This window comes from Myxocyprinus asiaticus, chromosome 39 (genome assembly GCF_019703515.2).
Source record: "Myxocyprinus asiaticus isolate MX2 ecotype Aquarium Trade chromosome 39, UBuf_Myxa_2, whole genome shotgun sequence".
NCBI classification, from domain to species: Eukaryota; Metazoa; Chordata; class Actinopteri; order Cypriniformes; family Catostomidae; genus Myxocyprinus; species Myxocyprinus asiaticus.
The window spans coordinates 11786317-12048534 of record NC_059382.1 but is presented as its reverse complement, the minus strand read 5'-3'; the positions used below and the strand labels follow the sequence as shown (position 1 = coordinate 12048534).

The window sequence follows — 262218 nt, the reverse complement described above, 5'->3', positions numbered from 1 at the left end:
TGTAATACATGTGTTTTCAGCAAACAAGAATTTATTTAGGAATTGCAACATAGTAGAAATGTTTTCTGAGCATGGAGATCCACTTAAGCTTTGCTCTATCATTCTCACACTTTCCCATGGGAAAATTCTCCTCTCCAAGAGATTGCCAAGAGTGCACCAAAGAAGACATAATTTCTACTTGGACAGTAAAGAGGACAGAAGCCAGAGAAGAGGCTCTATGCACTGCCAACTGTCTTTTTACCCCAAAATCCCTTTTTAACCAACAATCATTCAGAACTGCTGTGCGATCAATGTGCAAACAATCATAAACATATATAAATCATATAGGTTTGAGATCATTCTCTGTCTGCTCCTCCAGTAGTGCTTCTTTGAGCCACACTGAATGGAAAGTAAACTACAACTGGTTTATATTTTGGCTTGCTAAACTAAGAAAAAAAGTCTGTTAATAACAAGTCCCAGATACTAAATTTATTTTGACAGCACACCTGACCCACGTCAGCAGCATGACAGAAGGTTGGTGGTTCTGTGGGACAGATGAAATGCTTTGTCAATAAGTTCTAAAACTAGTCATCCCACCCTGTCTTCTCAGTGTAATGACACTACACAACAGGTTAAGCTAAATAAGAGAGAGAGAGAGAGAGAGAGAGAGAGAGAGACTTAAACAGAACACTCCCTCTATTTCAGGTATGCTCAGGGTTTTCTGTGTACCAGCCAAAACATTCCCACACTGGGCAGATGGCATATAAACTGTATAGATGGGAGCAGTCCTCCAAATATGGCTCTGCACTGATGCTTTGGATTATCAGATGGTAAATAAGAGTTGCTTATCCAATTTTTTTCCCCAGCTGTGAATACATAAAACATATGTTTAATACATCTGATAGCAGTTTTGAATCAAACACATTGAAATGACTTTTTTGCACAGAAAAAAGAAAAAGTGAAAATGCAATTGTTTCATCATTCTCACTGCCATTTGGATGATGATCCTGGGTATGTTTTTGAGTGAGAACATACTGCCTCCTGCTGGAAAAAGAAGGAAAGTAGAAAACTTTAATATTAACTCTCTCTCAACAACTTGTAATATTTTATAACATTGTAGTCAGTGTCAGCTTACTCAAAATGAATAATCCACTACAGATTACATCTCTAAAATATTGTAATCATATTACTTTAAATAATACTTAATCAAAAAAGCAATCACATTACTAATGACTTTACTTTTAAATTACTTTCTGAAACACTTCATAAAATACAAAATTTCCCACTCAAATTAAATTTAACATCTGTATCCCCTTTTTGCTCATTGTCGCACACAGTTTAGCCATTTCAGAAACGCAAAGAGATGAACATATTAACACATGATTTTATATTTTAAATGCATTTTACATATTATTTTAGAAATATGTGTAACCCAAGTAATGTACTTTAAAGTTATTACTTTAATTGAAAGTCAGTAATTGTAATCTGATTACAAGAATTTAAAACGTAAAACGTAACTTTTTTGCTAAATGGTAATTAGGTTACAGTAACTAATTGCTTTGTAATCGGGTTGCACACAACACTGATTGTAGTATTACACTGTAGATGTATCTGTTACAGTTTAAGATCTGTAAGAGTTTCCATAGGTATTACTGTAAAATCTGATGGTGTAGTATTGCAGTGTTAGATGCAACATCGGGGCAGGAAGTGATTCACAAGCAGAAAAGTATTTGGTGAACAGGAAGTTGAGACAATTGAAGGAAGGTTAAAACAGTGCAGAACACTTATTTTCTAAACTGTGGACAAAAGCAGGACCTTTGAATCATGTGAACCTTTCAGTTCTGTTGCATGATCCTCACTGAATAGCAGTTTGACAAATGACTTGCACGAAAAGTGTAGAAGTATTTAAGTTTAAAATTTAGAGGTATAAGATTCTTTGTTGCCCTTCTAGAAATTTCTTTCTAAGAGTTTTTATTTGTTATTTGAGATTTTTTTAAATAATTTATCAAAGGCAGTTTTTGACCTGTTTTATATATTTCTATTTCATCATTAAATTTGTTTACAGTGCATGCTTATTTTCTTATCACATACCAGTTATTCATAGGAAAATGATTAAAATTAGATATAGATTGGGTTTGGATTAATTTGCTGAAAAAATGGGCACAGAGGTTGCTAAGGAGGGCCTTGTTTGTCTTTAGAATTGATAGACACCATCACCATCTAATTTGCATATTGTAATTATTATATTTATATATAAATAGTGATTTATTTGTAACTTTAAAATCTCTCTTTCGGTAACTGGAACTCAATTTAAATATAATTTGAAATTTAATAATTCTTTTAAATAATGAATTTGCTTTTGAAACATTGGAACTAAAGTAATTGTTAGAAAAAAATAAAGAATATAAAATAAGAAAAATAACTGAGCATTAAGCCACACAAATGCAATGCCAAAGCCAATGACTATGGCTTAAATTGGAAAATGATGAGCACACAGACATTGTAATGTGGGAGGAACAACAAAGGCGGGATTCATGACAGACATAATAATATAGCGTAATGATGTATGGAAATTGAAATGGCTATTTTGCAGAATATAAGTAGCCAACATTAAGATGCTTTGTTCCTTTGGAGTTTGTGCATGTTGTGTAGTTGATTCAGAGAGAGTATTTGTTGCAGATGCGAATTCAAGTTCGGCTGACGTCAGAAAAACCCAGAACAGCAGCGATTGCCTCTTGTTGCCTCTCTCCCTGCTATCCACAATATTCTCAGTGAGTCCACTGTATTTCGCAAGGTGGGCGGAATTTCCGGTTAGCTACCGGAAGTGTGATTGGTTGGCGTTTTGTGTGTAGCCGGTCACTGCTTGCTTGCGTGTCATGTGGTTAGATTCTTGCTTTTTAAATGTTGTTAAATGTTTCAGAAATTTCCCGGACAATGTGTGCAGTTAATGGTTATCCTAATAATCAAGCGAAACGTCACGGTTACGTATGTAAACTCGGTTCACTGAGACGAAGGGAACGAGACATTGCGTGCTAACGCATATGGGGAGTTGTCCTTTCACACGACCTAGTTGAAACCTCTCTACAATAAAGGCAATATTTTAATATTGGCTATGGTGTTTGAGCCCCATCCTTTTAGGCGCAAAGCTGTCTGCTATAAAAGCAGGTACACAAACACCTCTCCTCAGAATTTTCTGACTGAGTGAGCGCATCGCTCGCACCTCAGAAGAACTCTGAGTCTTGTAGTGCGGCCAGCATTCGCAATGTCTCGTTCCCTTTTGTCTCAGGAAACCAAGGTTACGTATGTAACCGAGACGTTCCCTTATGACTCAGTACACTTGACATTGTGTGCTAACGCATATGGGGAACAGAATCCCATCACGCCGCACTACACAACATAACCTTCCAAGAGAAAACATGACACCGCAGTCCCACGGGACAGCGACCGACATGAGTATGCCACAAGTGAGTGACTCTCATGTTGGGCCAGGAGGGGAGCACTCAGAATAAATATATGAACTATAGTCATATAGTATGAATTAACCCCTTCACAAACCCAGTCGGGGAGTTTATTTAGAGTGAAAGTGCTTGTGACTTTATGGTGAATTACAATGGCCTGATGTAGGCAGTTGTGTAAAATGATGGGGAGCCCGTACTTAAGGGAGGGGCATAAGTATATGTTTGGCAAACGAAATAGCAAGCGCTCTAAACAGAGATCACTTGTGAAGAGAGAGACATTACGTCTAGGTTGTAAAACCTTGCAAATGTGTTTTGAGAAGACCATCCTGCTGCAAAACATATGTCTTGTAAAGACCGCACAGGGACAATTCGCACGAATTCGCACAGGGACACCGTTCGTCCATGCCTCTAGTTGAGTGTGCTTTAACACCAATTGGGCAGATCTTACCCTGCAACTCATAAGCCAGGGCAATCACATCAACGATCCAGTGAGAAAGTCTTTGCTTGAGACGGACATTCCTTTCGTGCATTCCTCCATAGCACACAGGAGCTGATCAGACAGTCTGGCAGGTGTGCTCAACGTATGCGTGTATTTCCAGCACAGGGCAGAACAAATGCAAGGATTGATCCTCATCTGAAATAAATGGAGGAGGGAAGAAAGCTTGAAGGTGAATCACCTACTCTCTGAAGGGTGTGGTGAGAACCTTAGGCACATAGCCTTTTCTGGGTTTGACAGAGGCTTTTGAAAGACCGGGGCCAAACTCCAAACATTAATTGTCAATTGATAGTGCATGTAAGTCACGACCTGTTTTACTGAGGCCAGAGCCAGAAGTAGTGCGGACTTAATGGAGAGCATGTGCACATCAACAGAGTTCAAAGGCTCGAAGGGGGGCTTTTAGGACCAAAGTTAGGTCCCAAGTCGGGACTGTAGCCGGCCGAGGTGGATTTAATCGTCTTGCTCCTCTAAGGAACTTTATGATTAAATCATGCTTGCCTATAGTGGCGCTGACTTCAGGTGCGTGGTATGCAGATATATTCACCACATACATTTTGAGCGTTGACAGAGTGGGTCCTGCGTCTAATCGCTCTTGAAAAAATATGAGAATTTCATGTATAGGGCAGTGTGGCATGGGGGGGCGTGGTCATGTGTCGGTCTGCAGGAGAAGGAGAGCGGTAAGGCTCGTCACCTGGGTTGTGAGTACTCTAATACCTGTCTCTAATTATAGTGATGGCGGAAGGAGACCTGAAAAGGCACGCCAGAGCGTCAGTGTTGGAGAGAGAGTGACCGGGAAGCACGACAGCCTGGACTAAGAGAATTATTAATTGAGAGTGCTTTCATTTATTTACAACTTATTATATGTCATCGACGGTTACTGTCTATTGTGTGCTGAAAACAACAATTAAAAGAGACTGACCATGAACCTGCTTCGTTGTCTCCTGACTCCTCCATTGCCCATGAACATAACTTATCACAGGCAGTTTACTGGATCTTTGCCATGTGAAAGACACCAATCAGTTCTGACACATTTAGCACGCTCCGTTCAGGGGCCACACATGCAGGTTCCACAGCTTGGGCCTTGTGCCTGAGAGAGGAGATCCCTCCTCAACGGTATTTCCCATGATGAGCTGTAACATCTCTATCATTTCCAGAAACTATGGTTGATTGGGCCATTTCAGCGCAATTAACAGTGTTGGGTTCGAGTCCACCTTAGTCGAGTCCGAGTCAAGTCCAAGTCTTTAAACAATCGAGTCCGAGTTGAGTCCCAGTCCAAAAGGGGCTGAGTCAGACTCAAGATCGAGTCCATAACAGGCAGAGTCCGAGTCAGGATAAATTTGTTCATGAATCTGAATTAAAATTGTAACCGTAAACTCAACATCAATATTTTAAGCTTATTTTAACCTTCACAACTAAGAAAAACAATTTGTCAATATAAATGCAACAAAAACAACTCTATTGCATTTCATATATACAATTTATGATTAGTATCCTGCTGAATAATTGGTTTCAGAATGAAAGCATATGCTTTAAGTGTATGAAGACAAAACTGTCCTTCAACACACTTCTTATTATGTTCTGTTGACTTTTTCAATTAGTTGATTTCCCCCTCCACTCAAACATAGACTAAAGAAAGTGAAAGCTGCATTAGTCATTACAACTAGAGTTATTATCATTTAGAATTATGTAGTTTTTTTTTTCTACTTCATTTTCAATTTGTCCATTCAATTTAGTTCAGTTTTATGTAATTATGGGTGAAATACATGCAATGTAATTATATACATTTAATGTGTTTAATATATTTAATAAATGGTCATATTAAAACATTTAATAATGCCCATAAAATTAAACAGAAAATAAAAACAGAAAAGTTCAGATACCATTAGAAATGTATTTCTATTCTACTACACTTCACACTTTTCAGTTCTCATGCTGTATCCAGGTGTAGCCTACTTCCCTAAAGTCAAGATAACATTTTTCATAACAAACTCTCCTTGAGCTGACGTGTTATTCTTTTCACATTATATTTAGTATGGATAATAGGTGAGTAGAGACTCCTCCCCTCACTTGTGTTATTTGTTATTTGTTTGCTTGTTTGTTTGTCGGAAAAAAATCCTGAATCCTAAAGGCTTGAGTCCGAGTGAAATCCGAGTAAAAATGCATCTGAGTCTGTGACAAGTCCAAGTCCATTAAAATTAGACTCGTAACTTGGACTCGAGTACCCCAACTCTAAACAGAACTGTTTCCATGTCCACTCAGACTTGCTGATGACAGAATGAAGGAGGCGCACCAGGGGAAGCACACACTTGCGTTTCGCCGGCCATACATGGGCCAGCGTGTCATGGCAACATATACACACCACTACTGTTGTGTTGTCCAAACGAATCAGAATGTGGTGATTCACAATATCGGAATGAAAAGCTCTTAAAGCTAGAAAGACAGCCAGTAGCTCTAGGCTGTTGACATGTAGTGGCCATTTCGCACCTGTTTCCAGGTGTCGAAAGTTGGGCGTCCATCACACACCGCGCCCCAACCTGTGTTGGATGCATTTGCGGTCAGCACATTCTTTCTGAAAACCTGACCCAGCATAACACTTTGTTGGTAGAAGGCTGGCACTGTCCTGGTGCTAGAGCAGCCAGACAGTGGCGAGAGTGATCCACATTGGAGAGGATGTAATCGCTGTGTGGGGAGCTGAATAGGGCACGCACCGGGATTTGACAGATCGTTATGAACTTGTATATATATATATATTCATATTTATACACACAATATACAGCTGCTTTATAAGGATACACAACACCTGCCGAAGTGCTGCAGGAAATCAGGATGCTGAAGCGGCCCGTTCACCAGCGAAGCGTCAAGAGTCTTCTTGTTGCCGTAAAGATTCCACCTGATGACTTGTGTAGTCGACGGCGAAGCAGTAGAGGGCTTCTAGAGAGATGAATTGCTGTCTTGAAGGAAGAAAATTCTGAGGAATGGTGTTTGTGCACCTGTTTAATAGCGGGCAGCTTCGCGCCTAAAAGGCCGGGGCTCAAACACCATAGTCAATATTAGAATATTGCTGTTATTGTAGAGTAGTGATGCGAAGTCCGATTCTTTTCCGCAAACTGGTTCTTTCGTACAGTTCATTTCAATAAACCGGTTCAAAAAAACGATTCACCAGTTCTTTTACGTCATGACCTTTCTTTTTTCTTTTTTTTTTTTTTTTTTGGATTTTTTCCCTTTTTCTCCTAATTTGGAATGCCCAATTCCCAATGCGCTGTAAGTCCTCGTGGTCGCATAGTGATTCGCCTCAGTCCGGGTGGCGGAGGACGAATCCCAGTTGCCTCCACGTCTGAGACAGTCAACCCGCGCATCTCATCACGTGGCTTGTTGAGCGCGTTGCCACGGAGACATAGCGCGTGTGGAGGCTTCACGCCATCCACCGCGGCAACCACGCTCAATTCACCATGCGCCCCACCGAGAACAAACCACATTATAGCAACCATGAGGAGGTTACCCCATGTGACTCTACCCTCCCTAGCAACCGGGCCAATTTGGTTGCTTAGGAGACCTGGCTGGAGTCACTCAGCACGCCCTGGGATTCGAACTAGCGAACTAGCGAACTCCAGGGGTGGTAGCCAGCGTATTTTACCACTGAGCTACCCAGGCCCCCCATGACCTTTCTTTAATTTACACAGAACCGCACCGAGCCATCGCTCTTCGGAACCAGCACCACCGGGCTGGCCCAGTCACTGTGGGATTCTTCTATTACCCCCATATCTAGCATGGCCTTTAATTCTTCTCGAACCACTTTATTTTGTGCTCGGGTAATTGGTAGGGATGACTGCGTACCACTACCCCTGGGGTTGTTTTGATATGGTGTTTTATGAGGTACGTATGACCGGAAAGGGGCGAGAACACGTCCGAGAATCCTCTTTGTAACCGGGCCACATCTGTGATTTGCGACGGTGAAAGGTGGTCTTCACAAGTGACCGGGGTGCTGCGACTGGCTTTTAAGTTCACCTCCGGCCCGAGCTCCTCCCTCTCCGGTACCACCATTGCCAAAGCCACGGGACTACCTCCCTCCATGGTTTTAAGAGGTTGAGGTGGTAAATCTGATGTGCTCCACCCCATCTGTGTGTTTAACCTCATAATCGACTTCCCCGACTCGCCATGTGACCTCAAAGGGCCCTTGCCACTTTGCGAGCAATTTAGAGCTTAATGTGGGTAGTAATACAAGGACTTTATCTCTCTGTGTAAATTCCCGTAGCCAAGCTCCCCTGTTATACAGCCGGGACTTACGTTCTTGAGCCTGTAGCAAATTTTCCTGTGATAGTTGCCCCAATGTGTGGAGTTTTGCTATCAGGTCAAGAACGTATTGAATTTCATTTTTGCTGTTTGAAGGTCCCTCCTCCAAATTTTCCCTCACAACATCTAAGACACTGCGAAGCTTACGCCCATACAATAATTCAAATGGGGAGAACCCCGTGGAGGCTTGCGGGACCTCTCGCACTGCGAATAACAGGGGTTCAAGCCACTTATCCCAATTCCGAGCATCTTCGTGCACGATCTTATGAATCATGTTTTTCAGGGTTTTATTAAATCGTTCGACCAAGATGTCCATTTGCGGGTGGTACACGCTTGTCAGAATCGATTTAATGCCCAATAATTCGTACAGCTAGCGTAGTGTACGTGACATAAAAGTAGTGCCTTGATCAGTGAGGGTTTCTTTCGTAATCCCCACTAGGGAGATAATTTTGAAGAATGCCGCAACACTATGTGCTGAGATGTTGCACAAAGGCACTGCTTCCGGATATCTGCTTCTAGAACCAACACAAAATGATGCCCATGTACCGTCCGCTCTAATGGCCCAACGAGGTCCATACCAATTCTATCGAAGAGGACCTCGATCAAAAGAAGTGGGCGCAAAGGTGCTCTTGGGGTGGCTGGCAGATTCACCAGCTGACATTCATGGCATGCCGCACACCATCTGTGAACATCTCCGCGAATGTCCAGCCAATAGAAACAGGCCATTAGACGCTTCAGTGTCTTTTCCTGCCCTAAGTGACCTGCCATCAGATTATAATGAGCCGTCTGGAATAACATTTCCTGACGGTTCTTCGGTATCAATAACTGGGTCGTATCTTCCCTTATCTGAGTGTCCTTTGTCACTCGATACAACTGGTCATTTTTAATAGAAAAGTTAGGATAGGCGAGTGCAATGTCTGGCTGAAGATGGTGACTATCAATCACTCTCACGAGTCTGCTCCAGAGGGAAATCCCCTGCGGGAAATTTTGTAAGGGCTGGGGAAGCCGAGACTTGCCCCTCCCTTACGTCATCCTGATGTGGAACTGATGTAGACGGCCCCACCTCCACCTCCCCAGCCAGCGCATCACAAATCCCACACTGAAACGCTCTGCTACAGGTGGGGCGTGAACTAACCGCAGCCTAGACACTATGCTTTTGTCCCTGAAATTGAATCGTCACGGTCTCTACAGGATAATTGTGGATAACCCCATGCACACACCTTACCTTCACCTTGTGATTAGCACCCAAAGTCTCGTCTTGAACCAGGCATTGATGTATGGAGGTTTGGCTGCAACCCGAATCCACCAAGACCTGGTATGTACCCCCCTTACTACTCACAGGTATGCGGCATGTCCCAGCTCGATCGGGAGTGGTCTGCAGCGCATCAGGGACCAGAACCAATGTCCCCACCTCCATCACAGGGCATTGGTCCTGGAAATCCCCGGGCTCTCCGCAGCTCCAACAGACACGCCCAGGCTCCGCACCCGTGACAGCGGGTCCAGCACCCTGGGAGTGAGAGCAGAGAGGGGCAGGGGAAACCGGTTGGTAGTTCAATTCCCAGAGTCTGTGTGTGAGGGGCTCCTCCCCGTTTCAGGGGGAGGAGAGGAGACAAGAGAACGAGAGAGAGAGAAGGATCTCGGGGCTCGCTGGCTCCCGAATACGCCGCCATGTAGTCCTCTGCCAGCTGGATGGCCGTTTGGGGTGACGCCGGGCAGTGGCACTGGACCCACTCTGCCATCCCTCTCAGAAGTCAAGCGATGAATTGCTCCAGTACCACCAGATCGATGACAGCTCTGACGTCGCATTTGCTCATCCAGCAACCACCTCCGGCAGCCATACTGGAGCTGTTGGGCAAAGGCGAATGGGCGGCCGTGTTCACCAATGGTCATGGAGCGGAAGTGCTGGTGCTGCTGCTCGGGTGTCCAGCCGACCCGTTGCAGGATGGCTTTTCTCAAGTCGGCGTACACCAGGAGGTTCTCTGCTGGTAACTGCTGTGCTGTGAGTTGGGCTTCCCTGGACAGCAGTGGAATTAACCGGACCACCCACTGGGTGCTCGGCCATCCACATGCCCTCACCGTCTGCTTAAAGAACTCTAAGAAGGCCTCCGGATCGTCAAGGGGGCCCATCTTGACTAGCAGAACCTGGGGTGGGGTGCTCACAAGGTCCGGGGTCGCGGCAGCAGCATCCTCCTGGTGCAGCAAGATTCAGAACATCTGCCGGTCCTCCGCTTGGGCCTGGAAGAGCGCAATGAATCACTGCTCCTGTTCGGTGCACAGCTCGAGGAGGGCCTGATGTTGTGCCTGGTGGATGCTGGCGAGGGTATTGACCACATCCTCCAGAGGTGAGCTATCCATGGCGGCGTTCTTCCCCCATTAATCCCAGGTTTCAGCACCAGTGTAACAATGTTCACAGTTAGGGAGAAGGAGGAAGTGGGAGATGGCGAATCCAACTCAAATGGTCTGTTTATTTTTGCACATTTTCAAAATTCACGCTTTTCAGCGGACACACTTCAAAACACAATTTTCAGCGGACACGGATTAACAGTCTCTTTCGGCTTGTGTCTCGTAACTCTCTCCATCTCACTGGCATCTGGCTCACTCTTAAAGCCCATCTCCACTCTCACTGCAATGACAAACAGCTATTAGAGACAATCATTGCCAAGTGATGATCCTTACCGTTCTCATCCCCTGATCTCACTCTCCATTCAAAACCAGCGCTCAACTACACCCCCACCACCACAATTTTAATCTTTTGGTAGAAGATCCCTCAGACCCCACTACTTTGGCTGTCTCTGGGCCCCCAATGTCCTCATCCCTGCCCAGTTTTGAAGAGTCTATTTTGTTTGTTTAGAATTTATTTGTTTTTTTTAAAGTACTATTGCTGCCAATGTGGCAAGTTATAAAAACTATTCAAAAATATATATTGTACTATTATCTGGACCTTTGCTGGGAAGGAAATGTAGAGACCGGACCTCTTGGAACTTTAACTGAGTGCCCTTATAGTCAATGAACATGTATTAAAATAATTACTACTAGGAATATAAAATATAACTAAAAACAAGGGACTAAAACATGATATTTTATAGGGTTTCTCATATATTTTATATTGTAATTCTCGTCAGGGAACGTAGACACAGGCATGGGGGAATGGGGTAAGATAAGCCGATTTTTTACATGTGTTGTCTCCTATACAAGGAAAAATTAGACAGAGGTAAAATAAATAGAGCTACTTTTATTTCAAGGTGTTCGCTATCACTTGATATTCTAAAATGTTTCTGTGACAGAAAGCCACAAAATCAACTGATCAATACGAGTTTGTATCTGGAAAAAGTAGCACACATTTTTGTTATGCAACATAATGTTGTGATATCTGTGGATCTAGTGTCTTGGCTTGATGACCCACAGTCTGTCTAAATGATTTGTAACTCTACAAACCTGTTACACAATGTTTTGGCAGAGGTAGTATATACCCCAAATACATCTGCTCACTTTACACTTTTGGATTGGTAATAGCAGACCAGGCCAAGACAGCTAACCTCTCCTTTGAGTACAGGACGTAGACATGTTTGTATCCGTCCACACTCTGCTTTCGGACTGTATTGTTTTGAATTGCATGCATAGAATATCCATCAAAACTAAATAGAATTTGTCTGCATGTGATTTTTATATCTTGAACAACAACTGGGTCATGCCACATGGCAGTTATGTGCTGGCTTAATGCATTCAGCTGATAACACTTTTCCATGAGTCAGTTTGGCCCTGAACTGGTTGCTCACAAATATAAAAAATTATCTAGAGGGAAAAATTGACCCAATTGCAAAGAATCTGAAGGATGTCCGCCACTGTGAAATAACCACAACATATCTCACTTTACTGGTCTTTGTCTTCACATACTAAGTTACAGAAACATTCAGAAGTTGAGGCACTCTAAAGAGGTTGCGACATATGCAACACAAGCTGACAAACACATGGAAATTTCCAGATCTATCTGGCTTAATAGCCTAGAACTTACTGACTTGAATGTGAGACATGCACTGGTTTATACTACCTTCTGTAATAATTTTGTCTCTGTGAAGTTTAAGTTTTATTGGTAGTGCAGTAAGTCTTAATATTTAACCTGATAGCATTACCAGTGTTAGTCAATAATCAACCTGATAATGACCTTTCATGCCTTTTGGTCTCAAGCTTTTCAGTAAATTTCCACACTTTCTGGAATATAGCTGCAACAGAAGGCAGTTTTATACAAAGTATTTCCAAAACACCTGTTTTGACCAAATATGTTACAGAAGGTGACTGTTACATCTAATTGATCTAATTCCAGCAATCTTAAGTTCCTTGGGCTGAAGGTTGTGCAAGTAGAATGCTTTCCACTGTGAGGAGCAAGTTGTTATGGGGAAGTCTGTGAAGATAAACACAGCTGTGAAGTCTCACAGTGATCCTTGTTTGTACACTCACAGACTGGGTCAATGTCCCACTGAACAAAGGGAGCTACCAAGTCCTTGCTGCTTTAGTCAAAGATTTATAATTGATTGGGCCAATAAATCATTAGCCAAACACTGTGTGCTAACCAGGCACAATAAAACAAGTAATTTGATTGTTAACACTGAAAGCGAAAAATGCAGTTTTGCAACAATCAACGGCAATCAAAACATATTTCAATGATTTCACTGCGAGTGGGGCTACTCAGTGAGTGGGGTGCTGTAGAAATAGAACCAACAAATGCAAAAAATGCAATTCACAAAAAATGATTACCTGAATACACCTCTACTATGATTAACATGTTTTCAAAGTCATTAAAATCATTTTTCTCTGGCTCTTAAAAGTAAAAAATGTCTGAGTGGTGTAACCTTCCGGAGACAGTAATTAATAAAAAAATAAAGTATCATTAAAAGCTTAAATTTTAATTTAAAAAAGAATAATAAAAAAAATTAAAAAAAGAGACAGAAGTAGGCATTAGTTTGAAATAATCTTTTATCATTTCTTTAAAAATTTGTATAGAAGCACCGGACTTGAGCAATCCGATGGCAAAGTTGTCGCGGGGGCTCTCGTAGGCGTACACTCTTTGAGTTTTAAGGGATTGACGCCAGTTGGCGCTGTCATGCGCGGGGTTAATGCGCACGTTTTTCTTTTTTCTGTATGTTTTGTTCGGGGGGAAGTTCAGGGTTTGATTGTTGCATTAATGGGGAATGTGGTCTGTGTAATCTTGTTTTTGACACACAATTAATTTTTTTTATTATATCAATATGTCAAATGTTAATATGAATAAGTTGTCTCTCTCCACATGGAATGTGAATGGGTTGGGGCACCCTATAAAAAGAAGGAAGGTTATTATTTTTTTTAAACGTAAGAAATATGATATTGTGTTTCTTCAAGAAAGGGGAAAGAGAGTCTTTTTCTACCATTCCCTCAGTGAAATCTGCTGGTGGTGAAATTTTTACCTCGGCCAATGATATGCTTTTAAAGAGTTCTATCTTGACCTTTATAGTTCTATGTCTTCGTCTACTGATGAAGATATTAGAAACTTTGTGGAACCATTAGAACTTCCTAAACTGATGACTGAGCAAAGAAATTGTCTTGATTCTGAGATAACCTTGGAGAAACTTTACGAGGTAATTAAGGCCTTACCTACAGGCAAAGCTCCGGGGCCAGATGGTTTTGCTGCTGAATTTTTTAGATCTTATGCTACAGAACTGGCTCCACTTTTGTTAGAAGTTTATACAGAATCATTAAAGAATGGAAAGCTTCCTCCAACTATGACACAAGCCTGGATCAGTCTGATTCTTAAAAAGGACAAAGATCCAAGTGTGTGTAAAAGTTACCATCCAATTTCCCTGATCCAGCTAGATGTAAAAAAAAATTTCCAACATTTTGGCTAATGGTTTAAGTAAGGTTACGACATCTCTTATACATACAGATCAGGTGGGGTTTATTCGGGGCAGCAGCTCTTCTGATAACATCAGGCGTTTCATTAATATCATATGGTCAGTAGTGAATGATCAGTCTCCGGTCGCTGCCATTTCATCTGACGCCGAAAAGGCGTTTGATATGGTAGAATGGGATTATCTTTTTAAGATTTTAGAAATGTATGGGTTCGGGAGTACATTCATTGGTTGGATTAAGTTACTTTATAGACACCCTGTAGCAGCGGTACAAAAAAATGGATTAATTTCAGATTATTTTACTCTGGATAGGGGCACCCGGCAGGGTTGCCCTCTTTCCCCATTATTGTTCTGTCTTGCCCTGGAACCATTAGCATTCACGATAAGAAAGGAGGATGATTTTCCAGGGGTGGTGGCGGGAGGTGTGGCACATAAGCTTCTGCTTTACGCGGATGATATTTTATTATTTGTCTCCGACCCCACTAGATCTATGCCTTGCCTCCACAGAATTATTAATTCCTTTTCCAAGTTCTCTGGATACAAAGTCAACTGGTCTAAATCCGAAGCTTTATCTCTGACTGCATACTGTCCAGTAACGGCCTTTCAACTGGGCACCTTTCAGTGGCCCAAACAGGGCATTAAGTATTTGGGTATTTTATTCCCAGCAAATTTGTCTGATTTAGTTAGAGTTAATTTTGACCCTTTAATTAAAATGTTTTCAAACGATGCATTACATTTATCGATAAATGAGAAGATTAATGTTATTAAAATTAACTGTATTACAAAATTCAACTACCTGCTACAGTCACTCTCTATAGATGTCCCCCTCTCTTATTTTAAGCAATTTGATAGAATTGGCTTCATTTGGAATGGTAAACGTCCCAGACTACATTCCAACAAAATACATAGGCTGATTGACAAAGGTGGGTTAGGCTTACCCAAGATTTTGTTTTATTATTACGCGTTCGGTCTCAGGCATTTGGCTCAATGGTCGCTTCCACCTGAGAGAGCCCCTCCCTGGTTTTCTATTGAACAGGAAGTCTTTGCCCCTGTTTCACCATTGCAAAGTTTTTATATTAAACTAACCGGAGAAGTTAAGTCACACCCCGTTATTTTACATTTGCACATGATTTGGACAAGAGTGGCCAGAGTATTTAATTCTGACATTTATTTAAATGTTGCCTCAAGCATATGGCTGAACCCAGAATTATGTATCAATAAGTCCCCTTTCTGCTGGTCAGAGTGGATTGTGAGAGGGGTTGTTACACTCGGTGACCTGTATGAGAGTGGAGTGTTGAGATCTTTTGAGAATCTGGGTCATCATTTTGGGATTCCCAGATCTCAGTTTTATAGGTATTTACAGCTGCGCCACATGCTCTGTACTATTTTTGGGAGTAGCACACATCCCCCTAAAGCAGCAGATGCTTTGGGGGAGGTGATTACTGCTTTTGGAAAAGGTCATGAGACATCAGTGTATTACTCCCTGCTGGTTCGGAGTCTGGGGGATGGAGCTTTAGCTTCTATCAGGAGATTATGGGAAAAAGATTTGAATTTGGTATTGGAGGAAGAAGTGTGTTCTAGGATTCTAAAAAATGTCAAGTCTGCATCAAGAGATGCAAGGGTTTGCCTTGTGCAATTTAAGATTTTACATAGATTTTACTGGACTCCCTTTAGATTATATAGGCTTGGTCATAAAGACACACCCAACTGCTGGAGTTGTCAATCAGAAGTTGGAGACACAACTCATGCCTTTTGAGAGTGTGTTAAGAATCAAGATTTTTGGATGAAGGTGCAGAGCTATTTATTTGATGTTTTGGGCACTCAAGTTTTGCTTTGCCCCAGGCGACGGAGCGGTCATAAATTTGGGGGACAAATTTATAAAAAATGGGTTTTAACAAGTGTTATGATTGGCAGACAAGTCATTTTAAGGGGTTGAAAGTCCGACGGAGCGCCATCATTTCCTGAGTGGGGTACAGAGATGGGGAGGGTGGCAGCATTTGAAGAAGGGGGTTCTTCAAATGCTGAGGATTGGGTAATTTGGACTTGTTTATGGGAAAGTGGGGCAAATATTTGGCATTTTTGGAGGGCTTTCGGGGAGGGACAGTGGAGAGAGAGATGTAGAGGTTATGTGTGTGATTTATTATATTTTATAAATAATTATATTTATTAATATTTGTTTTTTTGTGTCTATAATTATGTGAGACCACTGGGATGTTCTTATTGGTAGGGTTGGGGGTTGGGCATTGGGGGGGGTATTAATAGAGGGGGTTAAGTATTGATTCTGTTTGTTTATATTCTTGCTTTTATGTGTTAATATAGGAATCAATAAAAAAATGTTAATATAAAAAAAAAAAAGAAGAAGAAAAAAAAGAAATTATATCCTCTGCTGGATCAAGTCGCTATTTAAATTGCAACCGTTCATCATCAGTCACACTCTTCTTTTGAGGAAAATGTCAATTCTTCCTTACGGTCCAGGATCATCTAAGAGCTTCATCATGTGTGTAGCGTGCCATCTTCCAAAAGCGATGGAATATCAATGAATCTGGTAAAGCTTGATGCCTTTTTATTTTTAGCATTGATGGGGTTGTTTAACATACAGCTCATCCCAAGTAATTATCATGTGAACAACTTAACAGCTCAAATAATACGAGTGCCAAAGTGCTTTTATAAAATTATAAGCTTCACATGTCTGTCTTTACACCCTCCAAAAATTGGCCCCATTCTCTTCCATTATAAGTGCCTCACTGTAACCTCCATTTTTAATTTTTTTTTAAGAAAAGGAGGGATGATTTGAAATAAATTTTTTTTTTTTTGGTAATCAACATTATGCCACAAATGCTGTTGATTGAGCTCACCATGTACTGAACCTGGAATAGTCCTTTAATTGAAAATTTTCATGTAAATATTTTTGGATTAATGTCAGATTTCCTTTTGTGAGAAATTGTTTATTTGACCAATTAGAGTAGATGTTTTACCCTTCTTTTAGGAATCTATTATAATAAACCGCTCCTTACATTTGAAAAAAAAAAAGATTTTTCATTTTTTTTTATATTATTTGAAAAACCTTTGCCCACCAAATCAAAGTCAGGTGGTGTAAATAACATGCAAGTTGCGATTTTGTCATGTGAAACCCCCCCCAAAAAAAAAACAAACAAAAAACAAATATGAGACAACCCATGACTGTGATTAAAAAAAAAAAAAATTAGGATAATGACATTTTTATAAAGGCAAATTTTGTTCAGTAATTTGTACAAAAAATGTTTATTTTTTTTAAATAAGTTTTTCATACATTGATAAAACCAGCATGGAAACAAAGATTACATTTTATCATCTTGGACAACCGTACTTGTTAACGACAATTGAAGTCAGATGTTTTCATACACCTTAGCCAAATACATTTAAACTCAGTTTTTCACAATTCCTGACATTTAATCGTAGAAAACATTCCCTGTCTTAGGTCGGTTAGGATCACTACTTTAAAAATGTGAAATGTCAGAATAATAGTAGAGAGAATGATTTATTTCAGCTTTTATTTCTTTCATCACATTCCAGGTCAGAAGTTTACATACACTTTGTTAGTATTTGGTAGTATTGTCTTTAAATTGTTTAACTTGGGTCAAACGTTTTTGGTAGCCTTCCACAAACTTCTCACAGTAAGTTGCTGGACTTTTGGCCCATTCCTCAAGACAATTGGTGTAACGGAGTCAGGTTTGTAGGGCTCCTTGCTTGCATACGCTTTCAGTTCTGCCCACAAATTTTCTATCAGATTGAGGTCAGGGCTTTGTGATGGCCACTCCAATACCTTGACTTTGTTGTCCTTAAGCAATTTTGCCACAACTTTGGAGGTATGCTTGGGGTCATGGGTTTTCCAAATGGGGTAAATTTGTTACCGAGCTTTAACTTCCTGGCTGATGTCTTGAGATTTTGCTTCAATATATCCACATCATTTTTCTTCCTCATGATTCCATCTATTTTGTAAAGTGCACCAGTCCCTCCTGCAGCAAAGCACCCCCACAACATGATGCTGCCACCCCCATGCTTCACGGTTGGGATGGTGTTCTTCGGCTTGCAAGCCTCACCCTTTTTCCTCCAAACATAACGATGATCATTATGGCCAAACAGTTCAATTTTTGTTGCATCAGACCAGAGGACATTTCTCCAAAAAATAATATCTTTGTCCCCATGTGCACTTGCAAACTGTAGTCTGGCTTTTTTATGGCGGTTTTGGAGCATTGGCTTCTTCCTTGCTGAGCATACTTTCAGGTTATGTCGATACAGGACACGTTTTACTGTGGATATAGATACTTGTCTACCTGTTTCCTCTAGCATCTTCACAAGGTCCTTTGCTTTTGTTCTGGGATTGATTTGCACTTTTCGTACCAAACTACGTTCATCTCTAGGAGACAGAATGCGTCTCCTTCCTGAGCAGTATGATGACTGCATGGTCCCATGGTGTTTATACTTGCGTGCTACTGCTTGCACAGATGAATGTGGTACCTTCAGGTGTTTGAAAATTGCTCCCAAGGATGAACCAGACTTGTGGAGGTCCACAAGTTTTTTTTCTGAGGTCTTGGCTGATTTCTTTAGATGTCAAGCAGAGGCACTGAGTTTGAAGGTAGGCCTTAAAATACATCCACTGGTACACCTCCAATTAACCTATCAGAAGCTAATTGGCTAATTGCCTAAAGGCTTGACATCATTTTCTGGAACATTCCAAGCTGCTTAAAGGCACAGTTAACTTAGTTTATGTAAACTTCTGACCCACTAGAATTGTGATAGTCAATTAAAAGTGAAACGATCTGTCTGTAAACAATTGTTGGAAAAATGACTTGTGTCATGCACAAAGTACATGTCCTAAACGACTTCTCAAAACCATAATTTGCTAATATGGTGGAGTGGTTAAAAAATTAGTTTTAATTACTTCAACCTAAGTGTATGTAAACTTCTGACTCAACTGTATCTCTCAATGTTCCACTGTATTTTCCTTAAGGAATGACTTAAAGACACGGAAATGTTTCAGAAACTCCTTTATTTCAACAACAACAATCATAAAACAAACAAGCAAAAACCCTACTTACTGGAGGAAAACGTACATTCTTGTGAAACAACTTTTTTTGTGAACGGTTCAGTTGCTTTTGGTGAGCAAAGCATAGTTTAGACATTCTATCTGAATCAGTTGGACAAATTAACATTTTCTCTATAAAATTAATGAATAATTAATAACTACTACCACCATACCCTAAAGAACTGCAATAGTAACATTTTGCCTGCAACGCTTTAGTGCATATATGTATCCCTTCTACATCTACTAAAAAGGAAGCGGTCTTGAACCAAAACCCAATCTGTTATATCAGCATTCTTCATACACCCAAGCAGAACAACATAAATACATAAACATACAGGACTTTCAAGTTTCAGCCATAAATGGAGGGGGGAAGAGAAATTGACCGAGTGCCACTCACAACGATAAGAACCCATGGGGATCTTTGGCATCAGCTTTGTGGTTAACACATTTTATTGCCAAGACTATTTTTGACTGCATGACCAGATGAATATGCCACATTCTAAATCCCATATTCCTAAATATAACCAATTATTTTAAACAGTCTGAACTCCCCATGTCACTACCAGGGTTTTGCCAGACAGGTCCACATGCATATACAATCAACAACCAAACAACCAAACAAACAGGACATCCCATGATCTCTGGCCCCAATATTACCAATTTCCTCAATATAAGAGGTAGATACGACATCAACCATCTCCATAAATCACACTTTGTCTCTGTTAAAACTGTTTTGTTGTCTTGTAGAATGCCAAAGGACTAATAGACTGAAGTTTGAACATGAGTTTTAGAGTTAAGAGGTAATGGGCAGGACAAAGTGATGTGTGGGGCCTGGCCCTCCACAGTTACTTAGTGTCATATACTTGAAAGCAAATACATTAAGTGGAAGTGGGTGGTAACCGTTTTTGAACAGGAAATGTGGCAGCAGTGTAGGCAATCTCATCATTGGTCCTAAAACTGGCTGGCATTTTTTCCCCTCTAACACACCAGTCTCAGCTTAAAGCAATCCTTTGTGTCATTCCCCTACAGATTATCATCATCGCACAAGAGATTATGTACAGAGAGCAGACTTTCAATAGAAGCAATATGCAATGATGAAAAGAGAGCTACATATGCATTATATAAAAACACACAATGAACAAAAACTGTGCCTTTACAAATCTCTGTACAAGTAAAAAAAAATTGTTTTTGCATTAGACAAATGAGCCCATGTGTTACTGTAGTTTTTCAGGTTTGTGGAGATGAAGTCCATTACTGAGGCAGCATTAGCGTTTGCAGGATGTGCTTAGAGCACTGGGAGTTTATTTTCTAGAGAGGCACGTAAAGAGGAGGCACTGCCCTTGTCCCTGAACTACCAAATTCAGTCCCATCACAGAAACCTTTCCCTCTCACACACAGACAGACACACTTTCACATAATTGTCACTTCCCTTCAATCCCTCTCACAGTCAGCAAAGTAAAAGAAAACACTGAAAAGGTTTTAGGAGACACTGAGAACTATCCCCCATTATGACTCTTAAACTCAGTGCAGGAAGAGAACCACCCTAAACTGAGCAAGAGAAAGCACCACTGTAACCCAGCATTATCCATCATTTACCTGCCCATTAAGGTGCTGTATAAATTGTCAGAAAAAAAAAAAAAAAAAAAAAAAAAGGCAAAAGTGGTCCACTGTTACATTAAGTCTATCTAAAGGCCACTACCTGATATGGGCTAAGACAGCAAAAAGCTCAACAAATAAAAAGCAATGAGATTCGCAGCTGAAAAAAGTAAACTTATAAAAAGTAAAAATAAATAACGACAAATGCTGACCTCACATTGAATATTTCATCATGAGGTCTGCATGAACAATTAAGCTTTTTTTTTTCTTTTTTTTTTTTAAAGAATATTTTGTCTCCCACCCCCTTTTTCCAGAAAAAAAAAAAAAATGTTCGTTGCTTTAACAGAGTGCCGTTGTATGTGTTCTAAGCTAAAGCATCTTGTAGGCCAAATAGTCCTGCATGGAGAAAGGAATGGGCAGTGTATAAACCTGCTGGGTGGGTATGACTCTCCGCAAGGCCATGCGGCACAGGTGCTGGAGGCTTGCAATGCTGCATGGACAAGCCCAGAAATGCACACTGCCATCGCGAGACCTGTGAGAAAAAAATTGGTTCAAGAAAGAAATGAACTAGAGCTAATCAATTTACTGGGCCAGTGTATTTACCTTGGCAGTGAAACCTATTGTACTCTTTTAGTAAACCAATGAGTCACAATATAATAATCAATGTCATCTTGAATTTTTACAGCTCTGTTTGTGACATGTCAGAGTGCCGTCATGCAGTTAGGATTAGGGTTTACACCCTTACCAGCATAACTGTGACAACCTAAATTAATTTGAAATAAAACTAGACTGAAGAACCAGTCTGGTGTCTGCATTGCTCATACTGCATTATTCTTGCTACTAAGAAGATGTGTTAGTTTGGTTTACATTTAAAATCACCTTAATTCATGAACACTGTCCAGTTAGAATAGAAAAATAAGGGTGATAAATACTGGAAGAATAAAAAAAAAAAAAAAAAAGGAGAAACAGATTCTTACCCAGCAGCTAAGACACTTCCATCAGTAGAAAAGGCACTACAAAGGCCATTAGTGAGAGGAGCGATGGCTTGAGGACTCTTCTCATCAATGCTCCAGAACCGCACCAACCTGATGAACGAACAATCATTGTTCTATTTACCAGTGATTTCCAGAGCCTTACAGATGTTTTTTTTAAAACATACAAAGCAAACCATGGAACCATATGCTAAAAAGGACAATATGAAATTAGACTAAATTGGCTTAAAACTTAATTCAGTGTCTCACTAGCACAATGATTTTCAGGTGTTAGCTTCTTTAACAATCACCAGCCAGGCAAAGGGAGACAGTGCACACATTAGCTTCTGTCAGCGGGAGGTGTTAATCACTTGACTGTCGGGACTCCTTGCTGAGTTAATGGCTTTAAAGACTGAAAAAACACATCTGGCTTGTTTGAAAAAATTACTGTGTCAGTGAGGTGGGGTCTTCTGTTCTCCGATATTTATTTGTTTCATTGCATTTAAATTCCGTCACCAAGCTTTTTTCCTACACTAAAAGCCACAATAGTCAGTTTTCATTGGATGTACAGTATTTCTTTACTTAATTAATGCTGCATATGGACATGTATTCTACAAGACTTGACTAGGTAAATAAACAATCATGCAATTTCACAAGGTAAAGTTACTCCATCTTCACGATCGCTCCTCTCTTTTGTATAGCAGCAGAACAGACAGAGGGAGAGAGAGAGCTCCGTGACTGTGGGAACAGGTACTTTTCAATGCAGAAATAATGCAAAAGCAACTAATGACAGATAAAAATGTTCATAACGTAAATTTTCCAGTTTTGGTCCATTTTAAAATATAACCTTGTGAAAGCCAACCGAATCTATAAAGAAAATGCAACATTGTAACTTAGCCCGTTTCGGCACAAATCAAGCAAGCTACATGAAAACTGAAAACGCTGAAAACACCCTAAATCACTCTATTGCAATTGTTTGTGCTCACGTAGCACTCCTGTACTTTCAGCAGGGTCAGAGAGAGGTAGTTGCAGTGAGTCATTATGAGTCACCCCTCCACCATTTAGTGTGGGAAAGTGTGACATACCTCAGACTTAAGTGCGAGATCTCTGTTAAACCCTCTGGAAGTGTGATGCCAGCATTAGGTAACTAGCTCAAATAATTGTTTTATAATTACATTTTTACATAAAAAGCAAAACAAGTCATATGCTCAGTTAGGAATGTAACTTTTTTTCCAGGTCCACCATTTTGTGGAGCACAAATGGCTTCATTTTCTCAGGAAGAGAGAGACATTTCCACCCTGAATCGGCAGGAGGCGTGGCGTAGGCAAACTGAGCAGAAACTGGGTGCCTCATACTGATTAATGGACGTCATATGAGAGGCATGTGATCTTTCCAAGAAAGAGGCCCTGCAAAAAAATAACCCTCCCTCCCGAGCCCCAATCACCTTCCTCTAATGCTTCATGCAAACTGCTTCCTGCAACACAAACTATCAGTGTTGTTTTCTCAAGAGCAAATACACAACTATGTGTGAATAATCTTAAAACAGGGAACAAGACCTTCTTGAGGTTGGCTGTTATTGTCTTACCTGTCATCAGTGATGCTGGCAATGTGCCGACCATCGTGACAGAAGGCAACGGAGCGAACCCATCGATCATTTGCTCCTCCAGCAAATATGGGAGAGGGAGGAGGGAAGAGATGCCTGGAGGAGAGATAAGACATCAAAAACATGAGCTTGAGAACATTAAAGCATAGAGTTGAGAAAAATCTAGAAAGACAGAGAACAAGAGGAAAAGGAAAAAAGTATTTTACCCCAGCTCAAGCAGAATAGTAGCTGAATGAGGGTCCCATACTATGACACGGGTGTCATAGGAGGCTGTGGCCAGCATGGCCCCATCAGGAGAAAACTCACAGGACACCACATCATTATGATGGCCCTCTAGCTTACGGATCAGAATGTACTTATCCATGTCCCACAGGAAGACCTGCAATGCAAGAAACAGATGTTATAGCCCACTGTACCGTTCCGTACATAAAATAAACATGTCAGAGTTTCACAAATCAAAGTATTTTAACTCAAATTAAACAGCAAAATCAAAATGTGCTCAGTGTCATCTTTTAGAAAATATTTTAAGCACTACAACCAAACCCAGACAAAAATGGCAAGACAGTAGCACATGCCATTGAAACGGCAAGACTTAGTTCAAAATGCCAAATCAAATGCACATATTTCAATCTCTACAGAGCAGATAACAGTTACAAATCACTAACATTATTTCAAATATAATAAATATACTGCTCCATTTTAAAAATAAGATATGCTAAAAATGACAAATGTACATTTATTAAAATAATATTTTTCAAGAATTACTACATAATGTGGAAAAGAATATACAAACAAGTAGTAACTTAAGGTAACATAATGTTACTCCACTGGTATCCCCTTTCAGTTTAGTTCACTTGAGTTTACAATAGGCTTGCACCGCGGCGGCGGAGGCCTACGAAGAGACACAGATACTGCAAGAGAAGAGAACATTTGATGGCCAAAAGGTTGACGCCTTTGGCAAACACAGAATAAACAATCATGTGACTGCAAACTCTTCTAAATGAAAATCAGCCATTAGATTTTCTAGAGCTAGTTTTGCTCCAGCACAATGCTTCATCTTGCAGCAAAAATGCTCTCAAACAGGCTCCTGTTAGGGCATTTACTTAAACCTCTTTATTGGTTTCAGCTATAGACATTGCACTTGAGCAAAAGTGTACATTTCCCTTTGAAAAAGCTATTTGACATTTAAATATCCTGGTGTTGGTAGAGAAACTACAATGGTGCAAATAAGGCTAACGTGAGATGAAAAGGCTTCGGTATGCAAGACCTCTGCCGGCATTCAAGTTAAGCAAAGCCAGATATTTTTTTTGCCATACATGGTGTTAATGGTATGATTCCATACTTATTAGGAAACTTCTGTTTGTTATTGCTTCTCTAAATGCTTAGGCATTAGAAGCAACATCATAAACTTTAGGAATATAAATTGTTATTCAAAATGCAAAAAAACTAAAACATGATTTAACATTGCAAATGTAATCAAAATGGAAAGTATTCACAGTGCTGCTTCTGATGCCACCCTGGCTTCATGCATGATGCAACAGGGAATCATACATTTTGCATAACTTGTGTGCTTGATTTTAACATAGTCCCTATTTTTTTGTGAGTAATTCCAAATTAGACTATATTATCAGACTGCAGGCATTCTGTTGAGGTACAAGGAGCCCTTTCATTGCTCACACATAACAATAATGCTCCCAATCCCCCCCTCAACAACTAACCCTGATATAAGAGTCTAACTAGGGTTTTTTAACAGAAAAACATACCAGCGGCCAAGCATCGTGGCTCAAAAACACTTGGGTGCCATGAGTTCGGTAAACTATGGCACTAATGACTGGGGTTTTGTTCCTACTAGTTGGCTCATGTAAACATAGAGCAGACACAATGCCTAGGGGTCCTGTTTAAACTGGATGACGTTAGAGGGGAAAGAGGGTAAATGGGATGAGAATACTTCTGAATATATAGATGGAGAGGAGATAAGGAAGGGAAATAGGGTAGGGTGGGAAGGAGGAGGGGTTTCACTGCCAGGTAAGTCAACTCTTCTGAGAGATTAAGTAGAGGAAGTGAGAACTGCAACAGCAGAGGTAGACAGACAAGGAGCAAAACCTACGTACAGGAAGCCCTTGTGGGCAGGAGCATGGAAGCCCCTGAGGCGTGGGCACGGGCACATGAGCGTCCAACGGGGGCCGCGATGGCAGCCGTGCCCCGCGTGGTCTGCACCGGCTGCTCTATATGTCAGCGCGGCGCTTCCCTCAAAATCACTCAAACACAGAGCTCTGCCACCACCTGGGACAGGGAAAGCAAGACACTTATGGACACACACACAACCGTACAGTTCAACCACTGTAGCCTGCTCATGGGCCAAGAGTTATCTAAGAGCCAGAGGCACTCAGGTGTTGGATTTGGGAATGTCTCATTGACAACTTGGAGAGGAATTCTGGAATGCTTTCCTTGGTGTGATGCCTTAAGGGCTTACAAACATACACAATCAACTTAATGTTGCCAGATTGCTGTATCATCTTTTTTTTTTTTTTTATATCAGTTAGAGATCTAATCACTATGCATATAAGATAACATTATTACTCTTTAGGGTGCATTGTATCATTCAATAGAAATTAGTTTTAGAAATAGACTGGGTAGGCTTTCACTTGCATTAAGTCTATCAAGATGTTGTAAATGGCTTTTATAGGATTTTGGGTGGAAAATTGTTGCATTGCAAAGACATGAGACATTTGATTTTATATCATCTAAATGTGGATAATCAATCACACATCTATTTGAACAAAAACAGGAACTTGAACCAAAACTACAGGCAGGGTTTGTAGGAGCAGATCATGACACCGAGCTTAATTATGACAGATTAATTTACCACTCATTGATTGGTCATAGCACAACTAAAAACAGGCATTAGCAGACAGAAAAAAAAACAACCCAGTAAAAGAGAGAAGAAAAAACGCAAAACATACCGATTTGCCTGCACCAACCGAACAAAGGACAGATGAATCAGGAGAGAAAGCACTGCAGTAGACCCAGTTTTGATGACCACGTAGTACTTTCACCATGTTACCTATTTAGAGCAAAAACAATTAAGAGAGGCATTTGAAATATAGTGATCCACATCGTGATTCATTTAGAGTTGATGGTAGATTTTATTTAAAATGTACAGCTAGAAATATATAAAAGGTGAGCTTTATCCTAAAAAACATCACTTATCACAAAAAGATTACAGAGGAAAATGTTAAGATTATCAAAACTAGACAGAGGTATTTTTGTTTTTAAAATACTTTGAATTCTGCATGACTTTAGTAGTGGGAGGTTTATCTTTTAAATGTGACAAAGAAAATTCCTTCCCAGACTTGTAGATTTCAATGTTTATCTCAAGTTCCCTACAAAACAGTGATGATACCCAGGGAGCAATAACATAAATATATTTACGGTAATGGCATAATTCCTTCCCTTTCAGGGACAGCAGTCCCAATGGTGCCCATTTTGAGACAGAGGGAAATTTAGATGGACTCTAGCCAACATTCCTTAATGCTTAATGTAAAAAAAAAAAAAAAAAAAGTTTGCAAATACAGTAGGATCCATTTGATCTTAAAGTTCCCAGCAAATAAATTAGATTCATGTGATCACCTTATAGCAGCAGGCTTGTTGGGGAACTTACAAGAAAAGGAAGGAATATAAGCAAATATATCACTGGTCTTGGCATCCAACTGTTTTTCAACACTTTTTTTCTGAGTGGGTGCTCACATGCATGCTCGAGTCAGTTAGTGTGTATGCGCTAAAAAGGGAAATTAAACTCCATGGAGTTGTAATGAAAATAAAGGGCTGCAGGAAACAAAGCAAGACTGCTGTGCTGATTTGCTGTTACAGCTCTGAGCTGTAAATACTTGCTCAACAAATGAGAACTTCTATTGGAGAGTGCTTGAGACATCTGCTTGGGGTTCAACTCTTAGCATGTTAAAATCAACATGAAAAATACTTGGCAAAAACTTTTAGAAAATTTGTCTAAGGGTGTGTTCATACTTGTAGTTTGGTTCTCTTGGTCCGGAACAAAAAAGAAAATGATACATTTAGTCCTGGTTCGCTTAGCGTTCACATTGGTATTTTTAACACCAAACCTAATGGTACAACACAAAAGGCAACAGGAGAAAAAAAAAAAATAAATAAAAAAATCACAACCTGATTGGACAGCTTCTATGACGTATATTTTGCTTAACGAACATCCAAAACAATGCTGGCTGCTGGGTGAAATGCGCTAGTTAAATTTATATATGGTGGTATTTTTACCCGCTGAGAACAAACGAAGAGCTAATAAAATGTGTAAAGGAGTCAAAACAGCGCTAGGAATTCCTTCGTTGCACACACAAACGAAGATATGCTGCAAGGACGGCTGACGGCAGTTCCGACACCTGTACCGGTCTGTAATGGGCAACATAGCTCCTATGATGAGAAGAACCGTGTATGCTTGAGGTCAGTATTAGGCAAATTACTTCCTGTTTTTGGTCCGTTTAGACGTCTTTGGTCCATGTTGCGTTCATATATCAATCGAACTGCACCAGAGCTCATTTGGAAGCAGACCGAGACCCACTATTCAGGCGGTCTCGGTCCGCTTGTTTGGTGCACACCAAGGTTCGGATGGCAGCGTCACACTAGTTCAAATGAACCGCACTAACAGAACAAACACACCAGAGTTCGTTTTAATCGAACCAAACCTGCCAAGTGTGAACACACCCTAAGAATGATTCATTCTGATGTGGCAGCTAGTAAAGTAATGCACAGTGTCAAATACTGCTAAATTTGGTCCTCACCGTCATCTTTAAGGTCCCACACACGTAGAGTCTTGTCTCTTGAGGCAGAAACCAGCACTAAACTGCCATCTGGGGCAAATGTCAGGTCCCGCACAATGTCTGTGTGGTCCATCAGGTTCAACAAAAGCTTTCCTGTGGACAAGAAAACAAAATTGAGGATAAAGGTAGAAAAATAGCCGACAGCCAAATCACTCCAGGTCAAACAAAGTTTTCAGCACAAAGTCCATGTTAATCGATTCAGACTGTGTCAATGTTGTATCTCCATCAATAACAGCTCTCTATTACATATTGAGTGTGATATAATTGCTTTCTAGAACAAGTAGGCCAGTACAGGAGCATTTACACATACCAAATCACATGTTTCACTTTTTAGAAACCTTTTTTTTTTGTCTCTTAATGAATCAACGAAATGGGGAAATAGAATGTTTGTGGCTTTAGAAACACATTCATGTCAAAAAGTCACATCTAAATTAAATAAAAAAAGTCAGAGAAAATAGCACCGTTCCACTACAAGAATGCAACTGAATAGCCTGGAGGCATGTAGATACACAATGACAGCAACAAATGACAGGCTAATCAGCTTTAAATCCCTACAATTTGATTCATGTACAGTGACAAACTCTTAACATGTATTTCTGGAAATTTGATTGGAGGTTAGTAATAGGCCTATTTGCAACCTGTCAAGCGGGAATGCAGACAATCACCAAGCATAAAAATAACAGGTATATGGCACAAGCCCTGTCAAGACACAAGATACAAGTACAATACACTACTATCAGATTTCCAGAGGAGAAAAATAAAGGCAACTGGAAGAGGAGTATCGCATCCTGAAAAATGTTTACCCTTTGCTGGGTAAATTTATGGCACTGCGGTTTTAGTTAGAAGGGAAGTGGAGTCATCCACTGAACTAAATATCCCTAACCCCTCAGAGCAACCAATGGTAGTGTCTGTACAGGACCTACCCACCTATTAATATATTTTGCAGCTGGCATAAAATTAATTATAACTCTGAAGTGCTGCCAGCGATCTTCTGCAGTCAACAACCACCTCCCTGTTTTTTTGAAAAGTCCAATATAGCGATCGGCAGAGTTCTCCAAACGCAGACTTGTGTTATGAACATTAAAAAACTGTGAAACCTGATCTGAGGCTAAAAAGCTTTCTTCTCTAGGAACCAATGAAAAAGCTGTTCAAATGTTTGTACAGCAGATGTATTGTGAAATGGACAGCACACCACTAAGATTTGACAACTCAAGTTTGAGTAAATATGTCAAAGAATGTTTGTTTGAAATGCCAGTGGTCAGTAGGTGTATTAGAGTTGCACATGAGGGGAGCACTATGAAGAAATAATAATAAAAAAATAAAACAGGTTAAAATGACCAAAGAAACAGGGCTAACTATAGCATGTCAACACCTTATATAACCATCTCTACTGTGCGCACGAGCACGCGCACACACACACACACACACACACACACACACACACACACACACACTTCTGCTGGGAAACCGAAAAACAGGAAGCAGGCATGCAGAAGTGTTGCAGGACAGTAGCATGGATGGAATCATGGTGACTTATTGCACATTTACTAAGAAGCTATCTGAAATAATGAGCATGCTATTCTACCTTGCCCATTTTTATTCATGGTATTAATCGTTGGGATTATGCAAAAGCTGCCACAATAACAGGGCACATGACCTGCAACCTCAATTATAAAATCCTTCCAGAATAGATGAACACTAATCATCCAGTAGCTAAAGGCAGGTTAGGATCCATCACCCTTACCAAACTAGCTTAAGCCTTGTTTAAACTTTTGCCTGTCTCCGCAGCGCGACGCTCTGCTGTATATTTCTTGACCTTATACTTCTATAAAATTAAACATGTAGATGTGCTACAATATAAAACATTTTCACAAACTATACAAAATGTAAATCTAAAGAGCAATGCTAGTCAATAACTATGTTTCCATCTAAGGATTTTTTGCAAAAAAATTATTAACGCATCAAAATATAGCTGATGGAAACTCAAATCTCAAAAATTTCACAAGCGTTGACATAATATTTTTCTGTTTAACTCTAGCGCATAAACTATGTCGATACTTCAAATGGCGTGAAAAACTGGTTTGAAAAAACACTTTGTCAAGAAAGTTGGCATTAATGCAAAAATGTAGTGTCACATGACCCCAACTGTTAGCCTGTGTTAATCATGACTACAAGGTATACATCCTTGAAAGCCAATTTATTGTATGTGATTATGGATTGATCTTGACACTTCCAGGAGTGCCAACACAAATATCTCGTATCATGCACATCGACAAGTGCACGGAGAATAAATTAATGGCCACTGTTTGCGATTAATTTAATCGCGGTAGCCATCTGTTTATTTATTAAAGTTGCTTTTCCACACCATTAAAAATAATAGACGGCAGTCATGGAATTAGCCCATAATACAAAAAAACATTTCTATGCACAAAGATGTTTTAAATTAAAAATAAATACACAATACTAAGAGAAAAGCTTCAGTGTGCTTTTTTGGAACACTAACATATAGCCCAATTCTATAAAATTATTGTTTTGCTAACTTCTGAAAAAATGGCAGCAAAATTCCCTGTATTAAATTAAATAAATTAGCCTACCAAATGAATAAAGCATTAAATAAAATAATTACCAAACGAAAATATATATATATATATATATATTTAGACCTATGCCTTTTCTTTACACAAACTTAAATTAGCCTTACCCTGTTCTCTGTAGATGAAAAAAGTCAGCTGAATGACATTCTCAGAATATTCTACACTTTTTTCAAGACTATAAACTATCAGAACTATTTGTCAAATGCTGAGTTCACTTTCAGAAAATGAGCTTTTGAACATTTTAAAACTCTAAAACATTTTAAATCTAACCATCTTTATCTCGGATCACATTTGCTGAGCTTCTTCAGAAAATGTAAATTGCATTATGACGCTTAAATTTATTTGAGATGACAATCAAGTTCAGTTGGTCGTTAAAAGTTGCTGGACAAATATGCAGGACATAATGCAGTTGCGATGGCAATGCTTTAGATGATTGTTCAAAATAGCCTATTGAATATTAGGAACGTATTATATATAAACCCAGATATTACACCGCATCAGTATTTCTTCAATAGCCGTACACACAGCATATACACATCAATGGATGGTCCTTATACTAAGACTGAAAGTTTCCCCCACTACTTGGTGCAGGTTGCCAGCTTGAACAGGGCCATGACGATTCGCTTTCGGGTTGGAACCAGTGGCAACCTGCAATAGGCGCAACATCAGGACCAATATTAGTCCCATCAGAAGGGCTACAGCTCCTTTTTGATTGCAATTCCGTCTTCTGATTGCATTTATTTGTGAAATTAAAATGACAATAAGCTGGCTAATTTCAATGAATTGTTTCAATACTCTCCCCATTTTACCAAAACTTCGGAGGAAAACAAATTAGGGACATCTGAGATGCGAAAGGTGCACAATTAGTGATAAACACACATTTCTGTATGGAAACGGCTTAAGGGCAGATTTCTTTTGTGATAAACCAAAACTTATGCGACAAAGTGTTTTTTTTAGGCATGACGTCATCATACCCACCATTTTTATCTATAAAAGGCCATTTGAATGGAAACAGGCAGAAGACGGCAAATTTCCCAAACTTTTTTTTTTAACGCATTTTCACTTTGTCGATAAAATAGCGCGAAAAGCGGATGGAAACTAGGCTAATGAAACATTCAAGTTAAGGCACCGCTAATATAAAACGTCAATTTGCTTATAAAATATGCATTAAAATGCTTGCACCCATATATACTCTTATAGAAATGCAAACTAAAACATGCAGTGCAGTGACAGACAACTTATTCATGAAACATTAGCAAAATATTTGTGTAAATACTCTCTTATGTAAACTGTCCCATTAAACTGAACGGGGCAATTTTTGCAAGAATGGTTTTTAAAAAAGATTCATGAGTAAGGCCAATTGGCTAAATTTTCATTAACCTGTGTGTTTTTGTTTTGTTTTTTTTTTATAATAAAAGTTTCAAACTTCAGTCTAGTAATTTTTTTACTCAGAACACAATAAAAGGCTCAAGACAAATTATTTTGAATATGTTGAATTTATACTCTTATAAAGTTTTCCACTCAAACTTTACAAAATAATTTAAATGTAAAGAGTAATGCTACAGTCTCTGCAACATTCAAGGGATTGAATGCACTGTTTTGTAATGCATTTACATTCACTTTGAATGTGGCGCCATGCGCACCGTTCGCCCAAATCACAAAAATTGGAGTGTGCACCGCTGCATGAAACAAGGGCTTGCGTCGCCAATGCACACTTCCACCAACACTGCCACATAATTTTTGCCACGCACAAGCTCACGAACTAGCGGCTGCATCGAGTATAAACAAGGCTTTAATCTTCAATGCTTGGTTCAGACTGCACACCCCGAGAGGATTCTCACCTGTATAGACGTCCCAGATTTTGATGCGGCCATTGTTGAGGCCGGTGGCCAGCAGTAGCTGGTCCTGACCGAACTTGAAGCGGTGCCATTCGATATTCACACAGCGACTCTGCTTCTCAGGAACAGAAGAGCCAAAAGCCAGGCCCCACACGATGTCACCGCAATCGATGGTGTGCTCTCTGGGCTCGCCCGGCACCAAACTGCCCTCAATGTTCTGCCGAGAGAGTCGTTGAGGCCCTGCACCACTCGTTCGGTCTTCCTTGCTCACAGAACTGGGACAAGATAAAAGAGAGTTAGACTATTTTAATATAAGGAGCGTGATTACACATGTTGGTATGATTACACAGATAACTGATTATCTTTAACTTAGCAAAGAATTATAAACAGCAGATCAGGAAGATGGAGGATATTTTTTTTTTACTTCTTAAAAGGTTACACAACTAGACATATTTGAACACTAACTTAATTCCATGCCATTACCTAAGTGTTACATCAGCTTTGACCCATTTACATCATTTGCCCAATTCTACCGCATGTGTTGAAGCCAAGGTGTTTTGAAGGACCTTTAAAAAGTAGCTCACAAAAAGCTCTTGTTGATAAAACTAATCAAGTGTGAGGTTCTGGAAACTTCACAAGAGGTTACTGTTTGAATACAAAGGCGGCGCAGTAGAAACGCAACAGCTAATGCCTGCCACGTGTCCGCAAAAGCTTTTAATGGCACAGCAGCTTCTTTCTGTTTTAGCAGTAAGGCAAGTTCCAGTATATTTTAATGCCAAATTAGTTGAAAAAGGTAACAAAGACTCAATCTGTTTAAAGAAAGATTGAAACTTGAAACAGAGAGGCTCATTTTCATTTAAGTTAATACTAAAAACAGACCTGGGTAAACCATTGTTAAGCTATCTTTGAGCAAAGTGGCATTTTTTTGTAAACTGAGATCTTTTTTTTCTCTGTTACACAATCACAAGATCTAAAACAACATAAGTAAATGATTTATGTAGAATCTCCACATGGTGTACTTTGTGTAAAACTACAAATAAATTGTGACTGGCAATGGTTTATAACACCATATATCTCTTTTATGGATGTAGGATGTAGAATAGTTTGTTTTACTTCTGACCGTCAAATAACTTCGAGTTAAAGTTTGACTCTGCTCACGTTGTGAAGCTGTCTACTTTTTTTTAGAAATTATGATGGCTACTAGCAAAACATGTTAAATAAAAATTCTGTGAAAAAGTCACATTAAATAATTTACTTCATTTTTACACAATCCCATTTGATGCCAGTTGTGGAGGATGAAGTTGGATTGCTCATATTGCATCAAACTCTGGCAGAAAAATAGGAGACCTGCTGCATTTTTAACACTGGCAAGTAGAAATGGGAGCATACAAAAAGCCCAGAGCCCAAATATAATCTTTTTCTAAAAAGGCTGTTCTGCTGAGGGCATGCAGCCAAAGGGCATTGATGCAAACCTCATTATAAGGACTTTACATTCAGAACAGGACAATGGCTCTTTTGGCAGGCCCATGCACTCGACGGCCATCTCTCCATCTACAGCATAAGGTGAGATGATGACTGGTGACCTATGCGTTGCTACTGATAGAATGCTATACAGGCCCAAACACTGGGCACCACTGTGGCGTAGCCACCATATGAATACCCAGTGGACCAAACCAGACGACCAGCACGCGCAAACACTGCCTTTTGTCAGTCTATAAACACACAAGCTGCATTGTAACAATTCACAACAAAGAGATTAATGTTTTGTAAACTCACAAGCTGGCTAAGCATTTTTTCCATGGTACAAGTCTGACAATTCGATGCCCTTGAGACCAAGCAAAGTAGGAACCATCAGGTGCAAAAGCTACAGTCCAAGTCTCCCGTCCAGACTTCTGGTCGAAGGGAGCAACAGGAGGTATGAGTTCCCCGATGAACTTAGCTTTACCTATCGCAACAGAAAACAAATCAGAAATCAAAATATACTTGTACTTTTCGGCAAATGCTAAAAAATGGAAACACATTTATTGAAGCAGATATATAAATAATAATAAAAATAAAATAATATACACACACATACACACTGGTGGCCAAAAGTTTGGAATAATGTACAGATTTTGCTCTTATGAAATTGGTACTTTTATTCACCAAAGCAGCATTTAACTGATCATAATGTATAGTCAGGACATTAATAATGTGAAAAATGACTATTACAATAAAAAAAAAATTAAAAAAAAGTTCAGAACTTCTTAAACTACTTCAAAGAGTTCTCATCAAAAAATCCTCCACGTGCAGCAATGACAGCTTTGCAGATCCTTGGCATTCTAGCTGTCAGTTTGTCCAGATACGCAGGTGACATTTCACCCCACACTTCCTGTAGTACTTCCCATAGATGTGGCTGTCTTGTCGGGCACTTCTCACACACCTTACAGTCTAGCTGATCCCACAAAAGCTCAATGGGGTTAAGATCCATAACACTCTTTTCCAATTATCTGTTGTCCAATGTCTGTGTTTCTTTGCCCACTCTAACCTTTTCTTTTTGATTTTCTGTTTCAAAAGTGGCTTTTTCTTTGCAATTCTTCCCATAAGGTCTGCACCCCTGAGTCTTCTCTTTACTGTTGTACATGAAACTGGTGTTGAGCGGGTTGAATTCAATGAAGCTGTCAGCTGAGGACATGTGAGGCATCTATTTCTCAAACTAGAGACTCTGATGTACTTATCCTCTTGTTTAGTTGTACATCTGACCTTCCACATCTCTTTCTGTCCTTGTTAGAGCCAGTTGTCCTTTGTCTTTGAAGACTGTAGTGTACTTCTTTGTATGAAATCTTCAGTTTTTTGGAAATTTCAAGCATTGTATAGCCTTCATTCCTCCAAACAATGACTGACTGATGAGTTTCTAGAGAAAGCTGTTTCTTTGATGCCATTTTTGACCTAATATTGACCTTAAGACAGGCCAGTCTATTGCATACTGTGGCAACTCAAAAACAAACACAAAGACAATGTTAAGCTTCATTTAACGAACCAAATAGCTTTCAACTGTGTTTGATATAATGGCAAGTGATTTTCTTGTACCAAAATAGCAATTTAGCACGATTACTCAAGGATAAGGTGTTGGAGTTTTTTTTCAAATAGTGATGGTGCTGTTTTTTTACATCAGTAATGTCCTGACTATACTTTGTGATCAGCTGAATGCCACTTTGGTAAATTAAAGTACCAATTTCCTTCCAAAACAGCTAAATCTGTACATTATTCCAAACTTTTGGCCACCTGTGTGTGTGTGTGTATGTATGTATGTATATATATATATATGTGTGTGTATGTGTGTGTGGTGGGTTCAATTAAATATTTAATAGTGAAGTAAAATATATATATATATATATATATATATATATATATATATATATATATATATATATATATATATAGTTGAGCTCTGGTATGAATACTAAAGATGTCCTAGTCATCAAATGTGTGTACAAGAGCTCCCTTGTATGGACCCTCTTTAAGTTTTATTTCTCCTGATTCTAAAATGTCATTTTCTTGAGTTGTGTCCATACAATGAACCAATAAAGCATGACTTTGTAAATACAAGGTTTATACGGTAAATCATTGATCTATGTAAGAGCTGGTGGTGACTCATTCACACAGGGGTCTGGAGAAATTGACTGACTGTGGGGTAGGGTGTGGACGCGCTCTGGATGTGTGCATGCGTGAAGCGTAATAACGCACGAGCGTAATTCTTAAAATTTAAAATAACTGTCCATTTTTAACCGTCACATGTAAAGCCACGCGCGTTTGTTTGGGGGTTATCTGCCTCTCTCTGGTTAAGATAGTCCAGATATGTCTGATTTACAAACTGACGACACAAACACAGACGTTATGACACACGTAATAAAGCCTCATAAATGTTTACTATATGTTAGATCAAACAAAAGGAAGATGTATTAAAAATATGTTAAAAGATAACAAAAAAAGAAATAGGCATTAAGACTCTCCCCCCGAAAGCAGCAGGAGGAGCGCAAGAAGAAAACTTACCTATTTCATTTTCGTTGACAAAATATGGGAAGCTGGCCATCTAAATCGAAGCGGGTCTCTTAAACCTACGTCTTCGTGAAATAAAAACGTTCAAATGAATGCGTGAAAAAAAACGGCGATGGGTTCTGTGTGTGTCCTCAGTAAATCCGATGCCCGGGAATGCGGCGTGTCGCGCGTCGACTCAACCCTGAATATATTTACATACACAGTAATTAAAAACGACACTTCAGAAAATACACAAGATGTTTTTCTGTAAAGTACAATTGTGTTGAATTATAACTGAGATTAAAATGAACTAAAACTAAAGCAAATACTTGTTTATCTCCTTATATCGCGAGGCGCTCTGTTTGAATACAATGCATTACAATGGCTGCAGCAGTCCTGAGGATTCGAACAAACACGCCGTTGGGCGTATCTCTATTGTGACGTCATCCGGGTTGCCATGGCGACAGCAGAGCACCTCCATCTGATTCGTGTGAATCCCTGGTGTGAACCTCTTAAACTTGACCTCTGATTGGCTGGATACTCTAGACTAGAGAGAATGAATGGAACGAAATCGTGGAATACGTGCTCAGAAGAAGCGTGACGATGAGGCGTTTAAATCCACAGTTGGATGTAAATTTCATAATATGAGAGCGAAAAAAAAGACAGTACGTGAATATGATGATAGAACTGTTCCAGAATTGTAAATTTAAAGTACATACATTTTCTGTTGTGCGTTATGTCTCGTCGTGTAAACAAAGGCAGTTTTGTTACAATGCTCTTAAAAAAACAACAAAAACAAAACAAAAACAAAAAAAACAAAGACAATGACCCATATATATATATATATATATATATATATATATATATATATATATATATATATATATATATATATTATACATAACAGAGATTTTCTTTTATTTGCATTATTTCACATTTTGCTTTGTGGCAATTAAAACAAATGTAAAATGGATTTCACCTCACTCCTGTAGAATTATTTAACTATAATGTTAAAATGAAAAGTCTATAGTATGTTTATCCTCAGAATTATATAAGGAAATATATTAGTGCTATACAAAAATATTAAAAATAAATATCTGAAAACTATTTCAATAATTATTCACCCTCTGTTTTAATTATTAGCTTAAATTATTGAGAATTCATTAAAAACAAACCTTGATGTCAACAAGCAGCACAGTCATGTTCAACAAAATGGGTGATTATTATTATTATTATTATTTTTTTTTTGAAAAAAATATGTGGAGCAAGCATTAAAACTCTTCCCCAGTTGAAAGCAGCATTGTGAGAAGAAAAACTCTATTTTCTTTAAACTCAACTGAGATCAGTCCATTTCGTTCCTTTGAAATTGAGTAAGCAGGCCAGTAACCAAGAGGACAGCTGTAATGCTGACAGGCATACAAAGTCCTGAAACGGGCTAAAAAGGTAGACATCAATTCAGTATTTCCCAGCTTTGTCCTTTTTAGAAGAGTGGGTTGAGTTACATAAGCATGGCCAAGATCAACCCCATTCCTAATCTTTATATATGACAACCTAAAACATTGAAAACATGGTGATAACAACATCAAGCTGTTTTTTGTTGTTGTTGTTTTTTTTTTTTGGAAAACTTGTTGCTACCCATGGCAACATAGATGGAGCCAGATACAGGTAGATCCTTGAGGTAAAAGCTGTTTCCAAGCACAAAGCAAAAGCTATAAAGGAATGGCTTGGATAAATGGATGACATTCTGTCCACCAACAAAAGGTGAAAAGTTCCACAATCTAAATGAGCATTTTTCATGCAGACATGCCCATCAAGACAGATGGGATTGCTGCTGAAGTGCTGTGTATGTGTGTTAACTTGGAGGGGTTGAAATAGATTTTAGTATTTCATTCTGGAGAAACTATGTCTTCTTTTTAAATGTATTGATATGAAGAGGGGTGGGGTTTTCTTGTTGGATCATTTTGTGTTATGGAGGTAAAGTAGGCAGGGATAGAGGACATCTTACGGTGTCGTACAGATAACATACAGGAGTTTATCTGTCTTGTTTACCTTGTTGGCTCAGTCACTAATGTATAATAGTGATTATCTCATTTTGTCTGGGTAATAACTGGCCCAAGTTGTCCAAATAAATGTAACTGAGCTGCATGGGTGGTCTTACTGTAAATAATTTCACCACAGATTTACATCATTTAACCTTAAAAATGCAGCAGTCAGAAAAACACCCATTTTGTTTTAATATGTTAAGAAAAGAGGAAAGGGAATGTGCTGCCCTCTTCTGTCGAATTGTATTGTTTATTTCAATAGCTAATAAACATCTTGATAATAAGAAACGTCTGGAACTTGAAATAGTAAATTAAATGATACGAAACAATCACACTTTTTGGATGAGTAGACAAAAAATCAACTATTTATTTAAATAGTTTATTTTATTTTTTATTTATTTTTTTTTTTTTCAGAATAAACTAAGGGTACAGAAAAAAAATGGCAAAACCTAAATCTTTTTAACAGATTTTGTAAAAAAAAAAAAAAAAAAAAAACAAATAAAAGTCAATTTTGTTTAGGATATACAGTTGCTCCCCTCTTATAAAAGTATAAAGAGTACATTCCACTTATATGAGCCGCTCAAAATCATGTGGCTCACACAACACTCTCTTAATTCATCTGCCAGTGATTTCTATTTAATCTCTCTCATACAAAGACCAAAGATGAACTAGGATGACCTTTTTTCATAATCCAAGTAAACATACAAGGACAAATCAGCAAGAAATGGAACTTTGCTACTGCACCAGAGTCAATCAGTCAACACAGTCCTTGAATTTTTCATATCACCCTCATGGTGGGAAAACAAATGGTAACGGTTTCATTTATTAAAGTTAAAAAAGGCAGTGCTACACAGCCTATTATTGAAACTTAAAAGCAAACCTTTTATTTTCTCAGTTTTAGTTGTGCTTTAACCAGAAAATGAAATGAGAGCAAGTTCCCTGAGAGGATAAAACATAAGCGGGATGGAAGAAAAACTCGGGCTGCAAAGGTGCACGCTGCGAACCACTGTAAAAACGAAAAGATATTTGAGGCAGCATTTACGGTTCTTCAGATGCCACATCAGTGGAACCTCCTGGAAAACCTCTAGACACACTTTTCAGGAATGACAGCCTCAATCAACATACACTTTTACTGTATGTGGGGAAATAAATGTAATGAAAGTGAATAGTGACTGAGACTTACATACTGCCTAACATATCGTTTTGCATTCCATGTATCTTTTCATTTTTACAGTAAGTATGGCAGAGTAACTATGTGTTACCGACTTGGTTCTTTGTGCCATCATTAAATAAAAATCTAAATAAAAATAATACAAAACTTCAAACAGATATGTATGGCACCACCACATTTCATTATGGCTATTAACACTTCACAGCACAATTATGTGGTCAAGGTTTATGCACACATGTCATTGATGATGCCTATGGCTAACTATATAATCAGCAACAATTGAGCACAGGTAAATTTCTTATTGACAAACACATTTAGTGCCTTAAAAAACATGATTTTGATTTCATAGATAACAATGCCCTTTAGACAAAATTAGCAAGCCCCCATATGCATATCGGTGAAATTAAGGACATCAGAAATATGGTGAATGAGTAACACTGGAATCAACAAGTTATTACATTTGTGTGCATTGGTACATGTAACACTGACTTAAAGATTTGTGACTTGCAAAAAAAAAACAAAAAAAAAAACAACAACTAATAGACCTAACTGCTGGATAATATACTACAAACAAACTGATCATTGATGTCCCACAGTGTCCTCCAATGGGCTACTTTACATTGAATCAATACTGGGATGCACAACACAAAAAGGAACATAATGGTACATTATTAATGGTTGATCACAGTTAGACAGCAGATCTGATGACACTGTCACATGACCTAGTGGAAGCACAGCATTAGGGTAAATAATTCAGGGTGATTCACAGAAAGGCAAACCACACAGCAGCATTTGGTTGGTTCAAGGACAGCATCATTCAAATTGTTCTATACCCATACCCATTACAAATCGTTCTGTTTGTTTTGAAGATAATATAAAAAAAAAAAAACATGTTTAGATGACAACTATACTGGTCAAAACTATCAAACAATCTAACCACTTCAAGACACACTTGAAAAAAACTGTATTCCAAAGTTCTCAAAACAGATATGGCATTGAAAAGATGAGGAGCTGCATTGATTTGCCTTGTTTAAAGTTGTGTAAAAATTTAAATTTGGCATCAAGAAATGTGTACAGCTGTAATAGCAAACACATACACAACAAATGTGCATTTCATACTTGGCAGGAGACCTATGGTTACCATCCTCTTAATGAAAGCCATCTCGTCTGTATCTGTTATTTAATTGTATGAAAATTGGTACAGAAATGGAAATGGACTATTCAGCACCCCAAATTCTCTAGACTGAATGGAGACCTGAATATTGCTGTTCTTTCCTTAAAAGCAAAGATAAAGAAGACAGGACAAACTGCTTTTGTAAGAACGAGAGTCAGTAATGAACATTTGACATTCTGGGGTACATTCTTTGAGGAAAAAGCTTTGATGTTTAATGTGCAGATTAGTATAATGGGCTAGTCTCTGGGAATGTGCAGAGTCTATGAAGAAATCAGGAAATACTAATGTGCTGAAATATCTGACCATTAATTGCTTCATCTCGCTCAAAGGCCAGCACGTAAATGTTTAGGCTAGAAAATTAACAGTAATAAACAAAAATATTTGCCTCTTTACAAATGGTGACAAGTCAGCATTTCTCCAAATCATAAACAAGAGGAAAAACTCCTAAAGTAAATTATATTTTTCAACAAAAATCACAAACAGGTATTTTTCCCCTCACTTCAATTAGGTTCAAGGGGGTACATAAAACAAAAAAGATATATTTCCGGTCAGGAAATGAGTACCATATCTGTTAAGTTTTACATATGAAACCAAATATTAACAAACTGTTACAATACAATAATTATATTAGTAATCAAATGCAGGTAACAATAATCGCAGGGTCGCAAAAGGCTGCTACAAAATGATCATATACAGTCCTTCCTTATTTCCTCTTGAGTCTTGGATTGCCTGGCACTGAGCTAAGCACTTGAGCCACTGAAATAAAGAGCTATCAGCCATGGGTCATTCTGAGGTCACCATGGAAACCATACTTTCCCAAGAGCACAGAGGGATCTGTAATGAAATAAGCATGAATGTTGAAACATGAGGCAAAGTCACTACTGTTAATATGGGGGAAAAATAATCAATATTTCAAAGCATTGTGATACGTCATGATACTGTATATAGATATTCTAACGCCATAAACCTATATTTTTAGTTACATTTTCAAATTAATATTTTATATTATACAAGTCTACAATTTGTTTCCATTTGTAAAGATGTTCATACAGGTCCTTCGTACAGCTAGACTGCAAAGGTATTAGTTTAATGATAAATACACTGTAACCAAGGTACATTATTTCATCCAAAAAAAGTGGCAGTTCAGTGGACGAAACGCCTTGTTGATGAGAGAGGCCAACAGAGAATGGCCAGACTGGTTCAAACTGACAAAGTCTATGGTAACTCAGATTTTTTTATTATAATTATTTTTATTTTTTTTGCAAACAATGATATGCCGATGCTTTACACTACTTCTATGATTCTATGGTGAAGTAAAGCAGAAAGTTCAGCACTTAAAGGAATAGTTCTCTCATCATTTACTCCCCCTCATGCTATCCCAGATGTGTATGACTTTCTTTTTTTTGGGGGGGGGGGATTTTCCCCCTTTTTCACCCAATTTGGAATGCCCGATTCCCAGTGCGCTTTTTTATTAAGTCCTCGTGGTCGCGTAGTGATTTGCCTCAATCCGGGTGGCGGAGGATGAATCTCATTTGCCTCCGCGTCTGAGACCATCAACCCGAGCATCTTATCACGTGGATGTTGAGCGCGTTGCCACGGAGACATAGCGCGTGTGGAGGATTCATGCCATCCACCGCAGCATCTGCGCTCAACTCACCATGCGCCCCACCGAGAACAAACCACATTATAGCGACCACGAGGAGGTTACCCCATGTAACTCTACCCTCCCTAGCAACCGGGCCAATTTGGTTGCTTAGGAGACCTGGCTGGAGTCACTCAGCACGCCCTGGGATTCGAACTAGTGAACTCCAGGGGTGGTAGCCAGCATGTATGACTTTTTTCTTCTGCAGAACACAAAGGTTTTTAGAAGAATATTTCTGCTCTGTAGGTCCATACAATGCAAGTGAAAGGTGACCAAAACTTTAAAGCTCCAGAAAGCACATAAAGGCAGCATAAAAGTACTGTAATCCATAAAACTCCAGTGGTTTAATCCATGTCTTTTGAAGCAATCTAATCAATTTTGGGTGAGAACAGACCAAGATGTAACTCATTTTTCACTGTACTTCTTGCCATTGCATTCTCTAGGCACAATCATGATTTCAAGCTCGATTACACTTCCTAGCGCTTGACGCATACACAGAGCGCTAGATGGTGCTATAGAAAGTGTAATCGAGCTTGAAATCATGATCGCTAAGGAGTGCTGATGTCATGATTTATTGTAAAAAAGGACTTCAATATTTATCTGTTTTTCACCCACACCTATCATACTGCTTCAGAAGACATGGATTTAACCACTGGAGTCTTATGGATTACTTTTATGTTGCCTTTGTGTTTTTTGGAGCATCAAAGTTTTGGTCACCATTTACTTGCATTGTATGGCCATACAGAGCTGAGATATTCCTCTAAAAATCTTCATTTTGTGTTCAGCAGAAGAAAGAAAATCATACACATCTGGGATGGCATGATGGTGAGTAAATGGAGAGAAATTTCATTTTTGGGTGAACTACTCTAAGTCTAATGAAGATGAATGTGAAATGAGTGAGTAAAAAATACAAAAAACATGAAGAGCAGTATTATCATATCATGACTAAGAAATCTATATAATATCGAATCATTAGGTCCCTGCTGATTTCCACCCCTAATACTGTGTAAATGTTGTAGGATTCTCACCATGATGGTGGTTCTTTGTGTGGCTCTTCCTCTTCCTGAGCAGCCAATCGTCTGAGCTGACTTTCTTCATCTGGAAATACACACCCCGACATCCAAAATTAAACCCAATTATCTAATCTAGTGGGACAGAATGTTATGTAAAACTCTACCTATCCAAATACATTTTAAATTACCAAAGTATCCCAAGCAAACACACTGATGTCTTAAAAGAACAATGGAAAAAGTCCTACCACATGGGTTTCCTTCCACATCATCTAGGAGGTTGGCAGTGGAGTTGGCTGTGCCCAATCTGGGAGAGTGCAGTCAAAGTAAACAGCATTCACTAAATGTATTCAACTGAACACAAGGTCAAGCTACTGTGCCAAAAATAATTTATAACATTTGCTGGGGCATTCACAGCCTCTACAGCACAAAACAGAAATCCTCTACACTGAGTGCTGCTCACCAGTGAAAAAATAAAGCATCATGACTAAACCTTTATCAAATACAGTATCTCATAGATCTTAAAATGTATCAATGTGTCCCAATTTCTGCATATTTTATGCTTTCTCAAACAATATTTAGAATTTATGTGATGTCATATGTCATTCTGATCATTCTGTATTGAATTAGGTTGACATATTCCTGGCACTTGCCAAAGGATACGAATGATGCCGCAGCAATGTTCTTCTTTTAGACTTCTTCCGCTTTGTCTTTTCCGAGAACCCTCTGGCAATTTCAAACAGCTTCTTCCTGGTCGCTGCAGTTGAGAATGCAACAAAACGTGAAATGGATAGTTCACCCCCCCAAAAAATAAAAAAATAAAAATACAAATTCTGACAAATATTAAAGTCCTTTTTTTCTGTAAATCTACACTTTCACTTACACATTCTAGTGTGGAAGTGACTTTCACCTTCACATTCAGCCAACTACTGGTTGCGGCTGGTCAAAGGTGGAGATTTATAGTAAAATAAGGGCTTAAATATTGATTTATATTGATCATATGGATTACTTTTATGCTGCCTTTATGTCCTGTTAGGACCTTCTGAGTTCACTTGCATTGTGAGAACCAACAGAGCTGAAATATTCTTCTAAAAATCTTTGTTTGTGTTCAGCAGAAAAAAGAAAGTCATACACATCTGGGATGACATGAGGGTGAGTAAATGATGAGAGAATTTTCATTTTTGGGTGAACTATCCCTTTAAAGAAATACTCCAAGTTCAATACAAGTTGAGTTTAATCGACAGCATTTGTGGGATTTGATTACCACAAAAAATAATTTCGACTTGTCCCTCCTTTTCTTTAAAAACAGAAAAAAAATCGAGGTTACAGTGAGGCACTTACAATGGAAGTGAATGGGGCAAATTTTTGGAGGGTTTAAACTAAAGGCAGAAATGTGAAGCTTATAATTTTATAATACCACTTACATTAATTTGTTTGTAAAAACTAATGTATTATTTGAGCTGTTAAGTTGTTTAAATCGTCATTTTTAAAGCTGTTGCAGGTTTTGTAGACATTCCATTGTCATAGCTTAAAATTTTATATAACTTTATACAGAAAAGGTAAGTGACATGCATATTGTCTTGTGGCTATACTTTTGAAATAGTGAGTATCTTAATGTTTATGGATTGGCCCAATTCACTTCCATTGTAAGAGCCTCTCTGTCATCCAGATTTGAGGTTTTTTAGAGAAAAGGAAGGGCAATTCAAAATACATTTTTGTGGTAATCAATATTATGCCACAAATGCTGTCGATTGAGGTTAACTTGTATTGAACCCGGAAAATTTCCTTTAAGAAGCTCTGTTCGTTAATTTCTTAATCTTCTAGTGGACTGGGATGCTTTAAAAGAGAGCCTTACATTTCCCCATGTGCTTTAGCTTGTCTCTGAACAGAGCATCATCTGAGACTGCTGTGCAGACCTCTACAGATCTGGAAGCATAGAGGTCACCTGTTTTTAGGGAAAAAGATATGTAAAGGATCTCAAGTGTCTCATGAATTTCCATAAAGATAAGCCACATATATGACAGCTTTGCCCAATGAAGACTGAAAAGAGGTCAACAGATATGTTTTTTTTTTTTTTAATGGCTGATGCCGATATCTAGACAGCGGGATGGTCGAATTTGCATAATACAATTTACAAAAGCAATTCAAAAGTACACATTTCTAAAGTGAAATGCACTCTTATTATATACAATATTAACTCAAATTCATTTAAAAAAAAATAAAATAAAAAAAAAAAACCTTGAAGACAGAATTTGTTTTCAAGGGAAAATTAACACTTGTGCAATTTGGCCAAGTGAACACAGTTAGAAAAAATGGCCAAATATCGGCCGTTTAATCAGCCTGGCCAGGAATATATTTTAATGTATCACTAATTATAATAATACAAACTAAGTTGCCAGGGAATTTCCATGCGGTTGCTAAGCTTTTCTGGGTGGTTGCTAGGTAGGTGCAAACTGACCCAAGTCAAAATGAACCCAAGTCTCTATGACATTCTGGTCCCTAGATATGGCTAATGTCCCAACCTTCAAAGTAATTAATGATATTTTTGCCTGTTTGATGTTAAAATCACTAAACTAAGAGTTTCAGAAATGGCACATTATGCACACAAAGTGGGACATACATGTTCACACATACAAGCATGCACAAACTATCTACCTGTGGAGTTCTCCATGCTAGCTGATGAATGACTGGATTTGGATTTCTTTGACTCGTATTTCAATCGATCTACAACAGAGAAAGCAGGTATTATGAAAAGACTGCCTGGTACTTTGACGTTCGGCATTCTACATGAACAGGAAATCGTCCAATGGGGTTCATTTCTGGAAAGATGGTTGAGACATATATAGCTGTGAGACTAGCTGTGCGTAAAAGCACAATATGGACATGTTACAGCAATACAAAGTCTGGCTGAGATAAACAGACACTCCTAATGGCCTTGGAGAAAAACCCAACAGTTCATAGCTGGCTGAGTAAATCAGCACTATAATTCACTCTTCTGGATTTGTGTAGGTGGAACGGAGGAAGGAGGGGAAGCTCTGCTGTCCCGTTAAGTGTGTGGGCGAGTGTCTTCCTACCTCTTTCCAAGGCAACGAGGAACTCTCGGTTCCTCTGCAGCTCTTTCATGAACTCCTCGTTCTGCAGGAAGAGAGCAATACGCTCATCCTGCAAATATTGCTTCAGTTTGCGTTCCTGCTCCGAAGCTCCGCCTGTTCCCGCAGCAACCGCCACAGTGGCGTCCTCCTGAGGTACTGAGGAACAAGAGGAGGAAGAGGGCTTGGAGATGCTACTCTGAGAGCCCTGCAGAATAGTGGAAATGGGGAAATAAATATACAAAAACAATAAGCACTTCATCTCATTAAGAAGTAAACAGCTGAAAGTAAATAAACTGTTTTACTTAAAAAAGGGTAGTGTTTAAGCAGTTCCCTTTAATCAGATTTTTGTAAATGAACAGTTCCTGAAAACACTGAAGGAGAACCACTAGTCTAGTGCAATGAGGTCAGATGACTTTTAAACACAAGAAATTCTTGTCCTCCAACTATAACTGTTTCATTCATGCTATAATGAATGGATAGAGAACTGATATAAAAAAGCATGGTATTTCTGGGCTTGAACTGAAAAAGAACATGTCCAGGTCATATTTCACCCCAAAAGCAAAAAAAATAAAAAAAATAAAAAAATTTGGTAATAATAGTAAGAAAATATTTTTTTGCATTGTGACATTATAATTATGACAATTATTTTAAGCACATTTCCCCCTGACTATGTTATTCTCAATAATGATTACCATTAGATTCTCATTACTATAATACAGTATTTTTATTTAATTTCTGATGTATATATATATATATTTTACAATTACCTAATGGTAATGAGAATGACATCTTTCACATTACGATATTAAGAATTTGAGGTGAAAATGGGCTTACTTGTCATGAAAATATCACATTGCTAAAAAATTAAAATAAAAAAAATAAAATCTTATGGCCTTAAAAATACTTTGCGAGATTCACTTTACTAAGAACACACTTTTTCACATTAAAGGAATAGTTCACACAAAAATTAAAGTTCTCTCATCATTTACTCACCCTCATGCCATCCCAGATGTGTATGACTTTCTTTCTCCTTAAGAACACAAACAAAGATTTTTAGAAGAATATCTCCGCTTTATAGGTCTATGAAATGTACGTGAATGGTGACCAAAATTTGAAGCTCCAAAAAGCCCATGAAGGCAGCATAAAAATAATCCATATGACTCCAGTGGTTAAATCCATGTCTTCAGAAGTGATCCAATCAGTTTTGGGTGAGAACAGAGTATACATCTCCTTTTCCACTGTAAATCTTGACATCAGCATTCTCCTTGGCGATCATGATTTCAAGCTGAATTACACTTCCTAGCGCCATATAGCACTCTGATCATGCATCAAGCACTAGGAAGTGCAATCAAGCTTAAAATCATGATCGTGCCTACTAGAGACTGCAATGGCAATATGTACAGTGAAAAAGGAGATATATTTTGGTCTTTTCTCACCTAAAATCAATTCAATCGGATTAAACCACTTGAGTCTTAAGGATTACTTTTACGCTGCCTTCGTGTGCTTTTTGGAGCTTTAAAGTTTTGATCACCATTCACTTGCATTGTATGGACCTACAGAGCAGAGATATTCTTCTAAAAATCTTCTTGTGTTCTGCAGAAGAAAGTCATACACATCTGGGATAGCATGAGGGTGAGTAAATGATGAGAGAATTTTCATTTCTGGGTGAACTATTCCTTTAAGCATGCTGGCTTTCAGTGTGTGAGAATTGCAACAACACAAGAATGCATTGCTATCAAATAGTGAATACCAAATGCTCATTAGCAGCTTTACTTTATATTTGAACTTGTTTAAGATGGACTGCTGTATATGTACAGTACAAGGTAACAAGAATGCCATTATTGTTAGTCTGACCATTCAGAGTATGATATAACATAAGAACTTAAAAGCACTTCCACATTCCAGCTGCACTGCTGTATTACATTTGCATGATTTAATGCCCAAACTCCTAAACCGTTAAGGAGCAATCTAAACTTTTAACAGTGCTTTAATATTCCTAAATAGCAAATGAGCTGAAGCTAAATCAAAAGGCCCAAACTCCACAATATCAGTGACATTTATAGCTTCAAGCAGTTTTTGGACAGCATACCTTGAGGATGCTTTAAAAACATCTTGAGGTCAAAGTTAGCACTAGAGAACTAAAAATACAAACTGATTTAAAACTGGCTTACAGATTTACATCTCCCAGGCTGAGATTCAGCCCTTACACAAGGGTTAAAATGGCTATGAGACAACCCAGCCAGTTATTTGGTGTTAAATTCTCACCTGTATACTGTCCAATTGTTGAGGCAGTATTCGCAGGAAGTCATCAGGCAGGTTGCCAAGTAACGGAGGATTCCAATTTTTGTAACCTTGAACTTGCCTGTGTCCTGGAGGAGGCTGTGCCTCAAATCTGATGGAAAGCAGAGGTAGAGATCAGACAGGATACACCCACTACCACTTATTTAAATGACAACTTTCATGTAAGAATGCAAACATTAAGCTTATAATTCAGTTACAGCTCCAACAGTTTATCTGACCCCTTCATTATATTTGAATTCATGGAGACTATGTCTGTGGATAAATGGAATTTCATGGACTTTTTCTACTTTGTGAACCACAAAGGCTCAAAAGAAATTGCAGTTTGGTTTATGGACACCAGGGGGCATCAATTACAGAACTGTGACAAAATGAACAAGTAGTCTGAGAACACTGATGACCCCAATACATGTTTCCAAGGCCAATATCTCTACCATTTATCCTTCTTTTTTTAGTTTTAAAGGGATAGTTCACCCAAAAATGAAAATTCAATAATCAAATACGAACCAACCCATCTCATATGACTTTCTTTTGTGGAAAGTTGATGCTTTTCTTTTTTGCATAATACGTACAATGAAAATGAAGACTGTCGGTTCCTAACATTTCACCTAACATTTTGTTTTATGTTCCACGGAAGAAATAAAGTCATATGGGTCTGGAACATGGTGAGTAAATGGGTCAAAATGTAAATTTTTGGGTGAACTATCCCTTTAAAGTGTCTGGATTTGTGAAAGGAAACATTTACTAGAGAACATCAAAGCATTTTTTAACCTGGGTGGAGGAACAGGAGGGGCATGTGGGTATTTCCTGTCATATATGTGCATGTCATATGTTGGTGGAGAGTAGACCGGAGGTGGCTCCTCGTCCGAACTGTCCGGCTCGAGGGTCCGCTCTAGAATCTGATAAAGGTGGAAGCATAACATTGAGCTCAAAGCAAATACATGAGGAAATGTAATTAGAGGCTTTCCATTGAAAAAAACACAACAGCCAAAAGACAATGGGTCTTATCTACTAATAAATGTGCAGTGATTTTACTTGTGTGTAAAAAAGGTTCTAATGTAAAACTTCCACCAGTTCGCAACAGGTGCATATGCACATTTCAATCTGTTCTTACCCTTGTTCTAATATTGATGAATTTGGATTATTCTAATTAAGGGAATGGGTGCCTGTCATTTTTACTTAGGCCTATAGACTATATATGTGATCATGTTATTAGCCAACTATGCATTTTAAAGCAGAACCTATCCCAGATCCCAATTTTGTTACTCTGAAATAAATGATACTTATTGTAGAATCAATTTGTTATTTAATTTTTAACAATAATAATCTGCCTTATATACACACTGGTGGCCAAAAGTGTGGAATAATGTACAGATTTTACTGTTTCAGAAGGAAATTGATACTTTAATTCAACAAAGTGGCATTCGACTGATCACAAAGTATAGTCAGGACATTACTGATGTAAAAAAACAGCACCATCACTATTTGAAAAAAGTCATTTTTGATCAAATCTAGACAGGCCCCATTTCCAGCACCTATCACTCCAACACCTTATCCTTGAGTAATCATGCTAAATTGCTAATTTGGTACTAGAAAATCGCTTGCCATAATATCAAACACAGCTTAAAGCTATTTGGTTCGTTAAATGAAGATTAACATTGTCTTTGTGTTTGAGTTGCCACAGTATGCAATAGTCTTAAGGTCAATATCAGGTCAAAAGAAACAGCTTTCTCTAGAAACTTGTCAGTCAATCATTGTTTTGAGGAATGAAGGCTATACATTGCTTGAAATTGCCAAAAAACTGAAGATTCAGTCTTCAAAGACAAAGGACAACTGGCTCTAACAAGGACAGAAAGAGATGTGGAAGGCCAGATGTACAACTAAACAAGAGCATAAATTCATCAGAGTCTCTAGTTTGAGAAATAGATGCCTCGCATGTCCTCAGCTGACAGCTTCATTGAATTCTACCCGCTCAACACCAGTTTCATGTACAACAGTAAAGAGAAGACTCTGGGGTGCAGGCCTTATGGGAAGAATTGCAAAGAAAAAGCCACTTTTGAAACAGAAAATCAAAAAGAAAAGGTTAGAGTGGGCATAGAAACACAGACATTGGACAACAGATAATTGGAAAAGAGTGTTATGGATCTTAACCACATTGAGCTTTTGTGGGATCAGCTAGACTGTAAGGTGTGTGAGAAGTGCCCGACAAGACAGCCACATCTATGGCAAGTACTACAGGAAATGTGGGGTGAAATGTCACCCGAGTATCTGGACAAACTGACAGCTAGAATGCCAAGGATCTGCAAAGCTGTCATTGCTGCACGAGGAGGAGTTTTTGATGTGAACTCTTTGAAGTAGTTTAAGAAGTTCTGAAATTTTTTTTTTTTATCAAACTGTTATAGTAATTTTTCACGTTATTAATGTCCTGACTATACATTGTGATCAGTTGAATGCCCCTTTGGTGAATATAAGTACCAATTTCTTTCCATAAGAGCAAAATCTCATGGCTTAGCACAATGCATATCCAAGGCTACCAGGATTCTGTGATTTTTGCATACTTGTGGTTTGAGTTAGTTCTAAATGTTAAAAATAAAATTGGTTCTAAATGTTAAATTTAGAAACAAATATCGGTTCTAAACCCTTAAAGGGATATTTCACCCAAAACTGACAATTATCTCATAATTTACTCACCCTCATGCCATCCCAGATGTGTATGACTTACTTTCTTCAGCAGAACACAAATAAAGATTTTTAGAAAAATATCTCAACTCTGTAGGTCCATTCAATGAAAGTAATTGGTGATCAGTAGGGGTGTGACGATACACTTAGCTCACGAGATGAGACGATACACGATACTGGGTTCACGAGAACGAGACAATATTTTAACACTGTATACACTACCGGTCAAAAGTTTTGAAACACTTACTCATTCTTTATTATAATTTTTCTTCTTCACATTTTAGAATAATAGTAAAGTCATCAAAACTATGGAATAACATAAATGGAACTATGGGAATTATGTTGTGACTAAACAAAATCCAAAATAAATCAAAACTGTGTTATATTTTAGCATCTTCAAAGTAGTCACACTTTGCCTAGAATTTGCAGACATGTACTCTTGACATTTTCTCAACCAACTTCTTGAGATATCACCCTGGGATGCTTTTTAAACAGTATTGAAGGAGTTCCCATCTATGTTGGGCACTTATTGGCTGCTTTTCTTTATTATTTGGTCCAAGTCATCAATTTCAAAACCTTTTTTTTTTTAAATAAATGTTAGTTTTGTAATGAAATAAATTAATATGGTGGCACAATTATATTTGTATAGTCTACAAAACTAATTTCAAACATTTAAGCATATGCCCTCAGATCAAAAGAATTTTAAAATCATGAGAAACATTTCAGTCAAGTGTTTCAAAACTTTTGACCGGTAGTGTACATGACTGGAAAAATAGTCTTTTATTCGACTGAAAGTCACAAAATGCAAAACAATGCAGGTGCATTTTGAAATGCTTTAACTAATAATCTTGTAATGAATGTCACTTCAGTTCTACTTTCTGAGTATGAATTATCATATGCAGTAAAAGAACAATATGCAAGCACTGTAAAAGGTTTTGCCACAAACTCAACTGACTGGCTTCTCTCCTGTATGATTTCTCATGAGTCTCTTCAGACCTGGTTGATTTTAGTTGAGAGCTGCGGTGGTTCTGTATAGTGCTTGTGTTACCCGTAGTGTACGGCACTATTTTCTTACAGCGCTTACACATTGGCTGTGTCTCGTTTGGAAGGCTGCATCCTCTGGAGGTCACATTTGTCGGCCGCATACATCATCGAGGCTGTCTCGTTTCATTTATTTATTTATTTTTTATTGGGAATGCAAAAAAGGTTAACAATTGTATAAACGTAAGTGCATATACATGAAAGGCATTGACAATAGATACAAAATAATAAAATAAAAAAAAATTTTGAAACGAGGATGCAGCCTTCCAAACGAGACACAGCCTTTGTTTGTGTCTTGTCTGTCACTCTGTCGCCATTTATTGTTTCCACCGGGTACCTAAAATGCTGCCACACAAACGATTTAAAAGTGGCAGGGGCATCTTCTATGCTAATTTCACCCTCACACTCTGTCATGCTGATATCATGAGACAGCTTTTCACCTCAACGAGAAATATCGTCATGTTTTGTCACACCCCTAGTGATCAGACGTTTGTAGCTCCAAATATCACATGAAGGAAACATAAAGTAATCCATAAGTCTCCAGTGGTTAAATCCATATCTTTAGAAGTGATATAATAGGTGTGGGTGAGAAAGAGATCAAATATTTTTTCTCTCTCTAAATCTCCACTTTCACTTTTACATCTGAAAGTCTCATGTGGGGCTTGTTTAGTTTCACTTTCACATCTGAAATGAAAGTTAAAGTGAAGATTTAGAGAAAAAAAGGATTTAAATATTGTTCCGTTTCTCACCCACCTATTATATTGCTTCTGAAGACATATATTTAAACACTGGAGTCATATGGTTTCCTTTATGTGATTTTTGAGCTACAAAGGCCTGATCACCATTCACTTGGCACTCTATGGACCTACAGAGCTAAGATATTTTTCAAAAAATCTTTGTTTGTGTTCTGCTGAAGAAAGAAAGTCATACACATCTGGGATGTGATGAGGGTGAGTGAATGATGAGATAATTTTAATTTTTAGGTGAACTAACCCTTTCAATTTAGAAAAAATAAAAGCACTTCTTTTACTCCGTGAATCATGATTTCTGTATGAAAACATTCAGACATAGGATTTTTTCCCCCGCACATATACAGGTGCATCTCAATAAATTAGAATGTCGTGGAAAAGTTCATTTATTTCAGTAATTCAACTCAAATTGTGAAACTCGTGTATTAAATAAATTCAATGCACACAGACTTAAGTAATTTAAGTCTTTGGTTCTTTTAATTGTGATGATTTTGGCTCACATTTAACAAAAACCCACCAATTCACTATCTCAAAAAATAAGAATACATCATAAGACCAATAAAAAAAACATTTTTAGTGAATTGTTGGCCTTCTGGAAAGTATGTTCATTTACTGTATATGTACTCAATACTTGGTAGGGGCTCCTTTTGCTTTAATTACTGCCTCAATTCGGCGTGGCATGGAGGTGATCAGTTTGTGGCACTGCTGAGGTGGTATGGAAGCCCAGGTTTCTTTGACAGTGGCCTTCAGCTCATCTGCATTTTTTGGTCTCTTGTTTCTCATTTTCCTCTTGACAATACCCCATAGATTCTCTATGGGGTTCAGGTCTGGTGAGTTTGCTGGCCAGACAAGCACACCAACACCATGGTCATTTAACCAACTTTTGGTGCTTTTGGCAGTGTGGGCAGGTGCCAAATCCTGCTGGAAAATGAAATCAGCATCTTTAAAAAGCTGGTCAGCAGAAGGAAGCATGAAGTGCTCCAAAATTTCTTGGTAAACGGGTGCAGTGACTTTGGTTTTCAAAAAACACAATGGACCAACACCAGTAGATGACATTGCACCCCAAATCATCACAGACTGTGGAAACTTAACACTGAACTTCAAGCAACTTGGGCTATGAGCTTCTCCACCCTTCCTCCAGACTCTAGGACCTTGGTTTCCAAATGAAATACAAAACTTGCTCTCATCTGAAAAGAGGACTTTGGAACACTGGGCAACAGTCCAGTTCTTCTTCTCCTTAGCCCAGGTAAGACGCCTCTGACGTTGTCTGTGGTTCAGGAGTGGCTTAACAAGAGGAATACAACAACTGTAAATGTAGCCAAATTCCTTGACATGTCTGTGTGTGGTGGCTCTTGATGCCTTGACCCCAGCCTCAGTCCATTCCTTGTGAAGTTCACCCAAATTCTTGAATCGATTTTGCTTGACAATCCTAAGGCTGCGGTTCTCTTGGTTGGTTGTGCATCTTTTTCTTCCACACTTTTTCCTTCCACTCAACTTTCTGTTAACATGCTTGGATACAGCACTCTGTGAACAGCCAGCTTCTTTGGCAATGAATGTTTGTGGCTTACCCTCCTTGTGAAGGGTGTCAATGATTGTCTTCTGGACAACTGTCAGATCAGCAATCTTCCCCATGATTGTGTAGCCTAGTGAACCAAACTGAGAGACCATTTTGAAGGTTCAGGAAACCTTTGCAGGTGTTTTGAGTTGATTAGCTGATTGGCATGTCACCACATTCTAATTTTTTGAGATAGTGAATTGGTGGGTTTTTGTTAAATGTGAGCCAAAATCATCACAATTAAAAGAACCAAAGACTTAAACTACTTCAGTCTGTGTGCATTGAATTTATTTAATACACGAGTTTCACAATTTGAGTTGAATTACTGAAATAAATGAACTTTTCCATGACATTCTAATTTATTGAGATGCACCTGTATATACATGTGCGCAGTTAATAAATGAGACCCAATGAGCAAGAGGGTCAATGTGATTTCCATTATAGCAATGCAATCAGGTCATTATCATTAGCCAGCTATGAAAACATGCATGAACAGTATTTAGATCTTTTGTACCAACTTAACAAATTCATAATTAATTTTTATCGAATCTTAGGCACTTACTGCTTGCAGTGACTTTCAAACAGTAAAATAAGCTTGTTGAGCTATGTGGTATAGAACATATGCATGCTGTTCCAACACATCCCCATCTAAACAGATGATTATAAATAACGCAAAAGCAAAAAACACCAGTGGGGAAAGTCTCAAAAAAATGCACAGCAGTTTATGCTTCACTTAGGATTGAATCGAAGTCTAATGGAAGAGCATCTCCACTGGGCCATGAAGTAGATGGTTAGTGTACTCAGACACAGCCAGAGACCGTAATGTGTCTCAGATCCATCTCAAAGCCCCAGCACTGACACAGTTTCTTATCAGAGCAATCAGGTGTAAGAAGACTGAGGCTGAGAAAGCTATTGATTATTATTTGCCGAATTAACAACGTGAGAGGGTGTGAGAGAAGGCCATGTAAAATTTAGCTAATGCTTCTGTGGATGTGTTCACACTGGTCCATTTCACATACTTCCAATCAGGATGGTCTGTCTGCTCTTATCTTTTGCAAGTGATGAAATTGGATTATAGCTGAAAGCATAATCAAATTAGGCAAAATACATAATAAACAAAAACACACAAGGGGCGGCTGGATGAATAGAATTTCGTGAATGACGGGCATTTCAATTTTGCAGTATTCTACAGGTACAGATTCCATGTGTGGCAACTGGCATCCCTGCAGAAGTGCAACATAATAGGTGTTAATGGAGCTGACCTCTGGTGGGATGCTGTCATCTGAATCAGAGCTGTCATCTGAGCCCTGCCCATCAATACTCATCTGCAGGAGCTGGTCGATGGTAGCATCCACGGCCCCGTTGTTGGAGCGGAGCACGCATTCAATCACCTCATAGTCCATGCTAGGAAACATGGTTTTAAAATCCTCCATGGCCTGGTTGAACTCCAGCCGTCTAACTTGCCGGTTGGACCTAGTGTTGTTGAGCTCACCTGCTCCAGAGCCTCCACCACCCCGAGACCCTCCATTACTGCTGCTGCGTCGGAAAAGGCTGGTCATCCTATGACCAACGACCCCACGCAGGAAACAACGGCACTGAGGTCACACTGCCGCCCGGGGTTCCCAACTTCCTCTAACTTTCTTACTCTCTCACGTGATTCCTTGATTTTGTCTGCAATAATTCAAATTAACTTATTTATCATTGTGAAGCAATCTAGTCCATGGGAGTGAGAGAAATCCTTTCTTTCTCTTAATTTGCTTGTTAAGCTGCATCCAACACAGCAGTACGGAATCGCTGCTATGGAGGAAGTAGACGGTCTGGTCTTAATTGTGCTAACATCCAAGACTTAGTGTCCAACAGTGTGATCTCCCCATTAGCTCTGTTCAAACTGAAAACAAATACAGAGACAAGCAGTTAACAAGGATGAAATGAAATAGATCATTAAAGCAACCTTTGACTGTCAAACATAAGCTGTTTATTGGTCTGAATTCATGTTTCTTATAGGCTCGCCCTGGAGACCAACAGGCTCCTGTTTGGTTGCTAGTTATGGCCACACATGCTGCTACAAAATCATCTATCCCTATGGGATGGATATAATGACATAGGCCAAAAAATTCTGTGTGCATGGTCAATGAAGCACTTAGTTCAACTTTAGATTTTTCTTTTTAGCTTCAGTTAAAGTAACTTTTTTGAACACACATATTTATAAAAACTAGTTTTGAGATCAAACAATAAATGGCAGACCCCCTGCAGTATCAGTACCAGGACCCCCTGATGAAGACCCCTGCCTTAGGGTTTGTTATCATATAACATCAGCTCAGCTTCAGTAGGAGCAACACTAGCTTGTAAGAACTGTGATGAGGCAAGACTACTTAAAATACCATGCATGAAATAGGCATGGCTTGCAGACATACATTTAAGAAAAGCCAAGTTGAGCTCACCTCAAACAGGGTTAGGCCAGGCCAGATTAGCACTAATCAGTGTCTACGAAACCGCAGAACAAGACTGTATAGTGGTTAAGATCAAGGAGCAACCGCAGCATTTGCAATAATCTCCGCTGAATAAACTGGTCTGCTAGAACAATAAAAGAGCCATAGGGTGCCTTTGATCGCAAGGCTTTTGACTGAACAGAGCAAGATTTCATTTCAGCAGGCCTTTTTTGAAAATAACAACTTACAACATTGTAAAGTTTGCTGTGGAGGAGATATACACTACAGTTTATGATCGTATTTGCACTGTCATAGACCCCGTTTCCACCTGGTATTAAGATGCGTTTCGGGTGATCTGATCACATGTGGTCAGCGCTAAATACAGGTCTAAATGGGATCTAAAACATTTTATGATTGGACTGCAAAAACCTCATACGAATGTGGTCAAAATGCATGTGACCACATCACATTTGAGGTGTAAACACTAATCCATCCTGTATGCGTCCCAGACAGCAATGAAGCACCACCCCTCACCTGTCAATCAATCTCTGCACTAAAACAAGAGTATAAACTTTGCTGGTTATGCTGCTTTAAAAAAAAAAAAAAAAAAGAAAAACCTTTGGCCCATAAATCAAATAAAAAAGTAGGGATATGATTTCCTTTTAAGGCTTTAAAAACTTAGGAATGACATGAAAAATAATGTTTTAAATATCAAAATATTTCTAAATACTTTAAATATTTCTTGCTTTTTTCAACTTTAGTTTTGGTCAGTTTTATATGTACAATGGTGTTTTTGGAACTCATATATTTTACATATTTTTTTTAATATATTTTATTATATTGTATTATATTAAACTATACTATCCTATATTATATTATACAATCGTAAAATATTTCTGTCCTAATTTGTTCACTTTCACATGTTATTTTGAAGCTCTTAGAATAAACCCACAAGCCCTTATTTCTCATGAAGCAAAACCTTTGAGATATTGTTTCATAATTTTATCACTCCATAGAAATAAAGCATGCAACTCCTCTGTGTCACTGCGATTCATTAACACTTCATGTATGAACACGCTATATGAATATTTGCCATTAGACAATCATTTAAAGTGAAGCTGGAGTGCTTTGTGTTTACTATCAAAGTGTATATTTCTTCATTTAAATTTTCTTTGGAGTGTGGCGCGAGCCTCTGCTGATGGCACACATCAGAGTGCTTGAGAAGTGCTTCACGTGCTCTTCCGGACAGGAGCTGCTCTGGTTGACAACCGCGTCGTGGCTCAGTGACGCTCGGATTTCAACTGAATGACACAAACGTGCCGTTGACGGCTTTTGAATATTCGCTTAAAATTCCCTTAATTGTGCATTAAAATGTGAATGGAATTTAAAGTGGACAATAATCACAGGTTATCTTGATTAAGTTAGATCAAATAACCGTGATCAGACGATTATTTAATATTTGCAACAGGCCTACTAATGATAAAAAGGCAAATATCAATAAAACTAATATCATACTGTCTGCAAATATGCAGACATCTTGTTTAATCAGATATAATTCAAAAACCTCACAAAACTAGAACAAATCCCGCATTCTGTGGACCGCTCATATGTCTTCCGCTAAAGCACATATTCTATGAGCCTCTTTTCAACAGTACCCAGTAACTTTTAACTTTCTTGTCTAATGATAAAAGGCAAATATCATACCTCTATCATCCTATCACGAACCTCACGAAAATCCAGCGTTTTCTTCCTGTTGAGTGCTCATATAATATCTTCCTCTGAACTGTCTATCACTCTGAATCAAAACTCAGTTCCTCTGACTTACAAATGTTACATGACAGTCAATCCGTGACAATCCAAGCAGGTGATCCGGGCTGTCTAAACTGTTTGCTGCTTGCTGGATCCATACGAGTGTGTAAGAGCAACTTCAAAATAAAAGTGCTCAATGAGCTGCATAGACAGACAGACAGACAGACAGATCAAAACTCATTATTGTCATTAATTTCAGATGCAAATGCATTCATTTACCTTCAGACTACTCTGCTGAAAGCAAAACTTCCTCATATCCTGAACGTCCTCGCCACATCTAGTGGCCCAGAGTTTTCCACATATCTGCTTTCTGTTAAAATGCGAAACAGGAATTCTAAAAATGTGCAAGTCTGCAGAGCATGCCTGCAACTTTCCTGTAATGTTCTGGGATCTCTTTCCCTTTCCTGCTTAACCACCTCATTTCCACCCTCCCTTTCTTTCTCCTCTCAGTGCAGGTCAGAGAAATCCCTGCTCCAGCTAAACAATGCACACAGCCGAGTCCGAGCCAAGCCCACATGGCACTGCCAGGACCCAGTACCCCTCACCAGCCTCTAGTTGGCATGGATGCATTTTGTGATGTAAACAGGATGCATCATCATGCACAACGTGCAGTGATATGAAAGTGTATGAACACCTGCAGAGATGCCGATAAGACTGGGGAATTCTGTTCAGAGTTTGAGGAAAATTTCCCCTCGTGGCCAATTCGGTGGCTTGAGGATTGTTTTTTGAGCAAAAATGTATTATTTTAGCTCCAAATTGAACTAAGCACCCATTTGCATCTACTTAATCATTCGGCTTAGACACTCAGATGCCTTGACGATGGACAACAAGAAAGGTCTCAGACAAAAGAGTGTTTTTATAAGAGTATGACCTATTTGGCAAGGAGCAATGCCAGCCTAGAAAAATTAGCTCAAGACAACAGCGACGTCTGAAAAATCCTTGGTCTGGGTCAAATATAACATTTTATTTCAGTGCTTGCAAGGCAGAATTGTATTGATATTCCCCAAACATTCTGTTGAGAGTTTGTTCTATCCCCTATCCCTAAGTATTAAACTTTTGCAATTAATTCGGATTCAACTTAAACTTTGTGTTATAGGCAATTTCAGCATTTTTGTGTTCCATTTTTTTTTTTTTGTAAACTTAACTTTATTATGAAAATCTCCCATTGACTTACTGTAAAGGAATTCATTGGGTGGGAAAGGAGGAAACGGGAAACGTGGGACTTCAACTCAAAAGTAGGTCTTTAATTAGACAAAAACTCAAAACAGCTTTTCAGCAGTCACTTTTAAACATTTGCTTTTTGCAGTCACTTTCACACAAACTCGGCTTTGTGTCTCTCTCTCTCGCTGTCTCTAGTGTGGTTCCTCCTTATATCACTCTTCCCAGTGCTTACTGCAATCAGAAACAGGTGTTAGACATTATAGCGCTCAGGTGTGTGCACCCTTACCACTTTCTCTCTCTCCGGACGAACGCTCGACCACGCCCCTGCTGCCACATACATAATTTAGAGCTCGACGCTGGGAGTAATATAAGCACTTTGTCTCCCGGTGCAAATTCCCGTAGCCAAGTGCCCCTGTCATACTGTCGGCTTTGATGTTCTTGAGCTTGGAGCAAGTTTTCCTGTGTTAGTTTGGAGTTTTGCTTCATACTGAAGATCGTACTGAATTTAATTTTTACTGTATGAAGGTCCCTCCACCCAAGCTTCCCGCATGATGTCCAGCACACCGCGTGGTCGCCGCCCATACAGCAGCTCGAATGGGGAAAACCCTGCGGAGGCTTGTGGGACCTCCCGAACTGCAACAAACAGGGGATCGAGCCACTTGTCCCAATTTCTAGCATCCTCGTGTGTGAACTTACGAATCATATTTTTCAGGGTTTTATTCATCCGTTCCACCAACAACATCTGTCTGTGGGTGGTAAACACTGGTTATACACTGGTTATTATAGCGCTCAGATGTGTGCACCCTTACCACTTTCTCGCTCTCCGGACAAACGCTCGACCACGCCCCCGCCACAACACTTACATTGATAGAAAGTTTGCCATTCAAAATGTAACCAACCAGAAACATCGAAACACTAGCATACAGAATTCCAATTGTCTTCTTTCTTAAATCTAATTGCTTATTGAATTGTGATGTTCTTTCTGGCATTTACAGTATATTATATCATATGGCCACCTTTACATGGGTGTCAACTGGGAAAGTTAAGATTTAACCCTGAAAACTTTCCACTTACAATGACTTATATTAATAGTCGAGATGAAGTTTAATGTGGAAAAAGTTTTCCTTCCTTGCAAGCACTGGTAGTTCCTTCAGGAACTGCAAACCAATCAGTATACAATGCATTTTCTCAACGTACCCCTTTAGTGGTACAAACTCTCCAAATATTATAATAATTCAATGATAATAAAGAACATTTAGAAAGAAAGTTTCCCTTTTAGCTGAATGGTATGCTCTGTAAGAACACAGATCATTTAGCTAGTCTGTAAATAGTTCCTCCTCAAAACCGATACTATATTTAGGCCAAAGCTCCTGGCTGTATAACAAAATATTTCAGTATGGAATTTTTTCTGTTCTTTCAACTCCCATCAGGGATCCCCTGGAGACAGGAAATAGGGAACAGGATGCTCCAAAACAAAGAGTCGAAACAGATACTTATGCATATGCAGTGCAAAGAATATAGTTTAAAAAATGTAATCCATTTTAATTTAATTTCTAATTGACAGGGCTGTAAACCTGTAAAGCTTTTCAGTCAATTTATATGAGCTTAAGGCTATGTTTGGAATGGAATGCTAGCTTACTTCTTACAGAATACTGCAATATATACTACTATATACACTATTTACTGCCTGTTTACTGTATATGAAACAGTAGGCATCATTCTATAATTCTGTCATTGTTGTCACATGACCTTTCTAGCATGTGAGTTGACATCTTGGAAATAAACAGTTATTTAGAATTTTTAATGACATTTTGTGTAAACATGTCCAATCAAATAATGAGTCAAAGAGAGATGTTAAAAATCAGTTGTAATTGGCGGCCTGGGTAGCTCAGCGAGTTCGAATCCAGGGTGTGCTGAGTGACTTCAGCCAGGTCTCCTAAGCAACCAAATTGGCCCGGTTACTAGGGAGGGTAGATTCACATGGGGTAACCTCCTTGTGTTCGCGATTAGTGGTTCTCACTCTCAATGGGGCGTGTGGTAAGTTGTGCGTGGATCGAGGAGAGTAGCATGAGCCTCCACATGCTGGGAGTCTCCGCAGTGTCATGCACAACGAGCAACGTGATAAGATGCGCGGGTTGACTGTCTCAGAAGCGGAGGCAACTGAGACTTGTCCTCCGCCACCCGGATTGAGATGAGTAACTGCACCACCACAAGGACCCACTAAGTAGTGGGAATTGGGCTTTCCAAATTGGGGAAAAAAGGGGATACAAATGTAAAAAAACAAAAAAACAAATCAGAATGGAAATGGAAGGTCAAGTCAAGTGCACTGCTTTTTTTAAGATACAGTATCTGACGCACCGCTCTCTGTTGCACTGTATACTGCACATTTTGGTAAATGTAGAAGGTCATCCGGGTATTCTATGCATACAGAATAATTAACATACTGTGCACAGTATACATATTATATGGTGCAGAAATAGTAAGAAAGTAGTATGGTAGTATACCATTTGTGCTGTTGTATACTGCACATTTTGGAAAATGTAGAAGGTCATCCGGGTATTCTATGCATACAGAATAATTAGCATACTGTGCACAGTATACATATTATATGGTGCAGAAATGGTAAGAGTAGAATGCTATTCCGATCGTAGCCTCTCAGCAACTGAAATGCAGAATATCCCACTTTCCTCTTACTTCCTGTTTTGAAGTACCACATCTCGCATTACTTACACCCGATATCAAAGAGCTTTGAACTAAAGATAAATATAGTCCAGTCATCTTGCAGTGCATGGATACAAGTGTGTTCGGAGTTGGTATGGGCTGCATGGTTGAGCACAAATCCAAAGCTGTGCATTCCACAGAGCTATCCTTCACATGACTATAATCTTTATCCAAGAACCTTCTACTGTATATTTACTAAAGTGATCCAGAGGTCTTTGTCCAGAAAATACTAACTGTAGTTTATACTGTCAGTGCTATAACAAAAAATGTAGAGCAGATGAAAACAAGTCTAAGTGTGCTAAATGTGATCAAATATGTGTTTCATAAATCTGTCTAGTTAAACGCTTTGGAATTAGGTCTAAAGGGAAGTTTTACAAACAAGCAAAAGATAAAGGACTTTGGGCAGTTTAGTTGCTTATTTGTTCATGTCACTCAGTGAGTAACCTCAAAACATCTAGGAAAGTCCTTTGACCACAATCCACTCCACCAGAGGCTTTTATATCTCTAAACGAAAACAGTGGCTATAATTATGGCTGGGCAATATAGCTTAAATAAATTACAGGCATTGTTGCCAAGTAGATTCAAAATGTTAAAAGCAAGAATTTAAATACATTTAACCATGTTATAATAATCAAGACATGTTTCCCATACTGGTTTTCACCAAATTAACAAAAGGAAGAATGATCCTTATGCACGGTTCCACTGTATGCTTCTGGCCAAAATGTTGCCGTCTGAGACAAATTCCAGGCATTGTAAAAGATTTCTCTTGCTGTAGGGCAAAACTCTCAGTCTTTTCTGTCAGAAGTGATTGCTTAGTGTGACAAGTTTCCCGAATGCTAATTAGCCTACTTGTGATGAATCTTAGCCTCCGATAAAGTTCTAGCATTGCAGTTGTGCAGTGTGACTTCTCCTATGACGGCAAGATGACGTAACATCTAGTCAGCTCTGTCAATCGTAACGATTGGGACAAAAGTCTCGTCTACGATGTGTATTGTAAAGTCCGACATAATGTACCATGGTTTTTACCAAAGATCTCACTGGGATCATGTCTAATACAGTAGGGTAAAAAAAGCAACAAACAGACTGTAAAAAAATCTAACAGTGTGCACCTGGCTTTAATACTTTGTATTTGTATGAACCAATCTACCAGTACATAAACTATATAAAAAAATCATGCAATAACAATAAACAACAATAGTTATATAAAAGTAAAATGCCATCTGTGGACTTTTAATCCTTATAATACTAATCCTATAGTCAAGAGTTTCAAAACGATTCACTAAAAGCTTTACAACTGAAAACAGTGATTCATGGAAATTAAAGTTCACAACTCCTATCAGCATTTTTGCTACTGATGATAAAACAGATAAGCTACTAAAATATCTGTCATCATAACATTCTCATACTCGTGAATCACATGACACAAGAAGCAAGGATGAAACTAGCCTACTGACACAGTCTTTGGGAAACTTAATGGCCAAATCAACAGCTAAAATTCAATCTCAAATAATAATAGGATTATACAATTTATTGTAAATATTCAATATATTGCCCAGCCCAGAATTCAAATCAATGCAAAACATCAAACTATAACAAAACAATTGGGCTGATCAGAGAAGAGTTCTACTGCAGCATAACAGAGTTCTGGTACAAACATCTCCAGCACTTTAGAACTTTTTACTAGGGCACCCACTTTAAGGAGCCATTTTAAGCAGGACAAGCTGCCCCTTATCCAGGCTGCAAAGAAAGAAAGTATGGATGCCTATGACACAGCATAATAACTCCCAACTGCAGCAGGCATAATCTCCTGAACCAAGGATTTAGCAAACTCATCCAGGAGTCAATAACCCCTCACATGGTGTACAGAGGGTTCCCAGATGTTCAAACATGATGTGAATTATGGGAAAGAATGTGTATCCTGTCTGTGAGCTGGCTGCAAGCCAACAGACATCCAGATGCGGCAAAGCTTTATCAGCTCCATTTAGAATAGTCTTTAACACCATCACAATTAAGGCACTTATGTTCCACCTTCTCTGAGGATACATGTCCAATTTGACATCAATTATTCATCTCCAGTGATCTCATCATTTGGACAGAGATGGATTAAAGTGGCCAGATCTTGATGGGTACAAGGAAGAAAACCTATGTCCTGTACTTTAGAACAAAAAGATGCTTACTCTCTGAAAGCAAGCTTGACATAAGGTGGAACACATTCTTAATGGTAGACCTGAGGTAAAGCTGAAGTGTGTACATTTTTGTCAAAATGCTTTCTCCTATCCCAGATTAATATTCAGAGACAGATGTAGGCTAAAGGGGCAGTCACACTAGGCTTTGAGCACACACATTTTTTTCGGACAACGCAATGGACCAGAATATGATGTCACGTGGGAGGGCTTCTGGTAAATAATGAATTACAAATAACAAATAATTTTACATTTAAAAATCTTAAAATATATTATCTACTCACTTTCCTGCAACAATAAATCTCTCAGCTTTTTGAACCAAGTACTACAAACAGTACAAGGAATGAAAACCAAAACCAAAAACAAACACATTTTTTAGCAGAACGTAATTGAAAACCGGAACAAAGTGATTTTCAACTGTTCCGGAGTGAAATTTTTATTTTTAAATACCGATAATGGGTTATAACCAGTTAATTTTGTTCCAAGATTTTTTTAATGAAACTAAAGGCTAAAGGGTTTATCACAGTAAATTTCTGGAACTACACCACTTCACGTTGCCCGAAAAAATGAAACGTGCTTTGATCCTGAAGGAAACTGTTGCATCACACAATTCTTTGCCTAACTGCCCGTTGTTGCTGTCGCATTCTCTGAATTATGACCTTTTTAACAACTATGTATCATTACTAAATATACATACATGGCTAATCCAATACAAGGAAAACATTATTAGAGGTAAAAAGTAAATTTCTCAGTTGTTTCCACGTCTTTACTGAATGATTGTTAGATATGATGCATTAATACAAATTTGATGCTGCCGAGTTTTGACTGAGAAGCAGATCTGTAATTAAAATTATACTTAACTATTAATTAAATGTATGCTGTTATGATTTATATGTTGATGAATCCGCCACACAGAATTTTTTTTTTTCTTCATACTTTCGCTTTTTTTTTTTGGTGAGGCAAGTGGCTTATTTTGGGCTTGTTTTTCCAGACCAGTTTGCTTGTTTTTCTTGTGAAATATGCAACACTGCAATTGGTATTTCACTCACCCCTTCGCACAGAGTACTGTCATTTTAAAAAGAATGTTATTAACCATTCTTTTTTTCTTTCTAACCGGTAAACATTTGGAGAGGAGGCTGCAGAACTTCTGAACCGAAAAGAAAAAAATAGCGTTTTTGCTCAGAACAAACGTAAATGAAAATCATTTCATTTTTAGTCCCTGCTTTGAATTGAGCCAAGACGTCAGCGTGTGACGTTTCTGTCTCCAATTGTTCGTGCATCCTCTTGTCATATGAATTCAAGATTCAGAGTTCACCAAACTTGAACTTTGGTATGCAGCATAGTACTACATTTCTTCACATGAGCTTGTATTTCCGCTCCATGTGTTTGAATGGGAATGGAACGTGAATTGTAGTGTGACCGCCCCTTAAGTCATTCGTAGGTTTATGTCCTCAAACTGTAAACACAGTGACTCTGTGGCACTATAAAAACATTGCTCTGTTTTAGTGTCCTGACTGCCCAACAGAGCAACACTGACTTAATCAATGGCGTGAGTTTCAGGTGGGATTATCTATTTGTTCGGAATAATCTGGAAATCTGTAAAAGTGTTTTTTTTTTTTTGCTGTTCTGTTTGGTGGAGCTAGTGGCACAGAAATGACACACTTCAGCTTTAAATTGTATCCTTACCAAGAGAAAACGTTATTATAATAGCAAGTAAATGAATAAGAGAGCCCACCCCCAAGTCTTTGTGATATTCTGGTCCATAGATATTACTCAGGTCTCTCATTCAATGCAAGTGAAATTGGAAATTTTTAACACACTTACCATCTGTCAGGCAAAAATTGCACATCTGAACACTTCGACAAGTAATAGCCTAAAATAAAAACCACATCATTTGAGAATTCATTTTTATGTCCGTAACACAAGCAGTCAGGGTCCAAAATTAACACCTGTCAAGTGCCAAATGCAGGTACATTTCTATTTGGCCCAAGAATTACATTGCATTGTGTTCCAACTGGGCCGAATGCTAATATTTATAGTGAATAAGGACCAAAAGCCAAAGTATACTTCGTTCGCCATCAGCACAGTCTGTGCGAACTGTGCGCGTGCAGCCCAGATTTTCTCGTCACACAGACAATCCTCTTTTGTGTGCATCGTCGGCGCATGCACCTGTTGTTGACTGTACTAAAAGAGTATCATGCGCATGCGTCGAACGTGTTTGTATTCTCTAACGGTCAAAAGAGTATACATGCCCGACCGATATATCAGCCGATATTAGCCTTTCACCGATATATCGGTATCGCCGTATATTTTACCGAAAAGAAAACTTTTTTCAGAACATATAATGCAGAAAACAATGCTTTAGAATTGGTGTCATAGCGTAGTTTGTCCAGCAGAGTGTGCTCCGACTCCACTGTTTACAGAGTTGACTTTGAGCTGACAGTGGCTCTGCAGACAGGGCGGAGTTGAGCTGTGTCTCGGTGAGTTAACTAGTTTGTGAAATACATACTTGAAACTTAATGAACAATGACCCCATCATTTTCCCTTTTCAATATAACTAATATAACATTAACCTTGTCCCTGACAACCATGTCACTCATGTCTGTTTGCTGTTAGCTAGCTATAGTTTGTAGCATGTAATGTAGCAGATTGAAAGGTAAGCATCAGATCAACTTTTTGCAGCTCAGCAGACAACAGTGTGGTGGTGTATTGTGTCTGATGAGCGTTGATTTCATGCTATGTTGTTATGTAGTTGGTGAGACACAATGTTGGAAAGTAAAATAAACAACGTCTGTCTTTTACGCTCCGTGACAACGAGCTTATAGCTAACTAGCTAATCATGTAGCTACTTTCAGTAACTACGTTTCCATCCAAGGATTTTTTTGCAAAAAAAGTTTTAGTGCATCAAAATAAAGCTGATGTAAACGCAAATTATCGCTAAAATTTCACAAGTGTCGACATAATATTTTTCCGTTTAACTCTAGCGCATTAACACTATGTCGATACATCAAATGTCACGAAAAGCTGGTTTGGAAACACTTTTTGTCGAGAAAATTTGCTTTAAAGCAAAACTGTAGTTTCACATGACAGAATTTACCCCAATCGTTAGCCTGTGTTAATCTTGACGACAAGGAATACATCCTTGAAAGCCAATTTATTGTACGTGATTATGGATTGATCTTAATGGCATATCGATCTGATGCTGCAAACATGACAACACAAATATCTCGTATCAAGACATGCACATTGACAAGTACACGGAGAACAAATGAGTGGCCACTCTTTGTGATTAATTTAATTGTGGTAGACATCCGTTTATTTATTAAAGTTGCTTTTACACACAATTCAAAATAAAAGACGGTAGTCACAGAATTAGCCCACAATACAAAAAACATATTTCTGTGCACAAAGCTGTTTTAAATAAAAAATAAATACACAATACTAGCAGTGTGCTTTTTAGGAACACTAACAGCCCAATTATATAAAATTATTGTTTAGCTTACTTTTGAAAAAATGCTGGCAAAATTCCCTGTATTAAATTAAATAAATTACCAAACGAAAAATGCATTAAATTAAATTAAAAATAAATTACCAAATTAATTTTTTTATTTATTTTTAGACCAATATATGCCTTTTCTTTGCACAAACTTAAATTAGCCACACCCTGTTCTGTAGACGAATAAAGTCGGCTGAATTACATTTTCAACACTTAAAGGCTATAAACTATCAGAACGATTTGTCCAATGCAGAGTTCACTTTCAGAAAACTAGCTTTTGAACCTTTCAAAACTTTTAAATATTTTAAATCTAACCCTCTTTACCTTGGATCGCATTTGCTGAGCTTCTTCAGAAAATGTAAATTGCATTATCAGAATCAGAATCAGCTTTATTGCCAAGTATGCTTACACATACAAAGAATTTGTCTTGGTGACAGGAGCTTCCAGTACACAACAATACAAAAAACAGCAGCAAGACATATATAATAATAAATAAATAAAAAATAGTTATACACATACGTACATGCACAGACACACGCAGACATACACACATACGTAGTGCAATCTAATACAAATCTGTTATCTGTTATATACTGTTATATACAGTGCAAATGTTTTTTTAGTTTTCTTTCTCAGAGGAATGAAATGGCAGAAGAGGTTGGATGTGTTGGGTAAATATAAAAAAAGACTAAACTGTGTATTGCACATAGTTATTGCTCAATGAGGCAATTTAACTGTTCATGAGATGGATAGCCTGAGGGAAAAAACTGTTCCTGTGCTTGACGGTTCTGGTGCTCAGAGCTCTGAAGCGTCGGCCAGAAGGCAACAATTCAAAAAGGTAGTGGGCAGGGTGAGTGGGGTCCAGAGTGACTTTTCCAGCCTTTTTCCTCACTCTGGAAGTGTATAGTTCTTGAAGGGGGGGCAGGGGGCAACCAATAATCCTCTCTGCAGTCCGAATTGTCCTTTGTAGTCTTCTGATGTCTGATTTCGTAGCTGAACCAAACCAGACAGTTATTGAAGTGCAGAGGACAGACTCAATGACCGCTGAATATCACTGTATCAGCAGCACCTGTGGCAGGTTGAATTTCCTCAGCTGGCGAAGGAAGTACAACCTCTGCTGGGCCTTTTTCACAATGGAGTCAATGTGTGTCACCCACTTCAGGTCCTGTGAGATGGTAGTGCCCAGGAACCTGAATGACTCCACTGCTGCCACAGTGCTGTTTAGAATGGTGAGGGGGGTCAGTGTTGGGGTGTTCCTCCTAAAGTCCACAATCATTTCCACCATTTTGAGCGTGTTCAGCTCAAGGTTGTTTTGACTGCACCAGACTGCCAGCTGTTCAACCTCCCTTCTGTATGCAGACTCATCGTCATCTCGGATGAGGCCGATGACAGTGCTGAGGGGCACCAGTACTTATTGTACAGAGTTTCCCCTGTCTCACAAGCTGCTGCCTGTCCATCAGAAAGCTGGTAATCCACTGACAGATAGACATGGGATCAGAGAGTTGGTGTAATTTATTCTGAAGTATAGCTGGGATGATGGTGTTGAAAGCCGAACTGAAATCCACAAAAAGGATCCTTGCATATGTCCCTGGTCTGTCCAGATGTTGCAGGATATAATGCAATCCCATGTTGACTGCATCATCCAAAGACCTGCTTGCTCAATAAGCAAATTGAAGGGGATCTAGAAAGGGTCCAGTGATGTTCTTCAGGTGGGCCAACACCAGCTGACCACAGATGTCAGGGCGACGGGTCTGTAGTCATTAAGTCCTGTGATTTTTGGTTTCTTTGGGATGGGGATGATAGTGGAACGTTAAAAGCAGCATGGGACTTCACACTGCTCCAGTGATCTATTGAAGATTTGTGTGAAGATGGGGGCCAGGTGGTTAGCACAGGATCGAAGACACGCTGGTGAGACGCCATCTGGGCCTGAAGCTTTCCTCGTCTTTTGTTTCCGAAAGACGCGGCTCACATCATCTTCACAGATCTTAAGTGCAGGTTGAGTAGCAGGAGGTGGGAGGAGGGGGGTTGCAGGAGGTGTTGGTGTTTGTGTGAAGTGAAGGTCAGAGTGGGTGTGGGGTGTGAGATTGGGCCTTTCAAATCGCAGTAGAACACATTCAGGTCATCAGCCAGTTGTTGGTCCACCACAGGGTTGGGGTAGGATTTCTGTAATTTGTGAGTTGTTTCATGCCACTCCACACTGATGCAGGGTCATTAGCTGAAAACTTGTTTTTCAGCTCCTCAGAGTATCTCCTTTTAGCCACTCTGAATTCCTTGTTCAGTGTGTTCCTGGCCTGATTGTACAAGACTTTATCCTATAACCTCTGTAAGCATCCGCTTTGGCCTGACGAAGCTGCCTGATCTCTGCTGTAAACCTAGGTTTGTCGTTGTTGTCCTCACAGAAACTGATATATGATGTAACAGTATCTGTGAGCTCATCCAGGTCTGTGGCTGCAGCCTCAAAAACACTCCAATCCGTGCAGTCAAAGCAGGCTTGTAGTTCCCACTCTGCTTCATTGGTCCATCTCTTTACAGTCCTTACTACTGGCTTGGTTGATTTTAATTTCTGCCTGTAGGTTGGAAGATGAACCAGACAGTGATCAGAGAGTCCCAAAGCTGCTCTAGGGACAGAGCAATATGCATCCTTTATTGTTGTGTATCAGTGATCCAGTATATTTCTGTCTCTGGTGGGGCATGTAATGTGCTGTTTGTATTTGGGCAGTTCACGTGTGAGATTTGCTTTGTTAAAATCCCCAAGAATAATAATATCTGAGTCCAGGTATTGTTGTTCCGTGTCTGTGAGTTGATCAGTCAGCTGTTGCAGTGCTGCATTAATACACGCGTTTGGCGCGATATACACACTCACCAGAATAATCGAGAAAAACTCCCGCGCTGAGTAGAAAGGCTTACAGTTAATAAAGAGCACTTCCAAATTACGACAGCATATCCTCTTTAACGTTGTTACATCTGTACACCAACTTTCATTGATGTAAAAGCATGTTCCACCACCTCTCATTTTCCCCGTTAACTCCGCGATGCGATCCGAGGCTGCCATCCACGGCGCCATCATGATGAGATATAATGCTAAAATTTATTTTAGATGATAATCAAGTTCAGTTGGTCGTTAAAAGTTGTGGGACAAATATACGGGACATAATGCAGTTGAGATGGCAATGCTTTAGATTAGATGATTGTTCAAAATAGCCTATTGAATATCAGGAATGTATCATATGTAAACCTGTTATTACACTGCATCAGTTTTTCTTTAATAGCCGTTCACACAGCATATACACATTGATGGATGGTCCTTATACTAAGACCGAAAACTTCCCGTTACTTGGTGCAGGTTGCCAGCTTGAACAGGGCCATGATGATTCGCTTTCGGGTCCAGAACCAGTGGCAACCTGCAATAGGCGCAACATCAGAACCAATATTGCAGTTCCTCGTCTTCTGATTGCATTTATTTGTGAAATTAAAAATGACAGTAAGCTGTTTAATTTCAATGAATTGTCTCAATACTCTCCCCATTTTACCAAAACTTTGGAGGAAAAAAATTAGGGACATCTGGGAGGCGAATTAGCGATAAACACACATTTCTGTATGGAAACGGCTTAAGGCCATATTTCTTTTGCGATAAACCAAAATGTATGTGACAAAGTGTTTTTTTAGGCATGATGTCATCACGCACACCATTTTTATCGATAAAAGGCCATTTGAATGGAAACAGGCAGAAGACGGCAAATTTCGCAAACAATTTTCCGCATTTTCACTTTGGCGATAACAAAATAGCGCGAAAAGTGGATGGAAACTAGGCTATTGTTATCAGCTGAGTGGAAGCTAATGTGTAAACATGTATTCACCAAACTGTTTTGTTCAGGATTCACAGTTTGGTACCCCCTTCAGCCGAACAATTCCAGTCGTTGCATTTATAAAATGTAATATTTAAAAGTCTGGTTTTCCACTGTTGAAAGTTTCCCCTGAACTTGTATAACAGAATACGGTGTAACACCGCTGCTTATCTGTTTATCTTGACACAGCAGTATTAATATGGTCAGCATTTGACTGATACTAAACAGTACTGATGTTTATTTAGCTATTTATTTTATTTTTATTTATTCTTTATTTTAATGGTCAGCATTTGACTGATACTAAACAGTACTGATGTTTATTTAGCTATTTATTGTATTTTTATTTATTCTTTATTTTTTCAGTGTTCATTTCTAGAATTTGTTGACAATGTATAATAATAATGTCAGATATTCTTTGATAAAAAATATTTAAGAAATCAGCCTTCTGAGTACTTTGCATAGTCATATCGGTGCAAAATCGGTGAAAAATCCACATAGAAAAGGTCTGTTTTCATTCCAGCTCAAATATTTTATATATCAGCCACCATATCGGTAATCAGTGAATTTCCCTCTCTAAAATCGGTATCGGTCTCAAAAATCCCATATTGGTCGGGCTCTAAACACGATCGACCAGGCACTATACGATCCAGAACACATAAAAACAAAGTATACCCGGGCCTTTACATTTTGGTCTGTTTCTCACCCAAAGCCAGCATATGAAATTAGCACCCGCCATCTGCCAAATGCGGGTGTTTCATGTGCAGTGGTAATTTTGCTCATCTACCTGCCACTGTGGCAACAAATGACAATAAATGCCGATTGACACAAAAATGCAGTTTTGAAGAAGCACGCTTGATTATATTTTGAAGAACAGACATAAGAAAAGGCGTTGATGCGTGTGTGATTCGCTGTGTTCAGAGATTTATATACAGTATACATTTATATATATATTTATATACAGTATATATTTATATATATATATATATATATATATATATATATTAGGGGTGTAATGGTACATGTATTCGTACCGAACCGTCACGGTACCGATGTCACGGTTCGGTGCATGCAGTCAGACGGAAGAATACATCTGAGTCAGTCACAGGCGATCCACTCCAATCCAGAAGGGGGTGCACGCAGTAATGCAATGCTGTTTGCTAACCACCACAACAGGAAAAAGAGCAGAAGAAGAGGAGATCATCTATGCACCAACCCAAAACAATAATGGCTTCTCCTAATGCATAAGTTTTATTTTTCATTATTCTATTTATTTTGTACTTTTATAACACAAGAAATGCTTTTCAGTTTTGTAGCTGATTGTGACCAAATATCTTTTGTTTTTTTATCAACCTTACAAATAATATGGCCTATGCAAGAGTCCATTCTGTTTACTGCTTAGTGCTTAATACACTAAAGGAGGCTGTACTGTACCAACTACCTCAAGGGGTACTAAATGCCGCTAGGTGGAACAAACTGTAATTTGCACTACTGTCTGTTCAAAATAAATTTTGTTGCTTGTTGTACCGAACTCGTATCGAACTGTGACCCCAAAACCAAGGTATGTACCGAACCGTGACTTCTGTGTACCGTTACACCCCTAATATATATATATATATATATATATATATATATATATATATATATATATATATATATATATATATATATATATATATATAGTAATGTCATTACAGTTACATTTTTAGGTTCATAAGATTCAGTATTACGCCAATTAAATAATAATGTTGTGTTTATACCCCATTATGGGAAGGGGGTGGAATTATGTGGGAGGAAGAAAGTTTTTCTTGTTTTTCATTCTTCTTCTGGGGAACATAGGCTGTGAGACTGCAAAGTGTAAAGGCGTGGGTTACGGCCATAACAGTAGCCCTATATTTGTGAAGTGTTTAATAAACACTAAAAGAGTTCAACTGGTGTTGTTTTTAAATGAGAAACACTACATTTGGTGTCAGAAGTGATGGACCTAGCGCAAATTCAAGCCAGACCGCAATGGACGCTAAGATGGATGCCGGGGCTCGGGCTAAAGTGAAAATAGAGAAACCAGAGGTGAGCACACAAAAGGAGGACGAGTGCTTGTGGACACACGATCCTTATGCAGAGTAGTGGTCTCTGAGAAACACAGCTGGCTCTATGGAGCACACTTTGCAATCTCACAGCCATCCAGCTATCCGCCGTGTTGTGCACAACACATCACCTATATCCCCTGGAAGAAGAAAGAAAAACAAGAAAAACTCACTTCCTCCCGCATAACTCCACCCCCCTACCATAATGGGGTATAAACACAACATTATTATTTAACTGGCATAATACTGAACATTATGAACCTAATAATGTAACTGTAATGACATTACACTGCCCCCCCCATAGTGCACACATACCCCGTCACGGCGCCTTCATGCAATGACGCAGGGACACGTGATGTAAACAAACATAGTGGCACCCATATGCGGAGCGGATATGCTGGAGATTCGGATCAAACGCTTGCTATCAAAACACCGAAGTACTCTGGTAAGACAGATTAGGATGCTTTTAAAGCACAGTTTGAACTGCTATCTGATGCTGCTGGTTGGACTGAAAGACATAAAGCTTTACAGTTAGCTCTGTGCCTCACTAATGATGCAGCTGCCTGCCTGATACTGTTGAGCCCTGGGGAGAGAAATTATTATGCAGCATTAGTTGGGGCTATTCAGAGACGATTTGGACAATGTTATCAGCCTGTCCTTTTAAGGACTGAGTTTAATTGCAGATGCAGTCAACATGGAGAGCCCTTAAGAGTTTTGGCTAATGACATTGAAAGCCTATGCAAACGTGCCTATGCTGACATGCCACCCACAGTCCAGAATGAGCTAGCTAGAGATCGATTTATTCAAGCCCTGAGCCCAAACGCAGCTGGCTCACCCTAATACTTTAAGCAAAGCATTGGAGCTTGCTGTGGAAAGAGAGATAGTAGGAAATGGAATGGAACAGGATGTCATTTCACCAATGGTGTGAACTGCAATTATGACTGACCCACCGACCAGAGAGCCTATGCGACGAGATAACACTGCACATGCAGCAGCACTGCAGCAGGGCCACACAATTTCAGAACTCCGCACACGTTGTCGGCTCCTAAGCTGCTGGGGGTGTGGCCAACCAGGCCACCTGATTAGACAATGTCCCAGGTTTAGTGGCATACAGGGAAACGCCCAAAGGCCCATGTAGATGGGAGGACACGGGCCTGTGATGATACTCCCCAGGTTTCGCCCACGCCTTGAAATGGGGAACGGTGGGTGGGGGAATGTGCTATATCGGCCCCTATAGAGACAGTAATGACAGTGGGGTGGACTTATGTCAGAAATTTCTGCCACATACCAATTTTACTGGAGGGAGTCGCATGTGCACAGGATCAAATGTGACTTTGGTGCGGCCTGATCTGGTCCCAGTGGGGACTGCAGTAGAACTGACATCAACTCGACTAAAATAAAAGGCCTTCCCAATAAAAAGAAAAGGGTCTCTATGTGTCATTCCACACGTGGGCGGCTGAAGTGCAAGACCCCTGCATACTTGGCTTAGACTTCCTGAAGGCTATAGGTTGTGTGGTAGACTTAAGCAGAGTCTTACTTGCTCTCCCTGATGGACGCTCTGTGCAATGACAGGAGGAGGCAGACAAAGAGCTAGAGGTAATGTTGAAGGCAGGTATAATTGAGCTGTCTGATAGCCCTTGGGCCTCGGCAGTTGTCATGGTGCCCCGGAAGTAAAATTCCAGATGGTGGTTATGTGTAGATTACAGGCCGCTAAACAAAGTAACAAAAAAAGACTCATATCCCCTACCTAGAATAGACGAGTCACTCGACTTAATGTCCGGCTCATCCTGGTTCTCCACCCTTGACCTACGGAGTGGCTACTGGCAAGTACTGCTATCACCAGAGTCTGATCCAAAGCACAAACAAGGGTCTCTGGCAGTTTAAAGTCCTCCCCTTCGGCCTTTGCAATGCCCCCGCAACTTTTGAGAGGCTCATGGACAAGGTGCTGAGAGGAGTCCCCCGTCAGGTATGCCTTGTGAACTTAGACGACCTTCTGATCCATGGTGGGTCGTTTGAGGCAGCCCTTGGAGCCCTGCGGCGAGTGCTGGAGAGGGTGGTGGCAGCAGGCCTGAAGTTGCACCCTGATAAATGCCACTTTATGAGACGTGAGGTGGAGTTTCTGGGCCACAAATTAGGGGGTTAAGGCATTGGCACCTTAGAGGAAAAGATTTGCGCCATCAGAGACTGGCCGACCCCCACTGACCAGAGGCAACTGAAATGTTTTCTGGGGCTAGCCTCCTATTATAGGAGATTTGTGAAAGGGTTCTCTTGTATAGGAGCGCCACTCTTCTGCCTCCAGCAGAAAGACTGTGCCTTCGACTGGTCTGAGGACTGCCAGAAAGCAGTCAACACCCTCAGATGAGCATTGATTGAGAGCCCTGTCCTTGTTCCCCCTAATTTATGATACCATTGTTGTCAGATATTATTGCTCAATTGAAATAGAGTATGTTATTTGATTGTAATCTTGACCATCCATTATGGAGATTTCTGTCTTTCTCCATTCAAGTAGAAAAGAGCTTTACTTGTATCCATAGAAAATGGGTGCCTAGAGGCAAAATTAACATGGCCATGAGTAACCTGACTTGCCTTAAAGAGACTTGAGCAATAGTAATGAAAAAATGCCACACTTGATAAGAGATCAAAGAAAGGGAATCTATGACTCTGGGGAATAAGGTTATGCCGAGTTTACACTACATGATTTTAGGCCCGATTTTCACTCACCGACAGTTTTGTGGAGATCACTGACAAAAGTCCGAAATCATAGGCAAATCAGAACTCGCTCCTGTGAGCGACAAACGCAATGCATAAATTATCAAAGACGCGATCTGAGAGAAGCGCCGATGCATCGCCGATGTCAGCGAGATATCTAGCATGTTAAATATCTGGAATGTGAAATGTGTTTTGACTGAATACAATTGACCTACAGCCAATGAGAGAGCAAGAGACGGGGCACGGGAAGTTTCAGTGGGAGAAGTCCTGATGTACCTGCAACAGAACATCAACTAGCATGGCTGCGGTATAAAGAAAGTCTCACTGGACTGAAGAAATGGAGGAAAAATTAGTGGAACATTGGCAGCAGCACCAGTGCCTATTTGATGTTTCCTCTGAACTGTACCACAACTGGGTGGAGAAAGAGAAGAGTTGGAGAGAAATTGCCAATTCTCTTGGACAGTCAGGTAAGCAAATAGGTAGATTTATCAGTAGGAGGTACTTTTTCATATTGTAACCAATAAAATATATGATGCCTTTACACATTATGTAAAGGCGATTAAAAACATACACATCATATTCTGAAATGCATAACATATGATCATGAATTTGTTTTCGTATCTCGTATCACTTCTCACGTGTACTCTGTTGTGAAACGTAATTTGGAGTCCAGGCAGAGTCGTTGGGGATTCGTCAATAGTGAAATTTTTGTAATGTGTTCACCCCATCGCCGATTCCTTGTGTAATTTGAATAACCTATGACTTCCATGACAAGACAGACAGTTGTGTAATATGAACGGTACCACAATCCGACGTCTTTGAAAGTCGTGTAGTGTGTAGGAGGCATTTGTGTACTCAAGAAGATGTTTAGCCTATGGCTACCTCGTAGATTTTGTTTGAGTACTGACTCTTTTCCCCACACTGGTGCTACAGGGCCCTGCCACAGTGACTCCAGCTCTCCTGACTGTGAGCACCAAACTAGTTGCACTCACCACTAAACAGATTACAGCTCAACTTGTTTTTACAGCTGATATAGGCCAATTAAACCTTGTATGCTGTGTTTTACAAGGACTTGGCCAGGATATTAAGATGCACTTTTTTCCAAAAATGGTTTAGCTTTGCATTAATAATGATAAACCTGAGAGATCGCTCAACACTACTTGAGGCCGAAAGACTTCAAAGGAGCGTAAAAATGGCAGGCAAGCTTTTATGTTATGATTCCTCATGTATGCGCTGTGATTAATATTTAACCAGCTCTAGTAACGTCAACAAGACTTAATATAAGAATTTGTTAACTGATGAGGGAGTAGCTACTGTTTAAACCTAATCTTTCAAACATGTTAAAATGTATAAGACCCCAATGCCATCTGAGGAGATTGTGCAAAATCACCAGGCCTCTTTTCAGAGGAAAACTATAGCCCATTTTCCACCATCGGGCTGAATGGTTCCGAGCATGGTACGGAACGGTTACAGTAGCATTTCCAATTTAGCATGGTTAGGCATGGCACGATTATAAACCGTTCTATGCACGGATTTCTCAGTACGGTTAGCTAACCGTACTCAACCATGCTGGTGGAATGGCTTGAGTACATGGTGACTCATTTAGTGTATCTTCTTGATTTTATTATGATGGTTTAACTACTATTGTAGACTACATCTAATTTTCTCCACACCTTTTCTACTAGCTCATTTAAACTCAAAATACATCAATACATTTTCATATACTATTATCATATAATACTTATATAATATTTTGTCAATAAATATCCTTTTTAGCTAGTCTGGGAAATTTTATCTTTATGCATGTTTGTGTCCGGTGGTAAACACAAGCCCTCAGCAAATTATAGTAAACCTCTTGCCTTTTTCGGTTTACTTTCCTTTTTGCGAAATGGTCCGTGTCTTTTCTGTTTGTTAGAAGAGTAAAACCAGGGAAAAAAGCAGTCATAAAAACTGGAATATGCAATCATGCTCCATAGCGCACTGCACTCGCTCAAAGGTTTACCTCTCACGGCGTCGCCAAAAGATGTTTCTGTTTCGTACCACAGTGGAAAAAGAAACCTTAACCATGCCAGCTGGCACAGATCGGCATGGAACGGTGCGGTTTTGCAATGAGAACTGTTCGGCCTGATGGTGGCAAAGCAGCTTATCTGGTAACAAAAAAAACAGTGAGCCCCTTTTGGGGAAAAATCAAGAAAAACACGCTTTTACCAAGTATATACGAAAAAGGAAAAAACATGGGTATGTTAATCGAACATCTTTTCCAAGTAGTGCATGATATGATCAAAAGAATTCAAAATCTGGATGTTTACATTTCTGGCTGCTACATTCCTTTAGCAGCCAAACAGTCAAATGCAGATTAAAGATTCAATCTGGCATAAAAAGTCAAACATAAAGTAAACAGATGGAAAATAAATAACAATATTATATCTAGTCAAGTGAAAAGTCATATATTCTGATTCGACGGAGAGAAAAAAAGCTATATATAAAAGGCAACAAATAGCGCAATCTGAAGCAAAAAAATATTGCTGTTCAGTAAACAGGTGAACAGAATGGACCCATTGGGGGCAGGAGAAACTGGAAACCCTCCACACACATTGGCAAGCGAGCCAGTCCACTCCAACACCTTGGCAGGTGGACAAGAGAAAAACGAATTGTAAAACAGACAAAAGGCACAATCAATTACACAGTCTGTGACGTCTGGATGCTTCTACTCATATGTGTCAACTCTGAATGAAGTGTGAAGACAGCAAAAGTAGAAAAACTCATGCATGTAATAGAGTAACTTGCTGATATCTGTAACGACATGTGCATCTATCTGAATGCTGAATGAATTACTAACTGGATGGTTACCAAAGAACCATTCACTGGAAAAAAAAAAAACACTTGAATAGGATTCGATTCATCACAATTTTTCCATTAAATTTGGAACCAAATTCAAAAAGTGGATCTGATATTGGTGGATTTGAATAGGTGAAGCCACGGATGTGGTTCATGTTTTGGCCTGAACTTACATTAAATTTAAGCATTTTGCAGATGCTTTAATCCAAAGCTACTTACTGAACAATCAAGGTATACATTTTCTTTTCAGTACATGTGTTTCTTTTTAAAAGGAATAGTTCACCTAAAAATGAAAATTGTCTCATTATTTACTCACCCTTAGGCCTATGTCTTCGGAAGAGATCCAATCGATTTTGGTTGAGAATAGACCAAAATATAACTCCTTTTTAACTATAAATCTTGACATCAGCAGTCTCCTTGGCGATAATGATTTCAAGCTCGATCTCTACACTTCCTCGCACCATCTAGTGCTCTGTGCATGTATCAAGCTCTAGGAAGTGTAATCAAGCTTGAAATCATGATTGTGCCTATAGACCACAATGTCAAAATGTACAGTGAATGAGTTACATTTTGGTCTGTTCTCACCTAAAATTGGTTGGATTGCTTTAAAAGACATGGATTAAACCACTGGAGTTTTATGGATTACTTTTATGCTGCCTTTATGTGCTTTTTGGAGATTCAAAGTTTTGGTTAACATTCACTTGCATTGTTTGGACCTACAGAGCTGAGATATTCTTCTAAAAATCATTATTTGTATTCAGCAAAAGAAAGAAAGTCATACACATCTGGTATGGCATGAGGGTGAGTAAATGATGAGAGAATGTTCATTTTTGGGTGAACTATTCCTTTAATACAATTTCAAGAGGGAAAGCATAATATTTGTGAAGAGCATTATCATTCTTGACTCTAGGTCAGATGAATGAGCAGAAATCATTCATGCAGGCACTGAACCAAACAGCATAAGGGCTCCACAATCCCCCTCCTCCACCTGTTCTGCTGACCTGGTTCCAAAGCGGAGACAGCCTCAGCCAGAATGAGGGAACTGAGCTTTTGAAACCGGAGGAAGGAAAGAGAGGCAGAGAGCAAAAAAGCTAACTTGACTTAAACCCCATCATGTCCACTGTCCTGCTTCTGAAAGGTTTCGAGTGTTGACCCTGCTGGGTGCATCTGTTAGTTAGTGCCATAAAACCAATAATGGTAGTGATGATCTTAACAGACTTTTTATGGGCCATCTGCCACAAAGGGAACAGAAGTTTGACACTGTCCCCCTGGGAGTCAAACACACAAAATTGTTGACACATTTGCTAAGGAAATTTTCTGAAAGAACAGTGGCTCCATTAAGCCAATCTTCCACTACTCACTTTTGACCTTATGCACCAGAAAAACTAGCGCACAGCCATCGCTTGAAAATGTTGTCTTTGAACTTCAGGTCAAGCGATTGCTATATAGACCTTTATGGTGTTGATATCAAAGTGTAATCAGCTAGTGAATTGGATCTACAGGTTGTACAGTTGTCAAAAGTTATCATGAGTATTTTAAAGTGTTCAGGGGATGGCATAAAAACTGTAAGCAGAGCGAGGAAATTTTAAAACAACATTCATAAATCCACAAGATCCAACCTTCTCATTGTTGACATACACTGTAAATATTACACTATAAAATCGAATTACTAAGATTTTTCGAGGCAACCGGTTTGCATGTTTTTTCTAAGTAAACACTTATTTGGCTCAAGTAAACAATGTAATTTTTTACGTAACGTTAACTAGTTACAAGTAAGCTTAACTCATCTATGATTAAAGTATTGTTGTTTTAATTATTTAAATTGGGTTATAACATGTCTTATACCAGTGTTTCTCAACTGGTGGGTCGCAGGTCTATTCGGACTGGGTCGCGGACAGCAGGGAAAGAACAATGCCATGGTTCTCCCATTGAAGATATTTAGGCGGCCGCCCAAGTGATAGCCTATTTAGGACTGCCGAGGCAGATTTAATGATAATCTCGCAATCAGTTAAAGGCTCCTCATCTGCACTTTCGCATGAGTGTAACGGAACCAGCTCGCGATCATGATCTGCTCTGCTCTCTGGCGCGTGCATGCAACAACCGGCTTCCCTCGATATTGTGGAGTGCAGACCTCAAAACTGATGTGACCAATTTCAATTCTAGTGAGACTTTTCTAGTTTAAAGCATTATGGAGGAAGTCAAGTCGAACCTCTCAAACAGTAGGCAGCCCTGAAGGAAAAGAGCAACACTGTGCTATGTGCAATTTTTTAATTCTTTTCTCTTCATTATACATCATCACCTTTACAAAATTGTTTCACGATTTTACATGAGTAAAAGTAACTGTTATATTTTGACAAAATGTTATAGTTTCATATGAAATAATCTAATGGTAGAATCTATTAGACCTCATTTTATATCAACAGTGGCAGTTGTAGTTACATTTTCAAGATGTGATTCAGCTAGTATAATACTATAATTTGTTATTATTATTACTATTATTTAAGACTAGCTACACTGACCTAACCATGGTAATGAGGAGCCTTTCCTCCTGTGTAATATGTATGTTCTGTTTGAATAATGTTTGAAATTAGGAATCAAATGGGATAATAATGGGCATCTAAGTAAATATGCTCTTCAATTTTTAAAAGGGGGGAGAGAAAATTTCCTGTCGCTTTTGTTATCGACGTCAACAACAAAAATAATGTCACTTGATGCATGTCCTTGTACTTGAAAACCATGAACAAAACTATGCAACATGAAAGGAAATGTGACCCAGGATACATTAAATACAGGTAACGTTTTTACTATGGTGGGTCACCACTTGATTTCCAAAGTAAAATCTGGGGCCTGAAGCAAAACCAGTTGAGAACCACTGTCTTATACAGTATAAGGGAAATTATGACTAGACTCTAGGGTAACCATATGGCACACTGGACTCTACTCAGTACTTTTTAGTTCACATAAATCTGCACTTTTGTAAAGTACAATTGAGTTAAGAAGAATGGCTTAAACTTAACAGGCTCTAAGTTCACCATAGGTAACACTAATCACCCAAATGGTGACTTAAATTATCAACCAGCTACAAAAAAACAACAACAATAGTCATAATAATTAAAACTAAATCAATTTTTAAATAATTTTTTTTATTATTATTTTACTACATAAGTTCCCTTGTTTTGACCAAACAAACATAATTTATTCAAGCACAAGGGTTTATGGGTATTCCACACAGCCGCAATTTTGTACTTGGTAATTCTGAGTTAGTAGTAAACGAAGCCAATGTTTAAAGAACTTATGTATTTGAGTTATGATTACAAAATGTGACATTTCAATTAGAAATGTTTAATTAGGACAACTTAAATTTTTTATTAATGACAACTTTAAGATTTAGAGAGTAACAGTAACTTAATTAAAACTAGTAAGAATAGTAAAAACTTAAGATTGAGTAAACTATTTTTTAAATTTGAGATAACGATTAGCATTTACAGTGTAATAGTAATCTCAAATTGTACAAACAGTTTACTCAACTTAAGTGTAAGTTTTAACTATTATTACTAGTTTTAATTAAGTTACCTTTACTCTCTTAACCCTAAAGTTGTCATTAATAAAAACATTTACGTGGTCCTAATTAAACAGTACTTGAAATGTCACATTTTGGAATCACAACTCAAATATATATGTTCTTTCAAATTTGTTATTAAGTACTACTAACTCAAAATGATCAAGTACAAAATTGCAGCTGTGTGGAATACCCATAAGCCCTTTGAATAAATTATGTATGTTTATTTAAAACAAGGGAACTTATGTAGAAAAATAATAATTCTAATTTGAAAATGTATTTAGTTTTAATTCTTATGACTATCGTTGTTTTGTTGTAGCTGGTTGATAGTTGTGAAGTCACCATGAGGGTGATTAGTGTTACCTCTGGTGAGCCTAGGCCTGTCACGATAATTAAGTTATCGACTTATCGTACGATATATGGACATGACCTCGATAATTTTTGCTGACCTCGATATTGCCCATTGTGTTTACATGCATGTTTGTTTACATAAGAATGAATGTCACCAACATTTTAGCCTGTCGCATTGCTCCTCTCCTCTCGTCTGCTCTCTGTACTGGAGGCGGGGCTCAGGCAGCTCCTCAACACACACACAGAGCAAACAGCGACAGGTGAATATTACATGTTACTCGAGGCTAATAGGTGTTTTAATAGGAGTTTCTCCCCAACGACTGCATAATTCCAGCCAGAAAGTTTGGAAGAATAAGTCCAAATGGACTTGGTTTCAAAGCCGCATTCCACAGCTCCGGTGTGGGAACATTTTGGCTTTAAGCCGAATGAGCGAGGAGAGCCCATTAACGTGAATGAGCCAGTATGTTGAAAAGTGGCAATACAACTAACCCAGGGATCGACATTAACGCTTGTCCACTTGTCCGGGACAAGTACATTTTGGCAAGGGCAAGTCAAAGTGAATTTTACTTGCCCAACCGCACAAGTTGCCTGATTGAAACCTTAATAATGATAAAAATACCAGGTTTATTTGTGATTTAGCGAATGCCTGTATCACTTATTTAAAAAAAATTAAAATTAAAATAAACAACAAAGCTGTCAACTTTGCAAGTGCGTAACGTCGCCGCAATCCAGGTTTGCAGCCTTTCATATCGTGGTGCTCCTTCACAAATCATAATACAACACCTTTGACAAGAACTACAGAAATAGCAAACATGCTTTGTGTAATGCTGCAGGATGAAGAGAAATTTTTAAACAACTGTTACATCTCTCATCTCCATCTCTCTGGAGCTCTTTCTGACCTATACAGGTATTCTCTGTCATGAATATGTAATAATATACAAACAAAAATAAAATGGTAATATAAACCCTTTAATATTAATTATATTATTAACAATATACGTCAAATGAAAATATATTATATGTCTTTAAAATACATGGGTCAGTCAAAAATAATGTTCTCCATAATGAAAATGGAAAATCTACATATTAATCAAAAATAATAAAATAAAAAATAAATCTCAGAACTGTAATACTATACTACACTGCGTGCCCAATTATTAGGCAAGTGAGTATTCTGATCTTATCATTATTTCCATGCACATTTTCCAACTCCAAACCATATAAACTTGAATGCTTATTGGATTCAATAATTTTCAGGTGATATGTATTTGTGTAATGAGGGAGGGTGTGGCGAAAGTGACTAACACCTTATATCAAGGTGTGCATAATTAAGAGATTTAATTGACACTGAAAAGTCAAATATTGTAAAATGCCTTTCAGATGGATGCAACTCTTGAAATAGCTAAACTATTGAGGCGTGACCACCGGACAATCAAATGTTTTGTTGCGAATAGTCAACTGGGGTGCAAAAACGGCATGGAGAAGAAAAGGCGCAAATTAACTGCAAAAGACTTGAGAAGAATTAAACGTGAAGCTACCAGGAACCCATTATCCTCCAATGCTACCATATTCCAGAACTGCAACCTACCTGGAGTGTCCAGAAGTACAAGGTGTCAAGTGCTCATAGACATGGCCAAGGTCAAGAAGGCTGAAACACGACCACCACTGAATACAGTTGTGCTCAAAAGTTTGCATACCCTTGGAGAACTGGTAATATATGTACCATTATTAAAGAAAACATGAGTGGGCAGGCAAAACACATTTCTTTTATTTCTTATGGGATTCATATTCAACTGTAGATTATAACAGAATGGCACAATCATAAAACAAAACAAGGCAACAAAGAAAAAAATGAAATGACCCCTGTTCAAAAGTCTGCATACCCTTAGTTCAATGACAGTGTCAATGACAGTGTGCAGTCTTTTGTAATAGTTGTCTATGAGGCCCCAAATTCTTGCAGGTGATATAGCTGCCCATTCGTCTTGTGCAAAATGCCTCCAGGTCATGCAAAGTCTTTGGTCGTCTTGCATGAACCGCATGTTTGAGATCTGCCCAGAGTAGCTCGATGATATTAAAGTCAGAAGACTGAGATGGTCACTCCAGAACCTTCACTTTTTTCTGCTGTAACCACTGGAGGGTCAACTTGGCCTTGTGCTTAGGGTTACTGTCGTACTGGAAAGTCCAAGAGCGTCCCATGCGCAGCTTTCGTGCAGAAGAATGCAAATTGTCTGCCAGTATTTTCTGATAACATGCTGCATTCATCTTACCTTTAGAGCGCACACCCCCCCCAAAATATCAGTGAGCCACCACCATGCTTCACAGTGGGGATGGTATTCTTTTCACCATAGGCCTCGTTGATCCCTCTCCAAACATAGCGCTTATTGTTGTGACCATAAAGCTCTATTTTGGTCTCGTCACCAAAATACAGTGTGCCACAAGCTGTGATGCGTGTTAAGGTGTTGTCGGGCATATTGTAACCGGGCTTTTTTGTCGCATTGGCACAGTAAAGGCTTCTTTCTGGCAACTCGACCATGCAGCTCATTTTTGTTCAAGTATCATCGTATTGTGCTCCTTGAAACAACCACACTGTCTTTTTCCAGAGCAGCCTGTTTTTCTCCTGAGGTTACCTGTGGGTTTTTCTTTGTATGCCAAACAATTCTTCTGGCAGTTGTGGCTGAAATCGTTCTTGGTCTACCTGACCATGGCTTGGTATCAAGAGATCCCCAAATTTTCCATTGCTTAATAAGTGATTGAACAGTACTGACTGGCATTTTCAAGGCTTTGGGTATCTTTTTTTATCCTTTTCCATCTTTATAAAGTTCCATTACCTTGTTATGCAGGTCTTTTGACAGTTGTTTTCTGCTCCCCATGGCTCAGTATCTAGCCTGCTCAGTGCATCCACGTGAGAGCTAACAAACTCATTGACTATTTATACACAGACACTAATTGCAATTTTAAAAGCCACAGGTGTGGGAAATTAACCTTTAATTGCCATTTAAACCTGTGTGTGTCACCTTGTGTGTCTGTAACAATGCCAAACATTCAAGGGTATGTAAACTTTTGATCAGGGCCATTTGGGTGATTTCTGTTGTCATTATGATTTAAAAAGGAGCCAAACAACTATGTGATGATAAATGGCTTCATATGATCACTATCCTTAAATAAAATACTTTTTTTGCATGATCAGTCATATTTCCAAAATCAATGCCAAAATTTCACAATTTCTCCCAGGGTATGCGAATTTTTGAGCACAATTGTATATTCACAAGTTGAAGCATCAAGATTGGACAAAGAAATACATGAAGACAGATTTTTCAAAGGTTTTATGGACAGATAAAATGAGAGTGACTCTTGATAGACCAGATGGATGGGCCTGTGGCTGGATCACTAATGGACACAGAGCACCACTTCGAGTCAGGTGCCAGCAAGGTGGAGGAGGGGTACTGGTATGGGCTGCTATCATTAAGGTTAAGGTAGTTGGACCTTTTCGAGTTGAAGATGGACTGAAACTCAACTCTCAAACCTACTGCCAGTTTCTGGAAAGTACTTTCTTCAAGCAGTGGTACAGGAAGAAGTCCTCAGAATTCGAGAAGGCCATGATCTTTATGCAGGACAATGCTCCATCACATGTATCCAAGTACTCCACTGCTTGGCTAGCCAGCAAGGGCCTCAAAGATGCCCAAATAATGACTTGGCCCCCTTCCTCACATGACTTAATCCTACTGAGAACTTCTGGGCCCTTCTCAAATGTGAGATTTACAGTGAGGGAAGACAATACACCTCTTTGAACAGCATTTGGTAGGCTGTGGTTGCTGCTTCAGCGAAAGTTAATCATGAACAGATCAAGAAACTGACAGACTCCATGGATGGAAGGCTCATGGCAGTTATTGAAAAGAAGGGTGGCTATATTGGTCACTGAATGTTTTTGAAAGGCCAAAAATATTATTTAATTGTCATTCTGTGTTACTTATTTGTTGCATCTACTCTAAAAATTGAGAATAAACAATTGAGTTGGGAGAAATTATTTTTGTAATTTAGTTGCCTAATAGTTGTGCACACTAATAGTTGCCTAATATTTGTGCACTCTTATATATTACCCTGAGACAAAACTCACTTTTTCTTTGTTAAACATTCAGGTTTGAGGTTCAATAACATTTTGGATTGACTGAGAGCATTGTGTTTGTTCAACAATCAAATTAATCCTGAGGAATACAATTTGCCTAATAATTGGGCAATTAATAATTAAGTTATTAAATAATTAATAATTTGCCTGATATTTATATATGTTTCATGTGGTTTTGAACATACCAAACATACTGAATACATCCACATCTTTTATTTAATAACTAAAATGTTAGGTCGTACAACCATCAAGTAAAAAGAAGCATCATATTTTCCTTACACCTGATTACATTTCTTTATATATATACAGTACTGTGCAAACGTCTTAGGCACATAAGATGTTTCACAAAAGCATTTGTCTGTTATTTACATCTTCAGCTTTATTGTGCCAATAGGAAATATAAATGTTAAGACTCCCAAACATTACTTTTGCAAATAGAAAAGATTTGAATAGAAGAACAGGGAGCCCTGCAACAGATGTCATGGCACCAAAAAGCCCTCCACTGAACATTGTGTCAGTCTGAGATTACAAAAACAGACAGAAGCAATTGAGACAGCCTAACTAGATAGAAGAACTGTGGCGAATTCTCCAAGAAGCTTGGAACATCCTATCTGCCAACAACCAAGAAAAGGTGTCCAGGTGTACCTAGGAGAATTGGGGCTGTTTTAAAGGCAAAGGTGGTCACACCGAATATTGATTTAGCTTTTTTATGTTTACTGGACTTTGTATTAAGTGATAAATGAAAACTATTTATGTCATTACATTTGAAGACATCCTCACTATGCAACATTTTTCACAAGTGCCTAAAATTTTTGCACAGTACTGTTTATTATTATTTAAATATAAAAAATATATTTGTTGAGGTAAAAGTAATTTTAACAAATATTTTATGTCATGAATTTTATAATTTTTTTGGTGGGTTGTTCCATCTGACATTTGATATCCTGCTGGGACATGCCAAATGTCTCTGTTTTTTCAGGGATGTAAGGCATTTTTCTAGAGGACATGTTAAGTGTAAAGGTGTGGGGTTGTTAAATAATTTTTATATGTTAATAAATCTTCAATCTTGATAAAAGTCCACAGTTATGTTATATGTCAACCCACATACAGTATTAAATAAACAGGGTACTTTCTCAGGATTCACTAGAATTTGAATGCATTTTGTTAACATTAAACAGCCATTTTTACTGCTAATTTTAGAAAACACAACAGCAAAAAAAATAAAATAAATAAATAAATAAAATAAAAAGAAATAAAGGCATTTTTCTTTCCGGACAAGTAAAATTTTACTCGGACAAGTGAATGACCAATTTACTTGTCCGAAGGACAAGCACATCAAAATGCTTAAAGAGGCCCTATTATGCTTTTGGGGACTTTACCTTTCCTTTAGTGTGTAATATAGCTATTTGTGCATGCAAAGTTACAAAGCCCACACAAAAGGGAGTTATTCTCTCCCACAGACAACACTGCTCAAGAACTACACAAAACGGCTGGTTTGTAGTCCAGCCATTTCTTACGTAAAGTATCTACTTCACTATGTAACACATTTGCATAATGCCCACCTAAGAGCTACTTTGGCCCGCCCTCAAACAAACATAGTTATTGCCAAGGCCAGGGTGAGTTGGGTTAGTGTTGTCGCCATGTCGAGAAGATGCCGTTTTCTTCACTGCGAAAGCAAAACCTCTTTGTTTGGACTTCCAAAGGCAGAAGAATTGAAGTATCAGTGGTTAAAATGTATTTTTACCACTATTCCTCAGCAGTACAACCACAACCAATGACGGATTTTCAAGATGGTAACTCCTGAAAGATGGTGCAGTTCCCACTTTGTTGGGACAATCTGGCGCTTCAGGATCACAACATGTAAGTAGGCTTGATTATTTGTGGATTTATCTGCTACCAAGAGTTCAGAGTTTTGTGTTGTAGCTACGGTGCACACCCAGTGCACAGCTGTAAGCCTCTGCTAACCTGCTAGCTGATGTTATTGTTATTTTTACAAACGGTCATTTTACATCTGCAATCCACGGTAGTGCTCGGCTAACTTGCTATTTAATGTTATTGTTTTGGTAAGGGTTTACTATTCAGCTGTAGGCTGGCTTTTACCTAAAACTGTATAACAAAATGGTCGATCTCAAGAGTCTTATATAATTACAAGCTGTAATGTTAAGGCTGCTATCCACGGGAGCTGAAACTCGGTTATGGTAAGGGCCGTTACATTTCCGACACACGCTCTACGCGGTTGACCAATCACAACAGACCAGGCCAGCTGACCAATCAGAGCAGACTGGGCTTTTCGGAAAGGGGGGCTTTAAAGAGACAGGAGGTAAATCAGAGCATTTCGGCCAGAGTATAAAGAGCGGGGAAAAGAAATGTACGGTGTGAGAAAAATAATGTGTTTTTTTAACATTAAAGCATGTAAACCTATTCTAGAAGACACCCAAAATAAAATTATGAACCTGTAAATAAGCACAATATGGGCTCTTTAATGTCAAGCCCTAGCTCATCTAAAACATAACCATTCCATCCAGTTTTCTGAGCTTGGAACAAAAAATGCAGTTGGAGATGGAGGGGCCTTCCCGACTATTTATTTTCTGACATTCCGATTCCAATGTCTGAATATTCTTAAGAATTAAAAGTTAATTGCGCTTTGAAATGGTGTACTTGCATTATTATGTTTATTATATTATCATTATCTCAGTGGCATAAAATGGTCTTAAAATGACAATAATATCATGTATCGCAATTATTTCTGGGACAATATATCGTCCAACAAAACTAGTTATCGTGACAGGCCTATTGGAGCCTGTTAAGTTTAAGTCATTCTTCTTTACTCAACTGAACTTTACAAAAGTGCAGATTTATGTGCACTAAGAAGTACTGAGTATATCCAATGTGCCAAACGGCTAACCAAGAGTCCAGTCGTAATTTAATGCTAGAAGTGATAACTCCATTTAATTATTTACAATTACAATATTTACAATGATACTTTAATCACACGAGTTAAGTTTACTAACTAGTTAACATTACTTACAAAATTAGTTCAGTTTCTTTGAGCCAAATAAGTACATTTACTTAGAAAAAGCATACAAACTGATTGCCTTGAGATCAAATGAAACTTCAAGAGACATCACAAAGTCATAAAAAAATCTCCGTAATACACCTCTAGCCATCTCATGTCATTCAACCATCGTGTTATATTTAATTAGAGTAGATTTTTTGAGTGTTTAACCGGAACAGGGGAAGGATGCCACTACACGCACACACTTACATAAACACAAATACACACGTGAAAATGTACGTTTTATTTTATATTCATTTTACAACAATTTAATTGTCATGAACTTGCATGTGAAATAAAGTTTACAATTTCATGTCAAATACACATTTTAACACAAATTATAAACAAGTTGGAAACTAAAAATAAAGCAGAATTATGCGTATAACAATTAGACGTTTGTATCATGAAAAAGTGCAGTGTGTCATAGTTGTCGAAATGTGATCTGCCAGGTCCAATTTACCTCTGTGGGTGTCGGAAAAACGAACATTTACAATGACCGCAAAACACCTCACGAGCAAAGGGGTGGTGTAGACTCACACCATCATCTCTTGGTGAGAAATACTTTCTGTGCTCCCACATGTAATCCATTTTGATCGACTCTTCTCAGTAGCTTCAATTCAAACTGGAAGGTAGGAGACACAGCACGGAAGCACAAAGTGCTGAAAAGGGGAGGGGCTGAATAAGGTCAATAACCAGGGTTCTCAACCAGGGGTCCATGGACAGACAAATGATATTCTTTAAATATTTAAAAAAAATTCTATATGTTACAAAATGTATTTCTTTTTATATGTAAAAGTTATTAAAGGAATATTCCAGCTCAAGTTCAGCTCAATCTACAGCACTTGTGGCATAATGTTGATTACCACAAAAATAAATTAAAATTTAAAATAAAATGTACTCGTCACTATTTTTCTAAAAAAAAAAAAAAAAAGAGTTTACTGTGAGGCACTTAAAATGGAAGTAAACAGGGCAAAAATGTGAAGGGTTTTAAGGCAGAAATGTGAAGCTAATAATTTTATAAAAGCACATGTATTAATTATTGTTAAAACTCATGTATTATTTGAGCTGTGAAGTTGTTTAAATTGTTGTTTTACGGGGTTTTTTTTGGGGGGGGGGGTTACAGCATTATGTTGTCATGACATCAAAGTTGGAAAATTGGATATAACCTTACACAGAAAAGGCTACCAAGCGATTTTATCACACTAAAATCATGTTAAAACATATATAGTTTACGTCTTGTGGTTATACTTTTGAAACTGAGTATTTTAAAATTTACAGATTAGGCCCCATTCACTTCCATTGTAAGTGCCTCACTGTAACCTCGATTTTTTTATTTTTTTATTTTATTTTTTGAGAAAAGGAGGGACAAGCCAAAACTTTTTTTTTTTTTTTTTTTTTTGTGGTAATCAACATTATGCCACAAATTTGACGATTAAGCTTAACTTGTATTAAACCAATAATATTCCTTTAATGGCAGTTATTATAAAGTGTTACAGTGAAAATGTAGCTTTTTAATATATTGGGGGTCACTGGTGATCCCCAGGTCTGAAAAGGTTGATAACCCCTAACCACATCCTCCACATTTTAGCAATAAATGCGTATTTTAGCAAATAATTAGTTAATATGCGTTATTAATAAAAGTTAATATTCGTTATTAATACAAATTTTATATCCTTTCTTATATGCTAAAATGAGAACTTTACTGACCCATGACTTATTAAAAAAAATACACCATTTATATGTTAAAAATATATTTATTTGAATTTTTTCGATTATTTGTCTTCTTTATCTTATTTATGTATACATTTTGAATGGTTTATACATATTTTATTTTATTGTATTTTTTTTTCATTTGTCCCTTATTTTAAAACTTAAAAAGTGGCAACGCAAAACTTCGTGAATGTTCTACATAGAAAGCATTTTGGGCATCATAAGTGCATTCGAACGTATGAATCGAATGTTCCAAATTATCTAATATATATATATGTATATATATATATATATATAATCGAATTTTTGGGCTTCATATGTTCGTGCGAACATTCAAATATATATATATCAACATATGAAGCCCAAAAATTCGATTCGAACGTTCGATTGCTTAAAAGAGCCCCCAAATTCGATTCGAGCGTCCCAACGCACGAATGAATCCCAAAAATTATATTCGAACGTGCAAGTGAAGCCCAAAAACGCGATTCGAACGTTCGAACGCGAAAATGAATCCAAAAATTCGATTCGAGCGCGTCTACGCCGATCTAGGTAGGCAGCTCACTAGCTTTTGAAACATAGTCGGAGTCTAAATCAGATGCAGTGCGAAGGACTGCGCTTCTCAGATAGTGAGTGTTCATTCCACTATCTTGAATGTGGAGTTAGTTCACTGTTATTTCGACACGTTTACAAAACTGCTCTTCAAATAGAACACCACTTAAAACTGAAGTGTAAATAAGACAGGAGGCCGCTGTAGTTCACAACACACTCCACAACAGAAACCAAAGAGAAACCCTACTCTAAAAAAACACATGTAACCAAACACAAAACACCAATCTAGCGATTTTTCCATCTTACTAACTAAATAATTGTTTTATAATCCGTATATAACCTGAAATTCGTAGAGTTACATGTTAAATCAAGATAACACACACAAAAAAAGCTACTTACTCTGAATAGGCGACCCAAGCGCACGTTCCCAATCCGTCTCGTTTTCCTCCTTTTATCCAAAATAATCACTATTTACTCACTGCTATGGACTGTAGTATATAATATGCATAATCTCAATCGACACCGGTTCAGACACGGTCGGTGTGTTCATGCCCCAACGCCTGAAATCCCAGAGAAAGGGAACTAGCAGTGTTGTTGTGTATGGGGATGAATCAAAGAGATGGGGGGAAAAAAATCTGTCACAGCCAGAATGTGTGAGGGAACAAAGAGCCACACAGCCGCCTAGCGGACAGAGAGCGGAATTACATATATTGCTAGCCATTTTCCACATTTAATCACTGATAACAGTGTTACATTAATGTTTTATGTAAAAATGTATGCCCCCCCCCCAAAAAAAGCATTACATTATAAATAGTAAGAATCTAAGTATTGTTTATAAGTATGTAATAGCAGTAAGTAGCATATATATATACACACTATATTGCCAAAAGTATTCGCTCACCCATCCAAATAATTGAATTCAGGTGTTCCAATCACTTCCATGGCCACAGGTGTATAAAATGAAGCACATAGGCATGCAGACTGCTTCTACAAACATTTGTGAAAGAATGGGCCGCTCTCAGGAGCTCAGTGAATTCCAGCGTGGTACTGTGATAGGATGCCACCTGTGCAACAAGTCCAGTCGTGAAATTTCCTCGCTACTAAATATTCCACAGTCAACTGTCAGTGGTATTATAACAAAGTGGAAGCGATTGGGAATGACAGCAACTCAGCCACGAAGTGGTAGGTCACGTAAAATGACAGAACGGGGTCAGCGGATGCTGAGGCGCATAGTGCGCAGAGGTCGCCAACTTTCTGCAGAGTCAATCGTTACAGACCTCCAAAGTTCATGTGGCCTTCAGATTAGCTCAAGAACAGTGCGTAGAGAGCTTCATGGAATGGGTTTCCACGGCCGAGCAGCTGCATCCAAGCCATACATCACCAAGTGCAATGCAAAGCGTCGGATGCAGTGGTGTAAAGCACGCCGCCACTGGACTCTAGAGCAGTGGAGACGCGTTCTCTGGAGTGATGAATCACGCTTCTCCATCTGGCAATCTGGTGGACGAGTCTGGGTTTGGCAGTTGCCAGGAGAACGGTACTTGTCTGACTGCATTGTGCCAACTGTGAAGTTTGGTGGAGTGGGGATTATGGTGTGAGGTTGTTTTTCAGGAGCTGGGCTTGGCCCCTTAGTTCCAGTGAAAGGAGCTCTGAATGCTTCAGCATACCAAGAGATTTTGGACAATTCCATGCTCCCAACTTTGTGGGAACAGTTTGGGGATGGCCCCTTCCTGTTCCAACATGACTGCACAACAGTGCACAAAGCAAGGTCCATAAAGACATGGATGAGCGAGTTTGGTGTGGAAGAACTTGACTGGCCTGCACAGAGTCCTGACCTCAACCCGATAGAGCACCTTTGGGATGAATTAGAGCGAAGACTGCGAGCCAGGCCTTCTCGTCCAACATCAGTGTCTGACCTCACAAATGTGCTTCTGGAAGAATGGTCAAAAATTCCCATAAACACACTCCTAAACCTTGTGGAAAGCCTTCCCAGAAGAGTTGAAGCTGTTATAGCTGCAAAGGGTGGGCCAACGTCATATTAAACCCTATGGATTAAGAATGGGATGTCACTTAAGTTCATAAGCGTCTAAAGGCAGATGAGCGAATACTTTTGGCAATATAGTGTATGTATGTACAGTGCATCCGGAAAGTATTCACAGCGCTTCACTTTTTCCACATTTTGTTATGTTAAAGCCTTATTCCAAAATGGATTATATTCATTATTTTCCTCAAAATTCTACAAACAATACCCCATAATGACAACGTGAAAGTAGTTTGTTTGAAATATTTGCAAATTTATAAAAAAATAAATAAATAAATAAAACCACACATGTACATAAGTATTCACAGCCTTTGCTCAATACTTTGTTGAAGCACCTTTGGCACCAATTACAGCCTCAAGTCTTTTTGAGTATGATGCTACAAGCTTGGCACACCTATTTTTGGGCAGTTTCTCCCATTCTTCTTTGCAGGACCTCTCAAGCTCCATCAGGTTGGATGGGGAGAGTCGGTGCACAGCCATTTTCAGATCTCTCCAGAGATGTTCAATCGGGTTCAAGTCTGGGCTCTGGCTGGGCCACTCAAGGACATTCACAGAGTTGTCCCGGAGCCACTCCTTTGCTATCTTCGCTGTGTGCTTAGGGTCGTTGTCCTGTTGGAAGATGAACTGTCGCCCCAGTCTGAGGTCCAGAGCGCTCTGGAGCAAGTTTTCATCAAGGATATCTCTGTACATTGCTGCATTCATCTTTCCCTCGATCCTGACTAGTCTCCCAGTTCCTGCTGCTGAAAAACATCCCCACAGCATGATGCTGCCACCACCATGCTTCACTGTAGGGATGGTATTGGCCAGGTGATGAGCGGTGCCTGGTTTCCTCCAGACATGACGCTTGCCATTCAGGCCAAAGAGTTCAATCTTTGTTTCTCATGGTCTGAGAGTCCCATGTGCTCTGACATGCACTGTTAACTGTGGGACCTTATATAGACAGGTGTGTGCCTTTCCAAATCATGTCCAATCAACTGAATTTACCACAGGTGGACTCCAATCAAGTTGTAGAAACATCTCAGGGATGATCAGTGGAAACAGGATGCACCTGAGCTCAATTTTGAGTGTCATGGCAAAGGCTGTGAATACTTATGTACATGTGATTTTTTTTTTTTCATTTTTTATTTTTAATAAATTTGCAAAGATTTCAAACAAACTTCTTTCACGTTGTCATTATGGGGTATTGTTTGTAGAATTTTGAGGAAAATAATGAATTTAATCCATTTTGGAATAAGGCTGTAACATAACAAAATGTGGAAAAAGTGAAGCGCTGTGAATACTTTCCGGATGCACTGTATATATATATATGTACACTACCGTTCAAAAGTTTAGGGACACTTACTCATTCTTTATTAATTTAAAAAAACATTTTTTTTTCACATTTTAGAATAATAGTGAAGTCATCACAACTATGGAATAATAGAAATGGAAATATGGGAATTATGTTGTGACTAAAAAAATCCAAAATAAATCAAAACTGTGTTATATTTTAGCATCTTCAAAGTAGTCACCCTTTGCCTAGAAATTGCAGAAATGTACTCTTGGCATTTTCTCAACCAACTTCTTGAGGTATCACACTGGGATGCTTTTTAAATACAGGTGCATCTCAATAAATTAGAATGTCGTGGAAAAGTTCATTTATTTCAGTAATTCAACTCAAATTGTGAAACTCGTGTATTAAATAAATTCAATGCACACAGACTGAAGTAGTTTAAGTCTTTGGTTCTTTTAATTGTGATGATTTTGGCTCACATTTAACAAAAACCCACCAATTCACTATCTCAAAAAATTAGAATACATCATAAGACCAATAAAAAAATCATTTTTAGTGAATTGTTGGCCTTCTGGAAAGTATGTTCATTTACTGTATATGTACTCAATACTTGGTAGGGGCTCCTTTTGCTTTAATTACTGCCTCAATTTGGTGTGGCATGGAGGTGATCAGTTTGTGGCACTGCTGAGGTGGTATGGAAGCCCAGGTTTCTTTGACAGTGGCCTTCAGCTCATCTGCATTTTTTGGTCTCTTGTTTCTCATTTTCCTCTTGACAATACCCCATAGATTCTCTATGGGGTTCAGGTCTGGTGAGTTTGCTGGCCAGTCAAGCACACCAACACCATGGTCATTTAACCAACTTTTGGTGCTTTTGGCAGTGTGGGCCAAATCCAAATGGTGGTTAAATTTGTGGTGCCAAATCCTGCTGGAAAATGAAATCAGCATCTTTAAAAAGCTGGTCAGCAGAAGGAAGCCTGAAGTGCTCCAAAATTTCTTGGTAAACGGGTGCAGTGACTTTGGTTTTCAAAAAACACAATGAACCAACACCAGCAGATGACATTGCACCCCAAATCATCACAGACTGTGGAAACTTAACACTGGACTTCAAGCAACTTGGGCTATGAGCTTCTCCACCCTTCCTCCAGACTCTAGGACCTTGGTTTCTAAATGAAATACAAAACTTGCTCTCATCTGAAAAGAGGACTTTGGAACACTGGGCAACAGTCCAGTTCCTGTTCTCCTTAGCCCAGGTAAGATGCCTCTGACGTTGTCTGTGGTTCAGGAGTGGCTTAACAAGAGGAATACGACAACTGTAGCCAAATTCCTTGACATGTCTTTGTGTGGTGGCTTGACCCCAGCCTCAGTCCATTCCTTGTGAAGTTCACCCAAATTCTTGAATCGATTTTGCTTGACAATCATAAGGCTGCGGCTCTCTCGGTTGGTTGTGCATCTTTTTCTTCCACACTTTTTCCTTCCACTCAACTTTCTGTTAACATGCTTGGATACAGCACTCTGTGAACAGCCAGCTTCTTTGGCAATGAATGTTTGTGGCTTACCCTCCCTGTGAAGGGTGTCAATGATTGTCTTCTGGACAACTGTCAGATCAACAGTCTTCCCCATGATTGTGTAGCCTAGTGAACCAAACTGAGAGACCATTTTGAAGGCTCAGGAAACCTTTGTAGGTGTTTTGAGTTGATTAGCTGATTGGCATGTCACCATATTCTAATTTTCTGAGATAGTGAATTGGTGGGTTTTTGTTAAATGTGAGCCAAAATCATCACAATTAAAAGAACCAAAGACTTAAACTACTTCAGTCTGTGTGCATTGAATTTATTTAATACACGAGTTTCACAGTTTGAGTTAAATTACTGAAATAAATGAACTTTTCCATGACATTCTAATTTATTGAGATGCACCTGTAGTATTGAAGGAGTTCCCATCTATGTTGGGCACTTAGTGGCTGCTTTTCTTAATTATTCAGTCCAAGTCATCGATTTCAAAAAAAAAATTATTTTTTTTAAATAACATTTTTGTTTTGTAATTAAATAAATTTATATGTTAGCACAATTATATTTTTGTCTATAAAAAACTAATTTCAAACATTTAAGCATACGCCTTCAGATCAAAAGATTTTTAAGATCGTGAGAAACATTTCAGTCGTGTTTCAAAACTTTTGAACAGTAGTGTATATACAGTATATACACTATATTGCCAAAAGTATTCGCTCATCTGCCTTTAGACACATATGAACTTAAGTGACATCCCATTCTTAATCCATAGGGTTTCATATGACGTCGGCCCACCCTTTGCAGCTATAACAGCTTCAACTCTTCTGGGAAGGCTTTCCACAAGGTTTAGGAGTGTGTTTATGGGAATTTTTGACCATTCTTCCAGAAGCGCATTTGTGAGGTCAGACACTGATGTTGGACGAGAAGGCCTGGCTCGCAGTCTTCGCTCTAATTCATCCCAAAGGTGCTCTGTCGGGTTGAGGTCAGGACTCTGTGCAGGCCAGTCAAGTTCTTCCACACCAAACTCGCTCATCCATGTCTTTATGGACCTTGCTTTGTGCACTGGTGCGCAGTCATGTTGGAACAGGAAGGGGCCATCCCCAAACTGTTCCCACAAAGTTGGGAGCATGGAATTGTCCAAAATCTCTTGGTATGCTGAAGCATTCAGAGTTCCTTTCACTGGAACTAAGGGCCAAGCCCAGCTCCTGAAAAACAACCCCACACCATAATCCCCCTCCACCAAACTTCACAGTTGGCACAATGCAGTCAGACAAGTACCGTTCTCCTGGCAACCGCCAAACCCAGACTCGTCCATCAGATTGCCAGATGGAGAAGCGTGATTAGTCACTCCAGAGAACGTGTCTCCACTGCTCTAGAGTCCAGTGGCGGCGTGCTTTACACCACTGCATCCGACGCTTTGCATTGCACTTGGTGATGTATGGCTTGGATGCAGCTGCTCAGCCATGGAAACCCATTCCATGAAGCTCTCTACGCACTGTTCTTGAGCTAATCTGAAGGCCACATGAACTTTGGAGGTCTGTAGCAATTGACTCTGCAGAAAGTTGGCGACCTCTGCGCACTATGCGCTCTGTCATTTTACATGGCCTACCACTTCGTGGTTGAGTTGCTGTCATTCCCATTCGCTTCCACTTTGTTATAATACCACTGACAGTTGACTGTGGAATATTTAGTAGTGAGGAAATTTCACGACTGGACTTGTTGCACAGGTGGCATCCTATCACAGTACCACGCTGGAATTCACTGAGCTCCTGAGAGTGGCCCATTCTTTCACAAATGTTTGTAGAAGCAGTCTGCATGCCTAGGTGCTTCATTTTATACACCTGTGGCCATGGAAGTGATTGGAACACCTGAATTCAATTATTTGGATGGGTGAGCGAATACTTTTGGCAATATAGTATATATATATATATATATATATATATATATACACACAGTAACGGAATACATGTAATGTAATTATGTATTTAAAATACAAAATATAAGTAACTGTATTCCACTACAGTTACTATTTAAATAATTGGTAATTAGAATATAGTTACTTTCAAAAAGTATTTTGATTACTGAAGAGATTATTTAGCATTTTATTGTCATTTGTTTCATTTAATATTTAGTCCTTTCAGATGGAAAACATTTATACATATAAATGATGTGATCCAAAGTGCATTTGAACAGCGGTGAAACACTTTCTTATGATGTGTTGCATTCATACGAGCAGACAGAGAAGAAAGTTTGAAGTAAGTTTGGAGCAGAAAAAATAGAAATAAACCCTGTGTAAATTGTCAGCTTTACACTAAGCTAAAATGCTATTTCTAGCCATTTTACATGCACGTTACCAGGCACGATCATATTTTTTTATCAAGAAAATTCACGTTAGATCATAAATTCTTTTTTTCTAGTAAGACCTTTGACATTAGGGCAAAAATCATATTCTTGATAATAATTTTTGTATTGTTTTCCAGTAAAAATATCTAAAAATCCTTAAAAAAAAGATCAATTTGATTTATCTTGTTTTAGAAACAACACTGTATAAGATATTTAGGTTTTTCAGAGAATGTATTTTAAACGTGTATTTTGTCTTACTGTACTGGCAGTTTTTATAGTCAAAACAAGTGAAAAAAATCTACCAGTGCTGAAGAAGTAATCCAGTGTTTAGAATACGTTATTTTCTATAAATATATATTGTGTATTGTTTTTAAGTGTTGTACACAACTTGTCTTTTCAACAACACAAGATAAAGGATGACAGTCAAATGCATTTACCAAGCATTCAAATACAGATTCAGGCCTGTTGTAATCCTAACACTGTTCTATCCCTAACAGTATGAGATAATGACCTCTAGTATAATTTACGTTATATGCTAATTTTAAAAATGGCAACTAGAGGTAGACCGATATATCGGTTTTACTGATTAATCAGTGCCAATAGTTGCTTTTTGAAACTATCGGTTATCGGCAAAAATCTATGCTGATAGTTTTTTTATTTTATTTTTTATTAACTGTTTGCATGTAACAATGCATAACATGTACGAGGGACATAAAGTGATGGCACAATGGAAAATATAAAATAAAGGGGAGAAAAACCTTATCCCAATATTGCATCTCTATTTATAATAGACTTCATAATCTTATTTCATATCTGGGATGTTTTAAAGGTTTTTTTTTTTTTTTTTTAAGTCTGTGCTGATAGTTGCAGATCGTTTTTTTCATCATTTCAGAATAAGATTTCCTGGTTTGTTTTTGGGCTTGTTTATACTTAAAAATCCAATGTTATGCACCAGATCTTAATTTTTTTCTGGTTATTATTGGGATTTTGTTTGAACAATATACTGCATCTGGGATTAGTCTGTGCCCATCATAGAATGGAAAGTATAAGTAAAATGTTTGACATTCTGTAATTCTGTTTTTAAAAACTATCAGCCGATTAATCAGTTATCGGCCTTTCCCACCACCTTAGTTATCGGTATCTGCAAAATCCACAACATCTGAGTGCAATATTGCATATAAGAGTAACTGGGGAAAAAATCCTTTATAAGGGTAAATCTATCAGGTTTCACAATTTAAGATAAACTAGAACCTCTTGCTAACCTAGTTTAAACACCACAATCATGATTGCTCACAACAAGATTAGCAAACAAAATATGACAGCCTAATTTTTGTCATTATGTACGAGTATGAGTTTAATTTTGATGGATGGATGCATTCAAATACTTTTGACGTTGCTTTCACTTCTCAACTGCTATTAATTTTCATCAATGTATGTAACGAAATATAAAAACTTATTCTAATTAAATATTTTCAGCAAGGCACTTAATTTGGATCCAAACAGTGAATGAGACAGAGAATGTCTGTTACCTTAATCATTACCACTGAAACTAAACATTTTATTCAGGGTCTAGGTTGGGTCATACTTCACAGGCAATGGATATTTCTGGGCACATTACTATGTTTACACTAAGATTGCACTATTACGTCAATTTACAATTTACAAGGAATTTTGCCAGAGAAGCTACATCAAATCACAAGATATCACAGGATATCAAAATGAGCCAAATCCAAACTTAACAGTTTACTTTTATTAAGACAACCCAAATAAAAAGGCACATAAAACATTGCGCAATGTGTTTACATAATTATTTTTGACATACATTAAAAAAGTAAGAATATTTTACTAACCAAAAAAAAAAAAAAAAAAACCTCTTCATATATACAAAATTACCAATGATAATGTTCTAATACAAAAAGTCTTATAAAAGATTATTTTACTTGTTTTCCTTGCATGTCTCTATCATAACTACCACATTCTCTGAGCTAAATGGTTTTGTACAAAGATAGACATTCATTGGCCTTCACATAGGTTTGCCAATTCATCAGGACACAAAAGAAAGGACTGGACAAACTTTTTAAATCTCCAATCCAAAACTGAACACAGTCTTTTTTGTCCTTTCCCCCCCATTTAAACAAAGGTGTTCTTTATAAGATACTGATGCATAAGGATAAATTCATGTCAACAATACTATATAGGATTAAAAAAACAAAACAAATTCATAGTTCATCAAACATGACAACTTGATATTTCATATGCAAAATAGATTCTAAATCTCCACACACATTTGGTAAACAGTTAAACTGCAGTTGGCCGCCCAGGCAGTTTCCATTGCCGAGCGCTGCTAGCCTGGCAGAGAAGACTCATGTGTTTCACTGTGGCATTCTCAGACATGCAGTTCAGGCACGGAAGTGACGCCATTGTGGAAGGACAGACATTTATCACAAGCACAATTAAAAAACATATTTTCATTTTTTGTAGTGTTTGTGTCTTTAGTTGTGTTGTTCAATCAATTCGATCACATTCCTCGAATTCCAGTTCTTGAAACACAGCCAAAATAAGCTGCCTAAGGGGCCGTTCACACTGAACACGATTTTGCGAATGCACGTCTTTGACAGTTGCGCCACATCTCACGCAGTTGTGCCACGTTTGATGCTTTTAAAATATGCGCAAGAAACGTGCATTCCGTTCCAAACGTGCATTCTGTTCCATTGCTGCACAGCTTCTAGCTTTTTAAGTGCAATAATGCATTACGTCTGAACGGCCCCCTAAGCTAAACAAGGCAACATTTATTTAAAAAAAAAAAAAAAAAAAAAAAAAAAAGGAGGAAATATTGTTCAGGACATTGAGTTATTTCAGAGTTTACAACCCTACATGTAAGTCTATGTAATGCTAGTTTAAGACAACAAACTTTTCACTACCAGGTTCAAATGGACAACACTGTCATAGTAGGTTGAGAAACACTGGGGGGGTGTCAGTTAATACAAACTGAACTCTTTTTTTTTTTTTTTGGCTATTTATGCCCAGACAGTGGTAGCTATGACATCATTATTTAAAGTATGATCACATTCAGCTGGTTTTACTCTTGGTTTGAAAATCAATCATATCACATAAGCTCATACAACATCAGATGAGAGGGCAAGACATGACAACATACCTTGCATCAGTTTCACCATTTAATAACACGAAGGTCTGGCTGGGTGAACAGGATGGACAAAGAAAGGCATATTGCTTTGATATCCAAAAGGGAGGGGAAAGCCAAGAGAAAAGCTACTTTGGGGTAGGGATGCACTGATAACATTCTTTCTCTCCTGATCCGATTCTGATACCTGAACTCTCAGTATCGGCCGACATCGATCCCAATGTTGTTGTTTTTTTCTTAATGAGTTTAGAATATCTATAACTCACTGTGTAGAACTGATTGTGAGGACACTTTTTATGTGTAAAGAAACAAAAACCTCTAACCACATATTAATCATAGGAAAAAAATTAATAAATTTTTTTAAAAATATATATATATATATATATATATATATATATATATATATAACAACATGTGCAGCCTATTAAGAAAAACTTGTTTTTGTTAACCAGTCTGCTGGATGCAGTATCAAAATTAACAGCTATTCCAATTAAAGTCTTCAGTAGAAAAGAAGCCATTTATCTTTTACACATCTTCTGTTTCAACTTCTATTTGGACTTGTAAATGGTTTCAGATCGCTCTTTTTCTTTTTTATCAATTTACTTGTAATTGGATATTAGTCCACTTTTCAATCACATAGTAATATTTTGGAACCCAGTCAACTATTTTTTTATTTTTATTTGTTAAATTACAAATGTTATTTGCTATTATTGTAATTTGTAAAATAATAATAATAAAATATCATTATACAATAGTGATACATTTCCATTGTAATTTCTTAGGTCTTTTATTTAGACGGATTGCTCCAGGAAGACTCCAGAAGAGTATTTTTAGACTAGTTCACAGAAGTTTAATTTGTTTCTCATTCAACATCTAGTGAAATACACATCAGGTGCCATTCTCAATGCATGTTATAACCAAACCAAACTATTGAGCATCTACATCTGAGATGAAGTTTGTGTGGAGTGCCCACATATTGCGCGTCGCTCGTGCTTATGTGCGTTTGTGTCAACAGAGCGGCACTCGTTCAGGGAAGCATGCTGCGCATACATGCATATTTATTAAACACAGCATTTTGCAATGCACAAAGCTATTGTATGTCTTCAAGAGTCTTTGAATAAAATGCATGAGTTATTTGGACTACTTTAAAGGTTCTTTTATGTCATTCTTTGAGCTTGACAGTAATGACCATAACTAACATGTGGTATCGGATTTAGATCGGGCTCGTCGGACTAATACCCAATCCAGGTAAAAATGTCAGTATCAGAGCTGATTCCGATCCAGGTATCGGATCAGTGTATCCCTACTTTAGGGATATTTGCTATGGCCTATCAACTTGTCCTAGCCAGGCGTGATACGTCAAGTTTCACAAGGAATTTGCATGCCCACACTGAACGCTAAACTGCTGTTGTGTAAATCACAACCATTTAGAAGATATTTAATCTTTAATGTCCAGTTATAAGGAGTGGAATTTTGGACCAATGACATTTCACATTGGGCAGGGATACCCAGTGCAAGACCACTGAAATAAAAGCCAAGTGATCGACTTATTGTCCTGTCCCTTGTTACTTGATGTGGTCGCTGCTGGTTAGGACATGGTGTATAAGTTTGATGTGTCTAAAACTAAAATGAACATCAATGTCCAAGTATTTTGACTCTTTTTGAATTTCTAATTGTCAAACATTTGGAGCAGGGCTGCTGTCAACGATGAGAAACCTGAAAATTTGAAGGCAGTTTTGGTTTATACTATGACTGGGGTAAACGAACAAGCAACAGAGGTTGTGTTAACTTTTCAGTCCTGTGATGGATGACCATGTCAACAGCTATGAAGTTCTTGGCACCCTGTCCTCTTAAGTGTGTCTCAGTGTTTGCCAATAAAGGGAAAAATACTTAGTGTGTTAATAGCGTACAAAATTAGGTTTGGAAGAGTGTTAGGCATGAGTCTATGCACTACAAGAGTAAGTGGGACACCCTCAGCAAAGTTCCTGAGCAAAAGGTCCTTAGGAAAACAGCCCTCATCCTTCAGAGAGGAAGAGCAGAGAAGTCAAGGTTACAAAACTAAATACTCTTAGGATAATATTCATGATAAAATGGACCTTTCAGTGTGTTGAAGTCGGCCACTAGGTGACCAGGCATCTATTTGAATAGGTTTAACAACCAACATTCAAAATATTTTATCTGAAATAATACTGCCTAAAGAATATCACCATAAAGATATGTGTTCAGTGCAAGACTTTATCAGATTGTTACTGTAATGTCCAACCTCTCTAAGCAGAAGAATATCCCAGCTATTGAAACTTAATTATCTTACAATCAGGAATGACCAACTCCAAAGATTACCAATAAAGAGTAATGATTATAATAATACAAATAATAACACAGCTACAGTTTAAAAGGCTTACAATGAAAAGAGGCCTTTTAAAAACTTTAAAACTAAACTTTAGTTTTCCTCATTTCAGAATATTGTCTCAAAACAAACAAACAAAAGAAAAAAACGAATCTTCCATTAATGGAAGCCACTGTCCCTTTTGTTGTACATGACTCATTAAAATGCATAAAACTATTAAATACTGATAAGCAAGCTAATGTAACAAAAATAAATTCCTCACAGTTAATATTTGCCAAAGTCCTTGAACCGTTAACACTAACAAATGTATGCTATCTAAAGGGGGCAATCTGCTCCGCTTCAAATAGCAGACTGGCAAGGATTTTCTGGCACTAGAAAAGTGAAACATCACCAAACATACAGCATGTCAGTCTTCCAGTCCATGCAATGACTATTTTTGTCCTCACTACACTCTAGACAATCTGGATCTGCTTATCCTTTAATCGACCAAAGGAGACGCAAAGTGCCAGCTAACTTCCAAGTGATATCCGTATTCCTTGATGCTGCGGACTGTCTACATTGAGACATTCACTATACTCGCCATTCCTTCAGGCTCTTTTTTCCTCATAGCTGGAGAGGAAGACTAAAACAGGAGACATGAGGTTTACAAGTAGAAGTGGTCTTTTTTTTAGGGTGCAGAGACCAGGCTCAGTTCTACCAGGGCGGAGAGGACGGCAGGACCTGCGAGAGGAAAGACATGCTATCCATTGGTCGCATGGCGATGTTGAGGGGACCGGTGATGTTCATTGACATGGGCGAGGTGATGGCGACGGGGTGGGCGATGTTCATCGGTGCCGTGGCCGGGATGTTGACGGAGGCGATGTTGACTGGAGCAGTGATGGTGACCGGGTGCTGCAGGCTGACAGGGGAGGTGATATTGACTGTGTTGGTGGTGATGTTCATCTGGGCGGCGATGGTGACGGGGTTGCTGGCGCTGCCGCGATTCATGGCCGTAGTGTTGGATGCAGTAGAAGCAGTGACTGCCGTGGCTGAGCCAGAGTTGCACACACTGTTAGAGTCTGGGTAAATAAAGTGGGAAGGAATAGATTTTCTTAAGTTCAGTATTTCACTTTAGTTGTCACAATAGTTCACCCATAAACATAAGGTATTCCGTTATCATTCATGCACACAAGTATCGTTAGGACAGTTTACATATTGCAGTCGGCTAGATCTGGCTGGGTAAAACTATTGATTTTCTGATGCATCGCAGTCTACATTTAAATTATCTCGATATAGTATCTTCAAACCTAAAATCGATCTTTAACTCCAAGAGGGAACCCCCCCTTTACAATGCAAGTAAATCGCTCACAAATTTCACGCTATGTGACAAAAAATGCCGAATTTCACTCACCAGTGATTGAGACATTTAGCACGGAGATCCTTTCACTGTTTTTTGAGAGTAAAAGTTTGGTTTGACTTGTTCCAAACAAGACATGTGTGTCCAAAGATGAGATATACGCAGTCCATTTGTCATTGAATAATGTCCCTTTAATATCCTTTGTTGTTTTAGTCAAAAACAACCAAAAATAAACATTTAATTCTAATAACACTGCACATTTGAGGTAAAGAAGGTCTTGTTAATGTGTGCTTGACCAAAAAGCTTCTCTTATGTTGGATAAACTGCCTGATTTCTAATAGGTGCATGCAGTATTTATTTATTTTTGCTAATTAAAAAAGTTTTACTACTAAAGAAATTAATAGTAATTGTAAAACATATGCATAAAATCAAATGCATAAGACCACTCACAAGAGATGAAGACTCTAGTCATATCAGTTACCTTATAAAAGCTGTTTTATTCTTCATGGAAAGGGTCCCCTCTAGGGAGCTGTCATGTTAGGATCACATGACCAGAGGAATACTACTTGCTTAATCTCCTTAATCGCTTTTTTTATTGGATACATTAACTCATGGGTTAAATTAACCATAGCTAACTGTAAATAGTGAATTTCTACATTGACATCTGTAGTGGTAAACTACTGTGTTTGAATGATGCTGCATTCAGGCCCCTAAGTGTCATTGTAAGTCCAAGATCACATATTCAAAAAAATACTGAGTGTACCTTTAAAGAGACTTTAGCGCATGTTCGACAATTCAATGTAAATAATTGTTGCTCAGTCAGAGGTTCTGTGCTGGAGGCTGATGGGTTTTGTTTAACATTTGTAGACAATGTGTGACCTATTTTCCTGGTGAATTTAAATTTAATTTAAGTTTAATTTAAAGTTTGTAGCTGTGTTTTGATGCTTTGTTTTGCCACCAAAGGTTCTGTGCAAGCACTCATTCTCACACATTCTCCTCTCCTTCAAATTCATTGCTGAATTCAATGCAAAGCAGTTCTTTACAGTAGAGTTAACATTCTCTAAGCTTGAGATGCTCAGTAGGCCTCATCAAGAGACATCCCAGAGGACATCTGAGAATTGGTGGACTAACAGCAAGTGTAGATCAAGAAATGATGGAGTAGGAGAGGGTATGGACTGGTGTACCTTTGTTACAGGGGGAGGTGAAGTTGGCCTGCCCATGGGTCTTAAGGTGGCTGGTGATGTAGGCGGCACTCAGCATCTTCCCGCAGATGTTGCAGGTAACCTTGCCCTCGTGCCGTATCATGTGTGAGCGCAGACGGTCTTTGGTGGCAAAGGCAGATGTGCAGGCCTGCCATGCAGGAGACATATTATAATTGTGTGAATGAACTGAATACATGATTGAGCAACCACTTAAAAGAGCAACAGTGAAACTTAAATGTAGTAACTAAGACCCTGTTTACACCTGGTATTAAGATGCGTTCATGTGTTATTTCAGTGGCGTTGCACTGGGTATCCCCACCCAATGTGAAATGTCATTGGTCCAAAATTCCACTCCTCATAACTGGACATTAAAGATTAAAAATCTTCTAAATGTTTGTGATTTTGTCACGCTGTGCAGCAGTTTAGCGTTCACGTGTTCAGCGCTAAAGACAGGTCTAAAAAGGGACTAAAACATTTTGTGATCGGATCACAAAATACACATAAAAATGTGGTCAAAAATGCATGTGACTACATTGCATTTGAGGTCTAAACGCTAATCCGTCCTGAATGCATCCTGGACAGCATAAGCACCACTCCTCACCTGTCAATCAACTGCAGCGCTAAAACAAGAGTTTAAACTTTGCCGGTTAAATGAGGCTTTAAAAAGGAAATAACCATCCAATCGGAAAATTAAAAAAATACAGATACATACACAAGCACAAGAACTTCACAGATCTTCTTCAGTGTGTCTGATATCAGAATACAGGGATACTTATGGGAAGCACAAACATCTGAAGCTCCTTTAATACAGTCAATCCAGTCTGAGCCATTGCCTAGCGGGCTGTGCTCATGACATGTGGTGCTGATGCATCGCGGGTGACCCAAGTTCAAGTCCTGGCTTGTGAGGTCCTTTCCCGATCTTATTCCCACTCTTCTCCCTCTCATTTCCTGTCACCTCTCTACTTTCCCTATCCCAGTAAAAAGCCAAAAGACCATACAAATAAATAAATAATAATAATACAGCCAATCCACTAAAATAACGGATAATTCTGCTCAAAATGTTGCACTTGTGCTTTGATTAAATTTCAGATGCATCTGGGAGAAACAGCACGCCGTTTTTTTTTTTCCCTTTCTTTGTCTTTTCTGAATTTGTTGCGCTTTAATATCATACAGAAACACACTAACAGAGTGACTGATGCATGTCGTCATGAAATCAGAGACCCTCCCCTCCAAATCCGAACACAAGTGGTCACAGGAGATGCTTTTAAGCGACCAGGTGTAAACAGTGATGTGTCTCGCCTGACCAAATGTGATCGGATCACCCGAGACGCATCTTAATACCAGGTGTAAGCAGGGTCTAAAAAATGCTTGGTGTGCAGGAAGGAGAGGGGCATGTATTGTCTTACCGTTACTTGGCATTTAAAGGGTCGTTCTGTGGAGTGTACGTGCTTGACATGACAGCTAAGATGATCTGGCCTGTTGGAATGGAAAAGTCACATACGACAAAAATTATGTTACTGTATATAGGACACATGCCTTTCGTTATAAGTTTCTGAAAAAACATTCATGAGTGATCCTAGTTTTCCTGTAATTTTTTTCCTTTTGCTTTCACAATCAGAAAATCACATACTTTCATATTCAGATGCCTTCAGATCTCTTGAAAACTGAAGAGTCTGATCTTGTTCCTCCAAGAGAGAATGTAATCATTTGGTAATTTAAGTAAACAATCCTGAAAGGACTTCACTTATCTCTCTCCAAGCAAGCTTTGGCTGGATTGTAATAAGGCAAAAAAAAAAAAAAAAAAACATCCCTAAGTGCCAATGACCAGATTTTTGCTTCTCATATCCCTTGTGAACTGGCCAGCCAGAGACCACTTTGCTTTAGTCCAGAAGTACCCTACCTTAAAGACAACTAGAATATTGTATTTCTCCCATTTTTGCATTTCTAAAATCTCTGTTCTGAATTTTACATTTCTGTTCAAAGTTAGCGCAGATAACATAACTTGGTTAAACTAGAAAAGCTAACAAACTTAGCCATGAATTGCTCCACCTACCGAGAGAAGCCCTTCCCACAAACAGAGCAGATATACGGCTTGTGTACGCCACCATCGTGCGAGCGAACATGGTAGGTCATACGGTCCTTCCTCTTGAAGCGCTGGTGACAGATGGGGCACTCAAAAGGCTTCTCGTCTGAGTGTGAGAGCTTGTGACGATTAAGGTGGTAGACATCGCGGAAGGCTTTACCGCACATCTCGCAGCCATGGTTCTTCTTTACCGGTTTTGGGGGCTTCTTGGGTACGGCTGGCTGTTGCTGAGGCAGGGCCGACATCACACCTGTGGCCGTGGATGCGGAAGTGGTCGCCGTGGTGAGGATGCCCGCCATTGTGGAGATGTAGGAGTGATTGCCGTTGTTGTCCCGTGGCACAGTGGAAATGAGAGGCACCATGGTGGGAGCTGTGGTCGTCTTCTTGGGCCGTGACACCATCTTAATGCCTGTGTGACAGGACTCGTGCCGCCTCAGGTGGTAGCTGTCACGAAAGGCCTTGTTACAGTAGCCGCATATGAAGGGCGTTTTTGACTTGGGCTCCTTCTTTACAACCACCTGACCACCACCACCACCCCCTCCTCCTCCACCTCCGCCTGCCCCACTTGCCATGTTATCCTTGAGGAGGTCAGCAGTACTGACTGGGGGCTTCTGGTCAAGATGGATGGGAAGAACAGGCTTTTGATCCTGCGGCTCATTCCCAGAGTTGAGCAGCGGCAGCAGGCTGTTCTGATGCTGGTGGTGGAGGGCTTCATTGGCCTGCTAGGAAAGAGAAAGAGGACTTCTTAACATGTTTATGGACTTGGTTTAGAGTGCAGTAGAGTGGTTTAAAGTCTCAACATTTAATAGAAGCTTTTAGGCCCGAAACATCCCACGCAAAAAACAAGCAAGCAGTGCATGCTCAGTGTTGCTGCAAAGGGCACTTTAGCAGGCATTAGCGTAAACTAGCTTTTTTCTTTTAAAGAGATGCAAAGATGTATCAGTCAAACATCAGTATCAACTATCATAGTGATAAAATCAACTATCAGCGCTGGATAGTGTCAGGGCCTATTATTTTCTGTCAAAAGGGCACAGAAAATATGGACAATTAGACAACAACTTGTGATGTGCGTGAAAAAAGTCTCTTGTGTGAAATTACTTTGAATGGGGGTGACATTGACAGCAGAGTTGCAATTTGTAAGCTTTGCACTGCTAGAATTTCAGGAGATGGAACTACCATTAAAAATTTTAACACAACTAGCCTAATTTTATAACTCACTTTAAAGCGTCACACAGGAAGAAATATGATGAGTTCATTTAAGCTAATGCGGAAGCTGCTTCAGCTTAAAAGGGACAAGCTTTAAATGTTCAGAATTCTGTTAATGTTAATTAAGAACATTAAAAAAGTTGACATGTAATACAAATTTACCCCATTTATATTATTAGGCTAATGCATGTTACTGGTCTTATTGTGAACGACTCATCCATGCATTTTTGCTATTTTATAGAAAAATGTAGACGTCATAATCTTTGAATCCAAATGTCAACTTCTCTTATGCTGATATGACTGCCTCTTCTTTGCTGATGTATGCAAGGCAATGCTGAAGTTAAGCTGTTTTTAGTCCGTTTTAACCCCGCTCCTTTAAGAGGTATGTACACACATCTGGTGTTAACCGCTAATGTTGAGATGAAGAGGTGCATTTTCATCTGTTTCCCTCCCAAAACCGTATTCCCTACCCCAAACTACCCTGGTTACTGGCCCTCTTGGCTTGAATTTACATTTCGGAGGAGGAATAACAGCGAATTTGCGGTTGCGTTCAAGACAGATGTGTCTGGAGTTTACTCTTATTTTTTAATCCAGGTATTTTAGTAAGTACGGCACAAGTGTTCTTTTACCCTTTGTATTTGGTGTATAGCGATTCAAAATGTTGAAATGCTGTGATCTTTTACTCGCTTGTTTCTTATTAGTAAGCAAAGACTGATATGTGCAGTGTGCGCTTGTGGGCTGGTTATGTTATTACGTGGTCAGTTAGGTCATCATTCAGTTCTCAAGTCAGTGGAAAAGCAGGCTGGTATTGAGATTGCTTCAAAAGCAGCATGGTTGAAAGTGTGTTTCCCCCACTTTTCACAATCCAATCAACAACTGATGGATAAAATCAAGTCCTCACCCTAAATGTTTTCTTGTTCGATAAGCTGTTTTACTCATAAACACGTCACAATACGGACACAATTTGTTTCATGCCGACTTTAAGAAAACTTACCAATTTATTATGAGCCTAACAAGCGACTAGTGTTGTCAAAAGTACCAGTACTTCCGTACCAAATCGATACTAAAATAAAAAAAGATGTAATGATACCTATGTTTCTACAGTACCAGTAGTACCGAGCACCGACTACATCCGGTACAAGCATGCAAGACTGACATCAACTGCTTTAAAATGCACACAGGCTTATTTTGAACACGTGGCCCGTTACTCCTTTTACACTGAAATGGACAGTTAATCAAATAAAAATCGTGACATGTCTTAGTGTGATTTATTAAATTGCTAAAGGCTGCAATCTTACTGTGGAAGAGCTGCATACTTTAAATAAACCCGACTGCTCATCCACTAGAATCTCCACAGACCTTGAGAATCATTCACGTTGTATCAGATGACAGATCAGAGCACTTATCCATTGTGAACCACGCAGCACATGTAAAATATATATTTATATAATGAAATCACAGCATTTGTGTTTTAATCTCAGCTCAGCTTTATTTATATTGCATTAAAAACAACGGAGTTGACCAAAGTGCTTCACAGTAACAAAATTTAAAATATAACATTTCAAATTTACCACATACACAAACAAGTAGTCTAAAATACAAACACTTCAAAACTGTGTCCTACATATCATTTGTCAGACTCAAAGAACAGTGTAAAGAGATTAAATTTCAGACATAACTTAAGTCTTCAATGATCACACTGGGCCATATCAGAACTGTTTATCCGGAAAAGTGAAACATCCGGCAAAAAACAAAAAAACAAAAACAAAAACACATCATAATAAAAAGCACGATTCAAAATAAAATCTCAGTGCCAGAAATTGAATAAAAATATATTACAACGGTGTAGTAAAATGTAATATTCACTGTAATAATAATTATTATTATTATTAATCAAAATATCACAAGCAAGACAGCTGTTGAATAAAAGTTTGGCAAAAAAAAACATGTTGAAAAGTTCTATTTTCACTTGTTAAAAGTTAAGAATGTACTGATTAGACACCATTTTGATGATGAAATTAAACTAAAAAAAGTTCTGGAAAATAATAATAATGATTAAACTATAATTATTAAATAATTAAAAATAACTAAACTGGTGTGTTCAATTGCACATTATAATATTAGCATATTTTTGCTGTGGTATTGAAATTGGTATGGAGAACTGTGAAATTTCATTGGTATCGGTAATGACTACTGAAATTTTGGTACCATGACAACACTACAAGAGACTATTTTAAATAGTCGGATATCAGTATTGGAACACATATTTTCTATCAGTGCATCCCTATTTTCAATTTCTCTTCCAGGTCAACTATTGTTGTGGTGGAACAAGTTTGAAGAGAACCATGCTGAGCAAGTTTATCCAAAGTTTATTCCACTGCCAACATTTTTATGGCTATTATATGCCAAAGACATTTGAAGGCAAACACTATTGGCCCCTTCATTACTGACGTTTGTCACCACCACAGTAAAACAAGAATGCACGAGAAGCATGTACATCTGGACTGCACATTTGTAATGTGTTGGTCAAGCAAGCATTCATGTTTAATATTTGCATACTTGCATTAAATATATTTGTGGCCTTAGCAAAACTGTATATTAATCATGGCACTAGCCTAATACGACATCCCAGAGAAACATCACTCGGAATACCGTATGTATGTATGTATTTCATTGGCAGGGTTATTGTGCATAATGATTATGACCTTTTTTTTTTTACACATGAACTGTATGCCCAAGCTGTGAGAAATGACTGGCTGTGATATTATGAGCCAGTGTTGCTACTGGACAGTATGAAGGTAGACACGACCTCAGTTGAGAGACGGTGTTAGATGTTTAGCAAAAATAGAAACTGACTCATTTCCAGGGCATCTGTGCAACTTGGAAAACAAGAGAAGCCCTGACTGGGACCTAGAAGGGGGATAAGTCAGCTGTTCAGCAAAGTGCAGGATGACTAATGAGATACTGGAGAGAGAGAGAGAGAGAGAGAGAGAGAGAGAGAGAGAGAGAGAGAGAGAGTGAGAAGGAATTGAAATTTGTTCAGATCCAAGAGAACATCCACTGTCATTTAAAAGCAACTGACACTCTATGAAAATAAAAAAATAATACACATTATGAAAATAACAAAAATAGAAATACAATACAGTTATTCTTAGAGATAGTTCACCCAAAATACATTTGTCATAATTTACTCTACTGTTGCAACTCCACTGTTTCTGTTCCAAACTCACATGACTTTCTCCTGTGGAACACAAAAGGAGATGTAAGGTAGAATGCTAGATCAGTCACCATTTACATTCATTACACCTTTTTTTTTTCAAATGAAAATGTTATGGTCACTGAGGCTTACTTTCTGCCTAACATCTCCTTTAGCATTCCATACGAGAAATGCAAGAACTACCCCTTTAACAAAGCTAATCCCTGTGTTACTAGAACAGGCTAGATCACATCACTAAGAGCAATTGACAACTGTGCAGAAGTGCATCATGTCATATTAGAGACATTAATACTTTTGCAAAATATACTGACAGCTTCCTGCAGCCTTGTGAACATAAATCTGCTCTGAAAAGATCTGTGCCTGTAATAAAAGCCATTTTTCATATGATTAGTCTTACAGAGCCAAAGCTGCCCAGGATCAGGATGATCTGCTAAACATACATGTTATACACTACAATAATACTGCAACACACACACGGTGAGACTATAATGTTAAAAGGAGCAAGTTAGGGGTTTGTTCACAGAAAAATTAAAATAGCCATAATTTACTCACCCGTATTCTTGTTCTAAACCTGCAAAACTTTCTTTTTCCAACAAACACAATAAAATAATTTTAAAAAAAATAATGATCACACTGGTTTTTTCCCCCATACAATATGGGGGGACACATGTAAAGTAGTGGTTGACTGATATATTGCAGAGGCCAATAAATTGGCTGATATTTGGCATTTTTTAATTATCTGCATCAGCCGATAAATTTTCTAGTTTGACCGATTAAAAGGGCTGGGTGTTGATACAGATTTCCCAATTCGACTCCAATTCACACACTCTAGATTCGATTTGATATTGATTCATATGTCCCTTTTGCTTGCATATGAAAAATTATTTTCAAGCTAATGCTGCTAATTATTCAGGGGACCTTCTAACTAGGTACATTATGAAAATATAAATTTGATTTATTATATTTCATTAGTTTCATAATGTCACGTTTTGGTTTATTAAATATAAACAAATCCATGTATTTAATCAATAAATAACATTATATTTCATGCATTATTTTTTGTTACATGTTTATTGTTTAAATGCATAATTTTTACTATTTTCAAGTATTTACATTGATTTGTTGAACACGTACTAAAACCGGAACTGTCTCTTAAACAAAACAAGCATTCAGAGCGTCTGTAAATGAGCATCTGTAAAATCTGTATTTTTACCCACCCCCACCAATTAGTTTTGCAGGCCATGATGGCGCAGAGAATCGCCACCTTGCATGTGCTTTGTTGTTATGTGCCATCATGTTACCACAATAATAGACCAGTGTGCAACAAAGCCTTGTTGAAGCTAGGACTGCAACTAACATTTATTTTGATAATCAATTAATCTAACGATTATTAGAACGATTATTCATTAGCTCTTAACTGATTATTCAGCTTCTGCCCCAACTTAAAAGGTTATATTAAACGTGCTTACTAACAATAGAGGACAAAATCATCTTTTTAAAATACCTGTAAATGACATTCACTGAATAAAAGGGGAAAAAATACTTACGTTTAATTCAGTATAGAAATTCACTGCAAAAATCCTATTGTTATCAAGTGTTTGTCTCGTTTTCCATTTAAAATTGTCTAAAAATCCTTAAAACAAGATAAATTTACTTGAGAATCAACATAAGATATTTAGACTTGCTTTAAGAGAATGTATCTTACATAAGTGTATTTTGTATACAAGTATTTCACTTAGTTATACTTCTGTGAGTGCAGTAAAGACAAAATATGTTTATATTCAAGATCAATTCTCTAAAAGTAAGTCTAAATACACTATATGGCCAAAAGTTTGTGGACACCATATGTGCTTGATGAACACTTGATTTCAAAACCTTAGGCATCAATTTCCCCCTTTGCTGTAATAACAGCTTCCACTCTTTTGGGAAGGCTTTCCACTATACTGTATGTAGTAACATGGCTGCAGGGATTTGCTCTAATTCAGACACAAGGCTATCAATGAGGTCAGGAACTGATGTTTGTCGATGGGCCTGACTTACAGTTGCTGTTCCAGTTCACCCCAAAAGTGATCAGTGGGGTTCAGGTCTGGGCTTTGTGCAGGCAAGTCAATTTCTTCCACGCCAGACACAGTAAACCATTTCTTTATGGACCTCACTTTGATCACAGGGGCATTGTCATGCTGGAACAGAAAAGGGCTATCCCCAAACAGTTGCCACAATTTGGAAGCACACAAAGCCCAAGCCATTACATAAAGAAACATTAAGATTCGTCAATTAGAAGGGGGTGTCCACAAACTTTTGGCCATATAGTGTATCTTATATGCTGCTTCTCAGGTGAATGCATCTTTTTTTAAAGGATTTTTAGATATTTTAAAATATTTGTATTTTTAATATTATATTCAACATTCTCTGATAACAATTCTTTCTTCTGCAGTATAGCTGCTAAAGAAAATGTACGTTGTTTTAAAGGAGTTTTAGATATTTATATTGGAAATAGGGCTGAAACGATTAGTCGACGTTATCGACAACGTTGACAAAAAATTGTTGACAAATTTTCATTGTCGAATAGTCATTTGATCTCATAATAATGAAAATTTAAATAATCTAAATAAATTAGCCTAATAAATTCCCTTCTGTTCCCAAAATAATGCTGTCATAATGCTTGTGTTTTCTTTTAATGGTCTTTAAGGCCTTGTAGTGGGTCTTTGTGGGCTTGATTAGGTGACCTCTCTCTACAAATGTGTAATTAGACAGAATACAGTTGCCTTGAGGTCTTTTTAAGCCTCACATTATCTGCTGGGGTTACAGTTGGTATTAGTTGTACCATTTACAAAAGTACGCTGCAAGTGTGTGTATATTTTAATTTGGATGAATGTAAGATTGCCAAGCAATCATAAAAGTACTAAAACCGTGACAGCAGTAAGACGGCCTGCTGAGTCTTCATGCTGATTTGATGATTTTGATACAAATCCACATTGAAGGCTGAGATCACTCCAACATAAATAACATGGAGGCAGAGAGGGGCACAGAAACTAATAGAAAATACCTAGAAAAGCAAGAGCACTGTAGGCAGTACAAAAAGCAGATTCACATCTCACAAGCGTGACTAATACCAAAATGAAACCTCAAGCAAACTTTTTGCATTCATTTAAATGTGATGCTACTGTCAACCAACAGTTGAAGTCAGAAGTTTACATACACTTAGGTTGAAGTCATTAAAACTAATTTTTTTAACCACTCCACAGATTTAATATTAGCAAACATCTAATATTAGGACATCTACTTTGTGCATGAGATGAGTAATTTTTCCAACAATTGTTACAGACAGATTGTTTCACTTTTAATTGACTATATGACAATTCCAGTGGGTTAGAAGTTTACATACACCAAGTTAACTGTGCCTTTAAGTAGCTTGGAAAATTCCAGAAAATGATGTCAAGTCTTTAGCCAATTAGCTTCTGATAGGTGGTGTACTGAACTGGAGGTGTACCTGTGGATGTATTTAAGGCCTACCTTCAAACTCAGTGCCTCTTTTCTTGACATCATGAGAAAATCAAAAGAAATCAGCAAAGACCTCTAAAAAAACATTGTGGACCTCCACTAGTCCGATTCATCCTTGGAAGAAATTTCCAAATCCCTGAAGGTACCACGTTCATCTGTACAAACAACAGTACACAAGTATTGACACCATGGAACCACGCAGCCATCATACCGCTCAGGAAGGAGACACATTATATCTCCTAGAGATGAACATAGTTTGGTGCAAAAAGTGCAAATCAATCCCAGAACAGCAAAAGATGAGAAGATGCTTGAGAAGATGCTGGAGGATAAGGGTAGACAAGTATCTATATCCACAGTAAAACGAATCCTATGTCAATATAACCTGAAAGGCTGCTCAGCAAGGAAGAAGCCACTGTTCCAAAACCGCCATAAAAAGCCAGACTACAGTTTGGACATGGGGACAAAGATCTTACTTTTTGGAGAAATGTCCTCTGGTCTGATGACATAAAAATTGAACTGTTTGGCCATAATGACCATCGTTATGTTTGGAGGAAAAAGGGTGAGGCATGCAAGCTGAAGAACACCATCCCAACCGTGAAGCATGGGGTGGCAGCATCATGTTGTGGGGGTGCTTTGCTGCAGGAGGGACTGGTGCACTTCAAAAAATAGATGGCATCATGAAGGAAGGAAAATTATGTGGATATATTGAAGCAACATCTCAAGACATCAGCCAGGAAGTTAAAGCTCGGTCGAAAATGGGTCTTCTAAATGGACAATGACCCCAAGCATACATTCAGATTTGTGGCAAGATGGCTTAAGGACAACAAATTCAAGGTACTGGAGTGGCCATCAAAAGGCCCTGACCTCAATCCGATAGAAAATTTGTGGGCAGAACTGAAAATACTTGTACGAGTAAGGAGGCCTACAACCTGACTCAGTTACACCAGTTCTGTCTGGAGGAATGGGACAAAATTTTAGCAACTTATTGTGAGAAGCTTGTGGAAGGCTACCCATAACGTTTGACCCAAGTTAAACAATCTAAAGGCAATGCTACCAAATACTAACAAATTGTATGTAAACTTCTGACCCACTGGGAATGTGATGAAAGAAATAAAAGCTGAAATAAATCATTCTCTCTACTATTATTCTGACATTTCACATTCTTAAAATAAAGTAGTGATCCTAACTGACCTAAGACAGGGAATGTTTTCTATGATTAAATGTCAGGAATTGTGAAAAACTGAGTTTAAATGTATTTGGCGAAGGTTTATGTAAACTTCTGACTTCAACTGTACATTTGAATGACAGGTCACAGAGAATATAGGTCAATCCACATTGTGTGTACATGCTTAATATGAAAAATGGAATCAACTATATGATATAGTGTCTTTATACACTCTCTGATTTGCTGTAAAAACCTCTTTCAGGGGCCCACGTAAAAGACTTTGCTTGTGATCGGTGGACATACCAGATGCACGGTTAAATCTGTACAGTATAAGCCTATTACAGGCATTCTCGCTGCCAAAAATGGTGGGAAAAACATTAAATCAAACCAAAAACAATAACAAAATAGAATATCTTTAGCATCAAAACCAACATATCTATTTATGAAACCTAACAAAAAAAGATGACAAGAGCAAATGGAACTCCTTCCCTCCAAAGAGAAAACCCGGTGAATCAGTTTCTTGTTTGCTGCAGACGGATTAAGAGATGCCTGTTGGGAGCCGGACAATGCCTTGCTCATGAATAACCTCCAACGCCTGCAGAACAATGAGGAGTGACGCGCTAGACGTTGTCTCGTTAGAGGCCTCATCATATGGGTGGAATCAAGCAGAACAAATTAAGCACTTTTAGAGCAGCTTTTAGGAGCCTATAAACCAAAAACCTGACCTCTGCATTATAAAACTGATCCAAGTTTTTTAAGGTGTATAGTATTTGTAGCCAAAACCATATTATGGGGTTATAAGACATTTGGGGGAAAAACTCAGTAAAAGTTTCTAAGAATGAAATGTAATGGTGTTTATCTCCTAAATGGTCAGATGAACCCTGCTTGTTACAAAAAATATCCAGAGCAGTCAGTATGTTTAAGCTTGTCTATGTACTCTGACTTATGACCAGTGCAAAAAAGATGTCACAGGATGGCAGGACAGCAGAAGTCAAATAAGCATAGTGTGGTCAAGAAATTGCACAGTGTCACAGAATCAGCCAACAACGAATCTATGCTCAAACAAAACACTAAAGCTGATGCTGAAGCTTAAAACTACACTATATAGCTTTTGGCCCTCTAGCGGTTAAAAAATAAAACTGCACGTGTCTTGCGGAAGGACATTGTTTTGGTTGTGGTTTGGCTCTGCTCCTCTGCGCAGATGAATGTGGTTGATGCATCTGTGATCACATGAATACAGAACATCTTATCAGAGCGAATGGACAAATTAATAAGAAAGAAAGGAAAAGACGGATATCCGAAAACATGTCATCTGAGCAGGTAAGTGTGATATCTTATGATGTTGTTTTGACTTATTGGAAACATTGATGTTTTGAAATAAATTATGTTACAAAAGTTAGGCAACGATCGTTAACATTAGACACAATGATTGCTAGTCTGATAAGGTCAAACATTCTAAAGTTTTTATAACTGCAGGATATTCTGGCCAAATAGACCATGGTAGTAACTAATTTATAGACTGTCATTGTTACCAACCAGTGGTCAACATCATGTCAAGACTCACATGTCCTTGGCAAGCCTAGAACTAAAGGATTTATTTATATAAATTATTGCTGTTCTAAAGAAAAATAAACACGTGTGCTAGCAAGTGAAAAGTTCTGCACCGATTACAGTATAATTATTGTATTTCACTACAGAGACTTGTGCGTGTGCGATTACACAACTATACATAAACCGTATCAATAAATAAATATCTTACCTGTTGAGTAAGAAAAAAGCCATCTGGGTCGCTTTTAAATCCTTTCAGATCTTGGAGTTGTCACCACCTCTGAAAAGCCAAGCCGATTGTTGATTCGGGTTTTATTACGAACTCTGTCACTTTCCCTTTTTGCTTGTAGACTCTGCTCTGTTCGGGGTTTCTTTGTTTTTACAAAGTGATTCCCTGGATGTTTGCCATTTTGAATGATGCATGGTAAATTTTTCTCATTCGTTGTGACAACAAATTTTAAGCTTTAGCTACTCCCACACCATACACGTGCTACAGTAGCCAGATCTTATTTTCTCTGTGTATGGATATGACATAACGCACGGGCGAATGACACATGTATGCAATTTCCTGCGAAATCCGTACCTACAGCTCTAAAATATTTATAATATAATATCATTATTATAGGATTATCAAAGTGTATTTGGGTAAAGTAAATACATGGTTTGGAAGTGCAAAAAAATCCATCTCTCTCATTAATAACATTGTTTTTTGTTAAAAAAATAACAAAGTTATATCGTGTAGATTTAAGCAAAACAACAACTACACCTGAGATTTATTCTTGATCCATTCACAAGATCACAATTTACATATATAGCCCAATTATTTGAACCTCAATAGAAACAAAGGTTAGGTATGCAATGCATACGTAATGGGAGCCAGCATGTACGTGATAGCTGTGCGGTACGTTTAAACCTCACTCCCCTGGCTACAAGAGGTGCACTAGCGACTGACGCTAGAGACTGTGGCCTTTGGCCTCCTCATTGGCATGGCCGCCTCCCATACTGGCTGACACCGGTTCGAATCCCGCTCAAAGAGGGTCGAGTTGGACTGGTTACAATGTTGCCGTGACCCAGAAGGGAGTGAGGTTTAGGGAGGTGGGTGTAACGAGAGCCAGCTGGTATTGATAGCTGTGCGGAATGTGTAAACCTCACTCCCCTGGCCTCAAGAGGCGCACTAGCGACTGACGCTAGAGGCTGTAGCCTTTATCCTCCTCGTTAGCACGCCCGCCTCCCATGCCAGCTGATGCCACTCGCGGGTCGAGCAGGACCGGTTACATATACACCAAGAAAGATGCAAGCCTTCCTGTGAACAGTCAACTCTTGGACACTGTCTGCTTCTCTCTTTCCATTTTAAAAGAAAATTCACTTAGGCTAACTTTTTTGGAACCAAGCCTAGAACACCTCAAATGTTTTCTCTCCCAAGGGAAAAGACGAAAGCAAGAAAAAGCTTCATTAAATCAGCACTTTCTTATACCTCCCTCCAAAAAAGCAGAGCAGTAATGCTTAAGAGTAACAACTGAACTAAAATACATGCCTAGATTACACCTAACTTTTAAAGAAGGAACCTTGTTTTTGTATTGTTGTACACTGGAAGCTCCTGTCACCAAGACAAATTCCTTGTATGTGTAAGCATACTTGGCAATAAAGCTCATTCTGATTCTGATATCAGTTTCATGGTGAAGAGAGTTGCATGCTGTGCAATAACCCTTGGTATTCACATTTCACCATAAACATACTGTAGCCCACTGCATCAGTGTAGAAGCAGCATTTGCACTATTCTTTATTCAAAATTGTCAATGAAATGCATGGTTTGACATAACTATATGTGTATAAGATCAACGATGTCTTAAGCCTGGGCATGGCCTCACCATTCAGCATAGTTCAAATTCCAACTGAAGCCCGCTGATGCACTTTTCTTTTTTTTTTTTTTTTAAATTATTGGAGGGAGAAAAATAAGTCACGACTCAAGAGGTGTTTTCAAATTAAAAAAAACCCACGACTATTCATAGACGGATTTAATTCGTCTCAAAACCTTGGGAGCCGTCTACCTAGACCGAATTTTAAGGAACCAGAAGCGTTTTTGAACATTCGAATCTATATAGCATTGTTTGCATCACATACACGTTTGAACGTTCGATTCGAATTTAGTGCCCCGCAATGCTGTCCAGGTAGGTAGCTTATTAGGTTTTGAAACACAGCCATTATCCCCATGTTCCCTCCAATAAAAGTAATGAGATGCGTTAAGAATAAGAAAAATAAAATAACAATAATAAAAAGAATGGTGAAGCAATGAGGCAGATAAAGAACGAAATTAAAATATTCAAAACTGCGCTCAAAATAGTACACAAACATCGTAGTTTTTATTTTCTACGCAGCCATGGACGCTACGTATGGCCAAAACAACCAAATTGTGTCACAACAAAATCAACGAGTCCACAAGACTAAGCCTCTTGCAGCCCACTAAAAGTGTTTAACTTAAGCTAAACAGCGATTAAGCATGTAAAAGATAGTGTAAATATGAAAGAGAAGGGAAAAGTGGGAAAGAAATCTCTTGTACGTCTCCCTCATACTTCACAGCTGGAAGTCTGGGAGAGATGCAACATTAGCTGCTAATGTGAGCTAGCTTAGCTACCATTGTTTTTTCATGCCTTAAAATTGCGCTTTCAAACCTCAAATCTGCGCGGCTCGCGTTGTCTTTCAATGTCCCGATCGATTTTCTATTTTTCTCGCGCGGTTGAGATTATTTTAAACGGCTGGCTTACCTGAAATAAAAATGAACTCCAGCTCGGCTCCATTGCAACACTTTAAAAAAAAAAATCTGCAGGAAACCTACAAGAAATCTACAACAAAGCAGCTAAACATGGCAGCGGCTACAACTTCCTGTAACCCTGAGGGCCAAAACCATTTAATCTGATATACGTGCTGCTGAGATTCTCCCAGCTCACTTCATCAGAGCACACTACTCAGAGACACGTACACATACACTTTAATGCAATGACACTTTTATTTTATTTTTTTAATCAAACATATATTAAACGACTTTTTACACCTTCATCAGATAATTCTTAAATTAAGATGTAGCCTACATTTTTGGTACAAAGTAAAATAAGAAGTAACTAAGAGTTTAATTAATGAAACTTTTGAAAACCTGTTTAAAATAGGCTTTATATTTGTTTGTTGGTTGGTTGTTTATGTATGTACAATATGTATGTATGTATTATGCATGTAGTATGTGTGTGTGTGTGTGTATATATATATATATATATATATATATATATATATATATATATACACACTGGCGGCCAAAAGTTTGGAATAATGTACAGATTTTGTTGTTTCAGAAGGAAATTGGTACTTTAATTCACCAAAGTGCCATTCAACTGATCACAAAGTATAGTCAGGACATTACTGATGTAAAAAAACAGCACCATCACTATTTGAAAAAAGTCATTTTTGATCAAATCTAGACAGGCCCCATTTCCAGCAGCCATCACTCCAACACCTTATCCTTGAGTAATCGTGCTAAATTGCTAATTTGGTACTAGAAAATCACTTGCCATTATATCAAACACAGCTGAAAGATATTTGGTTCGTTAAATTAAGCTTAACATTGTGTTTGTTCTTGAGTTGCCACAGTATGCAATAGACTGGCATGTCTTAATGTCAATATTGGGTCAAAAATGGCAAAAAAGAAAACGCTTTCTCTAGAAACACGTCAGTCAATCATTGTTTTGAGCAATGAAGGCTATACAATGCTTGAAATTGCCAAAAAACTGAAGATTTCATACAAAGAAGTACACTACAGTCTTCAAAGACAAAGGACAACTGGCTCTAACAAGGACAGAAAGAGATGTGGAAGGCCAGATGAACAACTAAACAAGAGGATAAGTACATCAGAGTCTCTAGTTTGAGAAAGAGATGCCTCACATGTCCTCAGCTGACAGCTTCATTGAATTCTACCTGCTCAACACCAGTTTCATGTACAACAGTAAAGAGAAGACTCAGGGGTGCAGGCCTTATGGGAAGAATTGGAAAGAAAAACAAAAAGAAAAGGTTGGAGTGGGCAAAGAAACAGACATTGGACAACAGATAATTGGAAAAGAGTGTTATGGATCTTAACCCCATTGAGCTTTTGTGGGATCAGCTAGCCTTTAAGATGTGTGAGAAGTGCCTGACAAGACAGCCACATCTATGGGAAGTGCTACAGGAAGTGTGGGGTGAAATGTCTCCTGAGTATCTGGACAAACTGGCAGCTAGAATGCCAAGTATCTGCAAAGCTGTCATTACTGCACGTGGAGGATTTTTTGATGAGAACTCTTTGAAGTTTTTTAAGAAGTTGTGAAAAAATAAAAAATCGAATTGTAATAGTAATGTTTCACGTTATTAATGTCCTGACTATACATTGTGATCAGTTGAATGCCACTTTGGTGTATAAAAGTACCAATTTCTTTCCAAAAGAGCAAAATCTGTACATTATTGCAAACTTTTGGCTGCCTGTGTGTGTGTGTGTGTGTGTGTGTGTCTATATATACACACACACAATACATACGCAATACATACATACATATAATGTACATGCATAAGCAAACAACTATCTATCGTTCTATTGTAATAGTTTATTATATATAACATTGTTGTATGTACAGTGCATCCGGAAAGTATTCACAGCGCTTCACTTTTTCCACATTTTGTTATGTTACAGCCTTATTCCAAAATGGATTAAATTCATTATTTTCCTCAAAATTCTACAAACAATTCCCCATAATGATAATGTGAAAGAAGTTTGTTTGAAATCTTTGCAAATTTATTAATTTTGCACTGCACTGTATAATGAAAGGGATAGTTCACCCAAAAATGAAAATTCTCTCATCATTTACTCACCCTCATGCCATGCAGATGTGCATGACTGTGTATGACTTATGATAGTAAAAAAGGATTTATCAGTTTTTTTACCCACACCTATCATATCGCTTCTGAAGACATGGATTTAACCACTGGTGTCATTTTTATGCTGCATTTATACGCATTTTGCAGCTTCAAAGTTCTGACCACCATATTTTATCTTCTTAGCTAGAGTTCACAGAGTTTCAACTTTTCCCAAAGCTCAGCCCATCGACACCAAAGCTGGCCTCAACACTGTATTTCTACATCAAAAGATCTTGTGCAGCAAAGGAGAAGGTAGCCATATGCATGAGCCTAAATGCTACCACTAATCCCTGAGTGAAATCGTGGTTGGCAGTGAAACAGAATGGATTAGATGTTAGATATTTATTAGATGTTAGAACAATACAACACCCCTCTGGTAATTAAATACAGTCACTTTTGTGTAAGCTCAAGCTGGTTTAAAGTCTTATTGCACACTGGTCTGTCTTTTATTGTTTATTTATTGTCTCACATTGTTTGATTGCTCTTTTTTGCACTTGATTTTGTCATGCACTATATTGTAGCAGAGTGGGTCTCAGGGAAACGTAATTTCATCTGTCTGTATACTTGTATGTGCTGACAATAAAAAGAAGTTCTTGAGATATGACATTCAATGCATATTAGTTTAAAGGGTTAGTTCACCCAAAAATGAACATTCTCTCATCATTTACTCACCCTAATGCCATCCCAGATGTTTATGACTTTCTTTCATCTGCTGAACACAAATTAAGATTTTTAGAAGAATATTTCAGATGTAGGTCCATACAATGCAAGTGAATGGGTGCCAAAATTTTGAAGCTCCAAAATCCACATAAGGGGAACATAAAAGCAATCCAGACGACTCCAGTGGTTAAATCAATGTCTTCTGAAGCGATATGATAGATATGGGTGAGAAACAGATAAACATTAAAGTCCTTTTTTTTTTTTTTTTTACTATAAATTCTCCTCTCTGCTCAGTCAATCTCCACTTCAGTTTCACTTTCCCATTCTTCTTCTTCTGTTTTTGGCGATTCACAGTCTTAATGCATATCGCCCCCTACTGGGCAGAAAGGAGAATTTATGAAACAAATGACTTAAATATTGATCTGTTTCTCACCCACACCTATCATATTGTGTCTCAACACATGGATTTAACCACTGGAGTCATATGGATTACTTTTATGTTGCCCTTATGTGGATTTTGGAGCTTCAAAATTTTGGCACCCATTTGCTTCCATTGTGAGGACCTACAGAGCTGAAATATTCTTAAACAAATCTTAATTTGTGTTCTGCAGAAGAAAGAAAGTCATACACATCTGGGATGCCATGAAGGTGAGTAAATCGTGATATAATTTTTGGGTGAACTATCCCTTTAACAATTTAATATGCAGAAAAGAATCTAATTGGCTTTCATACTTTTAGAGCAGGTACAGGAAAAACTCTCTCATGAATTGGCATTGTTTCCCTATTCCAGCAGGTTCTTTTGAACAATCTCTTTGACTGTTGAGGGACATTCATAGAAGTTGCATCCCATTGTATTTTTAGATCTTTGTGACATTGTACATTGGATCTCTTTGTCTGAATTGAGTACAATAAGGGTTTTGGATGGATGCCTGTGGTCAGCCCATTTCCCCTTTGCTCACTCACTGAAGTCCATTCCCAGTGACCAGCCCTATTTTCAAATGTAGCAATGCATATTGCATGTTTGCACATTTTGTCAAATTTGTCTTAACAAGACACAATTGATCCAGAGGTGAGTGTTTATTTTTATGTCTTTTTTTCTGTTGTCATTGTAAACATTAGTGATAATAATGTTAACCTTGTGAATTAGAAATTAGTAAACCATTTTATTTGATAAATATGACATCGATGTACCAAATTAAATAATGACTGCACAGAGGATATTTGTAGAATGCACTTATCACCTAGTTCCAGCATATACTGAAGATGGACCTCAAAGATACATTTTCAATGTTAAAATGTAGATACATTGTATTAATGCTGTATACATTTAAATTCACATTAATAGAAATATTGGCATTATGATCTCAATGTTTCTGTAACACACAAAACAAGCGGACACTGTTTTTCATTGCCTAAACAGTGAATGACGAAACTCTCAAAGAAAATATAATGATAGATCATGTTGTAGATTATAACAACATAATGTCTTTGCCTTTGCCTTGCTCAGTTCCTTTGACTTCTCCAGATAAAAAAATGGGGGACTGGTCAATTCTGGGCCGCTTTCTAACAGAGGTACAGAATCATTCGACAGTCATTGGAAAGATCTGGCTCACAGTGCTCCTGATTTTTAGGATACTGCTGGTGACACTTGTGGGAGATGCCGTGTACAGCGACGAGCAATCCAAGTTCACCTGCAATACACTGCAGCCGGGCTGCAACAATGTCTGCTATGACACTTTTGCCCCCGTCTCACACTTGCGCTTCTGGGTCTTCCAGATTGTGCTGGTCTCAACACCATCCATCTTCTACATCATCTATGTCCTGCACAAAATCACCAAAGACGAAAAGCTAGAGACAGAGAGGGTTCAGGCAGAGGCCAAGCACCCAGCAGGGGACTATCCTGGGAGGTTGGAAGGGGAGGGTGTCAAACCAGCATATGGGCCCCAGGGGGAAGAGTGGGGTGGTCAGGATGAGGGGAGTGTGGAGCAAAGCCTACTGCAGAAAGATTTTGGTGAGGTGGGCAAAGACCCAACCACACTCTCCAGTCAGGTTCTGCTGATCTATATTGTTCACGTGCTGATCCGTTCTGTTTTGGAGATCACCTTTCTTGTCGGTCAGTACTACCTGTTTGGATTTGAGGTGCCTCATTTGTTCCGCTGTGAAACCTACCCCTGCCCGACACGGACTGACTGTTTTGTGTCACGAGCCACTGAAAAGACTATCTTCCTTAATTTTATGTTTAGCACCAGCCTGGGCTGTTTTCTCTTAAACATTGTGGAGCTTCACTACCTTGGCTGGATTTATATTTTCCGCATGCTATGTGCTGCATGCTTCCTATGCTGTAGGCCCGAAAGGGAACTGTACCCTCAACACAATCCTTTGCTGCTAAGGCTCAGACACTCAATGCGTGGCAGGCTAGTCCTGCAGTCCCCCATAACAGCCCTGTCTCAGGAGAAGACAGGGACATCTTTGCTTTCACATGCCCCATCAATCTTCTTTGAGACCGACTCCACTCTGGAGTGCACTTCAAAGAGGAACCTAGAGGAGAGGGAACGCATGAGGATGAAATTGGCCAACATGGCTAGATTTGGTGGCAAAAAGTCCTGGTTGTAATGAGTACTGATGGTTTTAAATTTTCATTCTTGTATGAGTATATAATTTTGTTATTGTAATTTAGTGAAAAAAAAAAATAGTTTTTTCGCAGAATTTTTGGTCTTATTTTCTGGTAAAAAAAAAAAAAAAAAGAAAAAAAAAGGAAAAGATCTAAACATCCTTAAAACCAGAAAAAATACTTGAGATCAGCATGACATAAGATATTAAATCTTGTTTCCAGAGAATTCTAACAAAATGTGGTAAGAAAAATTAAAAACTTAATTTTTTAGATTTCTCTGAAACAAAAAAGACAAAATATAATTTTGCTCAGTGAAATTATCTTAAGAATATTTAGCGATTTTTACTAGAAAAAATACAAAAATACTCAAACAAAAAAGGAATCACAGCACAAATTTTTTTATTAATCAGTATTTTTGTCTTGTTTTACAGTAAACATCTTTAAAACAAGATAAATTGACTAATTTAATTTGAATTAAATGTATTAATTGTTTTAATAACTTGTTTTAAGCATACACCTCACTGAATTGTGTTAAATGTATGCTTAAAATAATAATAAGGGGAATTTTTTTTAGCAATGTAGTAAGTAAAATAAACTAATTTCAAGGAGTATTTTGTGAAAACAAGTCTTAGTATCTAAAATAATGTTGCTTCTCAAGTAAACTTATCTTCTTTTAAGGGTGTTTAGATATACTCTTTAGATATTTAGATTTTGCAGAAAAACAAGAAGAAAAAATACTGATGATTTCTTTGCAGTATTTACAATTATTCAGTATGGTCACTTTATCCAAAGGAGGTAAATATCACTTTGGGCAAAGTGACTGAATTGTGACTTGGACAGTAATCTTGTCAATTGAGAGTTCACTTGAACAAAGTTGTGTTGTTGTCTCAAACTGTACATTTTTTTGTTTTAATTAAATGCTTTTCTAGCTTGACCTAAAAGTACAAGTATCAACCATTTAGACCTATGATTATAAATCAATCCTTAAGATAAACACCTTTCAAAAATCTTGAAAATGCCTACCATAAAAATGAATGTTATATATTCAGCTAAATGTCATAATATGATTATTGAACTATACTATACATTTATCAAATCTCCTCAGTTGTGCCAACTTGAATGTCAATTTGATGTTCATAATGATGTTTAACCCTTTTTCTTTTTTGGCTCTGAGCCACACACGATGATGACACATAAAATTTATAAGTGTAATATTTAAAGAAGGGAGAACAACAAAAGCTTCATTGTGGAAAAAGAATCTTGGCCAATGCTTTATCTGTGCATGCAATACTGAACACATGGTTGATTTTGGTGAATTTTTGCTTTGAATGCAGTGCAATATCTTAAGCACTACATATTTAGAGTGCATAATTGCTTAAACTTCCTTTGTGGAAGGGCACTGTTTTGCATATAATTATACAGACCATATGTAAATGACACTGTATGCAAACAGAAGGCATACTAAGTAGGTTTAGATTCTAATGTATATATATATTTTTATTTTTTGAGAAGTAAATATATTTTAAGATTAACTTATCCTAGTTCTCATAGTTTTGCTTTGAAGAGATAAAGTATCAGACACATTGAAAAATACCAAAATAGGAAAGGGCATTTACAGCTGAGGTTTTAGTCAGGACTTGTAATATATAGGAACAATGCATGTATTTCCAAATGTTGTTTTTACAAGCATTTCTTAAACCAGTTTCTGGTACTCTACATAAAGGAGTATTTGGTGGCTATACAATGGCAATGTGTTTCATTCTGTACCATGTACCATCTTCATTAGTTCATTAGGATGTGTCATACAAACTCAACATATTCAATAACTGCAAACATAAAATCAATGGCTTGATTTAAATTTGTATAATTGGAATAAGAGAAAAAATAAATAAAGCAATAACCATAAACAAAAATAAGAATTTTCACATTGCCCTTAATTGAAATTATATTCAGCACTAACAGCAAGAGCTGACCTCTTCAGCTACTGATTTCTCTCCTCCCGGCCATAGGGGGGCACTGCTTATTTTGGATCCCATTTTAACAGTTTCATTCTGAACACTGTCTGTCCCAATCCTCTTTTGAATTTCAGAGGACATTGTTAAAAATGCCTTTTCTACGTTGTTTGCATTCTTGGCACTTGTCTCCAGGAATGGGATTTTGAGTGGCTCAGCAAATTCCTGAAACCAATGCATGAAAATTATCTGTTTTTTTATATATAGGTATATTCAGAAATAGATTTTGTATGTCAACCCCACAGAACAGACAATATCATAAGTGTGTTACTAAGCAGAGGGATTACCTTTGCTGTTGTAAAGTCCACCACCTTTTTAGAGGAAAGGTCACTTTTGTTCCCGACTAGCAACTTGGAGACATTTTCACATGCATAGCGATCAATCTCTTCTAACCATTGCTTCACATTGTTGAAAGACTCCTTTCAAAAGCAAAGAAAGCAGATGGTTTTAACTTTAAATATAATGTCAATGTATAAAATACTTAAAACTTAAACATACCTGCTCTGTGACATCATAGACTATTATGATCCCATGGGCTCCACGATAATAGCTGGATGTTATAGTCCGAAATCGCTCCTGTCCTGCTGTGTCCCACTACAGCATTGAAAATGTTGAGAAGATTCTGAATATATAACATGCACTACAACAATTGGATTTTATAGCTTGCTTTTAAATAGCCCTTCTGTTAAAAAATACCAATTAATTTACTGAATCACACAAACAAAAACTAACAGACATAGCCAGGCGCAGTGGTCTCAAAATACAAAGTTAAATTATTATTTTTTTTTCTTTACTCACAATTTGCAGTTTGACAGTCTTCCCCTCCATTTCAATAGTTCTGATTTTGAAGTCTACACCAATAGTGCTGATGTAGCTCTCTGTATAAGTGTCATCCTGTGGGAATACTTGTATATCATCAACAGAATTGTCAACCAAAAAGGACTTTTTAATTTGAGGGCAATCCCTTTACTCTTTTGTGTTGTAATTAAATGAGTGATACCATTTACAAACAGAAAAACTAGTATGTACTTGCCATATATATTGCCTATGTACTTAATATCAAATGTTTGATTTTGCTTGTCAAGTAAATATATCTTGTTTTAAGAATGTTTTTTTTTTTCTTTTTTTTTTTAACTCCTACACTGCTAAAACAAGAAAAAAAATATATAATAATAATAATAAAAAACTTTCTTAAAACAAGATATATATACTTGATAAGCAAAATCAAGCATTAGATATTAAGTCTATATATTAGAGAGAAATCTAACAAAACTGAATAAGGTTTATGCTTAAAACAAGAATGGTTTATGCTTAAAAACATTTTTTGCCAACTTAATTAAAAGAGAAAGCAAGTATTTGTCTTACCCTATTGGCAGATGTTTTTTTTCCTTTCTTGTTTTAAGCATAAAATTCACTAAATTCTGTCAGAATTCTCTGAAAAAATACTTTATATCTTATGCCATTTTGCTTGTCTAGTAAATATATCTTGTTTTGATATGTGTAACAAAGCAATATGAATACTATAGGCCTATAATATCTAGGCATAACTTATGTAATGCATTAGCAGTAGGCCTGAATTACATAAAAAGAGAATAATATTTGGCTTACAGCAAAGCGTAGGAGTAAACATGACTTTCCCACACCAGAGTCACCAATGAGCAGTAACTTGAACAGGTAGTCACTGAGGAAAGTCAGGACATCTCATGTCATTATCAAAAATACATTGCATTTTACCCTACAGGCTTTCATGTCCAGTGTGAGCCTCATTGTTTACTTATTCACTGTGGCTAAAAGACTAAATTGATGCACTTAATTAATCCAGAATTATTGGCACACACATAATAGTAGTTTTCTTTACAGCTTACTTTTGACTACAAGAGTACTGTAATACTTTGAGTAACATTGTGACAATGTCTGTTGGCAGCACAGTATATTGTAAACAACAAGAAACTACCACCCCAATAAGATAAACAAGCAATCTACTTACTACTCAGGGTTCATTATAAGCAGTGTCAAGGTGTTGTAGAAAAGTACTTCAGACAACTATCTTTGACAGCTGCGTCCTGTCCTTTAAAATGCAAATGGCTACAACAGAGATAATAGTGAACACATATACAGCATAATTTATTCAAGCCTCTGATCGGGTTACAAAGTAGCCATTACTTGTTTCTTAAAGTTGCAGATGTCGAAATCTAAAGTATGGCACGTAGAAAAAGCATGATATTGTATTTTGCTGTATGCCACATACCGGAGAACTGAAGTTGCAGCATAATAACTGATCAGCATTGTTAATTAATTAATAATGACTAAACTATAGACCTCAAGTAGTTTTATGTTTTATTTATCAATGTTAAATCCCATTTGATTCATAAGTTTGATTTGAATCATAAGTTATGATTTAATTGAATGTAAAATGTTGAACAATTTAGTTATAGAAACCATACACTTTATATTGACAATTGAGAAAAATGTGTGATCCCAAGACCACCACTAACAGCTTGCAAAATACTGTAAAAACCAACTTCTGACACTAGAGGCCGCTAAATAATAAGGCAGATTCCACACAGCATGTTGCCAAGATTGCTTCCAAAACCCCCCTTGAATGTTGAAGAACTGAAATATATACTGTATATACAGTTGTGCTCAAAAGTTTGCATACTCTTGAAGAATTGGTAATATATGTACCATTTTTAAAGAAAACATGGGTGAGCAGGCAAAACACATTTCTTTTATTTCTTACGGGATTCATATTCAACTGTAGGTTATAACAGAATGGCACAATCATAAAGCAAAACATGGCAAAAAAATGAAATGACCCCTGTTCAAAAGTCTGCATACCCTTAGTTCTTAATACTGTGTATTGCCAGGGGGCTTGGGTAGCTCAGTGGTAAAAAGATGCTGGCTACCACCCCTGGAGCTCACTAGTTCGCTAGTTCAAATCCCAGGGCATGCTGAGTGACTCCAGCCAGGTCTCCTAAGCAACCAAATTGGCCCAGATGCTAGGGAGGGTAGAGTCACATGGGGTAACCTCCTCATAGTCACCATAATGTGGTTCATTGTCAGTGGGACACATGTGAAGCCTCCACACATGCTATGTCTCTGTGGCAACATGCTCAACAAGCCACATGATAAGATGCATGGGTTGATGTTCTCAGATGCAAAGGCAACTGGGATTCATCCTCTGCCACCTGGATTGAGGTGAATCACTATGCGACCACAAGGACTTAAAAGCACACTGGGAATTGGGCATTCCAGTAATAAATACTGTGTATTGCCCCCTTTAGCATCAATGACAGTGTGCAGTATTTTGTAATAGTTGTCTATGAGGTCCCAAATTCTTGCAGGTGGTGTAGCTGCCCATTCGTCCGCAAAGTCTTTGGTCGTTTTGCATGTTTGAGATCTCCCCAGAATGGCTCGATGATATTAAGGTGAGGAGACTGTGAAGGCCACTCCAGAACCTTTTTCTGCTGTAACCACTGGAGAGTCAACTTGGCCTTGTGCTTAGGGTCATTGTCGTGCTGGAAAGTCCAAGTGCGTCCCACGCGCAGCTTTCGTGCAGAAGAATGCAAATTGTCTGCCAGTATTTTCTGATAAAATGCTGCATTCATCTTGCCATCAATTTTCACAAGATTCCCCATGCCTTTTCACACACCTCCAAAACATCAGTGAGCCACCACCATGCTTCACAGTGGGGATGGTATTCTTTTCACTATAGGCCTTGTTGACCCCTCTCCAAACATAGCTGTTGTGATATAAATATGACCCAGACGCAGGAGTAAAAATATAACAATGTTTAATGATTGAAAAGTTCAGGTATATGATGATAAATATGATGTAGCACAAACAACGGAACAGTCCAGAGACGAGGTGGAAGAAGATGAAGTTGGAGGACTCTGACGGCGGCAGCTGCAGCGGGGAGAGAGTAGAGGTAATGTATTTTCCAGGGTGTGAGATGGTGACGACTGGAGCAGAGAGAAACAGAGGTGAGAAATCCTGGTGAATGGAGCTGATGGTAATGGCTGGAGCACAGGAAAATAGGCAAAAATATCCAGACTAAAAAATACAGAGAACAGCGTGAAAACACGATTTAAAAAGCACACAACAAGAGAACGATCCGATATTGGACTCACACAAAAGGGCTGCTTATAAGGGAGAGTAGATAGTGTGCAGGTGCCCATCAAGCTAATCAAGCAGCGGCTGGTAATGAGCGTTGCTGGGCAACACTGCCACGTGATTAACTCCACACCAGCAACAACACGAGGGAGACATACAGAAACATACCACCAGAATGAATCCTCCCATGACAATAGCGCTTATGGTTGTGACCATAAAGCTCTATTTTGGTCTCGTCACTCCAAATTACAGTGTGCCAGAAGCTGTGAGGCGTGTCAAGGTGTTGTCGGGCATATTGTAACTGGGCTTTTTTGTGGCATTGGCACAGTAAAGGCTTCTTTCTGGCAACTCAACCATGCAGCTCATTTTTGTTCAAGTATCGTCGTATTGTGCCCCTTGAAACGACCACACCATCTTTTTCCAGAGCAGCCTGTATTTCTCCTGAGGTTACCTGTGGGTTTTTCTTTGTATCCCGAACAATTCTTCTGGCAGTTGTGGCTGAAATCTTTCTTGGTCTTCCTAACATTGGCTTGGTATCAAGAGATACACAAATTTTCCACTTCTTAATAAGTGATTGAACAGTACTGACTGGCATTTTCAAGGCTTTGGATATCTTTTTATATCCTTTTCCATCTTTATAAAGTTCCATTACCTTGTTACGCAGGTCTTTTGACAGTTCTTTTCTGCTCCCCATGGCTCAGTATCTAGCCTGCTCAGTGCATCCACGTGAGAACTAACACACTTATTGACTATTTATACACAGACACTAATTGCAATTTAAAAAGCCACAGGTGTGAGAAATTAACCTTTAATTGCCATTTAAACTTGTGTGTGTCACCTTGTGTGTCTGTAACAAGGCCAAACATTCAAGGGTATGTAAACCTTTGATCAGGGCCATTTGGGTGATTTCTAATATCATTATGATTTAAAAAGGAGTCAAACAACTATGTGATAATAAATGGCTTCATATGATCACTATCCTTTTTTTTTGCATGATCAGTCATATTTTCAAAATCAATGCCAAAATTTCACAATTTCTGCCAGGGTATGCAAACTTATGAGCACAACTGTAAATATATATATATATATATATATATATATATATATATATATATATATATATATATATATATATATATATATTTTTTTTTTCTTGTTTTGTTGTTTTTGATTTGTTATTTAAACATTTTGAGTATGTGTACAATAACTATCGTGATATGAATGGAGATATATTTGTGTTAAATTACAAAAGTAGGATTTGATATGCATATTATTGTTCCCTACTTGAGTTAGTAAATTGTAATTGTTTAATAAAAAAAAAAAATTAATAAATAAAAAAAAAGCTTGCTTCCAAAATCCTACTTCTGGTACTAAGCCCCCAGGTCTAAGTATGTCATAGTTAGTTCACGAGTTCATTTCTGAATGCTCAAATAATTTTGTAAAGTATTATTAATTAAAATGCACTCCAGTAATAACAGCTACTATTACTGCTAATAATATACTAGTTACTTAAAGGCTCATCAAGTTATTATAGTTCGATTATAGTTCTACTTCACACTGTTAAAATAGTGTCATAAAAGTGGTATGGTATTAGTGATACAATATGTTTCAATGTGATACAACATACAGTATGGCAAAATCGTTGATCAGATGTCCAGAAAAAGGGTTCAAAATGTAAACATGATCAATGAACACGATCAATTACATTTCATAAAAGAAATACCAGAGGTAAACACCTTAAGTGTTTGTGACTAAAATTTCATACATGAATATGTGTGTGAAAATATAATGTAAATGACTTGCTAATGCACTGTCAATGGCAATAGCCAAAAAGAATAGGAATGCTAACGAATAGCTTTCTCCAGGTAATATAAACAAACTTGGTTGAATGTAAACTGTGTCCCATAAGCTGTCACAGAGAGAAACACTTAGATCCATTTGGGCTCTCAAGGTCTCAAAGTCACAAGTGACCTACATATACTTAAAAAGTTAAAGTGACCTGAGGCTCAATTCACTTAGTCATTGTAGGCCCATGCTACAGCCTAATTAGCTCATCCACTCTGTCCCTTGACCAATCCTTTATTGGCTTAACTAATATGTTTCTGCATTGGTTCCCACTCCCAGTAGGGTCAGTGTTTCATGGCACTGCATGTCTAAAGAACCTCTGGTGATTTTATTCCCTCAGAAACTCAGCATGATGCTCCTTCCTTTGTTTTTCTCATACACACTAAATAAGAATGAAATGACCGGAGTGACACCATCCAATAGAAAAGGTATCATTGAAAAGTTAATAAGACTTATCTGACTTCAATAAGGACTCTGAAGTTTAAAATCAATGTTAATTATGTCACTTCCTTAAGCGTGGAATGGACAGATAATGTTGTGGATCGCAGATGACTTTAGCTCTTTGATGAAGTTGCCCAGTTAACCTGGAGGATGATAAATGACATCAAAGTGAATTTTAGCAGAGCTAGTATTAGTAAATTTATAATATTCAAAGAATGTACTGTAAAGGATGTACACTGAGCTCTGACTGACTGTCAAAGTCAAGAATGAGGACTGTGTGCTTTAGCATGACACACCATGAAAGAAACATTACACTAAAACACATCTGCCAAAAATGATCTATTACTAAGAAATTCTTCTTTACATGTTGAATTACATTTTATTGTAATGCAAACATGGAAGAGAACAAGTCTGTGAAGAACTTTCACAGTCAGGCTCTGTGAAATAGATCCCAAAGGTGTTATTAGTGGCACTCTTCATTAGGGTGTATCACATCAACACAATTAATTTGTTTACTAGAAGTAAGAGGTGGTTAATTATCAGAGGGGTTATTAAAAGTGACAAAACAAAGTGGATGCCATTAACAGAATCCCCGCAGGTCTCATCAATCAAGATAAAGATAATAACATGGTCTGATATTGCTACAGTAAATTCCCAACAGAACAATAAACATAACAATGTGCTTCTGTTATTTGTATTAATGAACTTATGAAATTACAATATACAGATTTAGTTAAAATAGATGCCCTTCCAAAGTCTGTGACAAACATGCTCTCAAACCTCTTTTTCCATATTATTTTCTTTTCTTTTCTTTTTTAAAAATGATCTATTACTGCATGAACAGAGGAAGATATTTAAAGAATTGTTATTTTGGATAAGGCATAATCAAAATTGCATTATATCTGTAGAAATGAAAAACACATTTGGAGTGAATGCCAAAATCTTTCATGTTCTGGAAACTGTATGACTGTGTCACTTCTAATGCCATATAAAATGCCTGTATTTGTTCTATTAATGAAACAATATCTTTTCTCCATCTTTGGTGACTACCCCAGGTCATTTGGGGCCTCACTGACCCCAATATTTTTATTCAAGGAAAATGCTATTCTGCATGTCTCAACATAGAGCTGTAACTTTTAGGGCTGTCAGTTTAACTCGTTATTTTGGTGTGAATAATTATATTAAAAATAATGCATTGAAATTTTTACACAATTTATCATGACCATGAACTATATAGTATCCATATCATCACAGCAATTCAAGCTTCATGTTCCACTCTTATTCAGCAGGGGGCAGTCAGCAGAACTACAGCTGTATAGGCAACGCGTAGCTGTACAGACAACAAACCACACCCAGGCTTTCTTGACACTATCTACAGCATAAGAAAAGAACACATTCTTGCCTTTAAACACAGTTGGACAGAGCCCAGTTCTGAAGCAGGGATTTCGATACATCTTTTTGTAAGTTTCAAACTAGTTTTAACTTGACACAGTGACTTAAAAACACTGTGTTTTTGACACGACACAGTCAAAATAAGATGCTCCTAAAGCGTGCGTCTGACACATGTACAGTATACACTGACACAGTTCAGTTCAGTCCCTTAGTCTGGTAGACCGTTGGGGCACCACACAAAACCGAACAACCAGCTTCCTCCATTCCTCTTGATTCTCTGTCTTTCTCAGGGAGTCGCTCAATGTCAAGCCTGTCCACTCTTGAATGTTGTCTTCCCACCTCTTTCTCTGCCTGCCTCTCTTTCTTTTCCCTTGTACAGTGCCTTGCAGGATTGTCTTGGAAAGTCCTGATGATCTAGAGACATGCCCGTACCACTGCAGTTTGCGTTTTTTCACAGTGGTCAGGAGGTCCTCATGAGGTCCAATGGCTTGTCTGATCATTTGCCGTATCTCTTCATTGGTGACATGATCTTTGTACGAGACGCCAAGGATCTTTCGGAAGCATCTCATCTCTGTGGCCTTAATCCTTTTCTCTAAGTAAGCTGTTATGGTCCATGATTCACAGGCATAGAGGAATATGGAGATCACTAGTGAGTGCATCAGTCTGATCTTTGAGCTGAGTGATCAGACTGATGCACTCACTAGTGATCTCCATATTCCTCTATGCCTGTGAATCATGGACACGCCACCAGAAAAGCCCTTATCATAAACGGAGTGTCTATTTGCACACCGGTGTAAATACAGTAGCATCTACCACACAGGGCAACTATTTGCACCCCAAATGGGGGGGAACTAGGAAATATACGACAAACCTAACAATAGCTGTCACTGCAGTGGCGTGGGGTGTAAAGACGGTGTAAATGTGTACTGTTGTCCTAGTGACTGCGGTTCGAATCTGCATTTTGTCCCACTCGTTTTCCCATCCGATTTCCTGTTTCCACTCATGATATTGCCTTTAATACTACTTAAAATAAAAGATAAAAATGAATATAACTGTTGATTTCATCGCAGTGATTTGGTCACGGTGAATGTCGAGCAGTGTAGAGAAGGGTTTGATCCGGAGGCGGGGTCTGTCGATTGCACCCATTCCGTTCCTCTTACTCCTGCGGCTCGGTATTGCTTGTGTGTAGATTGCATCAAACCAAGGTTATTTTTTCTAAGGTTTAGGGGTAGGGGTTAATGTAGTGTGTCTGTGGGACTCTAAATAAACACAATAAACACACTGCAGAGATGCCCATACTGTATGTTAGTATTTAAATATGGGTGCAAATAGTATCTGAAACTATTTGCAGCAGGGTGCAATTAGTATCTACCATTATTTGCACCAGGGTTGGGGTGCAAATAATATCTGCCACTATTTGCACCTGGGGTGTAAATAGCATATACCATTATTTGCACCAGGGTGCAAATAACATCTGCCTATAATAAATCTCTCTCGCACAGACTGACCAATTCTATTGCATAATGGATTGCTGTGGACATATTGCATGCGTCATTGTTGCCTTTTAAAGACACTTTTGTATTGTCTTATCAACGCTTTACTCGTCTGCCACAATAATGTAATGCATTTTGATGATCTAAATTATGATATTTATAATGTACTATATATTATATGAATAAAAATTTAAATATAACTGTTTATAATTATTTAACCATTATATATCGAATTATTGTTATCTGAGGGCCTTTCTCAGCAAATATATATATGTGCTATTAACTGTGATGAATTTTATTAATTAATCAGCCTATAATGTAATTAATTAAATGTTTTAATTGATTGACAGCCCTAGTAACTATACTTTGTATGAAACCATATTTAAAAATAATTTTATTGATTTATCACACATTTGCACATATACAGTGAAAAACTCTTTTTTCACATATCCCAGCCAAGCTGGGATCAGAGTGCAGGGTCAACTATGATATGGTGCCCCTGGAGCAGATAGGGTCAAGGGCTTTGCTCAAGGGCCTAACAGTGGCATTTTGGTGGTGCTGGGGCTTGAACCCCTGACCTTCTGAGCAATAACCCAGAGCCTTAACCACTGAGCCACCACTGCTATATTTGCAATATATAGATGTGACGATGAAACAAATCTGTTTGATGTCATTTTAGTTAAAGGTGCATTCATCAAGTTTATGTTCATGTTGTCTTGGACTTAACTGACACCTCAGGGCATGGATGTAGTAGCATCATTCAAACACAATAGTTTTTAGTTACTGATGCCATTGTAGAAATTCTCTAGCCACAGTAAGTAATGATTAATTTGATCTATGAGTAAAAGTGTCCAATAACAGGGCAGTTCCTAAAATTAAGCTAGCAGTATTCAGCTGTTCATGTGATCCTGACATGGCATCCCCCATGAGGAGACCCTCTCCATGTAGAATAAAACAGCTTTTATAAGGTTACTGATATGACTTTAGTCTTCATCTTATGTAAGTGGTCATAATTTTAGAAAAATGTTTCAAAATTGCAATTAATTTCTTGATAAATACAACCTTTTTAATGAGGAACAAAATTACTGAGTGCACCTTTAACTCTTAACAACTGCATCACCGTGGCGGTTACAAAGTTCCACATTTCACTTCTGCCTCCTGCAATTGGCATACTGACCCTACCATGCATCTTTTTTCAGATTTTTGATCTTTAAGGGTTTTAATGTGGATAACGTCAGTAAGATCTGACATCATCCACATTAATATATAGATTAGTAAGTCTGTCTATATAAGACATCAACTTGCTTTCATGCATCTAGCATTACCTTGCTGATGACAACATCAAGACAAAGGCACTCTTTTAATGCATGAGGTGAGTGACAAATCAAGCATACTTAATTATTTATTTTTCAACTATAGATGGGAAATTTGGGGTAATATGGAATCGATTCAATATCAAAGTACTTGTCATCTCCAATTTCCCACATTCCAGAGTCGTAATGGTGAACTTTTCCATCATAGTCAGTTTTGAGCTGACCATTGATCCATTTTGCATTTCTCCAGGAGCCAAATATCCCATAATTTTTGTTGGCATCTTCATGTACTTATTTTGCGTTTTTAGTAATCTGACACTGCTGCTCCTCATTATGTTGCAGCAAAGTCTCCACAAGCCAATGTATTTCATTATGTTCAACCTTCCACTGAATGATCTTGTTGGAATCACCTCCATGCTTCCCAAGGTTCTCTCTGACATTGTGACTGAAACTAGTGATACCTACTATCCCCTCTGTGTGCTCCAGGCTACCTTGCTTCACATGTATGGGAGAGGTGTTTTGTTCATACTGGCTGCCATGGCTTTTGATCGTTATATTGCCATTTGTATGCCTCCGCGATATAATGCCCTCATGACACCAAAGTTTGTGATGATAACTGTGGCTCTTGTTTGGGGCCTTGATCTTGTTTTTCATAGTTGTGTTTTTCATGTTTTCCTTGCAGGGAAAGCACCCCAGGTGCAGAACTAACATTATGAATGTGTTTTATGATAACCCCTCTCTCCTTAAACTGACTTATACCAGTAATACCACAGTCAATAACATTGTAGGTTTGTTCAACACTGCAGTAATGCAGGTTATAAGTTTTTCTATTCAAGTATTTTCCTATGTGAAGATTTTGATCACATGCTTGGTCACAAGAAGATCTGAAGCAAAGAGCAAGGCCATCAACACCTGTCTTGCTCAACTGGCCATTTTCATCATGTACGAGAATGTCACAACTTTCACCATTCTGTCCTACAGGTTCAAAAACATAAACATTGATCTGCAAAAGATAATGGTGATGCAAATTTTTCTAGTGCCTCCACTTCTGAATCCAATAGTTTATGGATTAAACAGCCATGAAGTATGTAATAATCTCCTAAAAATCTTATGCAGGAAAGTCTATGTGTAACATAATTTTTTTTGTCACTATTTGTGCCGAGATGTCCTGAAAAGCCATTTAAATATTAGTGCTTTTAGTACAGAATGATAAAAGTGCAGCAGAATGAAACAAAAACATCTTGGTTACTGATGTAACCTCCATTCTAGAGGGAATGAGACGTGGTGTCGATGTGGTGACACTAGGGGTTCGCTCTTGAGAGACCCAATCACCTCTGATTTATTCAGAAAAGGCCAATGAGAATTGGTGAGTGGAATTTTCATGCCACTCTCCACCCCGGACATATGGGTATAAAAGGAGATGGCGTGCACCACTCATTCAGATTTGTGCTGAGGAGCCGAGAGAGAGTCCCGGCCATGTCAGTGGTCGGTTCAGTGCTGTGGCAGGAGGGACACAACGTCTCATTCCCTCCATCAGGGAATGGAGGTTACATCAGTAACCGAGACGTTCTCTATCTGTCACTCACTCGACGTTGCGTCGATGTAGTGACACTAGGGTTCCCTATACTAAACGCCACAGGCGCTGAACTGTGTCACGGGGTACAGCGGAGCAGACATGGGCAAGCTGCTGTGTGCCTCGCAGCGAGCGTTCAACCACATCGTGACCTTCCAGCTTGTCAGGTAAGGCACCTCCCTGGTCCTGTTAAGGGTGGGAGGAGAGCACTTACCAGAGGAGGCTACAGGCGGTGGCCTTTCCTGATTTCTGTATTAAATAATTTCCTGCTGAGCACCTGATAGAATAGTGCTGGGGAAGTGCTCTTCCCTCTCCTGGAGGGAGATCACTACAGAGACCACATCCTACCTGAAGGAGGTTAACATGTGGAGAATACATCACATGGACTTACCGACCAGGAAGTTCGCATATGGAATGAAACCCCTGGGGAGGACCCTATCTATGAAGAGGGTACACAGCCACAGTGGCTGAGGCAGAGCAAAGCTCTGCCGAGGGAAAGACACAGTGTTCACCGACAGGGAAACCGAACAGTGGAAATACATCATACGGGATTACCGAGGGGGGAATCACCACATATGGAACATTGAGCCCAAGTACACGGGCTCATCTGAAAAGGGCCAAACCATGAGTACCAGGCCTGGTGGCATTACTCCTCTGCCGAGTTCGTCACTGGACAGTGCTTAAGAAGTCGAGAGGGTGTCCAGTTTTCACCAGTTACGGGGAACTGTTATGGACAAGACACATTATCACCTCGAGAGGGGAAAGGCACTAATGCAAGTGATACACCCAACCGGCTGCCCGACCTTTACCTGTTGATACCTAGTAACACTCGGGCCGAAACTGGTTCTATGTGGAGGTAGAACCTGGCAAAGTTATTGAGTGTAGCCCAACCCGCTGCTCTGCTTATGTCTGTTAGAGAGGCGCCATTCGCCAGTGCCCAGGAGGATGCAATACGTCTGGTGGAGTGCGCCCAAACTCCCAAATGGCACGGCAGTTCTTGCGATTGGCAAGCCAAAGATATGGCATCCAAAATCTAATGGGCCTGCCTCTGTTTGGAGACAGCTTTCCCCTTCTGCTGTCCTCCAAAACAGACAAAGAGCTGCTCCGAGCGTCTAAAGCTTTCTGTGCGGTCCAGATAGATGCGCAGGGTGCGAACTGGATACAACAACTATAAGGTTGGGTCTTCCTCCTCTGAAGGGAGCGCTTGCAGGTTCACCACCTGATCCCGAAATGGAGTGGTGGGAATTTTGGGCATGTAACCGGGCCGGGGTCTCAAGATCACATGAGAGTGTCCCGGCCCGAACTCCAGGCATTCGCTGGTGACATAGAGCGCCTGCAGTTCCCCAACCCTCTTGATAGAGGTGAGCGCTACCAGGAGAGCCATATTCAGCGACAGACTGCTGAGCTCGGCCTCCTCCAGGGGCTCAAATGGGGCTCTCTGTAAGGCCGACAGGACCACAGAGAGATCCCTAGAGGGAATCATGTGCGGTCTAGGAGGATTCAATCTCCTTGTGCCCCTGAGGATCCTGATGATCAGGTCATGCTGCCGTGAGGGTCTCCCAGCCAGTGTATCGTGATATGCTGCTATGGCAGCCACGTACACTTTCAGGGTGGAGGGAGACAGCCGTCTCTCCAGCCCCTCCTGTAAGAAGGACAACACAGACCCGACCACGCACCTCTGTGGATCTTCCCCATGGGAAGAACACCAGTTCACGAAAAGACGCCACTTCAGGGCGTACAGCTGCCTCATGGAGGGGGCTCTGGCCTGGGTGATCGTGTCTATCACCGTTGGCGAAAGGCCTGCTAGGTCTTCCGTGTCCCGTACAGGAGCCAGACATGGAGGTTCCAGAGGTCTGGCCACGGGTGCCGGATCGTGCCCTGCCCCTGAGTGAAAAGGTCCCACCTCAGCGGATTATGCCAGGGAAGGGCTACTGCCAGGAGCTACTGCCAGGAGCATCAGGTCTGAGAACCAAGTCTGGCTGGGCCAGTACGGCACAACCATCAGGACTTGCTCCCCATCCTCCCTGACTTTGCACAATGTCTGTACTTGCGCAGACACTGAGGCCAGCTGTGTGCCAAGGCATCTGTGCCGAGGGAAGCCTCGGACAGGGAGTACCAAAGGGGGCAGTGAGAGGACTCTCGGTAGGCGAACAGATCCATCTGCACCTCCCCGAATCTCTCCCAAATCATCTGGACTACGTGGGGGTGGAGTCTCGACTCTCTGCGGAGCGTTACCTGTCATGAGAGCGCATCTGCTGCACGATTGAGGATAACCGGGTCGTGAGTGGCTCGCAGAGACTTCAACGTCTGCTGACTCCAAAGGAGGAGGCGGCAGGTGAGTTTTGACATGCAACGTGAGTGTACGCCACCCTGGCGGTTTATGTATGCCACCATCGCTGTGTTGTCCATTCGTAACAACACATGCTTGCCCTGAATTAATGGCTGAAGCCTCTGCGGGGCCTGAAAACGACACGCATCGAGACCTGCTCTAAGGGAACCCCTGCCCATAGAATTGCCAGGTCTGACCAAGGGCTGAAGGTGTGGTGGCGGCACCCTGGTGTGATTGTCACATGCTGGGTGGCACACCTTGGGACTCAAGCCTGTAGCCAGTGCTAGAGCGGTCTCATATGCATCAAACTGAGGGGAAGTACCACCGCAGAGGATACCATATGCCCCAGGAGCCTCTGAAATTGTTTCAGTGGCACTGCTGTCCTCTGTGCCGTCATGGTGACCGAGTCCAACTCCATGCCGAGAAAAGATATGCTTTGCGCAGGGGAGAGCTTGCTCTTTTCCCGGTTGACCTGAAGCCCCAGTTGGTCGAGGTGCTGAAGCACAAGGTCCTGTGTGCACACAAAAGATCTTGTGGGCTAGGATCAGCCGGTTGTCGAGATAATTGAGGATGCGAATGCCCTTCTCCCTTAGCGGGGCCAGGGCAGCCTCTGCGACTTTGGTAAAGACGTGAGGGGATAGGGACAGACCGAAGGAGAGGACCTTGTACTGGTACGCTCGCCCCTCGAGGAAGGTTCGACACATAGTACGTGTCCTTCAGGTCAACGGCCTTGAACCAATCTTGATGTCGCACTGATGCCAGGATGCGCTTCTGCATTAGCATCTTGAATGGAAGCCTGTATAAGGCCCCGTTCAAGGTACGCAGATCCAGAATTGAAACCCCCTTTTTTGGGCACAATAAAATAAGGGCTGTAGAAGCCCTTGTTGCTTCTTGGCTAGAGGGACGGACTCTATCGCTCCCTTCGCCAGAAGGGTAGCGACCTCCAACCGAAGGACCGAGGCATCCTTGCGTTGCACCGAGATGAAGAGGATGCCACTGAACCTGGGCAGGTGTCTGGCGAACTGGATCGCGTAGCCAAGACAGATCGTCCTGATAAGCCATCGCAATGGGCTGGAGAGCGCTAACCAGGCTCCCAGCCTCTGGGCTATTGGCACCAGAGGAACGACCAGTTTTATCATGCCCGGGATGGGTGGTTTGTGGAGAAGCAGAGCTGATGCCCCACTGGGAAGACCGTCCGGGGGTGCTGTGCCGAGTTGGGTGCCGGGGCCCGTGCTCGCCTCGTGCTGGCCCAGGGGTGGGAGTGTAGCCCATGCGCTCAAATTTTCATCTGGTTATGATCATTCAGACTTTACTAATTCAAGTTCCTGGGTTATGCCACTTCAATCTGAACCTACAGTTCTTTGTTTGTGTTTCATTGGGTCCATTTAGATTTTTGGACACAAGACTCTTGAAGTGACTGTTTATTTGTCTTTTTTTATTATTTATTTATTTTACAAATTCATGCCATTTAATGTGATAAACCTGAATTCTGTTAGTACAAGCAACCAATATGTTGTATGTATTAGCATTTATTTTTCAGCATGCCATAAGCCAAATTTAAAAAGGCATCCAGCAAACAGATGCTGTCATGGCTCCAGTGAGTTTGCCGGTTTATTCTGTGTGTTTTGTTATTTTCACTCCCTCATGTCTCGCAGGCAAAGCCAGAATGCATGATCAGTGTTTCAATGGGAACATTGATTGTTCCCAGGGAAATGCTGATCATGCCACTGATTAGTGTGCTAGCAACACCTTTTCCCCTCTAATTCACTCCCTACTTAAACCCTTTGTGTTCTCAGAGTCTTTGCTAGATTATTGTTTATGTGAAGTAACTTACTCTCTCTGCCTAGTTGGTCCTGTCTCGTGAAGTTGTTTGGTTGCCTGTCTCTGCCCACATGTCGGGCGTGTGCCTTCCAGCTTGCTGTATGCTTGTTCTCTGTACTCACGGATTGCCAGTGGAGGATTCCTCATCTCTGCCCATGTGTAGGGAATGGGATTACTTCCAAATCGGCTGGGCGTTATTCTCTGCACCTCACTACGCTTCAAATATTTCCTACGGATCTGCTCCTGATTTCAACAACACATACACTTGTCTACGATCACACTCTTTTCTATCTGCCCATTGTGCGATTTACAGCACACATTAGTGAAAGACTCCAGCCCTCGGCAGATGCTCCACATATTTTCTTTTATGAAAGTTTTATATGAAGTCTGCTAGTCACAATAAATTGAAATGTGAATTTTAACTGATAAATAAAGATCCTTAAGTTATTATATGCAGATGTGGTGTCTTTAACAAGTTCCAGAGACAAGGCAAATAAACTGATAACTTCCAATTTAAAAACAAAGACTTAAGGCAAACATAATCTGCTAAATAATATTTGGTGGCAACCTCCAAGTTAGTATAGGATTCTTCAGAATATTACAAATTACATACTGATACGATGAATGCCAAATTAATCCATTTATCTTAAAACTGAGATAATTACTCAATACTGGCATGTGTATTTTAAAAAGATTATTTTTCTAGAGCATTTTATGGATAAATCTGTGCACAAGATGATCCATTAATATTTTGGAGAGAGGAAGTTTTGAATTTTAATTAGCTAAAAGTTTGTTTTAGCTGATTTACACCAACTTTTAGGAATATATAATACAGATAGGTCTCAAAGCTCACAGACAAGCCCCCAATCCAGCTATTCATAGTCACTTCTTCAATCACAGATTGATCGTTTCTTTAGCACAGGATTGGGTTTCTCTAATAAAACAACAGGGCATCACATGCTTACTTGACCACAAACATAATTTACCTGATTCAGCAGAGCTTTTGTGCTGGAGATGCCCAAGGCTTGAAATAGTTACACTGTTGCCTCATGTTCTTTCTCGGCTCAATTCTCTGCTATATCTCACTATGTTGTCTCTGCTCCATACTCTCTAACCGGGTCACTGCATTGGCACTTGGCAACTCTATTGCATTAATGACATTAATGCGGAGAAAGATGAAAGTATCGCGGTGAAAGAGAAAATAGTTTGGGGCAGAAAAAATTTTTTTGGTAGCTAACGCGGAGCTAGTTGTAGCACATGTGGTTTAAATGTTTCCACACATGCTGGTTAGATGAAACTTCATGGGTTTAGGCCTACTTGTTGCCATAACAACAACATGTAGAGAAAAAATTGCGGCAAATTCAAAAAACTTTGGAAGATATCACCAAAAGTTCATTTTTACGTAGCAAAAGTAAAATTCACACAAAATTTATTTTTAATTCTGTTTTTAGTGTTTATTTAAAACAAGGCAAACTTAGTATCATTTTAATCTCCAATCTGTTAGCTAGTATCTTACATAGTCTTTTCATTTTTAGCAAGCCAACAAAAGTGACAAGCCAGGTGTAAATCCCAGCTGCGCTGACGGGGCACGATGTAACACTGCGTTAAAACATGCCCCAATTAGAACAAACAATATGAAATTCCATGCAGTCAAATTTGTAAGTCTCCCTTATGTGTGCATGCCCTGTGTGTGTGTGTGTGTGTGTGTGTGTGTGTGTGTGATCAATCCATGCATTATTTCGGCCAGTGCTGGGGCTCTGTTATGTATTTATTGTCAAGTGTCAAAATTATTGATATATTATATATGACAAAGTTAATAAATTACTTATACTGACATAATATTTTAGTTTATCTTTTATTTAATTTAATTAGATCAGATACAGTTGTTAGAGGGGGATTTTAAGCAGTCATAATTGTCATGTTACAACTTTTTTTTTCCAGGTAGATGGCGAAAAAAAAAAGTATACGCTGTATTCATGAAACAAGTCCACATACTCTATTTGTACCAGAAATATGTAAAATGAATGTGAAAAAATAAAAATACTTTGAACCCCAAGTGCATTTACACATACTTAAGAAAACCAAACAGTGTTAGTTTGTGCCCCGCTCTCTCCTATATCAAAGAAGAATTATACTTTACCATCATTATGAGTTGAAAATGAGGATCCACTCTGCCAGTGTCAGTCAGTCACTGTTCCTTCAGAAAACAGTGCGTTGCTGTAAGGATGAGGTAGGCTGAGTGGGATCCATTTGCAGATATTTATTAGAGGGGTTGCTCAAACAATTCAAGCAGTATTCTTTAAACGTAGTCAGGTCACAGGGTAGGGTCAAAACACAGATAAATCGGTCCTCAGGCAACAAATCCAAAAACAGTAATCCAGAGACTTAAATCCAGCAAATGTAAGCAATGGTCATAACAATATACAAAACAATGCTTGGTAAGGCAGATAACTGGCAATACTTCGCAAGGTGATACTGTGGGCGTATGGGTTATATACACTGAGAATGTCCAAACAGGAACTGATGTGGCAGGAACAGGAAGTGACAAGAGTTCAATATTCAGGTGAGGGCTCCCTTTGGTGAATGGGAGCCTGTTCAGATGTTACAGAACCCCCCCCCCTTTAAAAACACCTCTAGTTGTTCCACTCCTGGGGCGACCTCTTGATCTGGGGGCCGGGCGATCCAGATGGGCTTGATGAAAGTCTCTGAGGAGTGATGGATCCAAGATGTCTTTGGCTGGTATCCACGATCTCTCCTCTGGGCCGTATCCCTCCCAGTCCACAAGGTAATGAAGTTGACCACCCCTCCTGCGAGAATCAAGAATCTCCCGAACTGGGTAGGCAGGAGCTCCATCGATTTCAAGCGGCGGAGGAGGTCCCTCGTCAGTAGCCTCAGGACTCGGTGATTCATGGACTGGTTTCAGGAGGGACACATGGAAAGAAGGAGAGATGCGGTAAGTGTCAGGCAATTCTAAACGGTATGTGACAGGATTAACTTGACGTAAGATCTTGAAGGGACCTATATACCTGGGACTTAGCTTTTTGCAGGGGAGTTTCAGGCGTAGGTCCCGAGTAGAAAGCCACACCATTTGACCTGGTTGATACTCAGGATGAGGGCATTGGTGTCGGTCAGTTTGGATCTTTTGAGACCAAATGGCTCGTTGAAGACGGACATGAGCACTGTTCCAGTCTAACTCGCTTTTTCTAATCCAATCGTCCACGGCAGGCACTTCGGAAGGCTCCCCAGACCAAGGGAATAGGGGAGGTTGATATCCCAGGACACATTGGAAGGGGGTCAAACCTGTAGAAGGGTGTGTGAGGGAGTTTTGTGCATACTCTGCCCATGGAAGGAAGATGCTCTACTTCTCCTGTTCCTTACTACAGTACGACCTTAGATATCTACCAATTTCCTGATTGAGACGTTCCACTTGTCCATTAGCCTGTGGATGTTATCCAGAGGTGAGACTGACGTTGATGTTGAGTAGTTGGCAGAAGGCTCTCCATACTCTTGAAGTGAACTGCGGTCCTTGATCAGTGACTATGTCATCAGGTAATCCATAGATTCGTAACACTTGATTGAACAGTACTTGAGTAGTTTCCATGGCAGTGGGTAGACCCTTCAAAGGTATATGACGGCATGATTTTGAGAAGCGATCAATGGTGACCATGATGGTGGTGGATCCTTGAGAGTTAGGCAGATCAGTGACGAAATCAATGGACAAGTGAGACCAGGGTCATTGTGGAATGGGTAGTGGTTCTAGTAGTCCTGCAGGTAGTTGACGAGGTGTGCGGGATTGTGCACAGTTCTGACAGGCACTTAAATAGTTATTGATGTCAGTGGATAGTGTTGGCCACCAGAAAGAGTTCCTGACTAAAGTAATAATATGGTTAATTCCAGGATGTCCAGAGGAGAGTGATGCGTGAACCCATTGAATAATTCTGTTGTGTAGTCTGGAAGGAACGTACACTTTGCCAGTGGGACATTCGGGAGGAGAATGTTCCTCTTGTTGAACGTGTTGAATCTCCTCCATGATATCCCACCGGATGGGTGCGATGATGATGGAGGAAGTTAGAATCCTCTCCGGACTAATATGTGTCTCAACAGATTCATAGATACGTGACAGAGCATCAGCTTTACTATTCTTACTTCCTGGACAATATGGGACTGTGAAATCGTACTGAGCGAAGAAGAATGCCCATCTGGCTTGGCGAGGATTTAATTTCTTGGCTTCCTTGATGTATTCCAGATTTTTTTGATCGATGATGACTTGAAATGGATGAAGTGCGCCTTCTAACCAGTGTCTCCACTCCTCTAGAGCGGCCTTGATAGATAGTAACTCTTTGTTACCGATGTCGTAATTGCGCTCTGCTGATGTTAATTTCCAGGAGAAGAATGCACAGGGGTGTAGTTTGCCTGGGTTTCCATGATGTTGGGAAAAGACAGCACCAATTCCAGTATCAGAGGCGTCGACTTCTACGATGAAGGGAAGTTGAGGGTTGGGATGCTTGAGAATGGGGGCAGAGGTAAAACTGGACTTGAGTCTATTGAGGGTGGTTGATGCTGCCTCTGTCCATGCCAACTTCTTAGGTTTACCTTTAAGAAGAGAGGTGATGGGTGCAGCAATGGTACTGTAATTACGGATGAATCTGCGGTAGAAATTAGCGAAGCCTAGAAATCGTTGTAATTCCTTTACCGTGGTGGGTGTGGGCCAGTCAATGACATCTTTTACCTTGGTGAAATCCATCTCCACTCCAGAGTGGCTAATATTATACCCCAAGAATGTGGTGGAAAGGACATGAAATTCACACTTCTTGGCTTTGACGAAAAGATTGTACAGGAGAAGACGTGACAAGACATTCCTTACTTGGTCAATATTCTCCTCCATAGACCGGGAATAGATCAGAATGTCGTCTATGTAGACTATCACATATTGATTCAGGAGGTCTTTGAAGACCTCATTGACGAAAGATTGGAAGACGGAAGGTGAGTTGGATAGTCCGTACGGCATTACCAAGTATTCGTAGTGCCCCCTGGTGGTGAGAAAGGTGGTCTTCCATTCATCACCCTCTCGTATTCTGGTGAGGTTGTAAGCAGATCTGAGGTCCAATTTTGTGAAGTACCTGGCCTCTCGTAATTGTTCTAGGGAAGAAGGAATAAGTGGGAGTGGATGGCGGTTCTTGACAGTAATTGCGTTGAGTGCATGATAGTCAATACAAGGTCTTAAGCTGCCAGCTTTCTTGCCAACAATGAAGAATCCAGAAGCAGCTGGAGAAGTAGAGGGTCTAATAAATCCATAAGATAGGGCCTCGTCAATGTACTCCTCCATGGCCTTGGTCTCTGGGATGGACAATGGGTAAACACAGCTTTTGGGTGGAGAAGTGTTTGGAAGAAGTTCTATAGGATCGATGAGGAGGTAACTGGGTGGCTCTCTCCTTACTAAAAACCTCGGCCAAGTCAGCATACTCATTGGGGACATTGTTTGGCAATGAAGGGAGGTTCTCAGTGAGATGAGTTGTGCAGACTGTAAACTTGGGTGGCAGATCCAGACAGTGGAGATGACAGTGAGGAGACCAATGGATTAAATCCTTGTTCTTCCATGAAAACTGGGGTTCGTGAGTGGATAACCAGGGATATCCGAGAATCACTGGGTTTCTTGGTGAAGAAATGACGTACAGAGTGATTTGTTCAATGTGAAGCAGACCGACTTGGAGTTTTATAGGAAGAGTTTGATGAGTGATATGACCTTTACCGATGGGACCATCATCGACAGCAGTTACTGTAATATGTGGTTCACACTTGGTCGTGGGGATGTTCAATTGCTTCACCAAGTCCTGATGTATAACATTGGCAGCAGCTCCAGAGTCTATTAACGCTGAAAAATTATATTCTTGGTTAGCTATGGACAAAATGATGGATAGTGACAAGCCTTGACTGATTGTTAGAGGATTAAAGATGTGATTCACTCAATAACGTTGTGTAGAGGTGGTAGTAGGTCTGATGGGGCAGTTGGAACAGCGATGACCTGGTTCACCACAGTAGAAACAGAGGTTATGGAGTAATTGTCTTCTACGTTCGTCTTGAGACACACAAGTTTGTTCTATTTGCATTGTCTCCGTAGGTTGGTGCTGACTTGGTACCTGAACTGAGGTTGTAGTTACATGACATGGCAAGGAGGTATTGAAACATGGTTGTGATCGTAAGAGATTGTCTAATCTGATAGCGAGGGTAATGTATTGAGAGAAGTCGAGGGAGTTATCTCTGCACACTAATTCTGCCTAAAGTTTGGCTGACAGACTAGAACGAAAGATGTGTTTCAACGCAATGTCATTAAATCTGCTCTGTGCTGCAAGAGTGCGAAACTGTATGGCATGGTCGGAAGCAGATTTATTGTCTTGGTGTAACTGAGTAAGCTGAGTTGCTGCATCCAAAACATCACAAATCAACTTAGAAAAATGACTGTAAGATTGTTGAATAAGTGTATCATGATTCAAAACAGCTGTAGCCCACTCTAATGCCTTCCCAGTTAGTAAAATCATGATAAACGAGCATTTCAACTTATCCTGGATAAATACATCAGGTTGGTTTGAGAAGTAAATTGAGCATTGTTGTAGGAAACCAGTACAGTTATCAGGAGAGCCGTCAAACTTATCGGGAAGAGCAAATCTTACCTGATCATGGCGTGGTGTAGGAAGAGACCGAATATATTGTGTTAGCTGGTCATTGGCGGTTTGAAGTGTTAGCAGTTGGTGTTGAAATCCCTTGAGTACCTCATTCTGACACCCAATGGTTGAAAGGAGTTGAGAGACATCCGCTGGATCCGAGCCGGGCGGAGTATTCTGTAAGGATGAGGTAGGCTGAGTGGGATCCTATTGCGGATATTTATTAAAGGGGTTGCTCAAACAATTCAAACAGTATTCTTTAAACGTAGTCAGGTCACAGGCTTGGGTCAAAACACAGATAAATAGGTCCTCAGGCAACAAATCCAAAAACAGTAATCCAGAGACGTAAATCCAGCAAACGTAAGCAATGGTCATAACAATAGACAAAACAATGGCAGAGAAACAATGCTTAGTAAGGCAGACAACTGGCAATAATTCACAAGGTGATACTGTGGGCATATGGCTTATACACATGGAGAATGTCCAAACAGGAACTGATGTGGCAGGAACAGGAAGTGACATGAGTTAAATATTCAGGTGAGTCTCCCTCTGGTGGATGGGAGCCTGTTCAGACGTTACAGCTGCGCACTCTGGCGTGTTTAGAATTTTCCAACATAACAATTTTTATTATTTATAATTTTACGTTGTCACAAATGTTAAAAAAAATAGTTTTATGTTTCTAGTATTGTAATTTTGATGAAACACCAGGGGACCCCATCTGCCACTTTAGGGGGGTGTGTGCTACTCTCAAAAATAGTACAGAGCATGTGGCGCAGCTGTAAATACCTATAAAACTGAGATCTGGGAATCCCAAAATGATGACCCAGATTCTCAAAAGATCTCAACACTCCACTCTCATCAGGTCGCTGAGTGTAACAACCCCTCTCACAATCCACTCTGACCAACAGAAAGGGGACTTATTGATACATAATTTTGGGTTCAGCCATATGCTTGAGGCAACATTTAAATAAACGTCCAAATTAAATACTCTGGCCACTCTTGTCCAAATCATGTGCAAATGTGAAATAACGGGGTGTGACTTAACTTCTCCGGTTAGTTTAATAGAAAGACTTTGCAATGGTGAAATAGGGGCAAGGACTTCCTGTTCAATAGAAAATCATGGAGGGGCTCTTTCAGGTGGAAACGTCCAATGAGCCAAATGTCTGAGACCGAACGTGTAATAATAAAACAAAATCTTGGGTAAGCCTAACCCACCTTTGTCAATCGGCCTATGTAATTTGTTGGAATGTAGTCTGGGACGTTTACCATTCCAAATGAAGGAATTCGCTATGCTATCAAACTGGTTAAAATAAGAGAGGGGGACATCTACAGGGAGAGACTGTAGCAAGTAGTTGAATTTTGGAATACAATTCATTTTAATAACATTAATCTTCCCAATCATCGATAAAGGTAATGAAGCCCATCTGTCCACATTGCTCGAAAACCTTTTTATTAAAGGGTCAAAATTAACTCTAACTAAATCAGACAAATTTGCTGGGAATAAAATACCCAAATACTTAATGCCCTGTTTGGGCCACTGAAAGGCGCCTGGCTGGAAAGCCGTTACTGGGCAGTATGCTGTCAGAGCCAAAGCTTCGGATTTAGACCAACTGACTTTGTATCCTGAGAACTTGGAAAAGGAATGAATAATTCTGTGGAGGGCAGGCATAGATCTAGTGGGGTCGGAGACGAATAATAAAATATCATCTGCGTAAAGCAGAAGCTTATGCGCCATACCTCCCGCCTCCACCTCTGGAAAATCATCCTCCTTTCTTATCGCAGCTGCTAATGGTTCCAGGGCAAGACAATAATGGGGAAAGAGGGCAACCCTGCCGAGTGCTCCTATCCAGAGTAAAATAATCTGTAATTAGTCCATTTGTTTGTATCGCTGCAACAGGGTGTCTATAAAGTAACTTAATCCAACCAATGAATGTACTCCCGAACCCATACATTTCTAAAATCTTAAAAAGATAATCCCATTCTACCATATCAAACACCTTTTCGGCGTCAAGTGAAATGGCAGCGACCGGAGACTGATCATTCGCTACTGACCACATGATATTAATGAAACGCCTGATGTTATCAGAAGAGCTGTGGCCCCGAATAAACCCCACCTGATCTACACTATATTGCCAAAAGTATTCACTCACCTGCCTTTAGACGCATATGAACTTAAGTGACATCCCATTCTTAATCCATAGGGTTTAATATGATGTCGGCCCACCCTTTGCAGCTATAACAGCTTCAACTATTATGGGAAGGCTTTCCACAAGGTTTAGGAGTGTGTTTATGGGAATGTTTGACCATTCTTCCAGAAGCGCATTTGTGAGGTCAGACACTGATGTTGGACGAGAAGGCCTGGCTCACAGTCTTCGCTCAAATTTATCCCAAAGGTGCTCTATCGGGTTGAGGTCAGGACTCTGTGCAGGCCAGTCAAGTTCTTCCACACCAAACTCGCTCATCCATGTCTTTATGGACCTTGCTTTGTGCACTGGTGTGCAGTCATGTTGGAACAGGAAGGGGCCATCCCCAAACTGTTCCCACAAAGTTGGGAGCATGGAATTGTCCAAAATCTCTTGGTATGCTGAAGCATTCAGAGTTCCTTTCACTGGAACTAAGGGGCCAAGCCCAGCTCCTGAAAAACAACCCCACACCATAATCCCTCCTCCACCAAACTTCACAGTTGGCACAATGCAGTCAGACAAGTACCGTTCTCCTGTTAACCGCCAAACCCAGACTCGTCCATCAGATTGCCAGATGGAGAAGCGTGATTCGTCACTCCAGAGAACACGTCTCCACTGCTCTAGAGTCCACTGCATCAGACGCTTTGCATTGCACTTGGTGATGTATGGCTTGGATGCAGCTGCTCGGCCATGGAAACCCATTCCATGAAGCTCTCTACGCACTGTTCTTGAGCTAATCTGAAGGCCACATGAACTTTGGAGGTCTGTAGCGATTGACTCTGCAGAAAGTTGGCGACCTCTGCGCACTATGCGCCTCAGCATCCGCTGACCCTGCTCTGTCATTTTACGTGGCCTACCACTTCGTGGCTGAGTTGCTGTCATTCCCAATCGCTTCCACTTTGTTATAATACCACTGACAGTTGACTGTGGAATATTTAGTAGCGAGGAAATTTCACGACTGGACTTGTTGCACAGGTGGCATCCTATCACAGTACCACGCTGGAATTCACTGAGCTCCTGAGAGCGGCCCATTCTTTCACAAATGTTTGTAGAAGCAGTCTGCATGCCTAGGTGCTTCATTTTATACACCTGTGGCCATGGAAGTGATTGGAACACCTGAATTAAATTATTTGGATGGGTGAGCGAATACTTTTGGCAATATAGTGTATATGTATAAGAGATGTCATAACCTTTACACATTACACGCACACGGATCTTTGTCCTTTTTAAGAATCAGACTGATCCAGGCTTGTGTCATGGTTGGAGGAAGCTTTCCGTTCTTTAATGATTCTGTATAAACTTCTAACAAAAGTGGAGCCAGTTCTGTAGCATAAGATCTAAAAAATTCAGCAGCAAAAACATCTGGCCCCGGAGCTTTGCCTGTAGGTAAGGCCTTAATTACCTCGTCAAGTTCCTCCAAGGTTATCTCAGAATCAAGACAATTTCTTTGCTCAGTTGTCAGTTTAGGAAGTTTTAATGGTTCCACAAAGTTTCTAAAATATTCATCAATATACGAATACGTAGAACTATAAAGATCAATATAAAAGTAGTAGTATCAATTAGAATTACAGCCTTAAAGCAAATTACAAAGACAAATATGGATGGATTGGATGAGAAATAATATCAAGGAGGAAAATAAGGATGGAGTGAAAGGAAATATATTAGAGATCAATAACATATAAGATTAAGATCCTAAAATTTGACAAAGATGGGAACTGCTTAAAGAAGTAATTATATAATATTAAATGATGACAGTTCTTTCTGTTTGACGGAAATGTAATAAGCAATGATACTGCCCTACCAAGGCAAAACGCAAAAGTGAGTTCTGACTGAAACAGGTCTCTTATGATTTGTCCAGTGACAGACGAGTTTGTCTCATATGCTGAAATTAACCATTGTGTGAAAATGCAGTAACAACAAAATCCACATCACAATAATTCAAGACATTTTTCTCCGTTTCAATGTTAGTTAATGAGTATGGCCTTTGTAGGATAGCAAAGGGTATTGATATTTTTTTTACCAGTGAAACTATGTGTAAAGTAATTTAGGGAACACAGGAATTTGGATGGATGGATGGAAAGTAATGCCATGTAAGCACCAAAGGTTATTTTCATGGCAAAAAAAGAGTAGTTTAAAAAGCAATGACAAACAATAAACAAAAAACTATCACAGCACTGTAAAAAGATGTATAAGAGATGTAAGACGCATGGAGACAGAATCTCTCATCGACACCGAATTAACAACAGGGAAAACAGAAGCACACATCCCGCAACAGTGCGGTGCGGGACAAGTTTTGATTTCTGAGTGCAGGTGCGGGCGGGATGATGTGTATGCAGAAACGGGAGAAAGAAATGACCTGCAAAATTTAAATCTATTTAAAAAATAAAATAGATTTATTTCATGTATTTAAGGTACAGAGTGTTAGTGGGTCTGAAAAATCCATCCTGCATAGACCTCTACTTTATAATTCATGTTCAGTATTTCACAAACACCTGCAGCGTGATTTTGGTGAGCTGATGTGGAGGGAGATATTTGATAAGAGGGAGCCTGTGATACATTAACAGCAGCCACATGGTCACAGCACACCGAGGCAGCACCAGGCTTCTTTATGGGCATTAAAAACCTATACATTACACAAAAATATCTCTTATTACCGTTCTCGCTCGTGTAACTGACTCTGGTTTACAGTTGCCGCTTTTTGAGTGTGTCCTTGCTTTCGGCCAATGACAAAAATAGAAAAACACTACACATTTCTGGTGCTTTTTTTTGTGATTGGTTGGGCAGGCCCCGTACATGACCTCATCTGGATTCATTGGACTATCACGTAATCCATGACTTTCTGAATGATCCAGTTTTTTTTTTTATTTTTTTTTTTTTTAGCATAAATCTACATAAGATGACATGCTCAGCCACACAGTACACACAGAGCTGGAGTGTCTAGGTGTTCAACGGAAAAAAATTAGGATACATAATTATTGATTAAATATTATTGTTAAGTGAATTGCAAAGGTAAGTATAGAGTAAGTAAATTGAGCATTTCTTTTTAGCATTACCATTTATATAAAATGCTGGTGAAAATATTCATTATTGTTCTTATTTGTTTTCCATTAAGTTTTTTAATGGCTGGAAACCTTTCGTATCATGCTTTCACATTCAACCTTCAAATAGCAGAATTTGATGTCCATCCCAGTGCTATATATCCTGTCTTCTTCACTGGAGCTCTGATCTACATGTTCTCTGTATTCTGTAATGGAACAATTATGGCATTGATAATCACCCAGAGAAGCCTTCACAAGCCGATGTTCTACATAATGTTCAGTCTGCCTCTGACTGATTTAATGGGAATCACTTGTGCTCTACCAAGGGTGCTTGTGGACATTGTGACACAAACAAACAATGTGTATTACCCTACATGTGTTCTTCAAGGCTTTTTGCTACATATGTATGGAGGTGCAATACTTTTTCTACTGGCAGCCATGTCTGTAGACCGATATATAGCAATATGCTACCCGCTCAGATATAATTCTATCATGACTCCTAGGAGATTATGTGGCATCTTAGCGTCGGCATGGGGCCTTGACATCACTTTGATACTTGTGTTATTTTCCCTCCAAGCCAGAATGGAGAAATGTAAGTCTTTTATTGTCAACGTATATTGTGATAACCCATCTTTGCTTTTGATTTCATGTGGAGGGGATTTCACTGTGAACAATATGTATGGTCTAACTATGACAGCATTTATGCAGATAATCAGTGTCTCTATCCAGCTGTTCTCTTATACACACATTCTTATCATGTGTATAAAGCATACACATTCAAAAAGTAAGGCTTTAAATACATGTATGGCTCAAATTGTTACATTTTTTCTCTTTGAAATAGTGGGAACAATTGCTATTCTGTCATATAGATTCCCCAGTGTCTCTCCCAATGTACAGAAGGTTTGTGGTATGATGATTTTCACAGTCCTTCCAGTTATCAATCCAATAATATATGGAATGAAAACTAAAGATATTAGAATAGCATTCTTTTTGGTTTTGAGAAAACACAAGTAGGTCCAGGTAAGAATATATCTGTTGGCAAAGACAAAACATGTACTAATTGAAAAAAAGAAGTAATATTTATATTGCATGTATAAATGAGAAGATTTCTTTCAAAATAAGTGATTTTTAGTATCTTCAGATAATATAATTTTTTTTTTATATTAGCATTTGGTGTATATTTATTTGTAACATTGTTATGAGGGTATTAAAAACATAGTACAGTAAATATAAATACAGTAAAAATAAATGATGTATTATTTGTAAACATGTATACTTGTTACTTTAGGCTTTTGTGTGTGTCTGTGTGTGTGGACGGGTTTGGGTGGTTTATGAGGACATTTCTAGTGTCCCCATAATTCAAATCATTTAAAAAAACATATTAAACGACGTTTTATTTGAAAATTTAAAAATGCAGAACATTTTTTGTGATGGTTAGGTTTAGGGGTAGGGTTTGCAGATAGAATCTATCAGATAGAGTCCTCATAAGAATAGCCGCATCAACACGTGTGTGTGTGTGTGTGTGTGTGTGTGTGTAAAAATTAAAGAAATAGCAAGCTGTTCATTGGATAAATATGTTGCACTTGCACAACAGTTGCTGCAAAAACACTGGATTTGGGGTTTTGTATATTATCAATGAAAGAAATCTAGAATGGTTCTGATTTCAGCTCTAGTTGAAAAACACCTGTAAATATTTCTATGGATATATTTATTTAAAAATATATATATCTCTGTATAGCCACATACAGTAGCATACCTTAAAGTATTGGCAACAAAACAAACAAACAAACAAACAAACAAACAAACAAAAACAAAAAAGCAAACAATTAAATTCAGTTCATTGAACACAAACCAATTGCAAGGCATGTTGCCACAATATGTGGGGCATGTTGTCACAATGGAACCTGCCATTAAACAGCTTATTATAGGCTTTTCAGCAAAAAGTAAACAGTGAATTAAATATGAAACGCTAAACTGCAAAAATATAAAAGGAAACATACAAACCATGGTTTTGGCCACCAAATATTAAGTAATAACTAGAAAATTAAAAAGTTGCAACTTGCCCCAATTAAAATGTGACAATTTATGAAAATTAAAAATATCCTTGTCCTGAAAACACAGTTCATAGTGTTTTTTTGCTACCTTTTATATTTTTATTTTTTATCTTTTTAAAATTTACCTTCACTATATAGTTGATCCATTTTGTTGACAGCTAGAGCAAAAATATACATTGAGGCAATGTTACTGTACTGTAGCAGTGGGACAAGACTCCAAAGTGATATTCTCACAAGCCACTTCTATTGACTGAAAAAGATTTTCCCATTTATATAGATTTCTGTCATATATTGGCAACTGTAATGTTGCACTACAGCTTTAAGAAAGGACTCCCACAATCCTTGTCGTTCTGACGCTGAGCATGCAGTAATGCGTGTATGATACTAAGAGGAGCGATATATAACCACGATATATAGCACAGATCTGATCAGAGACAAATGTTCTTACTTGACATTCATGTCTCATCTCCTCTTCCTCTTCCAAAAAAATCTTACTTGCACTCTTATAAAATGGGATAAGGGTTTAGGATGCTTTCCTAAACTAATGGATTTTCTTGTTCAAGCAAGTAAAAAATGACTGTAATATGCTGCATGTTAGTCACACTATGCAGCGCTATGCGATAAGCCATATGCGCAAAGTCAATGGGCATAGCCTTGAAGTTCTGATATTTTCATGCAAATATGCGCTAAGTCTAAGGGGTCTTTCACACTGGCAGTTTAGTCTGAAACAGAGCATGGTTCGCATAAAAAGTTGGTAATGTGAAAGCTATCATGCAGACTGGGAAGCGCACTGCGGTACCGAACCCGAGACTACCTGTAGGAGGTGGTCTGAGTTCGGTTGCACTGGGACTGTGGCGCGGTTCGCATGAATAAGAAAGCAACCTGTACTCTGGTCCGCACTTGTTCAGGAAGTAAAATGACTTGCGCATGCATTTTTGCCGATTTAAGCACGATGACATCATCAGTTGCACATAAACAAACACACACACGTGCATCATGAGTGGCAGGGAAACGTTGTGGGACACAGAAAAGGTGAGGTGCCTTTTATATATGTGAGTGAGTGAGCATGCAACCAGCTGTGTCCTCAAAAATGTTTGAGGTTGTGATGACGCAAGTTGATGACGTAAAAGCACCGGGGTTCGACAGAATCATACATGAGTCTAAAACAAGATCAATGCTGTGGGGGGCACTGGGAACAATCGCGCTCGGATTCGGGCTGCAGCAAATGTACCCAGTGTGAAAACCACCTAAGTGCAAGTGGGTTTGGTGAAATTGTGTGCACAAAGTGCTAATAGCTGTGCCTGGGTCAAGTGAAATTTAATTCTGAGGTTCTTCCCCGGTTATTGCACCATCTGCTTCCTATTATATAATCCATTCCCTTTCAAGAACCAGTGATATAAGCAAATACAATACATTCATAAGAAGTTGGTAGTGTAAATTGGCTGTATGCAATGAATTAGAAGAATAGAACTATTAATTTATGTACAATTGTGAATTACCTGCATCCTTGCTGCATGTCAGGCATATTTCTTTGACAGTGACATGCACCTTTTATACTGTGCACTTGGAAAATGTGGTTTTCGTCAGGACTTGGATGTAGGCTCCATAAAATTATAAAGAATGTAAGTACTATTAATCATATTGATCTGTTGACACACAAATCATGACTAGTATTAACAGTGATTGTATTGGCGTGCTAGGATAGAACATGGATTTTTGAACGCACTTCACTTCTACCTGTCAATTTTGCTTTAATATTTATATTAATTTTTTGAAACCAGAAAAAAGGTTCCCTTTTAAAGGGTTTGTAAAGGGGTTTATTAATTACTAATAACTCATCTACAAATGCATTATAAATAATTTATGTGCAGTTATAACAACATGAATAAAAAGGATGAATTTCATGCAATACCTGCCAATTAGTGAGCCAATTTTTACTCACATGTTATAGATGCTTCATAAAGTTACCTATTCATACTTATTTAAATAATGAAATGTCATAATTCATTATTTATGTCATGATACAGCAAAAATAGAATGTTATATGGAGAATAAAAGGTGTTGTTAATATATTCATTACTCTAATATCTTGACTCATTTCACTTTGCTTGTCAAGTTGGAGACAAAAGAATGCTGCTACTCAGAGTGGTTAACCTACTTAACAAAGTTGGAATAACGACAGCAATAAATGTAACTTTGATTTCTCTTATTTATCAAAAGTATATCTATATTATTTACTTCTCATCATTTTAGGGGTCATTTATTAATTAAGTAACAATATCTACACTTTCTAGTACAAGTCTTAATGTAAGGTGGATTTACAAACGTATTTAGCAACCTCAAAAAAGGTATGCAAGTTGAACGACCAGTTTATTGAGTTATCATGAACCATTCATTTGTAAGCTAGGAAAGTGTACCTTAATGTAAAGTGGACACCTGTGAACAATTTATTAATGAGTTACGAATGCTAGTAAGCTATAATAGTGTGCCTTAATGTAAAGTGAACACCTGTGAACCATTTATTAATGACTTACTAATATTAATAAGCTATGAAAGTGTTCCTTAATGTAAAGTGAACACCTTTGAACCATTTATCAATGACTTACCAACATGAAAGTGTACCTAGATGTAAAGTGGACACTGTGAACCATTTTTAATGAGCTACCAACATTAGCAACCTATAAAGTGTATATTAAAGTAGACAATTATTAAACATTTATTAAAGAGTTTCCAACTTCTGCAGGCAATTTATTAATGAATGTCTAATGCTTCAGCAATTCTGAAAAATGAAAATAAATTATATGATTTGTAAATTATATTCACCCTTTGCTATACTGAAAGCACTACAACTACAAATTATATGATGTTTTAACCTGTGAATTTCATTTTAATTTTTTTTTTTTTATGTACAGTAATCTCAAATCAGATGATTGCAACACACTCCAAAAAAGTTGGGACAGTCGAGTGTTTTCCACTGTGAAACATCACCATTTGTTCTAATAACACTTATTAAGCATTTGGGCACTGAAGAAACAAGTTTGTTAAATTTAAAAAGTGGAATTCATCCATTATGTAGGCCTTTAGCTGCACAATTGTACAGGGTCTTCATTGCCGTATTGTGTGTTTCATAATGTGCCACACATTCTCAGTTGGAGACAGGTCAGGACTGCAGGCAGGCCAGTCTAGCACCCACGCTCTCTGCTCACTCTGCTCAAGCCATGCACTTGTAATCTGGGAAGTATGTGTTTTGAACTTGTCCTGCTGGAAAATGCAGGGACATCCCTGGAAAATATGGTGCTGGATGACAGTATATGTTGCTCCAAAATGTTTACATATCTGTCTACATTCATTGTGCTCTCACTGATGTGCGAGTTAACCATGCCATGGGCACTGACACACCCCTGGCCCATACAGACACTGTCTTTTGGACCTGACAGCTTGGATGGTCCTTTTCCTCATTGGCACGGATAACACGACGGCTGTGTTTTTCAAAAACTTTTTGAAATGTGGACTCTTCTTACCAAAAAGTACAGTTACACTGTTCTACTTTCCATCTAAGATGAGACCGAAACCAGAGAAATCGGCAGCACTTCTGGACAGTGTTGATGTATGGCTTCTGCTTTGCATAGTAAAGTCTTAACTTGCATCTGTGGATGCAGCGGTGAGTGGTGTTGACTAACAAAGGTTTATTAAAGTTATCCCAAGCCCATGTTCATGATATCCATTACAGATGAATGCCGTTTTTTTAAGACAGTGACGTCTGAGCGATCAGAGATCACATGCATTCAGAAGTGGTTTTCGTCTTGCCCTTTACACACCTAGATCTCACCAGATTCTTTTAATCTTTTAACTATATTGTGCACTGCAGAAAGTGAAATGCCCCAAATCCTTCCAATTTGTCTTTGGGGAACATTGTTCTCAAAGTGCTGGATTATTTGCTGAAGCATCTCTTGGCAAATTGACAAGTCTTGTACAATCCTGGCTCTTGAAGGACTAGGCTGTTTTTGGAGGCTCCTTATACAGTATACAGTACATGACACAATTGCCTCACATGTTTAACATCTCCTTTTTCACATCACCTTGTTATTTCAACTCGTTAAATTGTTATTAATCTTAAATTGCCTGTCTCAACTTTTTTGGAGCGTGTTGCAATCAACTGATTTGAAATTACTGTACATTTAAAAAAAAAAACAATGAAATTCACAAGCTAAAACATCATATAATGTGTAGTTGTAGTGCTTTCAATATAGCAAAGGCTGAATATAATTTATAAATCATCTTTTTTGGAATTGGGGTTGTTCATCATATATCATGTACATAAATGAACAAACATCATGTAATATAGTCTGATGACCATTTACTGAACTTTATGAACAGTAAATAAACATCTTCATTAAAGTATTTTGTCTTACTCTTTAATGTACTTAATATAAAATGTTCATGTGTAATTTATTAATAATTTTACTTAAAACAATATAGTTCAATATATTTTTTCCAAGAAGATACAAATAAAAATAGAAGCAAGGTTAGGTGAGAGAATGAATATTTTTAGGCTAATAAAGCCTGGTGGGTGGCAACATAGTGAATATATGTAAAGCAAATAACGGTACAGTTGGTCTTAAATATTTATAAAATCAACAGCTTTACACTATCACTGGGGGAAAATGACCACATAAACATTATATTCACTAACATACAAACTCAAACTATCTTAAACTAGCTTAGCAACACATAACAAACATTTCTGGCATGCAGCAAAACTGCTCCAGTAAATTCAGTGTCTCATACTGTCACAATGTGAGCACTGACATTTCACAATCAAATTTATGTAAAGTATTAAAGTACATCTAGTTCGTGGACATTGCCTGTCTTTTGCAGAAATCCATATTTTTTCCCCCATCTCACTCTGTCAGTTTCAAAAATCGCTGCTCCGATCTCCTGAATAATCTGGTGTCCTGCATCCCAGCCAATCACTGCTTTGAAAATAAAAAGGACATCTAACCAATCAGCTCCACGTTTATTTAATTTAAATAAAGTATCATAATCCATTACTGAAATCATAACAAAATAATATACATTTTATAAAAAAAAAAAAAAAAAAATGCATTTTATGTATTTGTTTAGATTGTTTAAATTATACTGCTGGGAGCTCATTGGCTATGTTGGCTACTACCAATCATGCTTGCCAAAACTGTACAGGAAACACGACTGGTTACTGGAGGGTCACGTGACTTTTCAAACCTTTGATTGGCTAGGAGGCGGGACACAGGTAGAGAAATGCGGGAGTTTGGAGCTGCAGTGTGAAGCATGAAAAAAGACGGGAAAGACTTGTGTTATGCATGAACAAACTTGGTGAAATGTAATACTTGTTTGTTTTAATATGGGAGTGCTCAGATTGTGAAAAAGATTGAAAATACAAAGACGTGTGCAAATGGAACTGCTGCACTGGAAAGAGCAATGCTAATGCTAATTCTACAGTATAGATAGTGCAACTTCTTGCTCTTTGGGAGGAGAGCAGGTAATTAATGGAAACAACTTGGGGTGTTTTATTTATTTATTTACTACTAATCTATCCTATAAATAAAATAAAATGATGTTTGTCAGTTATATTTTAGATAAATTATGACTTGATTGAAATGTGTTCTGAAAGTTATTTATTTATTTATTTAATATATTTTTACTTATATTGGTTTACTATTTATAATAAATATAGGCTAGGCTAATGTAACAATAAAGCCTTAGTATATATACATTTGTGACAGATCACTAGCTCTCTCTGTGAAGGAGGAAGCGAGGGCCGGGTAAACTTTGCAATGTAAGTCTTTATTTTTCCAATTTTAAGTGAAACACAAAACGGTTGCTTTTCAGCACAACAATCGAACACACAGATCAACACGGCTGCGTGTGTCTCTCCCTCTCTCTCTCCTCCGGTGGTCTGGACTGCCCTTTTATCCCTCTCCAGCTCTCACTGCAACACAAAACATTTGTTAGAGATAATTTCCCACAGGTGTCAATCCTTACCACTGTTCCTCTCCCGGCCTTGTTCTCCGCAGACGTCACTCAGTCACGTCACCACAACATATTAATGTGTTTATTTTTTCTTTTGATAGTGTATGTATATTTTTATATGTTGAGTGAAGCAAGATGGTGCCAAGTATGGCTGCTGCGCTGTGAGCTCCGACCCGGTGTTGCAGTTTTTTGTTTGTTTTGTCTACAATTCTTATGTTTTTTTGTCTTGGATGTCATCTGCCTTATTGCCTACGATAGACAAACACTTTTGGATATTAGATCTGCAATCGCACACCGAAAACCGGACTTTAAATACCTCAATGCCGACCCACTGTTTTCAAACACCACAGCAGAGCCTTTTATCTGGGCTGCCCTGCCATGTAAGCGTAGCCGGAAAAAGGGAAGGAGAGCCGGCGTTCTCGTCAGATTAAGACGTTGCACAAATCGACCCCCGCTACCCAGCATTCTACTGGCAAATGTTCAGTCTCTGGACAACAAGCTCTGTGAGCATGGATCTCTTTCCAAAGAAAGATGAGGGACTGCTGCATTATCTGCCTTACAGAAACTTGGATGTCTGCAGAGGTTCCAGACTCCGAGCGGACAGAGTGAAAGACCTCTTAGGTAAAAGCAGAGGAGGTGGTGTATGTTTTATGATCAACAAATCCTGGTGTGATCAGAGGAACATACATTCTATCAAGTCTTTCTGCTCTCCTAATCTGTGTCGACCATTCTGGCAACCGAGGGAATTCACAGCAGTCATTATCACAGACTGGGCACTCAAGGAACTGTATGAGAGTGTAAGTAAGCAGGAAACCGCGCACACTGAGGCCGCGTTCATTGCTTTAACAAAGCCAACTTCAAGTCAGTCACACCAAAATACTTCCAACACATCAGATGCAACACAAGAGGGGACCGGGTTTTGGACCATTGCTACTCTCCCTTCTGGGATGGCTACAAATCCCTCCCCCACCCACCATTTGGCAAATCGGACCATTCTTCCGTTCTGCTTCTGCCCGCTTACAGGCAGAAACTGAAACAGGAAGCACCAGCCCTCAGAACGATCCAGTGCTGTTCTGACCAATCAGATTCTATGCTACAAGACTGTTTTGATCACATGGACTAGGAAATGTTCCGGTCCACCTCTGATGACAACATCGAGGTCTATGCAGATACAGTAACGTGTTTCATCAGGAAGTGCATAGATGATGTAGTGCCAACCAAAACAATATGGATCTACCCTAACCAGTTCGTGTGGCACTTTATGCGCGGACCTCCGCTTTTAATTCCGGGAATGCGGAGGAGCATAAACAAGCCAGTTTATTGGAGGACAGATTGGAGGACAGTTCAACATCACCGACTCTAGAAGCATGTGGCAGGGAATTAATATCATCACGGACTTCAAAGGGAATAAAAACTCCGCCGTGAACACCGCTGCCTCTCTCCCGGATGATCTAAACACATTTTATGTTCGCTTCGAGGGAAATAACAGCACCCTCAAGGTGAGAGCTCTTGCGGCCGAAGCTACAAAGGTTAGTTCACTCTCCATCTCTGTAGCGGATGTAACCCGATCCTTCCAATGGGTGAATATCCATAAAGGCACGGGTCCAGATGGCATTCCAGGCTGCATCAACAGAGCATGCGTGGACCAACTGGCTGGTGTTTTTACTGACATTTTCAACCTCTCCCTCTCCTTGTCTGTGGTCCCCACATGCTTTAAAACGTCCACAATTGTGCCTGTACCGAATGAATCCAAAATCATTTGCTTAAATGACTGCTGTCCTGTTGCTCTGACCCCCATCATCAGCAAATGCTTTGAGAGACTAATCAGAGATTACATCTGCTCTGTGCTGCCTGCCTCACTGGACTCACTTCAGTTTGCTTACCGCAACAACCGCTCCACTGATGATGCCATTGCACTTACACTACACACTGCTCTCTCCCACCTGGAAGAAAGGAACACTTATGTGAGATTGCTGTTTGTAGACTACAGCTTAGCATTCAAAACCATAGTGCCCTCCAAGCTTGATGTGATACTCCGGGTTACTAATGTTGGAAAAGTCCTTAATAAACGGCTCACAGGTGGTCACTTTACATTAAGGTACACTTGCATAGCTTACTAACATTCATAAATAATAAATAAATGGTTCACAGGTGTTTTACATAAGGTACACTTTCATAGCTAACTAACATTTGTAACTCATAAATAAATGGTTCACAGGTTTTCATTTTAAATTAAGGTACACTTTCATAGCATACTAACATTCCTAACTCATAAATAAATGGTTCACAGGTGTTCACTTTACATTAAGGTACACTTTTATAGCTTACTAACATTCATAACTCATTAATAAATTGTTCACAGGTGTTCACTTTACATTAAGGTACACTTTTATAGCTTACTAACATTAATAGCTCATTAATAAATGGTTCACAGGTGTTCACTTTACATTAAAGTACACTATTAATGTTGGTAACTCAATAATTGGTTCACAGGGGTCCACTTTAAGGTAAATTTGCATAGGCTGATAATGTGGATGATAAATGGTTCATGGTTAACTCATGAATAAACAACATAGGTGTCCATTTTGCATTAAGGTACCCATTTTGAGGTCACAAAGGTTGATAAATTCACCTTAAAGCTTTATAATGTACAATTAAAGTTTAAATATCCCATAAAATTGTAGTTTTTGTGAACAATGTTTTGATAAACAATAGAGAAATCAGAACTGTCAAACAATGCACTTGGTGAGCATGAAGACCCGCAGAAGACCCGGCGAGAATCAGCCACTTTAAAAATACATTTAGGGATGCGCCCAAAGCTGAATATCTTACTCGGAAAGGCACGAATAATGACTTCAAAAAGAATAACGGATTAATCCAAATAATATAAAATATATTCGTATGCTTGATTATCCAAGAAACACAAGGATAAAGTGAGATTGTAAATAAACATATCCAAACTTTATGAATCTGTGCAGCCAATATTTCTAAATTGTAAACCTTATGAATGAAAATATGCACGTTGTGATTTCAAATCGGATGGCCACGGTCTTGACTCCGTTTGCGGTCTCTGTTAATTGTGCATGTCTCGAGCTTGTCAAGTGTAACATTAACTAAGATACGACATCATATACACTTTCTACTTCTTGAAATGTCTATGTTAATGCATCACATGATTCACACGTGATTCTCATGTATTCATTTATAGCCTAACCCTGAGCGTGATGTTAAATTCCTGACCTGAAGTGATGACATCACGTCGGAGCTCATCTACATGTATCTGTCTCTTTAAGTTGACAACATTTATATCCACATTAGTGATTAAGGTAATTATCTGGTTAAGACTTTATTCTGAAAAAAAAGTTAAAATGCTCCATAGAGTATTCATCTATTATCAGGAATAGGCTATTCCTCCTTATGTAAAACGAATAAACTAAAACAGGCTCTGTATTTTTTCTTCTTCTTCTTCTATAAATTGTGCTAAATTTGAGAATGTTAAGTGTTCTTGAACTCTGGAAAGGTGCTATATAAATGTTAAATTATTATTATTATTATTATACTTTAACTAAAACCTAGAATTTTTGTGTTGCCATCCCAGATCTTTATAGCCACTAATTTCCAGAACTTTATCGCCTCTGCCCCATTCAGTATGGGTGACAATGTTTTAAAAGGAACTGTTGTAGCATGTCGACTGAAGCATGTGTCCTATCGTAAAAATTCCTGATAAACTTATATGGAACTTTCACCTGTTTGTAGGCTATTTTGATTTTATTTTCATTTCTTTTAATGTTTGAATTTGTATTTATTATTCATTGCAAAATGCGTGCTTGACACCTCCTGCCTCAAGAATAATGTTGTTATACATGCACGGGAAAACGATGTCCATCCTAATGCAATATATCTTCTTCACTATGTCCTCTTCACTGGAGCTCTGGTCTACATGTTCTCTGTATTCTGTAATGGAACAATTATGGCATTGATAATCACCCAGAGAAGCCTTCACAAGCCGATGTTCTACATAATGTTCAGTCTGCCTCTGACTGATTTAATGGGAATCACTTGTGCTCTACCAAGGGTGCTTGTGGACATTGTGACACAAACAAACAATGTGTATTACCCTACATGTATTCTTCAAGGCTTTTTGCTACATATGTATGGAGGTGCAATACTTTTCCTACTGGCAGCCATGTCCATAGACCGATATACAGCAATATGTTACCCGCTCAGATATAATGCAATCATGACTCCTAGGAGATTATGTGGCATCTTAGTGTTGGCATGGGGCCTTAATTTTGCTATGATACTTGTGTTATTTTCCCTCCAGGCCAGAATGGAGAAATGTAAGTCTTTTTTTGGGGGGGGGGGTTTCCCCTTTTTCTCCCAATTTGGAATGCCCAATTCCCAATGCGCTCTAAGTCCTCGTGGTTGCATAGTGACTCGCCTCAGTCGATCGATGGGGCCCCATTGCATTTAAAAAAAATAAAAATAAAGACAATATAAAAGTGTGCCTTTGTGCTTATTTGAAAAATTGGATTACAATCCAAGAGTTTTCTGGCAATTTGTAAATGTGATTCAAAAAGAATAATGTCCCAAATGACAGCAAAAATGATTCAGTAAATTTCAGCACAATGAAACCCAGAAAGAAAAACGGTATAATGAAATACGGTAGAGGCTAATGTCAAAAGATAACACAAACAGGGCATTAGCCTACCCACATGCCTCAGCATACATCACCTTAATACATGCTTCTATAATTCACAGCAGTTTATGCATTTAACCCATGCTTAAATCACTCAAAGCATTTCATGCATTTCTAACCAGATTAACTGCCATATACAGTATAACACTTTAAAACAATATAATTCTCATTTCACATGTTGTCATGTGTATTCTGTTGATTCATGTCTTTTATTTTGAAATTCTAGTTCCTGTTTCATGTCATGTGTTCCTGTTTCCCTTGTCATGTGATTCCTGTTTTCCCTCCATGTTCATGTGTCATGTTTTCATTGGTTTATTGTTTAATTGGCTTGTTATGAGTTCTGTTTGTTCATTGGTTTATGTTCTCCCATGTTATGTATTTAAGCCTCGTGTTTTCCATTGTGTAGTTGTCAAGTATTGAATGTGATGGTATGTGTTTGGTATGTTGTTCCTGGCAAGCTAAGTTTATGTCTAGTTCATGTTTATGTCAAGCCAAGTTTCAAATTTAGTCTAGTCTAGTCCATGTTCATGTTTTGTTTTGTAGTCAGGGTTTTTGGTTCACGTTTATAAATAAACTGCACTTGGGTTCTTCATCTTCACGTCATCTTCGTCATTGTCATCATTGTCAGCAGCCAACAACGTTACACTACCTTAAAGCCACAAAAAGCAAAAATATACATTTCATTGAACACCAACGAAAAGCAGGGCATGTAGTCACAATTAAACTTGCCATTGAAAAACCTATTATAGGCTTTTCATCAAAATGTAAACAGTAAAACAAATATGAAACACAAAACAGCAAAATTGGAAAAGGTAACATGCAAACCATTGTTTTGGCCACCTAATAATCTTCACTAATAAATTGTATACATTTAGAACATTTAAAACACTTGTGACAACTTGAGATTTATGAAAATTAAAAATAAATAAAACCTTTGTCCTGAAAACGCAGTGCAAACTGTTAAAATATACATACATTAGTAGACCCATGCCCTGTTGACAGCTACAGCAAAACTATTATGCAATTTTATTTTGGAGGATAGAATTCATTCAAAACATTATAGTTACTGAGATAAAGCCTATGTAACAACTAGTCCTGACATCCCATATACAGTTTTGGTTTTGCATTTACAGTATCATTTTGGGAACGTGGAGCATCACATGTACATGTAGCGGAGTGGGGGAGGTTTTTAAGTTAGAAAAGAGTTCGAGTACACCACCCTGGGAATTTCACCCAGGGAAATAACAATATAAACACATGGTTTAACCAAAAAGGTCACACAGGTTCATTCTACACAAGAGCGCAAGAGACGTTGGTCCAATTATAAAAATAGAGGATCTTTATTCCATGAGTTATTAAGAGTTCCAAACCAATGGAGCAGCAACACTTATTGGCACGTGTAGCTCAGCAATACAGCCACAGGTTATCAAGTTGCATACATATCACTATACATGTGAGACAGGCTGTTAGTTTCCCCCCCCCCAAATCTCGAACCAAATATGTTTAAATTCATTAAAACAGTTTACATAAAATATTAAATGACATTTATTCTATTCTCCATGGCGAAAAGCCACCTTCATTGGCTGAAACATGTTTTCCCACTTAAATGGATTTCTGTCACAGATCGGATCAGAGACAAATGTTCTTCCTTGACATTTGTCTCTCTCCTCATCTTCCAAATAATCTTACTTGTATTCTTAAAAAATAGAATTAAGATTTAGGATATTTGGCTAATAGAATAAATATTTGTGTGTAATTTGTGCCACTTATCAGTGGTCTAGAAAAGGCCAATTTATTTTAAATACAACAGGATTGTACCATCGTGGAGGCCACCGTGCCGAGATCACATGACCAGATGATTGCTAATAGTGCCCGACCGATATGTCGGTGTAAGGGGTTTAGTGGAAAGGAGGAGGCGAGAACCAGCTTGACAACTTAAATAACAATTTATTAACCAAAAAAACACAACGAAAACACACAACTGAAAACACACAGTACAGCTGCCTGCAATTCTCTCTCTCTCGAACTGTCGTCCCCGGCCGCCTTTATCCCTCGTGCGCCCCATCAGGCTGATTGGGGACCGGGTGTGTCTCATTCCAGCCCGGCCCCGCCCTCCTCGGCTCTACAGTCGGTCAGCCGATATTATTGGCCGATGTTAGCCTTTCACCAATATATCAGTATCGGCGTATATGTTTACTATGCGCAGATATGAAAACTTTTTTCAGAACATATAATGCAGAAAACAACGCTTTAGAATTGGTGTCATAACATGGTTTGTCCAGCAGAGCAAGCTCCGACTCCACTGTTTACAGAGCTGAGCTGATGGTGGCTCTGCAGACAGGGCGGAGTTAAGCGGTGCAGAGTTAAGAGGTGTCTTCTCGGTAAGTTGATAACTAGTTTGTGAAATACATACCGGAAATTTAATAAACAATGACCCCATCATTTTCCCTTTTCAATATAACTAATATAAAGTTAATCCTGTCCCTGACAACCATGTCACTCCTGTTTATCACATCTGTTTGCTGTGTTAGCCAGCTATAGTTTGTCAGTGCAGTCAGTAATGTAACAGATTGAAAGGTAAGCATCAGAGCATATTTTTGCAGCTCAGCAGACAACAGTGTGTCTGTTGAGTGTTGATTTCACGCTACGTTGTTACCTAGTTGGTGAGACGCAATGCCGGTCCATCTTTTACTCTCTGTGACAACGAGCTTATAGCTAACTAGCTAACCACGTAGCTACTTTCATTGCTTGTCAGCTGAGTAGAAGCTAATGTGTAAACATGTGTTACCCCCTTCAACCGAACAATTCCAGTTGTTGCATTTATAAAATGTAATATTTAAAAGTCTGGTTTTCCACCATTGAAAGTTTCCCCTGAACTTGTATAGCAGAATATGGTGTAACACTGCTGCCACTGTTCATCTCTTGTCTAGGCAGGTGTAAATGCTTCTTGTTTTACAGCCAGCCAATAATTCACTGCATTTGACTGATACTAAACAGTACTACTGATGTTTATTTAGCTATTTATTTAATTTGAATTTATTCTTTATTTTAATGGTCAGCAATTGACATACTAAACAGTATTGATGTTTATTCAACTATTTATTGTATTTTTATTTATTCTTTATTTTAATGGTCAGCAATTGACTGATACTAAACAGTACTGATGTTTTTTAAGCTATTTATTGAATTTTTATTTATTCTTTATTTAAATGGTCAGCAATTGACTACTAAACAGTACTGATGTTTATTTAGCTATTTATTGTATTTTTTATTTATTCTTTATTTAAATGGTCAGCAACTGACTGATACTGAACATACAGTACTGATGTTTTTTAAGCTATTTCTTGTATTTGTTGTTATTCTTTATTTTCTAAGTGTTCATTTATAGAATTAGTTGACAATGTATAATAATAATGTCAAATATTCTTTGATAAAAATATTTGTTTAAGAAAGCAGCCTTCTGAGTACCTTTGCAAAGTCATATCGGTACAAAATCGGTACACAATCCACATAGAAAAGATCTGTTTCCATTCCAGCTCAAAAATTAACTATATGGGCCACCATATCGGTAATCGGTGAATTTCCCCCCTCTAAAATCGGTCAGGCTCTAATTGCTAATCACTTTATCTCAGTAATCCGATACTGGACCCGTGTAGGCCTACTTGTACTTGTACTCATAAATACCAAAAATATTCGAAGTTAACAAAAACTGATACCACTTGACGTTAACTTTAAACATTAAATATAAAAAATATAACAAATTAAAAGATTAAAATAAAAAAATAAAATCTTGATATGTCCTTGTGAGATCATTAAACAGCAAATGCTGCGTTTTAATGAAATTAACATATAGTCTGCATGTGCTGTGCCATTCAAAATGTACGAGTGAAGTCAGCATGACCAGAACTCAGAAGGTCCAAAAAAGACATAAAGGCAGCATAAAAGTAATCCATATACAGTAACTCCAATTAAATCCATGTCTTCAGAAGTGATATGATAGGTGAGGGTGAGAAATATATCAATATTTAAGTCCTTTTTTACTTTAAATCTCCATCTTTGACAAGCCCCATCCAGAAGAGGGCTGAAAGTGAAAGTCACTTCCACACCAGAATGTGGAAGTGAAAGTGTAGATTTACAGTAAAAAAAGGACTTATATATTGATCTGCTTCTCACCCACACCTTTCACATTGCTTCAGAAAATATGGATTTAACCACTTGAGTCATTTGGATTACTTTTATGCTGCCTTTATGGCCTTCTTGGACCTTCTGAATTCTGGTCACCATTGACTTGCATTGTGAGGACCAACAGAGCTTAAATATTCTTCTAAAAATCTATCTGTGCCTCAATCAGCTCCTTGCTCTCTATGTCATGAATCAGTATATCGTGAACATGAATTCGGGCATTGGCAAAGGTGGTTATCCACTGAACATTGGGACAGTTATGACTCAGTCTCATGCAACACGTTACCGAGCTCGCGCATTGAAGCACAGCTGTTATTAATCAGCACCACCGTTGTTTAATTTAGGGATGGGCACGAGTACTCGGATGTGGCAGCAACGATCGATCATGCATGATGTGACTTTTCACTTCATTCGAAATCCAGTGACAATTACCTGACAACTAAACACAAACATGTCAAAGAGGAAGCTTATTTTTAATTCTGAGATTGATTACGTTGTGATTTTGAGGGGTACATTGATTATCAGAGACGTCTCATAGCAACCAACTGATACAACACTGCAATGCTTTCATTACGATAATCAAATTAACCGTGTTTTGAACACCTGTCTCTGCAAAATGTTTGCTAAACACATTTTATTATCATTTAATGTAAGAACTTGGACTCGTTAATGGACATTATTTAATAAAAGTGAACGTTTGTTACTGACTGTAAACCTCCCTGCCCTGGGTGGCATCATGTTTGCATGATGTAACACACACCTGCATCTCGACGAAATGAATGAAGATTTCTGCACGAGTTTCTAAGTTAGATGTCCGATATAAAGTGTCATTCCATTGCACTTTCCCCAGTTGAAAGGTGTAAATTCCGACACTCCGAGTTTAATGGAATGCTTCATGAATCACAGCAAACACAATACGGAGCATCGAGGCTTTCCCTACAAGAGGGACACACTTGGACACACACACACAGTATGGCAGTGGACTCAACGCGCTGAAGCAATGCATAAACAACAGGCGAGTGTTTCAGACAGCTAGTCAGAGCGCAGCAAAATGGAACAGAATGCAGCTTCTTCAAAACTGAACTTCAACTTAACACACATATTACAAACGCGATGGTTATGGCGTCTCCTGATAAGCCAAATGCGATTTTAAAATAGACGGTTCAGACAGTCACTAAAAAAACTGGTGCACGCTTACAAAGATTACTACGGTAACCTAAAGGAAGAACAGACAGACGCGCATTGTGCACAATCTTTCCGAGCTGGACAGTGAATCTTCACATAATGACAAAATATGATGCATTATATTTTGATTATGCAATCTTTTGTACATTTTGTAAAATTTGATTTTATAACAGCATATAACGATGAATAGACAATACACTGGAACAACAAGACACAATGCAGCAGCTATAGACGTTTGTCAGACATGTTATAATATATAAAATTATGAACATGTCATTGCCCCTCAAGTACTCGATGAGTACTCGTGTAATTAGTCCGATTACTCAAATGACCAAAATGCCCATCCCTAGTTTAAATTACACTATCATTAATTTTCGTTGAAGATATTCAAATGTGTAGTGTTATTATAACAGATAAATGGCATAAATATAGAAATAAAAATATATAGGAGTGTATTTTAAACATTCTTTTAAGAACTCAACTATTTAAAAAAATTTCACTTTCATGGTAATTATGAATGAAAGACATTATAAACAACACCTCTTTTAAAGAGAAAATAAGGCTTGAACTTCATAGTTTTACACTTGTGCTCGTCATCTAACGACTTGAGAGACCTCAGAAGACATGACGACGTTTCTGGTAAGGGAACATAGTGAGCAATGATGCTCCCTGGTTTTTACAGTGCATTGTGGGATTTTTTAGGAAGCCAACATTTCAGTGCACTGGAATGATTTTGCAATTGCCCTAAAATGGCTGACTCCCTCACAGTGCCTGTCCTCCCTATACGCAATATAAGTTGCGTATGGCCTCCGATCCACCAGGGGCATGTCAAAGACTTTAAAAGCAGCTCAGTACTGGTATGTTGCCTTGCAAACAGCAGAGCTCCTTGATTCAAACATAACCATAATGATAAAAAAATAAAAAAATAAAAATAAAAATTATATATATATATATATATATATATATATATATATATATATATATATATATATATATATATATATAATTATATATAAAACATGCAAATATAAATTTAATGTCAACTGTAGAGGAGGGGGTTGGGGGATATAATAATTATCATAATTAATTATTTTGTTTCCATTTCGGACATGCGCCGCTCAGGTAACGAGATACGTAATGTGTAGATAGGCATGGCTATGGTTAGCTACTACACGTCAGGAGCTAAAAAAAAAACAAAAAAACAACACATCAGGATAGTGAAATGCTAAAGCAAGAAGGTATGTACTTCTGTTATATTTAAAATTCTTATTTAATCTTTATATTATGATTAGAAAGCTCAAACTTTAGATCTCCAGTATTTAGATCTCAATATTAGACAGCTGTTTTATGAAAGAAATGCCACATCGAAAGTAATTTCTTAATTTGTGTCAGGAGTACACATCACAGCATGGAAAATCAAAATGCAACAGGTGTTGAATAGGCCATGTCTTGCCAATGCTTCAGGAAACAATATCCATTAGAACCTTTAGTCCGAAGTGTGTACATTTAAAGAAATATTCTCATATGTTTACTTAGATTTCTTGAGAAAAAAATATCTTTAATATTTCCTAATAAATTTGCGATCGGAAAAGCATTTAACGGTGATCATTTTCCAAAAAGCTAGATAGCGCTAGATCGTTATTTTTGGCGTGCATTTAGCAGTCAATCAAAATTTGATTGCATTTATTTCATTATTCATTTGTCTGTAAAAAGGGATAATTTTCTATCCGTTCCGGAGTGGAACTTCAATAAATTGCCTTTGAAGGTGAGCGCTGAAGTAAAACAATTATAGTTAATTCACACATTTGATTCCGTTATTCACTTTATCTGACTCCAATTTTATATTAATCTGACTCCAATTTTAAGTTGACCTCTAATTTATATTTAAGCTCTAATTAATTTCTGATCATTCTTTTAATTGAACATTTTTAGGTTATTGATTACTCTAAATCCTCTTCTATTCATTGTCCTTTCGATCTTTGGAGACTTATGCCGGCCTTTATTAAATTACCTCCCGAAAATGGATAGCCAGTTCCGTTCTTAGTCAGCGGTTGTAGGGTTAACTAATATCGTCTGGTTTGGCTTGTCTCATAACCAGACGATATTGCCGCTTAGTCATGTACATACAACTTGCTAAGATGGGTGGTGAGCAGTGACTGAGAGTCTTCAAATGGCTTTCTCCTACCCGGTTGTCCTGAGTGGTTTCTCCTATATTAAAGCTCCAGTATGGTCTACCCTGGTCTAATGAAATTCAAATCCTACCTGGCTGTCCTAGGTGGTTGTCCTACCTGGTTGTCCTGAGTGGTTTAAATTCAAACTGAGAGTCTTTAAATGGCTTCCTCCTATATTAAAGCTCCAGTAATGATTTCAGAGGAATTCAGAATAAATCAAATAATAACAATTTATTTGTCAGGTAGGATATAAAACATTGTTCCAGAAATTCAAATCAAAGCCAATTTCACATGATCAGAATAAACAAGCATTATTAAAAATAAAAGACAAGTCAAAGAAACATACCTGACAAAACTACATGCAGTGGTACAGCATGGGAAATCTGCTTACAGATTCCTGGTGAAAACGACTACACATATCAATTGTGCGGGAGATCTGCTTACAGATTCCTCGAGCTTCCTGCCAACTTTCCTTAAATATCTAGACAGAATAAACATTGTGTACCAAATGGTATTATCCTTTGAACAATGAGAATTTGGGGGTGAATGGGTTCTTGACTTCTTTGGGTTTAACCTTGTTAACATATAGGAGATCATTTCAATTGTAGGTCAAGGAGGGGGATAGACCTCTAGAATTATGCAATATTTGGCAAAGACCTTATAACTTTGTTACCATTAGTTTTATCAACATGTGAAAGAGACCAATATACCAGTCGCACAGAGACCTCTTAAATGATATCAAACACATACAGTTACATTCTTTGTTTTCATGGTATTTATTATATTTTTACATATAAATTTATGTCTTTGTGTTGGTCCAGAGCTGTTGAAGGGGAGAAGGGGGGGGGGGGGCAGCAAGGTGATTTGCAATTTATCACACGTGGTGATATTCAGGTGTAGATTTCAGCTTTTGTGAGAGAGTTCTGTGACGTTGATTCTCGCAAGTTCTTTGACTTTTACCGGAAATGGCGCCTTTTGGTTGTAGACATTCCGGTGCCAGCCTTACATATCTTACTCTCATTTTCCCACTTACTCCCATTCTCTGGCAAGGGTGGGATTCTTCTTTGCTGGGAAGAAAAATGGTTTGTTATGCCCCTGCATAGATTATCAGAGGCTGAATGACATCACGGTAAAGAACCAGTATCCTTTGCTCCCTTGGAATGGCGTATCTAATTCGGCCAGTACCCTCCCCATTCTGCTCTGCTCCTGGACATGCAAGGACACCAGGGTGTGCACACAATGAAACAGAAGCCGGCTTCCTGAGGAGAGGCGCGCTCTGCATTTTTATGGCAGTATTGATGAGGCTATATTCACATCAGGTATGCTTCATCATCCGCTGCCCAAACGAGGCTCATAAAGTTATAGCTCTGCTCTCTCCAGCCCACTCCTTTTGTGAGCCTGGCTAAAGGACGGCCCTAAGAAGCGGGGCGATGATGAGGAGAGCGAGCTGTGGATCGTTCTGCCACAACAGATATTGTCTTTTTTGAGTCTGTATTTGTCAAGGTTCTGGTAGGTCTGTCTGATTTTTTTCCCTGTATGTCTGCGTGTTTCCTCACTACTCTTGTGTTAACCCTGGCCACGTGAGCGGTGTGTCTGGCGTTTCCATGGGAACATTAATTCGCTCCACTCACGAGCTGATTACCCTCACCTGTTCCTCTTTACCTCTCCCTATATATTCTCCCTCGTGTGTGTTGTCAGTCGCCATATTGTTTTGTGTGTTTGTTCCATGCAGTCTCGCCTTCCTGTCGGTTTTGTTTGTGTTTATTCTCACCCAATTTATCTGCCGCTGTGGATTCTCTCCTGTCTGGAATATACATTTTGCTGGACTGACTCCTTCATTCTCTGTGGATTATACTCACCTCATATCCATCCTGCCTGCTGTAACTCACCTCTCCATGCCAGGATGTCCCACACTGCCATCATCTCTATGCGTAAACGTACACGCGATGGGTTAAAATGCCCGCGTACCTCCACCATTATATGTAGGGAAACAGTATTTGTGAGCTAGGAATTAAATTAAACTGTCCTTATTCTACATTACTATGTAAGGAAATTTATAATGGAATTAGTCACGTTCGACAACCATTATAAATTAGATAAATGACAAATAACTAGATTATTTGTCTGAATAAAATTCTCCATCATTAACATTGTAATACAATGTCTCGTTGTATCCACTCACAATTTCTATTGTAAGGAATTAGCTTTAATTAGGGAATTATGATTAATTCTCTTATTGGAGTAATATTATTCTCATGTCTTATTGAAAATAATATTACACATATTTAGGTACAGCTTTGAAGCTAAATCTTTTAAAAACAGGGAAGAGGTTATTTATCAAAATATACCACCATCAAATTATCTCTAAAAGGGGAATATGAATAATTAACCATAACTCATAATTAATTATAAATATTTGGATCAGTCAATAGAATTAACTTGATGTAGTTAATAAGTTTTATGGGCTTTATGTGTCTTTTCTATGGGGGAATGGAGTGAGTAACTTTCCCCACATTCCTTTGCTTTTGCATTTGGCTACCTTCCCCCATCTGGAATGTCTTTGAGGTCCACTAGTTGCTGGACCAGTGTCAGCAAAGGGGGAGTAAGAGCTGATAATGATTAGTGGGAGAGCAGACATCTCGGAGTCTGCTTGGGCCTACTTGGACCTTCGCTAGTTACGGTGTTGAGACATCTGTTGGATTATTCATTAAATAATGAATAATTGTGTGTCTGATTGGTCCAGATGCTACAACAATCAGCAGTGCTGCTCATCATTCAGGAGCTTTTCTGCTGAGATGTACAAGGTATTTGAGCACGCAGCTTGTGGCAGTGAGGCAGTGAGGATGTTGTCTGACCTTCGACAGAATGACAGATCCATGTTCGACTTGTCCATTGAGTTCCGCACCCTCGCTGCTTCGTGCAGATGGAACGAGTGGGCTTTGTGGGACCATTTTTTGCATGGGCTCTCCGACCAGGTTAACCCTCTGGGGTCGACGGATCATATGACACTGAAGACTGCAGTAATGATGCTGAAAATTCAGCTTTGATCAAAGGAATTGTAAAAATATTTCACAATATCACTGTTTTAGCTGTATTTTGGATCAAATAAATGCAGCTTTGGTGAGCAGAAGAGACTTCTTTTAAAAACATGAAAAAATCTTACTAATCTAAAACTTTTAAATGGTAGTGTAGGTCTGAAGTAAAGTCTTTATGTAAAGAAAATGTATAGTCAGATTACTTTTAATTTAAACTTGATTTTGTGAATAAGCTAAAAACATTCATTCTCTCTCAGGGGAGGGGTCTTTGTCTCCTCAGGTGTGAATCACATCAATATTCATGATCATCCACGCCTCCTCGCATATGGCCTTTCTAACACTAAAAGTGTCTTACAAAAGTTAAATGACTATATTGTTTTGTATGAATGAGTTATCAGGATGGTTTTCACATAATTTTATAGCAAAAACTCTGGGCTACAAGATCCAGTTCTCAAAAGTCTTGTGAACAAATGTTTAGTATGTGATATATGGCCTTATTTCAGTGACTTAAAATTTTAGTTTTTTCAAAAACCACACATAAACGTTTTTTTCTAAAAAATACAAACATGTTCATACATGTTGCACACATGTTATTGTAGCTCAGTTTGTGCTGAATACAGTGTTATCAGACTTTAGCCATTAATATGATTTTAAGCAACTGAAAATAGCACAAATGTCAAGGCATGTCAAAACTTCTCCAGGGCCCAAAACACCCTCAGACCCCAGAGGGTTAAGGATGAGTTACACACTCGACCTTCCTGCTGGCTTGGACGACCTGATCGATTTGGCCATAAGGGTGGATAATCGACTCTCTGTTCATCACCGTCACCGCCAGATATCTTTGCCCTTCGAGTCACCGGCTCCCACGGCATCTCCTAACCCACTACCCGGTGCTTCTGAACCCGTGTCGGAGGAGGAGCCCATTCAGATCAGGAGACCTCGGCTATCTCCGGAGGAACGTCATCGTTGCCTCACCCGTGGTTTCCGCTTCTACTGCGGATGACCGGGACACACCATCTCCGCCTGTCCAGTAGAAGGGGCTGCTCACCAGTAGAAAAGGGGTTACTGGTGAGCATCACACCACTCAACAAATCTCTTGATAATAGAACTCTTCTCCTTGCCCAGCTGCAGTGTGGAGACATCCTACATCATACTCCATCCTTCAGCTCTCATTGACTCTGGAACAGAGGGCAACTTAATGGACAGCAGTCTAGTGGTTCATTCCCACGATTCCATAGGATGAACCCATTTCTGCCAGCACCCTCTGTGGTACCCCTCTAACAAGGGTCCCCCACATCACAGCACCACTGATTCTCACAATTTACAGCAACCACGTGGAGGAGATCAGTTTCTTTGTCATTCATTCTCCATCCACCCCTGTAGTGTTGGGACATCCTTGGCTGACCAAACATAATCCGCAGGTAGACTGGGTTAAGAATTCTGTGTTTGCCTGGAGTCCTTTTTGTTTGTCACGTCTTGGTTCTGCTCTCCGTCCTGTCTCTTCTGGTTCTGTTGTAGGAGGAACCGATGGACCTTACCGGAGCGCACAAGGTCTACCACAATTTGAGGGCAGTGTTCAGAAAGTACCGAGCTTCTTCTCTGCCTCTGCACTGCCCATACGACCGTGTCATTGATTTGCTGCCAGGCACTTCTCTGCTTCGAGGTCATCTTTATTTGTTCTCAGCTCCCGAGAGGGAAGCAATGGAGAAGTATATTGGTGAATCTCTGGCAGCTGGTATTATTCGTTCCTCTCTGGCAAGGGCGGGATTCTTCTTTGTTGGGAAGAAAAATGGTTCGTTACGCCCTTGCATAGATTATCAGGGGCTGAATGACATCACGGTAAAGAACCGGTATCCTTTGCTATTGATGTTTTCAGGGGGTGAGCATCTTTACAAAGTTGGATCTCTGCATTGCTTATCACCTTGTTCGGATCAGGGATGGGGATGAATGGAAGACGGCTTTTAACATGCCAACAGGTTATTTGGTTATTTTGAATATTTGGTTATTTCCTTCTGCCTTTCCGACTCACCGGCCGTCTTCCAGGCACTTGTTAATTATGTGCTCTGAGACATGGTCAATCGGTATGTGTTTGTTTACCTCAATGATATTCTGATCTTCTCCCAGAATATCACTGGCCATGTGTGGCACATCAGGAGTGTGCTTCAGTGGCTGTTGGAGAATCATCTCTTCGTCAAGGTGGAGAAGTGTGCTTTTCATGCACAATAGGTTCCGTTTCTTGGGTTTAACCTTTCGTCTGATGTCATCTGGATGAATCCTGCCAAGGTAAAGGCAGTTGCCGATTGGCCAACCTCAGACTTATGCAAAGCGGTCCAGCGGTTTCTGGGGTTTGCCAGTTTTTACCTCCGATTCAACCGTAACTTTAGCCAGTTGGCTGCTCCTTTGATAAGTCTAGCCTCCCCCAAATCTAGTTTCTGTTGATCTTTGCAGGCCCAAGCTGCATTAGAAAATTTAAAGAGCTTCTTTGTTTCAGCCCCTATTCTTGTTAATCTCGACCCGTCTCGCAGTTTGTGGTGGAGGTTGACACGTCAGAGGTAGAGGTAGGGTCTATTTTGTCCCAGAAGGCTCCTTTGGACGAAAGGGTGCACCCCTGTGCCTTTTTTCCCATCGTTTGACCCTTATGGTACGACATTCGGAACAGTGAATTACTGGCTGTCAGGTTGGCTTAGGGGAAGTGGCATCCCTTTGTGGTTTGGACTGACCATAAGAACCTTGAATACATCCATACTGCTAAACACCTAAATTCCAGACAGGCTTGCTGGGCACTTTTCTTTGGTAGATTTGATTTTACCATCTTGTTTCGTCCCAGGTCAAAGCACATGAAACCCGATGCGTTATCTTGCTCTTTTGAAACTGAGAGCACCTCAGACTCTCTGGATACCATTGTTCCTCACGACAGGGTGGTAGCGGCGGTGTCTTGGGAGATCGAGTCCAAAGACACTCAGCCTTGCGCGACGTCACTATTCCTGCGAAGATCTCAGAGAATCTATTATTCGTTCCTCAGTCAGTCCGAACTCGCATCCTCTAATAGGGACATTCCTCCAGCATGACCTGTCACCCAGAAGCGACCCGTACCCAAACATTGATTAAGCAATGATTCTGGTGTCCGAGAGTTAGTTTCTGCCTGTCCTGTTTGCATCCAGTCACCCCTCAGTGGGGCTTCTTCAGCCACTATCAGTCCCTTCGAGACCCTGGTCTCATATTGCCATGGACATTGTTACCAGATTACCACAGTCCAATAGCAATTCAGTCATGTTGACTGTGGTGGACCGGTTCTCGAAGGTGGCTCATTTCATCCCCCTCCCCAAATTAGTGTCAGTGAGGGAGACAGTGGCTATTGTAATAGATAATGTCTTCCGCATTTATGGCCTCCCATCAGACGTGGTTTTCGACTGGGGACCCCAATTTGTGTCAAGGTTTTAGGCAGAATTCTGTTGACAGCTGGGGTGACGGTAAGCTTGTCGTCTGGGTTCCAACCCCAGATGAACGTGCAAGCGGAGCGGGCTAATCAGGACCTGGAGAGGACCCTGCGTTGCGTGGCTTCCTGGGAACAGTCCTTCCTTGGAGTTCTAAGTTGACCTGGGTCGAGTATGCGCATAATTCCCTTCCTGTCTCGTCTACGGGCCTGTCACCCTTCCAGTGCTGTTTAGGCCCCCATTATTCCCTTCCAAAGAACCCAGCGCTGTTGTTCCTTCAGCTCACGCCTTCATTCAAAGGTGCCGGCGCACCTGGAGGATCGCCAGAGAAACCATCCGCGGACCGTCACGAACACCCAGTTTATGTGTGTGGTCAGTAGGTCTGATTGTCCTCTCAGGATATCCCGCTCCAACTCCCCTCACGTAAACTGGAACCCAAATTTATTGGACTGTTTCCCATCACCGAAGTGCTCAGCCCAGTGGCGGTTCGTCTCAAATTGCCCCCCTGTTTCAACAGAATTCACCCAGTTTTTTACGTCTCCTGTCATCAAAACATCAAACCTGTCGACTGTTCCCTGCCTCCTCAATTGGTTGAGGGGGCTCCTCAACATGAGGCGGAGGGGCAGTTCTGGTAGGTCTGTCTGTTTTTTTCCCCATGTCTGCATCTTTCCTCACCACTCTTGTGTTTACCCTAGCCACGTGAGTGACATGTCTGGCATTTCCATGGGAACGTTTATTCGCGCCACTCACGAGCTGATTGCCTTCACCTGTTCCTTGTTACCTCTCCCTATATATTATCCCTCTTGTATTTTTTTTTTCCATGTAGTCTTCCTGACGGTTCTGTTTGTGTTTATTCTCACCCAGTTTATCTGCCGCTGTGGATTATCTCCTGTCTGGAATATATACTTTGCTGGACTGAATCCTGTATTCCCTGTGGATTATACTCACCTCATATCCATCCTGTCTGCTGTAACTCACCTCTCCTCACTGGGGTGTCCCACACTACCATCATCTCCACATTACCGGTTCCCCGCTAAACCGGTGGTTCCCATCTGCCTGACTCATCTCATTGCTACCCTGTTGACTTTATTTCAATAAATCCTTTTCTTATTTATTCCTCTGCGTTTGAGTCCTCCCTTCAACAGGCCGTGACAGTATTGCCTTGTATCTCATGCTATTTTGTTTTGGATTCCTGTTTCTTGTATTTTGCTTTTAATAATGCATTTATGGAATTTGTTTTTATAATAGTGCTGCAAGTACTTAATTCCTTAAGGTCTGCTCTCTGAGACAATTGTTACAGTTTAATTGTTCAGTTTTTTATTGCCTGATGAAGAACCAAGTCTTTTCTATTAAATCAATGTTTGGATGTGTGCATACTACTTCTACTCTACAGTTTCATTCTGGGGCATAGAGAATATTATCAACAGGATGTGTATTTGTCAATGAGAAAAATACACATTTGATCAATGAAACACTGCTACATGCCATGCCATGTCATATATACCATCAAAGTTTATCATGCTTCATGCTAGTGAGCCAACAATGCACAGTGTCATACATTTTGAAATGGATGTTTTTAGACAAGCAGCCTATGCCTGAAAACTGTGTTTTCTACCTCTAAGCTTGGTAAAAAAAAAAAAAAAAAAAACTTCATGCATTAAATGGCCTTAGTACTCCCAAGTATGGGAAAAAAAGCTCTTTAATTTAAACAAAATTAACAGAGATGACTGCATTTTAACTAATCATTCACTGTGTTTATACATTTTTGGATTAGGTTTTGAATGATCTGACAAAGGATGCAATCTGAATTTAACTTTTGTTTGAAAAATGGCTCAGTGCATGCTTTGGTTTGATTTGATTTGTGTCAGGGCTCCTTGTTCCTTGTTTGTACCCTAATCCAGATCTAAGACGTATTTAATGTAGTTCATTGTAAAACTGGTCTAAATAATTTGAAAATATGACAAATACACATGGGCAATTTTAATTTAGTTTTCAAGGCTTTGTCAAGTACATTCATTCAAGGGTTAAAAAACAAAGAAATTGACTTTTTTTTTAGTACTGCACTTACTGTAGATAAATAAACAGATTAAAGCATAAAAATTGTTGAATACATTTTTTTATCAATAACAACTTGTTGAGGCACTTGTAAAACAAAATCATACATATAACAGAATATCAAATAATGTTTGATGATACAATTTTTACACAAGCTTCAGTTTATTTCAGAAATTGCCTATCTTTCTCTTAAAACAGGTTAAAATTTTTTGTCTAATATCTTTGGTTTTAAAACCATAAATGAGTGGATTCACAATGGGAGGAAACACAAGAATAGATACAGAAAACACTCTGCGTAGGTGAGCTGGAACATTTTCGGACCGATGTGCAATAAGAGGGAAAAAAGTGTTGAACTCCAAGAACAGGAAGACCACCAAATGAGTGCCACATGTTTGAACTGCCTTAATTTTTGCGTCCGACTGCTTATTTGTAACACAAGTGATTAATATACGAATGTATGTAAATGCAACAACAAAAAGGGAAATGCAGTGGTATAAAACTAAGATAAACAATCCGTAGCTATTGTTCACTCGTGTGTCTTCACACATGAGCTTCATTAAAGAGGGGTTATAGCAGATAAGCTCTGCCATGTACGTCTGGCAAATCTTGTAAGGCATTAGAAGACAAAAAAGTACAAATATAATAATAAAATTAACTATCCACATTCCAGTTATGATTCTCACCAATTTATTAGTGGTCATGATGGCACCATATCTCAACGGGCTGCAGATAGCAATATACCTGTCGTAGGCCATAGCTGTAAGAATTACATGAGATGCACCACCATACAGATGTACAAACAAGCCTTGCAGGAAACATGCAGGATAGGAAATTGATCTGTCCTGAGACCATATTCTATACAGCAGCTGAGGGAAAAAGGTTGTGGCACCAGTAGTGTCATTGATCAGCATGTTAAGCAACAGGATGTACATTGGCTTATGAAGATTCCTGTTCATGCAAATTGTGAAAATAACTGTTACATTACAGAGTAAGATAATCAAGTATGCCACAAGTCCAACTATGAATGCAGGGTAAATGCTCATTTCAGGCAGTTCCAAAGAGTGCAAAGTCAGCACCAGTGAGAGGTCAGATCCATTAGGATACATGGTGAATGTTTTTCCTATTGATGGTTAATTTGAAACACCAAAACCAGCACAAACAAGTTGATTATGCATGTTTACATTACCAATATATAAACAGTAATTTGTAATCTAAGTAAAAAAATCTTTAAAACTTTGCAATTATGTTGCTTTCCAAAATGGATCTATGCCATCCTTTCACATTACCATATTCAGCATCATCTTACTTACTACCTGGAAAAAAGAAGCAATACACTTTTAACTACAGCAGTTTATATTCACAACATATTAATACAAAATACAGAATATACAAAACAGAATTTGAATCAATGTGTCATGTTAAAAGATTAATGAAGCATATAACAGTAAAATAGTTAAATTATAATTATTAGTCCTTATGGAAAGGAGTTCTTAAACTGGTTGAGATTTGAAATAATGTTGCTTGTTTATTCAGATTTTCATAAATGTTTCACAAGTTAATTAGTAAAACTGCATTACATATTGCTAACACATCAAAAGTAGTTAATGTAGTATTCAGCCACCTTAAGTGATCATCCTTTAGTGCTGTTGAAAAGGTGTTTGCTGATGTTCTCTTTTATCATCTGATTTATACTCTCGTGGACTGTGTTGGGCAGAAAAAACACTATTTACATTGGGTTAACCATGGGAATGGGTGTTGTTATGTGGCATGCGCACATTACAGTCATATATCTTTAAAATTACATGCTTGACTGGATAATATTTCACTTGGGAAATTATACTTTTAGCTTACTCATTTACCTTGAGTAAAGTTTAGATTATAACAATCCATGCTGAAAAAAAAAAGAAAAAAAAAGAAAACAGTTTAAACAAGTATGAATGTGTTGTAGCATTCTGGCTAGGTATTATCTTGGTTAGCAACTGAGGTCAACAGCATAACATCAAAATCGATGTTCTTAAAGTGATCATATTACAAATAATTTCCTTGATCTTTTTAGATAGCTTGATGTACTATGACATGTGTAACTCAAAACATCCTCTACAGTCCAATATATACGTATAAATATATATATATATATATATATATATATATATATATATATATATATATATATATATACACACACACACACACACTCACCAGCCACTTTATTAGGTACACTACGTCTACTTATTCATGTGATTATCTAATCAGCAAATCTTGTGGCAGCAGTGTAATGTATAAAATCAGGCAGATATGGGTCAGGTGCTTCAGTTATTTTTCACATAAACCATCAGAATGAGGAAAAAATTTGATCTCAGTGATTTAGACTGTGGCATGAATGTTGCTGCCAAACAGGCTGATTTGAGTATTTCTGTAACTACTGATCTCCTGGGATTTTCACGAACAACAGTCTCTAGAGTATAAAGAGAATGGTACGGGAAAAAAACAAACATCCAGCGAGCGGCAGTTCTGTGGGCGAAAACAGCTTGTTAATAACAGAGGTCAGATGAGAATGGCCAGACTGGTCCATGCTGACAGCAAGGTGACAGTAACCCAAATAAACATGTGTTACAACAGTGCTATGCCGAAAATAATTTATGAACACACAACACATCGAGCATTGAGGTGGATGGGCTATTGAAGCAGAAGACCCCTCCGGGTACCACTACTGCTTAGAACAGGTAACTGAGGCTGCAGTGGGCACAGGCTCACCAAAACTGGACAGTAAACGATTGAAAAAAACCCCGAAACAAACATTGCCTGGTCGGACAAATCTGAATTTCTGCTGAGGTACACAAATGGCAGGCCCACTGCAGCCTCAGTTTTTTGTTTTTGGCTGACAGAAGTGGAACCCAACGTGGTCTTCTGGGAATGTGATGAAAGAAATAAAAGCTGAAATAAATCATTCTCTCTACTATTATTCTGACATTTCACATTCTTCCCCATTCTGATGGTTGATGTGAACATTAACTGAAGCTCCTGACCGATATCTACATAATTTTATACATTACACTGCTGCCACGTGATTGGCTGATTTGATAATCGCATGAATAAGTAGATGTACAGGTGTACCTAATAAAGTGGCCGGTGAGTGTGTATGTGTGTGTGTGTGTGTGTGTGTGTATATATATATATATATATATATACAACTTTTTGACATCATCAGAAGCATGGTGCACCCAGTCAAAGTTTGTCAAGCCTTGAGTTGTTCATCGCTGTTTGCAAAAAGGCTATTGTTATAAGATGGGTTTCTAGAAACGTATTTGACCTAATAGCAAACCTGCAGTCCATTTCTTAAAAGAGCTAAATGTTCATTCTCATTTCATGCACAGCAGCTAAATTCAGGCTGTTTAAATCTAAGGACCAAAGATGGTGGAAAATGGTCATGAAGAAGTACATTTCACCTGTTTTTGGCACATAAAACTTTACTAAGAGGATAAGTTGACCTGAGGGGGTAGTAAATAATAAAAATGTATTAAGACCCCTTCAATACACATTCCTTTTTTTTCTTGAAAATTCACTATGTGCAGTTCTTAGCAGGGCCAGACTGAGGCAAAATTTTAGGCAGGGAGTCTCAGCACTCATCCAGACCACCCCATAACCCAAATTTTAAAATGATAACCTACTTTAATGTATCTTAAAAAAAGCATAATTTACATTTAAGAATATACATACTTTATATATATATATATACACAGGTGCTGGTCATATAATTAGAATATCATCAAAAAGTTGATTTATTTCACTAATTCCATTCAAAAAGTGAAACTTGTATATTATATTCATTCATTACACACAGACTGATATATTTCAAATGTTTATTTCTTTTAATTTTGATGATTATAACTGACAACTAAGGAAAATCCCAAATTCAGTATCTCAGAAAATTAGAATATTACTTAAGACCAATACAAAGAAAGGATTTTTAGAAATCTTGGCCAACCGAAAAGTATGAACATGAAAAGTATGAGCATGTACAGCACTCAATACTTAGTTGGGGCTCCTTTTGCCTGAATTACTGCAGCAATGCGGCGTGGCATGGAGTCGATCAGTCTGTGGCACTGCTCAGGTGTTATGAGAGCCCAGGTTGCTCTGATAGTGGCCTTCAGCTCTTCTGCATTGTTGGGTCTGGCATATCGCATCTTCCTCTTCACAATACCCCATAGATTTTCTATGGGGTTAAGGTCAGGCGAGTTTGCTGGCCAATTAAGAACAGGGATACCATGGTCCTTAAACCAGATACTGGTTGCTTTGGCACTGTGTGCAGGTGCCAAGTCCTGTTGGAAAATGAAATCTGCATCTCCATAAAGTTGGTCAGCAGCAGGAAGCATGAAGTGCTCTAAAACTTCCTGGTATACGGCTGCGTTGACCTTGGACCTCAGAAAACACAGTGGACCAACACCAGCAGATGACATGGCACCCCAAACCATCACTGACTGTGGAAACTTTACACTGGACCTCAAGCAACGTGGATTGTGTGCCTCTCCTCTCTTCCTCCAGACTCTGGGACCCTGATTTCCAAAGGAAATGCAAAATTTACTTTCATCAGAGAACATAACTTTGGACCACTCAGCAGCAGTCCAGTCCTTTTTGTTTAGCCCAGGCGAGACGCTTCAGACGCTGTCTGTTGTTCAAGAGTGGCTTGACACAAGGAATGCGACAGCTGAAACCCATGTCTTGCATACGTCTGTGCATAGTGGTTCTCCCCCACATTTTTGAATGGGTTTTGTTTCACAATCCTCTCCAGGGTGCGGTTATCCCTATTGCTTGTACACTTTTTTCTACCACATCTTTGTGCTTGGACACAGAGCTCTGTGAACAGCCAGCCTCTTTTGCAATGACCTTTTGTGTCTTGCCCTCCTTGTGCAACGTGTCAATGGTCGTCTTTTGGACAACTGTCAAGTCAGCAGTCTTCCCCATGATTGTGTAGCATACATAACTAGACTGAGAGACCATTTAAAGGCCTTTGCAGGTGTTTTGAGTTAATTAGCTGATTAGAGTGTGGCACCAGGTGTCTTCAATATTGAACCTTTTCACAATATTCTAATTTTCTGAGATACTGAATTTGGGATTTTCCTTAGTTGTCAGTTATAATCATCAAAATTAAAAGAAATAAACATTTGAAATATATCAGTCTGTGTGTAATGAATGAATATAATATACAAGTTTCACTTTTTGAATGGAATTAGTGAAATAAATCAACTTTTTGATGATATTCTAATTATATGACCAGCACCTGTATATATATATATATATGAATAATTACACATGGACAGTATTCAATTTATTTGAATTGTACATGCAAAACTGTACTGATATTTGTAAGAGTTTCGAGATTTTTATTTATGTAGCTTTTATATTTTAGTTTATTTTTGTTCTCTTAAAACGTGACAATTTTCTGTCTAATTTCTTTCGTTATAAAGCCATAAATGATTGGATTCACAATGGGAGGAAACAAGAATAGATACCGAAAACACCCTGCTTATGTAAGCTGCAACACTTTCAGAACGATGTGCAATAAGAGTGTTGAATTCCAAGAAAAGAAATGCCACCAAATGAGTACCACATATTTGAACTGCCATAATCTTTGCATCAGACTGCTTATTTGTAACACAAGTAATTAAAATATGAATATATGTAAATGCCACAGCAGCAAGTGAAAGGCTGTGGTATAAAACCATGGTAAACATTAACAACCCATATATGTTTTTCACTTGTGTGTCTTCACATACGAGTTTCATTATAGATGGGTTGTAGAAGATCAAATCTGCCATGTACAGTTGAAGTCAGAAGTTTACATACACTTTTTTTTACAACAATTTTTTAATCACTCCACAGATTTCATATCAGCAAACTATAGTTTTGGTTGTTTAGGACATCTACTTTGTGCATGACACAAGTAATTTTTCCTACAGTTGTTTACAGACAGATTGTTTCACTTTTAATTGACTATATCACAATTCCAGTGGGTCAGAAATTTACATACACTAAGTTAACTGTGCCTTTAAGCAGCTTGGAAAATTCTAGAAAATGATGTCAAGCCTTTAAACAATTAGCTTCTGATAGGTGTACTGAATTGGAGGTGTACCTGTGGATGTATTTTAAGGCCTACCTTCAAACTCAGTGCCTCTTTGCTTGACATCATGGGAAAATCAAAAGACATCAGCCAAGACCTCAGAAAAAAAATTGTGGACCTCCACAAGTCTGGTTCATCCTTGGAAGCAATTTCCAAATGCCTGAAGGTACCATGTTCATCTGTACAAACAATAGTATGCAAGTATAAACACCATGGGACCACATAGCCATCATACCGCTCAGGAAGGAGATGCATTCTGTCTCCTAAAGATGAACTTAGTTTGGTGCAAAAAGTGCAAATCAATCCCAGAACAACAGCAAAGGACCTTGTGAAGATGCTGGAGGAAACAGGTAGACAAGTATCTATATCTGCAATAAAATGAGTCCTATATCGACATAACCTGAAAGGCTGCTCAGCAACGAAGCCAATGCTCCAAAACCACCATAAAAAAGCCAGACTACAGTTTGCAAGTGCACATGGGGACAAAGATCTTACTTTTTGGAGAAATTTCCTCTGGTCTGATGAAACAAAAGGGCCATAATGACCATTGTTTTATTTGGAGGAAAAACGGTGAGGCTTGCAAGCTGAAGAACACCATCCCAGCTGTGAAGCATGGGGGTGGCAGCATCATGTTGTGAGGGTGCTTTGCTGCAGGAGGGACTGGTGCACTTCACAAAATAGATGACATCATGAGGAAGGAAAATTATGTGGATATATTGAAGCAACATCAGGAAGTTAAAGCTCAGTTGCAAATGGGTCTTCCATATGGAAGATGATGCCAAAAATACCTCCAAAGTTGTGGGAAAATGGCTTAAGGACAACAAAGTCAAGGTTTTGGTGTGGCCATCACAAAGCCCTGACCTCAATCCGATAGAACATTTGTGGGCAGAACTGAACAAGCATGTGCGAGCAATGAGGCCTACAAACCTGACTCAATTACGCCAGTTCTGTCTGGAGGAATGGGCCAAAATTCCAGCAACTTATTGTGACAAGCTTGTGGAAGTCTACCCAAAACATTTGACCCAAGTTAAACAATTTAAAGGCAATGCTACCAAATAATAACAAAGTGTATGTAAACTTCTGACCCACTGGGAATGTGATGAAAGAAATAAAAGCTGAAATAAATCATTCTCTCAACTATTATTCTGACATTTCACATTCTTAAAATAAAGTAGTGATCCTAACTGACCTAAGACAGGGAATGTTTTCTTCGATTAAATGCCAGGAATTGTGAAAAACTGAGTTTAAATATATTTGGCTAAGGTGTATGTAAACTGACTTCAACTATATGTCTGGCAAATTGTGTAAGGCATTAGAAGACAGAATAGTACAAATATAATTGCAAAATTAATGAGCCACATTCCAATTATGATTGTCTTATCTGTTTTCATGATGGCACCATATCTCAACGGGCTACAGATAGCAATATACCTGTCGTAGGCCATAGCAATAAGAATTACGTGAGAGCCACTACCATAAAGGTGAATAAGAAAGCCTTGAAGAAAACATATAGGGTAGGAAATTGATCTTTCCTGAGACCATATACTATATAGCAGCTGAGGGAAAAAGTTTGTGGCACCAATAGTGTAATTGATCGCAGTGTTGTATCAGGGCTCCAGACTAAAAAAAAAATGACTAAGGAGCCATTGGCTCCTAAACTGAAACATTAAGGAGCCAAATGGCTGTTTTAAGTTGCTAAATCACAGAATTGTTCAGAAACAATATAGTAAGCCAAAGGAAAACTGCTGATAATAACCCATTAATCTGAGGTTTAATATACAGTATGTACAGTTGAGAAGATAAGTTTGGATTCCCTTTTTGTCTTATAAATGTTCACACCCCTTTCATAATATATATATATATATATATATATATATATATATATATATATATATATATATATATATATATACATTACTGTGCAAAAGTCTTAGGCACATAAGATGTTTCACAAAAGCATTTGTCTTAAGATGGTTATTTATATCTTCAGCTTTAATGTGTCAATAGGAAATATAAATGTTAGACTCCCAAACATTACTCTTGCAAATAGAAAAAATTAGAATAGAAGAACAGAGAGCCCTGCAACAGATGTCATGGCCCCCACAAAGCTCCCCACTGAACATCGAGTCAGTTTGAGATTACATAAAGAGACACAAGCAATTGAGAGAGCCTAAATAGATAGAAGAACTGTGGCAAATTCTCCAAGATGCTTGGAACATCCTATCTGCCAACAACCAAGAAAAACTGTGTACAGGTGTAGCTAGGAGAATTGGTGTTGTTTTAAAAGCAAAGGTGGTCACACCAAATATTGATTTAGGTTTTTTTTATGTTTACTGGACTTTGTATGACATTAAGTGATAAATGAAAACTATTTATGACATCCTCACTATGCAACATTTTTCACAAGTGCCTAAAACTTCAAATCAAATCAAAATCAAATCACTTTATTGTCACACAGCCATATACACAAGTGCAATGGTGTGTGAAATTCTTGGGTGCAGTTCCGATCAACATAGCAGTCGTGACAGTGATGAGACATATACCAATTAACAATAAACATCAAATTAACACAGCACAATTTAAAGTCTAATATACACATAATTACACACAACAATATACAAATAATAACATACACTGTACAGTATACAATATGCACTATATAGATACACATTATTCAATAAAAATAAAAAATAAAAAAAATATTTAAAAAAAAGTATATATAGTATATATAGAATGTACAGTATTGTACTGTATTAACATTCAGGCTGTTGGTTGATAGTCAGTTGTTAAGAGAGAATATAATATAATAATAATATAATTTATGACAGTCCGGTGTGAGATATAAGAGTAAGGGTAATAAAGTGCAGTGTTGATGTATTTTGATCGTGGGAGATCAAGAGTTCAGAAGTCTGATTGCTTGGGGGAAGAAGCTATCATGGAGTCGGCTGGTGCGGGTCCTGATGCTGCGATACCGCCTGACTGATGGTAGCAGTGAGAACAGCTCATGGCTCGGGTGGCTGGAGTCTCTGATGATCCTCCAAGCTTTTTTCACACACCGCCTTGTATATATTTCCTGGAGGGAGGGAAGCTTATCTCCGATGATGTGTCTGGCAGTTCGCACCACCCTTTGCAGTGCTTTGCGGTTGTGGGCGGTGCTATTGCCGTACCAGGCGGAGATGCAGCCAGTCAGGATACTCTCTACAGTGCAGGTGTAGAACCGTGTGAGGATGTGGCGGTTCATTCCAAACTTCCTCAGCCGTCTCAGGAAGAAGAGGCACTGATGAGCCCTCTTCACAACGACTTCATATACTTTTGCACAGTACTGTATATATATATATATATATATATATATATATATATATATATATATATATATATATATATATATATATATATCAGTGGCGGGCCATGCATTTACAGTCTAGGCCTTCAGTGTGATTCATGCCATTAAGAAAACACAGTTTCACAATGAATAAGACACCCTATGCCTTTGGGCATCATACATTATGTCGCAGCTAACTAGTAATATCAATTGACATTTAAAAACACGTCCATGCATGAAAGCCAGAACTTGAAACGACACTTAATGCTCAAGCAAGCCTAATTTTAACTGCAGCATGACTGTTTTGTGAAATGAACGTCTCCTGAACAGACATTCAGAAATCATAATTTTTCATAAGAATCTACCAAGCAGGTCTACAATACCTGGAGAAATCTATCTAATAATATTTGCGATTTAAATGTTGTTTGCAATAAATTTCGTTTCATCAGGGTACACGGTTATGCTGCGTTCCATTCAAGTTGGATGAGCGATATTCTTACTTGATGTCTCTGACCATAAATGCACTCCATTCCCCGATATTCGTAAAATGACGTTTAAGGAAACAAAATTGCAGTGCTCCCGTTAGCTTAGCAGGGGTTTGACTCTCATTAGAGATGTCTCCTAGCAACCCAACTGATAAACAATGCTGCAGCACTAGCATTTGTGCTTCAGGTGTATGATTATCAAAAGAGATTATAATGTTTTATACACCTGTTTCTGCAGGCGTTTGTTAAACAAGCTTTAATATCATGTAATGTGGAAACAAACTCATTTATCGATATTACTTAATAAAGTGAATGTTTATCACTTACACACTGAATGCTCAAACTGCCTAATTTATATTTAGAAAACTCCTGATGTTGCTATAACAATGCAAAAAGCACTTACCAGTTTGCCTGAGGTGAAAATCAGCCCTCCTTTCCTGTTTAATTAATCAATCACACAATCATGCAGAACATCTCGTGTTTTTAAATCCATAAAGATCTCTTTCTCAACGGCAATCCCAGCAGTGGTGACAGCCGACTTGTCAGACAGATTGATCTAACACTTTTCACTCTTGAATTACATACATCACTTAAAGCATGATTGCGTCACTCAAGGCCAGCTAGAAGGCCTCGACCAGGACATATCCTAAAGATCACACCCACCAAGAACAAATAAATCAATCTGATTGGCTGATGAATCTGACAATCTGATTTTAGATGACTATTCACTTACATTTTTGAGGGATTCTGAAGAAATTCTGAAGGCCTGAAGGGGTGGAGCTTAGACTCACGCGCTGCTTCGGGCATGCGATTTGTGAAACAGTTGTCACACTTTGCTTGTCAACATCAAGGAATAAATTCTGACTGGATAAACTTTTAGTTTTTCTCTATTTGTTTGTAGATTATTTAAGAGTGGGAAGCGATTAAAAATACATAGGCAAAAAGGTGAAAGGATGAAAAATATTTATTTATTTGGCAGTCTCAGTCTGGAGCCCTGTGTATAAAGTATCCATTCATCATACTTAAGTAAAAGTAAAGATACCTTCATGAAAATTGACTCAAGTTAAATTAGCTCATGAGAAAAATACATAAGTAAAAGTATTAAAGTAACTGATTTTAAATTTACTTCAGTATCAAAAGTACAAGTAAATCACATTTTGCAATTACAGCACAGCTAATTATACCCATGGCAACTTAGTTGATTGGCGGTGATCGTCATTTACTCCCTCTCATGCCATCCCAGATGTGTATGACTTTGTCTGCTGAACACAAACAAAGATTTTCAGAAGAATATTTCAGCACTGTAGGTCCATAAAATGCAAGTGAATGGTGACCAGAACTTTGAAGCTCCAAAAAGGAGATAACATTAAAGGCAACATTAAAGTTATCCATAGGACTCAAGTGGTTTAAACAATGTCTTCTGAAGAAAAAAACAGTTAGTTTAGGGTGAGAGCAAACCTAATTATAACTCCTTTTTCATTGTACATCTTGCCATTCCAATCTTAGAAACAATCATGATTTCAAGCTTGATTACACTTCCTAGTGCTTGACACATGTGCAGAGTGCTAGATGGTGCTATAGGAAGTGTAGCCTAATCAAGCTTGAAATCATGATCGCCATCGAGACTGCTGTCAAGATGTACAGTGAAAAAGGAGTTATATATTTTGGTCTGTTCTCACCCAAAACCAACTGGATCACTTAAGAAGACATTGATTAAACTACTGGAGTCTTATGGATTACTTTTATGCACCCTTAATGCATAAGAGATTCAAATGTCTGGCCACCATTCACTTACACTGAAAAGACCTACAGAACAGAGACATTCTTCTAAAAAAATAAAAATAATAATGTTTGTGTGTGTTCTGCAGAACAAAGAAAGTCATGCATATCTGGGATGGGACAAGGGTGAGAAAATGATGAGAGAATTTTCATTTTTGAGTGACGTGAGAATTATCATATTTATGAGATTAGTTTACATAAACAACAGTGAAAACAGTGAGTATTTTAACATTCAAAAATTGCCCTCCATTCACTTACATTGTAAATGCCTCACTTTTTGACCTCCGTTTTTGCTTTTTGTTTTTTGTTTTTTTAAAGAAAAGGAGGAATGAGTCGAAATTATTTTTTTGGATAATCAACATTATGCCATAAATGCTGTTGGTTGAGCTTAACTTGTATTGAACCTGGAACATTCCTTTAAGAAACATGGCAAGAATCAAGCAAATTGGTGACTGTACAGTTTAGATTAGTTTATATGAGGTGACAGGCTTGTGCAACAAAATAACATTTCTCTTCAGTATGTGGCCACACAAGAATTATAAAATAAGACACACCTAATATGCAGTGTGTACTGTATGTGAATACATGTACATGTCGTTGCATTGGTGCTGAAAAAGCTTCCTGCTTTTTCATAAAGTGAAAAGATGAAAAACTGGGCTCATTCTTTCCAACTAAAACCACCTGAACACTCATTACATCGAAATTACAACTTCTGAACTTGTAAGTACGAATTTCCCAGGAGGACTTGAAATCAGTTTAAACCACAACATAACTGAAATAGTGTTTATATTGGCTATGTGTTAAACATTTGTGGATTTGACATTTAATAAAATAATATAAATAATAAAAAAAACAAACAGTCCATAACAAATTGTAACATTGAAGGAGAGAGCCGAGTCATATTTAGTGACCAGAATAGAGACTGGGCTCTTTTCATTTGGGCCAGTAAGCAACCACCCAGAACACCCAGAACACCCTGGCAACTGCATAGCAATGTGCTAAAAACACAGTTACAACAACTTACCAACAGCATAGCAACAACCTGACAACCACCTAGACACTCTAGCAACTGCAGAGCAATGTGCTAAAAACAGTTCATCCAAAAATGAAAATTCTCTCATTATTCACTTACACTGATGCCATCTCAGATGTGTATGACTGTCTTTCATACACCAATTCATTGTAATTGTCATACTGCTATGTTGCTTGGAACCACACCCAAGACTTTCACCCACTGTTGCACTTGTGTATATGGTTGAGTGACAATAAAGGGATTTGATTTTATTTGATTTTGATTCTTCAGCAGAACACAAATAAAGATTTTTGGAAGAAGATTGAGCAGGTCCTTATAATGCAAGTAAACGGATGCCAGCAATTTACGGTCCAAAAGTCACATATAGGAAGCATAAATGTAATCCACATGACTCCAGTCGATCAGTGAATGACTTCTGAAGCAAACTGATAAGTTTGTGTAAAAAATAAATCGATAATTAAAATGTTATTTACTTTTAAAAAGCGCTTTCTGCCAGCAGTTGATGCATCACATAGCTTTCGCATGATTTAAGTGCGTCGGCAAGTTCACGCGAGAATTCGGAAGCGGCGCTTATTTACAACAGAAGAACGAATGTCACGCAAGTGTTCGGCCATTTCAAACAGCATCAGAGCCCTGGACGGAAGCGCCGATTTAAAGTTAAAAACTATTCCTTTAACAACAGCATAGCAACAACCTGACAACCACCTAGACATCCTATCAACTGCAGAGCAATGTGCTACAAACACAGAAAACTACTTGGCAACAGCATATTAACAACCTGGCAACCATATACTGAAGCAATGCGCTAAAACACACAGCAGATCACCTTGACAACTGTATTGTATGCCCCAGCAACCATATAGAACATCCCAGCGCTCCTCAAGTTTTGGCAGCTATTTTGGGATTACAGTGTTTTTCTTTGTGTGTGTGTGTTTTTTTTTGCTTGTGCATTAGCAGCTGTATACGTACAGTACAGTAGAGCTGATCTGTTAATGGTTGTAGATCACAATCACCGCACTTTGGACAATAATAACTGGGACTTTATCCTGCTGGAGATCCGGCGTATTCCCATGAGCGGAGAGCTCATCATCCCCCCGCTGAGATGGCACAGACGGCGGAGGCACAGAAAACAGAAGAGGGGCAAGAGAGGGTGGTTACAAGCTAAGCTAAAGGCTAACCCCTACAAACCGGCCATTCCAAGTCTTTTTTCACCAACACCCAGTCGCTTCACAACCAAATGGATGAGTTATGACTGCGGATTACTTAGCTTAGTTTGGATTACTGCACGATGATCATAGCAGAGACTTGGCTGGATCAGAACACCCCGGATGCTGCTATTGAGCTGGCGGGTCATGCCCTCTTCAGAGCGGATAGGACTAATCATTCCGGTAAGAGCAGAGGAGGGGGACTTTGTATTTACACAAACAACAGCCGGTGTGTAGATGCAATAATCAAAGATAGTCACTGCTCCCCGGATATTGAGTACCTGATGTTACAGTGCAGACCTTTCTATTTGCCTAGGGAGTTTACTTCAGTTGCTATAATAGCTGTCTACGCACCACCGCAAGCTAACGCTAGGTTAGCCATGGAGAAGCTACACCACTAAATTAGCCAGTATCTGTTGGCACAACCAGACAGCATTGTTATAGTAGAAGGGGACTTTAATCATGCCAACTTGAAGTCTGTTCTGCCCAGATTCCATAAGAATGTAAACTTCCCGACAAGAGAAAAGAACATGTTAGATCAAGTCTACTGCAACATTCCACATGCCTATAAATCCAGCTCTCTGCCACATCTGGGGCTCTCAGATCATCTGTCTCTGTCCCTGATTCTAGCATATGTACCACTCAGCTGTAGACCACGACCAGTCATGAAGACTGGTCAAAAGTCAAAATATGGACTAAGGAAGCCACCTCAGCCCTGCAGGACTGCTTCGAAGACATGGACTTGGGAATTTTTTTGCTGAAGGGACAGACCTGGAGGGGCACACATCAGCTGTCCTGTCATATATAAACTTTTGTGCTGAGAATGTGTCTAAAACGAAAGCTGTTAAAGTGTTCCCTAACCAGAAACCGTGGTTCAACAGCAAGGTGAGGACCCTGCTCAGAGCACGGGATTCAGCGTTTAAATCTGGGGACCTGCAAGCCTATAAAGAGGCACAGAGAAGCCTGAGAAGGGGCATCAGAAAGGCCAAGTGCAGGTACAAGCAGCGCATAGAGGAACACTTTACTAGTAATAACTACAGATGTATGTGGCAGGGGATAAAGTTTCTCACTGGCTACAAGGACAGCTACACAGTCACAAATTCCACAGACAGCACACTGACAGACACTCTGAACATTTTTTCCTCTCGTTTCGACTGCCGGGACAGAGAGGCCGGCATTCATCCTGTACTACCAGGAAAGGACGATCCCATTCAGCTGCACCAACATTAGGTCAGATCTACCTTGCGCAGTCAACGCAAGGAAAGCAGCTGGTCCAGATGGAGTTACTGGAAGGATCCTCAAGGCCTTTGCAGACCAGTTAGCAGAGGTATTTACTACCATTTGTAACCTCTCGCTACTAAAGTCTGAAGTTCCCACCTGCCTTAAGTCAGCTACAATTATTCCAGTACCAAAGAAAAGTATAGTGAACTGCCTTAATGACATCGCCCAGTTGCTCTAACTCCCATTATCACCAAATTATTCAGAGACTCATCCTTTCTCACATTAAAGCTGCCATCCCTACTGACCTTGACCAACATCAGTTTGCATATCGAGTAAACAGATCGACAGAGGATGCAATCATCATAGCTCTCCATATAGCCCTTACACACCTTGACCAGGAAAGCACCTATGTAAGAATGCTGTTTGTGGATTTCAGTTCACCTTTTAATACAGTTATTCCCCATAAACTGGTTCAAAAACTGAGCAACTTGGGCTTAGGCAGTTCACTGTTCACATGGGTTCTGGACTTTCTCAGTAACAGACCCCAGAACATTAGGGTGGGAGATCACACATCATCTACTCTCACCCTTAACACTGGCACAACACAAGGGTGTGTTCTCAGCCCTTCCTCTACTCCCTCTTTACCCATGACTGCTCACCCATTCACTCTACTAAAACCATAGTCAAATTTGCTGATGATAGCACCATAGTAGGGCTGATATCGGACAACAATGAGACGGCCTACAAGGGAGGAGGTTCAGCATATGATAGAATGGTGTTCTTTTTTTTTTTTTTTTTTACCTGGACTTAAAAATTACAAAAACCAAGGAATTGATAGTGGACTTTAGAAAATCTAAGCGCACTGAACACTCTGCCCTCTATATACATGGGAAGGAGGTGGAGAGGGTAGAGAGCTTTAAGTTCCTTGGTGTGCACATCTCGGCTGACCTCACCTGGACCACACACATCTCTCATCAGGTGAGGAATGCCCAACAGAGGCTTTACTTCCTTAGGAAGTTAAAACACGTTAACTTCCAACATAACCTGCTGACCAACTTCTATCGAGCAGCTATAATTTAATAACCGCATTAATTTTCCTATAATCCACACAGAACCGGACCGAGCCTTCACTATTAGGCTGGCCCAATCACTGTGGGAATCTTCTATTACCCTCATATCGAGCATGGCCTTTAATTCTTCCCATACTACCTGTTTCTTGTGTTCAGGTAAGCGGTAGGGATGACTACGTACCACTACCTCTGGGGTTGCCTTGATGTGGTGTTTTATGAGATTAGTGCGGCCGGGGAGAGACGAGAACACATTAGAGAAATTATTTTGTGAGAGGTGGTCTCCACAAGTGGCCGAGATGAATTGATTGGCTTTTAGATTCACCTTCGGTCCGAGCTCCTCCCTCTCCGGAACTACCATCACCAACGACATGGGGACCGCCTCTCTCCATAGTTTTTGGAGGTTGATGTGGTAAATCTGATGTGCCCTGGCCCTATCCATACGGACTACCTCATAGTCGACTTCCCCAACTCGCCGTGTGACCTCAAAGGGCCCTTGCCACTTCTCGAGTAATTTCGAGCTTGATGTGGGCAGCAATACAAGGACGTTTTCTCCCAGTGCAAATTCACGTAGCCGAGCTCCCCTGTTATACAGCCGGGACTGATGTTCTTGCGCCTGTAGAAAATTCTCCTGTGACACCCCAATGTGTGGAGTTTTGCTCTCAGGTCAAGAATGTATTGAATTTCATTTTTACTCTGTGAAGGTCCCTCCTCCCAATTTTTTTTCATGACGTGTAACATGCCACGGGGCTTACACCCATACAACAATTCAAACAGGGACAATCCCGTGGAGGCTTGCAGGACCTCTTGTACTGCAAATAACAGGGGTTCGAGCCACTTATCCCAATTCCGAGTATCTTCGGACATGACATCCCTGGCTGAATATGAATCCCTCTCCGGCCCTGGGCCATTTCATGCCAATGTTTAGTAAACAATATCCATTAGAACCTTTAGTCCGAAGTGTGCACATTTAAAGAAATATTCTCATATGTTTACTTAGATTTCTTGAGACAAAATATCTTTAATATTTCCTTGTAAATTTGTGGTCGGAAAAGCATTTAACGGTGATAATTTTCAAAAAGCTAGATGGTGCTAGATCGTTATTTTTTTGCGTGAATTTAGCAGTCAATCAGAATTTGATTGCATTTATTTCATTATTCATTTGTCTTACTCCCATTTTAATATTTAGCCTAAATGGCCTAAAGCTTTACACCACTGAGGGTCAGACAACAATTCGACTTAAACCATGTATTGTTGCAGTTCCTAATAAAGTTAGGTTACTAGCCATATTGAGAGTACCTGTATAGCTAATCATCAAAACCTGAAAAAGTGCATCATCTGAAAAGCATCATGTTTTATTTTAAGCATATCTATGTATATATTTTTTATTGATTCATAATATAATACTGAGAGACCAACATGCAGCACAGACAACAATGCAAACTTTTTTTTTACTGTTTTGTATACTGTTGGTTATATGTTAATCTTTTAGTATTTTACTATAAATCAATATAATAAAAATACAAAGGCTAATTGTTTGTTCTCATAAAGTCTCATTTAGTTTGTTCTTTTTAGTGGAAAATGTCCTGGTTACTTGCGTAACCTCCATTCCCTGATGGAGGGAACAAGACGTTGTGTCGATGTAGTGACACTAGGCGTCACTCTTGGGAGCCCAAGACACCTCTCGTCTTTGATAAAAGGCCAATGAAAATTGGCGAATGGTATTTGCATACCACTCCCCCGGATGTACGGGTATAAAAGGAGCTGGTATGCAACCACTCATTCAGGTTTTACGCTGAGGAGCTGAGACAAGGTCACGGCCATTTCAGTGGGAAGTTCAGTGTTGTGGCAGGAGGGACACAACGTCTCGTTCCCTCCATCAGGGAACGGAGGTTACGCAAGTAACCAGGATGTTCCCTATCTGTCACTCACACAACGTTGTGTCGATGTAGTGACACTAGGGGTCCCTAAACAAAAACGCCACAACTGGCTGAACTGTGTTACGTGAACTGGCAGTGTGTGATGGGCAGACCACTGTGTGCCTCATAGCCAGCTCACCAGGCCGACACGTAACCTCCCCCAACACAGTTATGAGTGTCGAATGGCCCTTTGGGGACAAGTCAACTACCCAAAAGATAGAGACGGGCTAGCCCAGTCGTGGCCTCTTATCCCCTTTTTTTCCCACTCCCTAAAAAATGGGGGATTAACCGACTGGGCCCACCAGGTCTAGTCGGGGGGGGGGTGTTTAAGTGGAAATACGTCACATGGTCTTGCAGAGCTATGTCGGAAATATGCCATGTGGGGGAGTCCCAAGGTAGGTCCTGCCCTACGGGGGAGGAGTTACTACAAGCATGGTGACTGGGGCAGAGGGGCCTCTGCCCATGGAAGATGCAGTTTGCCAACAGGGAAACGAATTAGCGGAAGATATACGTCGCATGGGGTTACCTACAGGGAACCACCACATCCGGAGCACCTACCCCAGTACAGGGCTTATTTAGCACGTGTACTGAGCCAGCAGCGAGTCTCTCCGCGAACTCGTCTGCCACAGGGCTCGGAGGAAATCAACCAGGGAACACAGTTTGTGAACACTACTGGGAGTTAACCGTGCATGTCTTCAGCTCAGGGGAGGTGAAAGGCGCTATGCGCAAGTGATACACCTGGCCAGTTGTCCCGGACTTACCTGCTTGTGCGTGCCACTACATGGGACGAAACCGGTTCCACCCGGAGATTGTAGAACCTCACAAAGGTGTTGGGTGTTGCACAGCCTGCTGCTCTGCAAATGTCTGTTAGAAGGTGCCCCTGGTCAAGGCCCAGGAGGCTGCTACACCCCTGGTAGAATGGGCCCATAGCCATACCGGGGGCGGCACATCCTGGATGTGATATGCCATTGTTATGGCGTCAATGAGCCAGTGGGTGATCCTCTGCTTGGAGACAGCGCTTCCTTTCCGCTGTCCACCAAAGCAGACAAAGAGCTGCTCAGAGACTCTAAAACTCTGCGTGCGATCCAAATAGATGCGTAAAGCGCGCACCGGACACAGCGACGTCAGGGCTGGGTCTGCATCCTCCTGGGTCAGCACTTGCAGGTTCACCACCTGGTCCCTAAAAGGGGTCATGGGAGCCTTGGGCACATAGCCCGGTCGGGGTCTCAGGATCAAATGAGAGCAGCCCGGACCGAACTCCAGGCACGTTTCTCTGACAGAGAACACTTGCAGGTCTCCTACCCTTTTGATGGAAGTGAGCGCAGTCAGGAGGGCAGTCTTCAAGGAGAGTGCCTTAAGCTCAGCTGACTGCAAAGGCTCAAAGGGGGTTCTCTGTAGACCCTGAAGAACTACAGAGAGGTCCCATGAGGGAACGAGGCGCGGTCTGAAGGGATTCAACCTCCTGGTCCCTCTCAGGAACCTGATGATCAGGTTGTGCTTCCGTAAGGACTTACCGTCCATTGTGTCGTGGTGTGCCGCTATAGTGGCTATATACACCTTCAAGGTGGAAGGGGACAGCCGCCCTTCCAACCTCTCCTGCAAGAAGGAAAGCACCGATCCAACTGCGCATCTCTGGGGGTCTTCGCATCGGGAAGAACACCACTTAGCTAACAGATGCCACTTAAAGGCATACAGGTGCCTCGTAGAGGGGACCCTAGCCTGAGTGATCGTGTCTACCACTGCGGGTGGTAGACCGCTTAGGTCTTCTGTGTTCCATCCAGGGACCAGACATGGAGATTCCAGAGGTCTGGTCGCGGGTGCCAGATGGTGCCCCGTCCCTGAGAAGAAGGTCCTTCCTCAGGGGAATTTGCCGGGGGGGGGGGGGGGGGCTGTCACGAGGAGCGTGAGGTCCGAGAACCACGTCTGGGTGCTACCAGGACGACTTGCTCCTCGTCCTCCCTGACCTTGCACAGGGTCTGTGCAAGCAGGCTCACTGGGGGAAACGCAGGGCGAGCAGAATTGTCAACAACTCGAGGCAGATGATGTGCCAATGCAGTCACGGGTCCGTCCAGAGGCCGGCGGCTGCATGCCCGTTGCAAACAGCGCCCCAGCCCGTCTTGGAGGTGTCTGTCGTGACCACAACGCACCCGAAGACCAGTTCTAAAGGAACACCTGCTCGTTGAAATGAGAGGTCGGTCCAAGGGCTGAAAAGATGGTGACAGACCGGCGTGATGGCCACGCGATGTGTCCCGTGGCACCATGCCCATCTCGGGACTCGAGTCTGGAGCCAGTGCTGAAGCGGCCTCATTTGCATCAACCTGAGTGGGGTGGCCACCGCCGAGGACGCCATATGCCCCAGGTGCCTCTGAAAAAGTTTCAGTGGAACCGCTGTTCTCTGTTTGAACGCCTTCAAACAGGCCAGCACCGACTGGGCGTGCTCATTCGTAAGGCACGCCGTCAATGAGACTGAGTCCTACTACAATCTGAGAAAAGAGATGTTCTGAACCGGGAGGAGCTTGCTCTTTTCCCAGTTGACCCGAAGCACTAGTCGGCTGAGGTGTGAGAGCACCAGGTCCCTGTGTACACACAACATGTCTCAAAAGTTGTCGTGGGGGCTCTCGTAGGTGTACATGGATTGTTTGAGTTTAGAGGGATGGATGCCGTTTTTCTTTTTTCTGTTTGTTTGGTTCAGGGGGAAGTTTGGGATTTGACTGTTGCACTAATGTTGAAACGTGGTCTTTAAAATGTTATTTTTGACACACAATCTATTTTTTCTCATATGTCAAAATGTCAAATGTTAATATGAGTGGATTGTCTCTCTCCACGTGATATGTGAATGGGTTGGGGCACCCCATAAAAAGAAGGAAGGTTATTTATTTTCTTAAATGTAAGAAATATGATATAGTGTTTCTTCAAGAAATGCATCTTTCCCCGCAGGAAGCTGAAAAATTTGGGAAGATATGGGGTGGACATGTTTTCTTTAGTCTTGGCTCAAGTAAGAGCAGGGGAATCATTACACTTATAAGTAAACATCTACAATTCAAATGTCTCAAACAGATTAAAGATAAATTAAGAAGAGTCATTATTGTTTCAGCAGAAATTCAGGGGCAAAGGTTGATTTTGGCTAATATTTATGCACCTAACGCTGATGATCAGGGCTTTTTTATAGATCTTGAAGAGATGTTGCAAGCTGTTGGCACCCTGCATGATATAGTATTGGAAGGAGACTTTAATCTTTTTGGATTCAGTCCAGTTCATAGTGAAGCAAAAGTGTGTAAGCCTCCTAGAGCAAAAGTGACGCGTCACAGGATTTGTAAAAATCTTGGTCTTATAATATCAGTCCATAAGATTTATTTCAGAATAGATTTTTTTTTATATCTAAGTCCCTCATTTCATCTGTTGTTGATTGCTCAATTGGAAACATCTTATTCTCAGATCACGCCCTGGTGAGTTTAGAGGTGTTGCCACATATGGAGAAAAAGAAATCATATAGTTGGTGCTTTAATGTATCCCTTTTACAAAATCCTGATTTCCAACAAATGTTAAAGGCTGAAATCAATGTTTATATGGAGACCAACTGGTCCTCAGTATCCTCTGTGTGTAACAAATGCTGGCAATGACAGGCAGACAAAGATGATGATGAGAAGAACCCAAGTGCAGTTAATTCATAAACGTGAAATCCAAAAACCGTGAACAGAAAAATAAACATTAACTAAACTAGACTTGACTTGACTTGACATCCAAACAACGTTACATAAACAATGCCTGACAAAGGACCATGGCAAACATGAGGGTTTAAATACAAGGACATGGGTAACCACATGACATAAACAACCAACGATGAGACTGAACTAATAACAAGATAACTAGATACTAAAACATGAACCAATGACAAGACTGATAATGAGTTAACAAGACAATAAATCAATGAAAACAAGACACATGAATATTTAGGCTCTGGTATGGACGAGGCTTGCAACGCTGGCTCGTTAGCTGTGGCAGGCGTGGGTGCTGGCTCATGCAGCAGAGGCAGGTGTGAGTGCTGGCTCATGCAGCAGAGGGAGGTGTGGGCCTGGACTGTGGAGCAGAGATGGGCCTTGACCATGGAGCAGAGGCGGGCCTGGATCGTGGAGCAGAGGCGGGCCTGGACTGTGGAGCAGAGGTGGGCCTGGACCGTGGAGCAGAGATGGGCCTGGACTGTGGAGCAGAGGCGGGCCTGGACCATGGAGCAGAGATGGGCCTGGACCGTGGAGAAGAGATGGGCCTGGACCTTGGAGCAGAGACTGGCCTGGACCTTGGAGCAGAGAGGGGCCTGGACCATGGAGCAGAGGCAGGCCTGGACTTTGAATCAGAGATGGGCCTGGACCTTGGAGCAGAGACTGACCTGGACCTTGGAGCAGAGACTTGCCTGGACCGTGGAGCAGAGGTGGGCCTGGACCGTGGAGCAGAGGCGGGCCTGGACCATGGAGCAGAGACGGGCCTGAACCGTGGAGCAGAGGCAGGCCTGGACAGTGGAGCAGAGGTGGGCCTGGACCGTGAAAAAGAGACAGGCCTGGACCTTGAATCAGAGACGGGCCTGGACCTTGGAGCAGAGACAGGCCTGGACCTTGGAGCAGAGACGGGTCTGGACCGTGGCATGGAACAGACTGAACCTTGGTTGTGACAGGGCATGGAGCAGACTGGGGCTGCCCTGTTACATGGCATGGAGCAGAATCATGCGTGGCTGTGATATGGCATGGAGCAGACTCAGGCGTGGCTGTGACATGGCATGGAGCAGGCCGAGGCGTGGCTGTGACATGGCATGGAGCAGGCAAAGGCATGGAGCAGGATGAGGTGTGGTTGTGACATAACATGGGGCTTGGCATGGAGCAGGCCGAGGCGTGACATGGCATGGAGCAGGTTGAGGTGTGGCTGTGACATGGCATGGTGCAGACTCAGGCATGGCTGTGACATGGCATGGAGCAGGCTGAGGCATGACATGGCATGGAGCAGGTTGAGGTGTGTCTGTGACATGGCATGCGGCAGACTCAGGCGTGGCTGTGACATGGCATGGAGCAGGCCAAGGTGTGGCTATGACATGGCATGGAGCTGGCTGAGGTGTGGTTGTGACATGGCATGGAGCAGGCCAAGGTGTGGCTGTGACATGGCATGGAGCAGCTGAGGTATGGCTGTGACATGGCATGGAGCAGGCCGAGGTGTGGCTGTGACATGGCATGGAGTAGACTCAGGATCCGGGGCGGAAGGTGGCGCAAGCTCTGCGACCATGACGTGGGACGCTGGCTCGTCGACCATGACGTGGGATGCTGGCTCGTTGACCATGATGTGAGACGCTGGCTCGTCGACCATGACATGGGTCTCTGGCTCGTCGACCATAATGGGGAATTCTGGCTCGGCGGCCATAACGGGGAACTCTGGCTCGGCGGCCATGACGGGGAACTCTGGCTTGGCAGCCATGACAGTGGACGGCTCTGACATAGCAGTCACTGTAGAAGTGCATAGTTCCTCCTCAGCCACTCCTACAGTGAAAGATGAACCGCTCAATTGTAGGGCCAAATCAATGAACTGAGCCAGATTGCGGGAAAATCAACCGTCAAGCATCAGGGAGGAGACTGGCTCATTCAGCCCAAAATGGAAAATTCCTTGAGGGCAGTATCATTAAAGTCCATCCTGCAGGCCAGAGCACAGAAGTCTTCTACATATTCCTCCAGGGGACAATTCCCCTGACATAGGCATTGGAGCTGAACTGCTGGGTTCATTGTAGGTCAGGTATTCTGTAACGAATGCTGGCAATGACAGGCAGATGAAGACGATGATGATGTGAAGAACCCAAGTGCAGTTAATTCAAAACATGATATCCAAAAACCGTGAACAGAAACATAAACATGAATTAAACTAGACTTGACTTGACTTGACTTGACATAACTTGACTTGACTTGACATCTAAACAACATTACATAAACAATACCTGACAAAGGACCATGGCAAACATGAGGGTTTAAATACAAGGACATGGGTAACCACATGAAATAAACAACCAATGACGAGACTGAACTAATAACAAGATAACTAGATACTAAAACATGAACCAATGACATGACAAGACTGTTAATGAGCTAACAAGACAATAAACCAATGAAAACAAGACACATGAACATGGAGGGAAACAGGACATCACATGACCAGGAAACCACATGACATGAACAGGAACAGAAACTAAACTTTCAAAATAAAAGACATGAACACAAAACATGAACAAAACACATAAATGGACACTGTGGGCGTGATTTGGGAGGCACTTAAGGTGGTTCTTAGGGGTCGGATCATACAGTATGCCTCATTCATCAAAAAATCCAAAGCACGAGAACTCGTGGAGTTGGAATATTAAAAGTGCAGTGGCAGAGCTGAAGCGCCGAATGTCGTCTGATGGCCTCAGAGAATTGACCCGATTGAAATACAGATATAATACTATTTTGTCACGGAAGGTGGAGTTTTGGTTAATCAGGGCCAGACAGTCATACTTTGAGTCAGGGGACAAAGCAGGGAAGCTTTTGGATAGATATATAAAGCAGAGAGAGTCTTTTTCTACCATTCCCTCAGTGAAATCTGCTGGTGGTGAAATTTTTACCTTGGCCATTGATATTAATAATGCTTTTAAAGAATTCTATCTTGATCTCTATAGTTCCACGTCTTCATCTACTGATGAAGATATTAGAAACTTTGTGGAACCATTAGAACTCCCTAAACTGAGGACTGAGCAAAATAATTCTCTTCATTCTGAGATAACCTTGGAGGAGCTTGGCGAGGTAATTCAGGCCTTGCCTACAGAAAAGGCTCCGGGGCCAGATGGCTTTGCCGAGTTTTTTAGATCTTATGCTACAGAACTGGCTCAACATCTGATAGAAGTTTATATGAAATCATTAAAAATGGAAAGCTTCCGGCAACCATAACACAAGCCTGGATCAGTCTGATTCTTAAAAAAGACAAAGATCCAAGCGAGTGTAAGTGTTATCGTCCAATTTCCCTGATCCAGCTAGACATTAAAATATTGTAAAAAAGTTATGACATCCCTTATACATATAGATCAGGTGGGGTTTATTCGGGGATGCAGCTGTTCTGATAACATTAGGCGTTTCATCAATATTATGTGGTCAGTGGCGAATTATCAGAATCCGGTCACAGCCATCTCACTTGATGCCGAAAAGGTGTTTGATATGGTAGAATGCGATTATCTTTTAAGATTTTGGAAATATACGGGTTCGGGAATACTTTTATTGGGTGGATTAAGTTACTTTATAGACACCAGGTAGCAGCGGTACAAACAAATGGATTAATTTCAGATTATTTTACTCTGGATAGGGGCACCTGGCAGGGTTGCCCTCTTTCCCCATTATTGTTCTGTCTTGCCCTGGAACCATTATCAGCCGCGACAAGAAGGGAAGGTGATTTTCCAGGGGTGGTGGTGGGAGGTATGGTGCAAAAGCTTTTGCTTTACGCAGATTATATTTTATTTTTAGTCTCTGACCCCACTAGATCTATGCCTTGCCTTCATAGAATTATTAATTCCTTTTCTAAATTCTTGGGATACAGAGTCAGTTGGTCAAAATCGAAGCTTTGGCTCTGACAGCGTACTGCCCAGTAACGGTTTTCCTGCCAGGTGCCTTCCAGTGGCCCAAACAGGGCATTTTATTCCCAGCAAATTTGTCTGATTTAGTTAGAGTTAATTTTGACCCCTTAATGAAAAGGTTTTCGAGTGATGTGGGCAGGTGGGCTTCATAACATTTAACTATGATTGGGAAGGTTATTGTTATTAAAATGAATTGTATTCCAAAATTCAACTACCTGCTACAATCTCTCCCTGTTGATGTCCACCTCTCTTATGTTAAGCAATTTGATAGCATAGCGAAGTCCTTCATTTGGAATGGTAAGCATCCTAGATTGCATTTTAATAAGTTACATAGGCCGGTTGACAAAGGTGGGCTAGGCCTACCCAAGATTTTTTTTATTATTATGCATTCAGTCCCAGACATTTGACTCATTAGTCGCTTCCACCTGAAAGAGCCCCTCCCTGGTTTTGTATTGAACAGGAAGTTCTTGCCCCTATTTTGCCATTGCAAAACCTTTCTATTAAACTAATCGGAGAAGTTAAGTTACACCCCGTTATCTTGCATTTGCACTTGGTATGGACAAAAGTGTCCAGAGTGTTTAATTCAGACATTTATTTAAATGTTGCCTCAAGCGTATGGCTGAACCCTAAATTATGTATTAATAAAATTCCCCTTTCTGCTGATCAGAGTGGATTGTGTATGCAATTCAAGATTTTACATAGATTCTATGGACCCCCTCTAGATTGTATAGGCTTGGTCTTAAAGACACACCCACCTGCTAGCGATGCCAATCAGAAGTTGGAAACACAACCCATGTCTTTTGGGGGTGTGTTACGATCCAAGAATTTTGGTTAAAGGTTCAGAGTTGTTTGTGTGACGTTTTGGGCACTCAAATTTCACTTTGCCCCAGACTTTGTATTTTGGGCGATGGGGTGGTCATACATTTTGGGGATAAACATATAAAAAATTGGGTTCTGACCAGCATCATGATTGGCAGACAAATTATTTTAAGGGGTTGGAAGTCGGATGAAGCGCCATCATTTCTGAAGTGGTGTGCGGAGATGGGGAGGGTGGCAGCTTTCGAGGAGGTGGCAAATAGAAGGCTGGGGTTTGGGTACTTGTTTGTCAGGAAATGGCATACTTATTTAGCATTTTTGGGGGACTCTCGGGGAGGGGATGGGTAGAGAGAAGTTTAGTTTAATTATGTATGTTTATTATATATTTATGGAATAGTTCGTGGAAAGGAGGATGCTGGGGCCGGCTTGACAAAGCACGTAGACATTTATTGTTGCACATTTCAGTCGCACACAATAAGGCCGCTTTTCAGCTTCACTACACAAACTCTGTTGGCTTTTCAGCTCAACATACAAACACATACAGCTTCACACATCTCTCTCTCCCGTCTGCCGCTTTCTTCTCTCCTTAAGTATTCCCGCCGCCCCTCGCTGGAACGTGAGACCGGTCCGGATCCGACCAGTGCGTGCCTGGGAGGGGGAAACAGAACGAAAGAGAGGAGAAAGGGAAGGGAGGTGGAAATAACAAAAGGGAGAGAGAAAGCAGAGAGGGGAGAGAGAGGAGAGAGAGAGGAGCTCGCCAGCCCCAGAAACACCGTTGAGTAGTCCTCGGCCCCCTGTCTTGCTTCCGTCCACGACACATAGATTCTGTTGGCTTTTCAGTTCAACACTGAAACACAAACAGCTTCACGCATCTCTCTCTCCCGTCTGCCGCTTTCTCCTCTCCTTAAGTACTCCCGCCACCCCTCACTGGAATGCGAGACCGGCGTGGCACGCAGGTGAAAGTCTTCCCGGCCTCGCTCTGCCCAGGTGCCGCTCGGCTCCGCCCTGCTCACCACAATTTATTTATTTAATTATTTATTTTGTGTGTGTGTGTGTGTGTGTGTGTGTATTATTATATGTGACCACAGGGGTGTTCGTTGGGAGTTAGGTTGGTGTTGGTGATTGGGGAGTGAAATTAGTGGGGTTAAATGTTAAATGTTGATTCTATGTGTATGTGTTGTGTTTTTGTCTGTTGTGTACTTTTGAATCAATAAAAACAATTTAATTACAAAAAAAAAAAAAAAAAGAAAGGAGGCCTACAAACCTGATTCAGTTACACCAGCACTGTCTGGGGGAATGGGCCAAATTTCCAGCAAGCTTGTGGAAGGCTACTCAAAATGTTTGACCCAAGTTAAACAATTTAAAAACAATGCTACCAAATACTAACAAAGTGTATGTAAACTTCTGACCCACTGGGAATGTGATGAAAGAAATAAAAGCTGAAATAAATCATTCTCTACTATTATTCTGACACTTCACATTCTTAAAATAAAGTAGTGATCCTAACTGACCTAAGACAGGGAATATTTTCTACGATTAAATATCATGAATTGTGAAAAACTGAGTTTAAATGTATTTGGATAAGATGTCTGTAAACTTCTGACTTAAACTGTATAGTGTCAAGAAAGTACAGTTATTGATATGAACACACAGAATGCGGACTGTAGCAAGATGGCATAATCCCTTTTTTTAATCTTACTAGTCTATTTTTGTTCATCACATAAATCATGAAATAGGGCATTTTAAGTTTTTTATTAATATAAGAAAAATAATATGAAGAATATTGATACGTATATTTGTTAAGCATTTATAACATGTAAGTTAAATGCTCACTATTTGGCAAGTATTGCATGAAAGTTGTCCTTTTTATTAATGTTTTATAACCACATATCAGCGATTTATAATGCATTTGTAAATTATTTATTAGTCATTTACAAATCCTTTTATAAACCCTCAACAAATGAACGATAATGTAAAGTGTTACTGATATTCTCAAGTTTTCAACACTGACATCATCATAGTGTCAGCATAGTGTTTTCCCCTCATGAGGGCAGAATCCATAGACACATACCTTACAGACACTTATATAAGGCCAAAAGTGAAAACTTGCACACCGATTAGGACAGGTCAGGTTACTGCATGACTGCAAACTCAGTCAATCAGAGATTTTAAAAGCAAAATATACAATTATATTAATTGTCATGTTTTCAGCAGTTCACAAAAACTGTCACTGTGCTACATGTAGAGGTATAAAGGATTTCTGAATGTACAAAATTTGTTGTAAGTATTTCAACTATGACACATTTACCAATTTTATCACAGTATACCTGAGTAATCTGTAATATGATTATTATATTTGCTCTTTTTACAGTTCTGGGCAAGAGTCTAACATGTCTTCATCTGACAACGTCTACAATGTCTCATCTGTTCTGTTTCTTCAGGGCTTTGATCTACCCCCGGAGATGGCCATTGCAGCATTTGTCTTTGCCGCTTTGAGTTACATTATCATATTATTCTGCAACTCCTTCCTCCTGTTCACTGTTGTAAGCAATAGGGCTCTTCATCAACCTATGCACATTCTGCTGTTAAATTTGCCCATTAATGACCTCCTAGGCTCCACAGCCCTGTTCCCACATATCATGCAGCAGCTCCTGTTTGACACCAGGACCATACCATTCTCTTCCTGTGTAACACAGGCTTTCTTTATACATATATATGCTGTAGCTGCTGTATTCATCCTTACGGCTATGGCATATGACAGATATGTCGCCATCTGCCAACCAATGAGATACAATACCATTATGAGCAATGGTCACATCATGAAGATCATCTCATTGGTTTGGCTTTCTAATTGGGCTCTGATGGCAGTGCTTTTCATTCTTCTACTCCGTTTGCCTCGATGTAGATCTTACCTTACTCATACATACTGTGACAACCCCTCCCTGTTGCAGCTGGTCTGTGCAGACACAACCATTAACAACATTTATGGACTGTTAATCACAGCTATCTGTCAGGTACTAACAGTGGGACTGATTTTGTACACATACCTCCGTATCCTGATAGCTTGTTTCCAAAACAAATGCTCTGACACAAGAAGTAAAGCTCTACAGACATGTGGCACACATCTAATTGTCTTTCTCTTGTTTGAATGTTTGGGTCTCTTCACAATAATCTCATATAGGATACTTAATATTTCTCCTCAATTAAGGAAATTCAGTGGGATAGCTGCAATGATATTGCCACCAACACTAAATCCTATTATATATGGGCTGAAAACTAAAGAAATCAGGGTCAAAGGATTGAAGTTTTTCAAGCGAAAGGTTTCACATCATAATGTGCAATGATAACACTTGAGAGAATACTGTAATTCATAAATGATAGCATTCTGCTGTACTGATTGCTATGAAATGTTATTGCTTCAGAAAGGAGTTAATTTAAAAATGGTTTCCTCAAAATGTACTCACTTAAAAAAAAAGCTTGCTTAGTTGTCATGTAGTTATATGTTCATGTAAATATAGGTTTTATATCATATAGATAAAAAATAAAATCTGCAGAAAAGTTAATGGAATGAGAGGCTTTTCTGCAGATTTTCTTGTATGATGTAATATGCATTAATATGAATCAGTTGAGATGTAATTATATGCCTCAATATAATGTCCAACACTTTCCTCTGTTAATCTGACCTGCAATAAGATATTTTATGCAGAGTTTGTATATGTTTATTTTTTTTAAATTATGTTTAAAAGGCCCACCAGCTCTTTTGGGTATGAGCTTTATATATATATATATATATAAAACCATTTTTTTTTTTAAATGACACGATTCCTGGCAACAATAACATTAAAACAAAAGGTTTAAATTAGATTTAACTAAATATGCACAACTTTGCCCTGTATAAAATGAGTTCAAATAATGTCAAAGCAAACATAGTTGCTTTGCTTTTTATCCAAGCTGTAGTTTTGAATTTTGTTCACTATGCTCATACTCTTCATTAAGTTTAATTAAATATTTCTCATTTATTCTGGATTCATAATATGTCCATTATTTAAAGACTACTCGATTCAATTTGATGGAAATATTTGTCAATATAATGCGAAAATTTTAAATATATACACATTTTCTTTCTTTCTTTCTTTTTTTTTTTTTTTTTTTTTGAGTGATAGCTCCACTATGCTTCTAAGTTGAACATATTATTTTTTGATTTATGATTCACCTCAAGAACCTTGATTTTCAAAGATAAGTGCAGTTAGAAGAGGGAGGTTAGCCTGGCATTTTAATTTGATCTCTGACCCCCACAGAAAGAGGATGAGGCTCTTACTAACATTGAATACTAACTATGTACATAAAGTACATGGTTTAATGGTCATCAGGCTTTATTGTATGATACAGTATATGCTATATATATATATATATATATATATATATATATATATATATATATATATATATATATACGCACTACTGGTCAAAAGTTTTGAAACACTTACTCATTCTTTATTGTTATTTTTTTTTTTTTTTCACCTTTTAGAATAATAGTAAAGGCATCAAAACTATGGAATAACATAAATGGAACTGTGGGAATTATGTTGTGACTAAACAAAATCCAAAATAATCAATACTGTGTTATATTTTAGCATCTTCAAAGTAGTCACCGTTTGCCTAGAATTTGCAGACATGTACAGACATTGACATTTTCTCAACCAACTTCTTGAGGTATCACCCTGGGATGCTTTTTAAACAGTATTGAAGGAGTTCCCATCTATGTTGGGCACTTATTGGCTGCTTTTCTTTATTATTTGGTCCAAGTCATCAGTTTCAAAAACGTTTTTTTTTTTTTTTAATTACATTTTAGTTTTATAATGAAATATGCATTTATTACATGTTAAAGTTAAAATGCTCACTATTTGGCAAGTATTGAACGAAATTTGTCCTTTTTATTAATGTTTTCATAACAACATATCAATGATTTATAATGTGTTTGTAAATGACTTATTAGTCATTAATGAACCCCTTTATAAACCATCAAAAATTTAACATTAATGTAAAGTGTTACTAATATTTTTAAGTAGCACATAAGTTGAATGATAAAACAGTTGAAAGCTTATTCCACAGAAAGAGGATGATGCGCATCCATTGATAATGTGGCTGTAACTGTGGGAAAACCTGTAGAATTTATTTGGTGAAAATGTTCTTAATTATCACACTCCAATAGTGGTTCCTGACCACAAGATGGAAACCTAAACCAATTTTCCAATGGTCGCATTGTTAGAGAACATGTGTTCATGCATGAATTATATTTTATGTAGCTGGTTAATGAATGGCTCCATAAAGGGTCATTTCAAGGTGTGTTTCCAAATGTAGGTTATTTAGATATTTCATAGGACACCTCAGCATTTAAGCTCTCTTAGTTCGCTTGTCCCATTGTACATTCCAAACACCCATCACCACAAACACATTACTGTTTGATTCTTTTCCCCTTTAATAAACATCACGTTCACGTTTCTCGGGTATTGTGTATTTTAGAAGTTTTTCTTAAGTAATACTTTTGTAAAAGTTTTAATAACAAGCATTCTTATGCAATCAAGACATGAAATAATAACAAAAAAAAGATAAGTAACACGGAAACATGAAACCTATTGTTGGACACAGAATTAGTTTCTCAATAACCCTAATAAAATGTATAAAAATAATAACAACAATATCTATTTGAATATTTATTAACGGTTATTATCCATAATGTTGACGTGTCATTCTCTGTCCTTTATTTACTTTTCCTATGAAATTATATTTTAGGACCTGCTTAAATATTTCCATTGAATTGAGATCTGGTTACTGCATGTTTGTAGCATTAGGTTTATGTGTGAATTATTTTCAAATCATTAAGTGACCATATTGTGCCCTGTATAATCAGATTAGGGCCTTACATTCTCAGAAGGGTAGAAAAAGGCCTACATTGTAAAATGCAGGGGATGAGGAGGATATTTTTTTAGTGAACTGACAAGTAGATTTTAGTTGAAACAATATGCCTAATACATATGTAATTATCAAAATACAAACTTTTGGCCAGTGATGTTGTGGACACTTGAACTTTTTGAGGCATTGTCTATGGAGCAGGTTTAAATTGATGCCCTGTCCTAACAATGGAAAAATGCCCATTGTAAAATAAAATCTCAGGTGTGATTCTAAGTTCTGTGTAAAATAGAAATGTTAAAAGAAGAACAAGAAACAGACATATGGTATGTTTTCTTCTTTCAGAAATTAAGTAATTTGATGCAACCTTATTGCACCAGTAGTATTCAAAACAGCAGTGCTGATGTATATATTTGCTTGTTATTAACTATATTTTTTTAGTTTTAATAATGGTTCAATATTTCAGCCAAGAGTTAAGACAAGAATACACAAGGATCAGTGGCATTTTTACAGATAATATTGAGCAATTTATGCCATGCAGTGCTTCATGAGGTTGGCGTAAGGCATTTTTAAAAATATATTTACTTCTTACATTTTATTATTATTTCCAAAGGTGTGTACGCAAAAGAACATTGGTTTATCCTGAACAATAGCATTCGTGTTAACCAAAACCACACGCTCAATTATTTTAAGCAGTGACGTCACAGCAGATATCGCTCTTATTGGTTTTCAAAATAATGTCGCATCAATGCAGGGGCAGAGCCAGGAGTTTTCACAGGGGTCCATCAATCAGTCTGTGTGTGTGTGTCACATTACTAAATTACCTGGAGACCTGTTAGATGTTAGTCTTGCATGTCAACCGTTTGTATACTGTAGTAACTGTAATCCTTTGGCACCCCTTGCTGTTAATTAGTTGAATGAATGTAAGTTGTTTTCATTCGTTATTGTTAGTTTCTGACATCTCTCTTCGAAATCCCATAGGTTTGTCAAAACAAGATAATGAGTCTCTTAGGAGTATGCATGAAGTGTTTCAGTAGGCTTCATCAGTTACATTCACATGACCAAAAATGTATTGTTATATCTGTGATGGTAATTTGAATTTTCTGTAATGTCTATTGTGAAAGATGTCATTTGGCCTGTAAAACTGCATTATGGATATTATGCCATAGAGACCCAAATGCCATGTTCAAGAGTCTTCTTAAGTATTAAACCATTGCAGTTGTTTGTTCTGTGTTTTTCTTGTGTCCATTTGACTGAAGACCTCTCAAAGCATGACACTGACTGGGGTGAAACAAACTGTCTTTTGAAATTCTTTTGGCTAGATATGGCCCAAGATTCTTTTGTATAGTCTGTGCTTTCTATCAATGTCTCTGCATTGTTTACAACAAATAATCAAATATATGACAGTAAAATAGAATGAAATAATGATGGAAAATAATAGTGAAAAATATTCATTAAAAACCTTAATATAAACCATTAGACAATGTTCTGCATTAGGTTGTAGCACAAAAACCTCCCTGCAATGTTCTGGGAAGGTTAGTCTATGGTTATAAAAAATTACACCTAAAATAACATTAGCTTCTGTTCTATTTAAATTCTTATTAGGTTATCATACAAAAGTGTTGATATATTTCAAAAGTTCTTCTATAGTTATTAAAATACAAAATAACAATAACTTCCCTAGAATATTAGAAATTGGTTCCCAAAAAATAAACAGATAGGAACCATACATTAATGTAAGGGAAATGTTCAGTTTTTAATTGGTTAAAGCCATCCTGGTTACTTTCGTAACCTCCGTTCCCTGATGGAGGGAACAAGACGTTGTGTCGATGTAGTGACACTAGGGGTCGCCCTTGGGAGCCCCAAACACCTCTGATCTTTGAGAAAAGGCCAATGGGAATTGGCGAGTGGAATTTGCATGCCACTCCCCTGGACATACGGGTATAAAAGGAGCTGGCTTGCAACCCTCATTCAGGTTTTGTGCTGAGGAGCCGAGACAAGGTCCCAGCCATTTCAGCGGGTAGTTCAGTGTTGTGGCAGGAGGGACACAATGTCTCGTTCCCTCCATCAGGGAACGGAGGTTACAAAAGTAACCAGGACGTTCCCTATCTGTCACTCACTCGACGTTGTGTCGATGTAGTGACACTAGGGGTCCCTATACAAAATGCCACAACTAGCTGAACTGTGTTAAGTGAACTGGCAGTGCAAGACAGGCAGACCATTGTGTGCCTCGTAGCCAGTGCGCCCGGCCGTCACGTAACCTCCCTCTTATGAGCGTTGTACGGTCCCCTGCACCTCGGGGACAAGTCGACTGCCCAAAAAATGGGGACCGGCTGCCCCAGCCGCGGCCTCTTCTCTTTCTTTCCCCCAAAAGGAAAAATCATTCAGCTGGGGGTCATATAGCGTCTGCGTCGGGGGGGTGTCACTCCCAAGGGGAAGACACTGCGGAGAACACACCCTGCCTGAAGGGGAGTAAATTGTGTCGAAATACGTCACATGGTTTTACCGAGTCTTGTCAGCAGTGTCTCATGTGGAGAAGTCCCCATGGTAGGTCCTACCCAGGGGGGAGGAGCTCTATAAACACGCCAACCGGGGGCAGAGGGGCCTCTGCCCAAGGAAGACATGGATTTTCCAACGGGGGAACTGTCTCGCGGAAGATACATCACACGGGGTTACATATGGGTAACCAGCGCATGTGGAGCACCTACCCCAGTACAGGGCCAAGTTAGCACACGTACTGGGCCACAGTTTCTCCGCAAACTCGCCTGCCACAGGGGTAAGGAGGAAGGACATCCAGGGTCCACGACTTCGTGAACATGACTGGGGGTAAATTATACGCAAGTGGTACACCCAGCCAGCTGTCACGCAACTTACCTGCTCGTATCTGACAACACACGGGACGAGACCGGCTCAACCCGGAGATTGTAAAACCTCGAAGGTATTGGGTGTTGCCCAGCCCGCTGCTCTGCTAAAGAGGCGCCATTGGTCAGAGCCCAGGAGGCTGCCACACTCCAAGTAGAGTGTGCTTGTAGCCCCAAGGGGGGCGGCACGTCCTGGGCGTGATATGCCAAAGCGATTGCGTAAATGACCCAGTGGTTGATCCTTTGTTTGGAGACAGCGCTCCCTTTCCGCTGTCAGAGCATCTAAAGCTCTGCGTGTGATCCAAAAAGATGTGCAAAGCACGCACCAGACACAGCAACGACAAGGCTGGGTCTGCCACCTCCTGGGGCAGCACTTTTAGGTTCACCACCTGATCCTGAAACGGGGTCGTGGGAACCTTGGGCACATAGCCCGGTCGGGGTCTCAGTACTACGTGAGAGTATCCCGGACCAAAATCCAGGCACGTGTCACTGACAAAGAACGCCTGCAGGTCCCGTACCCTCTTGATGGAAGTGAGCGCAGTCAGGAGGGCAGTCTTCAAGGAGAATGCCTTTAGCTCAACTGAGGGGATCAAATAGAGCTCCCCGTAGGCCCCGAAGGACCACGGAGAGGTCCCACGAGGGGACGAGACGCGGTACTACATCGAGTGAGTGACAGATAGGGAACTCCAGTTATCTACAACATGCTTTATAATTTGAATGTATAAAAGGTCAAGGTATGTATTATAAACCTTTCTAGCCTTTATAAAATATAAAACTAATGAAGAATGTCGTTATTATGTTATGACATTAAATGTCAAATTAAGAGTGTACCGTGCACTTTTTTAAAGCGTGGAAGTGTGACAATAAATGGATGCTTTCCAAAATAAATCCCAGCCTCAATAAATTAAAAATTGGAAGACACAAGTGATAGAGAACATATTCATAACACAAAACAAAAATTGTAAAGCACTTCTTGAGAATTTGCAGTCTGCTTCTGCAGTCAATGGACATCAAACTGGAGAGATATTTGTCATCACTAAATATACTCACAAACATTGAACAAAAGCTGTATTTGAACATAATAACACTGCTAATTAAATTCAAGAAACTTTTTTGTTAATTAGCAAGACTTCAATAAAGTTAATTATTTCTTTGTTTGTACAACAGTGCTTAATTTGACCGAAATGACTGTACATCAGTTTTAAAGCCCTTTATAAATCTCGTTTCCTTTAATACTGCAGGATTTCAATCCAAAGCAAGATTCTGAGAGAAATTGGTGGGAATTTTTTTTTTTTTTTTGTACTTTGAATTGCCAGTGCTAACTTCACTTAATTTCTGATGTGTATTGTCTCTGTGATGTCTGCTAGAGTAATGTGTAGTTCTGGTACATCTTTTTGTGATTGAATGAACATATATATAAAATCAATGTGAGGTTAATTTTATACGACTAAAAGGGGAACATTTTATTTGGCACTTAAGTGTTTATTTACTCAACAGTTCTGCTCATGTTGTGTTAACAAATGCAGTGTGGGAGAAAATGTATGATGATGTAGACAATGATGGACAAACCTACCACTTTTAACATGACCTTAAAAGGATAGTTCACCAAAAAATCTAAATTCTGTTACTATTTACTCTCATGTTGTTCCAAACACTAATGTGTTTTTATTTCTTCCATGAAACACAAAAGGAGATGTTAGGCAGAATGTTTGTCTCAGTCACCATTCACTTTCATTGCATCTATTTTCCCCACAATGAAAGTGAATGGCGACTGAGGATAACATTCTATCTAACATCTTTATGTTCCACCTAAAAAGTAAGTCCTTGGGGTTTGAACAAACATGAAGGTGAATAATTTATGAAATAATTTTCATTTTTGGGTTAACTATCCCAACAATCGTTTTTATTTTCCAGATTTGCAGGAGTTCCGATGAATCTTTCAGTTGGCTTCAGCAATGGAACCGATTTTTTTGATGATGGATTTTATATAACTGCCTTCCGTGCTTTGGCCAACAAAAACGTCCTAATTTTGGGCTCGTCAATAATCTATATAATCACCTTGCTTGGTTGTACTCATGAATTCCAGCCTACAGAACCCCAAGTACCTTGCTGTGTGTAAACTTGTCAACATTTCAATTAACAGTGTTATTATCCCTCAAATAGTGCCCGTCTTTGTGTTCAACCAGAACCATCTCTCCTTTGAAGCATGATTTTCCCAAATGTTTTTCATGCATTTCTTTTTTTTTTTTTGGTGACATGGAATCTTTCTCCCTTGCTCTTCTGGCATATGACCACTTGATTGCGATCTGTTGGCCCCTGAGTTACCCAACTATAAACACTAACCTGAGAATGGGGCTCATAATAGCTGGGATTTCATCTCTGGTATTCTGCTGGAGATTTTCTCAGTCTATCTGACTGCCATGCTCCCATACTGTGGCTCTTGAGAGGTGCAAAGCTGCTGCTGCTGTGAGCATGGACCAGTCTACAGTTTGGCTTGTGCAGACACTTCTTACAACAGGACCCTGGCTACTGCTAAGACACTGGCCACTTTGCTGTGATTGCGGTGGTCACTGTGCTGAGGATCGCATCCATAACACAGTGCTGGAAGGCCTTTTACACGTCTTACTCACCTGCTGCTAGTCCTGCTCTTTTACATCCCTGTCACCCCCGCATATGTACTAAGGAACCTGCAATTAGTTCAGTATTTTGATCTCTTTACAGCTGTGTATGTTACCCTCCCTCCAATGCTGAACCCCATTATCTACAGCTTAAAGACTGATGAGCTGCGAGAAAAGGTAGTTAAGCTTCTGGGAAAGCCAAAAGTGGCACAACAGATAATTAACAATTAGGCAAATTTTTAAAAAGAATTTCATTTATTCAGAAGATACTTTAAACTTTAAAGGTATCGCTTCATATTTAGAAGCCACGTTAAGCAGAATAAACTTGTAAATTATTTCTTTTAATGTTTTTAAATGCATTCTGTATGAAATTGCATTGTTTTCATTTTGTATGTATGCATTTTTAATCCTCTCCTGAGTGTAAACAAAATGTCATAAATGCTTGTACTACAAGTTTGCACAGAGTGGTTTGCTCTCAAGGCCTAGATGCATCATCATTTTCATATTCACTTAATTCTTGTCCTTTGACATCAGTTTAAGTGAACTGGACAAAAAAAAAAAAAAAAAAAATTAATAAAAATAAATATATAAATAAATAAATAAAAAATAATATATATATATATATATTTGTGAATCTGCATATATCTAGATGTTTAATTCAGACATTCACAAACATTTAAAGTTAATTAAAAAATAAGTTATTTTTACTTCAAATTCAGAGGTCACTGTAAGACCAACTGTGCAAAGAAAATCAGTCAAGTAAGTTAAACTTTGTCCGACCTTTTAAAATAAGAGAAACACAGCCCAATAGCAACACATTAAAGCAGTACTCACATTGTAAAAAAAAAAAAAAAGTAAAGTAACCTAAAATGTACAGTAATTCATGTGGTACAAAATTGACAGGTTTCATTGAGACAAAATTATTATGTGGCCGGGACCAATGGTCCAATGAAAAGACTACTTGCCCACCCTAAAATTCGATGTGCTCCAAAGATCACATCTTATTTCCGGCCCTGATGTTATATGACTGAATTGAGATGAGTACTGAGGTTACACTTACAGAAGTAATTTTATTAAAGGTCAGACCAGGTAGAAATATCACCTTACCGCCTTTCCACTTTTTACAGTGCATAAAGTATACAGATATACTTTTTATTCTATAGTACATGTTTAAAATAGGAATATATGGTCCTTTTCTGGCACCTGGTGCACAGAAACAATTGTTAGCATATTCAGTGTTGAAATTGACTGCTCATATGAACACTGAATCATAAAAACAACTATTATAAAGCACACTGATATACAGTAGAATGCAGTGCAATTCATTGGATATTGCAGTGTGAAATCATGAAGATGCATACTCTCACATGCCCTCTAGATGGCAGGAATAGACAAGAAACAATGTCTGCAATGCAGATTGACAGATTCAAAGCACATATGTACTAAGGTCATTAACTTCACAATGTATATACAGTGTGCTAAAGATACATAAATGAATAAAAATTAAAGTTAGTTTAATTGCTTGCCAAAATGCCAAAATGATAATTCAATGTTTGGCAAATAAGTGCTGAACAGTTTATCAGACAAAGAAAATTAAATGAATCATTCAAATCAAATGAAAACAAATAGGAAAGCAGACAAACCAAAAGAAACTGAATTTTCAGGCCTACCAGAAGAATAAACAAAGACATGAATTCCATTTTTCTCTGTGTAAAATAAACATGCTAATTTCTAATCAAGAACTCATCTGAATGTTTTATTACTATATTTAGATATGAGCGGAAATGTAAGAATCTGACATTTTTCAAACAGAGCAACAAAAGGATAAGGACTATGCTGAGAATTTTATTGATTGTAAAACATTCCAGTGGTTCCAATTACATCTCTGTCATATACATAATTTTTTAATGGCTTTTTCTAAAAAAAAAAAAAAAACGGCATATCAAAGCCATTGGTTGAATTCTCTGGGCCCGGGTTGACCCCCTGGCTGAGGAGTAGACAATACCGACACAAAGCTGACTACTCTAAACACACTTAACTCTGATAAAATCACTGCAACACACTGCTTCAAGTGTTATCATTGCGCCCTTGATTTAGGTATGTAACCCCTAGATTACTTCAGAGGGACTGTTCCTGTTAATATGCTGTGAGATACTTTGGATGAAACAATATCAGCTGAATGTGAATTAGATCTGACATTTATGGAAAAATACCCTTGTCCTGAGAACACAGTTCAACCTTTTAGTTAAAATCTACTTTCATTATTGATCCTCACCTGAATATGCGAAGTGTGAAACTTGTTTATCCAACAGTTAAACATGATGATATTGGAATTTTACAGTTTGGAGGATAGAATTCATAAAAATATTTAAATTCAAAGAAGCTTTAACTTTGGTTTTTCAAAACAATACACAAAACCATTGTTAGATGAAAAAAGTTTAGTTGGACTTTTGACTCAAAAACTACCCATTGAGACAACTTCCCTGTAAGACAACTGCTTACAGTCACGGCCTCCATTATATTGATTACGCAAGATGGTACTCATTTAAATTCTGTTTCATTTTGTGCATGTGTGTGTTTTGCAGGGAGGGAGACAGTGAGAAAGAGCTAGGAACAAATCATCTATTGATCATGCATGTGCTTAATCAATTCTTTAATCAGGTGCAATTTTTGACATTATTCTAAATATTTTGTTTCTGATCTCTTTGGTTCTAAAACAGTATATGAAAGGATTTACTAAAGAAGGGCCAAGAATGGCTCCTACCATTAGGCCATTGCGTTCCTCTAATGTTAAAATCACACCAATCCGGGTCAAGACAATTCGTATGAACATCGGAGCATAAAAGCAAACTATTACTATTAAGTGACTAAAGCATGTATGAAACATTTTCTTCTTGTCACCTTTTGAGGTCATTCTTATAACAGCCATTATTATCCTTATATAGGACAGACAGATGAAACTGAATGTTCCAAACAGCAGTACAAAGCTTAGAGTGGATATCATATTAAAATATGGATTTGGGTTTACGCAAGTGGCCCTGATGAGAGATGCATATTCACAAAAAATGTACTGGATATTTGATGAACAGAAGGGCAGAGGGAGCACAGTAGCTGGGATGACAGTCAAAATAGCACCGGCGACCAACCACAGCAACACAGAAATGACAACAGTACGAGTGGTGTTTAAAATGGAGTGGTAACGTAAAGGATTGCTTATGGCAATCAAACGATCCAATGCCATGAGGGCAATTGCAAACATTTCCATAACACTACCTACATTGAAAGCACACATTTGAAGAACACAAGGGATATAGTATATAGCTTTATAACCAGCTATAAGGACACCTATCATACTTGGACAGGCACTGCTGCTGTACATCATGTCCACCAAAGCCAGGTTGCAAATGAAGATGTACATGGGTTGGTGCAAATGCTTATCCTTGGCAATAAACCATATGTTTGCAGTGTTAGCAAGCATCACTACAATATACACCACCAGCAAAACAACTCCAATGGCCAGTTTATGCTCCACAGTTTCAAACCCCAAAATCACAAATTCAGAAATGTTTTTTGCTGAAATATTTTGAGATGACATAGTCCTGTGTAGCAAATTAACCTTTATAATAACATTAATGACCAACTAACCAACCAAATGAAAATGATTGTAACAGTGAATTCACTTTGAATTACATTGATCACATAAATATCCTTCAATGTCCTCTGTCATTCCACATTCCACAAGTCCTTCTCTCAAATACGAAAAGGAGTACAAGGCTTCTTTTCAGATGGTGGTTCTTGGTCTGTCACTTGGTCAGCCTCAGAAGTGTTGATAAAATTGCATTCTGGCATCTCATCTCGTGGTTTTCCAGACGTCAGCATGGAAATGTAAGATCTGCGTGGGTCTTATATACCTTTGTTATCCATTGGGTTGCTATGGCCCCATAGAAACTGGACTCACATTTGATTGGCATTTTCTCTTTTTGTTTCTTCTTACTTTAGAGGTTCATTGATATACTAAAGCTTCAAGTGTGTGTGTGTGTGTGTGTGTGTGTGTGTGTGTGTGTGTGTGTGAGTGAGTGAGAGAGAGACAGAGAGACAGAGAGACAGAGAGAGAGAGAGAGAGAGAGAGAGAGAGAGAGAGAGAGAGAATAAGAGAGAGAGAGAGAGAAAGAAACAGGTAGATGAAGACTGGGGAAACAAGTCTCACTAGTTTGTGCTTTTTATGGCACAGTGTCTGTTTGATTGGCATGGAGCAGGGACCCCATATTGTTTAAAATGTATTGTTGCATTTTAAGCCTGATGTATAATAAGATGCATATATTAATGTATATACTGTACATATTTTATTATGGTACTTACACTACAAAGCCATTATTTATTATTGATATCATATACTTTACATGTATATGTACATTTTAATTGTACTTAATGCATTTAAAGTAGGAGGTACAATGAAACATTTTGCTGAACTTTAAATTTGTTGAAATAAACATAGAACTGTATTTTTGTTTAATGCATATTTTAATTTTTCACAAAACATATCCTCCAAAACATTTTCAAAGTTCATTAATACTGTGCGGAGATGTCAAGGCACGCAAAAAGAGCAATGGGAATGTGTTGACCTAAATTATTAGCTGAATAATGCTTATGGGATTTGTCCTGGAGACTTCTAAATAATCTCTGTGGAAATTTCATTAAGAGAGACTCCAGATCTCTATGGTCCACTTTCATTTTGCCTTCTGTGTGCGTGTGTGTGTTTCACCATGCCGTTGATAAACATTCCTGTAAAATTTGATTGTTCAGCAAGCAGTGAAAAGTGTGACAAATGTAGCCTATGTCATACATGTAAATTTATAATGAGATACACTTTCTGCTATTAGTAGTATCTTCTTGCGCAACCTCCATGTTTTGTAACCACTTTTCAAAATGAAGAGTATTGTGATAACGTGAATGTGGAAGAGGAGCCATCTGACATGGGAAAATTAGCCTACATATCTTTTTCAAGTTCATTCAAGTACATTTAAGTTCTTGTGTGGTGTTTTTGTTGATTTTAAAGATCCTTTCCACTAACTTAAGCCGATATGCATTTCCTCACTCTTGGCAATAGACCAATCCTAAAATAACACTTGTGGCAATATTTTCAAGATGTTTTAGGACCTTACTAAACTTAACATCACCAAGACGTGAAACAGAAGGGGAAACTATCTCAGACATGGCTAGCAGAGTCCATCCATATGGTATTCTACAAGTCAAGTTTGGACACATTGAATTTGTTTCTTCATGATCTTAAAATCCTCTTGATCTAAGCATTAAAATGACTGAAGTTAGTTCTGAAGACAAATAAAAATAGTAAATTATAAATATAAATATATTTTTTAATGGAAGAGTTGACTGGATAGTGAAGGAAAAATGCAACGAAAGGCAGAGAGAATGGCCAGTTGTTTTAATTTTTTTCTCTCTACATATTTCTGATATTTCCATTTGTGTTATTTCATAGTCTTAATGATGTTACTATTTTTCAAGCAGGTGGAAAATGGTAATAAAGGATGAGTAGGTGTGTCCAGACTTTTGACTGGTACTGTACATCTGAATGCTCTCATTGGAATATTTTCAGAGCGTGCCAATCTCCTAAAATATATCTTTTGTCACATAAGATACAAACTGAATACTTTTTAAACAAAACAAATAAAACAAATGCTTTTTTTCTTGCTGATTGGGTCAAGGCATAATTAGTGACTTTTTGACGTTTAAAAAATTAAAGCAGACATTTTCTTGTATCATAAGACTTTGTTTGGAAGAAAAATCAAAGATGCTTTAAACATTTTGAAACAGCTTTTATTGTTTATTTACATAAAAAGTGATTTAATGGCACAAAGAAACATATAGACTGATATTAATGGATATTCATATCGACAACAACATAACAAGTGCTATGATCACTGGTCACTCTGTCCATTCACAAATAAAACAACATACATGAATAAATCAAAAGCATGTGTGCATGTACACTTCTTAATTTTTGATTCAGAGCCTCTTCAGAGAATCTGTGTCTGGGTCTACTGGTTTGTAGCAGAAATCAAAACTGTGTGAGCAATTTCAGGTTCTGTCTCAAAAGGGCACAAAGTCTCAGTTTATAGGCTATAAACTGTTTATTTAGCTTATTTATTTAATGCTTGTGCCAACACCTAATCCATAGTCTACCCATATACTGTATTTCACCAGCCCCCAAAGGAAAAAAAAGCAAAAATAACAGACTTTTTTCAGCAAGTTAAGATGTTTAATTTTGAACCTTTCAGTATTTAAACTGGGACTAGGAAAATTTTGTTGTAACATGAGGGTTCAGTGTTCCCTATACTTCCCCATTTCATAGATGAACAGATAAGTGTCATCTTCATAAGGTACATAAGGCGTTCATTCATATAATCACTTTGAAATGAAAAAGACTTGATTATTCCCAATAGAAGGCCATGCAAAACTAAAAGTAACCACTCCACACAGCTGTTTTATATATAGCTAGTATACATACATTATATTATAATATATAGTATGCAGCATTAAAATTAATATGATTGATTAATTTATTTGTTTTGTGGGGCATACACTTAGTAATTCAAGTATTATTGCATGAATGAATGAATGAATGAATGAATGAATATAGGAATGAAAAAGATCCACTATGCCTCACTTACAGTCATTATTTTTCTCTTTAATTAATAAATGTATTCAAATACACAAGTAATGCTGCATCTAGCTTATTTAAAATAAAATAGCATCTCTCAAAGTATCTATTCAAACTGGAATAAAGCCAACCCCTAATACTGCAGATGAACATACAGTATCCAGCTATAGAGTATCCTGTTCATAAATTTTTGAGTCAATCTGTAATACCATGGGCAATGAATGCAGACTTCTTTTTAAACACTGTTCGAAGGAAATCCTTAACTTCAGCAGTGTTTAAAACATAAATAATTGGATTTAGCATTGGTGGAACAGTATATGCCAATGATGTGCTGATGATCCTGGCATTAGGAGAGAGGGAAAACATGACTGCAGCAATGTATGTGCAGATAATGGGAAGGAAACATATTCCGACTAACAACAGGTGAGAGACACAGGTCTTCAGGGCTTTAATACGCCCCTCCCAAGTTGTAATTTTACTTAAGGCAAAGAAAATGCAAAGGTATGACAGCAATATCGTCAATGGTGCTGCAAAATACACAGCGGTGTTAAGTTTTGCTAAAAATGAATTTATGCTATTGTCGTTACATGCCAGTTTATATATTGGCCCATGGTCACAAAAATAACTTTCGATCACATTGGATTTTCAGATCGAAAGTCTGGTAATTAAAGACACAGTCATGCCCACCAAAAAAGTGCTAAGCATCCACATTGCTGAGAAAACTGAAAACATAACTTTTTTATTTACAATGGCATGGTATCTTAGTGGCAAGCAAATTGCAATATAACGATCAAATGCCAAGACCACAAGACTGACACACTGTATTGTATTGAAGAAGTAAACAAAAAACATGTTTACCAAACAGCCATTGTAGGTGATGTACTGTGAATCAAAAAGAAAAGTTTTCATCATGTTAGGTATAAGTGCATTTGTTCCACCAAAGTCAGCCAAGGCCAAGTTGAACACACCAATGTACTTTGGACTGTGCAGACTCCGATCAAGAGCTATAATTGAAATGACAAACGAGTTCCCAATTACAGCAATAAAATAAATGATAAACAGGAAAATATAGTAATACCTGCTGTATGGTAGGACCATACCTGAAAGTCCACTAATGAAAAAGTATGCAGGGTGCACAATGGAGATATTTTGGGAAAAACTGACATTTAAAGTACTCATGGCAACTTTGCACTTGGTATTCAGTCCATCTAAAATTAGAAATAATCACAAGGGCATGCATTCACATTCACGCTGGAAACTAAGTCTTATATTATGCTCATAATATGCTCACAACTGTAATATACTTATAATAAGTAAATTTGATTGAAATTAAATGTTTTGCTGCTGTGTTCAAAAGAGCACGTAATTTAAATGGCTTTACAAAACATGAGTTAATTGTAAAATAACGAAAAAATGATGTGACAGAAAGACAATGCAATGCAGAAGAAAAGTTCTGCTCGATTTGCTTTATCGTTCACACACACACACACACACACGCACAAAATGCTAGACGCAGAACAACTTATAGCAGGTGTCTCCAGACGCGTTTTAAGAAGCTGACCTTTTTTTTTTTTTTTTTTTTTTTTTTTAACCAGTCGGTACAACGCGGAGCTCCTGTGCGAGACGCTTAAAAATAAACAAATAGATAAATAGCACGATAATGGAAAAAGAGTGCAGCGCAGGTGTGAACGCCCCCTTAAAGATTAATTTATTAAAATTGGAGCGTGTACTCTATGAATAAAAAGCGGTCTTTATAATTATGAGGTTTATAAATGCTATGTACTATGTAGGACTCAGACAGAGGCCACGGGTAAAGTCACTTTCGGTCTAACTATCGCTACTCGTAAACTCGTATACTAAAAATCGCAGTCGGATTAGAAATTCTGCGTACTGTGTCTGTCCCACCTACAACAGCGCGACCAAACCAGACTATTCTAGTCACTTTGGAAAAAATTAACCGATCCCGGGTTGTTTGTCTTCCTGCATGGAAACGCACCAGCTCCAGTTACCTTTTATGGATTTAATTTCTGTACATTATGAGTCCTGTCATAATGTCTGGGCCCGGAAAAAACGACGCACACACTATTACAGCTGGTTACGTAAAGGGGTTTATGTGGAAGGTAGGCATACAGATCCACAGCCACTCTAAGAGAAGTGATGTTCGCGGTAAAAAGACGCGTTTGGCTCACTTCAAAGGTGGACTCTGACTTATTGAATGAAGTGAGCAACTATTGATATGTCAGCATTGGTGTTGGCTTATGATTGTGACGCAGCTTAGAAGGCGGGGACATCTGACATCTATCACTGAAGTTGGAATCCTCTTGGGAACACCTGGGGGCCACAGTAGGGCCAGTGTGGGGAAAATAGACGAAAACAAAAAGAAAAAAAATCTAATTGAGTGTAAGAAGACATTTATGATTCAAAGTGTATAAAAGTGCTTAAACAAAGTCACAAAAAATATTGTCTCTAATTAGAAGTGTATACAAATGTGTTCGGTTTAAACTGTGGGCCTATTGCTTTGAAGAATCCAGCTATATTGCTCCTCCTTACTGAAGTTTTGCTCATTCTGTTCAACTGCTCAATCATGTCACTGACTAGGTGTGCCAGTGCATTCCAATTTATATCTGCACAAACATCTCATGAGAACATTTAGAAAACCCAGTGATGCAGTTTTGTCCTCCATTGTGAAATGATCAACACCTGAAGAGATGAAAATTTCTTTGCAATAATTTTTTACCTGGTTTAACTTTTTTCATAGTTGACAAATGTTCCTTTAAATTCTTTTGAAACAAAATGAGAAAAATGTTTTTTATGTTTTAAAGTGTGTAAAAAAATAGTCAAGCGGTTGTAGAGCTTGTGACTGGACCTAAACTCAAAGGCTATGGTTAAATCAAAGCGGGACTGGAAATGTGTGTATTTGTGCATTAGTGTTATTATCATTACTATTGGTCCCTGGCACACATTATAATAATCTCCCTGGTGTGTAAATGTATCAGGAGATTTTATGTGAGATAATTAAATATCAATTTCATAATCACCTTTAGCTCAGCTGAGTATGAACTTTCTGATATAAATATCATAGCCTTTAAATAAGCCTTATACTTATTATTTATGTTTTAATGAGTAATATTACCAATGAAGAATATAAAAAAATACAACACCTGTTGTAATAATTATTATTAAAATATTTTGACATGTCATTTCTAAAAACATTTATGATTGATAATTCTTTGGTGCTCTCAGTGGAGGGTATTTATATCTTTACCTTTTCATGTGCAGTTAAATGATTAAGAACAATATCTATGTAACCCTACAGATTATCTAAATTTTGTAACTGTGACAATTTGATATATTTAATAAGTTATGAAAAACTCTTATTGACCAAACAGATAAATAATTAAGCCAGTACAAGTGAAATATGCTAAAAAACAGTTTTTATTTTATTTTTGCGGCATATAGATATATGGAGTTGTTCGAGACCAATGAGAGACTAACCCAATAAAGCTTATTCTGTCCACTGTGTCAAATGTTTTATACATAAATAATTTTATGGTTTTGGTCTAAACATTTTAAATATTATGGTTTATCATTTTGAGACACCCTAACACCTGGGTATAACAGTCATTTAATAATCAGGAAATAATAAATAGGATCAAGTTATTTGAGCTCTTCCTGTGTATTGTGTCAATCTAAAAAAAAGAAATTCCTTTGGATCAGAAAAAAATCATTTTTCATCCTTAATTATTAATTTATGCTGAATTAAAAATGGTCTATGATTTAGGAACTAAATTTCTGAACTGAATTACAACACCCCCCCCCCCCCCACACACACACACACACTTCATTAAATGTGTCGAGGAACTGTTTTCAGCCAGAATAGAGGTTTTGTCTGTTTATGTAAAATCATTTGAAAAGAATGTCATATAAACCCTTTTGTTTATGCATACATGCACAAATTTTCAAGCAGTATACCTGCTCAACACTGGCATGTCACAAGAGGCTTTGTTAACGACCTCTGTGACCTTACTGAGTTATGAATAGGTCTGTTTTCGAACAACGGCACATTCACAAGGGCATACACTCATCAGCAATAGAGAAGAAGAAAAAAAAACAAGTAGCAAATTAAGACTATGGGGAAATGGCACACATCATTACATTTTTATGGTACAATATCTGTTTTTCTAAAGATAAACAAAAGAGAAAAGAGAAAGATAGGGCAAATGTGAAAGAAATTAAAACAGAGAAAGGATCTTGGCCTTCAAATAAAAAAACAACAAAGGGCACCACAATTTTAATTAAGGAGTATTTAAAATACTACTACTAATAATAGTCCATATATTAATATGATATGCCACTGAGATGTAGACCTGGTGCATGGTGAATTCATCTACAGAATTCCAAATTAACTCCTACACACTTGACTTCTTGCAGTTTGCTTTAAGGCAAAACTCTTCTACTGTTAATGACGTCCTCCAAATAACTTGTCCCTGTCCTATCTAAAAACCACAACTTTTATTCAGTAACCTCTCTTCATTGACTTCAACAATTTCAAAGTGATGTTGCAACATGTCATCATTTTCCACTCTTTGTAAATATGTTGGCCTTGAACAGCAACATTTCAAGAGTAAGCCATGTCATTTGTGACTTTATTTCATTTGTGATTTTTCCTGACACGTTTTTTTTTTTTTTTTTTAAAGAATGCCAAGAAAATTCTCCATAAAATAAAAAACAAAACAAAACCAATTTGTACTATAGGACTATATTTGAAATGATTATTTGAATGCTATGAATTAAAAATGCACATTCAACAATGCAGCAGCATTGTTGGAACGAGACATTGTGCCGATGTAGTGACACTAGGGGTTCGATCTTGAGAGCCCCAATCACCTTTGCTTAAAATAGAAGAGGCCAATGAGAATTGGTGAGTGGAATTTGCATGCCACTCTCTGCACCCGGACATATGGGTATAAAAGGTGAAGGCATGCAACACTCATTCAGATTTATGCTGAGGAGCTGATAGAGAGTCCCGGCCATGTCATCGGCTGGTTCAGTGCCACGGCAGGAGGGACACAACGTCTCGTTCCCTCCATCAGGGAACAGAGATTACATCAGTAACCAAGATGTTCCCTGTCTGTCACACACTCGACATTGTGTCGATGTAGTGACACTAGGGGTTTCTATAGGAAACGCCGCAGGCGCTGAACCGTGTCACGAGGTACAGAAGAGTGGACACAGGCAAGCTGCTGCGTGCCTTGCAGCAAGCGCTCAACCACGTTGTGACCTTCCTGCGAGTTAGGTAAGGCATCTCCCTAGTCCCGTTGGGGGGGGGGGGGGGGGGGCAAGGAGTCACTTACCCAACTAGGCTACCGGCGGTGCCTTTCCTGATTTGCTGTTAAGCAATTTCCTGCCGAGCACTTTCTAGGATAGCGCTGGGAAGTGCTCTTCCCTCTCCAGGAAGAAGAGCACTATGGAGACCACATCCTACCGGAGGGAGGTTAACATGTGGAGAATACCTCACATGGACTTACCAACGGGGAAGTTCACATATGGAATGATATGGATGAGGGTACACAGCCACAGTGGCAGAGAAAGCTCTGGTGAGGGGAAACACAGGGTTCACCTAAGGGGAAACCAAACAGTGGAAACTCATCATATGGGATTACCAAGGGGGAATCACCACACATGGAGCACTGAGCCCGAGCACACGGGCTCACCTGAAAAGGGGCATACCACGAGAACTGGGCCTAGTGTCATTACTCCTCCACCGAGTTCGTCACTGAACAGTGCTTAAGAATTAAAGAGGTGTCTGGGGTTCACCAGATACGGAGAACTGTTGTGGACAAAAAGGTGCACATTATCACATTTGAAAAAAGATGAAAGGCGCAATGCAAGCGGTACACCCAACCGGCCGCCCGGTCTATCTGCTATTACCGCGTAACACTCAGGTTGAAACCGGATCTATGCGTAGGTTATAAAACCTCACAAAGGTATTGGGTGTAGCCCAATACATAGCTCTGCATATGTCTGCTAGAGAGGCCCCCCTTTCCAGTGCCCAGGAGGACGCAACACCCTTGTGGAGTGCGCCCGGACTCCCAAGGGGCACGGCAAGTCCTGAGACTGGTATGCAAGAGAAATGGCATCCACAATCCAATGGGTTAGCCTCTGCTTGGAGACAGCTTTCCCCTTCTGCTGTCCTCCAAAACAGACAAAGAGCTGCTCTGAGCATCTAAGGCTCTGCGTGCGGTCCAGATAGATTCGCAGGGTACGAACTGGACATAGCAATGATAAGGCCGGGTCTTCCTCCTCTGAAGGGAGCACTTGCAGGTTCACCACCTGGTCCCGAAAAGGAGTGGTGGGAACTTTGGGCACGTAACCAGGCCGAGGTCTCAAGATCACGTGAGAATGTGCCGGCCCAAACTCCAGGCATTCGCTGGTAGCGAAGAGCACCTGCAGGTCCCCCACCCTCTTGATGGAAGTGAGCGCCACCAGGAGGGCCGTCTTCAGAGAAAAAGTGCTGAGCTTGGCCTGCTCCAGGGGCTCAAAGGGGGCTCTTTGTAGGGCAGGTAGGACCACAGAGAGATCCCAAGAGGGAATCAGGAGTGGTCTAGGAGGATTCAACCTCCTCGCACCCTTGAGGAACCTGTTGATAAGATCGCGCTGTCGTGAGGGCCTCCCGTCCAGTGTGTTGTGGTAAGCTGCTACGGCAGCCACGTACACTTTCAGGGTAGAGGGAGACCCGACGGTGCATCTCTGTGTGTCTTCCTACAGGAAGAACACCAGTTCATGAAGAGACGCCACTTCAAGGCATACAGCTGCCTCATAGGGGGGAGATTCCAGAGGTCTGCTGCGGGTGCTGGTGTGCACCCTTCCCCTGAGTGAGAAGGTCCTGCCTCAGGGAAATGCACCAGGGAGGTGCTACTACCAGGAGCATCCGATCCGAGAACCAAGTCCAGTTGGGTCAGTACGGAGCAACAAACAGGACTTGCTGCTCGTCCTCCCTGACTTTGCACAGAGTCTGTGCAATGAGGCTCACTGGAGGAGACTATACTTGCACGGCCCCTGAGGCCAACTGTGTGCCAAGACACCCGTGCCGAGGGGAGCCTCAGACAGGGAGTACCAAAGGGGGCAGTGAGAGGAATTTTGGGAGGCAAACAGCGCCCGCTGCATGGTTGAGGACGCCCGGAAGGTGAGTGGCTCACAGTGACTTCAACGTCTGCTGACTCCAGAGGAGGCGGCGGCGGGCGAGTTGTGACATGCAATGTGAGCGTACGCCGCCTTGGCGGTTTATGTATGCTACGGTCGCTGTGTTGTCGGTCCAGACCAACACATGCTTGCCCTGAATCAACAGCCGAAGCCTCCGCAGGGTAAGCAATACCGCCAGCAACTCTAAGCAGTTGATGCTCTGCCAAAGGAGTCGGGGCCCTGTCCAGAGACCTGAGACTTCCTGCTCATTGCAAACGGTGTCCCAGCCTGAGTTCGAGGTGTCTGTCATGACCACAACGTGCCTTGAGACCTGCTTTAGGGGAACACCTGCCCGTAGAAAAGTCATGTCCGACCAAGGGCTGAAAGTCTGACGGCACTGTGGCGTGATGGTCACATGCCGGGTGCCGTGGTGCCGTTCCCACCTCAGGACTCGAGTCTGTAGCCAGTGCTGAAGCAGACTCATATGCATCAACCCGAGAGGGAGAACTGCCACCGAGTATGGCATATGTCCCAGGAGCCTCTGAAATTGTTTCACTGGCACCACTACCTTCTGGCTGAAGGTCTTCAGGCAGGTCAACTCTGACTGAGCACGTTTGGTTGTAAGACATGCCTTGAGAGTGACCGAGTCCAACTCCATACCGAGAAAAGGGATGCTCTGCACAGGGGAGAACTTGCTCTTCTCCCAGTTGACATGAAGCCCGAGTCGGTCGAGGTGCTGAAGCACAAGGTCCCTGTGCGCACACAGTAGATCTCGCGAGTGAGCTAGGATTAGCCAGTCATCGAGATAATTGAGAATGCGAATGCCCTTCTCCCTTAGCGGGGCCAGGGCAGCCTCTGCGACCTTGGTAAAGCCGCGAGGGGACAGGGACTGACCGAAGGGGAGGACCTTGTACTGGTATGCTCATCCCTTGAAGGCAAACCGAAGAAAGGGTCTGTGTCGAGGAAGGATCGATACGTGAAAATATGTGTCCTTCAGGTCGATGGCTGCGAACCAATCCTGTTGTCGTACTGACACCAGGATGCACTTCTGCGCAAACAACAAAGAACGCAGATCCAAGATTGGGCGCGACCCTCCCCCTCTCTTGGGCACGAAAAAATAAGGTCTGTAAAAGCCCTTGTGCAACTCGGATAAGGGAACAGGCTCTATTGCTCCCTTTGCCAGAAGGGTGGCAACATCCGCCCGAAGGACGGAGACACCCTCGCCCTGCACTGTAGTGGAGAGGATGCCACTGAACTTGGGCGGGCGTCTGGTGAACTGGATCGCGTAGACGAGATGAATCGTCTTGATGAGCCACAGCAAGGGGCTGGAGAGTGCTAACCAGGCCTCCAGACTCCGTGCCAGTGGCACCTAGTCATCCCGACTGGACTTACCGTGCCCGGGCAGGGTGGTTCGCGGCAAGGCAGAGCAGGTGCTCCACCTGGAACACAGCCCAGGGGGGACTTTCTCAGCGTCACGCATCTCCACAAGCTTGAGCCACAGGTGCTGCTCTTGGACCACAAGAGTGGACATCGTCCGGCTCAGGGCGTGCGCCGTGACTTTCGTCGCCCGTAAGGCGAGGTCGGTCGCAGTACGCCGTTCCTGCATCATCCCTGGGTCGGTTCTGCCCTCAAGCAGATCTTTCAGTGCCTCAGCCTGGTGGACCTGCAGGATGGCCATGGTGTGCAGGGTGGAAGCAGCTTGACCCTCAGCCTTGTAAGCCTTTGTCATTAATGAGGAAGAGAACTTACAGGCTTTGGAAGGGAGCCTTGGTCGGTCGCATCAGGTGGCTGCGCCCTACTGGCATAAATGCACCACTATGGCACGCTCCAGCCTTGAATGCTCAGGGCAGGGTGGAGGGTTCCTCTTCAGCCTGATATTCGCAGCCGCCCAGGCAAGCACAGCTGCCATCTCAGCATCCGCCTCATCCTGTGCTCTACTGCCCGTGGGAGGGAGCTTAGAAGATTCGTCCGCTTCCGATAGCAGAAACCCACCCTCTGATGCTGCGACCGAAAGCTCATCCTCGTCGCAAGCCGCGAATGACACATAAAATCCGCCCTGATGCGGACCGCCTGTATCGCTCGACAGCTATTCCAGTTAGAATGAGTGTGCTGGGGGATGGGAGGTCCATGGGGTTGAGCCGGCGAAAACGCTCCCATATCCACATCCAGATCGCCCGCAGCGCTTGCTGACCCGGCCGGCTGAGCATCAGCCCAGGACCGAGTGGGTTGGGGAGCAGCCGCGGTGCCTACTTGCTTCATGAAGGAGGAAGTGAGCCGTGACCGCAACATTCTGATGGGCATGTTCTCGCAATGAGAACATAACCCTTCCATGAAAGCTAACTCGGCGTGCTGGCACCCCAAGCACTCGAGACAGATTTCATGGCTGTCCAGAGGTGGATGTTGATAATGGCCACATCCAGTAGTGCAAGCGCGGAAGGACATCTTCAAAAAGATGCCAAGCATTTGCGCGAGCTCTTTTAGAAGGAAATATACTCTTTTGAATATACTCTTTTAGCACCTGCAGTCTCAGCCGCAGAAGAAGCGCCCAGGGGAAGCACAACACTCGACCGCGCGAGGGTGACCACTGATATGCGCCATAAAATCCAGCAGCGTAAGCGAAAGGTGAGAGGACGAACACAATACATGCATTCGGCTCCGAAGAAAAAATCTGAATGAGTGGTGCATGCCTTCTCCTTATATACCCGTATGTCCGGGGGCGGAGAGTGGCATGCAAATTCCACTCGCCAATTCTCATTGGCCTTTTCTATTTTAAGCCAAGGTGATTGGGGCTCTCAAGATCGAACCCCTAGTGTCACTACATCGACACAACATCGAGTGAGTGACAGACAGGGAATTGGCAATACGCAGCTTTATTAATAAGAGAGTTTGTTTTTTGTGAGTTAAAGATGGATTGAAGAGAACAGAAAGGTGAGAGAGGGTAGTCTTCACCCCATTATACACTGCAACGAAATTTATTTTTGATTTGTTTGTTTTTTTTGGCTTGTTTCCAAAAATATTATCTAAAACTCATTAAAAAAATTTACATTTACTTTTAGCAGCTATATTGCAGAATAAAAAAAAATGTTATCTGAGAATGTTGAAATGAATATTAAAAATAAAAATATTTTAAAATACCTAAAAATCCTTTAAAAAAGATGCATTCACCCGAGAAGTAGCATATAAGATGGTGGTGTAGTGGGCTAAAGCACATAACTGGTAATCAGAAGGTTGCTGATTTGATCCCCACAGCCACCACTATTGTGTTCTTGAGCAAGGCACTTAACTCCAGGTTGCTCCAGGGGTAATGTCCCTGTAAGTACACTGTAAGTTGCTTTGGATAAATGTAAATGTAAGATATTTAGACTTGCTTTTAGAGAATTGATCTTGAATTTAAGTATATTTTTTATTTACTGCACTTGCAGAAGTATAACAAATTGAAAAAAATACACTTGTATTTAAGATACATTCTCTTAAAGCAAGTCTAAATATCTTATATGTTGCTTCTCAAGTAAATGTATCTTGTTTTAAGGATTTTTAGGCAATTTTAAATGGAAAACAAGACAAAAACACTTGATAATTTTTTTACTGAATTAAACTTAATAAAATCTATTTTTCCTTTAATTCAGTGAATGCCATTTAGAGGTTAGGCATCTACCTGTGCATCGGACTATGGCTTTATAACCAAATTTAAGGACACCCATGATACTTGGACAGGCACTGCTGCTGTACATCATGTCCAGCAAAGCCATGTTGCAAATGAAGTTGTACATGTGTTGGTGCAAATGCTTATCCTTGGCAATAAACCATATGTTTGCAGTGTTAGCAAGCATCACTAGAAAATACACCACCAGCAAAACAACTCTAATGGCCAGTTTGCGCTCCACCATGTCAAATCACAAAATCACAAATTCAGAAAGATTTTGAAACATTTTGAGATGACATAGTCCTGTGTAGCAAATTAACCTTTAAAATAATAAAATTGACAGCAATAACCAACTAATTAACTAACTAACTAACCAGATGATCAAACAAAAATGAAAAAGTGAACGCACTTTGAATTACATTGATCACATCAAAGTCCTTCAATATCCTCTGCCATTCATATATTTTTTTGTTTTTGTTTTTGTTCACCAAAGTTCTCTCTCTCTCTCTCTCTCTCTCTCTCTCTCTCTCTCTCTTTTTCCAAATACCAAGAGCAGTACTAAAATCAGATGGTGGTTCTTGGTCTGTCATTTGGTCAGCCTCAGAAATGTTGATAAAATTGCATTCTGGCATCTCATCTCATGGTTTTCCAGATGTCAGAATGGAAATGTAAGATCAATGTAAGTCATATATCTGTTATTCATTGGGTTGCTGTGACCCCATAGAAACTGGACTCATATTTGATTGACATTTTCTCCTTTAATAGAAAGAATGAATATTATAAGTGAGTGTTAATGTGTGTGTTGGTGTTGTGAACACAAAGTTCAATCCTGTAATTATGTGCTCTCTCCACAGACAATTCTGAAGTGGTCATTACTTTAGAGGTTCATCCACATAAAGCTTCAATTCATCAAGAGAGAGAAAAAAAACAGACAAATAATATTGTATTTTTGATTTTTCACCAAAAATACCCTCCAAAATATTTTCAGTTCATGAATATATTGCAGAGATGTAAAGGCCCTCAGAAAGAGCATTCGGAATGTGTGTAATTGATCTAAATTATTGGATGTATGGATCATTATGTAGTGGAATTGATTTTTCCAAGTACATTTAGTCGAAAATATGTTTGTAAATGTGTATTTTTGTTTGTTTGATAAAGGTATCTCATGTGGAAAAGTGTTACAACTGTACTCTGTCTACCCTAATTGTCATCCAAGTCTAAATCAACAGAAATTAATTTACAAAATACTGAGAGATAGATGTAAAAAAGTACAGGATGAAATGAAAACATCTGGATGTTCTCAAGATTTCTGTTAATTTTCCACTCATGTAAAAAGAAAGACAAATAGATACTCTCATGTTACATTTTATTAGTTATTGCAAAGAAAAGAAACATGAGAGACACAATTTACAGCAAAGACATCACAACAGAGAGACACCATAAAAAAGAGCTTTATCAGTAGAGGTCGGGAAAACATGATAATGTCATCCTGGATAACATTAGGATATAGTTTTATTTAATTTAGATTGTCAAGGGTTCACTGGTTTTGCACCAAAAAAAAAAAAAAAAAAAAAAATGTCTAATGTTTACCCACTAGACGGCAGTAAAGGACTAGTGAGAGCAGCATTAAGGTGAGATTTTAGGGCAGCATGAAATGTCCAGGTGTGCAGGTTTGAAACCATACTGTTAAGACATTGATTTGCTCGAAAAAGGTAATTGAAACTGCTTTGGAAATATTTAGTCTTTCTCCATTTTGTTTTGTCATGGGGTCTGTAACTAATGATATACAGTATGTGGTACAACTCTGATGCTTAAATTCAGCAAATGCAAACTGCATAGGCCTATCACCCCTGTTGTCTTTTTACAGTTGAAGCAAAGGCCGGTTAACAAACAACTGGACAAAGAGCCATGTTTCATCTGTAGTTATTAACTAAATTCTCTATTGATCTTCTTACATAAAAAATACACTACATTTGGGAATTTATCACATTTATAAACTACAAAGCTAGCATCTTTCAAATGTATTTTAATTAATAATAAAAAAACGAAAACAACATAGCAGTCATTTTGAAATACTCTCTCTGATTGGTGCAGATTTGTTTTTAAGGAATTTTTGAATTAAGTCTTTGATTTCAGCTGTGTTCAAAACATAAATGATAGGATTTAGCATTGGTGGAACAACATATGCCAGAGATGTGCTAATGACTCTTGCATTAGGAGAAAGAGAAAGCATGAGTGCAGCAATGTATGTGCAGATAATTGGAAGAAAAAATATTCCTACTAACAACAGGTGAGAAACACAGGTCTTCAGAGCCTTCAAACGCCCTACCCAAGTTGTAATTCTGCTTAAGGCGAGAAAAATGCCAAGATATGACAGGACAATAATGATCAATGGTGTCACAAGGTATAAAGCTGTGCTGAGTTTTGCCATATGTGAACTCATGCTGTTGTCATTACATGCCAACCTATATACTGGTCCATGGTCACAAAAATAACTCTGTATCACATTGGATTTACAGAATGAAAGTCGGGTGAGCAAAGACACTGTCAAGGCTATCAAAAAAGCATTTAATGTCCAAATTGCTAAAAAAATTAAAGACATACTGGTATTAGTAACAACTGCATGGTATCTTAGTGGCAAGCAAATTGCCATGAAGCGATCATATGCCAGGACAACAAGAGTAAAACATTGCATAGTATTAAAGAGGAACACAAAATACATGTTTGCCAAACAAGAATTGTAGGAGATGTACTGTGACTCAAAAAGAAAAGTCTTCATCATGTTAGGAATCAGTGCATTAGTTTCACCAATATCAGCCAAGGCCAAGTTAAACACACCAATGTACTTTGGACTGTGCAGATTCCGGTCAAGAGCAATGATGAAAAGAACTACAGAGTTCGCAATTACAGCAATAAAATAAGTGAAAAATAAAAACATATAGTAACAACTGCTATATGGTATACCTGAAAGTCCAGTGATGAAAAAGTATTCAGGACGCACAATGGAAATATTTTGAGAAAAATTGGCATTTATGGCACTCATGGTAACTCTGCATTTGGAGTTCTGCCCAAGCTGAAAATGGAAATGAATGGAAAGACTTAAGAAAACTTGGAATTGGAACCACAGTCCTGTATAAATAAATATAAAGATTAAACACCTGAGCAAACAATGACAGTGACTGTTTGACGTCTTGTGAACTGCTTCAGATGATTCACTCTTCCTTATTCTCTCATGCCGCAAGGATCATTGGACGTCTGTGTCATTTGGAATCCAAATATAAATCTTCAGATACATCTCTTGAGAGCATTCAGACAATACAATGATGTAACACTTGTATGTTGTAGCTAGTGCTTTGGCTAGTACAGTGGTTTGGATAGACTTATAGTTTACCGGTCTGCAAACGCTGTTTCTTAAGTATTTCTGACTTCTTTGAGAAGCAGGTATTCATTGCTATGATGACTACAATCTCCACACTTCACATTTGTGTTCCCATTTGTGCAAATCATATTACAGTAATTTGGTGATAAATTTGATGTTAAATCTAATATGTAACACTGGTAACTACAGTGCAACTAATCCAGGCATCAGTTTATATTCTCTTTCACATTTTCATTAATTTAGTAAAAAAACAAAACAAACATAATTTGGATAGGCTATTCTTAACTGGTAACAATTTTAATAATCAATGACCAAAAATAAACACCTAAAATCAACTTTATATTATAAACCTTGGTTATTTTAACTGTTTTATATTTATTTTAACTTTAAATTTACAACAGCTAATCTTACATTGTGATTTTTTTTTTTATCTCAATTTTAGAAAAAAAAGTTGGCTGATTAATGACATCTGTGTTAGAAGCAGAAAACACTACAGCTTATGGCACACATATAAAACTAATGTATCAAATTATGCATTTCTGGGAAAAAAAAAAGCATAATTTTTATCAAAACATTGCATATGATGTAGAGTCTAAATTGAAAGTCTGAGAATTATGGATAATATAATGGTAAGGTGGAAACAGAAACTACGTTTTCGTTTTTATTACTTTGATTCTTAAAATGTAGGTGTTTAAAAAGTATGAAAGATTGGGGTGTTATGAACATTGTAATATGTATATATGTATACATGTTAGTATAAATATATATGTGTCATGTATATAAATAAAATAAATAAAAAAGTTGGCTGATTAATGACACATCTGTGTTAGAAGCAGAAAACACTACAACATGTGGAACACATATAAAACTAATGTATCAAATTATGCATTTCTGAATTTCTTTTTTTTTTTTTTTTTTTTTATCAAAATATTGCATATGATGTACAGTCTAAATTGAAAGTCTGAGAATTATGGGAAAATAATGGTGAGGTGGAAACTGAAACTACTACGTTTTTATTACTTTGATTCTAAAAATGTAGTGTTTAAAAAGTATGAAAATTTTATTATGTATATATGTATACATGTTTGTATAAATATATATGTATATGTATAAATATAAATATATGTATATATGTATAAAAACAGTGAATTTTGTTAAGTTTGATTCAAATTAATATATTATTTATTAGAGTGAAGTTACATTTATACATTTTAATTAGCCATCTTTTTATTGTTATTGTGTCTTTTATATTTTATTTGTTTTCTTCATATGAGTTGTGAATTTGACTGTAAATGGAAATATGTAAATAGAGAATATAAAATAAGAGAGGTAAAAAGGGTAGGCATAATAAGCTTTGACCTAAGCATATTCCTTTATTTAGTCTCACATCAACTGACACTTTGTCATTCTAATCTTAGAGGTAATGTAAATGAACAACAGAATTTGTATTTTTAATTCAATTTCCAAAACCTAAGACAAGTTCTAGAATAATAATATGAGTTGACTTCTTATGTTTGTAGGACTTCAATTATCACTGGATGAAATGGACAGATGAAATGAAAACTCCAATGGGATGTTCTGCACATGTTAAAATTGATTACATTTACAATGCCAAGCGTTTTTCATGTGTTTTAACACAAAATCAAACAACATTCTCTTTTTTCATTTTATCCACTACACGGCAGTGAAGAACTAGAGTGAACAGAATATGAGCAATAAGAAAATTAGGGTAACATATCATAGGCCAATTAACAATTAAACAGATATACAGACATTGTGGTCAGTGTGCAATACTCATGGAGTTAATTAACAGAGGTTCGGGAGGAGCATGTTATATTTAATCTGACAAATCACAGCCAACGAGCAGGAGTATATAAGCCGCTGCTTACCTGCTTCCTGTGACAACTCTTCTGACATCCCACCTCCACCCCATCTCCACTTATTCTCTAGATTCATTATCTAAATAAGTAAAGTCCGGGGGGCCCTCCGAGCCCTCCAGTATACGGACAGCAAGCCAAATATGTTTACTGCTTTAATACAAGATTACATTAACCTACGAACTACTGAATGTCTAATTGGGGCAGATCTGTTTTTAATGACTTTCTGAACCAAGTCTTAGATTTCAACTGTGTTTAAAACATAAATTATGGGATTTAATGTTGGTGGTACAACATATGCCAGAGATGTGCTGATGATTCTTGGATTGGGAGAGAGAGCAAACATGATTGCAGCAATATATATGCAGATTATGGGGAGGAAAAATTCTCTGACTAACAACAGGTGAGAAACACTAGCCTTCAGGGCATTGATTCACCCTTCCCAAGTTGTAATTCTGCTTAAGGCTAGAAGAATGCAAAGATATGACAGGACTATAATGGCCAATGGCGCTACAAGGTATAATGCTGTCATGGTCCGGTCACCTTGTCAGGTTGGGGTTCTGCCTGACGGGACCGTGGCAGTATCGGTAAAACAGTGTTTTGTGTACCCCCTTTGTGTGAGCACAGGGGTCCGGTGGTGGGTTACCGTAGTGCGCAAGTTGCCGCCATGCGCCCTCCGGTGATGTCAAGGTCCTGGCACTTTGCCAGGTTGTGTGTTTTGTTCTGACGAGGACCATGGCATCATCGTTCCCTGTCTGTTTTTGTCAAAGCATGTTTATGTTTTGCCCTTATCTGTTTCAGATGCCGCTGGCATGCCGAATCAGTGTTTCCATGGGAACCTTGATTGTTTCCATGGGAACGCTGATCATTACAACCTTCAGCTGCGAGCGGCACCTGTCCCTTGTTTGTTTCCCCGCTTATTTAAATCCCCTTGTGTGTCATGTCCGATGTCGGATCATTGTTATTGTTATTGTGATTGTCAATGTGTATGTTTTGTGCTATGTTGTTTCTGAAGTGTGGTTACCTTCTTCTTTGCCTTTGATCGTCGCTCAGTTCCTGTGGAGGAGGATTCCTCTGTCTCTGCCTGCGTGTTGGGGGGAGAAACATTTCCTGGGTTTGCTTAGTTTGATAGGAGAATTTGTGTTGATTAATAAATCCAATTGAACTGTTACCTCTGCTCTTGGGTCCTGTCTCTCTTGCACTCTGACAGAATAATCAGACCACACGTGGACCCAGCGGAGGAGTCATCTCTTCACTCCATCCGCTCACAGCAAGAAGCCCTGCTGAGGCAACACCAAGAACAGATTTCCGCTTCGAGCCGCGTTTTGGAGAGGATGGCATCGCAGTTAGCAGAACTCACCACGGCAGTTTAACAGCTCCGCCCATCTTCTGATACCAGCTCGCCTCAGGACACACCCCCATTGGCTTCTTTGGCTCCCCATGCCCCTTGGCACCCAGAGGTGTGCATCCTCCTTCCAGCTCCATTCTCAGGTGAGGGATCCTGTAGCGCCTTTTTGTCCCAGTGTGTGCTGTCCTTCACTTCACATACCTCTGCTTTCCCGACGGAGAGTATGAAGGTGGCTTACACCATACTGTGCCTCAACGGAAAGGCTACTGAGTGGGGAATCACCATGTGGGACAACAAATGCCCTTGTTGCGCCTCGTCCCTGGATTTCGGTGTGGAGAGTGTTCGACCCAGTCGCACTGCAGTGTGATGAACCAATCACCACCTGGGGGTGGAGGAGGAGCCAGACGCATGTTCCTCTGCCACTGCCAGTTTAAAAAGCCACGGAGGCTGTTTTCCTGCTGCTGTCAGTGCCCACGGTCACTGTGTCGGTTTACCTACCAATGTCCATGGCCACGAGGGCCGTTTCCCCACCACTGCCTGTGTCCATGGCCATGAGGGCCGTTCCCCTGCAGCTGTCTGCACCCACAGTCACTGAGTTCCCCTGCCACTGCCTGTGTCCACGGACACGAGGGCCATTTCTCTGCTGCAGCCAGCACCCAAGCCTGCAACAGCTAACAAGTCATCCCATACGCCTGCCACGTCCAACGAGCCCGTGCCTGCCACAACCAACGAGCCAGCACCCATGCCTGCCCTGGCCAACGAGCCCATGCCCACACCTGCCATGGCCAACGAGCCAGCACCCATGCCTGCCACGGTCAATGAGCCAGTGCCCAAAGCCTCAGCCGTCCCAGTGCCAGCATCTTCGGTCATGACAGCCACTCCCACTGCAGTTCTCCCGACTCTCTGGAAGAGATGGAGGAGAAGGGCTCCTGTTCCTCAGTTGCTGCCAGCGCCCCCAGCCACGGAGGCTATTCCCCAGTCACTGCCAGCGCTTCTGGCAATGAAGGCTGTTCCCCAGTCACTCCCAGCCATGGAGGCTGTTCCCCAGGTGCTGCCAGCACTCCCGGCCGCGGAGACTGTTCCCCAGGCACTGCCAGCTCTCCCGGCCATGGAGGCCATTCCCTTGTCATTGCCAGCACTCCCAGCCACTGCGACTGTTCCCCTGCCACTGCCAGTGACCACGAAAGTCATTCCCCTGTCCCTACCTGTGTTCACAGCCACAAAGGCTGTTCCCCTGTCACTTCCAGTGCCCATGACCACAGAGGTCATTCCTCTTTCCCTGCCTGTGTTCACTGCCATGAAGGCTGCTCCCCTGCCAGTGCCCACGACCAAGGAGGTCGTTCCCCCATCCCTGCCCGTGCTCACAGCCACGGAGGCTCCCCTGTCACTGCCTATGCTCTCATCCATGGAGGCTGTTCCCCAGTCACTGCCTGTCCTTACAGCCACAGAAGCTGTTCCCCAGTCACTGCCTGTGCTCACAGCCATGAAGGCTGTTCCCCATCACTGTCAGTGCTTACAGCCACAGAAGCTGTTCCCCTGTCACTGCCAGTTCTGTCACGGAGGCTGTTTCCCAGTTGCAGCTGCCAGTGCTCGTGGCCACGGAGGCCATTCCCCTGCCACTATCAGCGTCCATGTCTGAGTTGTCCATGGCTCTGCCCATTGAGGCTCCCCTCCGAACCCTGTCCAGCAGTTGCTGTACTGTACTGTTATTTCCTTCTTCCTAATATATTAACAATTTCTTCATGTGCAAATAAATTACTAAAATTTGATGACTAAACAGAATAAAATACAATATTTTTTTTAGATTCTTTTTTTACAAAGTTAAAGTTTAGTGTGAAATTGAGTAAATATAATGCTAAAGAGTTTATACATTTTTAGCAGTTTTATGTTTATGTTATTTACTATATTAAATTGTGTGATATATCGGCAATGTATCGGCCTATCAGCCACCCTGCTCTCTGGATAACAGCATCGGCCATTAACAAAACCCATATCGGTCGATCACTTCATTGTAACTTTGAGTTTGGTGTTCTGTCCAAGCGAAAATAAAAATTCACAGAAAGAAAAGCTAAATGTTTTTAAAAATCGAGGGAATTTAAAAATAAATTGTAATTTCATAATATTTGAACCACAGACCCTTATACAGTATGTGAACATAAAGCTTAAGCACCTGAGCAAACAATGATTTGTGAGCTGCTTTGAATTATTCAGCTGAAAATACAATGCTCTTCCTTATTTCCTCATGCTGCAATGAACATTGGACATCTATGTCATTTGGAATCCAAATCTTCTGAAACATCTCTTGAGAGCATTAAAACAATACAATGATATAACACTTGCATGCTGTACTGTAGTAAATGCTTTGGTCACTAGTCTACATTTAGATGGACGTTTAATTAACGGTCTGCAAATGCTGTGTCTCCCCATTTCTGAAGTAGTTTTCTGACCTCTTTGAGTAACTTGTTGAAGTCCCAATGATAAGGAAGGAAGTGGGAAGTGGGGTGGCAGTCCAGGTAAGTCAAGATTTAATGCTTTTTCAGTCTAACAAACATAGTCTTTGGCATTTCAGCTTCACAAGAGAGCACTGGCTTTTCAGCTTCACGACAGAATATACACTTTAGCTTCACAACTTCAGGTCTCTTTGTCCCTGATCCTCTCTGTTTCTCCGGCATTCTCGGCAGACTTTTCAAGCCCATCTCCATCATCACTGTAATAAGACAGAGGTGTTTATTGTTAACAATCACCAGGTGATGGTCCTTACCGCTTCCTCTCTTCCCCAGTGACAGACACATTACCACGTCCTGCTCCACACATTTATTTATTGTTATGATTGTTGCTGCAATCTCCACACTTCACTTTCGTATTCCCATTTGTGCACATCATACAGGAATTCAAGGATAAATATAAAGTTAAACTAATGCAAGCAGTTTATACTCTTTATATTAACAGAGAGCACTGAATTAATTTAGTCAAAAATCATAATATCAAAATCAAGCATGTAATATGTTGCTGCACAAATAGACTTAAACAATACCCAACAAAGCAGGGAAGCTGCACAAAAAGCAGAACACAAATACAAAACACAACCCCCTATCAAGCTGATCTATTGCCAAGACTTATGTACTGCTGCTACTCTGAAGATCCATATGCACAGAATGTGAGCTAGCTAGGTGTGCCTTGGCCACAGGCCAAATGGTGTAACGCTAATGAACTGACTATATACTGTATGTGTGCCTCGGCCTGCTTAGCCAAATAGCTTAAATGGCTAGTGACCTAACTCATAATGTGTACCTAAGCCTGGAAAGCCCAGAGGTTTTTAACTGGTGACTTAGACTAGCTATGTGTGGATTTATATAATCTAATGACCTAGGATAGCGATGTGTGCCAACCAGATTTGGTAAGGCTTACCTTGTTAAAGACATGCTTCTAAGTGTCATGGCCAAAAGCAGACCTTACCGTAAAAGCTGAGAGAAGAAAAGCCCCAGCAAACCACCTGAGCAAATAGCATTTTCAGAGAATATCACTCACAGCTCGCTGCAAAGAAACCAGCTTATGACAACACTGAGCCATTTGAATGTTAGACAAAGAGAGAGACTCAGTTTTATTGGCTACCCAATTACAAGTCAGAGGACCAATCAGCATACACTATGCAAGCCGATTGGCTTAAAATGTCACATGTGAGCGAGCCGATTGGCTAACAGATAACAAGCTCAAGAACCTATCAGCTTGCGCCACATAGAGTTGCATGGCTGAACTTTAGTCATTTATATAAAAAATAAATGTAATTGAAATATATAATATTTTAAATATTTTAACTTTATCATTTATGTTAATACTTTAAATTATGACACTGAAATTATGTTTTAAATTATGTTTTACACTGTACTTCTTAATTCTTCATTACAGATATAAAAGTTATACAGGTTGTCTGTTAACAGGCACATATCTGTGTCTGAAGCAGCATGCACTTTATGACACTTGCAGTAAATGGCAAAACTTATTTATTTTCAAGTTCTACATTTATGAGAAGGATATTGTACATATTGTTTTTATTTTTATACATGGATCATTTAGTGTTTTTCACAAAGACCTTTGTGAGGCCTAATACATTTAAACCCTTAGAAGTCTCTCAATGTCAAATCTGATATGACGTCATGTGCAATGTTAATCACATGTAATATTGCACATGACGTACAGTCTAAATTAAGTCACCAACACAAAAATTTTTGAGAACTATGTAGGAAATAAAATGAAGTGAAAATGTAAACTACTTTTTCAATTTTTATCACATTGTGTCTTTTGTGCCAATTAAGTTATACACATGTAACTTTCAATTATACAATATTTCAGAGGATTCATTTTGTAAATTTTATAACAGATTAATAAAGTCAAGATATTGACTTCATTAACTGTCTATTAATAAAGCAACAAATTATTTTATTTTGTATCATTTCAATTTATTTTGTGGAACTGACACTTTGTCATTCTAAATTTAAAATAAAATAAATAAACAATATATTTTCAAGACAAGTTCTAGAGATAATAATCTAAGAAGAGTTTTATAATTGTAAACCTTCCTTGTCAATAATCACAATCATCTTAGGTCTAAAACAATAGAAGTCAAAGAGGGCATTTCTGAAACATATGAGAGATGGGAGATCATTGCTAACAGCTCAAAGGAAGATGTATTTAGTGTTACATGCACTTTCATAAATAAAGCTACTTAAAAATTATGTGGTACAGAATGAAATGAAAACACCACAGATTATGCTTATTGCATAAAAATATCTGCTTATTTTGCACTCATGTCAACAGATCTTTCTATTTGAGATGAATACAGTATGTTTGCATCCAATTGGGTGTGTGAAAAACATGCTCATGCTAAAACAGAATCTTTGATAACAATTTTGGAATGCATTAGAAATGTATTTGGAAATTAAATTTAATTTACAATGCCAATTGTTTTATCACATGGTTTTACACAAAATCAAACAACATCCACTTACTTTAATTTACTCACTTGATGGAAGTGAAGGACTAGAGTGAACAGCATTTGTGCATCTAAATCTATATGGTAACAAAACATATGGGGTTTAAAACCCATCACTGTGACTTTGATTTGCTCACAAAAAAGTAAAACAAACTCTTTTGGAAATAATCTGCTCTTGTTACTTTGTTTTGTAAGACAATCAATAACTAAGGATACATGTAGAACAATTCAGACACTAGTTAATAGAAAATGTATTTTACCTGTGTCCTCTTCTTTTATTTAAAATAAAGGCAAATTAACAGAGTACCTACATGCACCATGCTACAGCTAAGTCTCTTCCTATTTTCAATGATACATTAAAATAAATCATGGATTCAGTCCCATTTAAAAATTTGTTTATTCAATTTACTTACTACAAAGTATAGCTGGATCCTTCACATAGGTAATATAATTCATAACAATAAAATAAACAGATACTGTGGTCAGTGTGAAATACTCTACCCAAGTGGTGCAGATCTGTTTTTAAGGAACTTTTGAATCAAGTCTTTGATTTCAGCTGTATTTAAAACATAAATTATGGGATTCAGTGTGGGTGGAACAACAAATGCTAGAGATGTGCTGATGATTCTTGCATTGAGAGAGAGAGCAAACATGATTTCAGCAATATATGGGCAGATTATGGGGAGAAAAAATACTCCAACTAACAACAGGTGAGAAACACAGGTCTTCAGGGCCTTGATACGCCCTTCCCAAGTTGTAATTCTGCTTAGGGCAAGCAAAATACCTACATATGACAAGACTATAATGGACAATGGTGCTACAAGGTATAAAGCTGTGTTGAGACTTGCCATGAAAATGTTACTGCTATTGTCATTACACGCCAACCTATATACTGGTCCATGGTCACAAAAATAGCTCTGTATCACATTGGATTTACAGAATGAAATCCGGGTGAGCAAAGACACTGTCAAGGCTATCAGAAAAGCATTACATGCCCATATTGCTGAAAAAATTAAAGACATACTGGTATTGGTAACAATGGCATGGTATCTTAGTGGCAAGCAAATTGCGATGAAGCGATCAAATGCAAGGACAACAAGAGTAAAACTTTGCATAGAACCAAAGAGGAACACAAAATACATGTTTACCAAACAACCATTGTAGGAGATGTACTGTGACTCAAAAAGAAAAGTCTTCATCATGTTAGGAATCAGGGAATTAGTTTCACCAATGTCAGCCAAGGCCAAGTTAAACACACCAATGTACTTTGGACTGTGTAGACTCCGGTCAAGAGCTATAATGAAAAGAACTACAGAGTTCCCAATTACAGCAATAAAATAGGTGAAAAATAAAAATATGTAATAATAACTGCTGTATGGTATACCTGAAAGTCCAGTGATGAAAAAGTATTCCGGATGCACGATGGAGATATTCTGAGAAAAACTGACATTCAGGGCAATCATGGCAACTTTGCGTTTGGTGTCCTGCCCAAGCTGTGAATGCAAATGAACAAAAAGACATAAGCAAAACATGGAATTTCCAAATTGTAATTTCTTGGTTACAATAACTATTTTCAAACCCTGGAAATATACCTTTATGTAAATTTACAGAGACAACTGCATGATATTTGAATCACAGACCTGTTAAAAATAATCGTGAAGATTAAACACTTGAGCAAACAATGACAGTTTGACGACTTGTGAGCTGCTTTGAATTACTCAGCTGTAAATACAATGTTCTTCCTTCTGTCATTCCAACAAGATCAATGGATATTTGTGACACTGAATCCAAATATATATATCTTCTGATACATCTCTAGAGAGCATTCACTCAGCAAGATGTCATACTTGCATGTTGTAGTAAATGTTTTGGCCACTACATTCGACTGGATGAATAATTTATTTACAGGTCTGCAAATATCTGCAGTATAGTTTTTAAGTTGTACCCCCCCCCCCCACCCCCACCCCCCCCAAAATAAAATAAAAAATAAAATACAAAATAAAATCTGATAGTATCTGATCATAAATCTGATTGTAAACAATGGCTTGCAAATCATTAAAATGTATTAATATGATTTATTAATCATCCCTTTGTCTCAGATATAAGCTGAAAACAAAAATATGTGTTTAAGTTGCACATAATAGATTTAGGAGTGATCCCAGGTTCCCTATCTGTCACTCACTCGACGTTGGTGTCGATGTAGTGACACTAGGGGTCACTCTTGGGAGCCCGAGACACCTCTGGTCTTTGATAAAAGACCAATGAAAATTGGCGAGTGGTATTTGCATGCCACTCCCCCGGACATACGGGTATAAAAGGAGCTGGTATGCAACCACTCATTCAGATTTTCTCTTTGGAGCCGAACAGTCATGCTCATTGAGCTGAATAGCACTGTTCATTCACCTCTGCTGGATTTGACGGCGCATTTCAGCGGCTTCTCCCTCCTCTGCACTGATGCACTGCAGAGAACGCCCCTGGGCGCTTCGACAAAAAAACTAGAGAGTATATCTTCTGAAAGAGCGTTTTTCCCCTCTAAAAGAGTATATTTCTCTAAAAGAGCGCACACACGGAACGTCTTTTTAAAGACGCGTCTCTCTAAAGATGCCTTTCCGATCATTATTCCTGGTTGCGGTCTTTTTCTCTCAACTTCGGATGGTCATGATCGCTGTCTTTCGTGTCTGGGTGCGACCCACATGGAGGCAGCGTTTATGAATGGTTCATGTTCTCACTGCGAGAACATGACCATGGCAACATTGCGGTCGCGGCTTGCTTTCGTAAGAAAGCAAGCCACCCCAGCGGCTCCCCGCCTCGGTCCTCCTACCTACGGGTATGAGGTCAGCATGGCTAGCACTGGGGCGATTTGGGGACCTCAATGGGATCGCCTCCGCCGGGTATCCCCCAGCGGACCTCCCATTCCCCAGCACGCTCGTCTGCCCCAATCGGGCTTCCGGATGAGTTCGCCGGCTCGTCGCAAGGTGAGTCTGGCTTCTTGTTCAGGACCCGCGAAGATGATGAGCTCTCGAGCGCAGCATCGGAGAGCGGGCTTGTCCAGTCGGACGCAGAAGCCTCAGCTGGGCTTCCCCCTTTGGGGACGGTCACCCAGTTACAGGCCGATGCCGAAATGACAGACATGCTTTCCCGGGCAGCCTCGAGCGTCGGGCTAGAGTGGAACACTCTGCTCTCCCCTGAACCCTCGCGGCTTGATGATTGGTTTCTGGGCTCGCGGCACCGCTCAAAACAGCCGTGCCCCGCTCCAGTGCCATTCTTCCCGGAGGTGCATGAGGAGCTGACGAAGTCGTGGGAGGCACCTTTTACTGCCCGACCCCGACTCCGCAGTTCCCCCGCTCTCACTACCCTTGATGGCGGGGCGGCCAGGGGCTATACGGCGATTCCCCCGGTGGATAAGTTGCTCGCGGTGCACTTATGCCCGCAGAGCGCCGCCACCTGGTGTGGATGCCCTAAGCTCCCGTCCAAGCCCTGTAGGCTCACGCCTGACGGCTAAGGCCTACAGTGCTGCTGGACAAGCCGCCTTAGCTCTCCTGCAGGTCCACCAAGCCAAGGTGCTGAAAGAACTGCATGAGGGTAGTTCCGCCCCAGATTTGATGCAGGAACTGCGCTCGGTGACCGACCTTGCCCTCCGGGCGACAAAGGTCACGGAGCGGTCTCTCGGGCGGACGATGGCCACATTAGTGGTCCAGGAGCGCCACCTGTGGCTCAACCTGGTTGAGATGGGTGAGGCCGACAAGACATGTTTCCTTGCTGCACCCATTTCCCAGGCGGGCCTATTCGGCGACACCGTTGAGGACTTTGCCCAGCAGTTCTCGACAGTAAAGCAGCAGACGGAAGCAATCCGGCACATCCTGCCCCGGCACGGCTCAAGATCCCGCACCCCGTCTGCTCATCGCCAAGGGCGTCCCCCTGTGGTGACTGCACCGGCTCCGCCGCAGCCCGCCCCTCCGGCCCGGCCCCGGCGTGGAGCCCACCGCAGGAAGCCGACGCCACCCGTCTCACAGCCGGCGCCGAAGAACCCATGGAGGTCCTCGAAGCGCACCTGAGACGGGCAACCCAGGGACGAGGGAACCCACTCACGTGCGTTGCGGCCAATCTTGGACCTGCGAGTACTGAACCGGGCTTTACACAGACTCCCGTTCAAGATGCTGATGCAAAGACGCATTCTAGCGAGCGTCCGGCATCAAGATTGGTTCACGGCGGTAGACCTGAAGGATGCGTACATTCACATCTCGATCCTTCCTCGACACAGACCCTTCCTGCGGTTCGCGTTCGAGGGTCAGGCATATCAGTACAAAGAACCTCCCTTTCGGCCTGTCCCTGTCTCCTCATGTCTTTACGAAGATCGCAGAGGCTGCCCTTGCCCTGTTAAGGGAGGTGGGCATTTGCATTCTCAACTATCTCAACGACTGGCTAATCTTAGCTCACTCTCGAGACGTGTTATGCGCACACAGGGACCTGGTGCTCTTACACCTCAGCCGACTAGGGCTTCGGGTCAACTGGGAAAAGAGCAATCTCCTCCCGGTTCAGAGCATCTCTTTTCTCGGTTTGGAGTTGGACTCAGTCTCCTTGATGGCGCGCCTTACGAACGAGCGCGCCAGTCGGTGCTGGCCTGTTTGAAGGCGTTCAAACAGAAAACAGCGGTTCCACTGAAACTTTTTCAGAGGCTCCTGAGGCATATGGCATCCTCGGTGGTGGCCACCCCGCTCTGGTTGATGCATATGAGGCCGCTTCAGCACTGGCTCCAGACTCAAGTCCCGAGATGGGCATGGCGCCATGGGACACACCACGTGGCCATTATGTCGGTCTGTCACCATCTTTTCAGCGCTTGGACCAACCTCTCGTTTCTACTAGCAGGTGTTCCCCTAGAACTGGTCTCCAGACGCGTCGTGGTCACGACAGACGCCTCCAATATGGGCTGGGGCACTGTTTGCAATGGGCACGCAGCCACCGGCCTCTGGACGGGTCCGTGATTGCGTTGGCACATCAACTGCCTCGAGTTACTGGCAATTCTGCTCGCCCTGCGGAGGTTCCGGCCATTGATCCAGGGCAAGCATGTGCTAGTTCGGATGGACAGCAAGGCAGCGGTAGCATATGTCAACCACCAAGGCGTGGTTCTCGGACCTCACACTCCTCGTGACAGCTCCCCCCTGGCAAATTCCCCTGAGGATGGACCTTCTTTCTCAGGGACGGGGCACCCTCTGGCACCCGCACCCAGACCTCTGGAATCTCCATGTCTGGTCCCTGGACAGGAAGCGGAAGACCTAAGTGGCCTACCACCCGCGGTGGTAGACACGATCACTCAGGCTAGGGCCCCCTCTACGAGGCGCCTGTATGCCTTTAAGTGGCGTCTATTCGCTAAGTGGTGTTCTTCTCGACACGAAGACCCCTAGAGATGCGCAGTCGGATCAGTGCTTTCCTTCCTGCAGGAAAGGCTGGAAGGGAGGCTGTCCCCTTCCACCTTGAAGGTGTATGTTGCTGCCATAGTAGCTCACCATGACGCAGTTGATGGTAAGTCCTTAAGGAAGCACGACCTGATCATCAGGTTCCTAAGAGGCGCCAGGAGGCTGAATCCCTCCAGACCGCCCCTCGTTCCCTCATAGGATCTCTCCGTAGTTCTTCAGGGTCTACAGAGAGCCCCCTTTGAGCCTTTGCAGTCAGCCGAGCTTAAGGCACTCTCCTTGAAGACTGCCCTCCTGACTGCGCTCGCTTCCATCAAGAGTGTAGGTGACATGCAAGCGTTCTCTGTCAGCAAAACGTGCCTGGAGTTCGGTCCGGGCTATTCTCACATGATCCTGAGACCCCGACCGGGCTATGTGCCCAAGGTTCCCACCACTCCTTTTAGGGACCAGGTGGTGAACCTGCAAGCGCTGCCCCAGGAGGAGGCAGACCCAGCCCTGTCGTTGCTGTGTCCGGTGCGTGCTTTACGCATCTATTTGGAGTCTCTGAGCAGCTCTTTGTCTGCTTTGGTGCACAGCGGAAAGGAAGCGCTGTCTCCAAGCAGAGGATCACCCTCTGGCTTGTTGACGCCATAACCATGGCATATCTCACCCAAAAAATGCCGCCCCCGGTAGGGCTACGAGCCCATTCTACCCGTGGTGTAGCGGCTTCTTGGGCCCTGGCCAGGGGTGCCTCTCTTACAGACATTTGCAGAGCAGCAGGCTGGGCAACACCCAACACCTTTGCAAGGTTCTACAACCTCCGGGTGGAACCGGTTTCGTCCCAGGTAGTTGCACGCAACACAAGCGGATAAGCCTGGGATAGCCGGCTGATAGCGCCTTCCATC

The 262218-nt window shown here is 39.4% G+C and overlaps 10 protein-coding genes and 4 pseudogenes across 14 annotated transcripts; 4 read left to right on the top strand and 10 right to left on the bottom strand.

Moving 5' to 3' along the window:
• Window positions 1-19114: 19114 nt before the first annotated feature.
• Window positions 19115-37068, bottom strand: LOC127430225 (WD repeat and SOCS box-containing protein 1-like). Its single transcript, XM_051679844.1, has 10 exons — window positions 36963-37068; window positions 36649-36835; window positions 34393-34561; window positions 32620-32891; window positions 28146-28277; window positions 26301-26401; window positions 23544-23716; window positions 23320-23433; window positions 21741-21848; window positions 19115-21295 (listed from the first exon to the last, which is right to left on the bottom strand). The coding sequence occupies exons 2-10, from the start codon at window positions 36686-36688 to the stop codon at window positions 21133-21135; spliced, it is 1272 nt and encodes a 423-aa protein (XP_051535804.1). The 5' UTR covers window positions 36689-36835; window positions 36963-37068; the 3' UTR covers window positions 19115-21132.
• A 1959-nt stretch (window positions 37069-39027) lies between these two features.
• On the bottom strand, window positions 39028-94306 carry LOC127430229 (CUE domain-containing protein 1-like). 2 transcript variants are annotated; one of them, XM_051679862.1, is made up of 11 exons: window positions 94105-94306; window positions 56349-56974; window positions 49834-49961; window positions 49030-49156; window positions 46747-46969; window positions 46328-46396; window positions 45528-45617; window positions 44336-44429; window positions 43921-43979; window positions 43691-43760; window positions 39028-41854 (listed from the first exon to the last, which is right to left on the bottom strand). In XM_051679862.1, coding segments are annotated over exons 2-11 (1158 nt in total). In that variant the 5' UTR covers window positions 56646-56974; window positions 94105-94306; the 3' UTR covers window positions 39028-41853. The 2 variants fall into 2 exon arrangements, with proteins under 2 accessions (XP_051535822.1, XP_051535823.1); XM_051679863.1 differs by lacking the exon at window positions 94105-94306 and adding an exon at window positions 59544-59688.
• A 9359-nt stretch (window positions 94307-103665) lies between these two features.
• Window positions 103666-124509, bottom strand: LOC127429708 (vascular endothelial zinc finger 1-like). 3 transcript variants are annotated; one of them, XM_051678811.1, is made up of 5 exons: window positions 124377-124509; window positions 110948-111699; window positions 110301-110370; window positions 108877-109042; window positions 103666-107414 (listed from the first exon to the last, which is right to left on the bottom strand). In XM_051678811.1, the coding sequence occupies exons 1-5, from the start codon at window positions 124407-124409 to the stop codon at window positions 107050-107052; spliced, it is 1386 nt and encodes a 461-aa protein (XP_051534771.1). In that variant the 5' UTR covers window positions 124410-124509; the 3' UTR covers window positions 103666-107049. The 3 variants fall into 3 exon arrangements, with proteins under 3 accessions (XP_051534771.1, XP_051534773.1, XP_051534774.1); XM_051678813.1 differs by lacking the exon at window positions 124377-124509 and adding an exon at window positions 121826-124359; XM_051678814.1 differs by lacking the exon at window positions 124377-124509 and adding an exon at window positions 115040-121794.
• Window positions 124510-128733: 4224 nt separating this feature from the next.
• Window positions 128734-129813, top strand: LOC127429709 (gap junction delta-2 protein-like). Its single transcript, XM_051678815.1, has one exon. The coding sequence runs from the start codon at window positions 128734-128736 to the stop codon at window positions 129811-129813; it is 1080 nt and encodes a 359-aa protein (XP_051534775.1).
• Window positions 129814-131248: 1435 nt separating this feature from the next.
• Window positions 131249-133875, bottom strand: LOC127429711 (ras-related protein ORAB-1-like). 2 transcript variants are annotated; one of them, XM_051678818.1, is made up of 6 exons: window positions 133811-133875; window positions 133432-133504; window positions 132622-132728; window positions 132322-132417; window positions 132111-132242; window positions 131249-131988 (listed from the first exon to the last, which is right to left on the bottom strand). In XM_051678818.1, exons 2-6 carry the CDS (start codon window positions 133451-133453, stop codon window positions 131767-131769), a joined length of 579 nt encoding a protein of 192 aa, XP_051534778.1. In that variant the 5' UTR covers window positions 133454-133504; window positions 133811-133875; the 3' UTR covers window positions 131249-131766. The 2 variants fall into 2 exon arrangements, with proteins under 2 accessions (XP_051534778.1, XP_051534777.1); XM_051678817.1 differs by having other exon boundaries at window positions 132622-132717; window positions 133811-133824.
• Window positions 133876-142606: 8731 nt separating this feature from the next.
• LOC127429658 (olfactory receptor 1-like) lies at window positions 142607-143552 on the top strand (annotated as a pseudogene).
• Window positions 143553-160104: 16552 nt separating this feature from the next.
• On the top strand, window positions 160105-161037 carry or71at1 (odorant receptor, family 71, subfamily AT, member 1). Its single transcript, XM_051678771.1, has one exon. The coding sequence runs from the start codon at window positions 160105-160107 to the stop codon at window positions 161035-161037; it is 933 nt and encodes a 310-aa protein (XP_051534731.1).
• Window positions 161038-189014: 27977 nt separating this feature from the next.
• On the bottom strand, window positions 189015-189953 carry LOC127429656 (olfactory receptor 52B2-like). Its single transcript, XM_051678770.1, has one exon. The coding sequence runs from the start codon at window positions 189951-189953 to the stop codon at window positions 189015-189017; it is 939 nt and encodes a 312-aa protein (XP_051534730.1).
• A 4316-nt stretch (window positions 189954-194269) lies between these two features.
• LOC127429655 (olfactory receptor 52J3-like) lies at window positions 194270-196554 on the bottom strand (annotated as a pseudogene).
• A 29909-nt stretch (window positions 196555-226463) lies between these two features.
• LOC127429654 (olfactory receptor 6N1-like) lies at window positions 226464-227056 on the top strand (annotated as a pseudogene).
• Window positions 227057-229478: 2422 nt separating this feature from the next.
• Window positions 229479-230420, bottom strand: LOC127429653 (olfactory receptor-like protein OLF3). Its single transcript, XM_051678769.1, has one exon. It carries the CDS (start codon window positions 230418-230420, stop codon window positions 229479-229481), a length of 942 nt encoding a protein of 313 aa, XP_051534729.1.
• A 3279-nt stretch (window positions 230421-233699) lies between these two features.
• Window positions 233700-234683, bottom strand: LOC127429652 (olfactory receptor 1-like; annotated as a pseudogene).
• An 11708-nt stretch (window positions 234684-246391) lies between these two features.
• On the bottom strand, window positions 246392-247414 carry LOC127429713 (olfactory receptor 1F1-like). Its single transcript, XM_051678820.1, has one exon. The coding sequence runs from the start codon at window positions 247370-247372 to the stop codon at window positions 246392-246394; it is 981 nt and encodes a 326-aa protein (XP_051534780.1). The 5' UTR covers window positions 247373-247414.
• A 9006-nt stretch (window positions 247415-256420) lies between these two features.
• Window positions 256421-257398, bottom strand: LOC127429715 (olfactory receptor 52E8-like). Its single transcript, XM_051678821.1, has one exon. The coding sequence runs from the start codon at window positions 257384-257386 to the stop codon at window positions 256421-256423; it is 966 nt and encodes a 321-aa protein (XP_051534781.1). The 5' UTR covers window positions 257387-257398.
• Between the last annotated feature and the right edge of the window lie 4820 nt (window positions 257399-262218).

What these genes read in the sequence shown, in the direction of transcription:
- LOC127429709 (XM_051678815.1), top strand. Translation starts at nt 128,734, where the DNA reads ATGGGGGACTGGTCAATTCTGGGCCGCTTTCTAACAGAGGTACAGAAT.
- LOC127429656 (XM_051678770.1), bottom strand. Translation starts at nt 189,953, where the DNA reads ATGTATCCTAATGGATCTGACCTCTCACTGGTGCTGACTTTGCACTCT.
- LOC127429715 (XM_051678821.1), bottom strand. Translation starts at nt 257,386, where the DNA reads ATGATTGCCCTGAATGTCAGTTTTTCTCAGAATATCTCCATCGTGCAT.
- LOC127429713 (XM_051678820.1), bottom strand. Translation starts at nt 247,372, where the DNA reads ATGAGTGCCATAAATGCCAATTTTTCTCAAAATATTTCCATTGTGCGT.
- LOC127429711 (XM_051678817.1), bottom strand. An exon ending in AGACTGTCAAACTGCAAATT is followed by an intron (nt 132,418 to 132,621) that starts GTGAGTAAAGAA and finishes TCAATGCTGTAG; the next exon opens with TGGGACACAGCAGGACAGGA. An exon ending in TCTATGATGTCACAGAGCAG is followed by an intron (nt 132,243 to 132,321) that starts GTATGTTTAAGT and finishes TGCTTTTGAAAG; the next exon opens with GAGTCTTTCAACAATGTGAA.
- LOC127430225 (XM_051679844.1), bottom strand. Translation starts at nt 36,688, where the DNA reads ATGGCCAGCTTCCCATATTTTGTCAACGAAAATGAAATAG. An exon ending in ACTATTCTGCTTGAGCTGGG is followed by an intron (nt 23,434 to 23,543) that starts GTAAAATACTTT and finishes TCTCTCCTCCAG; the next exon opens with GCATCTCTTCCCTCCTCCCT. An exon ending in GCCAGCATCACTGATGACAG is followed by an intron (nt 21,849 to 23,319) that starts GTAAGACAATAA and finishes TTCGTTCATCAG; the next exon opens with GTTGGTGCGGTTCTGGAGCA.
- LOC127429708 (XM_051678811.1), bottom strand. Translation starts at nt 124,409, where the DNA reads ATGGAGCCGAGCTGGAGTTCATTTTTATTTCAG. An exon ending in TGTGGGAAGGGCTTCTCTCG is followed by an intron (nt 110,371 to 110,947) that starts GTAGGTGGAGCA and finishes CCATTCCAACAG; the next exon opens with GCCAGATCATCTTAGCTGTC. An exon ending in CACCTCCCCCTGTAACAAAG is followed by an intron (nt 107,415 to 108,876) that starts GTACACCAGTCC and finishes TTATTTACCCAG; the next exon opens with ACTCTAACAGTGTGTGCAAC.
- LOC127429653 (XM_051678769.1), bottom strand. Translation starts at nt 230,420, where the DNA reads ATGTCATCTCAAAATATTTCAGCAAAAAACATTTCTGAATTTGTGATT.
- or71at1 (XM_051678771.1), top strand. Translation starts at nt 160,105, where the DNA reads ATGGCTGGAAACCTTTCGTATCATGCTTTCACATTCAACCTTCAAATA.
- LOC127430229 (XM_051679862.1), bottom strand. Translation starts at nt 56,645, where the DNA reads ATGACCAGCCTTTTCCGACGCAGCAGCAGTAATGGAGGGTCTCGGGGT. An exon ending in GCTAAAGCACATGGGGAAAT is followed by an intron (nt 44,430 to 45,527) that starts GTAAGGCTCTCT and finishes TCTCAACTGCAG; the next exon opens with CGACCAGGAAGAAGCTGTTT. An exon ending in TGTGGAAGGAAACCCATGTG is followed by an intron (nt 43,761 to 43,920) that starts GTAGGACTTTTT and finishes GTGTATTTCCAG; the next exon opens with ATGAAGAAAGTCAGCTCAGA.